Source organism: Lagopus muta, chromosome 2, assembly GCF_023343835.1.
Source record: "Lagopus muta isolate bLagMut1 chromosome 2, bLagMut1 primary, whole genome shotgun sequence".
NCBI lineage: Eukaryota > Metazoa > Chordata > Aves > Galliformes > Phasianidae > Lagopus > Lagopus muta.
Window position 1 is genome coordinate 36,799,179 of NC_064434.1, and position 288,358 is coordinate 37,087,536.

Here is a 288,358-nt window from a genome sequence, read left to right on the forward strand (position 1 = left end):
TGATCAGCTGTGGATCAGTAGGGCATAAAGTCCTAAGAAGAAATTAATCTGCAGAGAAATAGATAATGCACAATCTATTTAGGAAGAGTATGGCCTTGATCATTGATTATAATTCATCTAAAATCTAATTTAAGTATTTCATTTGAGGGACAAAATTATTCTCTCAAGATTTTTCTGTGAAATTAAATTTTTGAAAGTGTCTGAGTCACCTACAGAACTAAATCTCTTGGCTTATATTGCTAAAAAAAACCCCTATATACATGTGAAAATATTACCCAGGGATGTTAAGCCAGTGACTTTATGTATTTGTTTCATAATTTAGTTCAGTCTTTTTTTTTTTTTTTTTTTTTTTTTAATGCCCATTCTGGGAGCCAAGTATCACATTTACCAGATTTTATAATCTTTGTTATTGTCAGGGCAAACATTTAACAGTACTTAGAAACCAATTTGTATATATGTGACATCATAAAAGTACATATCTTTATAGCAAAGGCAGCATATTTGAAATAATATAGAAATAAGAATGAAATACCTGGAGGGAATGATGCTTCCATTTGATCGCCATTTGGATCAAATTGTCCTCTGAATCACCAATAAATATATTTCAAGTGCTACTATGTTGTCCTCTTTCACTAGCCTTGTGGACAGATTTAAATATTTTAAAGACTTGTCAGCAGTTCAGCTGAACATTTCCATGGCATCTGCAAATAGCAGGGATGATAATCATTTGCTTACATGTCCTATTAAAAGAAAAAATGTCAGACATTTCCTTGCATCTGGGATAAGGGACGCAGGGGAGCAATGTATACTACTTTCTGCTGATGATGTTGGGCTGGGATTAATAATAAATGATTAATGAACAGATTAGTCAAGCATCCATTGGGAATGGGGTAAATGTATTTGGAACAGAAAGATAGTGTAGGTGACTCCTCAAGGTTCTTTTCAAATCTATCTTCTATTACTATATGATAATACATGAATCTTTCTACTCTTGTTGTTTTAGGCTTTTCTCTAAGGGGATGTCTCTATTTAGGGTCACTCTTCTAGACTGATATACCCCATGATTAATTACCCTAAAATTGCACTGAAGTGGCTGAAAGACAAAGTATATAGACCCAAATTTCATCTATAAAATACACTGCTCATTTCCCTGAAGCTACTGCAGTTCATAGCTGCTGAGGATATGGCCCTGTACTTCAGCTTTCATCTCAAAACTGTATTGAGCTCATTCTCAATTTTTCAAGTGCCAGTGTGGATGAATTCCAATACTGGAAGCACATTTGAACTGGCAAACAGTAAATGGTTGCCATCAGGCATAAGCACTTGTTATATCAAAGCTTTGGCACATTATTTATGGAAGACTTATTCTAATGAATTCCATCCACACCTACCAGATGTGCAATCCAGGATTATGCCAGCTGTTTACCAGAATACTTGATGTCATGATTATAACATGACAGTCAATTTTAATGTTGCTAAATAAGGCAAGTTTGCCTTAATATCTTTATAGAAAATGAAAAAGCAATATTCCCACATATCCTGATTTGAAATGTTAGTGAAATGTAAGTTGGTCTAACCCTTACACAAACACATGCCTGCCTTTGTGTGTGTCAGCCAACCCCAATTGCATGTCCACAAGGCTTTCTTTACTCATAACAATTAAATCTCATGCACAAAATCCATGGTAAATAAACCATCAAAAAAATTTTAAAAAAAAAAAAATGGAATCTGATTAGCTAAACAATGTTCACCATTATCTGTTTATTTAAATCTTTTTTTGCAGGAGCAAAACCACAATGTCTAATAATATTAAATGATTTAATTCACATTGAAATGATTTTCTATCCATCAGAGATCCCATTAAAATCAGTGGTATCTCTGAAAACCTCTGGTTTTACTTACAAATAGACTGGAAGCTAGTTCTAATGCTTTCTTATGCTTGCAGAAATAGAATTTCTAGAATTTCTTATTTTCTCTCTTTCTTGTGTTGATTTTCTCCTTCTGTTCTCCTATACCTTACTTGAAATGGTCTCCATGAAGAACAGTGAAATAACTGAATATTACTCTTAAAACTTCTTGTACAGGCTTGTTTCATTTTCAGCTTCAGCGTTTGTAATGCACTGGCTTCATTTAGTACTGTATTTATAAACAATATAATCTGTTGATAAGTAGAAGAAACCTTCCTGTAAAGATCTGTTTAGGACTGTGAAGGAAACAAAGACTTCTTGAAAACGTTATGGCTTATAAACTGATAAATATTTGTGATAATATTCTTGGGTTTATACCTATACTGATAAGATACTGACATAGCAAATTAGGAAGAAATACACTATACTGATGGCAACACAAATGCGCACATATATTAAAAGTTCACAGATTTCTTTTGCAAAAATAAATTTTCTCTATATGTTCATAATTAGATTGTGAAAAATACTGTATTGTTCACACAGAGAAAAAATCAAAGTATGAGAACAGTTTTCTGTGCTGCTTTTGTGAAAACATGAGGTTTTTTTGGAGTGGCTACAAGGTAGGCGTCTTAATATTTCCTTAATATTTTCCTTCAAAATGCCTGTCAAGTTAGGACTTACTGGGTCTATGTCTGGAAGTCACACATATCGTGTTACTGTGGTTGAAATATTACTAAATATGATAAAGATGCTTGCCTCAGCCTATGATTTGTTATATTATCTATTTCTCTGGACAAATATTGTTAATACGAAAGATTAACTTTGATGATGATGATATGATTTCATTGAGAATTCTAGTTTTTGACCTCTCCATTTGCTAACCCTAGAAATAAAGCTTCACACACAGAAGTAACAACATGTCTGTATGCTAGGTATAATGTGTATTGTGGTTGTTCAAATATGGGGTATCAAAACAGTTGTAAAATAAATAAAATTTATTTATTTTATATGCATACATGAAATCTATCTGAATTTATTTGAAGCTATCAGCTGGCATCTTGCAAAATTTTCAGATTGACATCTTTGTGCAGAAGTATGACATTCCTTGGTTTTCATCCGTAAAAGCACTGTTAGAATTCCTGCACTACAGTGATGTTTGATATATGTAAAATACTTGACAGTGTTTATCAATGTCTTCCACTTTCCTTCTGGTAATAAGTTTGTATACGGCATGAAAACTATCTTACATTGTCAAGACAGTTTCCTCTGAATGAGAATTTTCTTTAGTTTTCCTATTGTACTGCAGGTCCTTTGCAAAACTTACTGAACTCAGTAGTTTTCAACTGGTCCTTAATGATCCAACATCATGAACATGTATTCTATTTTTGATTATCATTAGAAAAAGATTATTGCTTATTAGAAATATTTAAACCCAAACAAATAAGTAAACCATGATTATAAGTAAATGCAAATTTATTCATCTGGAAATTTAGTTAAACTTTACTTCATTCTTCATTCACCAACGTTGCCAACCCTGAATAAGTACTTATTTCTACCATCTCCGTGTAGGCTTTTCAGCAATCATTAAACAGTAATACATATACAATTTCTGCTAAATTATTTGAAATATCACATTAATGCTTTCAGGTTTATGGAAATATATTATAACCTTTCCTACTTTGTAGAGCAAGGAGTACTGTGCATTTGCTAAAGAAACATCCAAGAATATGAATGTTGATATGATGACTGAAGAATAATATTTGCATTTAACAGTGAATGCATTATTATTGCTTTGGTTTGGGTTAACATAATTGGCCTTTTAAGACCAGGATGAAGACCAGAAAATCTGAATAAAAAAGCCATAGCAGAATGACATTTTAATGCTGGATTTTGAGAGTGGAGACAGAGAGAATGAAGATTTGGGAAAAGAGAGAGGTAGAAGGAATCTGATTGGAGAGGTATTTCCTGTTATTGTTATTAGTACAGTCGTGTAATGAATTGTCTCTATCTTTTTCAGCAGGTTGCTTGGAGACAGCTTAACTCATCCTAAAGACATATATATGATATGTGTCCAAACACAAAAGCCTCAAGCTCACTTTGAACTCTCCAGGAATACTGGCAGACTGTCCTTATTTGCTAATCATGCCATATGCAGGTGTAAAGTTGCCAAGAGTCAAGACCAGACCAGAAATATCTCCCAATCAATTATGCTCTTACATACTACTCATTTTTAGAAGCCAAACTTTAATAAACAAATAGTTTTGCCATTTCTCTGCATCAACTTTTCTCAGTCTTAATAATGCAAAAGCTATAATTTTCCTAAAACTTTTCTCTTTGGACATTTCTCCAAACCACTGACAAGTGGTAGCAACTCATTATTCATTCTCAGTTCATTGGCAAGTAAAGCTGCTGACAGTAGCCAGGGAAAACTGGAGCTGCCTGTACTCATAAACTTTCCAATATGGTTGCTAGAGATACAGCATAGTCTCCCTTATTTGGATATTACTTATCATTTCCAAAAATACAGTACAAAATATAGTGAGTATAACAACAGTTGGAGACAATCTTGAATTATGTGACCTTAGTTAAAAAGTTGTGACTCCGTCTTGAAGTCCTTACAAAAGGCAACACAATTAAATTGGATTGGGAAGGTTTTTGTTCTGTTTTGTTTTGTTTTTACCACTTCATGTTGGAGGCATATTTGACGTACTAGATTAAGTGTATCCCTGTGTATTTTGACTTGACCTGAAGTTTCTGTGATCAATAAAAAAGCACCTAGCCTTTGGCCAGTAAGATATATAATGTGGACATAAATTTAGTGCATTTTAAGCAGTCTTGCAGCTTTACGGCTTATTATATAGTTACAACCAGTGCTTCTAGGAATTGTCACTGGGGCCTGTTTATATATGTTTTTATCTAGCTTTTAACATGCCTTTACCTTTGTATATACTTCTATATGTGTGGTGTGTGTATAGCATATAAGAAGAAAGAACATGCTCCAAGCTTGAATAGTGACAGTAAAGTTTAATAATCTTTTATGAATATCTCTTGCCATTTTCACCTTCCCAAATGTAGTTAACAAAAAAAAAATGAGAGGAGAGGAGAGGAGAGGAGAGGAGAGGAGAGGAGAGGAGAGGAGAGGAGAGGAGAGGAGAGGAGAGGAGAGGAGAGGAGAGGAGAGGAGAGGAGAGGAGAGGAGGTACTGTAGCAATTTTTATAAAAACTGAACAGATGCTCTGTTTTCAATAAAAATGAAATAACAATTTGTTAGGAATACAACTTTGTTGACACTTAGCACTTCCAGGGCAACTGTATAGTCCCTGTGAAATTGAGGTAAAAACTTCATTTGTATATTCATTTTCTGTGTCATAAGAGTAAGCTGTAGAGGACTACAGAAAGGAAATATTTTCTGGCCTTGTATTTAGATTTTACTATACATTTTTATGCTGCTCAGTCATATGAACGATTCTTTAGTTGTGTAAGTTGTGTGACCTCTAATGAAGATGGTAATTTTTTATAATACGCAGAAATGTATTAAAACCTCTGTAAAGCAGTGTTTTACACAACAAAAAACCAAAGTAATACATCTGGAAGTATCCTTCTAAGCATGAGGCTGGATCAGGGCTACACTAATCCTGCTTGTCAAGTTCATCACCACATAGTCATGGGTGGAGTATTTCAGTTCATTCACAGGTTGACACCTTTTACTTTTACATCGGGCGTAAGAAGTTTACAGTCTTGTAGAATTTAACATGTTTCCACATGAAGAAGATTGCAGATTTTCAATGCCTACTAAGCTCTTGGTACCAATGTCACCTCTTTGTTAAATGTGAAGCTAATTAGATAAGCATTCAAGGGATTTAGGAACAGATCAGCAAAGAAACATTTCCTTAGTGTTTTTTTGTTTTTGTTTTTGTTTTGTTTTGTATTTAAATTGTTAGCCAATGCAAAGTAAAAAAAAAAAAAAAGACATTTAAAGATTATTAAAAAAAGAAAGTTTTTCTTCTGTAGTGGAATCAAAAACTTTAAAAATTTATATATGTGTCACACAGGTGGACACTCAGTATACCCAATTCCATATTCAAATAGAATTTTGGGCATTTATTCTGAGCTAATGCAGGATAGCCCATTTGCACTTGTAAAATGAAAATCTGTAAAGCTTCAGTTTGTAATATAAAGTTCGTTACATACTTAAACCTATGCTTTAGCATATGTTCAAAATGTCAACCGGTTCCCACCTAGCCCTCTTTGTGCTTCACAGATGGGCTGGGAAGCAGCTACTCATTTGAAATTCCCAATTTATAAGATATGAACTTAGGAAGACAATAGATTGAATTAGTCTAGAATTTTAATTAAAAGATGCATCCAGATGAAGAACTTTTTGCAATTAATTTAGATAATTCAAATGCTTACCCAGAAATGTATGGATGTGCATTATAGCACTTCCACACTGTGAGGGTTGTCAGATCTACAGCTCCCACAACCAGGAGAGTGACATAACTTATCAAAGAATAGGTGATGCAGGAACAGCTTTGTCTGCATTCCCCTGATGGACCTGAGCTGCTCTGGGGGATTGACTGTATGAATTAGTGATTCAGAAAGCAAGAAAATACTGTGGTCCTGTAGTCAAATTCTTAAGTCACTTGCTTTAGATTAAAAGACACCTGGAGTTCAATCCAGTTATGAAGAACAATTATAAATTCTAAAGAATAATTATGTAATATAAGAAAATAAAGATTCCTTAAAAAGAAGCTAAAATTCAAGTCTGCTTTCTGTCCTAACCTTACCAAGGTGGACTGTCTAACATTTTCCCATCCTGTTCAAATTTATGTTCTGGATAATCTGCAGAAAAAGGCTACTGTAATAGGATTACTTTCTTGGTTTTCCCCTTCCACAGCTAGCATATTTTTTCCTAAATGACAGCCATTTTTGTATTCTCTGAAGTGCACAATTCTTTTGATCAGTCCTGAATGAACTGTCAGTGATTTCCTAATATAACCATACAGTGGATTCAAGCAGAGAAAAAAAATACTTTCTAGATTTTGATTGGTTTTAAGAAGTAAGACTATTCAGGCACATAAAAAATGGATTCTATGCTGGAAATGCCGAGGCACCTGAGGAATGTTTAAGTGCTGATATACCTTGGCACTCTGGCAGTCAAGTATCAAGTGAGGGTTTTCAAGATCATAAATTTGGACCTAGAAACATCTTACAGCCTTTTACACACCTTGTCTTGCTGCCCACGACCTTAAGGGGAAAAAAAGAAGTTTCTTTAGCATCAATATCACTATATTATCGGGAATATTGGTTAAAGCAATTATCTAGTTTGAACTTTAAACTCTTTTAATTAATTAAATGTATTTACTCTTTTTGATTCAAAGCACATAATTAGATAAATAAAATGTGAGTTTACACATTTTTTCACTAGAAGATATTGCTGACCATATCTAATTTTTTTTCTGGAAATAGTCATTGAACATTATGATGTAGTCATATCTGATAATAGCTGAATTACTTGAAACAAACAATCTAATTCAGTGTTTAATAAACTACAATGTAATCTCTTCTTTAAAAAACAAAACAAAACACAAAAAGACAAGAGACAGATTACTATAGGTAAGTTGCATTCTGAGTTAGAAGACATTTCTATTTAGAAAAAAGAAAAACCAGCTTTTCCTCAGAAGGAAAGAAGAACTCAGAGAAAATAACCCTCAAATCACAGCATATCATGTTATTATGCATCATTGTCTTAATACCATCAAAATAGCATCAGAATTCACTTGAGGATTCTCTGCTGAGCTACAGAAACTTGCTCACCAATCACAAGACATTCAAATGAAAGAAAGTAATCCCTTGTAAGATCAGCTAAAAGACTGTGAATTATTCCTCCTTTCTTCTGACAAACTTATATTGGATGTAGAATGCAGCAGTGCATCTGAAAAATAACAGAAAGTTGTACCTTTACCCTTACAGGCATTTCAAGTATATATGCATGCTTATATACATATACATGGAAATCAGGTCAGAAATTACTCTGAACTGCTTCACTACCTGCCTTACCTTATAACTCCAATATTGCAATGTGCTTACTTGAAGGTCTTGTTTGTGCAAATGTAAAGAAAGGATAGATTTATCAAATACATGAATTGATGTGATGGTATTTTCAACTGAAACAAATGTTGACCTTCACTGTCAACATGGTGAGATAGTGTCAAATCCCATTTTTCAAGATCAAGCGTAGGCACTGTCTACAGCTTCCTGTTACACCTCCTTTTCCCACAAAAAGTCAAAAATGGTCTTGTTAATGTGGAAATGATGGAAAGAGAACATCTCATCTTTTTCTTTATGCTGTGAGACTTTAAACAATCAACATAAAAATGTCCACTGATTTCTGCCATTCTCCTTAAGTAAAAATACCTCACCTGTTATTCAGGGAAGAATGCAAAAACAATTGAGAGTAAATGTCCTACCTATACATCTTCACAGCTAATCAGATTATCCTATGTAGGCTACCTATACAACCAGTAAGGGAGCACAATCGGAATAACTCTGCAAGTTAGTGAATGTCTGGTCAAAGTATTTTAAATCTTATTTCTTCTGAATTACTCTGAATTTCCACTGAGCAATTGAGGAGCAAGCAAACCTAAGCCTGCAGTTAGTAAGTATAATGAGACCTTTAAAAATAGGTAGGGTAAATATTTCTTCTAGTGCCGGGTTTGTAGCTTAATTCCATTGCATAACCATAGATATTTGGTGCCACAGTGCCACTTTTAAGTGCAGCTTCAGCAGGACACTGGACATTCATAACTGGATCTGCCAGTCCTCACCTGAGGTCTATTCTACTCTCTCTCTCCAATATCTCTGCAAATCTATGTTTAGATAGCTGAATCCTTCATGTCCATTTTGTCTCCTTTCAACATTGCTGCAAAATTACACTGTTGAGGAGACTGCGGTTTTTCTGTCCTTCCTGGTGTGATTTACAAATGCTGGCTACCTCATCAGCCCATGAGCCATCATTCTGTTCTCAGTTCTGCAAGCTTTTTGCGATAGGTTGTGAATAAGACAAGTTCTAGATGCAGCTTCTACTTTTCACCCTGGATGCAGTCAAATGCAAGGAAGACTGTGAGGTGAGGACTGTGATTTCATATGTCATTGTAGGCCATGATACAATTACACACTTTGGACCTCTGGAATGATCAGCACAAACGTGTTACATCTGCAAGCATGACTTCACAGTTCATTTGAGAAAAGCTGCTCAGTGCCTGTACATTTGTTACACTTCTGTCCCACTGGACAATTTGTACCACTGGCCATAATCCCATTCCCCACTTCTAACTTTATTTTCCTTTCCTGCATGTTAGGAAGATGTTTTTAGATAAAATCTTCTGATGGCATACTTGCCCTTGTAGTTAAGTTTTATTTTAAGCTTCAGAAGTCCAAAAGATACAAAAGTATTAGATTGTGATAAGAAGACAGAACAGGGGGGATACTTATTCCCACAATGCTACCCATTAACTTTCATGTTATGAAATTGCATACTTTTTTCCAAATAATTCTGTGGTGAAATTATAATGGAATAATTATCATAAACTGCTCCAGAGCTGGAAATGATTGCCTGTTGTTTTTTTTTTTGTTGTTGTTGTTTGTTTGTTTTTGTTTTTAATGTAATCTAACTTGTATAAAACTCTTTTTATTTATTTCCTCTTTCAATCATTTTTATGAGTAAGACTTAGAAGCTGTGATAAAGAAAGCTTTTTTATTTCTTTTTCTCTCTTTTTTTTTTTTTTTTTTTTTAATGAGGAAGAATGAATGAATGAAATACCTTTGCAAATAGATCTCTGATTACAGTTAATGTTTTGAGAGTACCACTAGTGGTAAAACCAAGAAACAATTTGCTAATACTAAGCCAAGTTCTAACACTCTAGCTCTATAAGTACTCTAATTTTAGGTAGAATTTTTTTTTTTTTTTTTTAATTCTTAATATGCTTTTCTTTCACTTATATGCTTTGGATATCCTTTGCTGAGAGAAAAGGTAAAAATGTCCTTAATTCAAGCCTAAGTAGGAAATTTAATGTATTTAATTCTTCACCCAGTAATTATAGCCTGATTTTCACTTAAATTATCTTTTATCATATTTGAATAAGGAAAGAAGTAGAATAAATTCCAGTGCTAATAGTGGAGTTATCTTATGTTTTCCTAAAGGAAAATATTTTATTTAGATCTCAAATTTGTTGACACTGTGCTTATTTGGATCTTTTTTTTTTTTTTTTTTTTTTATTTTCCATTGGTTATGTTTATTTGCAGTATGGGGAAAAATGCTAACAGAAATACACTGACAACACTCTTGGATTCTTCAAGTTTTCAGTATTTCTCATGAGATCTAAACTATTTTTCAGATATGCTAAGCTTTCAGGAAATCAGGCAGGGTGATTTGTGAACACAAACAAACAAAAGAAAACAAAAGCAAAAGAAAAAGAAAAACCACCACCAAAAAAACCAAACCACCTGCAACCTTTCTCCGCTGTTGCTCCCAAAATAAATTTTGACTTGAATGGTGTGTTCCCACTAACATAGAAACTGTTTTGGAATCTGTTTTTCAAAACTTTCCCGTCTTTACCTTTAAAATAGGAATAGTGAAATAAAACATAAAATTAACTGAAAAAATAAATATTGACTTACAGTAACCTCAAGGTGTTTGGAATAAGAAGTACTATTGTACACAAGTTGTAGACTTTTTAATTATATCTTAGCAGGGTGTCAAAAATAATAGTTGATGTTTGTAAATCTCTACAGTACTGTTAAAGTTAATTAATTCTTCCTATTTATAGAGTCCATGACAGATTTCTGACTTAAAAAAAAAAAGTGTAAAAGACATATTAATGAGCAAGCTATCTATCCTTGAAGAGAGACTGGAGATTAGACCTGTAGAAGAATAATTTTCTGATAAATTTTTAATGGACTGGAAGGACCACATATCTCAAAAAGAGAAGACATAGCTTGGGAAGACATTGTGGTGAAAACAGAAAAGAATCTAATCATGGAACTGTTCCTCAGAATAAAAAAGCACATAGCTTTTGCCACCCCCTTCCCTGCACTTCTACCATCTGTGATAGGAATGCCACTGTGTGCACAACTGCAGCTGTAAAATGGTCAAGTATGATGAAAGCCCACTGAAGGAGCACGGAGTACTTGCCTTCACAAAAGCGTTGGAGAAGCCATACTCTTATTCCTACCTGGAATTCAACTGCTGTGAGAGAGAGCATGTCTGTCTGTATGAGATATGACAGTGCATGTAAGTCTTTTAGCTATAAAAAGAAATACCTTACAACAAATCTGAGGCATTTGCACAGGCTGGCTGGAATCAGACAGGATCTAGGGGTTATTTTGCTCCTGGACTAGTTGGATGTTAAGTTTTTCAGTAATTCTGAAGTGTATTCAGGCCTCTATGTTTTTGCAGTACCTAACAATCAAATATAAAGCTAGCTGAATATTTCAGTTTTACTAAATGTATTGGAGATATTTCCATTGATTATAATAGGATCTCTTGGTCTATAGGTTACACTCAGGCATTAATGTAAACACCTAAGTTTCTGTGTCTTAGTCTGAAACTGAGTTCCACCCAAGGAATTAGCTCCACCATTACAATGGATATTGATTACACGGATACACACACAGAGATAGAGATTTTTTCTTCTCTCTTTGCTGTTAAATCATAGTAAAAGTGTAAGTGTTATTAATAGAACTGTCCCATACAGCCTTTTTTCCTGCTGACTGCTGGCAGAGCTGTTCTGCACAGCATTTTCTGTTTAGCTGACCACCTGAAGTTTCTGTGTAATCTCCAAATCTGTTGGGTAATATAGATCTTGGCTGCCCTCTGTGAATCTCTTCCTGGTTGAACACCAGGACATGCATGAAGTCAAAGGATCACACAATGGGTTCCTGGGCACCAGCCATGCTGGCTTATCTGCTCAATGTTTTTTTTTTTTTTTAGAGTGGGATTTTTTGTGGAAAAATATCAGCTGTAGTAGCCTTTAGTAAGAGAGAAGTTACTCATAAAAACTGTTATATTTGAATATATTCTTGTAGATATTAAAAATATTTCTAGAGGTTTAATTTTCTGCTATTGTCCACAATAATTTTGTCAGTTCTTCTTAGCCCTGACATTCCTCATGGAGCTTCTTTACCTCTTCAGGCAGTGTTTTATAGGATATTGGCTTCTAAATGTTTTTCTCAAGACATACCTGAGCATTATGAAAATCTCTTTGGCTAATTATAAAGCTACGTATCTACAATTATTTGAGATCTTATTGACAGAATGAGTAAGTCCAGTCCAGTCCAGTTCACTTACAACATTTTCTTCTCTTTAGCTAAGCAAAAAAAAAAAAAAAAAAAAAAAAAAGAAAACAAACAAAAAAGAAACCCACAATCTCTCTAGCTAATTAAAAAAGGGACACAATGTCTAATAGACAAAATCTCCCAAGTTCCAAACATGCAACTAAAATTGTCTTTGCTGTAGCAAAGAGCAATTCGCTTAACCTTTCTCTATTTTCCCATCTGTAATTTGGAGATAAGTATTTATTTGCCACATCAGAGAAGTTAGTAAATATATACATGTAATTTGATGTTGAAAAGTGTTTTGATGTATTAAACAGGATTTGTTTATCCTGTCTTATACATCTTCAGTGTTTTTACTGCAGTTGGTGTAAACACAGTTGTGGTGTCAGATAATATGATCCGAAGCCTTCCCACAGAAACTTTACAACTTTCTGTGAGGAGTGTGGCCTCTACCACCACAGCCACAGCATGTTAACTTACATTACCATTTCCTCCTTGGTTTGCTTTTACATCCTACGAGTTAATAATTCATTACTGGTGAGGTTCTGCTCTGAATATATATGCTCCTGTTCTGATTTGGCACAGTTATTTCATCTGGCGAGAAAGAGAGATGAACCACTGCTGTGATCTTGCTTCTGTTTCACAGAATAAAGAATAAAGAAACAGGTAAGAATGCAATCTATACATTTTAGAAGAACAACAGTGGTAAATTAATAATTAAGTCATGGTAATTTTCTCAGTTTTATCATACTCTTGCCATATATCACTGCTTGAGAACCAGGTCCAGGAAAGATGTATAAATATCAGCTGGAAAAGTGCATTTTCTTTTCTTTTCTTTTCTTTTCTTTTCTTTTCTTTTCTTTTCTTTTCTTTTCTTTTCTTTTCTTTTCTTTTCTTTTCTTTTCTTTTCTTTTCTTTTCTTTTCTTTTCTTTTCTTTTCTTTTCCTTTCTTTTCTTTTTTTTCTTTTCTTTTCCTTTCTTTTCTTTTCCTTTCTTTTCTTTCTTTTCTTTTCCTTTCTTTTCCTTTCTTTTCCTTTCTTTTCTTTTCTTTTCTTTTCTTTTCTTTTCTTTTCTTTTCTTTTCTTTTCTTTTCTTTTCTTTTCTTTTCTTTTCTTTTCTTTTCTTTTCTTTTCTTTTCTTTTCTTTTCTTTTCTTTTCCTTTCTTTTCTTTTCCTTTCTTTTCCTTTCTTTTCTTTTCTTTTCTTCTCTTTTCTTCTCTTTTCTTTTCTTTTCTTTTCTTTTCTTTTCTTTTCTTTTCTTTTCTTTTCTTTTCTTTTCTTTTCTTTTCTTTTCTTTTCTTTTCTTTTCTTTTCTTTTCTTTTCTTTTCTTTTCTTTTCTTTTCTTTTCTTTTCTTTTTTTTCTTTTCTTTTTTTCTTTTCTTTTTTTCTTTTTTCTTTTTTCTTTTCTTTTTTCTTTCCTTTTCCTTTTCCTTTTCCTTTTCCTTTTCCTTTTCCTTTTCCTTTTCCTTTTCCTTTTCCTTTTCCTTTTCCTTTTCCTTTTCCTTTTCCTTTTCCTTTTCCTTTTCCTTTTCCTTTTCCTTTTCCTTTTCTTATCTTACCAGATATAAGCTAAGGACAGAGGCTTGCATAAATGTAAGCTCAAGAACAGAATGTGGAGGAGGCTGCAGAACTTTTTGTCCAGTGAAGACAAGACATTAGAGTAGATGTCCTGTTGTTGAAGATTAGGTAGCAAAACAGATGCCTCAGCTCAATGTAACATCTTGAACACCAGAACACTCCAGAGATGATTGCCAGGGGACACTACTAACTACATTAATAGTTCCCTGAGAAACTTAAAATTTGCCTTCTTAAACTCCAGAGTAGCAGTTCTACTAATGCTTTTTCTCAAAAAACATTGAACTGAACTATTTCATTTCCAATTTAGGAATAGGAAAAAACAGAAAGATGTATGAGTATTTGAAATAAATAATTTTTGCCCAACTATAAGAACTGTTTCTGAAAAACTGTTGCTATTTTGGCCACATAAGTTAGCTCTATGTAAGCAAAGTGTGCATGGTACAGATTTGTACAGTGATGCTAAAGCATGAATATAAATTCTCAGTGATTTTGCAAAGTGTCATCACTATCTGTCTGTAGAACAATATAGTTGTCTAACGATAGTATCTTTGCTTTGTTAAAAAATGTACAAAAAAGACTGTATCTTTTGTAGACTGTTTATTATTTTTTCTTTGAAAACATTTGTCTCTACAGCTATCACAGTTACAAAAATAGTCAGTGACTGTATTCATATCACCTCCTGGAAGTATTAAATACAAGCATTGTAGATACTTTTGCACCCAGCGTGAAAGAAAGAGAATTTTGTGTCACCTTGGTTAAGATACACGTACCTGGACAGCATTACTGTCAATGAGAATAAAAAATTCAATACCTAAATTATACAAATATTGAACAGCTTATTTTAAGAATATAACTTTAACACAACTGTTCTCTGCATTGACTCTAGTGACCATAGGTAAGTCAAGCTGAAAATCTTGTTCCCCAAAAATTTGTCGTCATGGAGTTTAACTGGAACAGCTCTGGAAGACAATAAATTGCCTACAGTATTTTTTTTCCTCTGTAAATTGTTTTGACTTCTGATTAAACTTATTTCTTAATAACGTGGTTATTGCATGATTCATATTAGCTGGCACATTGACAAATTCCTAGTTTCTCAAGTTTAATCTTTTCAGGCAATTCATTACTATGCACAGGAAACAATACAATTGTTTTCTTATTTATTGTAAAGTAATAATTTTATTTGAAACATGCAATGCAAATGATATATTCAATGTAAATTACTCGCATTTAACTAAAACTATTTTAAAATATGTAAATTCCGCTTATTAATTTGGATGTTATTCATGTCTTTAGGAGAGTTGCATAGCTTCTTCATGACTGTGTTTGCAGAATACAGAACGTTGCTTGCTACTAAAAAAGAAAAGCTGGATTGTTGATCCAGCTGTTAAATCATGTCTACAAAATGTCATAAACATCCAAAAGATATAAAGCAAGAATCAAATTGACCAGTTCTTGGGCAGCTTGTGACATTATGTAGCTGTTTTAGCTGGCTTTGTAGCATCACAGAAATCTATAACTTCATACTTCATGAGTCTGAATCAATAAATTTGCCATTATGGTCTCCAAAATTAATCTTGCCTTACATGATTCCCTCCCCATCCCACAGTTCTAATTCTCTCCCTTTTCCTTCTACTTCACAACAAAACAAAATAAACTGCAGTGAGAATTTATAATCTTTTGAGGAAAGTAAAACAGATGAGTTAGGAATGTCAATCCTGTGAGCAGAATCACCATCCTTTTCAAGCCTGAGGATTGAAATGAACACTTCAGAGTTAGCACCTGCACCCAAAATGGTGTTTCACAATAGTCCTTCATTGTTTTCCTTTTTTTTTTTTTTTTTTTTTTTTTTTTTTTTTGATAACAATCACAGTGTCTTAATTTTATCAGTGTCGAGAAAAGAAGAATTTAAGTAAAATTGAGAAGCCAACATCTAAGTTGGGTATAAGTCCGTATAGTGACTGAAATTTCTGTTTCTGAGAACTCATGTTACTATTTTGATTTGCAGTATTGAAATCAATGTATTTGTCAACTTAATGTTCTTATTACCATCCATGTTTTCGGGACTCCAACCTTGGAGGTACAGTGCTTCACATACTTGATTCCTTAATGTAGCCAAGTGTCTTAAAGCCTTTTGTCCATAAGAGTCATTGGTCTCCTCCCCCTCTCACCCGAGGAATTCAATAGCATCAGTCAGTGAAAATATAATGTAGGGCACTGCTGTCATTCTAAAAACGATACTAAATCCCTTGTGTTATAAGAATAATTTGTTTAATGACTCTTTGACCTTGGAACACATGGTGGACAATTTTAAATCCTTGCCCTTTCAGGAAGGAGGAGTAAGCTTCTTCAGATATCCTACAGAGAAAGAGCACAGTCATGGAAAAGCATCCCCAGATCTTTGGAAGTCCAAGTAATCACTTACCTCCAAATTCTTAAGATTTGTCCTACTTATCAGAAGAAAAGGGAAAGAAAAAAATATGAATGTTCCCAACATTTAAATAACTGAAATGGATTTTAAAACTTTTTCTGTGTTCTTTTTTTTTTTACCTTTTTTATTATTTATTATTTTTAGTGGCTTGGTTAGCCATCAGACTGTCTGAAGGATAATTCTCTAAGGAAATACAAGAAATATGCATGAAAATAGTTTTAACTGGTAGAAGTATGGTAAAAAGAATTATCAGTTTGAATAGGATGAGGTAGAATTGCAAAAGCAGACAGGAAAAGTAATGTGATCTTTGATTTGGTTTTTTTTTTTTTTTAATAAATTTTGTCAGGACTCTTCAGGAAGACAATTCTGTTGATAGATCTAATACTTTGTAGATCTAATGCTTTATCTTGAAAAATAAATAAACAGTAGTATATTTTCTATGTCATACAGCTCTTGGGACTTACTGAACTCCAACAATATGAGTTCTAATCTCTTCTGAGCACAGATTTCCTATAATTTTATCATTATTTATTTATATCTCCAAGTAACCAAGATACCGCTTATAATGCTGTTAGATTGTGGATTCTCCTTCTCTGGAGATATTCAAGACCTGCCTGGACACCTACTTGTGCAACCTGGTGTAGGGAACCTGCTTTGACAGGGGGGCTGGACTCGATGATCTCTGGAGGTCCCTTCCAACCCCTGTGATTCTATGATTATATGATTCTATGAATGTGGTTTAATAACCCTGGCTTACATTGTTGAGCTGTTAGTGCTTTTGTAGAGAACATTTTTTGGCATTTATTTTGCTGTTTCAACCCAATGGAGTCCTTAGCAGAGGTTGGTAAATGATAAATTTGAGACAGGAAGAAGAGCAGTTAGCAGGTGTCATACATTTACAGAGCTGTAGTTGCTACACGGACATCTAAATGTGCAATCTGAGAAAGATACTGGCTAAAAATGGCAAAGAAGAATGAGAAGATTATGTATGGCACAATTATTTTTTCCAGGCATTTTTTCACAGGTTCTGGCATCATTTTTGCCCATTTTTAGGACAGACAGAGCTAGCTATTTCTTCACATAAGATGCCATGTCACCCTTAATTGGCTTCTCTGATCTTTCTGAAAAGGGGATGTGGATTCTTTCCAAGATTAATAACTATGCATCTGTTAGTACAACAGTGAAGCAGATTTGTGAACAATAGACCTACACATGTATTTGAAGAGATCAGTGGCACTGAATGAATCTAATCATGTAATTACAAAAAATGAGCCATTCTAGAAGTCATGTGTCACTGTATTTTGATGGTATTTGACTCTTCTGTGATATTTTAGAAGCTCCAAGTATCTCTATCATTATCTTTTCTTCCCCTCCCTTCCATTCTCTTTTCAATAGGGAAACTCTGAAAGATCAGTCATAAATCATAACTTCTTAAAATTGTAGCATTTTCATGAGTTTTTGAAATCATCTCTGCTGCTCAGTAGAAAGATTACCTTGAGAATAACCCCATCTCTTATAATTTCTGCATTAACCTAGCTTTCCTCCTTCTGCTTATCCAATAGTAGTAGTAGTACTGGAGTTGATACACAAATTTCTTAATTAAAAAAAAAGGACTGACAAATATTCCTGAGCTTTGAGCTTTCTTTATTGTGACAACATCTGAAAACAAGTATGATTACTGTCAAATTAAATTGATTATTTCTAATTTATTGCAACAAAATCTGAAGTAATTTGGACTAAATAGCTCTCAGTAGACCACAGGCAGGTTTTCCTTTAGCATCCATAGAAGCTCTTTAGACAACAGGACATTTTTAGTAGATGTTGCTTGCTCTATTTTCAATTTTGCTATCAAATACAGCTAGAACAGAAAGGGATAATGTAAAAGTACACATTCTGACAGAAATGTATGCAACAATTTTAATTTATGAAAAAGGTATGTTCTCTTATATATATTTCTACGGTCTCTGTGTAGATAAAATTACCACTTATTAAACTGCCAGAGAAATAACATGGAGAACTTCACAGTCAATTGATGCCCATGCTAGCATTTTGTGTGACTCTTTCCTTCAAAAGGAAAGTGCTGACAATTAGACAAGGTTTTCTTCAAATTCTTTAAGGATACTTGTATATACTGACAAAAAAAAAACAAACAACCCTAAGCTTAAAGAGTATCCCAGTATCTCTCATTCTCATCTAAGCAAAAAGCACCAGTGCTTGCTTCCACCAGCCTTCTATAATTTCAGATCTTTTTTCCAGTCTATAGAAAAAATGTCTCTGAAAACACTCCTACAAACTTACATGCATGTAAAAAAGGCAATCAACCATCAAGGCCAAGCAATGGGGATTTGTTTCCTTCAGGAGACCCATACGTTCGATGAAAAAATGAACAGAATCTCACTTGCACAGTAGAAAGAAGTAATTATACTTCTCAGTCAGTGTAAGTGAAAATGCATACATATATGATTTTCCTTGTGGGATGTTTTAGGCATGAAACAATTTAAATTTAGAATCAAATGAACATGCTATGACATTAATTGTAACTTACCTGCTTATAGGAAACAATAATAATTCAGGTCTAGCCAAGCACTCTGAAATTGATTACTAATTAAATAATAGTATTAAGATAGAGGTATTTGTCAAATTAGAAAATGGTGAACACAGTGACACAACACCAATAATGAAAGGGTCAAGGAGTTAAACAAAAATTGGTTTAATTTGATTTTTTTTCCCTAGTAATACACAGGGGACATTTTGGTAAAGGCTAATCTTTATCACCTTTTCACAACACCAGGAGCTTTTTATTTTTATTCCAGGAACCTTGTAACAAGGTTTAATAACGTTTTAATTGCTATCAAAAACAGCAAGCATTTGGATTCTCTATGTTGTTTCTCAGACCTTTGGAGAGGAACTGCTTTTAACTTAAAACCACAGTTATTGAAGCAGTATATGGGTTTTCTTGTGTTTGGGGCAGAACATTGATGATAGCAATCATCACATCTTTCTAATCTGGCTTTTTTCAAAATGTAAGGCAGAATGCTTCACAGTTCTCCCTGACAGGATATTTTCTAAGCAAAATGTCAAGATTTGCAACATGAAAACAGATTCCCATCTATTGAAATTGGAATGGTGAAGGTGTGAAAAATATTTCCCTTTTCATAGAAATCATATAGAGATTTTCTTTGACAGTGGTGAGTTTAGGTCTGTAAGCATAGGTAAATGACTTTGGCTCAATATGACTTATATGACAGCATGAGTTTATGTGCTATATAGAGTAGATGACATCTACCAAGGTAACCATAGAGAATCGTTTTTTAGTGAATACTTACAAGTTGTATTCTCCTTCTTAATTTTATTTATTTATTTATTTATTCAGAGCTGTATCTCTGCCCAACTTTACTAAATGGGAAACAGTTTCTTGTTCTCATTTGGGAGTACTTAGCAATTTTCTTTTTCCTCTTATGTCATTTTGTCAAATAAGCCATTTTAAATGCCATGTAGGAGCTTGAAGTTAAAAGCCTGCTAAATTGTGCATTTCCAGTGATACTACTTTGCAGAGCTATGTGGGAGACATGAGCTTGATTTCACTTCCCAGTCTCAGATTCCTGTCCATTTAAACAGAAACCAATGAACAGTAACTAGCAACTAATAATCCTCCCTAGCTTGTCAACTCCCTCAATCCCCAAGAAAGATATTGCTCCCACATCAGTACAACAAAAATTTTAAGGAAATAACAACGCAGTTGTGGATGCTATTATCTTTTCTGTGGTGTTTCTTAATAATTGTCAGTAGCTATAATCAAAGAAAAATGTCTGGCCATTAAATAGAAGATATGATGTTATGTAACTATGCGTATGTTTGGTTGTACAAACATATTTTTATATATGTGTGTATATAATCAATAAAAACATATTGTTTATTTTAAAAAAGCATATTATTTCTGTTAAATATAGAAAGTAATTGAGACTGAAGACAAGACAATGACAGTTTTCATGCAAAACTACACAAAATTAAAGTTAGGCTTGCCATAATCCTGACCATGAACCCAGCGAAAGAGAACAGACAGAAAGCTGTGTTATTTCATCTAAAGCTTACTTCAGCTTTTAGATATGTGAGCAGTTGCTTTGTAATATCTATGATTTCTTTTTAGAAACAGGATTAGTTCTGCAACCAATGGACAAAATTAAAACAATGAAACTTATTTAAGATATTTATTCTTTGTTGTACTGACAGCAGTAAAATCCATTGAAACCATTTGTGAACTTGAAGTTAAAATAGAACAGCATTTTACAAGCTTCATGATTTCTTTCTTCAGGAGATTTATTTGGTTATATCATGTCTGGTCCAGCTGGTGAACAGCTAACAATATAGCACAGTGGTAACCACACGATGCTGTCTCTGTTCTCACTGTGAGATGGGCAAGCATTCCTATTTTATGTATCCTTAAAAACTTGTTTTAGTGGTGGAAAAAATCTGCTAAACTTGTCACATTGACATAGAATGAAAATATTATATATCAAGAAATATTTCTGCCTTGTTAGTTTTGGAAAGTTATCTGAGAAGTTAGATGTGTAAAGCAGACATCTCAGTGACTGTATGGGCTTATCTCACAAGGGCCTCACAGAGTCAGCTCAGCACCCAAGTATCAATGGCCTTAGCTGCAGATACGGACAAGGATTTCAGTGTGTTATATTGCAATCTCCCTTACACCTTGTCATTTCTATCTTTCACACATTTTGCTTGTTTCATATCTGTGTAAAATTTCAGCTTCTCAGGCAGATACCAGCTGCTACTAGATTATGGATGACACCTTAACCCTGACTCCACCAAAGTCAGTGTAAGTATTTTCATGGATTTTCTCAGGATCTGAATCAAGGCTGTGAGGAGCAAAGGTCATTCTAGACCATATTCTGTAATAATCCCAGTCATTTCTTTTGGCATACTTTTGGCTATGAAGCAAGCTCAAAATCAAATTCCTGCTTGCCAGACCCAAACAGCTGGACACAAGCCATTGCTAACTTACCTGCAGAGCACAGCAAAAGCCAGTAACATTACTTTACTAGGATTGGAGAATGAATAGATAATTTTCTTTGCTTCTGCCTGCAAGTCTTTGTCCGTTTAGTCATCTACTCATTACTCAAGATTATTTGACAATATCCAGAAGGAAAGGATGGTGTGAGTCTCAAAGTTCTCAGTGTTTCTCTATAGCCATGTGAATAGCAACTTGTGGTTTTAAAACTGTCACCTCAGATGGGTGGAGTGAATCACTCTCTAATGACCCCTGCCTTTCCGCATTTATTATACTGCTTATATAATAATTTAGACTAGACACACAGATTCTCTTTCGCAGCATTTTTTTCTTCAAAAGATCTGTTTCACAGATAAAGCAGTAGATCTGTGAATGCGTACTGTACAAGACTAAAAGTATATTTAGACATGAAATATATAATGCATAAACATAGATGCACGTATATATATAAGTATATATGGACAATTTTAAATACATATACATATACACACACATTACACTCATACCCCTATGTCTATATATGCGTTTGATTATGTTTTTCAGATGATTGTTCTATAGTCAATCAATCATTCTGTTTCTCTAAATCTTGGGAAGTTTCCTATGCACTCCTCTTTGTAGCCCCAAAAATATTTAATCAAGAAATTATCAAGAAAATTTGAGAAAGCAATGTGGTCTATCTGAATTTGCTTTCATTTTCATTTTCAAAAAACTGCCAGTAGATTCATTTTGATGACACCTTTGTTTTTAAACAGTCATAATAAGATCTCAAAGTTCATCTCTTGTTAAGGAAATTTTCATGGCAGCGGAAGAAACAGCTCATTAGTAGAATGACAAACAGGGACAGTAAGTGCAGTGTAAAATAGCAGTCAAGCTTACTCTCAAATTAGTGTTAATTTCGTACCAGAGAAAATGAGTCAATTGAAAGTGATTTTATGCAGTAGTTTTTCATTTTCAGCTTTGTATTTGAATTAGATTTGAATCTGACAAGCCAACAAGTTGCTGAGATACTTAAATTTTCTTGCAAATGAATTAAAGTCGGGAGTGTTGTATCTTTTTTTTTTTTTCAGCTTGCATTTTTCCACCAAATAAATAGTAACCCCAAATGAGATTGTTATCATTACCAATAATTGTGAACAATAATATTGTTAATACTAATTAGCAAAAATACTGCTACGCTGAGAAAAAAAACCAAAAACACAGGCATGGCTAAAAATACAAGCAAAGTTCTTGTTAGGAACCTGATCAGACAAGCTTAATTATGACCCCCAGATAAAGGGATTGCTATTAAGCTATTAAATTATCACAGATAAGAAAGACTCTGAGTCACTGTCTGATGATAAATCTCAGCTAACAACAGCAAGGAAATCAGAGCTTGAACTGCTAATCCCTGTGAGGTTTGTGTTGAGCACCAGTTCCCGCACTGTTTTGCATCTATTTTTATTGCACTCAGAACCCACAAATGGCCTCTTCTTATCTGCAGCCCTTGATAATTTATTCCTATTGGTGTGTCACCTCACTGCAGAGGCTGTTATCAAGAAAGAAGAGGTTTAGGAAATCTGATCCCTTGAAATGCTAATCCCCTGGAGATTACTACAGATAAACAAGCTTTCCACCACAATTTGCTTTTGTTTATTGGTCGCAGAGATTAGCACTTTATGATTGCTGTTCTCAAACAGCTGTTTAGTTTGAGGGAAGAAATAATCACAGAACATTTGAAGCTGTCCCAAGTCTAGCAATCAAAAGGCAAGATAGTCACTTTAGTTTATATGTCATCTCTTAAAAAGATTTGTAAATATTTCAACTATCATTACAAGCTGATCTTAAATGCTTCATTCCTTAGCCCCAGTCCAGAAAACCATTGACCTTTCCACGTACTTTTAATCATCTGAATGATCGCAATAAATATAATGAGATATTCTTGTTGTTATAACATAAATGAGCTTAAATGCTTTGCTGCATCAGACCCCAGCATTGACATGATCTTGGTTTTACTCAACTGTGATGGGTATTTTTTATGCTGAGCTGATTACTGTTGAGAAAAAAAATGTATGTCTTCAATTTTTGTTATCAAAGATATTTTCTATCTTAATGCTCCTGAAGTGATAAGAAATCTTATCTTTGAATTCGATGCGTTATTGGCTGGTAGTTGTGTCTTACTTGTTAGTGCTACAGAATACTCTTAAATGAATAAATAGAGATGTACCTATTAGCGTTGCATAATGAAAACTTGAACTGTAGGCACATTATGCTACTGAAAATGGGTGATCAAGCTCACCGTTGCTAAGAGTTTCCAATTTCCTTTTTATTTTTGTACTCAGGTTCAACGGTTAGGCTGGATGAGATCACACCGAGTGACATGACTGATTGCTAATTAGCCAAGATTTCTGGTGGTAGCTGTTGGTGGCAGCTATTGAGATACAGTACTATGTGTCAGAGAGATAAGGGGAAGTAGGAAATTAACCTGACCTTGAGATTTCATTGCATTTGATGTCACTAAGAGCGCCGGATATTTTTAATCCTTGTTACATTCTCCTTCTCAAATCCATTCCTACTAGAAATCATGATAAAAATAATAATAATATGAATTTCAGAAATTCTCTGTTTTCTCTCTTGAGTAAAAAAATGTGCAGGAGGACAAAATTAGGGTAGAAGGGATGGGGAAAGTAGTATCCTCTATTTTAAAAGAAGACACAGGGTTAATTTTATTATAGTAAGGAATGAATTAATATATAATTTTGATTTTATTTTCCTAAGTCTCTTGGAAGTACTATGCATTTTGGATGAATGCTGTGCGTACATATATGCATGAATAAGTGTAGGTGAATACATTAGAAATCACTATAGAATGAATTTTTTTTTTTAAAGTGTGTTCTGTACACTTTTTTTACAGAACTGCTGGAAAATCATTGAAAATATTAATAATTTACAGTAAGAAAATTGCAGTTTTAACTAAAAAAATAAAAAAATAAAAATGCTAGATCCATGTACCAGGATAAAATTTTGAAAAGTTGTTATTGTTGGAAATTGTTGGTTATTATTGGAAATAGATATTTTAATAGTGGAATGCAGCAGGGGCTGAAAAATTCCAGTTCAAATTACCGTTAGCTATGGCTGTTAGTATGGCATCTTCTTTTAAAGTTTCACACTTTATTTAGATTAAATATTTAGAGACCAAAATAAATAAATACATAAATATTTATGTAAACAAAACTCAAAACAGAATGTCTCAATTTCTTTTCCTTGATACTCCACCTTTGATGAGAATTTCTGCCCACTGGTTAGAAGTTCATTTTTAATACTAAATCAGAGGAGAATCTTCCTCAGGAAAGTGTAGAGGTACACCACAAGCATAACTGTATGTGTATTTGTAAGAAAAAGGGAGCTTTAACATACACTAAAATGAATCAAGGTCCTTAATATGAAAGAAAGAGCACTGGCCTAGGTTGCTCCTTTTAGCCTAAATATTTCTTTTCTATAATACCTCAGTTTGTAATAAGCTGAGAATTCTTGAGTTTCAGAGGTTCGGAAGAATCAATGCTTAAAAAAAAAATGGATCCCTGTAAAAGGGGAGTTCAAGGTGAGTTCCCAAACTTTTGGAAACCTTGATACAAAAAGTATACTACATGAAATGTTTTGCCTTTACAGAATGATGAATCTTTTTTTATTTTTTTCTTTAATGAATCAATCAATTCTTACTTCCTGTATTCTATGAGTTTGGATTAAAACAGAGGATTAAACTGAGTCTGTCTCCCAATAATATATTTTATATTTAGATTTTAAGTTAAAATATACAGAAGTCTTAAATGAACCTGAGGCCAACAACCTGTGAAGAAATGCAAGAAGTCCATCTGAAGGCAAAACAAAGGCTTGAGACTGTAGATAGTAGGATTCTTTGATCCTAGTCTACATAAAAAGAAATGAGCCAGAATGTGCTGGTGATACGGGCAGGGAACAAGGAGTGTGTTTTCCGAATGGGCTTTGTGCAAACACGCAATGGTAGAACTAGTTAAAAGAAAAATAAAACTGATCACCTCAAAGTTTGAGTTCTACTTTGAGTTCCTTTATCAAGTCTAAAACAGCAGATTTTCTATCAGTTCTTTAGTTTGTATTCCTGAACATAATGCATCTTCCAGAAATATTTTATTGTTATTTATCATCAGTGCATAATAATCCATTTTCTTGATAATCTGGCATTGATATGTACTAAGAGCTGCACTTACCCATTACATCCTGGGAAAGATTAGCTAACCTGGGTTTTATTATGACTTTTCCTTTAATCCCAGATTTCTGTTCAGTCATTTATTTTATTGCTTCCTGCCACTGTTACACGATTAATATCTGTCATTTAAAAAGTGGAACCCATTAAAGTCATAGCAGCTATGAAACAAAAAATGCAGAAGCAGGGAGACTGGGCCAACATATAGGACATAAAGTAAGAACATAATTATAAATGTGGGAACAAGGCTGATGTAGGATTTTAGATATAGATAAAACAGTCATTTCAGGTTTTGTTCATTTGTAAAATACTACATGGCAGTTTAATCTGCTAGTTTATGGAGCCTCTTATTTTTTGGCTTACTAGTTCCCAAAGTTCTACTGATTCAAAGAGAAGACTTACAGGCATCTATAATGGAGGAGATGGACATTTATATCACTTTCTCTAGGAATATAAAATATCTCTTCTGACAACTTGTCCTCTTTTGTCATTCTCCATTCAAGCATAGCCATAGCTTTTGAAATAATTACTTTTGTGACTACAGAAAATTAAGCCCAGTGCTACACATTTCTGTATTTTTTAATATTAGCAAAGGAAGAGGTTGCTAAAATCAAATAAATAAGTTAAATCTTCATACCTCCTATGAAATATCTAGGATACGAATCAGCTTGAGAAACACTAAATTCAATCACCACCCACATATTTTCCCCCACTATATAAGATTTCTGTATGATATGAACACTAATAACTCGCAGGGTCTACTCTCCCGTCTAGAGTAATGTACTCCCAGTATTCATGTAAGGTAAAAAACATAGCTGTGCTGTAGACACAGCATTGTTTTTGGATAACTGTTATGATGACATTTCAATAAAGTCAAGATGTGAAACAAACAGAAAAGATTTCACTTTACACAATTAGTTTTAACACATTTACTAAGCCAGGGTTCAGAACCTCACTGCTTTCACTTACGTTTTAACACAGACTCCAGCTTAGACTTGCAATGGAACAGAAATGGCTAAATGCAACTTTGGGTGTTCACACAGATGGTCTACATAGTTCTACATAGCCAAAGTCCACTCAGTTGTTGACTAGTCCTGAAAGTTCATTATTTACTGGTACAGAAAGAGAGGGACTGATACCTTGGTGCAGTAGGTTGAGCATAGACATAACACGCTAGAGTTCATTGCAAGGGAAAGTGCCATTAACCCATAAGCAAGAGGAATAGCGACAGTGAGAGAGAAGCTACGAGTCACATCTTGCAAAACCATACTTAGTACTATGAGTATTGGAAAATATACCTAAATCACTGCATCTTTCCCTTATTTTATTTTCCCTGTCTGGCTATTTCCATAGTTTGCTTGGACTGTTCCCTGCTCAGTATGTCAGAGTTGGTGGATTTTGTTGCTAAATATCCAGCTGTACTCTTTCATTGGAGAGAGAGATAAACCCCATCTGAATTTACAATTTCTGAGATGAGGCAGGGCATTTAAGATGCTAAAGGCTATTCCTAAATGCATTTCATGGATTACCCTTCGTAATTTTTCACTTTAAGGATTGTAAAACCACTCTGTCATAATCAGTAGGCATTAAGAAGATCTAAATTATACTTTTAAGGTTTCCAATTAATAAACACAAATGAAAATAGCTTTAAGGTGTTCTCCCTCCTGCCTCCCCCCTTAAAAAATAGCATGTGCAAAGCTTCCTGGGTTATGAGGCATCGATTAAACAAAGGATTTAAACAAAAGTATTTTTATTAGTAGTAAAGGGAAATATGATATCTAAGAACTGTCAGATGAGAAACTTTGATACAAAATGATTTTAAAAAGTTAAATCAGAAGCTGCCTGTAAGGAATTTCAAAATGATTTAACAGTTTGGAATGCCATTGGCAATAAAGTGGTGATGAAATTTGATAAATCACAAAGAAACATACAAGGGAAAAAATAAGTCCAATTACACATAGGTAGACAGGGACTACAATTCACTATTGCTTGAGAAGAAAAAAACCATAAACTGATATTAGACAGCTCTCTGAAAACTTCATGTCAAGCACTCATCAACAAGTAAAAATGTGAAACAAAATATTTGGATGATTAAGAAAGAAGCTGTAAACAAAATAGAAAACATATATATATATATATATAATCTCACCGTATAAATACACTGTTTTGCTATATCACTGTATAAATACATCATACACTCTTATGTTGAATAATTCATGCAGCCCTGGTCATTCTATTTCTGAAGAAAGGTCAAAACAGAGAGGGAAAGAGAGACATGAAGAGAAAATAAATTCACCAGATCTAGGACAAATTCAGACTATGAAGTGTAGTGCAGCACCTGATTTGGGAAGCATTTGAACTGTACACACTGGGTAGGAGAGCCCTGAAGGTGCTTGGAAGTTTACATATGAAAACATTATAATCAGAGGACAGTGGATGACTCCCTGTGCTTGCCAGGTACAGGCCTGCATGGACCTTGGGGTTGAGTTACTGCAGGTACTCTTACTTTATGCAGAACTAAGTATCTTCTTGGAGAAGGTGACAGATAACAACAGGAAAGATTTGCAAGAAAAGTATAGGCATGGTTAAAAAAAATGTGCAGTCAAAATAACCATGCTCCCTTTCTCAATATACATTGTAATCTTATTTTTTTTTTCTTTATTTTTTTTTTCCCCAGCCTTTTTCCTGCAAGAAAAGTTCCATGTGACTACTGAAATAGCTCATACTGAATCCTTTACTAAATCTTGCATCCAGCTCAGTGTGTGAAGTCAGAAGAGACATTTTTCAGAGATTAGGTTACACTTTGCAATTGAAATGATGGAGGGGGGAGTGGGGCGAGGAGGGGAAGGTAGGTTTTTGGTTTTTGTTTTTTTCCTTTTTGTCTTTTTAGTAGCATAGGATAGGAAGATGTCACACAGTAGAGTCTTCTTTCAATGCCAGCTGTTAACTTACACATACTTTCCCTATCTGCTACCATGCCAGAAGGTAGGGAGAATTATACTAAATCCAGAGCTTGGTGAAATATAATTTATATAAATATTCACTATATTTTGATATTGCTTTATGCTGAGTCTATATTGCAAAAAGTTATTGCAACTATGCTTTTGTAGGAAATAAGTAAAAATTAAATGTAAATTTTTTTAATTATGGGGAGATAATATGACACTGCTTTGCAATTGTTTATTTCAGTGGCATGTGGAATTTTATAAACTTTGAATCACATTTGATTCCAAGAGAGAGGAATGTATGTGGGATTGATTTTGAAAGCTGACTCAATGGGTATCTGATTTAAATCTAATATTACTGCAATAATGGTGGAGAGAAATAACTGAGTTGGGCATGATTCTTCAAGCACTGCTAGGCATTGTTAACTCTCTGCATGGGTTATGTTCTTTAATAGCTGAAATCTCTACATTAACAGAGTAGGTTTTGTAAAACTCATTGCTGAAATGATACCCTGAGGTGACAAGAGTTCAGTTAACTTAAGCAAAGTTCAAACTGAATACAATAAGAAAAAAAAGTAATTGGCAATTTCTGCTGAGAATCCAGTAAGCCACCATTTACCAAAATCTTCAAGCAAATTCTGGGCAAACCCAACCAGTTAATGATTATTAGTAACATTTCAGTTATGATTTTGTATTTCATCTCCTAAACAAATTATTTGAATTCTATCTAGAGTCACCAGGATAGTCTTAAATGAGGCTGTTGTCTCCGCCAGGTAATACTTAAACCACTACTAGAAGAGACTAAATCCATTTATTGATAAGGTGTCACAACTACCAAAATATCCAGTGTGTCTTCTAAAGCCTATTAAAAATATAAAAAACACAAGTAGTAATTATCTATAGTACCCTAAACATGAACACTTTGAAGTCAGAAGTACCAAGCAAAAAGTGTCTATATATATCAAAGTAATAGATTATTCCATTACCTTGAGTAATCTCTCAACTATGACACCATTACATCTGCCACACTATAACTACGTCTAAAAACAGTTTAATTGGTTACAGAAACATGAGGCTTTCCAGTATGCTTTCTGATAAACTTTCCCAGACAAAATGGAAGAGCTGTGATGAGAGCTTAAATGGAGACATACTCTGTAGTGAAAAAACAAAAACAAAGTTACTTCCTGTAAACAGATCTAGTTAATAATTCCTAAAGAAGCTGGCAATATCTCATATCTCTGGGAGACATAGAAACTGGTTTTGCTCTTTCCAACCTACTCAGTAGAGATGTCTGACCACAGAAGCAGAGGAGAAGGAGGTGAGGAAGGGATTAGACTGGCCACTTTAAAGCTTTCTTATTAATGAAGGGTAGTTTAAAATGTCTGACAGTCTCAAAATGCCGACTTTTCGGTTTACTTCTAAAAAGTGTCACTTTTTTTAAGGGAAAAAATGTCAAATCAGCATAACTAAAATAATTCCCAGTGTTTTCATGGAAAATTTAGGGTGTTTTTTTTTTTTTGTTTGTTTGTTTGTTTTTGTTTTTTTTTTTTCCAATGAAAAATTGCCCCCTCCCCTATCTTTTATTTTTATTTTTTTATTTTTATTTTTATTTTTTTGATACTGAAACAATTATTTTCAGCTTTAGAAGAAACTACTCCAATGCTTTTCTTCCATGTTTATTTTAATGTAAACGTTATGATTTCTGCTTCTTTCTGATCTAGTGTGAAATGACATTTCAGAATGTCCTAGATTACTTATTCAAATTCTGTTTCTCAACAGGACCTATTTGTAAGTAGTGGCAAAGACTTCCATTGATTTGTCTGCACAAGGAAGGCTAAAGGATACTTTCTGCCACTTGCATCATCAGTAGAAGTAAATCTGTATCATCCCAGCCTTAAGCTTCTTCCCAAGTAGGATTTAAAAAATCTTTGATTTAGCTGCTTCTCCTTCTCCTTTGCTCTTTCATATACATATTTTCTGTATAAGAGGGGAGCTAAAAAGAAGATGGGGAAGCAGGGTTATAATAGTCTGAGGAGCTTCCAGAGCAGGCTTCCAGGGCAGCTTTGCTGGCTCTTCTCTCCCTAGCAGCATCGCCATGTCCTGCTTCGCCTTCCTCCTGAAATCATCATGCTCTTCAGATGTGGTCTTTCATTGTTGGCATTAGTCATAATCCTCAGTTTGTCAGGTGTGTGTTCTGGCCTCTCCCATACACCTCTGTTTACTCTTCCTCCTGTTGCCAGTCTGTTCCTCCCTTCTTCTCCATTCCTTTCCATGCTTCTTTTCTACATTTCCATCCTCTAATCCCAACTACAGTCCTTATGTGGTTTAAAAAAATGCCTCATAGCGTTCACTGTGCCTCCAAACCAATCTCATGATCTTATGGTTATATCTCTTGTTTTGCTTCCCCTTTCTGCTTCCTTTGTCTCCTGCCATTATGTCATTTCTATTCAGGCAGTCATCTCTTCTGGAAAGGGATTTTTCTTGTTCTCTGTTTTGCAAAGCACCTGGCATGTTTTTGATTCTGTCAAACAAATAATAACAACAGATATGAAATTGGCAGTGCAGCAGTATTCTGATAGAAGGAAGTAATAGAGGCAAATTATACTATCATTGTCATTGCCATGTATACACCACTACTTGACAGAAAAAAACTTGTTCACTCACTAAGTAAACATCAGTAAACCCAAAGATTCCCAAGCAGGTATCTCTAATGTGAAGAAAATGTAGTTGTGCTTCATGTTGTTTCTTAATAACCCAAAGGGTTATACTTGATGATTTTAGTATTTAAAAAAAAGGAGGTAAGTGAGTGCAGTGCAGTTTATTGGATGGTAGTTTGGGTACTAAATTAGGGACAGGAAGATACTGATAACTCTTAAAAACAGAGAAGCAGAAAAAGAGTGAGATGGGTGTGTTAATTCAATTAAACCTTATTATTATTATTATATAAAATTTAAAAAGATATATGTAGTAAGTAGCTTCTAGCATATAGACTAATAAGGTAGAATCTCCTTTAACCTAACTGATACTATCAGAAGCTCCCAGTATTGCTGAATGATCTTATAAAATACTTTAACTGACTTGTTTTAGTCACTACATGATTCTAGGTGCCTCAAGACAATTTTTATGTTACTTATATTACAAAAAAAAAAAAAAAACAAAAAAAAAAAACAAGCACCCGCGAATGATTTGATGATTTAGATGTTTTTTTTTTTTGTTGTTTGTTTGTTTTTTTTTGGCAGATTGGCCATGTGAAATATCTAAAACAGTATAGCTTTAGGACTAATGGATTTAAGCCAGGATTTAATAAAAAAATATTATACATTTGGTTAGCAATCTCTTTAACTAAATTATTTGAAGATTCCTGAGAGAAAAGCAATCTTTTACAGACTTCAAGACAAGCCAGTGTATCACTAATACTAAAGAAAAATAAACCAGCAAAGGAATGTCCCCCTGCCTTACCAACCAATATCCTTACAGCTTCTTCCAAAGTAGTGTATGTTTTTCTGTCACAAGGATTAGATTACGTAACATGTTAATCAAAGGGAAGGTACTTATTCAAGACAAGAACATTCTTAATACATTGTAACATGCAATACGTTTCTGTCAGCAGACTGGACAAAATGGGAGCAGATGTTTTATGAAGAGGATCCGACAATAATAATGTCTGAAGTCTAAGCTTTAGCAAATAAAAACAAAAACAAACAAAACAAAAAACAGCTATAAGAAGCAATCTGATTAGGTTTTTAGGGTTTTTTTGCACCTGCCCTTTGAAAGCCCAGTAATGCAAGGAATGTGTGAGAAAAGAATGCAGCAAAAAAAAAACTCTGAGACAAATCCTTTTCAAAAAGAAAGAATACTTCATTTTTTTTTTTCTTTTTGACTACATTTCTTTGAATGCAAGTAAGTCTTTGAATTATTAAAAATGATTGACAGGTGAATTTATTCAAAGTTGGAGGCAACTAGTAGTTACAAATAGCACTTAGATACATAGGTATTTAAAACCTCAGGTTATATTTATATTGGCAGTGTATCAACTTACTTTTTTTTTTTATCAGCATCATTGGATAGTTTATGTATACCATGTACTGCCCGGTTTTACTTTGACCTGCACCTATCTGTCATTACAAAGTACTACTTTATCTAGAGAAGAGCCCAAGTGCAAGCTAACAAGGATGAAACTTCAACAAATGGGACTTGAGGATCCCTGTGTGACACGTGATAAATCAATTTGATTATTTCTTTACATCTTTACAACCAAGATATTCATTTTCACAGTACTTAATTTATAGCTGCCTTCATGTCCAATGTCCATACTTCCCTCAGAAGAAATAGAAAACAAAACTGGAAATTCAGGAAAGTAAAGGCCAAAGACCATGGCTAAACAAGCTGATAGGAGCTTCAGTTCTTTGCTTTGGCAGCTTTATGGTCAGATTTAGTATTCATTTATCCAGGTTCTGATGCCTTCAGTGACCATCCTTGTATTCATTAGCGAGCCAAACCACCCAATGCATGAGTTTCTACTTGAACCCTAGCTCCACAGAAAGGAAATCTTATGCAAACTTGTTCTCAGCACACTTAGGAGGATCTTGGGTATGCCAATGTGTATTCCAGCAGCAAATCTGCAAGTGTCCTGAAGAAGTATTTTCTGGGATTCACAGCTTCAAACCTTCTCTGAAAATACACGCTTAAAGTCATTCTTTCAGCAGAAAGGGATCTCAGAGATGATGTACATTTTGTCTAAAAATTGAGAAACAGTAGACTGATGTAGAAAAGCCCACAGTCATTGCGGTGTTTGCAGACCAAGATATTAGCTCTTCTGGGACATGACAGGTTGCTCAAACTCTTCCATGAAAGAACTCCAATTTCCTTAGAAGGCTCCTTGTTCCCAGAGAAGCGGACCAAACACCAATTTCAGAGTAAGACGGAGAGGATTTCTGAATAGGAAAAGCATTTCAGGAAGGGAAGAGACTGTACAGTGCAGGAAAGAATTTTGGAGGTAATATCCTGCCTATGGAGCATCCTGCCCAGCCTCATCAACCTTTTCTGAGGTAGCAGTCGCAGCTCCAGGCATTCAGCTATATGTGCGTGACTATAGAGAATCACCCTTTCCACACATTACCTTTGCATCTTCCTGCAGCCCAAAGCTATAGGATCAGTCTTGTGCTGTTTATTTTTCACCTCAAAACTACGTAAAATTTCACCAACTCCTCAAAATAAGAATAGGCCATCCCTCAAATCACAAAAATTAGTGAGCCTTCCTAGAAACAGAGGTAAAAGGATGCCAGAGAAGTGTTCTTCTCCATTCCAACTGTTCTGTCAATGGGAAGATGTGTATATTATTTTGAACATACTCCATTAGCTCATGTAATGGATGTTGCTGAGCAGCTCACTTTGCAGCCTAGCTGATTCACCTCTTCTGTATCCCTCTCCCCTCTCCTCTCCACACTCCTAAGTACACATACACACTTTCTGGCTTTTGTTTTGACCAACACTATTGAATTCTGCACCTAGAACGTGCCAATCATCTCCTTCCCTGATTTTTGGTCATAGAAAGAGATGCAGGAATCTTTCCAGCAGTACCCAACACATGCACAGTTGGTGGCTGTTTTAAGGAGGAAGAGAACAAAGGAGAAGGGTATGAAGCACCTGTGTGCTCAGTCCCAATAAATTGCCTAATAGCATTTATAATCACTGGTGTATGGAATGTTCATCCATCACTACCCACATCTACTTATCCTCCAGTGAAGCGTGGGTACTGCTAGTTATTAATAACTCATGCCACCTGGGGAGAGTTGGAAGTGGAGCATACTTCAAAACTGGTTTCCCTCCTCATGACTGGGGAAACACTCCTCAAAATCAAGCGGCATCTCCACACAAAGTAACAAGCATGGAAAACTGGAAAAGGGCTTTGGTGATGCTCAATAACTAACACAAGTAAGCTACCATTTTGAGGATTGGAAAGCAGAACTCCATGCTAGGCAAGGAATTTGATGAGAATGAAAGCAATGTAAGACTGAGATTTGCAAGACTATCTGCGGTAGTTTTGCCAGCAAGTAGGAAGCACCCAGAAAGATTTATCTTTTGCACAAGTTTAGGTAACTTAGGCACTGAAACAATTATTTCTCTTGAAAAGAGTATTACAGAGAAATACTAGAAAACTCTTTGCTTTTCTTCATTTCCTCCACACCCCTACCCTTAACAGTAGATCAGTTAGAGTAGGTAGGAAAGTTATATAATAAGGTGCATTCTTTATCCTCAGAATAGCAAAGAATCAGCTGGCCATAAAACTGAGACCAAACAATGTCTTATTAGGAATCCCTTTCAGGGCCAGCTTCTTCCTGCAGGCAAATAATGTGGATTTGAACCTAGTGCAGTCTTCACTTCTCCAGCAGACTGGTAGAAATGCTGGCTACTAGGGATGAAGACAATTTTATTTTGTTTAGGGTAATATAAAAGAGCTATTCAATTAAGAGGGACAGCAGTGAGTGTTGTGATGAGATAGACTGATGGCAAGGATTCTCCACTACAAGGATCCTGGAAAAAAAATAAAAGTATTACCCAAATCAGCTGCAGGTTTTCTCAGCCTCTCTTTTCCCACCCAAGTTGCCCCTTCACCTCACCCAATCTTGTCTCAACTCATTTTACTCTTCCACTGACTCCATATGGAAGCATCACTGCTGCCAAGATCAAACTAAATAATAAGATTAACAGAGAACATCTTCTACCCAGAATGCTCCATACTTTGGTAGCTAGCATATTTTATGAGGTATAAACACTATACACACTGACTATCCAATATAATGATAGAACCAGATCCACGTCACCATCTAAAAACACAATTTTTGAAATGGCCTCAGAAAGTATCTGGATTACTTTTCTAAGTTTATTTCTGGCAAATCAGATTTCTCACACTATTTATTAGGTTGAATCTTAGTGGAAGAATACTTTTAACTTAAAACTATGGCTGAAAAGAACATGCTGGAGAGAACTAATCTGAAATTGTTTTACAGTCATATTCTCAAGCTGTACTACACAATGTATGCATATACATTCTTGGCATAAGTTGTTTCGTCCCTGAGGAAAAGAAACTGAAATGTTTTCCAGCAGACATCTTAAAAATGGACATCATGTAGCCCTTAAGTAAGCCAGTGGAAGCTGGCACAGTGAAAAAGGTTGAATGACAGTCAAGAAATTGCCTGAGTAATGTCTCTAAAGACATAAGACGTGACAGATCAGCAGAGATGCATCTAGTCTCTTTTCAAGCCAATTTTGGAAGCTATATTAAAACAAATGTGTGCATTTTCCTCTTAGTGAGAATTAATTTTTGGAGCAGGAAGTTTGTTTCTTAATCTGTAAGACAAACATACTTCATGGTAATTCTAAGGAAATAATCAGAAGACAATTAATATTGCACTGATTCTTCTTCAGTATTCCTTGTATTCCTTTTTTTTTTTTTTTTTTTTTTTTTTTTTTTTTTTTTTTTTGTAGGAAAAGCATAAGGTTTTACTTATGGACTTGGACTTGGTACTGTATATTCTCTGGTTTGTAACTAGTTTGAAATAGCTCAGAGTCCAGGAACTGTAACATCACTACCATACATAAAATTCTGAGTTTGTTCTTTGAGTGTGCTTTCCAGTACTAGCTTTATTATGATTTATCAGGTGAACTCTGAGCTGTAGTTTTTCATTATTGGTAATTATTATTAGCAGCATAGTTCTACAACTGGTTACTTGGTTCAATTAAATACAGAAGCCTTGGTCAATAGATGAATAGTTTTTCTATTCTTGATTTAGCTCCTCTGGCACTAGGAATCATGTCCTGTTTTGTCCAAGATTCATTTGGCTGGCTACATGATTTTCGCTTGGTTGTATATCATCTTTTTTTCATAGGCTATCAAGGCATGAACTACTTTTTGACTTGTGGTTCTCTTTTGGTCACTAATTAGACATTCAGGGCATCTAATTTGTATAGTATCAGTTCAAAAACCTGTTATCATTACACTAAATTTAAATATGACTATACTAAAACCTTCTGAGAGCAAATATCATCAGAGTTTATTTTATTTGCAGGCTTTTAATGTAAAATTCTCCTTTCATGTCTCCTTCAAGTCTGCTTGAATGAGCTGCATATTACCAGTTGCTTTCCCATCTGCCTCAATTTAGTCTCTTTGACAAATTCCAATCTGGCCTGAGGAAAAATCAGAGTACTGAAACCATTACACACTAGATTATTACATATATTTTAATATCAGCATTTCTACTTAAACAAAAACCTCAATATTCTTTAACTACACTGCCAGCAATGTTTTGCAGAGCCTTATGACTTAGACATGCTGAATGGCTTCACAATCCTCTGTTTTCAATCCCTTTCCTCTTTAGCCTTTAACCTTCCATCATGTCAGTAGACATAAAAAACAAAGTATCTATACCATACAAACTCAGTTTGATCCTTTTCACTTTCAAACTGCCTGACCCTTGCCCATCCTAAACATTCACTTAAAATTTCATGGAATTTTTGTGCCTCAGCCTGTCTCAACAGGATTTACTCTAATGTATATGTTAATTATTCTAACTTTAGAATCTTGCAAAAGCTAACCCAGAGGGGAAAAGATTCCCACAAATATAGCTTGTATTCTGTCACTAGCCTTTTGTCAGAAAATTGCAGATTTTTTGTGTATGGTATAATCTGTTATATTTTTTAAAGCACTGAATGAAACATGTTACATAATCGGTGAACACAGTCTTTCTTTGGGTTTCAAAGGTAACTTGTTTTTTTTCAATTTCTTTTTGTATTGTTTTTTTTTTCTCCAAAACCTTTGTACGCCCCCCATCTTTTTTGCAGGGAATCTGTTTTGTTTCCCAAGTAAATAAAGGCTACACTCTACAAACAATAAAGATCTTCGCTTAAAAGTAATTGTTGGCTAAGTTGGACTGTCGTTAAGGGTATAGGAGAGAAAATATTCATTGCTGCCCAGAATTTCTTGTTTTACTGGAAATTTGTTTGAAGACAACACTTTTGAGTACTCCTTTGGATCCCAAATCTATCATCTGGAAGTCCATTCCAAATTAGTGGTGTGTGAGTCACTGTCACAGGTTGCCCTGAGAAGCTGTAGATGCCTCATCCGTAGAGGCTTTCAAGGCCAGATTGAATGGGCAACCTGATCTGGTGGGTGGGCAGCCATGCCTATGGCAGGGGGGTTGGAACTGGATGATCTTTGATATCCCTTCCAAATCAAGCCAGTCTACTATTCTATGAAAATTCCCTTATTCCTACATATTAGTGAAATCATACATTACAATTCTAAGGGTCCTGAATATGCATAATTCCCATTGTGCTATTAGCTCAGCAAATCACAGCACAGTCCGAATTGCCCTTGTTATACCTGCTGCCAGTATTACTGTTACACAAGAATTTGTATTCTACCTGGCCTTATCATTCTGTCTGGGAACTTCCACAAACATAAAAAATGAAAGTGGTCCAGAAAAACCCATGAAACAAAACAAACAAATAAACAAAATAAATAAATAAATAAAACCCCACCATCATAAAACAAACACTGAACAAGTTATGAGCATATGAGTTTCTAATTGTATGCAGGGAAACAACGAATAAAAGGATATAAATGGTAGCACCAATATATCACATATATATTTTTTTAAGGGTGGAATGACCCCTTTTTTGACTGAGTTGGCATTTATTCCTCCCACACAGCCAGTGGACTGCCTCATGCCATTACTTGGCAGCAAAGTGCCAGATGAACCCATCCCTGTGTTAGGGAGTCTCAGCATCACTTGGCATTATGACTGCAGGGACACAATCACCATATTGTTGTAGTAACTTGAAAGTCGCAGAATTTAAATCATTCTCAGAATTACTATATATAAATTATTTAGAAAGTTAAGGATGAATTATTATGTTTTTTATTTCAACTACTAACCAATAAATGTAAAAAAAAAATACCAACAACAGAATAAAAATAGACCCCTTCATCCCCCACATTAAAGCAATAGTTTTTGTAACATTCAAAACAGTGGAAACTAGTTACCGTATATTATTATTAGTGGAGAAAAGCAAATTTAATTTAAAATAATTCTTTGAAACTCCCTCGGTGAATGCCAGATGACTCCAGCTTAAACAAATATTAAAAACTCATTTTAAATGGAGAAAAGTACAGACAGCTCAATTATTGAGATATTAAGGGCAACATTCAATTTTAGACACATTTAAGCATCTTTGCCTCCTGGAGATTTTTACATGACATTTTTTTTAGATAAACATGGTATTGCAAACAGCAACTATCATATCTGATCACATAACCTCTGGACTGAAGCAGTATGCTAGCAAATATTTCTCATTATTTAAAGTCTTAAATAACTGTAATTTACTAGGCAGGTCTTCCTCAGAACATTCATAAAATAAATCAAGAATTAATACCCATATACAAAAAGCATTTAGATGATCTGTTACAAATCTCCAAAGAAAAAAAAAAGAAGAAACAAAATAACTCAACAACCATAAAAACGACAAACCCTCTCTCTGTGATAAAGCCCAGTATAAATACATTCTGGGACATAGTAGAGGAGCTGCCTTTCAACATCACTCAGATTCTAGGGGAAACTCTGTAGCAGCCGAGGTTATATAGAGTAAGAATCACCTAATTTTCAATATCTAGACATTAGGTGCCTAAACTAAGCTAATCATCCGGATTCCCTCTGGAGGTAATGGAGATAAGCATTGCCAGAGGAAGATTCATCCCGCTTGTCTTAGGCATCTTTCTTTTAAATGGTTATAGATAGATAAATCTAAGCAATATCAACCTCCCTGGCAGCCTGATATTGTCTTCTTTAGCAATGCACAATACCCTAGTTCAATGGAATTAAGCCAGAACTGAGTTCAGTTCTTTGTTTCATCATTTAGCCTTTAATTCTCCCTCCCAACTTTTTTTTCTTTTCTTTTTTTTTTTTTTTCTTCTCAGTTCTCATGAACACAAATGGCACTTTGTTTTTCTTATACTGGACTATGTGTCTGTGAAACCTGGGGAATTGAAATCAACATATATATATATTGCTGCTCTATCAGCTTAAATGCTTTAACATGCATGTGCTCTAAACTGCAATAATGTTCTGAACAGATAGATAGGATAGGAATATTGGTATTGATTGTGCTTTCTGGGTCTACTCTACCACTTTCAAATGCGTAAAAAACTGTGGCAACTTTAAGGCAGTCAAGGTATATAGATGAATGATAAAATATATTTATTATTCAAAGTAGATGGCTTAAATCAAACAAGGAAAAATCAGGAAGAAATAACATTAGGGCCCTCACTTTTACGTGCATGAGTCTATGTCACCACACATGCTTTGAGGCCTCTGTGCTTCAGAACACTGAACAAGTTCTCAGGGTGAAGCCTGGCCTCAACTCTCTTTCATTTAGGGTTTGTGGGTTTTCAGCAATACCAGCATTGCTGCATCACACCTGGAAACACCAAGCCCTTAGGAACATTAGCCAAGATTTGTAAGGAAGCAGGTGTCAGAACTTAGACTCCTAAGTTTACAGTTAGGTGCCTAAAGCAGCAGCAAAACTGACAAGCACCCTGTGCAGTTGCTCACAGATGCCAGTAGTGAGGCACTTAGCTTTAGTTATAACACAAAACAGATGTTTATTAATTATGAGTGTTCCAATGGCAAGTGGAAGTGCCCTGGCCAAGTGGTTGTGTGCACTACTTTCAATGTTGGGCATGCAGTCTACTCTGCATCCTAATTCTATACCATTTGTAGAAAATTAATTTTAATAGTTAAAAAAATCTTGAACTGCATACATGAAAATAACTCAATTCTACTGAATGACAATCTAATATGAAATAAGAATATTCACCTTTTTTTCTTACTCTGCCCAAATCCAGGCAATAAATTAGGCTTCTCAGCATGACTGTAAAGTGCTGTGAATTGTATAAACAATCATATATGGACACTGAAAAATAACCCTTATGCACATTGCATTATAGTTCCAAAAATATATTTACAGTCTATTACAAAGATTACAAATGGAAGAGTCTACGTAACGGGATTATTCTAATTAAAAGCTTTTTACAGATTTTCTTCAACAAAGGTGAGGGGACAAAATTGGTGTAACCAAACTGATTTTTCTAATGAAACAAATAAATAAAATGACAAATATAACTGTACAGTGATCTAAAAAGGGGTTCAAAAAAGGAGGAAAAAATGATGCATTTAAGTTTTTGATAACTATCTTTGGTCCTAAATGTGGGAAAACACATTATGTAGCACTGAATATACATGTTTGTTTGTGATGCTCTGCAATTAAAATAGAAAAATATAGTGCATTTTCAATGTATCCAGAGCTCACTACACATAAATGTGTATATAAAACAAGACAGTATAAATAAAATTTACAAGTTTTACAAAGGAAAATTTACAGGATTTTTCATTTGTGGGTTTTTTTTTGTTTTTTTTTTTTTTTTTTTTTTTTTTTTTTTTTTTGTGTGTGTGTGTGTGTGTGTGGATGCCCACATTATCAAACAAGACCAATTTATGACGGATCCCTGGGATCTTTCTCTATCAAAATCAATAGAAGCAGCCCAATTCTCTTTGGAAGTACAGCATTTCACTGTTGGGGTAGTTCACAATTTTCAGAATTTTGTAAAACATTTATCTTTCATATACATTCTCGCCATATCTGTGAAGACACAGTTTGTTATTGCTTATGGTTAATCAAACACAAAACATATGTAAGTAAATGCTGTAAGAATGTATTCCATTGAGCAAATACTCTTACATCTGTGCTCCTGATGATGACTGCTGTGTCTGTGTGAGTACAAACACAAATATCTGATCAGAGCTGTAAAAGCTTGTAAAAAAATCTGAAAATTTGGAACTGCCCCTTGCCTCATGCTCTATGTTTCTAATATAAAATCTATGTCCTTACTTTCATAGCTGGACTGCATTCAACTTAAATTCATATAAAATATATGCCAGCTATTTCTCTCAGATTTGCTAATGCAAAATATTGAAAAAAAATGTGATGTGCTCAGATTAAATGGTTTAGGTAACACTGGAGAACTGCACCTATGTTCTGAGACACTCCTACAATCACTTGTCCATTCAACGTAGTGCCTCAGCAGGTTTGCAGCTATAGATCTACATTTTAGAATATATCTCACTTCAGTCCATTAAAATCATCTTGCAAACAATTTGCTAAAAGTGCCTAGAACTACATAGGGGTCATTATTGCTTTTCTTTCTTTTTCTTTTTCTTTTTTTTTTTTTTTTTTTTTTTTTTTCTTTTATTTTCTTTTAAAAGATAGTATATGTGTAACCTTAAAAAATTCTTTAAAAAATATCAGAGCTCTTGGCAACTTGCATTATCCTGACTCCCTGCCAATTAGCTAGTCATGTCAATACGGTGCTGATTTAAGAAAAGTAAATGGCACGAAAGGATACCGAAGTTGGGACAGATATACATTGCTTGGTCATGCTTCTTAAATCTCTAGGAACTCAAATAATCCTTCAGAGGTACCCAGTGTAGTAATGTGTCATAGAATTAGCACTAAAAAGGTCCAAAGATATAAACATCATACTAAAAGAAAGTCTTTATGAAGAATAAACACAAATGATTAAAAAAAGATTCAGAAATCACAGATTTAAGGAAAATATTTTGTTGAATTCAACAATAATATCATGATTTTATCTGACAAATATATTCTTTTTAAAATTTTTATGTACATTTAAAAAGTCTTTTAGATAAAAAGGAGGTTAGAGAGCTCAAGGTGTTTGTATGTTTATTCAGGTAGTACTTTGTTTATTGTCACTGCTGTTTTCCTTGCCACCACTGGTGGATCCTAATTCCCTTTTCATAAATTCTGGTGGCACTTAGGAGTTCAAGTCTGTAGGTGCTTCTTGTAGCTCTTCTATTCACTGCAGGAAGGACCCAGGAAATCAAGTGTCTTCTAGTAGCACTTTATATATACTGAAGGCCAGTGCTGTTCTCTCAGTCTGTCACCTCCCTCATAAGGGAGAAATGTCTATCACACTTGGATGCCAGTGCCGTGTAAATGTAGCATTTGTGCTCTCATAGTCTGAATGCTGCTCATGATTTTCTTTTGATGACCAACCAACGTGATCCCTAAACTCATCACATCCCTGGAGAAGACAAATGCGTACATTGTTAATTTTTCAACTTAGACTGCTACTGTATGGTAATCAATTGTGAGTTAAAGCTATATAGTGGTCTGGGCTACAGGTTTCTAACACTGAAGCTGTACCAGAACCTCAGCTCAGTACTGTAAAGTCCATATAGATCTTCAGTGAGGAGTGTAATTGCATGGCATGTGTCATGTAATTACACTGCCTTATGTGTCCACATCTGAAAATGAGGTTTTGCACTATGATAATCATTTACTGTGGCTTTTAAGGACACCCAAAGGAAGAGACACTTCTCTTGTACAACACTTTCGGAGGCTTTCAAGATAAAAGTTATGTATAAATACAAGATTTGGGAAGTTACATTCTGCTTCCTGAAGAGATGTCTAGTGAAAGCCTTTGCATATTGATCCATACCCATCATGCAAATGAAAAAAGGCTGTTTCAATTCCATCACTAGTAGTGCTACTGATCCACTATCTTTTGGGTCAGGATATAGACTGAGGCCCCCAGTGTTACCAGGTAGACAAGAGTGGAGCTGGAAGCTTGAGAATATTGTTTCAAACTTGTCTGGAAAAGCGTTGCTCTATAAAAGGCATTGCAAGTGATACTACCAGAATAACAACTTTGTTTTCAGGGTGTCAAGAACTGTTTAAGACAGCAGTGCCAATACTGGCCATGCCTGCCTTCAGAAAACTATTTTGCTTCTACAGTCTTTTATACTAATGCAAAGTCAATTCCTGAAGGACACAGACAGCTCCCAGCCAATTAGAAGAAAGATCCACATCTTCCTAGTACACATCTGGAAAAATATACCAATTAGAGAGAGGAAAAAAAAGTGGTTGTTTTCCTATACATACATACTTTAAAATGGGCCAAATTCTTCCTCAAATTCTAGCCTCGTTATTATTTCAGTTAGTCTCAAAAATGGAGAATAAAGTGATGCCCACACATAGGTAGAAGGGTAATTGCCCTTCTATGGGATGCTCTATTTCAACATCATGAGCTGCTAAACCTTCTGACTTAACCCCAAGTACTTTGTTTGTACTCAGGATAAAGTTTTTGAATTGAACATTGTGTATTATTTTACCTAGAAGTTCCCTAAATGCAAGTTAAACATGCCCAGTACTAACTTACTCAATAGTCATCCTGGCAACTGATTCAAGAGAGTTGTAGCCTGCTGCTGTGAAATTATCCTTATATCTTTCCATCTTAATAGCTTGTAACCATTCGCCTACGGAGCAGAAAGTGGTAAAATCGGGAGTGTTCTGGTCCAGAAGAGGGCTAATTGGTCTATGGAGAAGGAAAAAGGAAAGTAAGTTGTTTCCAAAGAGAGTTAAACATCAGGGAGTATTTAGCAAGGTGAGAGTCAAATAAGTTTGGGGTATTCAAAACTTCAAGAGTAGGAAGTAATTGGTCTTTATAAACAGGCTAGATTATTCTGTGAATAGCTCTGACTACACTGTAGCTCACAATATGTATTTCCTAAACTTATTCACGTAAAAGATGAGAGGTCAGAGTGAGCAACAACAGCCTAATGAACTATTTTTTATCAACAATATACCAACCTAGCATGATAGCAACTGTAACTGAAGTTGCTGAGTAAAATAAAGATACTATTTTTAAAGCATCTTAGAGAATGTAGCAGTAACTATTCCCATTATTCAACTGGATGCGACAAAACAAAGACAGGGAAAGATCAGAGACACAAAGTAAGTTGCTTAAGGTCACAGAGCAAATCAGTCAGTAGAAGAACTGGGAACGGAACACAGGCAAGCTGATTCCCTAGTGCATTTGATCTAGCTTGTGAATCAAAAGATTACCATGATTAAATAAATCACCTGAATTTTATGAAGAAGTCATTAAAAGCTATATCATGGAGTACAATGAGATGCAATCACTGAAAGGCAATAAAGCCAGAATACAAAAGATAAAATCCTCAAGTGTAGCAAGTCAAAGTACTTTGGCCAAACAAAAGTATAAATTTCTACTGTATGAGTTCCTGCTAGGCAAGGGATGTATAATATGAAACTACAACAGATTTTAAGAAACAGGGAAAACAAAGACTGCTGGTAGTGGAAAGACTGGTGAGCAGGCAGCAGTTTACTGAGAAGTATGTTAGTTCCACAATATTTACTTTCTTTATTTTGGTTATTTTTTATGAAAAGTCCCTTTTGGTTTAGTTCAGTGTAGTACAAAAGGAAGGTGAATAAGGGATGGGAAGAACAGGGAACAGAAGAAAGGAAGAACTGAGAGACACATGGAGCAAGTATGAACTGGAACCAGCCACCAACCAGAACATCCAGAACCCAGCCATGCACATCATCATATGAGCACTCACTAAAGATTTTCTTACCTGCTACAAGTTCCCAGAGGGGTTTTCAAGCTGTTTGGATTCCTAATCATTTTGTCCAGAATACCAACTATCTGCTCAAACTTTGGCCTTTCACCACGTTCTTTCTGCCAGCAGTCTAGCATCAGCTGGTGTAGTCCTGCTGGGCAATCCATGGGTGCTGGCAAACGATAGCCTTCTTCGATCGCTTTTATAACCTAGTAGCCAAGATAACGGTCATTTTTCATTAAAGGATATTTAAGAAATAAATTTTTGCTACCTTGTACAAGAGATACACAATAGTAATTATGATAATAGCAATAATAATAATAATAATAATAAGTTTAATCAGTAAACTAAAATTTGCCACCAACATTGCAAAAATATGAAACTTTTGTTTTGACACTAGCCTTTATTTTTTCAAATAGTTTCCTGATTTTATCTTTGGGCTTAATAAAAATACTGTTCTGTATGTGGGGAACATAGCTCTATTATCTAGTCAAGTGAGCAGCAGGGAGCAACAATTAAATTCACTAAGGGAGTAACAGATAGATTGATAAATGGAGTTATTTCAGAAAGCGTTATTACTTGCCCCAAGGCCTTTAAGAGTATGTGGTAGAAGCAACCAACTTGTAAGTGGATAGGGATCTGTGCATACACATATAAAATATAAAAAGCCTGAAAATACTCTAAAAAGGATCCAAGAAAAATGCTTAGCAGATAGTAATTGTTAGGAAAAAAAAGTTGTATTCTATGTCTAGCCATGTTAGCTTAATGATAAAGTAGCAAAAATGTGTCATGCGGGTGAAGACCTAGCTGAATGGTATTTTAACATATCACCTTAACAGTAAGTTAGATGTAATAAGAAAGATTGCCAAACGAGTATAACTGAAGAAAATCACCAACATCTGAACCAAGAATTACATTCACTCATCAACTTCCTTTGCAAAGTTCATTTGGATTTAAGTGAGAAAGAAAAATGGTTAAAGTAAAATCAGAGAAAAACTGCTGTAAACCTTGAGAGTAGGATAAGAAGGCACATCAGGAAGCAGTGCAGATAAGAAAAACTTGTGAAAAAGGACTAAAACATTGTTCATGGGGGATTTCAAGTATACTGACATTGACTGACATAGCAGTATTAGAATTGCTAAGGAAGGGTGCTTGTTCTTGAAGGGTAGCGCACAGTACTGTGTTCTCCCTCAGCTTTTACAGAAAGCAAGATCAGAAGCTGTTCTGGAGTTAGCCCTAGGAAACAGATCTAGTATGATAAATGAAGTTGGTGAATATCCAAGGTTTAGTGAAATTAATAACCTCAGATATAAGACATTCCATAGGTTGTGTGAGAAAATACAAAAGCAGTGGACTGCAAAGTAGACAGAACTGCAAAGAACACAAAATGACCTTCAAAAAAGCTGGCTAAAATCCATGATTCTATGAAAACCTTTTTTTCAGAAATGAAGTTTTGTGAAAAGAGGACATATATTCCACAGACAGGGCACTTATTCACTGGCAAGCTTGTGTCACAGGATGCCCTTCTGACCTCAGAGAGGTTGTCTCCTCTCCCTGGGCCTCAGCATTCTATCTGTACATTTAGAATGACAATACTATACTATCTCAAAAATGACTGAGAAATATTCAATTCCTGCAGTAACATCCACACCTGGAAGAATGAGTGTGGTGACCTTTAAGTGACAGTGAAGTTATCTGTCAGACAGTGTGGGAAGAGAGGATTTCAGCAGGAGAACAACACAGAAATTGCAAAAACAATACTATAAATGAAAAAAACCAAACCATTAAAAATAAAATGCACGATCTTTTGCAATAGAACTAAGAGGAAAAATAAAAGAACAGCTCTTCTCAATCAAGAGTAGCAGTGAAGTGAAAAGTTAAAATAAGCTACAGTGTGTATAGGAAAACTGGCATGCTATGAGAAGTAAATCAGAAATCTCTAGGAAAAGTTTTTCTAAAGGATAAAAGATAGTATGTACGATACATATGTATGAAGCACTTATTTAAGAGGTCAGAAACAACCACTGAAAAAGTAGATAATCCCAACAGCAAAACCAACATCAAATTATTCAAGGAACTTTGAAATAACAAACCAGATTCTATCCCATTAAGGGATAGTGAATACATGAACACAGTTTTTTCATGTTCACTACAGTCCCAAAAGAAACTAGAGAGATAGGAATCAAGGTATGATATTTTTAAAAGACCACAGAATCAGCTTCTTTGATGTGTATGCTGAGCAAAATGCATATGAAGCATGAAACTTGGAGAAATATAAATGAATGAGTTATCTACTCATGGATGGATGGAATAGCTGGAAACACCTAAAACACAGTAAAAAGATTCCAAAATATAAGTAAAGTAATGTATGTGTCTTTTTGCTTGTTTTTAAGTTTTTACAAAACAGAGACAATTTGAAGGATACCAGTATATGCTCTGTTTAGAAAGGTGGGGGTGGCATTCTAAAATTCAGTATTCAGAAATAAAGAAATGGATTTAGGAACATACATGTTTCCATACAAGCAAAGCTACAAAGAGCACAGCTGAAGTTCTCATTAATGGAACTGATTTATATTGTCTACATTTGCCACAATTTGTTTTTTGAATTCTGCTTTTGCAAAAAAAAAAAAAAAAAAAAAAAGAGAGAGAGAGAGAAAATGGATTGCTGCTGAGAATCAGTTATGCTTCTCTCATAATCTGGCTACCTGAGAATGTAAAGTCAATTCAAAGAGGGTCAGGACTGTTCAGTGTCTGTGTTGGTTGCTGTCAAAGACCAGAGAAAAATTAAGCATAGTGGGACAATCAAATGTTTGGTTTGTGGTTATCACACTGTTTCTGGTTATGTAGTAATAATAATAAAAATACTAGTGTTGATAATAATAAATCCAGGAGTGCAGCAAATTAAAAAAAAAGTAAATCTAAATTCTTATCCTTTTCTGAAGAATTAATCCACACCAGCACTAGTAAAAGAACTAGCAAATACTGGCATTCTAATAGGAGAATAGAGTAAAGCACAGAAAGAAAAGTGTAGAAGCTAAACTGTATGAAGGCGCCTGTTACTAGCACAGTATAAGCTTTAAGAGAGATTGCAACAATAATCACTATTCTTTATCATTCTAAAACAATGACTTAAAGGAAGAGGAGTGGGATTAAACAAGTGTCTTCAAAAGATGCAAATTCAGACAGAGATCTGATCCCATCCATGACTACGTTCACATTTAAACAAAACAATGCACTTAAGACATATAAACTGCCTGGGCGTCTAAGCGAAATGAGAAAAGACATGTTCAGTATTTTTGCTTAGAGTTAAATATTCCCACTGATAACTGTGAAGGAGAATAAAAAAAATAGTAAAATGATGATTATACATTTTTGCATCATGGATTTCTTTATATTGTTGATTGAATGTGTATATGTTTTGCAAGGTATGTTTCAGGACATGTTTATAAAGATCAAAACATACAAAAATATTTGAAATTATTTTTAACAAATAATCAATGCATCTTTTATTTACATGCTACTGAAAATTATTATGTAAATGTTAAAAATAGGTGGAACTGTGAGAAACTGCAATTAGCTATTTTATAAGAAATTATAATTGATTTGCTTTATTTGCAGTTTTCTTTAGAAGGAATACTTTCTAGAATACATCAAGGAGCACAAAGATATTGGAATTTCCACTATTTAAAAGTTGTTCCTTATTGTTCCTTGAAAGACAGGTAAGGTTTGCCTTTGAGGCATCTTATATTCCTGTCAGACTTCTTTTATGTTTGAATCTAGTACAGAAGGAAGGTGTCAAAAGAAATGAAAATCTTCTGGGTGTCTAGGGAATGTAAATATTTCTCTTTCTCTGCCCCAAGGACTTGTTTGCCCATATTTTGACAGTCCATGAAATCTTTGACACTGAGACCTGTCAAATATTAACAACTTTGCACTCTGCAAAACTGACTCATCATTTACACTTTCATCATTTTTTTAAACTTCAATGTCTATCATTCAATCAAAAAATAAAATAATAATTATAATAAAAAAGAAACTCAAGCCCCCGACCCAAAGAAATTTAAATGTGAATCATTCTGACATCTTTCTTGTCTGCGCAGCTTTTCCCTGTATACTTTCTATATGAATAGATAGTCTTGTCAGAGACCAAGATTAACACCTATCTGTTCTATTACTGCTGACCTGTTGCTCTAGGTCATATTTTATGCAAACAAAGATACTGTGAAATCAGCATAATTAACTTTAAAATGTAGGTCATTAACTGCCACTCAATTTTTAACAACTTTTTCCAACTATTAATCATTGTTCTGAGGTCAGAAACCTCAGAATTAATTTTTCATTGGAAAAAATTAGCTCCTTTTATGCTTAAGTATAATAAGGTGAAGTGCAAATATTACTATTTTTGATGTTCCAATTTTACTTTAAACTTGGGACAAAAACCATAATATCCACATAGAAGAAGAAAGATTTAAAGATTAAGTTGAAAAATGAAAGCTCTGTAACTTTTTCTAAGACTTTTTCTTGTGTATGTTTGGTGGCCCTGCTAGGCAGGGGGATTGGAACTACATGATCCTTGGGGTCCCTTCCAACCCGTGTGATTCTGTGATTCTGTAAGAACCCTACTGTCTCTTCCTGAAATAAAATTACATTCATGAATGGTGAAATATGTGTATGCATTTAAAATATGTAATATTTGTGTGCTCACGTGCTCTTACAAAGTATGACCTACATCTTGATTGGACATATCCCAGTAAGGCCGTTCTCCATAAGACATTACTTCCCACATAACGATTCCATAACTCCATACATCACTGGCTGATGTGAATTTGCGGTACTGGATGGCCTCTGGAGCTGTCCATCTCACTGGAATTTTTCCACCCTATGTTAAAAAAAAAAAAAAAGAAAAAGAAAAAAAAAAAAAGATAAAAAGTATTTTCTCCCACAAATTTCCATACCATTCTACACCATCTTTCTTAGAATGCATTTATAATTACTTCTACCAACATCAAAGTCAGCACTTACACGATTTATCATAGTTTACTGATTGCAGAATCTTCAAGAGTCTTAAGCTCTTAATCACTTGGACTGTAGAAACTTAGGCACCTGTCTAAGCTAAGTTGGGTGCATTTCTCTGTAAGTGCTTCTCTTCTCCCCTTGATTTTAAGGGGCTGCTGAGATGTTTGATTTAAACTCGACATTTAACTCCTGGGTGACTGAAGTTAAGGGACAGGAATCTCATTCTGTGTACATAAATCCCATGGAATTGTCATTTGGCTGTCCTGAAATCTCAGTCTGGCACTTTAAAACCAGGATCCCAGCTAGAGCCCCGTGGCAGGAGTGACACCCCTGAATACCTTTGCAGTTTCCCAGATCCCTGTGCCTGTCAGAGCAGATTCCAGGGGCCCCTTCTTTACTCAGCATGAGAAGGTAGGTACTACAAGGCTTCACTGATAGAAAAGGGAAGATAGCTCAACAAAAGAATAAAGAGCATAGTGTGCCTGATGAATGGTTGTTTAAGAAAAACATCCCATCCAAAAGCAAGGGAAAACACGGGAGTTAAGCTTTGTCACAATCTTGCCTCAAGCTAGTCAACCTTTTCCTAAGATAAAATCTACTCTGAAAAATAATAATACCCTACAAGTATTTTAAGTGATTCATATTAGGTGAGGTGATTAACCTTTCTATGATTCAAACTTCTATACGCATTCAAACAGAGAATTATGTGGAAAGGAATAATGAAGATACTGTACAAAATATTTAGATCTCTAATAAATAAATATACATGCTCTTGCAAAAATATCAAACTCTACTTAGAGCCAGATTTCTGCAGAGACTATCTTCCATTTCACTGTTTTCCATTTCTCAAGGAACTAATGTATTTCTTTTTTCTCTGCTTGCCAGAATATATGCTTCTTAGTAACTATATCTTTAAATGATTAAAAATACATAAATATATAAATTTCTCTCACAGTGGTAGTGTAAACGGCTTCTGGATCATCTTCTATGACTCTGGAAAGGCCAAAGTCTGACACTTTACAAACAAGGTTGCTGTTGACAAGAATATTGCGTGCTGCAAGATCCCTGTGTACATATCCCATATCGGCCAAATATCTCATTCCAGCAGCAATTCCCCTCAGCATTCCCACCAGCTGAATGACTGTAAATTGCCCATCATGTTTCTGGAGGGAAAAAAGAATGGCAATTCTTATTAGTATAGCTGATAAAAGAAATAAGAATGATTTTTACAACTTTAGATTTCTAATTATTTACATGAGACAGTTCATCTTAGGGCAAAGAATCTCATTTCAAATGCAAGTTATATTTTGTTTCAGACATAGAGCAGTACATCCAGTTAAGAAATGTACGAGTAGCTCATGTACTAGAAACAACAAAACTCAGCAATTCCAGTAAAATTCTCACTAACTCATGGCAAGCCTTTTTTTAAGAAAGCTTACCTCATGAAACGACTCTTCATAGTTTGCTTTTATGCTCTTCATTTCTAAGAATAACTGTATTTGCCAAGAAAATAAGAATTGTCTACTTTTAGAATCCAAGCAACCAATATTTTTTTAATAGCCTGAAATGTATGTACATATAATTTTTACATATAGTATATATGCATTTCCATTCTCTATAGGGTGGTACACACTGTTTTACAGCTGGTAAGGAGTAATAACTGGCTGGTTCAAAACAAACATCCATAAACTTTAAATGCTTTTCAACTTGTTTTTCTTTTTCCTGTGCTCTTCTTTAAACATGACTATAGTTAATTCAGGGATTCTTTATTCATTTCTGCCATGTTAAAAAAAAAAAAAAAAAGGTAGAAAATTGAGCTTCAAGCATCAGTGGTCTCAATTTAGCTGGTGGCAGTACTAAGTTCCACCATTTCTATACCACATTAAATCACTTAAATTCTTAGAATGTTTCCATATGATCCTGTTTGATCTTCTGATTTCTGATCTTACTCTGCTGAAAAGGATCAAGAACTGCTAATATTCAACAAATTCAATTTCAACCTGAAAAGGCCTTTTATTGTATTACTGTCATGCATGTATACATATAACTACATACACATGCAAATATAAAACACATATTATATACATATGTATATACAGACATACATATAAATAACAAGGTATGTTTTTACATATTTTCATTTTGGTACTTACCCTAAGAAATGCATCCAATGCCCCATTTTCCATATATTCTATTACAATCATAACTGGTTTCCCTGAAAGAAATAAAGGCACATTTTCTTTGAGAAACCATAATAAAAATGGACTGCCTTTTTTTGATAAAACATATTATTTCTTTGAAGGACTGAATTGTCGAGACATGAGCATTTCAGAAGCCTCCAGCACTGTTTTTGAGCTCTAATAAGTTCTTAAATGTCTGCATGGAACGTGGTCATGATTCACAAAATTAAACTGTACAAATCAAAATGTCAATGTGTTCTCCTGACTCCTGCTGTGTGAACAGGACTCTGGAATAATGACACTTCAGATAATATAAAAGGACATAAGAAACCTTATCTCTCTGCATGGTCTTTGAGGCTAAATGAAACAAGAAAAATAATGTATTTCAAAGTACTTCATCTTTTAATCATGCACGCATCTTAATTTTTTTCCTCAGCTTGTAGCATGAAGTAGGCATTGTTTTAGTTAGTTACGCATCAGGAGAAAATCCATTAGCACTGTGCACCCTATTTATAATTTAAATCTTTGACAATGAATAAACTAAAGTAATTTCTGCCATTAGGTTGTTATCTGACTGACAGATGAAGCTGCTGCTTACCTCTGGTAACAACTCCTTCTAAGTGAACAACATTGGGGTGGTCAAATTGTCCCATGATGCTCGCTTCACACAGGAAATCTCTCCTTTGCTTTTCAGTGTAGCCAACCTTCAGAGTTTTTATGGCTACTGCAACATCTCTCTTGCCAGGAAGCTTTAGACGTCCACTGCACACTTCACCAAACTCTCCTAAAATAAAGTAGATCAACAATGAATTACTCTGACTATAATATCAATACTCTTTACAGGCCTTGATTCCACTAGCTGCTTAAGTATATGTTTAAATTTAGCGTATGAACATTCGTATTTTAAATGGAATACTTAGGAACAAAGTCAGGCACATGCTCCCCATTAATTGCAGAGCGAATACATAGCAGAACAAACATATGAAGTTAAACCAATCTACAGCATTGCTGTCTCAATCTTTGTAAAACACTTTTTAGTAATTTATTGCTGTTTTTTTTTTTTTTCCAAAATAGGAAATAAAAATGAAGTTTATTTCATTAGAAAATACTACTACAGAAATAACACCATTTGAAGTGAAAATATCCTTCAGTTCTAGATGGTTTCATCACTATTGTTAAGATTCTTTTTTTTCCCCCTTTTTAAAAGACACCTCTTTCAAAGCTGTTTTTAATTTAACATTGTTACGGCGTTAAATGAAGCACTACATTATTAATTTCAAGAAGGATAATTTACTTTGCAGATTATAAAATTTAAGGTGTGAATTATAATGTTTTTGTTACATTAAACAAACACAAGCAAATGCTGGAATTCTGTAAAAGGTTTCTAAATTAAAAGATAATTGCAATTATTAAAGCACGTGAAAAAAAAAAAGGCTAATCTGCAAGAACAATAATAATAATAATAATAAAAAGGTCTCAGCAACTGTAATTTAGGAGAGAAGCAATTGGACTTATTCGGACAGGAAAGTGCATTGACCTATATGAGATGTGGATCTCAGTGTCAGTACATACATCTCATTATTATTATTATTCATATTGTGAAATATTTAAGGATTGCCCCTTGCCTCACAGCAGCGTCAGCAAGGAGAAAAAGAGAAATCCCTGTTCTGTAGCCAGAAAGAAAAATTTCTTGGGACATACACAAGAATATGGTGATAACATATTTTACAGGGAATAAACAAAATACTTTCTAACAAGAAGGAAAGATTCACTGCAGAGCTTCTAGTAGTCTGGCACCTTGAAACTTTATCTGGAGTATGGAAGAGGAAGAACCAAGTTCCTCCTCCAAATCCAATCAAGTCTGACATTTACCTCCATCATGACTGTGGAATGTCTTAACATTAAGCTATTGAGTATACAGAAGTATGCAGACACACCTATATTTAAGACATGTTTTAGGATGAGCTAAAAAAACAGTGATAGAATTAGGAAAGACTGACATAGACTGTTTGATTAGAAAATCCTTTTGAGATATAAACTGAGGTCCTGAGAAACCTGCTGGGATGGCGAATGGTAGAGCAGAAAGAGTGTCTGTAAAGTGCCTAAGGAGATAGATTCTTAATCGTCCTAATTTATAAATGCTAAGAAATCTTGTTTGAGACATTATCACTGTTCCAGCACTACTATTTTCCTGACACTCCCAATAGCAGAGCTCAGAGAAGATAAAAACACCACCTGCGCCTCAGTTTTGCAGTCCCTCCAGCCCACAGGAGTAGAACTTTGGCCAGACCGTAGTTCCTACTGACTTGTCTGGGCAAATCTCCACTCCAAATTGCCAGTTTTGCAAATCTCACTGGAGATGATTGCATACATAACCAAATTCCTCTCTCTCTGTTCTGTGCTAGCTGAATTAAGGTTAGCTTCCATCAATTCTAAATACCACTCTAAACACAGAGTTGTATCTGAACTAATCAGACTGATGAAGGATGTTTTTTTTGCCTGAACAGATGAGGCATTAGGCTCAACTATACTCAGGCAATGGAGTTATGGTATGAACACCCAAGTCACAGCTATGAATATTAAAAGGCAGGGACATACGTAATGATCAGCTGATGGATTTCTGATGTCCTCAGATTTGTGCCTTAACCTTCCTCCTGCGCTTCATTAGTGATGTTGATGACTATTAATGAATTCACTATTCACTTTAATCATAGTCTCTAACCAAAATAACTGACTAAAGGATAACAATTTTCTCTCTCAGTACCTTCTGGAACTGTTTTTATCCCATACTGCGTGAGTACTCATAAGACGTGAGTATATGCATGTGTTTGTATGTGATACTTCAATGCCAGGTAATTGGGAGACTTGGCATGGAAGACACTAAGGTTTCCTTAGTGTCTTCCAGCTATCCTTTCCAGCTCTCTGGGATCTGATTTGGATTGATTTCCAAAAGCAGATCATTCATACTCAGGCAAACCAGAAACTTGTACGTGTATAGTATGCATTTCGGGACAGGCTGTTAGCCAAATAACTTTCTTTCCCAACAAAGCAGTAGCTTTCACTTAGCTGAAATGGTGCCCAAAATGGACCCAGAAAATATGACAAGAGTGTGAACACTGCACAGCCAACAGCCACTAGCTCAGCATGTCAACAAGGAGCAGGCTATGACAAAGGATCTGCAATAGGAACAAAGACTCCACACAGCAGGCACCATAATCTGTATCAGACAGGTGGCCACAGCAGGATGGTAATGAAAACGTTGGCAAGTAGAAAACATAACCCTCATGCAAATTGAGCACAAACATACTTGCAGCCTGTTTGTCTGAAAGAGACAGGGCACTACTCAACAGGTGAGGTGGCCAGCAGTGCTGGTACACATTGAGACTGTTAAGTGGCTTTTCTGGTGCTGTCACTAGCAGCAACTCTACACTCTTCTTTGACATACAAGTTTCAGCTGCTTCTTTTAGTCTTCAGTGTTCTACTGTTTCTAGATTAGATTTCACTTCACTCTATGTTCATAGGGTAAAGCCATAGCTAAAACCCCCCTACACAATATATCTTCACCATAGTACTTCTAAATAACTTTCTTTAGAACGACCACTCTCACAAATTTTTTTTGCTATCAGTTATACTAATTAAAATAAAAAATAAATTAATCAGTCAATAAAATTAACATTGTGGATTTCCTTTGCCATAATACTGAAAATATTAGTGTCTCAAATTGTATCCTTTTTGCAAGTGAAGCATTTTCAGCATTTTGCTCAGAAGGCTTCAGAAAATCCGACTGAACATATCATCATGTTCAGAACTCTTGCAATGCTGATAGTTTTTTAGCTCAAAGCAAAAGATAAAACTCTGTAATTTTTCTGTGCTAATCTAGATTTTTAATCTTGTATACTGCATGTTTATTAGAAGAGATGTTGCCATTCTAGCATCACAGAAAATTACTAGGGATTCTTATGCTCTTACTCATCTGAAACAGTAATTTTCTCAAGCAGTGTTGTTAATTACTATGGTACAAATCCTTGATAAAGACATGATTCAACAAGAGCGAGGTTACTTTAAAAATGTGTTGTGAATTCTAAGTGTAAAGATTTTTCTGCTAAAACAGCTTATTTTAGAGATCTTTATTATTCTCTTTTAAAATAATACCACACTATGTAATTTACAGTCATGCCAAACTACAGGGTGATTTTAAAAGTATTCTACTAATATTTTTATAAAATAACAGGAAAGCAAAAGAAAATTTCCTCCAGGAATCCCAAGTATTTGATATTTTTCTTACCCACAGAAATTTAATTTCACTACATAGAGTAGTGCAATAAAAATGTCACGTACCTTATTAATGCAAACAAATGAAACTGCTTTTTTAGAGCATGAACACCATGACTTAAGTAGGTGGTAGACAGTTCAAGAGGAAGAAAAGCAATGTAATGCTGGTGCAATTACAATCAGTCACGAGAAGTTAAACAATAACTTTTTGTCTTCATAAAATATCAAAAAGAAAAATGGCAGAACAGAAAACAGCCTTAGGGAAGATTTTGTTCTACAGAAACAAGACCTTCCTAGTCTGTATGTAAGATTTTGTGCTGCAGCCAGTTTTCTTACTAACATGAAGAAAAAATGAGAGGCCAAAAAACCTTTTGCAATAGGAAAGCAAGCAGAATTTGCAATCATGCCTAACCCATTTATTCTGGCATTAAATAATAAAAGCAGAATCACTTCCCCCCCCCCAAAAAAGCATACTAAACAGTACAAATAGAAATTAAAAACTCACGTCTTTCAATGTCAAGCAGAATTTTTCATATATTTATTACATATATATATAGTAATTCTACATATACCCTTTTTTGTGTCTGTTTTTAGCTTTTTGTTTCCCTGTTTGTTGTTACATTTTAGAAGCAAGAGTAGCTTCACTGCTCTTAACCACTCTGGTGAATGCAAAAAGTTCTTCTGTAGAGGAAGTATAATTATTTGCCTGTCATTATGATGTATGAGTTTCCATCCTGGCTAAATGGAACAGTTGAATAAGGAAGCCACGACAGCCTTACCTGCACCAATCACACGCTCAATTTTAATACAAGAGGCATCTAGCTCCTTGGCGAATTGATGGACAGCTCTATTTGGGTCCTCGTAGGTTTCAGGGTCAATGTAGGTTTTGGTGCCTGGAAATTTAACTGTAATGATGTAAGAAAGCATGACTGTGATGAAGCAAAGGCACTTATTATGCAGTCAGCCCAGGAATTTCATTATGCGGAGTGCTTCTTGGAAGAATGAGCCTGCTTCCACAGCGCCTGAGTCAGCTGCTCTGAGAGGCAACTTTAGTTTTAGGCATCGTCTGTAAGCATGCTGACACAAGTGCACAATCCCAGCTTTAAAAATGACTAATATTAGCATTTTCACCTACACCTCCGAGTGAAAGAATAAACATTAAATAACATTCAATGGAACAAAATACATGGCCCGAGTGGGAGTAAAAGTAAAGTGAGGTGTGGGGGGGGAGGTTATAAAGGAGGTGAAGCTTTCTTTTCTGTGTAAAGACAGCTTACCCTCTTTCCCAGATTGAGTAAACAACATTTCTTTACGTTAACTCTTTCTTCTACAGGGATTTGAAAAGCTCCTCTACCTACTTCAATTTGTTTAAACTACTCAATGTATTTCCAGATTCTGGCAGTAGCCAAGTTAAATTATTCACACCTCTTGGAATTTATATCCTTAGGTATGTGTCTTACACTACAATATGAACATAAGAAACACTTGTAATCGATGTGTAAAGGCACAGGAAGGGAAAGCAGATGCTGTGGAACAATTACCTCTCTCCCAATGACCTAACTGAATAAAATGTAGCACCTGGGTTCTGCTCCCTCATTTTCCAATACAGCTCTTAGTGTAACTTAGGCAGCATAGTGCTCTGGCCAGCAAGCAGTGTTTCCCTTTTCCTGCTGATGCAAGAAAATTATTTGCTTTTCTTTTGAAAGCAGAAACTTCTGGTGAAAGTAGAGCAACCTGAAAATCTATTAACCAAGCAATTTTTATGAAATTAATTTGACTCTCATGGATTACGGTTCTGGGTTTTAATTAAATCAGCAAATTAAAACTCAATATGGAAAAGCAATAATGTTCCAGTGCTAAATGATGCACTGATATACATGAATTGGATCAAAAGTCAATACATAACATAAATAATTTATAGTTGCTTTGTAATTTCTTATTTGATCGTAAAATATTTTAAATTTCAAGATATATTGAAAAATGGCTTAGTAATCACGTTTTTACATGTCAGATTGCATTATTGATAGAAACATAAAATCAAAAACTTGTATGAAGAAAAAGCTAAAGTAATTGACTGAGAAATCTAATGAATTTGCAGATAGAAAAATTATTCAAGATTTTGCCCAGATTATTTGGGTTACCAAAGCCCAGTTATTGCTTGCAGTATTATGTACTCAAATGTTCTTTCAATTGTATCGACAATGCTACAGATTTTCAAAAATGTAAATATTTTTTAAACCAAAAAAAGACCACAGAAAAAGAGAATAAATCAATAGATTAAACTCCTGTAATAATGCTTTTGGGCAAGGAGTTGAGAATGAGCCATCCTCATTGTATTTCTGATAAGAGGCCTGGATTGGAGGTAACCTTGTGAATCTCAAATGGTCCTCTGATGGTTCTTTATTCAGGTTGTCATAAAACATTTTGACAGGCCAAGGCTATTGCAGAATACCAACGCGAAATATCATTGGAATGGATTTGAAGACACTGTTAGAAGAAGGTAGGAGGAAGCAAAATGTAAATTTGAATTGCTTGAGTAAATTCCTCCACTGTTTTTAATCTTTAAATGTAGTACTTGGGCCACAGAAAATTCAGGGGGATAGAAATAGAAGACAGGATATTCTACAAAAAGCACTACTTTAAAATTTGTTACAAATATAATTACTTGTAAAGTTTTGTGTTAAATGTTTGTTGTAAGTTAAGCTTTTGAAAATACAGTGTGGTATCTCTACATATAAGAAGGTTGCCTAGAGGTCCTGAAGCAGAAAGATGCCACAATTCTGTTCACAGCTCTGTGAACCAGCTGGTTACCAAAGCACAGTGTTCCACCTTTTTCTGCTTATGAGTATCAAACAAAATTAAACGCTAGGCTGTCAATAAATAGATGATGAAAAGCTATATTGGTAAAAAATGACTTACATTTGGCAGTATTATTTTTAAAAAGACTGTTATGACTGATTTTCTGTATAACCAGATTTCTCCAAAGGAAAATAAGAGAAATAAACATTTCTCACAATTTCTAGATCAACTATTAAATGTTAAGTAGCAGCTTTCATGTTAATTTGCTTACACTTCCACAGAAACAAAAAATATAATAGATAATGGAAATGAGGTGAGGGATTATTTAGCTATCATCTTCCCTTTGTTTATACGCTCAAATACAAGAATATATAATCAATCTTTTCCTTCAAGGACATAATGGGGATTCAAAAAGTGAAAGCAGTAGCTCTTCTGAAGATATGAAAAGCTTATAGTGCATCTGTGAGAGGCAAATTTCAAAACCATCACTTCTAGAATAGAAACATTTAAGTTATATCAGATTTTCGATGAACACTTTAAAATCAGCTGTTCTGCAAAGTGCATGATAAATAAGTCTTATCCCATTATTATTTTCCACCTTTCTTGTACAGATTATAAACTGATTGATAAAAGCTGCAATGTTGTCACTGCTTGGTTTAATACTCGCTGCATTTAAATGAAATTATTTAGGTAGCAGCACATCCATACTCACAGATTCTATTTGATCTGATTCTGTCCAGATAGAAAGGTGAAATAAACCTTGATCTGATTTCCAACGGATATTTGGCTAGAGCTCCTGCTTTAGAGTTATGCACTGAGAAGATGCTATAGATTTTTGACTAGTGGCTACTTCTTTCTCCATATATCATCACATTCCAATAGTAGGTCGTGATTTCAACAAATATGAAACCAGATAAACCTTACTGCTTTCATAAAAAGAAAATCAGATGGATTTAAACTACAGCTGTTATTGCTGGTAGACAACAAAGGCTACATACAGCACAGTATGACTACATGGCATTGTCTACCGCTATGAAAACTGGAAACCCAGGCTTTTCTGGGGAGGAGGAGATGAGGTCAGAAATTGCGTACAGTTTAATTCTGTTACGTGTTTTTGAAATTCGAACACACAAAATAATTTTTTGTAATTTACTTTAATTGTGTACTTCCTGAGTTAATGTCTAATTCTAAAACAATTTCAAACATTTTTTCATTTATGATGTCAAAATGACAATAAAACTGATATGAGAAAGGGCTAAAATGTAAAAGTTATAAAAATTATTTTCTGATACAACTGAAAATATTCTTTCTTTTTTTTACTGCACAAGCCCTTTTCTCATCCTATATTTTCTACTGTCATTAAGGAAGATTTATTTTATTGTTTTACTGAATTTTCCCAGAGTTCTAGCATAAATTCAGATGGCAGCTAAAATTCTGAAAAGAGAGACTTTGTCTGCTATTCATTGCTAGGGAAGTGATTTTAGAACACAGAACAATAGTGAAACATCTAATCTTTCTTTTCCTGATAAATAATTTAAGGACATTGTTAAAAATACTGATACTACTGCATTTGTTGTTGCGGAAAACAGGTTTTGAGAAATGATGGAGACAGTGACTGCCACTTGCTTAATCTGAAGTTTGCTTCAGGTAAAAATCATATAGTAACTTAGCCAAAGACCTCTCAAACACTGCATCTCAGAGTGATCATTAGGACAGTATGAAGCATATTCAAAGCAATCCATCAAAAAACGCTGAATGAAAAAAAATGGGTTATCATATGCATGTATAAAAATAAAACTATACAAGCAATGCTGACTTAAATCAGCATTTTTTTCTGTAGGTCACATTTTTACAGTGTTTAACTTGCTATTTACATAGCATTTTTTAATTTCTTTGAACTTTGCAATTCACAGAATGCTATTTTAGTATTGCCTACAGTAATGCAGTTGGGAATTTTTGAAAGGGACAAAAAAAGCAGAACACTTACAATGAAAGTAAAGCTCTTCATCCCCTTCTTGATCAGCTTTGCTATAGCCACAATGCCTGAAAGGAAAAATGTCAGTTTTGCTGGTAAATAATGATTTACTTCCTCACATCTGAAGCCCTGACAACATCAGTCCTTTGGGCTGGGATTTTCAGGCCATGAGCACCTAACTCCTGTAGGCCCTTTGAAAGTTTGAGCTATAATTCTCTTGACAGCAGAGGTTTAAATAAATCATGAACAGTTGTAATCAAAAGGCTTTTGTATCAAATACTAGTTGGGACAGGTCCTAAAGAACCTTGTTCTTGTGAAAAGCTTCTATGGATAAAACAGAGGATTAAAGAACTTGAAAGTAGAACACTACTTTACATGAGGGTATTCTTAACCTTACTGTGCCTCTTTTTCTTGAATGCAAAGTCATTTAAAGGCTGATCAGATAAAGTGTCAGGCTTCTCTGTGTGAGAGAAACTAAACAGAAAGGAATTTTCATGAGTACAAGTAAAGAATGTGCTAAGGGTTCCTTTTACAGCACATTCACATCAGACTGAAAGAACATCTTGATTTAAGAGTGTCCTGGATAAACTGTATAATTGATAACGAGATTTAAACAAAAAATGTCCTTACTAACCACGAGTTCCATTTCATATTTGCAAATTACTATCTTAGATGTTCTTATGCCTATGTAATGTGCAATACCTTCGGCCGATGATGAATCCAAACACCATGAAGACCAGAATGATGGTTCCTGCCACAGCGACTACAGCTATGATAATAACAGGATTCTGTTCACTGGAAACAGCAGTGGCTGCAAACAGGGCAAAGAGCAGAGATTAGCTTAAAATTATTCCCTGCAAAAGAGCTGCAAAAAATTAAATCGACCTTAATGAATTGCAGATGATTAGTTTACTTTTTTAGTTGCCCAAGACTATCAAATTGATTAAGTTAATATAAAGAAAGGCCTCTATCAGAAATTCATCCCTGATCATCAACAGGGAATAAAAAGGAGTTATGCTGGAATTGCTCAAAGTGGTACAACCACTTTCTAAAAGTCATCACCAACCATTTCAGTTTGCTGAAAGCCAGCATCAACCCTCCTACTGCTGCATTTTGTTCTGCTTTGCTCAGTGACTAACGCCTTCCTAAAAGAGAACAAGACATCCCTGAAAAAGGAGACAGCAGGAGAATGAATGCTGAAGAACTCCACTTCTAGCCTCACCCCTAAAACTGACTGAAATGACTTCAATGAGAATCCTAAGAAATGGTATAATAAGTATAATAATATTTAAGATTAAAGATTATCTATTACCACAGACTTATTAGCATATTTCTTTCTTATTACTATTAATCACTGTAAATTGTTATTATCACTTAAAATTTGTTTCTGTTAGCAATGAAGAAGTGTTTCCACAAATACAAAATGGAATTCTCCATGCTTCAGAGATTTTACATGCTAAAATATCCACACACTATTGCTCTTTTTACTCAGTTATGCCAGTTTTATTAATAAATGCAAATGTATTCATGTCACATTAATTTAAACTGAGGGTGTAAATACATAGCCTGAAATACCTCAAAGTTTGTTAAATACTGTACTTGCCATTCATCTAATGGACCTACACTCAGCTGCATTAAATGAGCACAACTCTACTGAACATTATGGAGCTATGCTGATTTATAACAGTGAGTATCTGGCCTGGCCCAAGAGGCTGAGAATAAAGAAGGAGGCATCAGGCAGTGATAATGAGGTAGGAACTGTGAAAGTGTGAGTCATTTGGAAGCAGCAGAAAGGTGTGGAAAAAAAAAATAAAAATACTCTCAGCTGATTAACTAAACTGTAGATGGTACGTTAATACAGTTAATTGATTAAGTCATGGTAGTGCTAACTAAAGATGATGATTTCATGAACTCCACATGATCTTCCTCTTGCAGTTTTCATAGGTTCCCATAGAAACAAATACACTAGTCCCTTCCTTACTCTGTCTTAGGAGAAGTAAACCAATCAACATGATTTATGATTTATTTTGACACTGATCTGTGCTACATGCTTCCCCCCTAAAATAACAATCCTCCTGTTTTGTTAAACAGTGTAAAACAGCACCTCTGTGTCGAGATGAAATTTCCTTCTCCCCTAGGTTTATTTCCTAAAGAAACTTCATAATTTCTCAATGTTCTACATGATGCAGGTGAGGAATATCTCATTATTCATATTGGGCCTTAACTGAAAAGAACAAGCATTTATTTTTGAGTTAAGTATAACCTCCTGAGATACTCAGGTTAGCAAGGTGCTACCAAAGGCCTGCACATACCCCATCTTTGCAATGTTTAGGAAATTAGTGTACTCTTGTACAGGAGTGTATGGGCCCAAGTAATACAATTCAGTTCCTGAATAACACTGACTGCCCATCAAATGACACAGCCTTAAACACAGGTATGTTGAGTTTATGCAAAATTTCCTAAAACTTCATCATTCCTTCTTAGAACTCCTGTGGAAAACTTTCTTGGAAGTGAAAAAGTAGCCATCTTGTCCCAATGGCTAGTGTGCGAAGTTGTATCCATCTAACAGTTTGGAATAACACCCACTCAAACTTGTCACCTAATCTAGCAGCCAAGTTGAGTGCATAGAGGTTGACATATGTGAGTGGGTTGCTCTGCATAACTGCCTCAAGATGTTGGATACCAGCACATTCTGGAGGCAAGCCGAGGATGTTATTTCGGCTCTACAAAATGTTGGGGGCAGAGTAAACTGTCCAACTGGTAAGATAGGTGGGACATAGTGCATGATGTACTTTTACATATTTGAAATAAAAAAGCTCTGATGTGGGCATGGTCTGGTGACAATCTAGTGACAGCAGTCTGAGACATCTGCCTCTGTTCATGTACTGTATCTGTGCTGCTTCTCCTGTTTGTGTTATGAACTCATGCTGTTACTTGGCTTACATGCAATTCAGATTCCAACTTCTGGAATGTGGTCTGGCAGAAATAAAGATGGTAAGAGTGCTGTGAGAGAAAAGATTTTGGAGTGCAGATGGCATGGCTGCCATCCACTCGTGTTGCCATGGTGGTGGTGGCAGGAAAACATCAGCAAGACAGAGAAGTCTGTCCTTACCTCCAGTTAAGCTGTGCTCAGACTCAGAAGGCAAAAGAGGGAGTAACTACAAGTGACATCTGACACTGCAATATCTGCTAATCCAAAGGAATGAGATAGTCCTTACTTTAAAGAAGTTAAGGCTACCTTCTAAGTATATGGTTGAAGGGATGGGGAATGTACACCCAAATATGCTGGAGGATTTAAAAGAGGAGATTAATTGTAAAAGCTGTACTGCACCTCTAGCAACATTTTTTTTCATGCAGGCAACCTGAAATGTACGAGCTGCAGAAAATACTTGATGAAGTGAACATGAAAACTTCAACAATAATGTGATTTAAGATATCTTTCAAGTAAATCAGTGGATCAAAAGGTAAAATTACCACTTAAGTGACATTCTTTGGATCTGCATTTTCTTTCTTTGGGACTTTTCTCTAATAAACAGCAGAGGTTCCAAGAACAAAATACAGTGATTCAGGTACTTTGTTCTGAGACAAATATAGTACAGAACATAAATACACGGCCTTCATAAAGCATTTTTGCTTTATAATTTTACTTTTTTTTTTTTTTTTTTTTTTTAAGATAAACATGTATATGTAATCCAACGTATACAGTATGTATAAATACAGGTATTAAATATGTATATTTTACATACATGGTTATATGACATAGATTGTTTCTCAAATACTGAGAAATGGCCATGCAGTTTTGATTACAATACAAAAATCTGTTAAATCGACTGCACCAATCAAGAGGTGCTAAACAGCTGAAATATCAAGTGAAATTGAGTATGCAACAGGGCTAGCTAACTGTGCTGGTTGAGTACTATCACTATATATATTCTTGAAATACTCAGATAGTCTTAAAAGCCACATTCAGAAAGTCATTGGAATAAGTAGAAAACAGAGTAGTGCCTCTTAACTGTAGCGTAACGGGTTTATTGCTCACTTGTACAGTGCAGTATATTTCATAAAAATGATCCACTAATGTTCTTATGAAATGCTAATGCGTGCCCAATTTTATTAACCTGCCAGATCTGATAAAATTACAAATAAAATAGGAGAAACAAAGATTCTTATTTGCATGAGAATTCTAAAATAATTTGCTAAGTATGCTATCTTTTTACCAACATTTTAATTCTTTCTGAAAATTTTATATGGAACACTGGAGTTGCATATCACTGATGGGAACTGCATCCTTTCCTCTCAGGAATATTGAAAATATGCCACTTTTGAAATTTTCTTTTGTGAAAGCACATGACATGGAATGTCAAAAAACAAAGCTAGCCTGTGACAAGAGAAAAAATCTGGTGTGCATACTGTTCCAGTATGTCACTGATTTATTTGTATCCTTTCATTACCTGGACTGAGAAAAGGTGTACATGATGCAAAACGGTCAGATTTATTCTAGGATTTTCTACTCTTCCATAAGTTAATCAAACTCCAGTCAAGCACTAGGTTTTTTTAAGGCTTATCTCAGAAATTGTCTTTGTTCATCTTGGTGGCTACTAGTATGCTTACATGGAGCAGAAAAATACTCATATCAGAAATGAAATTTTGGGGAAACATTTTGATATAATAATTTTAAGCAACCGTGATTAATTAGTAGAAATCTATGACAGATTGCAAAAGCCTTTAAATATTTTTTTCCACAGAAATTTATTCAGATATGAAGATTATTCAGATATAAAATTACTTCTGTCTATAACTCAGGATATTGTTGCTTGTATCTCAGAGATTTCACTGAATCTGACTGCCTATGTAAAGCAGAACTCTACAGATGAAAAGCCTGCTATTAGACACAGAGCTAATAACATTGGTCATAATATTTTATTGCTACTATTATGATAATTACTATTTCAATTAAGTCTATCAGGTGTGTGCTATTACTTCTTATTGATAATTTTCATATCCTGCGTGGAAGCAAGATTAAGACCTAACTACTGTTTTTTAAATATACCTTCAAATTCTTCAGGCGACACCTGGCTGCAGTTAAATAAGATGCAATTGTGCGTATCTGCATAAAGCACAGAGCAGAGCTGGTATCTGTAGCTTTTGAACCTGTAGGCTATGTATTTCCAGCTCCAAACTAGGCTGAGCTGCTGGGAAGGTCAACCTGAAGCAAATGACTCAAACCCAAATGGCCAAATTTTTCTGCAAGGGACATGGGCAGCTCTGATCAGCTGGCTCATGGCTACCAGCTCTCAGTGGTACAAAAGTTTCCCTCTGAAGACTCAGAATGTGGAAGTATGCATGCACACAACTACATGATGAGTCATGAAAAATGTGTCAATGAAATTTCTAGACAAACAAGGGTACATGACTGGTTTCATCATCAAGAAAGAGCAAGCTCTCCCAAAATATCTCCCTGCTAAGTTGTCACAGACAGAATCTCTGGTGTACTGTATGAGAAAGTTCATGCTCCAGGTTCATACTTTCCTTTGTGAGGATTTAAGGAGACTGTTTTTTTCTTTACACAGCTTACTCCTTATTACAAGAACCTTAGAGAAATCTAATGTCTTTGAGACCTTTATTCTTTACTAAATATAAGTGAAACTGAGCTCAGAAGATAGTAAGAACAGACATATATCTGAAAAAAGACAAACCCATATGTAAACAAACTGTATAAAGGTTTGTTTGTTTTTGTTTGTTTTCTCTTTTTTCCTAGGAAATTACACAGAAAAAGATGTCCTGGAGAAGCCTCCATGGACTGAATCTGTTTTTCCTTTCTCTCCACAGTTACTGAAGAATCTAGCAGAATTGCTCAGCTCATATAACCTCTTGTGATAACGGAACAGATGTGTGTTCAAATAATTAAAAAAAAAATAATTCAATTTCTCTGCACTAGAAAGACATCAGAGAAGAAGAACCCAATGTTACAAATATAATGACTATTTATAAGAGTGCAATTTGTAGTTCTATGGTAACATAAGTAATTGAAGTTCATCCTTCGAAATACAATGACAAAATCCACTCACAGAAATTTTTTTTTCCTTCTGATTTTAATAACATTGCCTATGACTCTTTAATATTTTGCTCTACTTACTATTTCTGAAATGCTTCATTTGTTACTTAATGAAAATGCAAATTTCCCAGAGATCCAAATGTTTACCTGTGGCTTCTTCTAGTGTGGCAACATCCAGTCTGGGGCTATAATTTCCATAACCAGCAGCAGTAAAAGCACGAATCTGGAAAACATATACTGTTCCTGGCTTTAGGTTATTAATAGAAGCTGAAGTGGACTTGGTTTTTACTGTTGAATAGGTTCTCTCCCTTTGATCCTGGAAACAATCAGACAAAAGATTTAAATGACATTTACAGGTCAGATTTTATCATGGTTACACATCAGCAACTGACAGCCAGCCTGGGTAGTTTATTTCAATTTGTTGAATGCTTTTTTTTCCCATCGTAAAAAATAAAGCATACTCTGTGGAGTATTACAAAATACTGCCATTGCAATGACGAGGTCGAAGTGTAACATAAAATTCAAATGGGATGCTCGTGTTGTTACTCATAAAAATCCAGACATAAAACAATTGCTTCTTTGGCTCGGATTACATTTTGTGAAATTATGATGGAAAAGTAGCTTGAACTCAGCTTTCCAGAGGGACCTGTAGAGTTTAAACAGTTCAAGGACAGGGAAATCTGTTACTGTATGGTCAGAACACATTCTGTTCCTAACTTCCAACACTTCTAAAAAACTATAATAGCACTAATGTTTACCCAGATGGATTTTGCACCAAGATCTCAGGTCTCTGACTAGAATTTTCAATTTTTTCTCTAGCTGTTCTCAGGCTCTAACTCTAGGGCATCAAGAAGAATCCAGGGAGAGAAGCTCAGTATGACACTTTCAAAATATGAAGCTGTAATATTACAAGTCCTATGAGTAACTGCTCACTTTCAAATGCTATAAAAACGGTATCAAAGACATTTATTATATTCAAAAAGTTACAGAATCACAGAATCATTAACATTGGAAAAGTCCAACCATTCACTTACCACCAACGTTGTCCACTAAACTATATTCCTTAGTATCTACACATTTCTTGAACATTTCTAGGGCCAGTGACTCAACCACTGCTCTCAGAAGCACATTTCATGTCTGACCACCCTTTCAGGAAATTTTTCCTAATATCCAACCTGAACGTCTCCTTGTGCAACTTGAGGCCATTCTGTCTAGTCCTATCACTAGTTACACGAGAGAAGAGGCCAACCCTCAGCTAACTACAACCTCCCTTCATGTAGTTAGAGAGAGTGATAAAGTCTCCCGAGCTGCCTCTTCTCCAGACTAAACAATCCCAGTCCCTTGACCGCTCCTCGTAAGAGCTGTGCTCCAGATCTCTCACCAGCTACACTGTTCTTCTCTGGACACACTAGGACCTCAATGTCCTTCTTGCAGTAAGGGGCACAAAAAAGAACACATTACTCAAGATGCAGTCTCACCAGAACTGAGTATAGGGGATTTATCACTTCCCAGCAACACTATTTCTGATACAAGCCAGGATGCCATTGGCTTTCTCAGCCACCTGGGCACACTGCTGGATCATGTTCAGCTGAGCATCAGTCAACATCTGCAGGTCCTTTTCCTCTGCAGAGTCATCCAGCCACTGCCCTAAGCCTGTAGCACTGCCTGAGGTTGTTTGGCTGAAGTGCATGACCCAGAACTTGGTTTTGTTGAACTTTATCCCATTGGCTTCAGCCCAATAATCTAGCCTCTCCAGATCCCTCTGTAGGGCCTTCCTCCCCTCAGGCAGATCAATGCTTCCTCCCAAATTGGTGTCATCTGAAAACTTACTGAGGATGCATTCAATCCCCTCATCCAGGTCATCAATAACGATATTAAACAGAGTGGGCCCCAATACCGACCCCTGGGGAATACCACTCATCTCCAGCTGGATTTAATTCCGTTCATCACCACCCTCTGGGCCAGCCATCCAGCCAGTTTGTTAACCAGCAAAGAGTGTACCTGTCTAGGCAAGGGCTGTCAGCTTCTCTAGAAGAATACTGAGAGAGATAGCATCAAAAGATTTGCTGAAGTCTAAGTAGACTACATAAACAGCTTTTTCCTCATCTACCAGGTGGCTCACTTGATCAGAGAAAGAGATGAGGTTGGTCAAGCAGAACCTGCCTTTCATGAGCCTGTGCTGGTTGAGTCTGATCCTGTTGCTGTCCTGCATATGCTGTGAGGTTTCGCTCAAGACGATCTATTCCATAACCTTCCTTGGCATCGAGGTCATGCTGACCAGCCTGTAGTTCTTTAGATTCTCCTTATGACCCTTTCTGTAGATGAGAGTCTTCATCACATTCATGGAATTCATCACATTTAATGATTGAGATTATCTTTCAGAACGGATATGTGCAGCTCTGTTGATTTTCAGTGGCAAAAGCAACCCTGACTTGAAGGGCAGAAGAGGTGAGCTAACCAACCATCTGAATGCACCACATGACCAGAGAAGCATGAGCTTTATAAGGCAGTGCTAATGAGACAGATACAGAGGGAAGGAATAAATCTGTAACTCATTTCAATTTGTCAGCTAAGAAATGATGGAGAACCTTCCCCTTTACAGTCAACAAAGCAGCAAAGGCTTCTGCTGAAATACTGAATTCAACACAACATATTTGATTTCTTTTCAGAGATTCACTAATGGCTTCTCCTGGGCCTTGCTCTCTCAGTCATTTGCCCAAGCCCATCAACTCAGCTAGCAACAATTTTTCATATCTTTTCCAAGAAAATTTAAATCATCTTAAGTGAGGACCATGGTGGAATGTATGTTGATATGTGAGGAAGAACAAGAATGCTTGAGAGAGGAGAATCAAGCACAATAAGACTGTAAATACTCATACAGGTTCACAATTGTAAGCCACAATGGAATTTCAGAGTTTTGGGTTTGAACCACAAATGAGCCTTATTTGCAGTTCTTGAATTAAAAAAAAAAATAAACCAAGAAAAGACAAAGAAGTAAAAATAACCTGAGCTAGAAAAATCACAGGACAGGCTTACTTGGGAGATTTCAGGCATTTTCCACTCCAGCTGTAGCCAGGAGGATAAGATGTGAAAAAAGTACTTATCAGAACATTTCAGAACCACAAAAAATGTTTGATTTAATTTAGCCTTAAAAATAGCTGAAAATGTCCAAATCTTCTTTTTTTTTTTTTTTGTTTGTGGGATTTTTTTTTGGGGGGGGGGGGGGGTTGGGGGGAGGGGGTAGATGGGTGGTTGGTTGGCTTAACACAATAATGGAACAAAAAAACCTGCCTTGCTAATTTGAGCAAGAAGCTTACGATTCAAACTGATCTGCACTGCTTTGAAACAAAAGCAAGTCATTAAGCATTTTTTAAAATAGATTCACTGAATTAAAGGTTTAAATTCAGTATATCTGTGACTAGCTGAAGGATCAGGTTCTTACTCTCTTTTCTTAATTTCACTACAATAAATAGAATACTGGCAAGTTTCCTTCACTTACAAGAAAAAATAACAGCAATTCTTGTCTTGGCAAATACAGGAAATTGGCAATGAATTTCTCCTGTTTGTTTAAAGTAGAATTAACATGTGGGGAATAATAAACAGCACATTCTAGTAGTTATCATATGAGAAAAATATAATATCTTGGGCAATTTTTTGTTTAATTTATTTTAACAGACCAGGAGCTATTGTGGATACAAAACAAAGCAAAATCATATATATATATTTATCCTGTGTTTGTAGAGAGAACAGTTTTGCTTTTGGCAAATACGTGTCTTTTTTCATTCTATTTTTTTAATGTATAGACTTCTTTTGTGTCAGTGTGTGAGGGAAAAAAATTACTTCCCAAAATGAGTAAAATTCACAGAAATGGTTAGCTAACATTAAATGTCTGGTAAGTTTTGTTACAAAAGTCATCAAAGTGAACAACTAAAACTGGAAGTTAACATTAACAAATAATCAATTTATTTCCTTCTCAGTTCATATAGATATCTACTGCTAAGAATATTTCTGTAATTAAGCACTGAAAATTAGATGTGACACTTGATTTTATTTGCATTCTGGTCTGAATTTATCTGACTGCACGTTAGCTAGCAAACTGACATATTTTTGCTGATATAGAGATACTACTACCTTGTTCGTAGAGATGAAATATCTTCACAAGTGATATCTTCAAAAGCTACAAAGTAGCTCCTTTGTTTACTTCCTTGAATTTTTTTTTAAATCTTTTTTTTTTTTTCCCCTTCCTAGAATGCCATATAAAAACTAGGAATATGCTATTTGCTACAGTAAATTTCCTAGGGAATCTGGATGAGCCACACTTAGTTCACGTCCTGTGACAACCATACAGCTGCACAACCTGCCTTTACCCAATTTTCATCTAGCTTATAGTTGCATGTGGCCCTGCTTACACGCTTGTCAGATTTTTTTTATTCTGGAGTACGTCAAGGCTATCAAGAATGAAGGCCTAGACATGCTGAAATGAATGGCAAAACTCTGACAGACATCAATAAGATTGCAATTTCAGTCTAACAGAAACAGAGATCTCTTCATCTATTATTGAGAAGCAGCCCTCTGCACCAAGAGAAGGAGTAAAAAACAAATCTCTTGTCCATGGGTCTTTTTAAAAGGACAAATAAGGAATATTTATCAGCTGACTGTAGGAAGTGTGAAAGTTTTCAGACATTAAGTCTAAGCTGTTCAACTTAAAATGTAATAGCAAATGCACTCAAGAATTGTATTTGATGTCTCATCTCAAGACTGGAATAACAGTGACACAGAATGAAATAAAAAAAGCTTTAAAGACAATGTAAGGAAGACTGGAAAACAACAAATCTCATGGTAAAATATCCACAGTCCAATTTAACAGTGGGAAAATTGTAGAAAAAAAAAGGCTGATTTTGAGCAGATAGTTCACTTTTATTATACCAAAATACAATATATAAACTAGCAATAATAATTGCAGGGAAGCACTACTTATTAAAAGTGAGCAGAATCACTGTGACTTTGAAGAGACAGGGTATTTGATAACATGGTTATGGTTACAACATTGTTCCACAGTTTAGTGAGCCAACATGCTGCAAACAGTGCATTGTTGTATATTACAGATAATCTATGCACTTACTTTCTCATAATACTTGATTTCATATTCAGTAATGACTCCATTGGGATGTTCTGGTTCCTGCCAGGAAAGCTCCACGCTCCTCTGCAGCACTCTCTCTTTCATTACTCCACTGACTTGTGAGGGAGCTGTTTGGACAAGATGCATCAATAAATAATAAGGAAATTTGTTGGATGCCTAAAATCACATGTCATTACTGACCCACCCCATGCTGAGCCACTTTTATTAAGGTAAAAGAAAGCACCTTTTCATAGCTCACAATTCAAAGCTAATGAATATTCAAGCACTATCCTACTACTGTTCATAAACTTAGAATGGAAATCAAATTAAAGTGCGAATAGCAAAAAAGTGGCATTGTTGAAGTTAGTGCAAAACTGAAATTGATGAGATAGAAATAATAATTAGGTAAATGAATTCTAATTAAGACGATCGATTTTTAGATTGATTTATGATAAGAATCTAAATATTTATTGCATTTGTTTCAACAGTACTTATAAAAAGAAAAATAATCAGTTAGAAACAAAACTACATATTTTAGGCTGACTTCATGTAGTTGATACTAATGCTGTTTAACAAATAATCTGCCAAACTATCTGTTTACAGCATGATTTAGGGGTGAAAACAACTTTGTTAAGAGACTGTTGCATTTGTTCAAAATTTCCCAGAACATTCTCTCTTTAGAGCTGAAGTTTCCATCTTTGATTCTGGTATTTAATGAAAGTCTGAGGCAATTTAAGAAGCAGATCTTATGAAATAAAGGGTCACTGTATTCATCTTCCTCACTGCACACAGTCACACACACACACACATACAGAGTTTCCTAATAAACAACATTCACAATCAGGTGTCATTTGAAATTTCTGAAAAGCAATCTACAACCATTATACGGCTATTGAATTTAATTTAACAATGGTTATTAACTAGTAAAATACGAGTGACTGAAAAAGTAACTTTCTTGATCAGCTTATCTCCTACTTAATAAAAAAGAAAGGTTGTGGAGTTACTGCTGATGGGTACTTCCAAAAAATCCTAGCATCATACTTTTCCACAAACATACATGGTGCATACAAGAATGCGTGCACAGAAGTCCTGTAAAATCAAAGCTTTCTAAAAAACAACTATAGCACTATAACTATGTAGAACTTGGCCTTGTTCAATTTATTGGAAATAATTAAATTAATTTAAAGGGTGTAACACCGATCACATAAAAGAGAGATAAAGAGAGAAGCTGATTCTACTCTCCTTTATTTAAAAACAAAGTGACAATCAAGTTTATAGGAAACTGATCATATTTGGAGAGTAGCTTCAGAAGACAGGAAAGTAAGCAAAAATAAGATATACATTTATTTATGTATCCTTCAGGTATTGAATCTATCATTTTTAACAAACATAAGGAAAATTTAATTTTTTTTCTTTTTCCTATGGGAAAAAACAGGAACAACTTTATTTCAGAACTGTATACAATGCTTTCACTATGTAAAATTATTACCATTGATTTCAAACAGGTACAAATTCTGTTACAGAACAAGGATACTTTGTTCAACAAGTAGGCAAACTACATTTTTTCTTTTACCATTCATCTCAAAATCTAATTCCAATAATTCCCATTAAAATATTCTTTAGTATCCTCATTTTGCTTAATTTAAAGAACACAGGAAGAAAATATCAAGAATGCACAGTCCTGTAGCATTAAGAACAAAAACTTAAAGTAAGAATCTTTAATGCACAACTAATATGATAATTCTCTAGGAAACTTAAAATTTGATTTCTAGTTTCATATTTTAATTCTGTTTCTAGCTCTTTTTACTATAACAAGCATAATAACAGAGGTTTTAAAACTAAATTTATTTACATTTCACTAGAGGCTCCAAGAGTCCATAAAAATTAAGAATAGAAGCCATGCATGATAATTTTCATTATAAACTATTATGTCATGTACTCAATATAATCAAAGTTGAAGACCTCTTAATGTAGGCTGCCAAACTAATAAAATCGTAAAATTGTGTCATGCAAACACCATGGGTTGATAAAGCTTTCCAGAGTCAGGATCTATCACTTCTTGCATACTCTTTCTAAAAGCTTAGAGTATTTTCACCCTCTAATTAGAGTACATATATTCTTTTTGTAGCTAAGAGAATGGAATGTGGAATGCAGAAAACTTATTTACTCTGTCATCTGATTTTCTGTACAGTATATAACTAGCTGTCTTCTTTGTCTCAGTGAGTAGCACAACAGTTCAGCTGAATTTCAAGAGAGGTCATTATATTTCATGTATAAAGTTGTATCTCATACAGATAAATGTTTTCAGACTGTTGATTTTACATTTTTGGATGTCCAAAATTGTTAATGTTCATACTTCTAATGAAACAACTTTATATTACCTATGTCACTGGAAATAGTTCCCAACATTCATTGCTTTTTGTTTTAGCTTATCCCATTTTTTCATTCCGATGGTCAGAGCATTTATTTTTTCTAAGCATTCAAGTAAAATGAACTCACTTCCTATAGCATTAGTTAATTTTGGAGATGTGAGGAGGGAACAGCAATGTGAGGAAGGAGAAACAGAGAAGAGGAAATATGTTGATAGGGGAAGGGAAATATACAAGATTCCCACTTAACATCTGAACAAAGCATATTGCAGTCGTATTCCATTCTTAAGGGATTTACATGCAAAAGAAAATCTCAGTGAATTATTAGCCATGCAAGCCAGCATGCAAAGTCTTAAGTAAATGAGCTACATTTCCTGATTATTAATATTCTTTTCATTCAAGCAAGATCAGAAAAGTTTTTTGTTCGTTCCTTTTTTTTTTTTTTTTTAGCCAAAAATATTCTGCTATATTTCAGCAGTAAAAGAATCTATAAAAAAGCAGAAGAGAGAGCCCAGCCTTGCAGGCTGAATATGCTGGCAATTTTGACCTTGAGTCTATATGTTTGTGAGGCTCTGAAAATAATAATATTGTATATAAGACCTATATTCAAGATATTCCTAAAATGTAGTATGTTATCTGAACTTATTTGGTTTCCTACTTTGAGCCTCAACAGCTGCTGGGGGAAAGCAAGGTACCACCAGCCTATTGCTACTGGAAGTAAACCTTAGTGACCCATAGCAAGCATATAAGCCAATTAATTAATGGTACAGGCTAGACATAGATGCTGCCTTTATCCTGTCTTTTTTGTTACGTTTCTTAATGAGTGCTTAATGAGAGTGTATAGGTCAGAAGCACTTTGTTCTTTATTCTAATATAATCATTTCTACTGAATCTCTAACAGAGTTGTTCACGATGAAGATACAACTAAGTACACAGTCCAGAGTAACTTGAATGTGCACAATCCCTAATGTACCTTTTCAGGTTACAAAGAAGCATCACTTGTCTCGATCATTATTTCCATAATATATTACACCTGGGGATACAGGCTGTTTAAAACATCATGTGCTATCAACTTTCTCTCTGATATACTTCATCTCCTCTTTTTCTCCTTCCTGCTGACACAACATCCAATGCATCAAACACACACAGCCTCTCAGGGCTAATAGTAGATGTACCTACACATGCTGCATAACGAAGTACTTCGTGAATGACAGGCCCTCAGCACACTCATTCACCTTCTCTAAATGCTTCAAATATACCATTCAGCAAAAGGAAAAATTGATTTTTCACCAGGTTTCAACATCACAGCCACAGAGAAATATAACTCTGCTGGGCTTTACTGATAAAGCCTTCAAGTTATATAGATTTCAAGCTCATCATCATTTCCAGATCAAGTTATTGAAAAAGTTAAAACGGAGGTGTCAAAAAGAGCAGGATATTCCAAGAAAATATTGTGTTCCAGAGAGAATTTTGCATCCGGTAGACTGACGTGTTATATTCATACTGCTAAGCCAAGCATATGGTATATTATTAATATCTGCAAATATTCATGTGTAGAAAACTGCAGTGATTGTTTTGGAAGACATTGCTTTTAGCCCAGAGTTCTGCAACAATATTAAATCATAATATTGCTCATGCTTTAGCTCTATTCTTAGCTATTCTCTGCTTCTCATGCTTGATGTTTCCCTTTATCTGCAGTATACTTTCCAAAATACACACACAGATACAAAATTAAGTCTTTTGCACTTTGGATAATATATATATATATTATATATATATATATTATCCAAAGTGCAAAAGATATATATATATATCTTATATCTTATATATATATATATATATATATATATAAATGTATAAAATATATAGTATAAAATGTTAAACAAAATGCAAACTGAAAAATGAAAATACATGAAGCTGGACTTTCACACATAAGCAAAGTTAGGTATTATGTGCCAATTTCTAGCACAAAATCAGCCCTAACACTGTTTTCAAGAAAAAAGAGTAGTCAGCAAAAGAAACCTACTCAGCTATTTCTCTGAGATTTCTGCAGTTCTGCATCATGAATGTGTCTCAATTTCATCTGGCAGCATCAGTCATGGAAACTTTTCATCTTGTACCTTTTTTAAGCTCTCTATAGAAATAGCATTTCTGAGTGGTTAGTAGCTCATGTCTATAAAACAAACTATTTACTACTCCCCAGGGATACAGGTTTAAATTCTGCAGTCTTACATTATGCACAAAGTCTCCCAAACGAAGGTGAGGAAACACTCCCAGTACAACATAAGAGCGCAGGTTAATAAATGCAACCAATCCTAAATTTGCATCTCCAGTTTCCTGATTTGCTAGAGAAAGAGTGAAATGAGCTACCACCCTTCCTTTCATCTTTCTTTAGTCTGTAATAGCAGTCATGTACTTACAACAACCTAATCTTCATCTGGTACTTTCTGAAATCAACAGTAGCACTCACACACTCTCATAGCACAGGACCCTTGCAGCAGCTTTCCCAAAGGATTAAAACTCTTGGCTCTTGGCCTCTTCCGTTTTCAGATCTGGAAGAGGTGTGGCAATTATTTAAAAGCACTAGCTTTTCACACAGTAACAAAGATATCAAATTAATTATCCCTGTAAAACTTTATCAGGGTACACTTTACATTCCATGAAGCGTTAATACCAGTCTCCTGCAATGGCTTTCTGCAGCAACTGAGTGACTGCTTTGATTGTGTTGACTGAAGAGGTCTTTGCTAAGAGAAGCAGATTATGGAAAGTCAGACATATCAGCATCCTAAATGTTATAACATAATCTACTACTTCTTTGTATAATGCCATTGACATCTCCTTTCTGGTCAGAAATGTTTAAGCAACATGGTTTCACTGACTGTCAATATTTTTGAACTGTGTCTGGAACCTGGACTCTTACAGACAACAAACAAAATGAATCTTTTAATATATATTAAAATAGTAGTATGAAAATAGTAGCAGAGAACTGTTGGCTCTTAAATGGCTGCCCAGGAAGAGAATACAAAGCTCTCTGTACTCTGTTTCTATCCCTGCACTACAGTTATACAAAGGGTACCCTTCTGCACCAATTTGCTCCCAAGAGAACGAGTGTTAAATGAAGACAGAATTTGGCCTTCCACCATGCTCTGGTTTGTTCTGAGGGAAAATCCAGACATCAAGATTGCCAAAATTGATCAGTAAGATCTGTAGACAAAAAGATTATACACCTTGAGGAATGGTAGCACTTGCTGTCAGAGGCCTGGGGCTGGCATGGGGCATCACACTGGGATTTGTGCTGGTCTGAAGCACAGTGCCTCAGGACACATGCCCTCACTCCTTTCCAAGGATCAACACAGATGTCATCTGAAATAAAACCTTGACAATGGTTTGCAGGTACTGGGCAAATTTTAAGGCTTCTCTCTTATTTATTATTTATTCTCTCTTCATTCTGCTTCCCATAAACTGGCAAAAAATTTGTGTGAAAGAAAAAATATTCATACATCTCAAAGCATGGCAACATGTTAGCGCTACTCAAGCCATGAGTAGCTACAGTTGGTCCCTCGAATGCTTGAGAAAATTTTCCTACATTAATCTTCATGTTTACACTAATATGTAAAATAATTTTCATATTATTTTGTAGCATAATTCATGCAAAAAAAAAAAAAACAACAACCCAGAAAACAGAAAATAGTATGATAATTCTTAAGCTGAACATTATAAAACAGATAAATGGAAATTTATAAGACTTTCTTATTTCACAAAGTGTATTTCTCTGCCCTCAGTTAAATCTCCCCATGACAAAGCAGCCCATGATAAAAGGTTATTGAGTACCACTGTATTATGCCATTAGTGCCCATTGCTTTGGATCAATGACAGAGAAATTCCCCACTGTGTTTATAAGCTGCAGCATTCAAAAAGAGACCCAAATAAATCAGATATTTTACACTAACAATGTCCTACAGAGAAGCCATTTTAACTTCCTCTGACACACTTTAGTTTCCAGCTCATAAATACAACACAGTGTGCACACAATGTTCTGTAAACCATGAGGCAAACACGACTCTCTGAGCACCTGGAGATGTCAGCAAGCAATGTACTCAAGTAATACTTGACTGCATTACTCCATTACTTTTTTTTTTTTTTTTTAATCTGAATACTTCTGCAAATAAATTACTGAGGAAAAGGAATAATAGTATTAGCAAAGTTCTAAGAAAATTGTAACTATCCATTTACTAAGTACATTTACTGATTTGTTTAAAATAGATAACTTTTTGTTAAGTCCTTCATCAACCTCAAAATTTGCCAGCTTGATCAGTTTTATACACTGTCTTCTGTGGCAAAATCCGGAGAAGGGAAATCAATAAAAAGAACTTACCAGAAAGAAAGAGATGAAACAATTGAGAAAGATCAGGGTTGACAGTTTGTCTATCATGTTGTTATTTTTTTCTACTAAGAGTCTATGTCTAGACCCGTTCTATGAACTCCCCTGTTTCTTTTGCTTGACATTTGGTACAAATATTATTGTCATATCTGTATCCCATTTCTTCCCAAACTGGCGACTTGGGCATCAATCAGTGCTGAATGGATGCTGAGTTGCGTAACAAGTGACAACGTTGACTCCCAAGGTATCCACAACTCTTGTTTTGTGAATAAGTTTTGACATGTCAGGCACAAACCTGATTCTTACAAATGTGTTAGAGTAACAAAACAGCCTTACAAATAAGAGAGAAGGGCTTTTGTTCTCTTGCAGCATTTGTTTTCCTTTGCAGAAGAAATATTTCTATGTTAATTAGATTTTTCTTTTGTCTTGCTTTTTTTTTTTTTTTTTTTTTTTTGTGTGTGTGTGTGTGTGTGTGTGTGTGTGTGTATGTGTGTGTGTGTGTGATTCATCTTTCATAAGTTGTTTTTGTGTTTTTGTTTTAACTGGAACATCTGCCACCAGCCTTGCAGTAAATCCTTGGCACACAGGTATTACTCTTCATTAAGGAAAACAAAACATCACAAAACTCCCAAAGAAGTGGATACTGTTTTCCCTGGTGGGCTACTCAGACACATTATGTTCTCCTTCTGTCTCCAGTCATCTCTGCTGGCAACTGTCAATTACAGACACAAGTTTTAGGGAATGGAAGGATAAAGCACAATTTACAAATCCTTTCCCCTAGAAGCAGACAGGTGTAATGACTGAGACTGTTTGCTGTAATTGAATTTCATGCTGTCATCCATTCAGTCACAAAAATGTCAGCTTCAAGGATGTTGCTCATGAAAAAAAAAGAAAAGAATTACCTTAATACATTCTCTTTGCTACTCTATAGCTACCTATAGCTATATCTCTACCACAACTCACTTGCCCAAGAGGAAATGATGTATTTGCAGCAGTAAAATACAATACGAGGTGATTAGAAGTGTGGCTTTGGAGGCCTACAAACGAGTACAATTATGTTAATTTAGCATAAGATGTCCAAGAGATGGTTGAATAAATTCCAGCCCCATAACAAAGCATTTTGTTTCAGACATAGCCAACAAAAGTCTGGGAAGTGCCATGCCAAAAACTAAAAATAGTTGTTCAAATATTAATGGGAATGCATATAAATATTCTATAAAGATGTCAACACAAAACAATAATTATCACTATGGAACAGGTTTGGTCAAACTGGTACTTTCAAAAACATAATTGTTCAGTGGGGAAAAAGCATTACTAACGTTCCTAAAATGTGTACAATTTGTGTTTCAGTCCTCCAAACTCACATGAAATGCATTATAAAGGCACAGCTAAGGATGGGCACATTCCTCTGAGAGCAGCTTGGGTGGGATTCCTTGCAAAAACAGTTTGCAATTTTTTCAAGTTCTGAGCTTGTATTTTTTTCCACTGAAGAATGCTACAACTCTAGTATTTAAGGAGATGGATAAATACTCATGTGGGAATTTCTACTACAGTGATAAATAGCAGAAGTAACAAGCCTTAAGTTAGTGAGTATGTATGGGAGTGAAACTCAAGCCTGTCAAAGGAAGATCTGGCATAGCAGCCAGCTCATGACTCGCTTGCTGAAGGCTTGCCAAGGATGCAGTCTCACTGTTTAGAGGTGAGGTGACTACCGTGGAAAACTGCCACTGAGATAAATAAAATATTTAACATTTCCCTCTAAGTATAAAGAAATATATTCAAACAACTGAGAAAATATCCATTTGAAACAATTTTGACTGTCACAAATGAAATCATCTTGGGAGTATGCATAAGCTATTGAAAAATAGTGCCATGCAAATGTGAGGAAAAACCCATTATCAAAGGGGAAAAACATTTTGTAAAGTGTAGCTAGATAATTAATTTAATTATATATATAATTAATTTATAGAACATAAATTAACATCCTTCTCTTAAACAGCAGCAATTATTTAAAGAAAATCCACAGATTTAGATATGTACATTAAAAATAAAATATACAAAACTTATACATAAATATCTTCAGTTCCTCTAAATTTTCTTTCTTTGTTGCAAAAAACTTCTTGTGGGAAAAAAAAAAAAAAAAAAAAAAGGAAAAGAAAGAAGAAAAAAAGAAAAAAATTGATTTGAGAGGAATTTTTTCTTATTTGAGAACATGCTATGGTTCAATGCTTCTCCAGCTTCTGCTCACTGGAAAGAAAAGCCAGCACAAAAACTTGTCAGAAGCAGAAACATATTAAATTGGAAAGACATCAATCATTTAATGAAAGAGTTTACTACATGGTTTTAAAAGCTCTACAGAATCATAATCATCTTTTTACAGACTTTCTAGTGGCTTCACTTCCCTGAATGCTATAAGGCTCTAAGGGGGACCCAATTTCTTTATCCAAAGGTTAACTTCTTGGAGAGCTAGATTAAGAAAATGTCAATTGCATAAGTTATAAAACCATTTAGTTTTTTTTGATTAGTTCTACTTTTTGCATAGCATTTAGGGCTTGATTCTGATCTCTCATCAATTATATTTCATTTTTGCTACATCAGTTTTAGCTAAGTCATCTTCATTTCATGAAGTGAAAATAAGATCAGAATCAGGTACTAAGGGTGAAGTAATTAAGAATGTAATTATCACACCTGATAATCCAGAATTGCTACATACATATAATTGTTTTATTTTATTCTATTCTTTTTAACAACAACAAAAAAAAGATATTTATTTGCCAATTTCACAAAGATAGGGTTGTTTTTTTTTTTCTCATTATTTCAGAAAATGTTCTGGATTGGATCCAGACAATCTAACTTAAGCACCTCGGTGCACCTACCCTTTAGGCAACTATAGCTCTCCTAAATTAAATGCTTAAATTCTCTAAATAGCTTTGCTCCCTGTGACAGAGCAGTAAGCAAAAGAGAGGATAGACCCAGAAAGAGATCCTGCCTTAAAACTGAGACACATAAATCTGATGTCTTCATCTTAAGACTGAAGAAATTTTTTTTCAGTTGACTACATGCTGAATTCAGTCACCAATTTTAGTAGAAACTGATTATCTTGCACAACAAATAAACCTGGCACCTAACGCTTAAATACTTTTTAGACGACATGGGCTCTCTTCCTTATGCACCATATAGAATTTAGTCTAATCTCTTATATTTTCCTTGCGAGTTTAAGGAGATGCATTCCTTGATCCTTAAATCTTCTTAATGTAATTAGTCCAGGGTCTACTCTGACATAACTCTCTTACAAATCTAGTAGTATCCAGGTTTCTACATACAATAATGTAAGTCTAACTCTCTATGGGCTTAAAGGTTTTTCAGTAAGCTGCTAGAAAGACACAATACCTACATTTCATAACTGCAAATTCACAATTGTAGGGAAGGAATTTAATGCTGAAAAGATTCCTAAGTATGTAAGTCGCTCCAAAAGTGATGTCTCCTATTTATTTCCATGGAGACTATAACAGATAAGAAAAGCAGAAATAGCAGTATTTTTGTAGAGCAAATTCCCGGCTACAAAACACTCTTTTTTAACATAGTCACCAGCATGAGCTATGCATTTTTGCCAGTGATGAACAAAAGGCCTGCATGCCATGCTTGTTAAACCTCTACTGCTGTACCACCAACATCTGTCTATGACCTCATGGCCCAACATACTAAAATAGGAGTCATTACTTTCAAATCAGCTCTTGTAGAATTAAAACATGAATCAACATTAGGGAAGGTGAGAGAGACCCCAACCAACTCTGGGTTTGATTCTCTTTCAAATGTTAATGGTTTGAGAGAGTAGTGATTGCAGTGTATCACTGGAACTTTAACCAATATCGAGGATGAAGATGAAAACAGAGATTTGCTGTTACAACGAAGGCTATGCACACTTTTAGATAGAAAGATTAATTTAAACAAAACAAAACAAAACAAAGAAAGATAAAGAATTTGGCTCCACTTTAGTGCTGAACTACTTTGTATATTTGTCAAATTAGCAAAAGTACATAAAAGTCCTTACATAGTTTAGTATGGTTCTATTTATCCCAAATAAGAGGCTTCAGAACTGATTTGCTTTTCCCTCACTCACAGTGAAGGAACTAGTAGAGAGCAGAAAAGTCTATCTTTCAGATAGCATTTAGCATGTGCTGTTCTGTTAAATGAAAGTATAGAAAATTGTGCTTATATATGTTATGACTCTTCCCAGGTTTTAAAGGATACATCAGAAAGAAAGTAAAACATAGGAAAAATAAAACTACATCACAATACTGTGTTTTAAAGAAAATTAACACACAGTGTGTGGCCCATTTTTCAATTGCTGTTTTGCTATGAAAGAGGCTCCAACTCTACAGTAGAAGTTACTACTACCTAATTGTAATTATATTACAAACGTCATATTCACCATCAGCATCAACAGCCCCAAAAATGTCTTAGTTATTCTAAGACATGTCAGCAGTAGAGAAACTCTATTTACATGGATGAGCATAGTATGAAATATGATTTGTATTTATACTAGCCAAACACATAAAACTATTGATACAAATAGTGTATTAAATATCAGAATGTGCAAAATATGAAAGCTAAAGATTACACAGTATGTAGACAGTATCAGAAATAGGACTATATGCTCTGAATATTGCTCTATTGCCTTATTCATTTTAACATGCTCCAGTGTAATTATTTATTCTCATAAGTGTATTATAATACATGTATCAGAATATATATATACCAGAATCAGGAACATCTATTGCACGTTTCCTTTACATATACGGTCTCAGCACTTGACAGTATAAAAATGGAAATAACAAAATATTGGTTCTGGAATTTCACATGATTATATATATATTTAGATACTGAATGCTCAACCATATATGTAAAAATCCTGCCTTAGAAAACAGCTTTGCATAAACTCTTACAAACATGCTGTCTTCGTCACTAAATGGTAAAAACATTGTTTGTTCATTACCCATCCATAAGTTTCTGTGGCTTTTTAATTAAGCCACACTGAAAAAGGTGGATAAGGGATAATAAAGAGTTAACTAGTCAAAGCTGTACGGCACACATCATCTGGTATAAGGAAAAAAAAAAAAAGCAAAAATAAAAATAAAAATCCTTGTCTTCTGATTAGCCAACAATGGTTGAACCCATCATATAGTAAAGCTGGCAATGATAAGGACATGTTTTATTTTAATGGATTTTTCTGTTTTTAACCTTATAATGTTTACAAAATATACATTAAAAATTACGTAATAACTCCTGGCTCCATTTTAATAACATTTGTACTTCACAGGAATCAGTCAGAGCTTCATACATGCATCATGTGTGCAGATTAAATGGGATAGATACTCTCAGAGTATCTACAGAGAACTTGCTGGAGACTTAGATCTTATGGTAGGTGAATCTTTGATTAGCCTTTAAGGTAAATTTTGTTGCTCCAGGTGTGTTTTGAAATGATAACTTCAACATTTGACTGGTAGGACTGTTTTTTGTGCATGTATCTTCTGTAGCTGTGTTGCTGTTGTATTTAATTCAGTTTTGTTAACCTAATATTTGTTGTACGTGACAGAAATACACAAGCTTTCACTTCTGGTTTTTGTGTCAATTTATTACCAAAGATGGAAAATTGTGTCCTTGATTTAAATTCTTGGGTCTATGCAGTAAATCTCTAAATCATGGAGAGACGCTTCTCCAAAAAGCCTCCAGAGAGACATCCAATCTGGTAGTGCCCAGGCACCCAGCTATAGAAGCAAGGCTTCTTCCAAGGAACCTCAGAAACATCTTCAAGAGGTAAACTAGGTATGTCCTGTAAGAGGATTAGTTTACTCAGAGAGTAACATTTGTGACAATAAACAGCAAGATACACAGCAAAGTTTGGGAGAAGGAGTCTGCCACCTATCTACACTTTTCCAGCAGTCATCACCCATTCTCCAGGATCCCTGAAAAACTTTCTTCCCACTTAGACACAAACAGACCTTTGAGTTTCTGGAATTAATTCCCACAGTATTGTATTCTATGAAACTCACATAAAAGACACATAGTCATGCATGATAAATTATATCTGTGATGCCTGACATGAAAGCAGATAGCCAGCTGACCTTCAGCACAACAGGCGTGTGTATGTATGTATGTCTTAGGTAACCAAGACTGGTTACAACTGGACTAATCAAATGACACAATCCAGTGTTAAGTACATACTTTGCTGAACCTTTTCAGCTCTGTGGCAAGCTGCTAGCAAAAAATTTTAAAAAATAAGAGAGCACCAATATTGTATTTTGAGATACTTTGAATATATTAGTATACATATTTTACAGCAAGATGTATCAGAAAGAAAAAATATCCAAGTCTGCAGCTTTTATTTTTTTTTTTCACAATATGTATTAAATTAGCATGAAATTATTCTGTTTCCTCCTTTACTTCAGTTTTTATACCAGTCTATATAGCTCAGGGAATAAAGAACAAGAAAGAAGACAGAAAAGGAAATAGGAGTGAGGAAGGAATGTTGTTTTTTGCAATCAGTGCTTCTGAGAATTCAGGTGCTGGCATTCACCTCATTGACTTTAACATGAAGAAATAAGAGTCTGAAAAAAAATCCTGCACAGTCCTGACTGTATAACAGAACAAAGTGCTGTGACTATACAGCACTTTTGAGTATCGGCTTAGTACTTCCAGAAGGTCAGGAATGCAAGCAGTTGGCTTAAGTTTAAAAGGAAAAAAAAAAAAACACCCTACAAAAAACAACAATAAAACATTTTAATGATTTCTCAATCTCACAGCAGGTTAAGCTGTTCACATAGTTACAAGCAACAGCAATAAATACGTTAGACTGAAGAAATTCTCCTTAACCGATGGAATATCAATGTTTATCAGAGGAACTTTATCTTGTTCTTCGCAAGTTGAATCATGCAAAAACAAGATCAATAAGGAAGGATGTCTTTAAAGCTCTGCTGCTGTATAATGGAAATTACTTTGAAGAGCTGGCTATGTGTTCACGGAGAATTAGCAAACTGTCCCTGCAGGCGCTGGTGACATTAGGCAGTTCAAAACACAGTATTTCACTTAAAGCATATCTGACTCATTTTATTGGCATAAACATCACATGTTTAGCATTAACAGCTTCTGCAACCTGCTTTACATTTTTCTTCCTTTTCCATCAGCTGTCTTCTCCTTTATTTTGTTCTACATATTTTTACTTTTTACTTTTGTGTCTGACAGTTTGATGATTGTTACCTTAAGATTTTTGTAGGTGTTCTTTAGTTCTTTACAGAGAATCATCTACCTAAAGCATTCGGCATCCCAGTGGGTGACCGATTTTAACTGTACACTTAAAAGAATAAAACCTATAGACATATAATACAAATAAAAATTAAAACAGCTTCTAACACGCTTACTGGTGTTGTTGCTGCGGTGGGCTTTTCTGTTTGTTTTGTTTTGTTTGTTTGTTGTTTTTAATCTAGCAGTATTATTTTTAAGCAGGAAAGCATGGTCTAATCACTGGCACTTTATAACATGGCACTGCAATACTGAGGTTATAACACCTTCTTAATTAGGCTACAAATCAGAAGAATGAAAGGTAGATCAACAGTGCTGCTATTTGCTCCAAATGTATACCTCCAGCTTGTCACTGGTTATCCAGACAGCATCAAGTTTGCAGGAATACTATTTTTGCTTAAACAGCACCCTTTGCCCTACTCATTTCAGGTCTAAGAGTACATTTCCCTTGTTTCCCTTGCTTTGTTTCTACAGCAATAGCTTTTTTTCCAGTGACCATAACCGGAAGAGTCATTTAACTTGAGAACCAAATTCATGTGTTTGAGCTTCAGAACTACATATTGATCTGCACCAGATTTTTCTATACGGAGTTACAGTCTTTCCCAAATGGGGGTGCTATGCACAACACTCATTCCAAAATATAAAAATGGACAAACGCTTTATGTCTCTACTGCAGAAGAACCCAAAAGAATATCAAAAGGAAACTTAAATACAGCAAAATTAGAAGTATTATAAGAAAGGCTATTTTAAGCCATTTAAAAGACATATATGAGAGGTGACCCAAAGTTGCACATAGTTTAGAATGACCTCAGGAAATTATACTTCTAGATCTATTTTAATGTTCCTACAGAAAACTTTTACTTGACTGTATTTTCATTTGCCCAACTTTAACTTACTACACTTACATTACTATTTGGTGACGACACCAATCTGAGTGGCGCAGCTGACACACTAAAGGCAAGGGATGCTATACAGAGAGATCTGGATAAGCTTGAGAGGTGGGCCCATGCCAACCTCATGAAGTTCAACAAGGCCCCAGAGCAGAATGCTGTACAGGGGTGGGAAAACCAAATTATGTCTTTAAAACACTAGAATCACACAGCTTCAAGCTAAATCACTAACCAAAGGGGGAGGAAAAAATAAGTAAATTACGCCAATAGAATATTCCAGATATCTTAATGAAATACACTTTCAAATGTAGTTTTTTTTCTATATTGTACTTAAATAATTTTCTTCACTTTTTTTTTTTTTTTAACGAATTGTCAGAAGATTTGTTTTTATATTCTCAAAGAAAACTGTCTATCAAGTTAGTTCTTTTGAAATTGCCAGAATTAATAATGCTTTATTTAATCTACCCTGTAATACTATTTCTCTCTTAGACATATACTTTTATTTACCAACTTGGTATTTCCATCTTTCTTTTTCATTTTCTATGTTCATTTTACTATTTGCATTCTTTCAAAACACTGAGATAAACAAAAAACTTGCCTATATACATATCAGGATATGGCTTCTTAACTCTTTCCACAAGAATGGCTTTCATTCAACATATACTATCTGACAATTTTTCAGTTACGTCTGTTTATTTATTTTCCAGCCTGATTCATTAGAACATTAGCAATGAATAGAAGCTAATACACCTGCTTTGTTTTTACTGCTTGCCTTTACTGCTTTGCTTGGCAAAAAGAAAAATCAATGTTAAAAATTACTTGTGTATTAATGATAAAAAGAAATAAGAAAGTGTTAAAATTGATGACTCCTCTAATTATCACATCTTTACTGAGGCAATGACAGCATATTTACAAATACTGCAGGAGTTTTGGCAATGATTTGGCATTGATTTTTGGCAATGAATTAATTTTCATGCCTCGAGAGAATACTATTCTTTCATGGTTAGATAGAGGTATCTGATTACATGTATAAAAGTTAAAGTTAAACACTTCAGTTTTTCATTTCTATGTTTTTGTATTTGCGGAAAATTTTGAACTAGGCTTTCTGGAGCAATTATAAAGCCCCAAACCATCAAAAATGAACATCACAAACACAGCACATACAAAATCCACCAAAGTGGTGCAGGGAATAAAACAAATCACTGTACTTTGTTTCTGTGACAAAGAAAACAGTATTATGCTCTTAGGAAGGCAAGCCTGAAGTTTGCAATACTGTTTTTACAGAAATCAGCCTCTGTTGCATGAAGTGTTAGTATATTTTGAACTGGTTCTCTCATTTAATGTCTAAATTTTCCTAGTCAAAATTGTACTTAAAATATATATTGTCTAATTCTTGTTAGGTGCTGAAGTGCTCCATCTATAATTGAGCTGAACAACTGAAGTACCTCAAGCATCAATAGCTGCATCAGTGGCTGCCAGGTTGCCTTGTTCTTCAGAGATGACTCCAGACCAGAAAAACTAAGTTCACCATCATGTAATTTTAGGCATGTATTAGGTGGCACACCACAGCTAAAAGCAAAGTCTCCAATACTCTTTAGAATGAATATACAGAGATCTTATGTCCTGCTGTCTTCCTGTTGGATTTAGGAAAGAGTCTTTATCACCAGCATACAGATTTCTGGCTAGGTGCTTAGTGTAGAAAGATTAAAACTAGGCCTGAGTCCTTGTTTAGAGAGTATATGTGATCCAGCTTACCCTGCCTCAGGGAACTTTCACTTTAAGGTTTTAACCTGAAGTTTGCGTAAATATGTACATTACCAGTCTTCAGCTAAATGATAATTACTCTAGTCCACAAAGACTATGGCTTAATCTTTTCCAAGTCCCAGAAATTTTACAGTTATGTAGATCAAATCTACTTTACATAAGCCTGAGATACTTAACCAACTTTTGACTGCTTCCTTTAATCTAAATTTCAAAAAATGTGTAGTGCTTCCCCTGCCATGCCTAATAGGAAAAAAATATATCTATGGTAGGATTTTAGAAAGAAGACAGGGAAATGTATTTTGAATGAGCAGATGAAGATTTTCACCATTTTCACAAAACGGGGGAAAGAAACTTGAAGAATCCGCATTGTGTTCAAAACCAAACTGTTGTAAATTGGCATTATAAAGGAGTACGTCTTAATTACTCAGGAAGTTCCAGAAAATAGAATTATAAAGCTGTCTTTCAGATTAAGGACATTCTACTCACCAGGCAGTACCTTCAAATGAGTGGTACTCTTTGTCCTTGGCAAAGTGTGCCATTGTTATTTAGGATAAAAACTGTTGGGACTAGAGAATGTATTCTTATGTGCATATCAAATGACTTTCATAGTCAAAAAGAAGTCTGATGGAAGCATTTCAACATTCCTCTAAAAAAAAAAAAAAAAAAAAAAAAAAAAGGAACACTAGTATATAAAGTATTGATACTGATGATGTCTTTCAGCCAGTTTTGTAGCAAGCTCTTATACAGCCTTACAGATGAGAGATCATTTTAAACATGCTTTCATAAATAAGGTGGAAAATCCACAGAGTGCAATATAATTCCAGGGATTTAATAGCAATAGAAAAAGAACAGAATTATATCTACTTTTCCTTGCTTTATTCATCACTCCTTGCCATTCTCTTTCTTTATCAGAAATTGCTATGTGAAATAAGACAGGCTACTTCTATTTCCACCTTAGTTAGGAGGTCTTTGGCCTGCAGAAAAGCCATAAAGCTGATTACTGAAATCATAAATAATGTTCAGTGTTATGGGTCTTGTCACAGATTTTGGAGCAAAGATTACTTGAAAAATAAGTTAGGAGAAGAAGAATCATGATCATAAAAGGCATTCAAACATCTGGAAAAATATGAAAATCAATCAGTAAATGGGATAAAAAACCACTGCAAGCTATTTCCAATAAAAATATTTGTTCCAAAACTACACCACAAGTATGCCACCAGATTTTGTACTTCTTTTCTTTGAATATTTATAACATACTGGCATAATTCACTTTCTTATTCTACCATTAATAATCAATAATGTCAGTAGTATATTCAGACAGTGATATATTTTACTAAGAAAGCAGGATAATACCAATGACAATGGAATGAATATTTTGGTATTACAATAATAATTGTTTCCAAAATGTGTTTACAATTGTCTAAACAATATAGAGAACATGGTAACATACATGCAGTATTTAAATGTTTCCATTATTCTGTTTGACAGCATTCATCAATATGTATGTTCAGAAACATGCTCATGATGTTGGATAACACATACCTTGATAAAAGGAGCATGAGTTACGTATACTGTCTTGTGATTATTGATTACTGACTTGTGATTATAACATGTCAAAATTGCATTTCTTCAGAATACTAAAAATAGTAACAGTAATCAATGGTAATTATTTCCTCGCTAAAATATCTGCTCACATTCTTGCTGCAAGCATAGTTTAAATAAATATACACATATCTGTAAGTCATGAAAAAATCTACCATTTTCCTTCTCACATAGTACTAAAGATTTTGTTTCAAAACTCCAAAATTATTCTTTCAAAACCTACTAAGCAAAGAGAAAGAAATCCCGTGAGTCTGAAAAAAATGTAGACAAAAATCTAAGAGCTGGAATGGAAATGCTTAAGTAAGTACCACTATTGACCTTGCTCTATCTTGGATCTATCTGTACCCACAACTAGGCTAGGATTATCATGAAACTAAATATGTTTAAAATGAGTTTAGCTTCATAAATCCAGTTCTACTTTGAGATGCTTGGCATTGATCCTGCAGAAACAAGTGATTTAAGCCTTTGTCATTTGAAGAGTATATGTATGAATAGATAGAATTAATTGTAAATACAGCTAGCAGAAAAAGTAAGTAAAACTTTGCCCACTTTGGGCACAGGAAAGAAGAATTACAATTTCTTTATTATTTAAGATTAATATGCAAAATAAACTCCAATTTTCATTTACTGGATCCAGTCATATTTCACGGTGAGTCAAGTGTATGTAATGTGATACAAAGCAATGTAAATCAAAAGTAGAAATGATAGTGGTTGTTAGCTAATGAGCTTTACTTGCTAATCTGCAGGGCTGTTGAAAGGAGAGGTATTTTAGATCAAACAAAAGTCCACCATATGGTGTAAGGAAAGACACATAATGATTAACCCTTAAAAAGGGAAGCACTGCATGCTACCAGCTTATGAACTCTCTTCATTAGCAAGTTTCCAAATGCTGTATAAATTTAAGCAAAGCAAAGTCTGGAAATGCTCCTGCAATACATTCACGGAGCATTATGCCTCTGACATTTCCCTTTGGATCCATGTCTCCCTCTCTCCTTCCAAGTCTTGAGGCTGAGGTAAAAGATTTGAGGAATGTTCTTAAACCACAAAGCAGGTGTTGCATGGGAACCCAGAGGAGTTTAAATGATTGCTCCTACTCTTTATCTCTGGATGACGTCTAGGATAGAGCTACCTTTCAGAAAACAAAAACAAGCTTTTTACGGTACACAGTCCATGTAAAGATAAAACTAAATATCTGTAATAACATTAGATGTCTAAAATGTATTACATTTTGCACATCACATCTCTACTTCCAGATGACTAAGCATGTCATGATAGTCGCTTACAACAAACACTGTACACTTTACTACTCTGAAAAGATAATTGTTTCTCCATAGTTTTTTGATGTCTACTATCACCAACATGCCTTCTGGAAAGTAAATTTACGCACTTTGACGGAGGAGAACTTTTTTTTCTACAAGAGTAAAGATCCTTTGTATTCAGACGGAAATACTGAAAACCTTCTCTTCGCTCTTTAAATTTCAGCATTTTTCTTATAAAAATGAAAAAGGATTTTTTCATGGAGGAGGGTGCAGGATTTCATTTCAGACAGTATAAATGGAAAAACGTGAGAGAGAAGCTTTTTAAAGTTATTGCTGTAAAGGAGAGACAAGAGAAAAGGATTGAAGGCACAAATTAAGGTTAAAGGGTGCCACTATACAATATATTCTTTATCTTCCATGAAATAGCCACTGTTTTGCAGTCTTTGAGGCTTAATCACTAATGAGTGATGTGCCATATGATAACTCAAAGTTACATCTCAGGATCTACCCACTCCAAACTTCTGAAAACACTGCTTCTGAAAACTACAAAACTGAAACCTATTTCTCAGAGGCTCACATACACTATTCATCACTTGCTCTGATAATGTAAGAACTTTGAGTAAACCCAAATACCCATCCAAGATCTGCCCTTCAGTGGTAGGCAGACTGAGAAAAAAAATGCACCTCTATTTACCCCTCCAAACTATATTGAAATTAATTTATTATTAATATATTAATATTTTAAAATATTATTAATATATAATAATTGTAATAATAATAATAATTTACTTGTTTCTAGCTGAAGAAAAATAAGGGGGAAGGAGGGAAGAAGAATGGTGGAGGGGGATGGAGAACTGGAAGGTGGGAAGAGAAAACAGAAAGCAGAAAAGCTTGTAGCTGGGGAATGTGGGTTGGCAGATTAATTTAGCCCAAACTGCAATAAAGTCAGGATGTGATCTGCTCCAATCTCAACAATGAAATCAGTTTGAATGCTACATTTTAAATCATTCAGTCATTCTTTAACAAGATGAACGTCTGGCAAGATTCTTTCCCTCCCTGCCTCCTGGAAAAGATTACATTTTGAAAGGCTCTAATTTCTGAGAGCCTTCAATATGCTAAAATGTGGGCTACTTCAAAAAGCAGCTTTAGCTCCATATTTCAACAAATCAAGTGAGAGTGAATACACAAAGAAAAAGATGATTTACACTGACTGTCTCTCACAGGTTACTGTGGGCAAAAAATAAACGAGCAAATAAAAAATAAATTCCAAACCATTCTTTTATCTCGTTACTTTGCTGAAATGCTAATTTTAATTGTTGGTTAAATCAGTGCTTTGCTGCTCATGCTTCCAGGAATAAATGATACTTTGTAGCTAAATTCACCCTGATACAACTCTGGGTTACACGGATTTGATTCTGCACTACTGTGAAGCAATTATTTACTTGAAATGAGTCACAAAGACAGAGAAAGGGTTTTCTGCTTTTGACTTTTTTTTTTTTTTTTTTTTTTGCTTCCATTTTCTTCTTGAAGGATAGCACTGATAGAAAATAATTCCTACATTCAGCATTTATCCCTATTTTAAACAAATAATATCATTTTCTGATTCTGAAATAGTTTAATCTGATGTAAGAAATAGGTAGGAAACGTAAACAGATTTTTAACCAACCCATTTTTCAGTGAATACTTTGAGAAGCTTCAGTTCTATAAATTCTGAAAGTTTGTGCTTACCTTTAAACACACAGCCAACTGAAGTAAATGAGATTTAAGAATATGCTGACTTTTGCTTACCTACTTTGTTAAATGGTGTATTTTGTACAACCAAGTCCAAAATACATCACCCATAGCCAACTGCAATCCCATACTTTCACCATGGGGTTTCAGAGAATGAACAAAAAACAACTATATTTGTCTTTTAGATCAGAATCTTTTGCAGAAAATCTTTAACTGTATATCATAAATATTAGACAAACTGTGCTGAGACAAATTCTCATTGAAGTTACTTTGGGTATATACGTAGATATTATAAGACTTGGTGGAAAGAAAGACTCAGCTGTCTGTCTGGCATTTCTGGACTCTGCTGCATTCCTCCTTTCAGAGTCCATTTCTTGTATTTTGCTTCATGTCTAATTAGTCTCCTACATGCTGCAAAGGGCATGGCAGGAATCCATCTAGAAACAAAAACACCTGTTGCCACATTAACTTCAAGGTGAATTTTCATGAGGTTTGTCCTTCCTTTGCTCTCTCTTTCAAGTCTTGGAAGGAAGAAGAATAGAGTCCTAGGTGTATTTTTACATACAAGTTTTTAGAAGAAATAATATGATCAAAAAAGAAATCCTATCAAAATTACTACTAATTTTTAATAAAATATTCTAGCATTTATGAATCTTGCCTAAGAAATGAGATACAGTGAAATTTTCTATATTGCTTGTCCATATTACTGCCATTTTGGCAAGATCTATTTTGTAAACAGACAATTCAGCAAGAACTTCATACAATATCAAGGATTCACAGAGAAGATACACGTCTGTATTTATCTATTTAAGTATATTGGTTTATCAGTATGAGGCCTAAGAGTTTTCTAACTAGAATTATCAAATTAGTGGGCTATTCCCACTTTGATACTCAGCTTCTTAATTATTTTGAAAACTTCAACTATGCGTGTTCCAATGAAAGGAAGAAAGAAAGGAAGGAAGAAAGGAAAAAGAGAAGGAAAAGGGAAGGGGGAAAGGAGAAGTAGGAAGGGAAGGAATTTAAAACTTAACGCTTGATGCTTACAAAGCATTGCCTTGGTTTAAAGCAGACCTATTTTAATTCATTTCAGTTAAAGTTTTACTAAGTTTCTTTTACAATGGCCACATTAACTACAAAGGGCTGTACACAGATATATGAATGCTCACCTAAATAATAGTTATAGAAACAGACCCTTGCTGTGAAAATCTCACAGGTTAGTCTTGTACCTTAAGCATATTATTGGGATTACAGGGTTTGCACTCTACAAATGTGTGATGAAATTAATTCTCTTCCCCACTTCTACAGATTTTCTGGATATGAAATGGCATCAAACATGACACTTCAAAGATGGTTTGAAAATACAGTTTAAGAAAATGTGGCATATGTTGTCCAAATTCTAATGACTGACTTCCAGAGAATGATAAGTAATGTTGTGGGGTTTTGTATTAAAAACATCCTTCACATAGAAAAAAGAAAAAGATCTGTATTAGTATTCACTGTTCCAGAGGTATAACTATCCACTGTGAAATCTGTCTGTTGGATTTTGTTCTCAATTCAGATCCTGTCCGAAATTCCGTGCTCAGAAATAATGTGTGTATATTTGTTTAATTTTCAAACTGCTACATACTGGAAAAAACTAAAAATTTTATAAAGAGCTTTTTCAAACTCTGGCCCCAGTTCTAATCAAACCCGCAGGGGCTGACGTCTGTGCCATGGTATAGCCAATTGATTCCAGCACCAGGATATGCTCTGTCCCCGCCAAGAAATGCAAAGAGGTCCAGATATTATAACAAGGCTCCATAATTGTAACTGTCAGTAATGTTCTTGTTTAATTCAACAGTTAAAATATTGTACCTTGCTAGTTTTTAGTGAATGACTGCTAAGAATTTTTAAAATGTGAAATTAGCCTTTCACAGTTATGGTCTTGTAAGTTTTTGTTCTGAATAACCTTAAGAAATGAGAAGTCATATCTGAAATTTATACATAGAAGGGAATAAGGACAGACACAAGAACATTCCTGAAGAAGCAAGCTGTAGCTTCATTAATTCAGTACACATGGCATGTAAGAAGACACTGTCTAGAGATAACAAAACTCCCACCCCTGAGAACTGCTTGACTGAGTTGATTTAAAGATTCAGAACAATCTTTAAATTCTCTTATCCTTCTTGAGTGGAACAGAAGATATTCAAGAAGGAATTCAGTTGTCAAAATCCTTTGTTCTGTGCATCTCACAGGAAAAAGTTCAACTAATAAAATACCATTTCTACTCTTGCAAGATGAGTCTGCAGTTGTTTGCACACAGCAGACATGAGTCACTAGCTGAACCAACTGAATGCACAGATCTGGTTATTCACTGTTAATTAACAGTCTTTTACCCCGCCTCTTTAATGTTCCCAGAATGTTATGAGGAGCAAAATGAAAACATACTAAACTTAATCTGAATATCACTGGAAAATTCCCCTCAAGAAATGGGGACCGTTCGTAGCTGCACCATCCTGAACAACGTTTCTATATTACAAGTGACGTGAATGGGATAAGTAAAGAGCCACAGAGAAATTTTAAAAAGACAACGTTCAGGTTATTAAAGAGAGAAAGTAACCTCATAGAATCATAGCATGGCTTAGGTTGGAAGGGACCTTTAAGATGATCTAATTCCAACCCATGGACAGGGTGCTACCTACTAAATCAGGCACTAGATTAGGCTAGCCCCATCAAACCTGGCCTTGAACTATTCAGGGATGGAGCATCCACAAATGCTCTGGGCAATCTGTTGCAGTGCCTCAACACCCTCTGAGTAAAGAATTTCTGCCTAACATCTAATCTAAATCTTCCCCTCTTATAGTTTGAAAGCATTCCCCCTTATCCTATCACTTTTAAACCATGTAAAAAGTCAGTCTTTCTCTCTCTTATAAGCTCCCTTCCAGTACTGGAAGGCCACAATGAGGTCTCCCTGGAGCGCTCTCTCTCCAGGTTGAGCAAGCTCAACTCTCTCAATCTTTCTTCACAGCAGAGGTGCTCCAACCCTCTGATCATCTTCACAGTCCTTCTCTGGACCCAATCCAAAATTTCCTCAACTTTCTTGCACTGGGATCCCCAGGCCTTGATGCAGTATTCCTGTCAAAGCCTTAAAAGGGCAGAGTAGAGAGGGATAATCCCCTCACTCTTCCTGCTGGCCACTCCTCTTTTGATGCAGCCCAGGATACTGTTGGCCTTCCTGGCTGTTAGAACACACTACTGGCTCATGTCCAGCATTTCATCCCTGAGGACTCCCAAGTCCTTCTCCACAGGGCTGCTCTCAGTGAATTCTCCTCATTTGTACAGATAGCTGGGATTGCCCAATCCACATGCAGTGCCCTGCATTTGGCCTTGTTGATTCTCATTAGGCTCCTCTGGACACACTTTTCAAGTATGAAAACCTCTACATCTCAGTTCTTCACAGTCCTCTATGAACTGCAGAAACTGCTTGCAGTGTGCAGTGTTTACCCACCTTCCTCCACAAAGCTTCTCTACAGATGAAGACTACTCAGACTCTCAGCTCATATTGTAGGTTCAGATACCATATCAAAACTGTCAACACTTTCTGCATTATTCATTCAAAATACAGTACATAAAGCAAACATTTGAATATGCAGTCGTGCTATTGTATCTCATAAAATGCTACATTTATGAACAAAGGATGAATGGCTGTACACATGAAAAAATACACTCTTATTGTGAACCCTCTGATATTTGAAAGTAATGAGCTCAAGATACAGCTGGGAATAAAGTTACTTTGCTATGATGGCCAGTAAAAACTACTTCTGGAGTAGAGTTCAAATGAAGAAAAGAACTAGAGAGCATAGAAAATGCATACTACTACTCTGATACTTGGAGAGAAAAAAAAAAAAAAAAAGGCAAAATTTAAGATTGTTCTTGAGAGTATGTCAGTATTGACAAAAGGAATTAATTTGCCTTTCTTACTATCACGTTCACATAGCCTAATATGTTTATCAATCTTTGTTTACCTCTTCATCACAAAGTATTACCTAGGAAATGCTGAACATCTGAACTAAAAATAGATTTTACTCTTCTTTTTGTTTTTTTTTTTTTTTCCCCCAGTGTCCTCTAAAATCCAGTGTTGACATTTTTGATCACAATCTATAAACATTTGCAGAAATGCCACTTCCATTGACAGTCATAGCTTGATTTACAGATTCAGAGTTGGGATGTTCTCCATCACAAGCATAAAATGATCTGGAAATGAGTCTATTTCCTTAGATACTTCCCACATTTTTTGTCCTTCCCATCTCTGGTAATACTTTAGTCAATTTTAGAAATTTCTAGTAAATACATTTCATCTGATGAAACACTGCACTTCTATTACTTGAAAGAGATCTCTGGGTCACCAAGCTTTATAACCCTGGTAGCCATGTTGGGGTTAATATCACGCGATCAGCATAAGGAGATGAAAAAAAAAAACGAGAAGGCTTGCTACTATTTTTGATGGATAGATTGCTCTAGAACAACTTGTGTGCATTGTTACCTAATGCATATTTTGCATTTGCCTTTTTCTCTTATTAAATGGCTAAGTATTTTCATTTCTCTTGAAATGAAATTGATCCACTATTGGAAGGAATAAATGATGCAGTATTTACAACAGGTGAGAAAAAAAATAAAGAATAAAATTAAGAAAGGAAAATGAGAACAGAGATGAAGGGATTTTTGCTGAAAAAAATGTATGGAATTTACAGGTGACTACTCGAAACAGGAACCATTTACCAGCTAGACTGCTTTCCCCTTATTAAAAGCTTACATCATACTTTCCCAGGGATTTTCCTGAACTTATGTCATGAACCCTACAAGGCATATCTCTGTGAAAATGTAATGTAATTATTGCATTAGACAAAAAGGTCATTTGGTGACCCCACTCTGTCTGTTTAATAAGAACTTTTGTATGAAGATAAGACTATTACTGCTATATGTATTTAGCAACAGTGTATGAGGCTGAGATTATCCTTGCCTCTCTACTCCCACCAGCAATTTTTTTCTCCCAGAGATGACAACCATCAAAAAGACTAGCTTTGTAATCCAAGATATCCTTATGATTTATTTATGATTATTATTTAGCTTTTGAAAAAACTGTAGTAACTTTAGGTTGTACCATGGATAGAGGATAATAAATGCATACAGCTGAAAGCATGAGATTTATTAAATTCCTTATATTTTAACTGACTGATTTTCTAATTGCAGCAAGAGCAGATAGGAGCAGCTGATTCCAGAATCTGCAAATGAATGAGTTTATCATGCTGTGATTGGTAGGTAGTGATGAATCTGCTTACTGTTATAAAAATCTTTGTGCACTGAAACAAAGCAAACCATGCTAAGAAGAGTGCAGGAGAAGCTTCTTTTAGCTTTCCCCCAGTTTACTCAAACAGCAATTAACTTTTCACTTGATGTAGCTGGATATATTTTATGTTACAACTGACCTCACAGAATGAGCGCAAATGATACTTTGTTTGAAATTTAGTCCAATAAAAATACTACAGTAAATTCAACGTTCATTAGTCTAAAGTGACAGGATCAGCAGTAACACTAGACATGGGAACACTACTTTAAAATAAGTTTAAAATTACTTACCCCTTTTCCTACAGCAAAAATAAAAACAACAAAGTATTTTTACTTTTATGTTTGTCAATGACCATTTCCTATTCCCTACCTATAAAAGCAGATAAACAAGTAGTCTTTATGTGACAGATGGAGAGAAGTGATCATTAATGAACAAAAGCTACAACAAACAAACAAAATGGTCATACAAAAGACTGAATTTACTAAATTACTAAAACTGACTTTATGACTTTGGCTTCCTACAATACAAGCAAACCACAGACCAATGACAGTCTTGCATTTATAATCTAGTGACAATATGAAGACAGTGGTACACAATAAATCTAATCTGTAGTTGCCCACGTTCTGCACTCATAAGAAGTACACTCATTTCTTGTATTGCTCTGAAGAAAGCAGAGGTTATGGAGATTACAGTGTTTCAAAGTTCATGCAACAGAAGAAAATGTGCAGGTTTTGTTTTATTAGCAGCATGTTCATATTCATACTTATTAGGATTCAGTAGGACTTTTAAATTAATAGACCGCTTTGCTTTATCCACTTATTTTTATAGTATTTTCTAGATATAGTCCATCTTTGATTTATTAATGTTTTCACAGCAATGGTAACTCAAGTATATCAGTATACACCTGTAAAAGTAAAATAAATTGTTATGTCTTTGTCAGGACTACAATATCTTTTATAATAATATTTGCTATGTAAAATATTTTCTTCTTCAGAACAAATTCATATTCATGTCTTTATGCATTACTACATTAAATTTTAATCTTCAGCTCCTAATCATAACAAACAGATTATGCAAGGGCATTTATTTTTTCCCTGTTTACGACAGCTAAACCTTTCACCAATCTAGTCCATTTTTCTTACTAGTAGTCCAATGTTCTCATCTATTTAAAGAACTCAAGTGAAATACAACTACTTTCCTACTTCAGTTTATTCTTATTGTCTTACTCACTACACTATACTTTATTTTGGAATACACTTTTTATTTTGTTAACTTACTGAAAAGACTAAATCCTCCTGGCATACAGTATACAATGCATGAAGAAAGCTATGGTCCTAAAACTCATATATACATTTTCTGATCTATTTATATTTTAATATTCATCACCAGTTGTTAGTGAGAGCTACATCTGGATTTAGCTCAAAGTCCATCTGCTAAATTTCAGTTTGATGTATGCCATGGTCTGCCACAAAAATAAAACAGCTGAAACTGCCCTTAAAAAATACTAGTTTATTCAAAACTGGGTTTCACTAGAAAAGAAGAGCAGGTATGTTTTTAACACCATGAAACTTTAGTAAAAATAAATATTGATTTCAGTGGAAATATATGTTATCATTTTTCTCACTGAAAATGGAGTTCCAAAATATGAGTTTTATATTTCTATAGCATGCCTCGGGGATGAAGAACAGTTATATTAGTTTTTTTTTTTTTTTTTAATGAGTGTAATTGTTAGAATAGAAAGCATTTTTGTCCAATTTAATTACACAAGAAAAGAATCTATCTTTAATATTTTCATACCATTTCATTTAGATGTTGCTTAACAAAGTGCTATGATAGCAATGTTTTCTTAAAAAATCAACATAAAGCTTGAATTGAGAAAGAATAAAAAGAAAAAAGAAAAAGGACATCCTTTCCATTTATCATGTTTATCTATAATATATTTATCTCTATAAGTGGCAGTCCAAACATTTATATATATTTTTTTTTTTACCAAAGTTTGCATACTTCTGGTAACACTGTGGAACCAATGTAGTCCAACACAATTAGTAAAGCCCTGAAACAGCATTAAAAATCTAAAAGATACAAAAAAGCTTACTGGCTCATCTGTCCCAAAAAGAACCTGATAGTAACTAGGGCATAATCTCTTTTATAAAGGATTCCATATGTCTCAGCACAGTACAACAGGGCAAGCATATTTCTCATCCTGTGGCATTAGTAAGAGTCAAATAAATGTGGCAAACCTTCTAAAACTTTATATATATGTCTGTTTATCTCATAAATATTATTGTCTCACCATCATTAAACTAACATAATTATAACTTTATTTTATGCTCCTGCCCTGCTATTGGGTGAGTGCACTGGAGTGTGAGTGCATATGAGCTTTAAAATAAGTGCCTATGTGCTTTAAAAATGTACATCACCTATTTGAATGTTTGACTAATTATTTTCTTCAAGAACAGTCATGATTGAAACATTTTTAAACGCCGCTACATAATTAGTTTATTAGCAACTTTCCAACAAGGGAGAAACACAACACTTTGATTCTGAATGTTCTTATATTTTTCAAGAAGGTCAGTTCGGTGAAATGCAGGATTAGGATGCCTTTCTGGCACTTTTTTATGTTTCCCAGACTGGAGTATGATGGAAATTGGAAAGGGCCCCAAGTGATGACAGCTGAGGGGGCTTTCTGTATTAGAATAGGCTCCAAGAATGCCCCAAGGTAAGGAAAATCACCTAGAACTCGCACGATACTTCATGCTGTTATTTGTTTTTGGAAGCACTGTTACATTTTAGTACACTGTGCATTCACAACACCCTGGCAAAAAGGTGACAGGCATCACTGGTCATCCAGTAAAATTGTTTGGTTCCTTCAGGTTGTCATTTGCACTGCAGCCATTTTATATGCCCAGAGAGATACTTTTCTTTGCTACCTGTTTAATGTCAAAAAAACAAGGAGTGCTTTGGAATATCACATCATATGTTAAAAATGAGGCAAAAGGCTGCCTATATGATAGAAATACAAATGAATGAACTATGACTGAACTTCAGTTCCTAAACATTACTTGAGCTGTCAACTATTGGATGATCACTACTATGGGTATGAGAGAAATACTCTCCATTTTTCTTCAGAATCTAAGATGATTCTTTCATATTTGGGAAGAAGTTTCATGGAAAGAACAAGTGTATTAAGAAGATCATTCTGGGAGAAAAAAAAAAAAAACTAACATATTCATCCTTTAAAAAATCTAATTCCAGAAATATTGCTGAAATCAGAGGTCCAGACTTGATTTAAATGTATGAGATACAATTGTTCTAGAGTAACATGCTATGTTGTCATAAGGTTGCTACCTAGCGTAGGCCACAGAAACAGTACACTTCCATGCAGTTCTGTCACTTGCATATATGAAAATCACTCTTAGTAGCTCTGAGTTGAAATACTAACCGATTTTGAAAACAAATTTTCAGCGTTTGAACCTGTCTTCCTCCTTCAGATTTCCGGCACAGGGGTCTCTCCCCTCCCCGCACTGTTTGTGCCTAGCACAATGGGACATCAAACCTCATTGTGTGCATTAGGCACAACTGTAAAATCATTACTGTCTACACAGAACTGTTCCAGTCCTTTGGTTCCTCATGATTATTTGTTTGTTCTCTCCTCTATCAAACTTCCAGCTGAATGTTCTCTGTGAAACAAGAGACTACTTTGGTAAATATGAACTATACAGATTCTGACTTCTGCCAGCAAAGCATGTAAGATAATTAAACATCAGCAGATGCGTGTTATTTGCTAACTAGTCCTTACACATCAATATATACTGAGTTCTGTTCTGCATTCCTCAGGCTATTTATTAAAACACAGTAGTAGCAAATGTTTATCTATTCTGACATATTTTTTAATTTTGGTTTTAAATATTTGACTTATCTCTGTATAAGAATGATTCCTATGAGGCCAAACTACCAAAAATTAAAAAAATTTGCTCCTAACTAACCTAATGAAGTATCATCTTGGCTTCCAGTCACTGCTGCTTTTTAGCATCTTCGAGCCTGACATCAGTTCTGGATGCAGCTAAATGCCAACTATCCCGATAAACACGTACACTACCAGCTGTGGCTCCATCTGCTCAACTAAACATTTTCACACCGAATCTGCCGGGGAAAAAAAAATATTGTTTTTGGAGCTGGTTTGTAACAAATGAAATATTAAAATCTTAACTCCAGGTGTCCCTTCACTTTTCTGTTCCTCTGATGAATATATTTAGAAGAAAAAAACCCTGCTATTTATAGCCTGCTTCAAACCTGCAAAATCCAATGGAAAGAATTTGATGTGAAATGGATAAACAAAACAGAAATCCAAAGATGATAAACCTCTGTGTGCCCCAGCAGATACCTATGTGACTGCATATCAGGAGCACTGAGGAGTGGGATCTCTAAGCAGCTCCCACCCCTCTGCCTCACCCTGGCCACAAGCTCAAGCAACCAGGGCTGCTGCATTTCTCAGCCTTTTTCCAAAGCACTACAATTTCTAACCTGACATTGAAATCAGTACTTTAGTAAACTTGTGTGACAGGTGCAGTGTTTCAGAGCCTCTTTTCAAATGTGAATACACAACTCTTTCGCAAGTAGGGATATCTATACAATATCCTACCAAAGTTCTCAAAGGTTTATTACATTTATATTACATATCTAACGTTAATGTCTAATCAATTTTTTTTTTCATTGAATATTTAAATCTTCTTGAGCAAAGCAATAAAAGCTCTCAAAAACAGGTGAAGTAAAACTGAACTTGGCTCTTGCTTAAACTTTCAAAATCACATCATATAGCTTGACATAGTAATGGCAGGGTGCTGGAAACTGTACCTGCTCCTGCTCCCTGACATACGAAGTCTGAACAAAGAATAAGGTTTAAACTGTGCTAACCTAGTGCTTTCCACTTTCCACTCCCTTGCTGGGAATCCAACAAAAGGTGTGGGGCAGCTCCAGCTCTATCACCATGAAAACTCAGCAGCTGCTGTGAAGTACTGACAGGACGAAGGCTAAGCAGTAGAAGATCAGTCTTATCCGGAAGAAGCCCAAGTATTTCTTTCCTGCTGTACATGTTAGGGCCTGCTCCTCCTGGGGGACTTAGACTGCACGTGCCAGAAACCAGAGCTAACCTTACATCTTCTTGAACAAGCTTGAAAATAATGGCTACAAATCTACTTAACTTGAAAGACCAGATGATTCAGTTTGGCATTTGTTTTGTACATTGTCTTCTTAAAAGCAAAAACAGAACAGCTCCCCACCCAGCCAGGGCTATAAATGCTTTGAGTAACATAAGAAGTAAGAAAACAGCAAAATAGTTGATGAATAGACTACATTGTGGTTTAAAATTCAAAGGCATTCTAGTGGAAACTCAAGAGGGATGAAAAGATGTGTTGCTTCTGTAACTTATGTTAATGAAAGCTAAGAGTAGTTTTATTGAAGTGAATAGAGTTATGCCAAAATTTTCATACTAAAGAGACATCAGACCCACTTAGCACTGAAGTACCCCTTGACAACTGAGTACATTTCTGTTTCAAAAAGTTAAAATAAAATTTGAACATTACACATTTTTCTGTAGTGTTATATATGTTCCTTGTGAAAAAGAAAGAAACACAAAGTTATGCTACATCTAATAATTTCGTCTAATTAAAAAAATGTCATCTAGGAATGTGTTTTAAGTGGAATTGGCAAGCAATCAACAATTCAGACTCTACATCAGAGATTTCTGAGCCTTACAGCATTCTTATGATTCCCTTCTGAGTTTATTCTCACTACTAAATTCTAGTAGAAAGAAAACCCAAAAAGTTCTTAAAAATGCTAAAATTAAGTAACATGAATGAAAACAGTCGTGAGAAAGGTATCCAAATTCTGCTCAAAGATTTGTGTCTTTATATTTTATCCTTTCTAGTTCAATAATCTATCTGCATCAATACAAATATATCAGTAGAGAAGGAGTTTTGGCTAGAAAGCAGGATAATTTTATCACCTAGCAGTTTTTTCTATTGAATGCAACAGAATTTAATACTTAGTGCTGTTGAATCTAACAAGTGAATACAACTAAAGCATGACAATAAAACAATAAAATACGTCTTTCTGCTCAAGTCTTTGACTGAAGAGACAGTATAAAGAATCTCAATAATAAAACAAATTGCAAGAGACAGGAGTCTCAAAAATAACCAAAGTACTACGTAGGTGTGTGCTGATGCAGAACGTGTACTTAAACCATTTTACTGTCTTCTGTATTTTGAGGTTTTCGAAAGAAATACAGGGAAATCAGAGCATAATTTTTCTCTTATGGACAGAATTATAAAGAATATAAAATAATAAGGTCAATATCCAGAATTATATATAAGTAATTTTGTTTTTCTATTGTTCAATAGCAACATATCTGGCCTCTGGCTAACAAATATATATATATTAAAAAAATAAAATCATATGGCATAGTATTTTTTGTAGCATCTTGTCAGACGCTTTAGCGTCATGGTAGCTTCAGTGTAGATATTGTATTGTTATCTGCATCTGTGATTAACAACAGAACAAAAAGTGGTCTTAGCAACTTCTAGGGGAAAAGTTTATAAGCCACATAATATAAGCCACAAATAACAAGATATTGCACTAATAGTTTCCCACTTATTTATTCATATATTGTAATTTGGCATATTTTCACTGTAAGAGTTGTACTGCTTTACAAAGTTGGGGATCTTTACAAACATAGATGTATAATGATATAAATATGATGCATATTTCTCATCCTTTCTCGAGGAGGGCAGGAAAGAATAATAGAACATCCAAGCTGGACGTTGCTTTTTTGTTCTAACTATACACATTTCTGTGTAATGGTATTAAGACAGAAGCAAGTTCAAGATTTTTTTTTTTGCATCACACAAGGAAATAAGGCAATATTTTGATATAATCAGATCCTTCAGGAATAAATTTCAGACTTTGATGCAAACTCTGCTGATGTATGCTCCCTCCTACAGATAAGCTTTCTATTTATTGTGAAGAGATCTACTGGAGAACTTCCAGCAGTGAAGCTATCAAGCACTGGTGGTTGAGATAGCCTTTTAGATATTTGAGCCCAGGCCAGAGTGTCTTGAAGATAAGAGCGGAGACTGAAGTTAAGCCTAATTCTCTAAAAAAAGCCAATGTTTGATGCGCTCCTGGTAGACTGAGTTGTTACAACCTTCTGTATTAGATAACTTTCCCTGAGCAATACAGACTTATTTTCTGGTACAATGTGTAGCTCTTATCCAAGGGAGAAGCAGTAAATGCATGAATAACCGCAGCCAGTTCAACATCCACTGGGATAAGGTGCACTCTTCTATCCAAATAGAAAACTGGACAGCTTTATTTACCAGATGTTGATATGAGGCAGCTTTAGTGTCATCGCTGAATACAAAATTTCTCCTAAACCATGGTCTGCAGAGATCAAATAAGGTATATACCTTTCTTCAGGAGCTACTGTACTGGGCCTAGAAACTCATCATTTTCTCCTTCTGTCTCATTTGGGTTTAGTTTCAACCAACTATTCTTCATCTCTGAGCTTTTTTCTTGCAATCATTTGTCACTGCAGTAAAACAGGAACGGCCACAGGTCACAAGGTATGAAAGGAAGTGCGTATGAGCTGCATATTTTTCAAGCATACTATTTAACACATTCACACAGTAGCTGAGTATAGATGCCAGGAAGAACTAACTATAAAACTGATTCTTGAAGGGCACGAAAGTGAAGAACAGAAAGTCTTCCCCCTGACAGCTTGTTGGATGTATTCGTCTGGGAAGAACACCAATCATTTTAGTGTATTAGTGGATACTGCCACCTCTCTCAAGCAAGAAAGTACTGTCTTATGATCAGTTGTGTTAAATGACTCGGGTATATTTAAAGGGATGAGAACAGACATGAGGTCTCTCTTTACTGACAAGAGTAGATTACCTATTGCACATGCCACTAAAGCCATTTTGTGCCCTGGTTTAAATTCAGATTGTGCCAGATCCTGAATTTTGTCTTAATTTAGTTAATGCAATTGGCCTTTGGCTAGCTTCTCCATGAGCCTTCAAAGAGTTTCATGATCATTCTGTGTCTGTGAGTAGGGCCAGACAAAAAAAGATGATTATAGTTAGCTCAAGGGTGAAATGTGGAAACTGCTATACAGCACACGGAAATGCTACACAAAGGTTTCAGACAGGAAATGAATAGCTAATCTAACTGAAGCTACAGGGAGAATGAGAGAAATGTGAGATATAATTAGTCAAACTGGAATTTGTTCAGGACACTGAGGTTAACACCTCTCCTCTTGCAAATTGTGCCAACGCTATACCTGAAGGACTTCAGATTTTTATTTAATTTGAAAATGAATGTATCTAACCACAAAATTCTTTTTCACACAAGGGACAATGGGTTCAGCATATAATACAGTGAGAAATAAGTCTCTTCTGAACCATCCTTCGCACTTCTTTCAGCATTTGGATCTCTCTGCAAGTATTCCATTCAAGTAGTTACTCAGGATAACATTCAGCTTGGTAGGTGAAGACAAACACCTTGAAGTACAACTATAATAACCATGAGTCAAATATTCACATAATTTAACGTAGCCAACTATCTAACTAACTAACTAAAAACACACAGCAAACCAAACACTGGAGAATACATCCTGAAAAACTTCTACTAACTTCATTCCTTTAAGTTCAAATAGGAATTGTAAGCAGATGAATAAAACCCATATAAATACACACAATTGCATATATATAAAAGAATCAATTTTACGATGTTCAAAGGGTGCAAAAAATACTACTGCTAGATTTTCCTGATCATTCAAGAATGACAGATCAATCTGTTTAAGGAAGAAAAATGGATTGAAAACTCACAGTATTTTAAAAGGCAATTCCTTTCAGAGATCTACTTTTTGACAAGTTATGATCAGCAATGGAGAAATCCATTTTCTGTTAAACTTCCATAGTGATATATAATTTTTAAAATGTACATAACCAATTTGTATCAATGTCCACATCTTCCAAAAGCAGCCTCTACTTTTCAATTCCTCTGTTTTTGTACCTAAAATAATGGTTATCTGAGATGTCAATTGCCTACAAGTTAAGGTGGAACTACTCTTGCTAAGGACTCTGGTTGGTGCCTGTTCTGTTCTTTCCCTGAAACCTGACTGATTAACTCAGAGCAAGGCAGACTTGTATCTATAGCCACAGTTTCCTACCCAGCCTTTGAAAAGAATAGTTCACCACACAACACAGGAAAATCAGGCCATGGACTTTAGTCAGCGGGCAGCCAGCACTTGAAGCATTCAGAGAAACCACATTTTAAAACTTCGGTTGTATTTCTACATCATCAGGCAATTATGTAATGACTTACAATCTGTAACCTTACAGATACTCCTCTAAGGGTTTCATGCCACAGAACAAGTTAATGACCCACTACAAAATGCCTCCTTATAACGGCATTCAAAACTTTGTTTTAGCACTTTGATTATGAATGACATGTTTCTTGTTTCATTGCCAGTAAAGTGCTGAGTAATTAACTGCACAACATATAAAGCAGAAGCTTTTCAGATGTTGGGTACAGAACATTAAAAAAGCTAAGATAAACACAAACTTCCAAAGAGTCTCTTAAATTTAATAATACTACGTAAGACATTGTTATTATCTGTAATTGAAAAGCATCCAGGTCCTATGAAATAAAGAGAGTAAGGCAAAATTTGTTTCAGATAAATTATAAGAAACGGTTACTATTAAGGATCATAATGTTTTCTTATGGTTTTAAAATGTTTATTAAACACAACACATGCACAAATACTAAAAGTACACCCAGATTTTAACCCCTGTAACTAGCACTACTGTAATGTACTTTACTGACTAAACCGTAATCAAATGATTCATCTCTCGCGTTATAAAAAAACTGAAATTAGAATACAGTCAAATATTTTGTTAGTACCATTGATGCAGAATTTACAAGACACTAAAAGGTTAATAAGTAAAACAGTAATTTAAAACAAACTAGCAGTAAGTCTTTGCTCCTCTTGTATATTTATGCTATACAATAAAATAACACAAACTATATGCTTTATTAGTGCTGACATCAAACAGCTATACAAACCACCATAATTGCATACACATCCTTACCAGACATTTCAATGAAAACAGTGTCTTCCTTGTCTTTTTATCCTATGTCTAGCTATTTCATCATCTTCAATTCACATATCATTACTAAACTTCCGCAATCTCAACACAAAGATCTTCCTTTTGTAGAAAAGTAAAAAAAAAAAAAAAAAAAGCAAAAAAAAAAAAAAAAAAAGCCTCTTCTAAGCAATAAAAAAATACCACCACCACCAAATTACAGGTGAAACATTTCTGAGAAAACAGAGAACATAACAAAATAGAAAGTATTTCCCTAATTAAGTAGAAGCAGTGGAGGATACTTTGGATCACTGTACCCATTCATCTGCCATCTCAAGGAACCACCTGGTGTAATTTCTTCCAAAAGAATGACCAAGCTCTATCTCTACAATCAGATTATGTCTCCCACTACTCCCATCAAAAGACTGCTCCAGAATTTCACTGCTCTGATGGTAAGAAGACTTACAGTTTCCAGCCTAAATATCTCATGTTACTAAATTTGCTTTTACTAGTCATTTAATTAAACTGGCTTTTCATTTGTGATTTTTTTTTTTCCCTACTTCCCTCTTGGCAGATTTCTGAATAGTAATCCATGGCAGCACAGAGTCTCCCTCAGCTATTCCTGTTGAATCTATTACTTTAAAGAAGTATAAGAACAGAAGAGGAACAAAATTAGGCATGGCACGTAAACATAATTCTGTGGCCTAAAAATCAGGATGGCTAAAGAGGTGGACAAAACACAGTTAAACCGAGTAGTTAAAGAATGGAATTGAATCTGCTTCCTATATCACAGGCCACAAAATAACCCAGTAGAACACCTCATTTTAAGAAAAGGCTGAGCCTCATTTTTTCTTTCAAGAACTATAGATACTCACACACTCTCCTTTGAACAGGTTTTCTGGCTCTCAATGTATGTCAGTGCCAAATTAAAGGCTGAAGGAGCTATGCTGTCAGTGAATTATCTCTAACAGCTTTCATTCCAGTATGTTTCTTCTGAGCACTTCTACTGAGGTATCTGAGTTTCTACAATCACAAATAACAGGGATTTGAGGGTGAAATTTAATGTTATTTCTAATCCCTCCTAAACATGGGATTAAATATTCCTGTTCTCCCCTGTGTTTATAACCACACTATCCCATCATTTCCTTTACACGAGAGCTAGAAATGGTGGAAGAGTAAGAGGAAACTACTCCCTTTTCTGAATTGCAGCACCTGCATTGTAAATGCAGGACTCTGCACTAAGATCCTTTCAAGTACCTGAAATCTTTTTTTTTTTTTTTTTTTTTTTTTTAACCTGTATAATGAAGCTAATTAGCACCTTTTAATGTAGAATTAAACTACTCATTTGAGGTTTCTCTGGTCTACCGGGGAGTCACAGTTCTGAAGAAATACAGTTAAGGTCATTTTTAGTGGAGTCTGAAGCCTGGATTTTGTCTTCTAGATGGCAAACCTTGGACTTTTCAGAAGCAAACAATTCTGTTAAACTTTAAAATATAAATGATTTCTTGCTTCTTAAATAAAGTCTAAGCAAATTATTTTGTGACATTCAATCTGAAGTCCATTTTAAAAAAACTCATCTGTATTCCACTGCCATTAATCATACACCCATTACCAAGCTTCTAGTTTCAAGCTCCTCTTTATTTTTTTAAAGGGAAGTTGAAGGCAACAAAGCAATAACAACAATACAGCAGGTAATGCCACAAAAGTGAAGAATTTACTCTCAACTCTCATGAGTCTGAGCCTCATCAATTTTATTTTTTCAGCTACTCTCTATAGCTATTACACTATATTAAATCTGCAACACAGACATATTTATCTTGAGCTATTCTGTTATATGTATGTTCGTGAGAAAAAAAAAAGTAACACACAAAACCAAAGTTCTCCAAGATGCTCCACAGAGGACATAAGAGTGGTGTTACTTTAATTTGCAATTTCTTACCAAAGACTAACTACTCACACTTTGCTTTAATAGATGTGCCTGGTAGTACTTCAAACATATAACCACTAACAAAAAAATTATTTTATCTGATGTAACACATGTAATTACATTGCTTCTTTTTTATTTTTTCCTTTCTATTTTTCTTTTATTTTTTTCTCCCTGAATGGATTTATTAATATAATTAGTGTTGGTCACCAAACATGATCATTTCTTGAGAGGCCAAAATATACTTTAGAATGATAATTTTAGGTGTTCTTACTGTGGAACTGCATTCAGAACAACTCAGTGCAATAATCTATAAATCAGTGTAACTGACTTGTGGCTAAGTTTTCCAACACCACTCTGCATTTCAGTACGATCTGTGGGCAAAAGAAACTATAAGTTTTATATCCAGAATTTATAGGGTGCAATACAACAATTAGCATTCAGAATGGAAATGGATACAAATTATCCACAGAATTAACTCTTAGACATCTATGAAGTCATGAATAATATTTTCAAAATGAAATTAATATTTGTAGTTGAACAGTTTTTAAAAAGCTTAGAAACAGTATCACCTACTCACTTCAAGGTTAGAAAAGTAATGCAAATCCATATAGGTTCCTGATGATAGAGGTATGATTAACACATTTTCATCTTCTCTAATAGAACTGCTCTGGTACAAAATATATTGTTCTGAACTGTCATGATGTATGGCTCATATTTAGAAATACGACAGTTTGGTAGTGCATTATGGCATTACATTAAGCTGAATACATTCTTGTGCTGCACAGGAAAAGATAAAGGGGCCTCAATTTCTGTCTTCTTTTTAAAAAATAATGAGTTTGCTCTATTTTCTCAGTGCAGTGGTAAAAATTCAGAAAATATAGTATTTACTGAACTATTAAGTTCTATTCTCTCTGTTTCAAAAACTTTATTTCAAACAAACCCTGACTGCTTTATTAGGCTCTGAACTACATTAGTTAATAGAAGTGTCTGCCCTGAGCCATTATCACATTACCTAAAAAACTTCTGTCCCTATACGTAAATAACTTCTTCAGCTTTAATATTGTAGTAATAAATAAAAAAGCAGCTATATTGAAGACCTGCTTTTGTCCCATGGAAACTTACCTAGAACACTATAAAAATTCACAGTGGCTACCCTGCCAAAAAATGACACAATTTCAGAAGGGTCACAAACTCAGGATTTTTTTAATAAACCGATATATTGTTAAAACATTCTTAAGGGCTGGTGCTGCTATCTGCTCTCTGGCTGAGAACTTTGAGGCTCCTCATAAGATTTATTTCTCTTTCACATGCAACACCAGTAGTTACTGAGTTTCCCCAAAGAACTACTTAATATTCAAGTTTCTTCTGAAGCTGACGATAAACTGGACTCATTAGGTTTACATTCCCTCATCTTTTACATTTTTGGGAGAAAATATAGTGGGACAAAAAAGTCTGTTAAGGGTGGGTTGCAGGTATTCAAGTCTAGAAGAATTTGAACATTTCTGAAGAAAGAAGACCAATAGCTCTAGATTAATGAAAACAGGCCTTATTTCTGTTATACATTTTAACAAGAAAAGTAAAAAAAAAATACAGGAAGATTGATAACTTTAAACTATCTTAGAGCTTCTATAGCCACTAGAAAATAGCATCTACACATCTCGCAGTCACTAATGGATTGCTCTAAACAATGCTGCTTTGATGCAAGGAAGTCCCATTATCCTCATTCTTCTCTTGAAGAACTGCAGCATGAAGAAATTAAGTCATTTATCCAAAGTAACACAAGGTGCCTATGGGACAGACTGTGCAATTTATCATGAATCTATAGAGCCCCAGTTGAGTGCCGTAGCCAGTAGACCATCTTCTGCTCAGCTGATAGAACTGCTGTACAGTACCTTAAACAACCTTCCAAAATGCTTTTTGCTCTATCACCATTCTAAAAATCCGTTTAAGATACCAACTTTCAGAAAACTTAATTAGGTGTCCTATACCTTGTCACAACATCAGCTGTGACTCTTGGGAACACACTTCTTAGACCAAACATTACATTTCTCTTCAAAGTTAGCAGCAAACCTTAGCAGGTTGGCAAAGATTCCTCATGCTCTGCTAATGACCATTCTTTAATAAAGTCCACCCTATTATTTTTTTTTCAAGGCTTCTTATAATCCTGCATCTGAAAGCAATTATTATACTAGCAGTGTAGAAGTCTAAACATATGGCAGGAGCCATTCTTTGAGTACTAAAATATTTCCTGGCAAACTGAAAGCAAAACTGAAGAGATCAGTTTATCATTTGGTAAAGCTGCTTAAAAAACAAACAAACAAAAAAGCATCAATAAACAAGGAAAGTTATTTCTTTTTTCTTTCAGTATTCAGTGAACGGTGTTTTGGTTTGAATGTAATTTAAGCTGCAAGACAATCTGTGAGACAGGGAATCCTTGTTCTAGCACACTGAGAACAGTATCTGCCTCTAAGGATTAAAATTAATTAAAATATGATATTTAAAGAATAAACTACTTAAGTTTTCTCTTTATCCAGAGAATAAGTATACAACTCACATCAGCAACATAAAATTCTCCAGCCACTATTTTCACCTGAAGGGATCATGATCAGGAGTGAAAAGTTTACTAGGTCACGCTCCTTTAATCTTACCTTCTCCTCTGGATGACTGCCAAAAGCACTGCTTATGATGATGTTTATGAAAAAGAAATTGAACTGAGATGATCATCTAAATTCCACACAATTCACAAACAACTTTCATATAGTAACAATTTTTGTTCATTGCTTGGGTCGACTGAATTTAAATTGGTGACATAAAGGTGAAAGTTTCTGTGTTCCAGAATCAATCTCAATACTATTCATTGTTTTCATTTTCTGAAGTTCAAAGTAATAGAAGTGAGAATTATACGGCAAGCACTGTAGCCTCTGCTTTTCACCCAGCTAAATATTTTCAGATTTTTTCTCTTAAAATATTCCTAAACATGACACAATCCCACAAAATTTTCTCATGTGGAAAATTTCTGATTAAAACAATAACCCTCCATTAAGTAGGAAAATAATTTTCCAGCAGATAATCAAGTTTTGATATTAAAAAAGTTCTGGAAACAATAAAGACAAAGCAGTTCTACAAGTTCAATTGTGCTCTATTAAAGCTGTTTGCTTATTTCCAGGGGTTTTATTAAGGGTATCAAACAGATTGTTTTGGCTAATTTAAACTGATGATGGAAAAGTAAGATCCTACAATCCTAAGATTTAATAATTTTCCTCACAAATTTTTGCATTTTTAATTGCATTAGAAAATTAATTTGGCAATTCTGTTCCATATTCAACAAAATTTAACTAACATACACATTTTTATCAGCTTCAGAGATGAAGTGTGTATATTTATTTCTATACTTTAGGAAATGGGCTTGTGAAAAATTGCATGGAATTCTCTACTGTGTTTGAGGCAAGACGTTTCTCTGAAAATCTTTAATTTAACCTATTGAAACTTTTCTCTGTTGAGCAGGAAAGAAATTGAGAGGAAACAGAATATTCTTCCAGGAAAACCAAAAGAAATTTTGAAAATAGACACAGTGTGTCTGAATGAAAGATTCTTGTTAATCATTTTCACCCAAGAAGACTGCCTTTCTTCAGCTTTTCAAATACCTTAATTCTCCACCATTTTTAACAATACAAATATAACCAAAAAGAATAACCTCTCCCACAAATCTATTACCAAGTTATTTAATCTGTACTAGCAGAACACTAGCATGTTAAGAAAACAGCAATGAAGCTGGTGGGGGGTATGGAGCGTAAGTCCTATGAAAAGCAGCTGAGGGAATCGGGACTGTTCAGTCTAGACAAGAGGAGGCTCAGGGGTGACCTTATTGCAACTGCCCAGGGGAAGACTATGGTGAGGTGGGAGTCAGCCTCTTCTCCCATGGGACTAGAAATAGGAATAGAGGAAATGGCCTCAAGTTGCACCAGTGGAGATTCAGGTTGGATATTAGGAAAAATTTCTTCTCCAAAAGAGTGATCAGGTGCTGGAATGGGCTGTCGAGGGAGATGGTGGAGTCACCATCCCTGGATGTGTACAAGGAACATTTAGATGTTGTATTAAGGGACATGGTTTAGTGGGGAGACATTGGTGGACACTTGGCCTGGATTATCTTGGAGTTTTTTCCAACTTTGGAGTTACTATGATTCTACTTCAACAGTACATTTTTAAAAGTCTATCTTTCATCCACAGAACAACAAAACAGAAAACTGAATACATTTCTAAATTCCTAATCTGATTTTGGGAGAAATGCATCAGTTCTACAAAGTAACTTTGGCAAATAGAGTTCAAAAGCTATACATTATTCAGAACTGAAAAATTATTATTTTCATTACCTGGTTTCACATACTGTTAACTATTTCCTCAGAGACTGATTGATTGACTTCTATGAACTGTGCTACTTTACCATCATATCAGCCGCTATTTTCTACCAGCGTTCTTTCCCGCTCTACACTGTGCAAATCTCAACTGTGTCAACCAAAGCAATCAGACCACAAAAAAAAAAAAAAAAAAAAAAAAAAAGAAAAAAACAGACAGAGACCCAAAATTTGTTTCATGGCCTATTTGGTTTAACAACAGACCCAATGGCCATTCAAGCACATATAATTCAGAAGGCCTGCCTGCCAGCAATAAAGACTGAAATTGGATACTTCGTGAGATTAATTACCGAGATAGGGCATGATAATGCTAGTCAAATGGGAAGGTAATTAAAGTGCACCTTCCATGAAAATTATTCATTGCTGATGTATCAGGTGACAGATAAATCAAAAGGAACTTAGAGAAAAGGCACAGATTAGCTTGTGGAAGGCCTTTCCTCCTTGCAATCTGCTAAGTGTGGCTTCACTGCATTGTTCCCATCCTAAAACAAACGGTGAGACCTCAGCCTTTGAGAAAGAGGAACCCTTACAGAAGTTAGAATCATTGTGATTGCAGACAAAAGGGTCAGCTAGAGTGAAAACAGTCAGCTGGCAGTTTTTGGATTACTAGACCTCTATGCTTCTATCCCATAAAGGAGCACTGCAACCATAAAAGGCAGCAAGTGATGAATTAATAAGTTGACTAGTCCCCTGGGTGCAATACTTATAGATGGAGGACATGCTGCGGTAATCAAACAGGGTTATAAATTGTGTACACTGAATGGCACAAAATGCGTCTCACTTCATCACCATTAAGACAAGACTTCCTGAATTTGTCATTAACTCTTTAACTTCAATATATTTATTTAAACAGTAAAAGTAACAGAAAGAGCTTACAATAACAAAAGGGCAAGTGATACTACCCAGCGGGATATACAGTCTAATGGAGATCACTGACTTTTACTTTCTACAGCTACAGGGGTCAAGCTGCACTCCTTTTACACCAAATTTCCCCTTGAGATGTACTGATTAAGTCAAAAACATTCAATTAATTGCATTTCTAAATGCAGAAAAAATGCAGAATGAAGTCAGGGTTGTTTTTATTTGTTTGGTTTTTTGTTTGTTTGTTTGTTTTTGCTTGCTACTGCAAATTCCTAAGCATTTTTCAATACTTTAAGAAAAAAAAAAAAAAAAAAGAGCTATTTCCATAGGTAAGCATTTCCCAGACTTCACAGAAAATGTCAGAACTATCTTTATCTTACTTCGGATGCAAAATCTGTGCAAATGGATAGTTGAATAATTACTCTTCTCTCTGTTTGTTTTTATACATTTGTTAACTCCCTAGGTTGTGATATTAAAGTAATTCTGACTTTTCATTGGAAGTTAAGTGAGAAGAAAATTTATTCTGTCCCTTTTATTTTTAATCACAGTAAACAGCCATTATAAAGGCCGTAGAAACCTGCCAGAAAAAAAACTACAATTGCTTTGAGTCAGAGAATAAGACAGTTCTTGAAATCTTCCTTTAATTTAATCGCCTCAAAATATACTTAAATTTTTCACCACATTTTGAAACAACCATTCTGGATGTTTCATAGATAAGTTCTAGCCTATTTTCTGTGTCCTTTGAATATTTTTCCCTACCCTAGGTTTTATAGTGAGTTGTGGAAATAAAAACTTAAATGAGAATTCATATTGTTGTAAACTTCAACAGTGTTAAGTCCAAACTGAAACCATTTTTCAGAGCCCAATGGGAACCATATACATATTTCTAAACAGAATTTATGAAACTGGACATTATTGTTCCCAGTATGGGAACCATATTGTATTTGCAGGAGTTTATATGATAGTGCAATCAAGAGAGGCACTGTATCCTTTCACCATCTTCACCGTAGTTGGCAGTTATGTTATTTCCTCTAGCAGAGGAGTTTTACTGATTTTTCTCATAGTTTTGTCACTTTCAGAACAGCCTATGACTATTAAATTTTATAGACCTCCTAATCTATAAATACAGCCTAGAAATCTTAATGAGTTTAAGCTATGAAACAAAACTGTTGTTGAATTGAGAATGGGGTATGCGCACAGGCTTAACCACTATATCTGTACAATTGCATAGTTAACCAGTTGGGCACAGTTGGGGCTCAGGTACTCCCTGCCAGACAATGGTCAGGCATGAGTCAGCACTTAGAATGGGCCAAGACTTTTCTCCAGTGGCAGCCTCAGACTGGACAGTGTTTTGGGAGATAAATATAACTTTCCAAGAATCAGCCCTGGTGATGCTTGCAACGAACCAAATCACATAGGCAAAGATTTTGTAAACAGGGAATGTATGTTGGTTTCCTTAGGCTTTCACTGCCTATCCGCCAGTATCCAGAGAGCATTTGAGCTCTGGATTTTGATCTATAAGCTGGTGAGACGAGACTTTTCTGCTTGAAAAGATCACCTCCATCCTTTACTTCTGCTGTAGTCAGCAAAGATGTGAAGAGCTAGTTTCTTCTTTGGCATCTAGAAATTACCTTCCAGAGCATTATGACTGTGATAATATTCTGTAAGCCTGGGCTAACTTCTAAGGCAAAGGTTGAAAGTGTCCCCAGGAGGATGGTGAAGGAGTTCACTTACTCTAATTTATTGTTCATGGAAGGTTATCTGTTTGCAATTATAGTGTGCCACTGCATGGCTGAGTTAGTTTATTGCCTACACAAATGTATATAATGCTGATGGGTGGTCATCGCTGCATTACTGTAGGTAAGATAAAACGTAAGGCACCTGCAGCCCACCTCATGGGGGCTCTTAGCTGACATTAAAGTGAAAAGGATGTATAGAATAAATATTTGACATTTCAGAAACACATTTAGCATTAGTGTTTAAGGTAATCAAATGAAATATCCCTATATGTGCATATCCTCACTAAATGTCTCACTTAATTCTGTCGTTGGTAAGAGGGATCAGTCTTAATAACATGAATTGTTAAAAGAACTAACAGATTATTTTTAAAGAATCTTAGAGTCCTGAAGACAAGCAATTATATTTAAATTTGCTTTCTTGTTAAGTGTTTTTTTGAAATTAGAGGAAAGCATGTAAATACTGTTAACACTGTGGCAGAAATTAACATCTTCATATTTGAGGAGTGGGAGAAAGAGGGCATTCATGTCATCTAACTTTTGCAGTTAATTCAAGTGACTAAATACGGAAGGTAACGTAAAGCTTCTTCTGTAATGAAAGATGAGTCAATGCAGAATTCCTAAATTTGATTTCTGTTCCCAATCACTCCTTAAAGAAACCTATCAATCTCCGCTGAGTGCAGCAATGTAAATATCCACAAAAGATTTAAATAAAATGCTAATGTTTAATGCCAACATCAAAGAGCAGAATGTTTAGCCCTAAAATACTTCATGTGATTAACCCTACATTATACAAGGAGCAATGGCACTTTCCCTTCTTTGTTTCTAGTTAAGCTGAAATATGAAAAATTAGAATTAAGGGTGAAATTCTGATTTCATCTACACAAGTGAATATATGGAATAATTCCACAGGAGGCCCACAGAGGAAGATCATTAGAGCATTGTCTCTGAACTATCAGCATTGAATTTCTCATTTCACAGGTTTGATTAGAAAGTCTATGAACTCAAATAGATTTTAATGAAGTAAAAGGTATTTCTCCATACAAATATCTAGCTCTGAATCTAGCCTGCTGATTCAGCTGCTATTGTCTGAAAGGAGTTTGGGTGCTATGGAGAAAAATGAGCACTCCATGACACATTAGGAAATGGGGTACTCAAAAAATACACACTCTCAGATGACATACAGGGACTGTCAGAAGAGCTGTTAGACACATCCATCAGCAGGTCTCAGAAAGGAGATACAAAAACTAAAAGGTCTGCCACTGTAAATGCATGCATGTGTGTGGAAACCCTGGGTTCAGCAGACAATCCTGTACAACAAGCTGTTTAAGTATATGTAAAAGTTTGGGAGAGTCATCCTTAAAAAGAAAAGCTAAGAGTTACAGGAGAGGAATGGGTCTTACATCTCAGCTCAAAGGAAGTGAGATCTGACTTAAAAAATCTGGAAGATACACTAACAGGCTAGTGGAAATAATTAAAAGACTAAGCTACATGTATGTATGTATGTGTGTACATGTATGTGCGCTTGTGTAAGTGTGAGCATTTCTCTCCCTTTTTCTCTCACTCATTCTGCCTGTGTATAGCAGGAACAAGAAGAAAGAGAAGGAACAGTGCATTCTGCACTTCAAAGATTTCTTTCATTAACATTAAAAAAATACCAGCAGTTCTGTGAATAGTTTTCTAACAGTTTTCTGTGTTTCATGGAGATTCTCTCATGTCTGGCACAGAATTTAGCTCATTCAGTAGGGTACAGATTTTCACTGCACTGTTCATTTCACATATGATTTTAAGATTTCTACTGTTTTCTCAAACACAGTTAAAATTGATCAAAAAACAATTTTAAAAAGGAGCTGAAATAAAATGGTCCAAAGAGATACACAGATAGCACATTCACACAGCTTCACACAGTGAGACAAAAATAACCTTGTCCAAATAAGCATTAATACTAAAACGGTTTAAGTCATATGACATATCCTGCCTTCTGTGTAGATTATCCTGAAAAAATGAGTATCCTGATGAAAAAGCAGCGTTTGAGAATTAAAACTAAAGCTGTCATTGAAACCCACTTTATTTTGTATGTTGCTACTACGGTCTTAATAAGCTACCTTTTGTAAACATAACATGCAGTTTGTTACAAGCTCAAATTTAGGGCATATATATTGGTTGCACAATAAGAAGATTTCTGTGTCATTATCACGAGTGTGATTTAGTTGACTTATGTTCACATATTGACACAGTTATGTAACTCTTAGCTCAGACAAATGGCTCTGTTCTTGATATTCTCTATCCTACTGTAGTTAATGACCAAATATTGTTAAAAATTGGGACACTAATTATCTGATGTCGACATGTTATGGATAATTAAGAATTGCTCACTCTGAAGCCATGCTAATTGTTTTTCACAGGTCTCCTTCTCTTGTCCTTGTGTCACCAACAAGGCAAGCAGCTACAGGTTTGTGCGTACATCTCTGTCATGCACATTGTCACAGAACATACATCATCCTTTCTGGCTCATCCCCAATTAATTTTGCTGGATTGCAGCAATTATCTCTCCCTTTGTGACTGACCTCCTGGTAAATGGAGTGCACTATAAATGGATTTTTTCCTGTGCAGTTTACCACTTAATTGATCCTTGTTGGCTGCCCACAATAGCATATACTAAACTTAAGTCATAAAATGATTGAAATTGAGAGAAAGTGGTTACCATGTTTAAGCAATTGTAGTTGACAACTGTAAAAATTAGATCTTGATAATGTTCTCTCATTTACCCTATTACTTGGATCAGTTGGTTAAAGCTGTTAATGATCCTCTTGGATCAATGTCTTTTGCTTGTAGCTATAATTTACTGCATTGGTAGATTAGTACAGATTTTTTCATAGATAGCTCTGCATCATTCCACCAGATTGCTGTCTGCATCAAATTTGCTTCCATTCATCACTAACAAAGCAAAGAAAAAGATAATCAGCATATCCTATCTTAACATTAACTATTGAACTCAAGATAACTCCTTCATTGTTGTCTATTTGCAGTCTTCAACCATGGTTTCCTCAATAAATTGTCCTGAGAATTTCCTCTAAAAATAGACACAATTATATATTCTGACTATACACTAAAGAGTAGTAGATATAACTGTACAATTAGGAATATACCCTATGGAGCTAGAGCTGGTTCTATCATAAGCAAAGTCAAAGAAATTACACACAGCAGCACAACATCAGAGACAGAAAAATTGTTCAGTGTTACCGATTGCCTGGACTATTCTAGAACCAGGAGAATCTACTGCTACCAAAGGAGATTTCTATGCTGCTAAGTCTACAATGGCTATTATGCTATTACGTCTCTTTTTTACTTTACCCCACTTGCAACAGAAGGATCAAGCCCAGCTCTTCACAGACCTTTATTTTGTACTAGCTCCCTGTTCCAGCTCAGCTTTTCACTTTTGCCTGCCAAGAAGTAAACCATCCATTCCTGGGACATCAATATTCCCTAAACTGCTACAAAGCCATGGACCAGAAAGGAAAGATTTATTTTTTTCACCTATGGACCTGGTTAGACAAAACTCTGTTTTTCTTCCTAAATAAAAACAGGCTTGCTGCCACATGCAACAAATAACAAATAGTAAGCTGAATAAAATATGATCTGTTGTGAAAGAATAGCAGCAGAACCTCAGACACATATATAAAGTGGACTACAAATGCGCTGTCTTAAAACGCTGGACAGACCTACTTGGCACCTCATGCTAAACAGTTAATTATGAGATTGAACTTCAACACTAAATGGTGGAATTAACCTGGCATTAGTGTGAGCAATCTTGTCCGTCTAGAAGCTGCACACTTAATTCTATCATTTAAGCTTAATGAAGAAACTTCCTGTATACTTCCCTGTATAAGTAATCTTCCCTCTTTTAAAGATTTCCACAGGAATCATTACAGTGGGCTGGGTAATTGCCATGCTGTCATGAAATGTTTCACTATAGAGTAGCTAAAGAATTTTCAAATTTACTACATATAAGCTCCGTCAGGATTTCAGTCATGATAGCATTTATTTATTTGTAACAGTGCCTTTCTGTAGTGTTCATTTCCCATTGGAAAGGACTTGTATGGGCATTCTTTAACAGGTCAGAAGGAAGCCACCAAATATTAGGAAATTCAGAGTCAAAACTTCTGATATCTTACTTTTCTACAACCACAATCTGTGAATTTTTTAAAATTTTGTTCTTTCTAGGCAAACTAACAGATGAAACTTCTTTATAATAAATTACACTGTACTGAACATGTTAGAACTCACGAGCAGTGGGCTTTTTTGTTAGATTAAACACTGAACAATATTCTGACACACTGATACCACAATTTTGTTCACTGAGGAGTTTAAATCTATTTTGTAAATACTGAAAACCAAATCCTCCCTATGCTTTTACAAAGCAAATTACGTGTCACTATTAGCTTCAAATGAGAAACAAGAAGCTCCACCAAACAAACGAAACAAATATTTGAGAAAATTTATGATAGGATTACTTAGCTTTTCTTTTTGTCACTTTCTACACTGTCATTCTCTTTTTATTCTTAGATCTAAATATAATCATCCCAGTATTTTGACTACACGAAATTCCTATGAAAATTCCTATAAAATTCTATTCTGTTTTAGAACAGTGAATTACCTACCTTTCATAATCATCAACAAAGTTATTTTGGATAATATTTGGCTAATATACCAAACAAATTACATTGAGGTCATGAAATATTACTGCTAAGAGTTCAGTGCTAACCTAGATCCTCCATCGAGATACCATAATACAGATAATACAGGAAATGGAAAAGGAAGATCTGGAGATATAGTTCTGCTGCCAGAATCATAGGTCCATGGATCTTCTTCTTCTTTACTCAAGAGATAAATAGCTACACTATGTACCACCATGTAAAAATTTATCATACAATTTCTTTTCTTCGCACTGCATATATCTTGAAAGTCTTCAAAGTCTTTAGAGAACTATGAGGCCTCAAACTGTGTAATAAAGCTCAAAGAGTATTTAGTTTCCACTCACTGTAAAAGGACTTATGATCATGAGATGCAATATAACTGGATGAAGTGAAAGATGTGAGGGTCTAAAACCCATCTAGAAGTCAGAAGCAGAGCTCTTCTATTTCACAAAGCTTTCTGAAAAGTATCATAGAAAATGTAATGCTATCACACTGATTTTTCTTTTCAGAGTCAGGCTTAGATTTTCACTACTATTTTTAAGAAGATAATTAGCATAACTCAGAAACATCTGAGGAGATGTGCAGTCTACATTTGCAATGTTAGAACAAAAACTCTCTCCATATTTCCTTTCTTACATTGGCAAACAAATCTCTACTTGGTTAGACTGTACTTCATATCACTCCTTTTCTTCCTTATGTACATAGTTATTTGTTGTGTAATTGGTGGAAGTCTGCTTTAGTAGTGCATGTTTGACTGTGGTGCCATAGTCTGCTGTTTCATTAGTTTAGTGCACTGAACTGAACGTGCCCTGTGGCTGTAAGGCTTCTCTCAGCAGGTTGCAACCAAATATTTAACATACCTACCAGCTCATTCTGACTACATCCAATACAGAGCTTGGGCTGTGTGAAGCTGAAGCTTTACTTAGCCTAGCTGAAAACTCCAGTTTAGATTCTTATTATGTTTATTTCTAAATGTAAAATTCATATTGTTTCTATTAGAAAAACTTTCTAATTTTCTTGGCAAGAAAAAAACAAAAAAAAAACAAAAAAACAACCAAAACCAAAACACACTGGTTTCTAAAAACTTTTATGGTAAAGCTGGAGAGGGGAGTTATTATACACATTTGAAAAACAAATCACATTTCCAATATACTTGAATAAAAAATTCAAATGACATTCAGCTACAGACTGATGTGCTACAGTTACAGTCAAAATGTGGTATGAAGTTTTTTTTTCAGGATGACACAGTGTTCACTGCTTTGGTTCCTGTGTGTTCTGACAGAGCATGAGGTTCAAATCCTGCTCCTACTGAAGTCAATGACAAAACTTCCATTGACTTCAGCGGTGCAGGATCAGACCCTAAGCAACACAGCTAATATCTGCTTTCTTGCTTTCTCTGCTATCTTTCAGTGAAAAATATTAGAACAAGTTAGACCTAAATATATTAGAAAAAAATGTAAATACTATCAATAGACTATTCAGGAGTATCCAATAATAAAAACAACAACCAAATGAAAAAACAACTCCTAACAAACAAACCCAGAAAAAAATCATACTGCTTGTTATGTTGCTTCATATAAGTATAATATTGCCATAAGTATCATATTGCCAAATTACATTATACTGTGTATAGTTGATTTCTCCTTTGCGAAAATCCATAAAAAAATAATAATTTATTTTTAGCACTAATCTTACAATAATAATCTAGTAGTTGTACAATATCTCTATAACCTTGTGGATTTCACTGCATTAAATATGACCTGATACAATCAGTGAATGAAAAAATTGCTCTCAACAGTCTGATAGTATTTGCTATACAGACGCTGGAACTCGTAATCAAGTTTTTATCCATCATCTTAATTCTGTTATAAATTCAGTTACTCCCTCCTATCAAAACATCTGCAATATTAGTCTGCAGTAAGGTGATTTGAGACCAATAGGCAGTCTTACTCCTACAGAAATAGGTCAATACATTTTTAAAATGTATTGACAGGATACATAAAATCTAGAGGAATAGTAACTATGATGTTCATTTTTGTTCTGGTTTTATGCTTTTAAGTTGGTGGCCACGGTGTGCAGAACATTTACAAAAGCACCATGCAGTCCGCCTACTGGTCCAGAAGAAAAGTTAAAACACATTAGAAAATATCTTAAATAATAATAAAGTGCCATCATCATTGTAACTCCCATTAAATAAACAAAGCAAAATAGGAGCCCAAATAACAGCCATTGTAGCATACATGTTTTTAAGAACCAAAATTTAACACAAGGAATTAGGAAAAATCAGTTTTCAGAAGCACCCTTCTACAGGAAACAGTTCTCTCAGCTCAACAGATCGAATACATTTAATTATATATATATATATATATATAAAATTATGTATATAATATAATTATATATATATATATATATAATATCTGCAATTGTTTTAAATGAAGCACTGTCATGATGTATATAATGTACTCATACCAGTGTGGGAAAGCTGATCAGCAGTTGAAGACTACATGAAGTAGTAGAAGTAGTGTTCAGAAAGCAAAGTCGCTAGCAAGAAACCAAAAGAAACCTGAACCCAAAGGAAGGTCATTTAAATGGGAAAATATACCAGAAATGACCAGTTGAACAATGAAGCTACTTATAATAGTATAATAATAGTAAATAATAATAGTAAATAGTCAAGTATCACCAGATGTGATCACTGGATGGAAGATATAGATGAAAGTAGATAAAAACAACTTATAGGCAGAATGGGAAGATATTATAATGGTCTGGGGGATGGAGAGAAAACTAGTACTCAACAGTGAAGTCAAAGAGACTGGGAAAGGCACAGTCACAAATCTTGATTGCTGCCCCTGCTGGGAGACAGCTCATTGCTAAATAAAAGTCAGGTTTAAGACAGGGTACTGGAAGCAAACAGATGGTCAATAGTGTGGAGACTATGGAAGAAGAAACTTTCAAAAACAAATGAGGGTAACTGAGACCTGGAAAAAATCCATACAGAAGAAAAGAAGAGGAAAACAATGAGCAGCAACAATCAAAGGGGAATGGAGAGTAACAGAGAATTCAGAACATCTCTCCTTCAGCAAGAATTCTGAAGTACCTGAGTGTCTAAGAAAGGCAGAACCCATCACATAGTTTAACACAAGGGATAGCTTTCTTCTGTTGTGTTTTCAATTCATTTCTTCTTGCCATGTAAATCAATGCTTCTGCTGCTAATAGTTCTGATTTTATAGCATGTAATGTTTTTCCTTTCAAGTTACTGGGATAACACAACTTTGAAAGACTTTTATTTTTTCATTCGTTCATTCATTCAGCTGTGTGAGGCTGAATGCATCTGGGTTACGATCTGCTTCTTGTAAAAAAGGTCAGAAAATATGAACTCTAGGAGGTCTAAAAAAGAGAAAACACAAATCAGCATATAAAAAATAAACTGTTACTAAAAAAAAATGATTTTTAAGACCATGTCTTAATTATGGAACTGAATCACGTTTTTTTAATCACTTCAAGTTGTCAGCATCAAATGCATCAGAAGGGGCAGCATAAGCTAAAAGTCTTGTAGGGAATTTTTCTCCTGCTGTGAAGGAGTGAGCGTTAGGAAGTGCACCCTTCATGAGGACAGAGAGCATGTTTAGGAGCAGACATGAGCATTACATTTTAACTTTTATTTGTCATGTTTGCTTACAGTAGTAAGACATGATGTGTGTTCCCTTGGATATGCTTTTTCCCTTCCAGTGATTATAAAGACAACTCAAACTGGATCTGGGCAGATGCTTAAATTTTCTCAAATACTGATGAATGGTGGCAATCATCCAATACATCTTAATTTTTACAGAATCAAGGTAATTTGGACGAATCCCATTCATTACCAGAGATCCATCTATTGTCCACTTAGATAGACTTTAAAGGAACGGATGTAGAAGGATAGCTTTAAATACATAGTATCTTTGCAAAAGATACAATTACTGTTGAAACTCACATTTTTTTTCACAATTTGAAGTTGGTTAAGTGCCAAAATCTGACAAATATTCATCTGCCATAAAGCCTAACCAGTTCCACTAGTCTTTTGATAGATGTATGGAACAAAGTATAAAATTTGAAAAGGAATTTGAATGATCAAAAGGAACCTCCAGTACCTCCTGAAAACAAATATCCTATTAGGGGAGTAGCAAATTTTATCTTCAGTAAGCAACCATTCAGTAAGCATGCAAAGGTTGTGGTTGTCAGCTGTTCGCCAGCTGCAGCTCTTCAGTACATTCCTCTATTGTATCTAGGGCTTAGTCACATTTAAATCTGAATTCTACAAGGATGCATGGGTTCACACAGACTCGCTTGTAATGCAGGGATGATATCTTGTAATCTTTATATGATGCTGGATAGGCAAGATATGAAACAAGATGGTTTACTCCTGGGAGAATAAGTGTACTTCATCTTTTACACGTGATTCTGGTTCAGTTCTTTCATGCTTTTGTCAAAAAATGCAAACAAAAGGAAACAAACCAAAAACAGAGTGAAATAGAAAGCTTCATGGTTTATGTCTGCAGCATAAAAAATACTTCATAGGACAACTGATAGCCTGGTCAGAACAGTGTTAGCACAGGGAATGAACAGCAGTGGGTCTCATGTACACACATGAGCAGTGTGAAATGCTACCTTCCTACTTGTACTCAATTTATTATGCTATTTTCACAAATATAAATCGCTTTTTTTTTTTTTTTTAATTAACCACCTGGATATTTTCTGTGACATGTTCCCTCAGCCACATCAGAAGCTTGTTATATGCAGGTGAAAAACACACTAAATATATCTCCTAATCCCATTATTTTATCCATAGTTTCCCATTATTGTTACAAAATTATCTGAATTTTGTGAATATGACCAGAAAGGTTCAATTCAATTAAAACAAAACTGCTAAAGGAAAATCTCACTGCAAGCCTCTGTGCAATTGGTGAACTCAGTAATTATATATAGCCACCTATTGTGCTAGCACAATAACATGTGAGGAAGGTTTAGTTAGACACATTTACACAGATAAAAAGCAATATGGGCATAGAAAAAGTCCTTTCTGCCAAAAGTAGAGAGCAGTCACATAGTAACAAATGAAAGCTGCATGAATCCTAGTTTACTCGGCTATAAATAAATCCAACATTTTCCTTCTCTCCATGGTAAAATAAAATAGCACAGAAGCATAGCAGTCTCCTTTGAGCAACCAGCCTCTTTCTGTTCAATTATAGTCATCAATCTGTTCCACCTAAAATATTTTCCTCCTTGAGAAATCAAAGAAATCAGAATTAGGATCCACAATATGCAGTTGTAAAAATAATGTGAAAGAGGTCTTTCCTTTTTGTGAATTCATTTATTCTTTTTTTCTGAAAGTCTATTTTCTTTAACACGAATTTTGTAATTCTGGTAAAATAGGCTTCATTTTCATGGCACTTTTAATCAGAAGATCTTGAAGTGCTTGATAAAATAAGGGTTACCTTCATCTTACAGATGGAGAAAGCTGTAACAAAGAGAGCCTTTTTTGTTGTTTTTTGTTTGTTTGCTTGTTTGTTTGTTTGTTTGTTTTCAAAATCTGTTTCTTATATATATTCTTTCTGTATGCCCAACTGGAAGCTTTTAAATTATGATTAAAAGCGCTAAACAGACAAAGCTTCAGCTTTAAAAGAATCCTTGAAGAATTACAAATAATTATTTTAAAGATGAAAAGTCAAGATGCTAAAGTAATATAATCTGTGGAACAACAATAGTTTCAGAGTAAGTTCTCCATGCGCAAACAGAACCCCCAAAAACTAAATGAATACATAGAGCAAATCTTTCAGTCGCAGAATTGATTCCAAAATCATATGAGATGTGGATTTGCTATGCAGAGAAGCAGTATAGGGAATTTAAATATCCCAAAAAACATTCCAGACTAACTTTAATAACTACATAAACCATCCTAGGTTCATGGGTGAGGAGTGGGGAAGAGGAAGTGAAGTAAAATTTCTTGACTTTTTTTTAATTACCATCTTTAAAGTGTAAATTAACTAAATAACTACCGTTTTCCCTGATTGTTCACGCAGCAATGAACAAATAGTGAAAATGTAATGGTAATTTTGTCTTCAGTATCAAGCAGTAGTATAAGGAAATAATTCTACCTGAAATTATATATGATTAAAAAAAAGAATAATTTGATCACAATAAAAATTTCCTCCAAGATATAAGTATGAAATATTCATTGCAACACTGATTAGCTGTTCTTATAGCAAGCATCAGTTATTCATATAATTTTTAAGGCACTTCTTTGACAGATAGATCTTGCAATTACTGTTCGGTTTAAGATAAAAGGATATAAAAAGTTAGTTTTTGTGATATACTGTAGATCCAGAGGCCTGTGTTTTTTTATCAAGAAATAACTTACCATTTCAGAGTCCCAAATCTGAGAATCCTGTTTTTTCACTGAGTATACAGACAACCAAAGCCCTATTCTCCCTGGGGTGATACGCTAGTTTGATTTTATTTTCCCTGACATTTCACCTGTCAGATTATGATAAGCAGAAGAAACAAAGACTAACCATCACATTCTCACTGAATCTCATAATCAGATATTTGGACATATAAGATAAATTAGAAATGTAATCCTGAGGGAAAACATGAACACCCAAAACACCATAACATATCCAAATCATCTTCTAATGACCTGGGACTCCTATACAGGTTTAAAATATTCAGAAAGGAAGCCTGCATAAGACTGTCATATCTACTTTTTCTTCAAATACTAGGAATAACATAGGAAATACTAAATACTAGGAAATAACATACAATGATGTAACAAAAAAATTGCAAAATTTAAAAAATCTATTTTATAATAAAGTTGAATAAATCAAGTTAAATAATAAAAATATTTCATTAAAAAATTATCTCCTCTTAAAGATTTTCATGCAGTTTTCTGAAAGCAATCCTGAAGCCAATAAACAGATCACCAAGAAATAGTATAAGCTCAAATTAAGGAGTTGGCAAAGCGAAAAGATGCACCAGACATGCTCCTGATTTACCGCATCTGTGGTTTGCATGTTCCCAATTTCTCTTAGTCTCACACTGTTGAAATTCATACGAAGGATAAAATCTTACCTGCTTGACCAGTGGTAATACTGACAGCTGCAAAAAGCCTCTGGGAACGACTCAAGTCAGACACCCCATTCACAGCTTCAACTTCAAATGTGTAGTTAGCATGAGCTAGCAGGTCCATGACAGTGACATAGTTATCTACTAATCCAGATTGCTGGGGCATATATCCGATGTTACTCCCACAAGGAACACATTCACCCTGCTCCCAGCTGCACCTCTTGCACAAAATGCGGTAGGTCACATCATTTCTTCCCCCATTGTCAGCAGGAGGACTCCACTCTAAACTCACGGTAGTCTGGTTGATGTTGAAAATGAGGTTCTGTGGTGCAGATGGAGGTCCTGTGTAACAAAAAATAGTCCAGCATAAAGGCACAGAACCACAGTAGGACATGTAGCTAACATTCTAATTACTAAGACAGAAAATAGTTGAAGCATTTTTCTTCACATAAACATTTCATTATTTTTTACAACAAGCTCCATAAAAGCTTCCTTGAACTCACTTGGCAAGAGCTTTATTTATTTTCCATTAAGGCATCAGGCTAACAATTGTCTGTGTATTTACTGCGACTGACTTGAGCTGTTTCTCTTCTGTGCAATTAAAAGGATTGGTTAATGTACCTTAAAGGTTGCCTTTTATAGTTTTCCTAGTATGGGAATTGTTTCTTTCTTCTAAACATACAGCATCAGCATGGTAATTCTTTGTTATGAGCTGTGGTATGATTTACAGAGTATCTGGTGCTGTTTTGGATTTAGCAGACTTCTGCTATTTGAACCACCTATCTGTGCAGGCTAGTCTATCTGCAGTTGCAAGATTAAGCCAGATCCAATCACTTTTCAATTAAAACTCAAATCTACATAGACTACTTTGTATTTTTCATGTTATTCATTTTGATATTATATCATATAAAATACATAAGCAGCATCAGTTTTAAAGCCATGGGAAAAGTATACATGTATTCCATTAAGAGTTACACACTTACCAACATGCAATATTTTCCAACATTATATCAAGCAAATGTGAAAATTACATTTTTGCTCATTCCATATTCACTGTCAATTTTTTCCCCCTCTGCCTTTCAATTTCATTTATTGTTGCAAATGTACTTTGCAAATACAGAAAAAGTCAACCGAAACTACTAGCTACAAATGACGGCACTTGGTTGATTAAGCAATGTCCTTTACTATTAAACTCACAACTGACTCACTTGTGCATGCAACATATGGTGGATCAGAAGGCGCTCTATAATAACTATCTTCACAGTCGCATCTTGAAGATCCTTCCTTGTCAGAAAAGCTGTGAGTAGGGCAGCGGGAGCACTGCAGATCTTGTGAAGATGATTTGTAGAACCCACGTCCGCAAGCTAAAGAGGAACAACACAAATTAAAACTTAAATTTGCATAGACTACTATTGTGATCTTTATTCTGTCTCCATTGTATTTAGTACATGTTGATGTGAACATCTAAACTACCCATTCTATTACAGTGGTGAAAGCAAGATACACTCACAATTTCTCTTTCTCAAGTTGGTACTATTAATGTTTTTGTGGCATTTTTATGAATGCAAACATATGCTACAAATATGCCAGCAGTTCACAGCACAGTGTTTTAACACAGAAGGCCACAGAAATAAAACAGACATCATTTTTCACCAAAGAAGAGAAGAATAATGTGCAAAACAACTGGAGTACTCCCTGCAGTACTTCAAATAAGTGAAAAAAGACCGAAGAAGCTCTTCACTTAGTCCACTGAAGAGTTTCTGGTATCTGAATCAGTTGATTTGGAATTAATGGAGCAGAAGTTACTGAACTGAGAAACTCAAAGAAGCCACAAACCACTAGAAAAGCCTGATCCCCGGGAAAAAATGAGGTGTGAACACTTGTTGGACAGGTGGTGCTGGTATAGAACAAGCAGAAAAAAGAGGAGGGCAGACAGCATGAGTTGCACAAATATTTTTTCCAGTTTCACAGAGACAACTAGACTGAAACAAATTTAACAAAACATCTGAGGAAGGGTTAGAAGATGGACAATTGGAAATATACATGTAAGATCATTTCATATTTTGTTTTTTATTCTGTGAATCCATGAAAGTGTCCCAGAACTTACTTTTAGAAATACTTTTATCAGCTACTGTCAGAGTTCCCAAAGCAGAAACAGCCATAAAGCATACCTCCTGCAACACTTTCAAGCTGAGGACTACAACTCAGAAAGCCAGCTTAAGAACTGCTCAAGCTGCATGAGCTTTAGGGGATGGGGAAGACAGAAGTGGAGATCACACACTATTCAAATTGGAAACAGATTAAGACTCCATTTCAGCGTTGAGGTTATGGGCAAACTTACAAGCACTGCTGACATTGAAAAAACAAAACAAAACAAAACAAAAACAAAACAAAACAAAACAAAAGAAACAGAAGTATTCCAGAACTTTCTAATAAAACAGAAGATTTTATAACCACACTATTTTATTCAGTTTCTTTTTCCTCATCCTTCATAAACAGTCTAACCGTCTTCTAAGCCGCCATCTGTATGTAAAGAACTGAGTGTGAAACTTAGTATTGGGTATCAAAATATTAAAGCTAGTTAAATAGTCATTCTGAATTCAGAGGGAGAGAATTTACTTTGGTTATATTCATATTTGCTTGGATGTTTTCTCAGAACAGAAGTGCAAAGTATCAGAAGATGCTGATATTTAGAGCAGTTATTTCTGTTATCTGGTACTGCAGTGATGGAAGGAGTATGAAAACAATGAGCTTTTTCTAAATCTCACTGAAGACAATGAAAAGTCTTAGACTTTAGTACCATTTGTACTGGAACCACAGTATAGCTGTGGCCATGTGACTGTTGTTAATCTGATGAGTTTTATGCAATTGAAAGAAAAACTTGGAGGTAAGATAATATTAAAGTTGATGAATTAGTTCAATACCCACCAGTATAATATAATAGGAAATTCTGGTCCTGTATTACTCTTTATCAATATATTAACTTTCTAAAGAAAAATATGCCTGAAGGACAGGAAGCACCATAACATTTAGATTGTCATGATAAAAAAAATTAAAAAAAATAAAAAAATCAACAATGAGGGAATGGAAGCTAAATTACCTGGCAGAGAAAATTAGCATGCAAAGCATGTATCCTTTGACTTTGACAAAGGCACATGAGTTTGCATTAAAAAAATAAATAAAAAATCAAGCTCTGCTTGTAAAACATGCTATAGTTCGAATCTACTACAGTAGCTGTGTAGCTGTACACGTATGCCATTAAGAAAAGGAGAAAAAGAATTTTAGAGAAGAACTTTGGATAAACACAAGCAGTGAAATTATAGTTGTGGTAAATTTAACTCAGAATTAATCTTTTACACCTTCATTCAAGATTCAGAATCTCCTGATCAAAGACAAAGAGCACAAAAGCTGAACTGATTTGTATTCATGTACCTTAAGACATGTATTTAAACTTCTGTCTGCTCTTTCAGTACTTGCAATTGAAATGTAGCTAAACTGACCAAATAATAGTTTCCTGCCTTTCTTAAATAGTCATGTTCCTCTCATGCCGAGCAAAACACTGGACAAATACACTGGGCCTTCCAGCACACAGCCCTCTGCAAAAGCAAAGAGCAACTTAAAAGGCAAAGATCCCTACTGTGATTCCAGTCTGTCCTTCTCAGCAGGAAACATATCCGAAGCAAAGACATGGAGCAAAATAGAGATTTCAGACAGAAAAAAACCAAAATGTAAATAGAAAACTCCTTTCAGTATTTGTTTTCTGATGACTTGATCGAGACATTTATATGCTTAGATGCTTATTTAAAGTAAGCGCGCATTTCTTATTAGACTTCAAAGGAGATGAATATCTGATACTAGTTTACATGACTGAAAGCCATTTATTCCCCCACACAGCACACCAGAGGCACCAGGTTCACGCACTTGAACCACGCTACAATTCCATTCTCTTTTTTCCAAGAAGAGGTTTATGTGATGACATGTAATAACCACCCCTTCAACTTATACACCCTGTAAATTTAAGGGGCAGTGTATTCCAGAAATGACATTTTGAATAGCAGGAAAATTGCTTTAAAAAGGTTTTAAGAATCTATATAACCCTTCAGATAGGAAAGTATGCCAGAGTACACATCACAATTTTCCCACTTTTCTTCACAAATTGAATTTTATCAAAATAAATTTTCAGGTTAGCAGAAGAATGTAAAATTGAATAATTATATTCCTCTTAAAATGCTATATTAATTATTAATTATTAAATACAGCTACAATGTTGTGTTTAACATTGTCCTCATCAAGAAACTTGTAACTCAAAATTCTATAAAGACAGAGTGCTGCACAGACCACTTACCAAAGTGTGATCTCAATTTGGAAAGAATGGCTTCAAAATACCTTTTTGACTCTTTTACTTACTTTTTTTTCCTTTCATTTTACTGAGCCATCATGGTGCATTTTAGATGTTATAAGCAATTTAAATACATTGTTTTGTTCTATTTTAAATCCATCCAGCCCATCCAATTTAATACTTTATATAATATTTTTAAGATCACAGGGACAGATGGCATAAAATCCCCTCTGCCACCACCTCCATGAGCAACATTATAAAAACATTGTTAAAATAAGAATAATATCTAGCCAAACATTACATGGAGCTCTGCATATGCAAATCTAAAAGTGATAAATCTAAAAATAAAATCTAAAGATTAAGAAAGAAGTGTATATGGTTCTTCAAAAGTATCTCTTGGACAAACTTCAGGTAGTTCAAATTGCATTTGATCACATCCATTTTAATATCTCAGTTCACCGGTGCAAGAGAGCAGTCAGCAGTAACACATTTTGCCAACACAGGAGTATATCTTGTAAATCAGACTACAAAGCTGAGGCAGTGATGGGAGACATGCAGTCATGTGTACCTAGTGAGGCAGCACTCTGAAGGTGTAGCCATAATCCATGCCAGCCTTGGTTTCAGCAAATTGGAACTCCTTGGTTCTCAATCAAGCAAGGTAATGTTCAGGAGTGATTTTGTTACTGAAGGGCTTCTAGGATATTTAAAAAGGTGAGTGCGACAAAGAGATGAAAGCCAGCACAAAACAAATTTACTTCTATTCATTGTGAAGTGTTATTTTAAGCTGGCTATTACGAAGAGCAGCCATTCCCAGATGAAGCCTGTTTTGTCCAAATATGCTCCAAAGTTTCACCCATTTCAGGAAAGGGTTTCAAACCCACAGCAGTCACACTTTACAGGCAGCACAGAGGCAGAATAACACCTACGAACCTAATGTACAGTGGTCTTGAAAAGTTAGCTAATAATTACTTCCCCACAAATTACAAAACCCACAATAAATATAGGAGAAAATTGTACTTCAGCTAAGTTACAATTCTTTGCTTACTAGCTGATCCTCACAACTGCTATAGGCTGACCACTTGCGACTACCCAGGACTGCCCAACACCTTGGTCTTTATTCACCAGTGATAGCCATGGCTGCTCCTCAGAGCACATCTTCCCACCTCCTCTACAAAACAAAGAGACTTCTTCTGTTTGGAAGCTGGCAGAGTTCCACCATGAAATACAAAGCCGATGAGAACTCCCCCCAGATGGAGAGAGAGCCTCCTTCACAACAGAGCTGAATTTTGAAACTGAGCAGGGAATGTCATTTCATATTTAAACTTCCTTGTCTGAAAGCCTTAGATAAAGACCTCTACTATTCTGTCTGAGCATGATGAAAGACCCCCGTGAAGATGACACTAGCAATATTTCTTGGCTTGTACCAAGGTGCTTTCTTCCTCTACACTCAGTTGCACTCAGTTGCACTCAGTCATAACAATGATGTATCGTGACAGCAGGATCTGGCTGGGCTGGGTTGCAGTGGCAGTGCAGGACACCCCTTCAAAGATGTGTTTAACATATGCCACTGCAGTCAGTGCAAACATGGCAAACATTTTGAGCCAATGCAGTTGAGTGTTTAAGGACTTATCCAAATACTGTTAATAAGGAAATATTGAAAAACCACAAATAAATACTGAAACATTAACATACTCTACCAAGAACTATAATGACACCTATATGGCACACCAAGGCATTTGCCATTCTAACTAGAGAGAGTAACTCCACTTTATGTAGAAAAATAGCAGCTTTTCTGCTGTGAGTGCATCACATGCCTTGGTAGACTGGTAGAGACCAAATAATATTTTTCTTTTCATATTTAAAAAAAAAAAAGAAATTCAGGAAGAGGGAATGAAGACAGATGTAACAGATGTGGAGAGTGGCAAACAGCATTCCAGAGTCCCACTTTCCAGGGATAGGAAATAGGAAAAAAGGAGCATGTTAAATACTGCTCATTTTTATGTAACCTTTTCACTACAGACATTGTGGAAATTCATTTTGCTTCTAGGAGAGCTAGGGGATTGAAATTAAGAGGGATGATGGAAATACGGTAAGAGTTAAGAACGCAATGTGTAACAATTGATGTTTATCTAGCCAAAGTAGAAAGAAAGTTGTATGGTAGTGACACATTAATCAAGAAACTTATTTGCTACTACAATAACACAAACAAATTATAAAAAAGAAATCTCAATTTGTAGAATTGAGGCTTGTAGGTGGTGTACCTGCTTAAAGCTTAAAGGGCATAGAATTGTTTCAGCATGTCATACACTTGATTGAACATGGCTTTTGATTATAATTTTTCAGTTTATATGAAAATAAGTAAACATAATGAGTTGCAAAAAGGTGACTGCACTAATTACTGTTTGGTATCATTTTTAAAAGCAGACTGACGTTTTTTATAAAGAGAGAAATATGAAGATGCCATAATGTGTCAGCAGAGTTGCATTTACAGTTGCAAGCAAATTTTAGTGGCACACATGCTACAGTTTTACATACACTGAAGAATGTGAAACTGAAGTTTTAAAATGGATACGTTAAGAAAGCCTGCGTCAAAAGATGGCAAAGAAATAATCAGAGTTTTAACAACTTAAGGACTTGGGATTAAGAGACTCTGAGAACAACAGCAACATGACTGCCCACCTCAGCTACTCTTCCTGTAGACTTGAATGAAGTTGACTACCTGTAAAAGTGATCCTATGCGCTGCATTCTTTTCCTATAGGCAATGGCTAGAATTTGTTTCATATTTGTGCGGACATAAGCCTTCATTTTTGTGATTTGTTTCATGTTATCTTAATCAACTCCCTACATTTCCACCTTCCCCAAGCCTGTGAACATTAAAGACAATTCAGCTAGCCCCCTTTTCACAGAAATTATGTATACACAAGGAATTTGTGCAGATGTTTCCTGGATGAAGTTATGCAGCTGCAAAGACTTTATTAATTATAAAATGCAAAATGGATTGTTCTGTAATTGAAACTCTCTGGGGCTCTGATACATTTGAAAATTAATATACATGTATGTATGGTCAGGACATAGATGGATGCTGCTAGATTATTTATTACAGATGGATATTTTAACTAATGCAGAAAAAAGGGCTGGTCTTTCTCCACTGGAGCTTTCAAATATTTGCTTCATATTAATGTCTATGGTTCCATAACTCAGGGCTGAAAGCACAGCTTGCAGAAACAGTACTCCCACTGCTAGTGTTGCTGACCTCATCTACGATGGACAGATCCAGAATCTTTATTTTAATCCTATTGACAGCACCTCAGTGGGAGTAATTATAACAGTCGGCCACAAATCCAGACCTCCTGTCACTGATATATTAGGGTTTTTCAAAACGAAAATGGGCAGCAGACAAGGAGGATGAAAACAACATGGGGTAGTGATTATAGCAAGATTTGTCAACCCCCTTCTGTATGAACCTGCCACAAACATATGACAATTTGGCATGGGAGACACCAGAAATGCAAAATATTTAATCTTTTACAGTATTAAAATACAATTTAGAAAAAAATTTGGTGTTTGGTGGGCGTTGTTGTCTAATGACACGCACTTGGCTAGCAGATCACAACATCCGCCACAGGCTCTTTTTAGCCAACATATCTGAAAAGTTTAGACAAACTGAAAGCGGACTGTAATAAAATAACTCCCAAATGTGGCCTTCAGTGTGAAATAGTAGACATAAGAAATCCAATTACTAAAGGAGACTTTATAACCTCTGATCCTCTTTTTCAATAATTTGTGTACATTCAAGTCATTACTATGTTTGAAACTGTAAATTACTTTTATAGTGAGAGATGGCATCTGTTATGCCCTCTCTGGCACCTAATATATATTCTTTTATAAGGATCTCAGACTGTACTATTTTATTTGTCTAACTACTAGATAATGATAAATGTCTAGCTGAAAAAGATGTTTATTTTAGTTTGATTTTTAAACTGCAATAGCATCTGAAGATTATTCATGTTTCAACCAAGGAATTATGTTGTATGGTTTAGACAGAGTAAACTCAAGACTTTTAATGGTGTCTTAGCTATAGTGTGAATGACATATCTAAATAGGGCTGTCCCATGGCTGCATACCATCATCCAGTGAATGTTTGCTGTTGCCTGTCAGGAATCTCTCAGACCTCGTATTCACTTCCCAAGCCTAATACACCCTTATTGTCCAAAGTCCTACTAATGCCTTTTGAGAGATGTTCATATACCACTGTTCACACAAATGAAGATCCAAAAATAGAATGCTTGCTAAGTAATACATTTTTTTTCCATCAAATGAAATTAAGCCTCTATTTCCCTACAAATTTGCTTCAGAGAATTACTGAGTGCATAATCTTGTGTGCCTACTCAACACACATAGTTGCAAAGAAATGTTATGAGCACAAAAAACTGTTATATGGTGTTTTGCTGACTAATTTATACACAAGGACATAGCAATCGGGATGAAGAACATAGCTCACAAATCAAAGAATAACCAACATTGCTATACCATAGCAGCAAAATTACTTAGAAAGTAAGGATTCCGAATAAGCATATAGAAGACAACATTTAAATGGCAATTAAAGAAACTCTAGTGTTGTCTTGATCACAATTAATTGAGTAAATCAAAAGTCATGCACTGAGGTTATGACATAATCTTTCTACACATTTACAGAGTGCAAGGATTTGGACATGTGTCTCTCATTATCTTTCCTGGGAACCAAAAATAAAAAGCCACCCCTCCACATTTTGAGAAAATTAACGTGAGAGAGATACACTCAAAAACAGACACATTAGAACTCCATTATGGAACACAGAATACAAAAGTGAAAGGTGGGTTGCAGAAATGAAAGGGAGAAAGATACAGTAGCTCTCCTTGTCATTCTTTTCCTTTTTTTCCCCTTTATTTTCTGCTGTGTCCAGCCCCAAGATTAAGTTTTCAAGGTGCTTGAGTAGTTTCTGTGCAGAGCTAAGTGACAGCTCAACTCATGAGCAAGTTTAGGAGTAAAGATTCCACACTAAGTAGGACATAATTTAAATTAATCACAAATATGAAACACTGCCTAAAGCGTGGATTCTGTCAGCAGTAAAAATTTTATCTGTCTTCCTCGTAGGTTCTTAGTCAGTTGGAGAACTAGTGGAAAAATGCAATCGATTGACTTCTACTTCTTTGTTTTTGCTTGTTTGTTTATTAGGGAGGGAGTGTTGTCAGTTTTTTGTTGTTGCTACTTGGTTGTTTTTAAAAGACTTCGACTGACTTGATAGTATTTAGCTATGATCTTCTCTTTTAATGTTTTAATTAGCCATTATTAATGGTTTACATCATGGAAACTAAGAATCCAGCAGATCTAAGAACAGTAATTATCACAGTAACTTATATTAGAAAAGTAATAGTGTTCTGAAAAGAAAGTTAGAGGATTATCTAACTCAGAAGAATAGCACATCATTTACATGCATCACCAGGAAACAGACATTACTTCAACAAAAATAAATCAGCTCTGTAAATTTTGCTGCAGTTAGTGCTTTATTTCTAAAAAGATGTATGAAAACTTTTTACTAAAAATGTCTCAAACCTTTAACAATGTATTTTTTAGTTTCGACAAAATTCAATTCTAGCAGTCACAAGAAAGGAACAAAAAAGTTGTAAGGACATCAGTACAATACATTATTTCATAAGATTTTTCTTTTCCATTTTTGCTTCCTTTTCTTTGTGTGTAGTTCAAACAATAAAGAACCCAAAAGATTCCTCACAGTCTGCAAGCTAGCTAGCTTTATACACAGTTCTCTTCTTGCAGTGCAGTTCTGGCCCCCAACTTCTCTGACATCAGAGAGGTTCTGCACAGCCATGCCTTGCCAATTCATAAAGAAATTAATCCTTCAAGGATTCAAGGAAATCCTTCAATGCACATTAGGTCTTTTCCATTGCAAATATTTCTTGGGAAAGGTTCCCTGTTATTTTCTTCAGAGAACAGAATCACAGAAAGTTCCAAGTAGTAATAAAAACAAAGACATTCTGGGGTTTTGATTTGGTTTTGCTTGTTTTCTAAATAAAAATACTATAAAATCTAATAACTGATAAATCGCTTGGAAAAAATACTTTTGTATTTAAAATCAACACAATTCCCATGGTCATCTTATCTGATCTTCCAACAAAGCAAGAACCTTTGGATTTCATGACAAATACTTCTTAAACATATTAGAGTTAGAAATGTACCTCTAAAGGAAACTGAAAGTACCAGTTACTAGGTAGGACCTCCTCTTTTCCCTCTTTCTGATTTTTAAACAATTCAATTGTTTTAAAATGTTGTAGCATCACTGCCTCCATTCAAATAAGAAAAAGACTGATCCACTCTAAACAGCTACACTATGCAGCACTGCTGCAACTACAAGATAATGACCTTTCCTAAGAAGCAGAGGACTCTTCCCTTGACAAGACCATCTCTAATGCTTATTAAAGCCCCCCTGCTAAATGAACAGTCCTAGTTCTGAAGGTTTGACTGCCAAGCTCTGCTGATCAAGAAGTTACAGGGTTTTTCACCAAATCCCACAAGAGCAGTTTCCAAATACCTGCCAAGACACTTGTTTCCTGGATGCCCATTTTCTTCTTTTTGGGAGAAAACATTTTCAAACTTCCACAAGAAGAAACATTAACTGGTGAAGAAAAGATTGTGAAAACATTTTTGGTGGAGTTGCTTCTAAATTAACAAAGGTAGAGTGAAAATAGGAATATGGTTTGGTCCATAAGTTTGGTCAGTAAGGTCTGCAAGCCAAAGAGAGATGGTTGGCAGAGATCAAAGCTTCCAACTTGCCCATCATCCTTCAGAGCAGGGGTCTGAAAACTCTTTCTCATTCTTCCAGCAGAAATACTTACTTGAAGTATTAATAAAATGCAAAGTTAATAAAAACACAATCTGAGTATTTTCTGTAACGATGGGGAGAGAACAATGCTAGGTGTGTTCATTCAGTCTATCTTTATATCAATTCCTTCCTCACACAAAGGACTCCATCCTGATGCCCCAAATTCCTGTATTTCAACAACAATCCAGACACAAATTTAATGGGAAAGTTTCCTATAAAGGCCTAAGAATAACGTGAAATGATTTCATGAAATCTTTTTGTCCCATATGAAATAAATGAGCTTTTTTGGGACCTAGAGCATATGGCTTACGATAAAGGTCTCAGTAAATGAAGTGAGGCAAATAGATTTGTTGGTATAAATTTTCTGAAGCTTTGACCAATCAACTTGATGGAGATGTTTGACTGCAATGGTGTTAATAATTGGCTGACAAGAAATAATTCTGGAGAGCCTATTCATAAAATAGAACAGAAGCAGACGTCTCCATAAGCTTTCCAATTGAAATGAAATTAAAATAACTTAATATCACATTTTTGTTTCCTTTGGACAGTGACCTACCATTACTGTTCCAGGCCTGAATCCAGCAGAAATTTTTCACAGGTTTCTGCAACACTTTCCTCAAGGCCATCATTGAAGATCGGACAAATCCATACAAACAAGAGACCAGCTTTCAAGAACCCGCAGAAGCAAAACAATTCAACTTCTGCACAACTGTGCTACAGAATCTAAAAATAACATTAGTGGCATACATTGGATTCAGATATAACCATCATTTAAAGTCAATTGTCCTACTTAGAAAAAATGTTCATGTCTATCAGTCCTCAGTGATTCTTATGGAGGAACAGTTATGCAAAAAAGTAACTGTTCTGCTTAGTTAGATTGGCCTTGGAGAGGAAGAAATAAAAAATACTTATAAGGAGGAATAAAAAATACACTTCAATTTCTTTAAGAAGGGGTTCCCTTTCAGGTCCACTGAAGTCAGCACATTTTTTATCAGTGCATAGACTCCAAGTTTAAACTTCTTGTGTAAGTATTTAGTGATAATCTTTAAAAATAAAAATGGATTTAACATCTCTATCTAAAGCTTAGAGTATCAATTTAGTAATAGCTTACAAGTACACAGATCCTCTTTAATGGAAAATAAAAAAAGAAAAAGCATTACAATAGTAATTCACTGATAAAAAACTTGAATAGAATAAAATGTGGAGAATCTTGGTTTGCTTCAGCGGTAAGAAAACACAAGTTTTTATGAGAAAATGTCCCAGATTCACATCATGTTTTAATTTCAAACAGTACAGCATGAGTTGTGATACTGTGAGATGAAGTTGTCTTTACTAATTGCACATGCAGAGCAGAACTGCGTCATACAGGAGAGAGTCTATCAAATCTGCATGGCAGATCTTTATGGTTTGGAAATGTCACTATCTACTAAGCACAGAGAAAATAGGGAGGGGCAATAACGCAGCTCAAAGATAGCAGCCATCCAAAAAGATAAAGAACATGCTGAGGAAAAGCAGACAACAGATTGTGGAGACAGAACAATCACAGATGGAGGCCAGGTGGGTGGGTCACAATTTTTTAAAAAAAAGGTTTATTTTCATATTTAAACAGTACCCCGTTGTGTAAATGTTCAGCAGAGAACTGATAAGAAAATGGGTTTGTAAGTGCATTTGAACAAACAACATGTCTTATAGTCAAGAGGGGCTTAGCTGTATATAATTAAAGGATAATGTGCATGGTTGAAGAGTGTGTGATACAACAAGCATTTTCTGCAAGTGATTAAACACGACTGCAAAACAAAGGAGCTAGATGCCCAAAGAAGCACTGTGGAGCCAGCATGGAATAGTATAAAAATATGAACTTTCTTTTTGTTATAAAAGACAAGAGGATATTTATCTAACCACACAAAAGATCTTATTCAGTGCAAATGCTGAGCATTTCTGCTTCTGACACCTAATCAAGCTCTTTAAGATTATTACATTTCCATTTCAGCATACAGTTACATTTAATCCCCTAACCCCCCAGAAGAGCAGCTTTGTGTACACAATGTCCAGGTTCACTGGAATCGTGAACCACACTTCTCTGCACATTTCCCGGAGTAGTGGATGCCCCATTCCTGGAAGCTTTCAAGGCCAAGCTGGATCTGGGCAGTCTGATCTAGCAGTTGGCAGCCCTGCCCACAGCAGAGGGGTTAGAACTACATGATCATTAAGGTTCCTTCCAATCTAAGCCTTTCTATAATTCAGTAATTTCCAGTAACTTAGTATTACTCATCTGAGAGAAATGCTGCCACGATCCACACCCACTGACGCAGTGGGTGACTTGAACACTGCATGACTTGAATCATGCAATACCAGGTAAATGAATAAGATTAAAGGTCCACTTGCCTACCCAAGCCACTGATCATGACCTACATCAGATGCTTGCAAAAAGAATGTAGGTAGAAGCAGAGGAGACACATATCTAACAGCAGCCACAAGCATCAATGAGCCATCCTCAGTCTTTTTGCCTAGTTTTCCCTGATAAACATTTTTCACGAATTTGCCAAAGTACTTTCTCAAACTACCACAGTTCATCCAGGTGAATAACTGAATGCTAAAGCATGTTTTATCTCTTATTAAAAGAAATGTACTTAGTGCATGTTTCCATACAATTTCTTACATAGCTGTATGTTGCATAGATACAGCCACACTGACACCAAATCTGGGTACTAATGACAATTAAGTGGCACCAGTCATTACAAACTTTATGCACTGGTACCACTGACAGCATTGCGAGCTCAGCTACATCTCAGCAGTCTGCAGCAAAGACACCTGAACAATTGCTGTTGCATCAGGCAAGATGTCAGGTATATTTCTGACAATGCAACTATAGCAAGACAAGTACAAAACTTTAAAGAAATGGGAAACCTAAAATTCACATTTGTGGTTGTTTTTTTTTTTTTTTTTTTTATTTATGTCTTGGATTTCAACTTTTCAAGACTGAATAAGAATAGAAAATAAGCTAATACAATGTGGATGCACCCACGTTAGTATTTTTGTTTTAATCCAGAGTGAACTTTTGAAGTGATTTCCTGCTCTTGTCTGCTTATATACTATTCACACAGGTGTCATCTCAGAACATATGAACTTGGTTCCTTTCAAAGGAAAATAATATAAATATAGACTCCAAGAGTGTAACTTGCATTCCAACCATGTAGGATCTCCAGATAAAGCTTGTAGAAATATAGTCAGAGTGGACATCAAGTCCTTAGGATTATTTTGCTTTACAAATTTACCCCTATTGCTCTATGCCTCCTGCTAGAAACACCACAATGAAAGGGAAAAAATCAATTATTTATTTGAAGAATCTTTAATTGTTAATTTTGGTTGTCACATCTATACATAAAATATATAAAATTTTTATACAGTTCAGTATCAGGCAATGGAGTTCAGTTTGTCCTCATTTTATATGCACACAGGTCCCAGAAGAAACACTCATTTGTGGGAACTGCACTTGCAGCCCATGACAGAACTCAGTTTTTCAATTAGGATGAAATTTAAGGCTTTCAATTAAGCAACTTTATTCAGAAATCGTTCATTCATTCATTCCAAAAAAGATGGACTTCCAAAGAAGAAATAAAACATATCTCAAGAAGGCATGAAAGTCATGGCAATGGCCCAGGGGACAGCAGGTATTGTCACTGATACAAAGCAAACCCTGATATATCCCTAGGCACCAATACATTTCTGTCTTCAGTTCTGCTACATTACCCAAAAGTAAACTACTCCTCTAGTACTACTGCCCTTCTACATTCTTGCAATTTTCTTAGTTAAATACTAATGTTTTTTGTTTTTTTTTTAAGGATTTTTTTTTCTGAAAAGCTTAAAAATGATTAAACTTTAATTAAAGATAATTTCATAAGAAAAAGAAAGATTGAACAAATTTAGAGTAATAGGGCTGAGCAATGGGAAACAAAACAGGCATGCAGTCCTTACTCAGGGCTCAGCTCTTCCCTTTCTCTCCCCAGCTTCTTATAGGCTCAGCCAGAATTTCCATTACATGCTATCATTTCTACTTCATAGCGCAGTTTCTTATCACCAGCAAGCACATTAGTCCAACAGACCTACTGATCTCACATTGGTCTCCCCTTAAGAGTGTACCAGGAAAGCTAAGCAAAAGGAAAATGGTTGACCAAATCTGACACTGGATTTAAATTCAAAGTCAGATTGAGACCTGGGCATCCTGAATGCCTTATGCGTTTTAGGAGACTGTTGGGAGGGAAACTGCAGCAATGTGATAAAGAGTGAGAATATTTTTAGAGCAGAATTTGTCCAAATTAATCACTTGATCTCCACAGCCTAGATAATAACAGGCCACAGAACAAGTAATCAGGATCAGATTTCTTCCAACATTACAGCACCGAAATCTCTATGTGGCTGTGTTAGTGTTTATGCATGTAATGAATACGTGAGTTCTCACTGGAGTCTGTGGAGACTTAGGACTCATCCTGAGCTGCCTGATCATAGCTGCTGCTCCGGTCTGAGAAAGGCTATTCTTCCAGGTACCCAGCTAACCATCCAAAAGAGTACAGGTCTTCTGTGACTCCTGTATTACATCTGCTAACCCACACAGAAGTCTTGTATGCTATATACCACCTTAAACAAGATCAGACAATTTTTAGGAAACCAATGCCAGCCTCCTGCAAGTGGACAATGGAATGGCTCTCCAGATGAAATCTCCAAAATAAATCCTACTCTCAGTTACTCGTCCTAGCATGTAAACATACAAACCACCCAATCATACGAATTGTCATTAATCCTCAAATGGCATCCCACTGCACAACCTTGTAAAACAGCTCCTGTTTTCATATGCAAGTAGTTTATCTAGCATCCTACCATAGGCAGGTAGTGATGAGAAAAAGGAACAGTAGATTATCCACAACCATACATCATATCTGCCTCTTTCAAGTACCAAATAGATCCATACACATAGTGTTGTAGAGCTTTTTATAGCTTGTCACACAAAGTCTCTGTGACTGAACTGAAATGAGTAATGTATGCCTACAGGGAATGAGATATCAAGCTGCAGCTGGCATATTTGAGCCTTAGAGTAGAGAACTGGCCTACTGTAATTAGGTATTTGAATTCAAAATAAAACAGTGAAGTTAGGTTATTTTTTATTACGCTAGGTTACTATGACTTTTATATGAAAGGTGATGAAAATTAGTTTGGTATCAATTCAAATGTCAGCTGGTAATTTATTTCATTACAGTAGTACAGATAGAATGTACATTTGAAGAATCTTACATTTGTGTGTGTGTATACAAACACATGTCTTAAGAGCATTAAATGATACAGTGATCTCCACTGTTCAATTATGTTCAAAAATGAATGGTAGGTGTAGAAAACAGCTTTCGTGAAGTCAAGAATTAGTAAACATTCTCAGTTATTAGTGACCCTACGACACTGAGTTATTAATGACTTTATCAAGTATAGGTAGATTTTTAAAACGTACAGTAAATAACTATTTTCCTTTCCATGTCTCATCTTACTACTAACTTAGGAATGAATTAACATATGACATTGCTGAAATAGCATATGTAAAAGCCATATATTGGGCTTTTTGCCACTACATGCATAAAGCCACAACAAGCATTAATTATGGATATTTCTGGGGCATTTGGGAATCTCTAATTAGCATTCCACTTTTTGCACTGCAACAGATGCCAAATCCTCTGTCCAGCCATTAAATCTTGTGTTGAATTCAGAGGATGCTTTTGTACAATTTTTTGTGCCCTTTTGCTTCCCTTTCATAAAAAGTCCGTAGGTGATCCAAACTCTACTCTGCAATTTACATACCTTTTTAAGATGCCTGATAGTAACTGATAACTTTCTAAAACAAAACAAAATGCTCTCCAGAGCAAAAGGGTTTAAGACATAAAAGGAATGCGAAGCTCACTGGAATCAAACTCAAATGCAGGAGGAAGTTCTATGTATATCTATACATCTGATGTCAGTGTACAAACTGCACTGCACATATTTGCAAGACTGAGCCCAACTGTATACAATCACTGCATGCATAAATGTTTTAAATCATTAAGGTTCCCAACAAGAATGTTTGGATGAACTTAATATTCTCTCCTCCCCGTTCTCTGCATGTACACCTTCCCAAGCAGTACCTAAGGTTTTAAACAGTCCATACATATTGCTGGATTTTCATGTGTCCTTCTTCAATCCAGAACCAAGCACATATTGTGGATTATCAATCAAACAAATCTGTTTCATCAAACTCTGAAAATTGCAAGTAGAGGAAAAAGGAATGGAATTTAATGTGAAAACAGATTATGCTAGGTTACTGTACTGATTGCTTCTTCTTTTTTTTTTTTTTTTCCTTAAGTACTGAATTCACTTACAGACTCTGCTTTTAATTTGCACTGAAGCTGATATAATATTTTTTTTCAGCCACAGCTGGTTTGCAGAATTACGGGCTACTGCTGTGCAATTTAGAAATACAGATTCTTGACCTTTTCTATGATGATGTTTCTATATTCTTTGGCAGCAGAGCCCATAATCCAATCAATCCTTTATTAATTGTCCTAAAACATAACATAAATTGTTTCTGACTGTACTTAAGCACAAAGCATTTTTATTTAGGTTCACTGACACATGAAAATAAAGTATTCCTTTTTTCTTTGAAATATTCTCTAACTGGTTGGCAGACTTAAAAATTTTGGATAGAAACAAAGAGATCGTGTATTCTACTAAAAATAATAAGAAGAAAATAAGGAGAATTTTCTTTTTTTTTTTTTCAACAGAAAAAAAAATTAAGAATAAAGACAACAAATGCCAGTTTACACTTGTAGATGAGTAGCTCCCCTCAGTATAAAAGCATGAAACGTCTCAAATGAGAAAATGAAGAACAGCACACAGGATAAGGAAAAACTTCAAACTCAAAATACAAGAAGATTAGGCAGGGTTTAGATGGCTGTATTAGTAAACGAAATCCAGCAACACAAAACTTGAGGAAAGGATTGACTTTTAGTATTATTTCAGTCATTACTGTTCAGCTAAAAATTTGACAGTTATATAGTCCATTTACGTGCAGCTCTTTGCATATGCAGAAAAATTTATGATTCTTGCTCAACTTCTGTTCAACTCAGAAGATTGATTGGACTGCTGTTCTCATGAAGGTCAAACAAGGCAGTTGCAAACTTCTATTCCTTTTTGTTCCTAAATTTCTGGAGATTTCCCTTAATCCTATGAGATTTTTAGCTTTACTTTATTAAGGAAGCCATGCTTAAATAATACAGTGGGAGGGTAAAAAGCAATTTTTCTGCAGAGAAGAATAACGTAACATTTGACAATTCACATATCTGCATCATCTCCTTAACTTTCTTTTTTACCACTGCCATACCATCAACATCCACCTCTGATGTTGTGAGCCACTATAATAAAATTGGCAGCATTATTTTCAGAGCAGCCCTCATCTGTATTTCCTTACACTATTTATATCAGAATCTGACTTGTTCTATGGAAAAAAAATACAGCATTTTCATTCATGTCTTTCAACTTTGGATCAGACTCAATACATATAAAAGAAAAAGAATCAATTGATATTAATTGAACTCTATGTAGAAAGAATACAGAAGCAGAAACACATAGAGACTGGAGATTAGAAAAATCTACTACCTACACCACTGTGCTCCTTTCTGTCTATTCTCTCAAATCAAGGTGTTCTGTGGTAATTTAACGTAATAGAATAGGAGGCAATACTTTCGGAACTGTCCTCATGGATTTATGGCCATAGCCAACTCACTTTTCATGTTCTCTCAACCTTCTCCAGTTAAATAATGAACACCAGGAACAAACAAGAGTTCATTCCTCTCCAGTGTATAAATAATAGCACCTCAGAAAACAGTTGATTCTTCTCCTTCTGTCTGGTTGAATACTGTAGATATTAAAGTACTAATAGCAACACAGCCTTTGGTAAAAACTGCAAGGCTTCAGAAGAATTTGAGCTACTAAAAGGTAAATTTCACAAATTAGAGAATATATCTAATCAGCTGATAGAAGGAAATGGAAAAGCTGACTCTCTTCTATATACCTCTACCAAACTAAGCATGAAATGATAAAGTGGAAAAGAGCTTTGTTATCAGCCATGGGGATATACATAACAGACAGGCACATTAAAGATAAACACTTGCATCTGTTTTAAGTGGATTTCAGTAGAGGATTGTGAAAGTTGGAGGGTAAACAGGCAAGGGGCTTTAATTGATTTTCTGACCTATATTTGCTTTTGCTACATATTAAAACCTGTGAAAATTGCCTGTTTTCTTCCCCATATTTTTTTCTGGCCCACAATACTGTCAATCCTTCCTTTGTTCATGAGGAGAAGCACTTCCTCTGAGAACTACCACAACAAGTACAGCAGACAGAAAAGTCATATAAATGAAGAGAGAAGAGAGATGTGTATACACTTTGTAATATTCTGGATTCTCCTATTAATCACAGCTGCAATTACTTTCAGAGCTGAAAATCTTCAACTCACAATACCTCCAGTTAAGACCTTCCAAAACTATAAATGGTAGCATGAGAGAGCACAAAAGACCAGGTTGTAAATGTCTGCTTTGATTTTCTATGTGTTTGTTTTTTTTTTTTTCCCAACCAGAATAAGATTCATTGCAACTTTCCTTTAAGGCTTTGCAATAGTGTTGACAACGGTAGCAGTAGAGACAGCAGCTTTCCCAGCATCTGCTGTGTCGGTGCTAGGGCCATCAACATAAACAGATTGTGCTAGAGACAGTTGTCCCATATGAATCAGTAAGACTCAGCCAATTTTATTCATTCTGCACTGATCATTGATGAAAAGGTTTTTCTTCGAATTGAAAGATAAATGTTAGAAGCTCCTTATACATATTAAAAAAAAACAACTCTTCTCAAAAGAAAAACCAGCATGTTTTATGCCCTTCTTTCCGTGAATTTCTCCTGATAAATGCACACTGCTATCTAGGGACTATTCTCTAAGGAGCATGCATTCTGCCTGTCCAGTAACACAGAAAAAAATATCAACCAGTGGATGACTAAATATTGATGAATATGGTGTGAATTCTGAGACAAGTTCTCCCCTCCTTTCTCTTGCACTTTCTAATTTACAGAGTCTGCAGTATTTAGAGTCACAATGTCAACCAAAGTCAGAAGAAATAGAATTCCAGAAAGCATTACAACGGTCATTAGCACTCTCTATCCCAACTACTTATCAGACGCATATAAATCTTGATGCCTATGTGACTCACTATGATGAAATTAAATGAGAGCAAACAGACCAAATTCATGTCTACTGCTTTTATCTCCAACCTAGTCAGACAGTCATCAATATATCATAGCTACAGCAACGTATTCTGTAATATTTCAGAATGCTGTTATCATTTTATTAAACCAAGTATCTACTCCTTGTATACTTCCACAGTTTCCTAGCAGATAGCTCCTCTCCAGCACTGATGGAAAGATCCAACATTTCATAAAACAGCTTCACATTCTCTCTTTTCTAAAAACAATATAATTTCCTTTCAAAATATGCATTCAAATTAAGCATAATATGATTCAAGGAGAACTAAAATCAGCATGCACGAAGGCAAGGAAGCAAAGCAGTTGGAGGCAATAAGAATGTCAAAGCATGTGGTATCCTTGTTCATAATTGCACGTATTGTAAAAGCACAGAAGCTGTATGTTCACCAAATCAATCCTCCATTTGCCCTCAGACATTTTAATCTTTTTCCTTAAAAGGACAGGTGCTGATAAAGATTTGAAACAGAGACTGAATTAAGAAAATGACAGGAAAAAAGAATCCCTGCTGATACAGAACAGCACTCTCACCGGGACAGCATTTCTTGAATATTCTCCTTCAAGGAGAGGAGCACATAATTTTCTTACATTTAGCCAGGGGAAGTGGCAGATTAAATCAGAGCTGCTAAAATCAAGACAGGTAGCGTGAAATCTAAGAAAGTACAGAACTGAGAACTTAAAAAGAGGAAAGGGGTTAAAATTCTTTTTCATCTTCAGAAAATCAGCGCATTATTCCAACCGAGCTAGCAAGCTCAACTGTACTGCAGGATTACAAGGAAGCCGAAGACAAAGGTTTCATTCACAGGTCTACCCTTTTACAAGAAATAACCTCCTGTGCAGATACAAAGTCAAGTCACATCTGATTAAGTTGACTTCTTCTGTGACAGTGGACAATGCTTGTGGGATCAAAATAGAAAAAGAAAGTCTGATTCTGTATGTCAGTGTCTTATACATTGTTCATATCACAGTTTAGTATAGTGAAGTGGTATGTGCAAAATTCATGCTAAAAATGAAGAAATCAACAATATTTATTCTAGTTTTGGACATTATCCAATAAAAATACTGGACCCTTTTAATAGGAAGTTGTGAGAAACTTTAGAGCACCCCTGATTTTTCACCATTTCACTTTTTTCCATTACAGGACACGTATAAAATAAATTATTATCCACGTTGCTTAGAAACATTCCTCATCTTGGTATCTTTCCTGAAGCTCTTCTGCTTTGTAACATCACAATTAGCTGTCATGGAAATGAATATCACATAATAAGCAGAACACTTTAAGTCTACTCCTGTTCCAGTTAAACTAAAATTCATGCCATTCACTTCATCAAGGTCAAATTTTACTTTTTAACTTCAACCAGCCAAAACCCAGTAGAAGTAGCTCAAAGAACGTGGCGTCCATTCTTTTTATGTAGCATTTGACAAATAAATTCAGCATGAGGTTTGACATTTGTTTTCATGGAAACGTGGATGAACCTATGCAAAACAAGTGCTATGTGCATACTGAGACAGCAAGGAGAATGAAACTTTTGGTCCTCTTAGAGTTTACTTTTTACTACATCATTTTTTAAGTTTGTCAAAACTCTGAATAATCAGTATTTCCAGTTAAAAATAATAATGTAAAATACCCATAATATATATGCTAATTAGCACCTACCTCAGAATTTTACCAAGAGGGAAAAAAAAATAAGTGAAACAAAATGTAAGACAGAAAGCTGACACTATAAATATTTTTAATGTTTCTGCCCTGATAGGTTAATATTACTCATTTATCACAGAAAAATAGCATGCGTGCTGACCTAGCACTGCAACTTTTTGCAAATGCACAGTAGCTACATACTAATGGCTTTGAATGCTATTAGTGTATTGTGGTGAGAATAAATATATCAATGAGGTTTTAATGGCTTTAAATGGGATGACTGTGCAGCAGCAAGGACAGGCACAAACATAATACACACCATGCTTTATTAATAAAAGAACGGCCATTTTTTTCTCCATCCAGATGATCCCCTTCAGGACTGAAGTGCTCCGTAGGTGATAACTTTGTGACAAAAATAGAAAGACATTGTCTCTGTCCTGAAAGATTACTCTCTGGAATGCATTAGCTCCCTCTTCCACAGCAAGTGTATTACTTTGGACACTCACACAGCCCCAAACAAATATCCCTATCCAAAAAACTCATCTCAACAAATGATGGGCAGACTGAAAGGTTAACAACAGAAGGTCAATTGCTACATATTTGGACTGGAAAATTGACTATAAAATATGATCTTCTCCATTTTCCTTTTTTGATTGTCCTTTATCACCTATTATCTTATTTTAGTATCCTTAGCAGTTGCCAAACATCAGAAGTATTTGACAAAATACTTCAAAAATGTTCAAGAACAGAAAACCAGAATTAATTTCTGCAGATATTGCTATTGTACAGCAGCAAGTTGGTGCAGAGTTTGTGAAAAGACTACAGTTGACAAGACGCACTTTGCACGATGAGGCAAATTCAGACTTTCTTTACTGTTCAGCATAACTTTACTGAATTCCCGCACTCCATTTTTAGCACAGAATTAAAACTTACTCTATTTCTCCCCAGGATAGCAAAAGAATTCAGTGACTGATGGGATATCAACAGTATGGAGTGTTTTTGTCAAAGCAGCCGAGCAGGAGTTGAGGAGTTGATAAGCACAGGAAGTTTAGGCGTCACAACATAGAAGAGCAAGGCTGCAAACTTATAGGGCTACGTTCTGAGGGCACTTTGAAGTGAAAGTTAAAAATGGTATGTAAAGTAGAAAATGCAGTGGAATGCAGCCCTGAAACAATTACGCTGGTATTGCATATTTAATGATTTGGTCCTATTTAGCAGTGATGAAGAGACCAAACACGGAAGCTCATATCTAAACATTCAACTTGCAAGCTGAGAATCACTGCAGTCTTCACATGCAGTTATTTCTGATTAAATCCATGCAAATGAAGTAAGACTTGTTTAAATTAAATCACTTTTAAAGCTAGCTTCCCCTCGACATGCTTGTTCTCCACCAACAATTCCTGTTTTATCTTGCACTTTTGAGTATGGAGGAACCAGTGTGCTCTGACTAGGAACCTTCTGCTGCTCAGTGTAAAAGGATATTTCCTTGCTCTTAACCTACATTTAGCCCATAGGGAGACTACATTTACATAGACATTGGAATGCAACTCCTGCACTCCCTGTGCTGTGTACAGGGAGCTGGGAACGAGCCAGATCTCATGTGTTCTGTGTCCTCTGCAGCCTGGCCATCAAGGCTATTTTTCACAGACATAGGCTGTGGCAGGCTCTGGCAAGATTTCACTTCAAAAGGGCCTCTACAATTGGACATATGGGAAGGAGACAGCAGCTGATGCTTATGTCTGCTGGGTAAATTCTGAAGCAAATACACTTAGCATACCAAAAAAAATAAATAAAAAGAAAAAGGATGTATTTGCTGTTCTCCAGCTATATGAACTCAGTCATTACACACAGACTTCCAAAATCCCACAGGCTTCCTCAGTCTCATTCCTCATTCCTCATCAGTGGTAACGATGTTTCCATAACTTAAATTATATCTACTAAACCAAGTCAACCTACATTCTCCACCACTCTGACCCTGGCAGTCTTTAACAAGAATAATCTATTGAAATTTTTTATGATCATCATATCTTCCTTTGCTATCTTGTCATTGCTACATGAGATGAACTCAGATCCTTGGCTTATTCTTTTAATCAGGGCTAAAAGTATACTTTGAGCAAGCAGCAAAGGAATTCCAAGCCAATCTGACCAAGTGTAAAAGAACTTCGCACCTGTTTACCTGTGGGTTTTAGTATGGGCTTGAGATCCAAAGTGTGCTGCAATACGCAAAGGAAAAATTTCTTCATCTTCAAAAAAAAAGTGAAATCAATTGACAGTCTATTTTAAACTCCAGTTCTAAAAATCACATTTTTGTTGCTATTGCTGCTTCTAAATGAGCACCTTAATTCCAGTTTGAGCAGAATGATGCTTCCAGTCCTTGTAGTTGAGGAAAATTATTTGAAAAGATGATCCAACTATGCTTCAGAGATTGAAAAGATGTATACACAAAGATTAAGGAATAATGTAGGGACACAATAAATTTCAGTAAGCTATGCAAACCTGCCTAAAAGCAAATTCTTAGATTTGGAATCCTCCTTTGAACTCATTGTTTCATTTCCAGGTTTGCAGATGCTTAGGGATGGTGGACAGAGAAAAGGACATTCTGATCCACTTAATGAGAAGCACAGAGCCCAACTGCCTCAGGTCCAGACCACAAATTTAAATTGTATCTTTTTTTAATATATATATATGTGTGTATGTATATATGTGTATATATACATACATATATATAAAATACAGTCCCTGCCTCTCTTGTTGTGTGGAAAAAAACACAGTGAAAACCATATGCATTTTACAAAGCCTAGTCTTTGTCACACCTGCTGTCATTTCAGAAGGGGAGCTGCATACAGCAGGGAAGAGAAAGAACACACACCTTATTTTCCTCTACTACAAAGAATATGGCCAGAGTTACAAATAAGCCTTTCATCTATAATGAAATACATTTCCACAACAAAAATGATTTTTTTTTTTTTTTTTTTTTTTGCATGTGAAAGGTACTTTTGAAAACTCTTACATAAAAAAATAAAAAAAATAAAAACAAGAAGTATACCTTAGCTTTTATGAAAGACAACGTCCCAGGCCCTTCAAGCAGTCAAGGTCAGGACTCACCTCTATTTCTATGTATTTGACTTCATGAAACAAAAGCAAAGCCCTATGCAAAGAACATGTTGTGCAGATCAAGGATACCTGCATGATCCTGTGTCACCATCAATGGCAGCTCCCAGCAGAGACACTGGCAGAGGCACTGGCTATTTGCACAGCATTCAGATTGCACTTTGCTGTGGTATGCAAACAACTAAATGACATGCCTACCACAACGATGAAAAGTCCTGCTTTAAAGTTGCATTCACCTGCATCCACATTAATCTGTAGGACAGGACTATAGTGTCACAACATCCATTACCTTCACAACAACACAAAACATTTACTCTGGAGAGCCAACGACTAACTCTGTGTTTGTCAAGATGTTGCTTGCCAAGGTGCTCCCCAAACCCCAAAAGAAAATGACCGTGCTCTGGGCCCACCTCAGTCCTGCTAATAGCAAGGCTGAATAGAAACCCCAGGCCTGAGAAACTGGGAAGGAGGACATGCAGACAGGAGGGAGGGGAAGAAAAGGAGCAAAGGAAGGCAGGGAGGACACAGAAATGCTGAGAAGTCCGCAGTATAGCAGCAGTGTTTTCTGACCCTCCACCCTCAAGCTTGGCCTCTTCCCCAGATGCCCCTTGACTGCAGCTCTTTACCTGCCCACTGTCCTTCCCCATCTTTGCTTCCCTCTCTTCAAGGATATATCCCCAGGCTTCTGTTTGAAAGCAAGTGTTTGAAGCTGTTCAAGTATTTGTGTATTTGGAGTATATTGTATTATCAACTTTAAATAAAGAAAAGCCACATGGACAATCTTGTTACTATACAAAACAGTGAAGTGGTATATTTAATTGAGATTTTTTTTTCTTCACATGGTAAATTTTCTTTCTTGTAATATCATGTACTTCATTACTGGCAGGTTATTTACAGTACTCCAATCTGTTCAGCAAAATGGTATGTGGTTTAACTGTTCTATTTGAGATGATTCTTTCTTAGTCAAATAATTCATTTTTTCTACTGATGACAGAAGATGAATCAGAACTGAATATTCTGTCTCCTCAGTCAATTGATTTTTTTTTTTTTTTTTTTTTTTACTTTTTTTCCTCCAGTATTATTTTCTTCAACACCTTTTCACGGTTTATTCTTTATTAGTATAAATCATCTGCAGATGTGCTAGAGATTTCGTAGTACAGCTTCAAAAATCTTTTCTAACAAACCAATTTTTTATACCTAATTCCATTTTTCTCTTCCCTACTGATGCAACTGTCGAAGAAAATCACAGCTATGCTGACAATGCAATACAGAATGAACTTGGATCCATACAAACTTTTTCTGCAGAGGCCCAGAGTCCAGAGGTTACTCATTACCCATTATTCTAAACAACAGAACCAGCCCTAAAATGTGTTGCTGAAGTCCTCGCTATCTGACAGATGAGATTAATCAGGAACAGAATCAACCTAGCTCCAAGCAATACCATCAGATTCCCATCACCTGCCAGGTTTCCTCTATGAGAGCAGGCAGACACAGCAACACTGTCACCAGCAACCCAGCTGTTGATACTGCCAGGCTTGTTCCTGCCTCCAGACAACAATCCAGCCAGAATCAGCCATCTCCCCACACCCCCACAGCGCACAGCCAGCGGTCTCGCCACGGCCCTGATGAATCTTCCACTGACATTTAGTCCAAAGAACGCTTTGTTTTGTTCTGTTTTGTTTAAAACAAAAAAGCAAACAAACAGGAAAGTACATTAAACCAAACACTTTCAATTTACATTATTTTTGGATCACTTCTCCAGCAGCCTGCCCATGGAAAGGTAGCATTTTGCAAACTTTCAACTAAAATATGAGCAATGTTCAATACCAACAGGATGAAATAAATCAATCTACCCATGGCTTAATTCACAAAGGCAAATTTCCCTTTCACAGTCTTGTCACAGAAATAGGAAATAAACCTCTGTATGTCAGTATCCATTTCTGATGAGCAAATGGATAGGGCGAATAGAAGAAAGGGCAAAACTGGGTCAGTTTGGTTGTTTTTTGGCATTCTACACTTTTCATAAAATAGAACCTGACAACAAAAGACAAGCTATCAAAACTCAGACAGAAATCAATGAATTTACAGCAGAATAGCAAAACCAAAACGTGACTCAGAATTTGGTTATTATTTAGAAGATTCTTATATAAGAAGAGGGCCTTTCTGAAGTCATGCTTAGCAGTCTTAGGGCTCGTTGGAAGCCCACTAAGGTGACCCATTGCTTTCAGTGCTTTTTGGTGCATTGATCACCCTGCGCTGCTCAGCCGGCAGTACTTCTGGTACTGCTTTCCTGTACTTTAGGAATTTTCTTCTAACTTAACATGATTTCAGAATGACTGTGGAATGGACTAAATATAGAACTGGTAAAAACAAAAATAACAACAAACAACCAGCAGCAACAACAACAAAAAAGTATAAGTGTCTCATTTAATATATCTGGACAAATTAGTCATATTAGGCACTCTACTAAAATTGGTCCAAACTGTAAGTAGCCTTTCAGTCATCTGAGCTGTATGACTGAGCCTTCATTTGTCACAGCCAGCACACAAATAACCAGAAACTAATAAAGTACGTCTGTATTTCAAACAAAATTAAATGCTGATTTCTGAAAATTTCATCCAGAAATATGAAGAATTTCACTTTTTTATTTTTTATCTGATATGAGTTAATATCAAGCAAAAGCATACAGATAAAATGAACTGATGAGCTGCTGTCCAAGTAAATATGTTACTACAGGAAATGTTCACCTTTTTAACAGATACAAATAGAAACAACTGATGAGAAGAATACAATCAATAAAATAGTTTCCAAAAACCCTACGACTGTTTATCTTAGGATCAGATCTGAGTGATTTCAATTAGATGCAGATCTGTGCTGGTATTTCTCATCTTTACCAGCTTGTCAGATAATTGCCTCCCAAGCAACTTCGGTGATCAAGCATTCTCAATTCAACCATTAACTCATTCTTTTACAACAGGAGATGGAAAAAAAAGAAAAGAAAAGAAAAAAAAAAAGGAAAAAAAAAACATTAGACTGAGTTCTTTTTCAAAAGGACAAGTACGGATTGCACCTTGAAGGGCGCTAACTACACTGTAGCCATCATTCAAACACATTTTATAAACCAACACTGCAGCATAATACAGAGCTTTTTGCTGTCTGCTGCTGTGCTGTGTGGCTCTGTAAGTTCATTGCTGGATACAGCTGAAAATTTTGATTAATAATGACTACTCATCCTGCATCTGCACTGTATTACTATAATCCATTATGCTCATCTCTCATAAGGTAAGCACACATGAGACAGAGCTTCAGCCTAGTTTACAAGAACAAAAACAAACCAAACCACTTTTCACCTTCTACGTGTGGTACATGCTTATGTGCTTCCTTGAATCAGAACCACAGGCTGCTGAGAAACACTATTGCGCCTTAGAAAGAGCCCTAGTGTGTCTCCCTAGAGTTACAACAGATGTTTGACACTGGCTTTGACACAAGAGGAGTGTTGATGCGCTGTGTTTGCAAAAGTCTGTGGAAGGTTTGGGAGTCTATCCGGATGACACATGCTGTATAAATATGCAGTTATCATCACAGCACTTCTGTCTTAGATAAACTTCTGGCAAGGTGTAATCTACAAAAATCATTTAACTTTCTGTAATTAAAACAATATTACAATAATAATGTTATACCATGGCAAAAAACTACTGGAAAAAGACCTTAACGATGGCTTGTAATAGGCCTTTCAAAATAAAAACCATATCCAGGAATATAATTTTTTTTACTGCTTGTGACATGTTTTCCTTTCAAAAAGTTATGTAGCTAATAAGCACCATTCTTCATAGTGCTCTAAAAATGTCTGCATTGAACTATTTGAACTAATTACTCATTGTTTTATCAGCATAAATAAAATTTGTTCATTGACCCATATATTTCTTATCTAAGTGAGCTGAGCTACTTCTCCCAGATCATTTAGCACAGGTTAGTCAGGCTTTGTGAGCAGAGTATAATGAAATGCAAACTAAAACCATAACTATGTCAATTTAAGGTCAAAAAGGCCTATTTGTGGTTATTATGGAAATCAGTTTAAATGTGAGGTAGCTAAACAATGTGCCTTTGTAAACTGGCTCAGCAAAAAACCCCAAACAACCTGCCAACATCTGCTTTTTGAAGTGTCAGATAACATTATTTCCAGGATGACATCAAGGGCCTTCATTAGCTATGCATAAGGTCAGTGAATATTAACTTCATTTACACTTGGCTGAGAATTGGCTGGTGCCAACAATAGAGGTTTAGATCCTCTGCTGAGCAGGGTTAAAAACTGACAGAAAGCTGCCATTGAGGAAGATGGATGATGGTACTAGCTGACCCTATTCCTTCCCAAGTGTCACAGCTTCGGCCCCTTTTCTATCTCCACAACAAAAGGCCCTCTTGGAGCTTCCCAGTGGCCTTCAGCTTTATTGGTGCTAACAGGCCCAGACATTTTCATCGATTGGATTCTCTACCTCTTAAACAGAAGAGCTTGCCCTCCCTGGCTAGCCAAACCTTGGCACAGATGTCTTTTTTTGTAATTGTTTCTCTGCTGTCTGTTGGGAAGGATGCGATCAGACAGGCGAACATCATGTCAACACAGAAAATGCTTCACCATTTATCTCAGTTTCCCAATGGCATTTTAAGGAAAGTGATATGCTGCTTGCCTGTAGGGTTTAACCCTTTGATAGCTCAAAGTGCTTATAAATGCAGAAAAAGAATTTGCTGTAATACAATTCCAACATATCTTTCCTACACATAGTTCACAAACTATGAATTAGTTTCTTCAGTCACAAACCATTTGAAATGCACATCCTTAAATGCATAGGAATCAGTTTAGCCGTTACTGTCTGTACCTCTATGTCAAATCCTTAAGGGGATTTTCAGTCAAGTTCAAAGTAAGAATTTTATAACTCATACGGCTTTAATTGTTAATAATATAAACACCAAGGAATGTTCAGACCATTTGAATTTAAGGCCACAAAATTAGTAAAAACCACAAAAATACAATATGAACACAAAATGGATGAGAACATATCCATGGAAGGGAAACAATCAGATATCTTTCAACATTTGAATGACAATGACTGAAGGAAAGAGATTTAAAAAAAAACAACCCAACAGCTGTAGGAAATTCTTAGGGGTTGAAGAAAAACAAAACTGATATTCTTTTATCTGCTACTAGCCATTACTGGCAAAAGAGTAATGAATTTAGCAAGCCACTTCTTTGATCCAATACAACAATTCCTGTCTTTCAGCATACACTATGGAAACATCTTGACTTTGAATCTAATCTATACTTTTTTCCTAGATTCTGGGCTGTACTGAATGTGCTCCGAGCCAGACTGATTGTACAAAGCCACCCTTAAAGGCAGCATAGTTATCCAGGGTGACTGGTATCCTAGTGAGGTGCAATCCACAAGATTACAGTGACCCTTGCTATACCTAGCATAGGTCTGTAACCAGAGGTGAAGGGCATAGATTTAACACCCACATTAAAACCTTAAGCTTAATTACTTTATCTAGCACAACTCCGAAAACTAAAATGCTGCATGTGAAAGATGATGTTAAAAATGAATGAGGGACACCAAAACCTGTTTTGTTTTGTTTTTTAATAGAGTACAGATTTGGAGCCAATATAAAAGGGGGTCACAAAAATGCAGACAAAAATGTAAACCAGCCTAGCAATCCAGCCTATAGAAGCCTACCACAGCACAAAATCTACCTTTCTCCTATAAAATAATACGGAAGTTCAGATACAATTATTTCAGTTTTCCAAAAATGTTTCTAAGAGAGGGGGAAAGCTGCACCTTTCTCAAACTAGCCATGTTCCAAAAATAAGTTAACATTGGTCATAAAATCAGTCAAGAAAGAAAACCCAGTCACAATTCAGTCATAAACCAAAAGATGTACTATGAAAAAAAAGTGTGAAAGCAGTTGAGGTGATCTTTGAAAAAAAGTAATACTTCAATTTCTTGAGAGCAGTCTACATCAATATATAATAATGCAATTGTGTGATTGTACACCACAACTCATGATGATTTTTTATTTTATTTTTTTTGTAACACTCCTGGTAGGGATATTGCCACAGTAATGAGGAAAACACACATTTTTCATATTTGTAATAACTATTAAATAAACTGCTTTAAGCAAGCGCTGCAAGATTGGGCCTTTGCTCTTTGTGTTTATAACAGATGGTTATGACATGGGGCCAATTCCTGTTTTTCTTACTCTCACAACTAGTCCCAAGGGACTAATTATTTTTTATTTTATTTTTATGAATAAAGCAAGCAAGATTTTACTCAAGGGAAAATAAGTGGGTTTGTAACAAAAACATTTGTAGTCCCCTTTTCCATTGGGTAAAAGCAGGGCGCTCTGCCTCTTCAGCATGCTATATCAGCCTTAAAGGAAGTGTTAAGGAACTCCAGTTGCAGGTACTTGAAAGAAGCAGAGAGAACTAGGACATAAATCTGAAATAATGACAGTACTCAACAGATTTCTCCAATGTGCTTCAGAAACCGCTATTGAGGATAGAGATTGGCAAGGAATCCCCAGCAGCACAGTACTTCCATCTGGGTTGGGTGAAACTACTGCATTTCTCAGAACAGACAGCTAGAGGGGTTTTAAGGAGGAGACTGATCCCATTTGTTAACTTACAGAGATGTGTAATACAGTACAGTACGAGTTTTCACTCACTATGGATAAGCAGAGGGCTCCGATCAGATGGTACTCCCATTTTCCAGAACCTTAATGGACGATCGTCCAACTCTTTACAGCTAAATCCAAGTCAACTAGGATATATTTGTAGGCATATTCTGAGCACTAAAATGAAGTATGACAAAGAGAAACCAGTACTTCTGAAGAACATGATACACTGAAGATGGACCACCTATACAGGAAAGTATCAGCTCCATCTATGTGCTATACTGTCCATAAACTACCATACAATTTTACTCTAGCTAATTACTACCACTGTTTTTTGATCACATGTCCACCAAAAAGAGTTGAGAGGAACTGATACACTTCTCCCACAGGGCACAGGCAAGCAAGCACAGGGGAAGTGTATATCATATGTGATGCACAAAGGGCATGCTACATCCTTCTTGAAAAAGCAGGAAACCATAAAACTAAGAAACTGGGCCTGGGCGGCAACAAAAAAAATGCCTGTTACTGAACATCAGTCCAAAGTAGGAACAGGAAGAAACGCAGAGTGCTACGCAACCTTCTCATTAGCATCACTGTGATCCCCGTGCTCATCACCACACTATAGGAACTTCTGTTGGCATTTCACTGCTTTCTCCCTCCTGACACTGTACAGGTTGCTTGTCAAAGTGCCAAAAGCTGGATCTTATTTCACTGAACGTAAATACAGTACTGACTCAGGCACATGGAAACATCACATATGACTACAGATATTTAGAACTCTCTTTTGGAAAGATTGTAGAGAATTCAAGATTGAAAAGCCTCCTCTACTTTCAATATAAAGATCGGGATTCTCCTCCTCCTAAAGAATAACTTACACTAGTATACATTTAAGTACGTATAGCACTTTATAAAGCAGCATTCAAAAAAAATACTGTTTCAGTCTGAATGCTTACACGTCAGCTACTCACTGCTAGAAACAGCAATTCTGCATTACCTGTATTTACAAGATTAAACTGGCCTCTTCTTAATTGACAACAATGGTGTAGAAAGTTAACGTTTATCTTACAAATCAGTAAATCTAGGGAGCATGAAAGGATATCCGCCATTTAGAAGAAAGAACAGCTCAAGCAAAAGATATGTTGTGTATGTGGAGCAGATCTGTACTGTTTTTATGTGCTCAGATGACCTGAGCCGCATGTTTGTGCACAGTCCCAGAACACATCCATCAATCAATGTCAACATTCTTCAGAACACCACTTCGACTGGCAACTGACAGTCAGTTATCTCCTGAATGTTAATTAATAGTGAATACTCTTGTCATTATTTAAATACACAAAATGACTTTAAATGGCAGAATTTAAAATGTAGGGTTTACTCTCAGAGAACTTGGATTGTATTTTCCTTTAGTACTGGCAAAAAGGAAAGCAAAAAGAATTTATCTGCGTAAAGATTGAACATTATTTCTGTGATTATTTTTTTTTTTAAACAATCATTTCTACTTGTGTCATGCAATTTTGAATCTCATACCACTGTAAAAACTGCATATTTTAGAGTAATAAAGGAAGCCATGACTTTGTATCTTAAAATACGACAGCAAAATTTTTAAGATATAAGATCAAAAGCAGGGAAATCATTGTCCCCTGCACTATCACACTCTTCCAGGGGAACGTGTATTACAGAAAAAAGCTATTTATTACCCTCATTCTTTAACATTATTCACTAGCAATTCCCCTGACTAGACTAGACTTTTTTTTTTTTTTAAATAATAGGCCAAATAGAGACTTATTTCAGTTGATAAACTAAAGCAGACAGACAAGAACACACACCGTGAAGTCAAAGAATTGCCCCTTTTAATCAGAAAATGAAATGATATCCAGCTAATGATAAGTGAAAACAAGCAGAAAAGAAAGTCACTGATCACAGATTTAATACTCTATATTCATAAGTAAGCACTTTGGGGCACAGTTTTCAACCCTGCTTATGATTTTAAGCACATGATACTTTCACATTTACCAGTAGCAGGCTGTGGATTAAATTTAGCTAAGACTTCCACAGGTGAGCTAATTAGGTGACAGTGTAGAGCTTTGGGATTTGCTAAAACAATGCCATTTTCCTCCTAGCTATCATTTAGGGGGACTTGATCTGTGTTTCCTTTCTAGCTAATAAAATTGCATACATTCTCAGAGTTTTCCATTCGTCTGCATAAGCATATACAGATAGCACAAAATAATGCTACAATTATATAAAAATTTTTTCTGAACAGTACTGGCAGAAAACATGCTTTCAATAAATAAAGTTGGACAAAAATGAAAACAATGAATTAGCAATTATATTTATTTTAATCAATCAAGAAAGTAAATTGGCATTTTGAAACATAAGAGATCAAATATCTAAGATTAAATGTCTTTTTCCAGCAAGGAAACCATATCATGAGGCTCTTCCCATACAACAAAATAAAATAGGAATATCCCATCTTCCACAAGATCCCAATTAGAGTCTAAAATTATCTCCAGAGAGCAATTCAGAAAGAAAGAGCAAAGATGATCTAAAAATAATTTCATGCAATCTTTTTGTTTCTGATTAATTTTATTATTTAATATTTTATGGTATACTAAAACTATAGTCTAAGAGGAAAAAAAATAATACATCTGAATTTACTTTGACATATAAACAAATTACCCTCATAAGAAAATACACAATTATACCAGAATTTATATACGTAAGTACATATATATAGTTGATAACGAAAAAGACTGGAATCTATACCTCCATATGAATGGTTTTAACTGATAGAGTACGGAGAGAGCAACAGTTTCAGCAGGGGTTATTAAAACCTTCTAACACTGACTGCATGTTGGTTAGTTGACATGCAGTATTTAAAGCAAGAGATCTCAGTTCAAATTCTGCTCAGCAAGAAAAATAATCGACCTAAGTTAGGAAAACTTGAGCTGAATGAGATCATGTAAACATGATCAGTGATCATAGTCACATGTTGCCCACTCAAACCACGTTCACAGACAGATGAGAGAACATCTAATTTTTGAATGTGTAACTTTTTTGAGCACCAACATAGCTAAGTTGTTTGGCATACAGATTTCCAAATCTTTAGGCATACAGTAAACTTTTTGTAGAATCCCAATTGCCAACATTCTTTAAGCATATTCATGGTAGCTAAGCAAGGGCTCCACAATTTTAGATTGGGATTTTAACTAGATTCTCAGAACCAACTGTGTGCCTCAGTAGACACAAATGGATTAATTCAAATAGGCAACACATAGACATCCATGAGACATATCAATTGCTCTCAAACTCTATCCATACAGTGGTTTAGAGTAGAAAAAAAATGGTGCATTCAGGAAGTTGAAAGAATGCTGTGTTTACTGCTCCCAAGTGAAGCCACTGAGAAAGAGAGATTTGGAGGATTGTAGGTGACAGAGAGTTTTAACTTTTCAGATGGAGCGGATCAGATCAGCAATAAAAACTTCAGGCATCTGTTGAGTTTTCCCTTTACCAGAAGTGGGTGAGGAACTCTACACTCTGCCCCTCATACGCAGGGCACTAGATCTCTATGAAGGAGTACACATACACTGTGCTTCAAGACTACAACAAAATTATTTGAGAAATGTGGTCATTTGAGAAAAACAAGCTCTAACAAGTGTCAGAGAATACTTGGCAATTTAACTGCATCATAAGAATATATCCATTAACCTGAAAGGAATATGCAATTGGTCATACGCATATTATATGAGGACACCATATCAGTCACCTGACATAAGTGCAAGGTACGTGACCTAGGAAGGCTAGCATAGTTGAATTTACTCTGTGTTCAATCTCCTGGAAAATCACCACCAGTCATCTAGGCTGGTGGTATTTCACACTCACTCAACATAAGGAAATAATTTAACAGGTTATATCCATTAATTATGCTACAGTTTATACATCACATGAACCATCTGTGGAATGTTCAAGTGCCATTTATATATGCTTATCTATACACATTTCTACCAACATAATACCTACAATTCAGAAAAACATTCCTAATAAAAAAATAATTTAAATACGTTTCATCAAATAAAGCTTTAGGTTTATGCATATGCTTACAGTTACTTAGAACTTTAGCATTTTCTTCAGCAGAAAAATATTAACGTGGTGTTACGCTGATGGAGTTGGTCGGATTCTTGCCATTCAGTGCTAGGGATTAAGCCTAAGCCCACAGTTACACAGGTAGTTTTCTGTGTAAGGCTTTGCCTACTTAAAATACTGAAAAGCAAGAACTCCATTTTAAGAGCACAGGTTCTAAAGCATGCTTATCTGTGGCAAGAGCTACCATCAAATATTTCTGTTCAAAAGTCAGTAGTTAAACAGAAAACTAGGGCTCTAGATTTGTACCAGCTTCTCAAAACTGGGTCCTTAACTTATTTCACAAGTGCAGCAGGAAATGATATCTGTGAAATAATTATAATTACATTTCTTGATCACGTATTTCCTTTTTATTAATCAGTCACACATCTGAGCTATGTCAAGTGTCATAAAATACTAAATAATTGATGTTAGACTTATTAGAAAGATGCTTGATATTGCTATTGCAAGATTATTTTGCTAATAATCACATGCATCTAATTAAACCATAAAAATTAAGAAGTATCAATTTACCTAGGATAGGAAAATCCTCATGTTTCTCACAGATGCAAGTAACTTTATGCTCTTCAAGATAGCTTTATGTAGCTGATTGGACTTGCTATCTATGTATGTACACAGACTGACATGACAGGTACTCCAAAACTATAATAAAATAATTCTTATCTCTCTTTATACCAGGTGGCCTTTTTTACTTTGAATTATAAATTACATTAAGTCAAATTGCCTAAAATGTACATAACTTCTAAAAGATATTTGTCCTGAAGTAATTTTTTTAATTGAAAGAGGAAAAATAGAAGAAAAAGTTGTTAAATACCAAACAGCTGTTTTTCAATATGTTGATTAGCTTTTATTAACACATTTAATAATGAGACTTAATACTGTCAGAAATAGTTACCTGTGCAAAAGTGCATAAGAGCATAAGAATACTCCCTTACTAAAGACATTCAGAAACAATGGACATACTGTCAATATGTCTAGGAACAAGAAAATAAATATGAGATTCCTACAGAAAATAACTTCTGCTGTCAACTACTAGTTACGGTACTATTCTCTTTCAAATACTCCATACCTTTTTATTAACATGAAGAAGAATTGAACTCATGGGGATGAGCAAAGAAAAGAATAAGAAGTGGTCAAGGATAAAAGCTTTTGTAAGTAAGTGGAAGATATTTCATAAAATTTAAATGTTTTAAATGTCTTAAATATATTTGCTATTGCTGCTGTTTTCTTAATAAGGCAATGTAATAGAAGCAATTAGAAATCTCATTCTGTAAGAAGTCACTTTTCATGAAATTAAACAGTGAACTGGTTTTTTCTCCTGCTTCTTGCCACAACACACTGTGAATGCTTATAGTAGAAAACATACATATTTTTACTGTCTCCTAAACCATGCTGCATTTTCAATTAGCTCCATGAACAGAATTTTTAAACTCATTTACGAAGGCTATTAAAAACTGTTTTATTCTTAACTTTGTTAGAACCTTAATGTTTTATTAAAAAAAAAAAACAAAAAAAACACAGAATTTATAGCATTTCTAGAAGGAAAAAAAAAAGACATAAAATGTGTGATTTACAAAACTGAATCCACACAGAAAAAATCCACTTATCCATTATGTCTTTGAAGTTAATATTTGAAAACGTTTTGTTTTCAATTTAAAAAGTGTTAGCCTATAAACTTTTGCTAGCTTACTATTTTTAATAACTGAACTGGTATTCCAGACAGAGCTGTACAGATCACTGTACAGTGAAAACATTGAGATTAAACGCTTGGAAGTCAATAATCAACAATTAGTTTTTACACTGTAGTTGAAGTGCTAATAAGGATGATAGTAGATGAAAACCCACATAAAAGGAAAATAAGATACTGTCACTAGAATCCTAAGTAAAAGCAGACAGTCTCAAGGATTTAATGCTGCTTACTATATAAAAAATGATGCAGGGAGACAACATTTTCATGAGAAAGGATGGAGTTTGGGATCCAGCAAAATTCAAAATCTAATCTAGTTAAGAAAACATTTTGTACAAATAATTTAGATTTATTTCAACTTCAGTATCATATCAAGCATAGATCTCTGTGTTTATCCCACTTCTCTAATAAGAACTTCAACTTCACTCCTCTGCTCAAACCTCTCTGTTTTCAGAAAATATCTACTTTGAACTGCACAGTTTGCCTGAACTACTTTGTCAGCATTTTACCATCTGTATAATAGATGTCTTATAAATGCATATAACAGATTCATTAAACATTTATTTACATGCTCCCACTTTTCTCTGATCAGTTTCCTATTAGATTATCTCTGCTTTTGACTTCTCAGTATTCTACTGATCCTCACTTTTTCAGTCTTCAGCACCTTCTTGGTGATTGTTCGTTTTTGCCTTGCTTAAAAAATAACATGAAGGAACAGACGTACATGAGATACAACCTAATCAGGTTTGTGCGTTTCACTTGTGACATTTAGACTTAGAAATGAAAGAACATTTAAATTTCATTTAAATTCTCTGGCTTAATTCCCAGAGATCAACAGAAGTTGTGGTAGAAAAAAAAGAGAAAAAAAAACCAACACAATTTCCAAACAAATCAGCGGCTTTTTCACCTAGGAAAGCCTTTTCTATTTTAAAAAGAACAACAAAGCTACCACTTCGTTATTGCAACTTTTCACAAAAGATTTCTGAGAACAGTTTGCTGCAGAAGCTTGATGTATGGTTTTGGACAACAGATTTGTCACCAAGATATTCCAGCTTTAACCACCAGCTAATGCTTCATTTAGAACAAAGAGAAGATCTAGACTTTATGGCTGAGGAGTTAACGGCCCAGCTGTTGAGAAACCGGAGCTAATTCAGCAGCAGCATCCCAGATCTGTAAAGACAGCTTTAGTGTTTCCTCTGTAACTAAAGGAGAAGCTATTAAGGTTCTGTTTGATTTCATTGCTGTTTTGTCAAGATTTGTGCTCACTAGTGAATCTGATGAGGAAAAAAAAGTATAACACACTTTGTTTACAAAACCGATACTCAGCAAAGCTCTGGCAAAATGCAAATATAAAATTAATTCCCAGATACAAGAAAATTTGGGAAGAGAGATGAGAAGACAGCTCTATATTCAATGTCATCCAACAATTTTGCTTCTTCTGGGCTCCTGATAGCCCATCTGCATACAATATTTCACTCCTGTCAGTTCTCCTGGAGCAAACCAGCTAGTTCATGGAAACCTAATCAGTCAGCATCTCTGTGGTTTATTCATTTGGATTTATTTAATGTAATCACTGATGACACTATGGATGAGAGCTAACCAGTTTCAACTGTCTCTACAGTATGGTTCTTGTTCACTTCAACTTAACACCACCTTACACCTCACATATGTTCATATCACTCTCTAGAAAGGCTGCTTGTTGATCCAGTGTGAAAGAATTCAAGACACTTAACTCTCTAGAAACTCCAAACAAGGACTGAAGTAAAGATCACAGCTCTATATTTAACTGTAAAAACTACTCTGTACTCTTCATCAGCTAGCTTGAAGGTCTTACCTTCACCTTATGTTCTATTTTTCTAACTCTTGCTAGAATTTGCTGGAAAGATATTTAACATGATGAGTTTTTAAAAAAAATTCAATAGTTTCTATGTGGTAGTGTCAGGGATCTGATATCTGATCACAGTGACATTTGTTTCAAAAGGACAGAAAAACTACTTGATATCTTAGGAGGGAGAAAGAAAGGAGGTAGACATTCTCCCACTGAACTTTCACTAGCTCTACAAAAAAATGGCAGAACTGTCAGAAATGTCCTCATGCTTTTCTCTGGTTCAATTTGCTGCCAGCATTTATATCTTCCCAAGAGTAATTTTGGAGGCAAATGGAAACAAGGTAACACTTCTTCAAGAAAGAAACATGTAGAGTCTTGATAGAAAACATCTTCAGCAGCATGCATTTTACCATCTTGTCACTTCTCCACCAAGAGAAACAGAAACAGTAGCAACAGAAAGTCTAAAAAGACTGCTTAATAAGCAAATCACCCACAGTTTTTGGGACACACCACCTGGACCTAACCATGCAACCCAGGCTTTTTGGAAGCATGGCAACCCCCATTTTAACAACTCATTCACATCCCCCCATAAATTCATTGCCCTCTACTAGCAAACACTTGGAACATTGGTTCCTGAATATTAAAAGGGAAAAATGAAAACCAATTACAAACACACATTAAAAAAATCAATAACCCAACAATAACAAAAAACACCACTTTACCATAAATAAATAACTTTACCATGACAGATGCCAAAACAGAATTTGCCTTATGTTATCAAGTAACGTGATAAAAGTCTGTCCCGAAAAGAAAAAAAAAAGAAGGAATAGAGCTTTTAGTCAGGCACAATGTACAGTACATGACAAAGTTTGGAAAGAAAGGTCTGTAGCTTCATATTTATGTCATGAAGACAGAATGTGCAAGTAGCTATAATCCCCTCCCTATTTGCAGGGGCACTAAAACAACTGTTAATGTTGTTTTAGTATTAAAAGATGTTTAATAGTAAAACTTAGACTTTGACTTTGCCTCAACTTCTGTGTTTTTGGACTTGGTCCTAAATCATCTATGTCATTTCTCACTTCAGTCATATTAAGAGATGCTTCTTACCTTCTGAAATATCACACTACTGCTCCAATTGAATAAATATAATTCTCCTACATCCCACACCCAACTAACATGAAACAGATGAAAACTGCATTATACTAGGAGTTCTCAAGGAATCATTTTCTCATTCACATACCAATCACTGATATCAGTGCGGTGCTTATATGTGCAACACATTGACTGGACAACACTGTGAGAAAGAAACCAAAGTTACATCCATTGGGAGTCTATTACAGATAGAGAAAACTGCATTGCATTTAGGTGGGTTTTTTTGTTGTTGTTTTGTTTGTTTGTTTTTGTTTTGTTTTATTTTGGTTTTTCTTTGTTTTGTTTCTTGATGGAGCAGGCACAGTGGGTGACATTAGAAGACTTGCTAAGTACCTTTCAGGTATGTTTGCTAGGTACTTCTCCATACAGTTCTTCATAATATAAAATCTCTATAATTCAGTATAGTTCCAAATACTAGCAGACATGATCAACTCTGAGGAGACAGTACCCTTGTATGTAAGCAAAAACAACAAAACCAACTGCAATGCAAAGTTCATACTGTTATCTAGTTTTCTCAGGCTTTCTACAACAAGCTTTAAGATTTTGGCCTTACATGAACACTGTGAGCTGCATGGAGTTAAGCTCTCCTTTTTGTATGTGTTATTACAATAGATCACTGAGATGGTATGGAATTCTAAGTGCATCAGTAGCAAGAAGTAATCAATGTACATCTGAAAAAGATATCAATTCAGCTTAGAAGATTGAACACTGAAGAATGAACAAACGGAAGTTTGGTGTCTAGCTGGTGCATTTCACGACTCATGACTGCTTCCTTTCTTATTCTTCCAGACTCTACCAGTTACTTGCATTCAGTGCAACAAAAACAACAACAAAAATAAGGGTTCTGGCAGCACATTCAGTGCAGAATTAGTATAAATCAAAAGGCAATTGTTTTAGTATCTGAATTCAAGAAATTTCACATACAGAAGAAAAGCTGTATGCAAAAGGATCGCATTCTTCAATCACAGTCAGCCAATCAAGCCAGCATAACACAAATGAAAATCCCCACTGAGTTACAGGTTGAAGAGCTATTGGAAGTACAATGTGGCCATCTACTCCTATCTTTGCTACAATGCAGACAGATAAGGCATTATTCTGTATCTTTAAAAGGCTTTCCTATTGTGTTAAATTAATTCAGGTGAGCTACAGTAAGCGTGAGAGAGCAATCACAGACTTCAGCCAGTCCTGACAGCGCACAATGCTTTCTACCACAACTAGTCCCAAAGAAGTCACACAGCATGCCAGGTACAAAGTATTTGCAGAAGTGAGCCCTCAGACAAGGCTATAAAAGCTCTGGGTTAAGGAAGCACACATCGACTTGCCTCTGCTTGATCTGTTACACAGCTTGACAGTAACAGATAGCCAGTTGCATTAGTGTCAATGCTCAGATAAGTTTCCCTCAATATCTGTCACAAAAAACAGACGCTGTATCAGTGTGCCAGCTGTATTATCGGACACTACATAGTTGATCATATTTAATAACATCCTCAAGCACAGACATGGCTAACAAGCATTACAGACTGCAATTACTATTGTGAGACACAGTCACTCAGATTAGCCTGACTCTGAGCAGCCAGCAGCACACATTTGGTGAGCGGCTGCCTCCCACCTTTTCTCTCTCAAATACATTAACTTGCCTCAATATGGAGCCAGAGTTTGTTTTCAAATTCTTAATAGGGCCACTGAAAGAAAAGAAAAAAATACTATAAATGATCCTCTGGACTGCTTCCAGTGTAGCGTATTCTCTTAGCAATTGCCTTGGAAGCAAGCCAACAGTGAGAAGTGTTCTTGCAAATGAGCACACTGCTATACTCAAGTACAAGTTATCATTTAATTCTTTTGTCAACATCAGTGTGGTTAGAAATTAAGAAGCTTGTTTAATAAATAAGTTACTTGAATTCCAGTTACCAAACACTTACTTTCCTCTCTCTAACCCCAGCACCACCTCTCACCCATCTCAGCCACTACCCAGTATATATATTGCCTCTTTATTTGGATACTTTCTCTTCTATGTTTAAAGAGAAATAAAATTAGTATATTCATTACATCAACCATGACTAGGTCTGTAATCAAGAAAAAAAAGTCAGTCACTCCAAAGAAACATCTAATAGACTCAATACAGTTTTCAATGTGATACACTGGTTAATGTTTTTAACAGAGCCTTAATACAGTCTGCTGAGTGGCTTTGTGGGGGCAGTTTTTTACATCACTATTATTCCTAATGAGATCACCCTCTTCAGTGTATAAGCCCTCATCCTTTCTCAACATAACAATGAAAGATTTGTGAGAGGCTACAAAGGCCCCAGATCAACTTCACCTTGTATAGAATTTCCTACTAAAAAACTCATCAGGAACGCAATAGTTTTTTTCCCTGACGACAGCTTATTAACAATAAGCACATTTACTTTCCTTTAGGGTTACCCTAATCCTCTACAGGATTTGAAGTCCTTACATGGACATCTCAGGTTTAGTGACTGCAGCCAGGTTTGGTTTTGAAATTCCGTAGGTTTTTCTTTTTCATAGGTTTGGGAGTGTATGTAGGTATGGTAAACTTGCATGCAACATTTCTCACTAACATGCCTCTTATGATAAAAATGTGACCATAAATAGCTTGTGTGATCTTATTATAAGAATTATATATTTTCATAAACATTAAAAAAATTATATCAGTCTTTAAACAAACTGTCTTGATTTTATTGTAAGCAGAGACAGCAAAATATTCTTTCCTACAGTAAGCAGAAAGTTCTTATGCATGTAGACCCACTGGCAGCAGCACTAAGGGTAAGTATTTTTCTAAGAATCTGTGTAACTAAATCAGTCTTAATTAGAAAGTACAACTCAATAGTCTCCGACTTACTAGTATTTCAAACTATTCACCATGATCCCTTAGAAAGTGAAAAGTTCCAAGTTAGTTTTATGCAAAATGAAACTGCAGAAAGGGAAACATACTTCAATCTGGAAACATGATATTCTGTTTGAAAGATCTAAAACAATACTTTTGTGTCTAAATTTGTAAGCACTTACAATGCAAATCTCCAAAGCAGATTTTATTGTGTGTATATTCTTCCTATTATTAACCACACCTCATTCTACATTTATTTTCCCAGTTTCAATTTCCTTATAATTGTCATAGGCCATATGAAAGAACAAGGTGTTTAATTGCTCAGAGATTATTAATACAAAGTTCTATACCAATAAGTACAAGGAATGTTACCTTAAACTGTTGAAAATTTCAGTCCTGAATCTATACTTAAAAACTTGTATGAGGCATAACTATAAACAAAAATGAAGTAAAATGCAGCACACAAACACCAATTTCCATACCCAGAAGTGACTGCTTTAGACTGGCCAGTAGGAAGAGTACAGACTGAGGATCTGAAACTTTAACAGCAGACTGACGATGTATTTCTGTCGCAGAGAAATAACAAAATGGTGCAATATAACCTGTACTGCACACAATAAAAGCTATATGTCTACTTACGTTCACAGGTGTCTCCTTTCTGCTGATATCCTGCTTTGCAGATACACTTTCCAATAGGCACTAGCCATTCTCCCTCTGCGCTACAGTGCATCTTCGGAGAGTTCTCAGCTTCCTCCTCTGCACTGCTGACACAAGTTCCTCGCACTTCAACTAAAGAGGAAAACTCTGAGCCAGTCACTGTGTCAGGAAAAATAGCTAAGTTCTCAATGATGGACCAGCACTTCTTGTAGTAGACTTTCACAGAGACCAAAGCAATGCAGGCCCCTACATCCTGAAATGCAAGATAGAATCCTTTTTTGGACAAAGGTCCAATTTCTCTCACCTCTGTGTTAAGTTTCATTTTTCTCTCCCCCAGATCACCCTGGGTAAAACTTTCATCTGCTGCAATAGTGTCTATTTTTACATATTGATTTTCTCTGATATTCCTGCCAGTATCGTAGTCTGTTTCATAATAATACAAGTTAAAAGTTTCTTTACAAGTCCCCAGAACTCCAGGAAGACTGTTACAATCCCTCAGAGTGAATTTCAGTTCTACAAAAATCCTTTGTGCATTGCTTTTTGCAATCCAGTTAGTCCGAAGCCAGTTGTTTTGGTTCGATTCCATGACCTGGCATACCTGGTATGTTCGTATAGGAGTGTAGTTTTCATCCAGTCCACTAATTTCTTCCCACTAAAACAATAAAAAACAGTTAGTAATATAAAACAAGGATGCCACCAAATGTAACTATTGTGTATTTGAAAAAGTGTCACATTTAAGTGCTACTCCTTTTTAACAGTAAGACATCATAAAAAATAGGCTATTATTACAATATCCTTAAGCACTCAAGTGAAGAAAATAGACATTAATATATCTCCCTCCATTTATTCCTACGTATAAATAACCTTCAAAAGTCATATTCACATCTAAGATCCAATTCCAAGGGAGAGCCTACTATAGTGAATCTGCTTTAATGGAGGTGTGGACTAGACAATTTCCAGAGTTCCTTAACAACTCCTACAGCTCCGTGATTCTGTGAAGCTTCAGAAAAGGCAAGCTGCTCAACATATCAAGCTCTAACTCCACACTGGATTCTCCCACATTTCATTAAGTTCATAAGCAAAGACTAAAAAGTAGCTCCACTTCCAGGGAAAAGCACAATCAGAGAAGTTTTAGGAACTCAGATTGCTTAGGGTTACAGACTTTCTGTATAGAACACCGACTGGAGCTTTCTGGTGTACAGCAAGCAGAAGGCTCCTGAAACTTATCCGGTATACAATTTTCAATCTATACAATGAAGGTGGCATGAGGAGAAAACAAGAAAATTGACAGAATTAAAAATCTGGAGGTGAGAAAACACCTTGGCAGTCCCCTTTTTGTTCACTCCATGTTCTGCTCTACTCAGAAACCAGCACATGTAAGCAGACGCTCCTCACCTCACTTTTTTCAGTGGCTGCATCCATGTTAAAAGAAATGAACTTCGGTTGACTGGGTGTTCAAATGAACCATGAGATTAAATACTCAATTAAGAACAACCCACATGATTGAAAGTTTACTGGTTCAAAGCTTGGGTTTTGTTGTTATTCCCTCTTAGGATAAGAACTGTGAAACAAACCAGTAAGTGTGTAACAGATCTGCAGTCTTTAACAGAGTTCGGTTACTTTGGAATGTGCACCTCCAGCAATGGTAAAACCACTGAAATCAAGCAGGCAAATTTGCACAGGTACATCCAAAACAATATCCATCTCTCACCTCTTTTTATAACACTTTTCTTATAACACTTAACATACTGCAGAAACTGCAGCTGTAATAAATTAGGTTTTTTTTTTTTTTAAACTATCCTCACCCAATGATACGGGCAACCATGACTTCTTATGGCACTTAGCCCTCTGGCCCTGTGTCAATAATGCACTTAAGCTCACGCTTAAGATCAATGACAGTACTTATGAGCTTAATGGTAAGCATGTGCTTAAGTGTTCTGTGGGACTAGAATGCTTGGCACCTCTGCAGGATGGACCACTCCTCGACATTCCTCACACTGGTAACCAAGCGTGAAAGGTTGGTTATCCAGACTGACTTCCCAAACTAGAAACCATGCAGTATACAGTACTTTGCAAGCTTATTTGACAGCAAATGAGATCATTTTAACATTGCTCTAAAGCTCCAAGAAAAAACAGATGTGGTTGACTTGATGCTGGAAGTTACCACCACAGAATGTATCATGGCTGTAGATGCTGAAATGCACAGAAGTTGTAAATATCAAAGTGCATTTCAAAGACCTGCAATTACTAAAGACATAGTACATACAGTATTATAAATTCATATATGCAGTATTAAATATTGAAATATTAAAAAGTCATGAAGTTAATTGCACTGATTGCATATGGAACTGTATTCATTTCAGAACAGAAAAAAAGTCCATCATTACTACAGATTTATTAGATTTGAATGAGTGACACTTTTCTCTCTCTAAGAACTAACAAGGGAAGGAAAAAAATGGGGATCGGGGCAACTGGCACTGTCACACTTCAGAATAAATAAATAATACAAACAAAAGAAAAACAAACAAACAAACTCCGTATCAATCCAAATGTGACGAAAAAAAGATACAAAGCCTAAAAGTTTACTGATTTTTATAATCTCAATTGCACATTAGGTGATGTTTTCCCCCAAGGAACTGAGCCAGATTCTGGTCATTCCAGTTAGAGAAAGCATTGTATTTGTGAAGTGTGAGCAGCACAAGCTCAACATGGAACAGAATTTGACACCAGATTCTGATCTTTGATGGGGTCTTGCCACATAAAAACAAACAAAAAAAAAACAAACCAAAGTAAAGCAGAAGAAAGACAAGAAAAGTATATTTAACAAAAATCAAATCATTTTCCCAAAAACTATGTTATTAAGGTTCTTGAGGAATCAAGAACCCACCACCGCATGAAGTTTGTAAGTATTAGGGATACTCTAACACTGCAGTCAAGGAAAAACAGTACAAAACACTACATTCAAGTTAAAAGCTCTACGTTATGTTATCTCTAGCACTGAATGCTGCAGTTTAGCCTTCCAAATTTTCCTAAAGCCATGGAATATGTGTTTCTTAAAAAAAAAAAAAAAAAAAAAACCAAAACAAAACAGGAAAACAGGACTTATGGCTTAATTTAGTAATCGCAGAACCATTACTTCAAATAGTCCACTGGAGGCATACCTGCTTCTCTATGGAAGAAAAAAGAAATCAACAGTATTTCAAGATAGGTTTTCACCTACATCATCTAAGTTCACACCTCATTAGTATTTTTAAAGTGACTAATTCTATGTTGCTTTTTACAGAAAGAAAATTCAATTCTGCTTTATCCTGCTTCCACATACAGTGATACACATGCCATTCTATTTGACCATATCCTGTTCTGTCTGTTCCAATACATGGTATTTAAACTTCCTTAGTTATCTTAGCAATATTTGAGATCACTGTTAGATGTAACATTTGCAGTTGAATAAGGCATTTAACAAGTGTCTGGGTGATATAATCTGTACTTTGTTGAAGCAGTAGTTACTCTCAAGAAGTGTATTTTCTGCGTTCATTCTCATGAAATCTTTATTGCACAGCAGACAGCATAGTAACTAAAAGTAAATATTTTCTATCAAAATTACATACTTACAACTTCTATGTTGAATTTACAGACAACTACTTCTGACCATTTTCATGCAAACAAATCCAGTCATTAGCCTTATTTTTAGTTTTTTAGCCTCATTTTTAATTTTTTATTGAAACTGTCTTCTACCTTCGAAAGTAGCCTCTTGCCATTTGTTGAATTTGACTCTACTTTCTTTCATCTTTAAATATGCCGACATGTGTAACATGTGTTGACATGTCTTTCATTATCTACAGGTTAGCCTAATGTAATTGCCACCAACCTAATCTTTCAAACACCTCTGGTAGCAGCTTCAATCAATGCAAAATGCTAATGCTGAGGTTATTAGCCATCATAAATGTTGAGGTCACATTACATTTCTTCTGAAGTTCTTACATTCGTTTCCAGTTTATGCTTGTATTGATTTTACGATCTTGCTTTTAAAGAAAGACACTTTCAGATTTTCATTCTTCTTATTTAAAGGATTTGTTACACTTTTATATCCCTACTCACACTTCACGCTCTTCTGGCTCCAGATTTCTTAAGGCTCTGAAGATTAAGGGCCTGATCCGCCAAGCAAGACTCCTTGCTCATGCAAGGAGTCACAATGGATGCTGCAAAAGACTGCTTCCACAAACAAGAACTAGCCATATGATTTATCATTTATCAGGCTGCGCTATGGTAGGACAACATACTCACTGTACCATTCTGAAAATGTTCTTTCTTCCTCAGGACTTGAGGAATAAGGGGTTTTATATCACTTCTAATTCAGGCCGAAAGCAGCATTTTTTAAGTTTATGCACACAATAAATAAAACAATAATACAGATGTTTCTAAATGTCTCATTTTTTATAATGATGTACTACTACTACACAATGGTACATCTCATGGAATACCATGAGATTCATTTGTAAGCAAGCTGGAGGTGGCCTTAACCACATAATTGGTTCCTCGTTCCAGATATGAAGCTCCTTGAGATTTGGGGATGTTTCAAATTTGGAATGTCATTTCAAACACATCTGCAGTATAAATGTTTTTTTTCAGAGCACTTCAGTCTGTGCTATTCAATTACAAAGAAAACATCATAAACAAATTTATGATCAGCCATTATACAGAAAATGAAAAACATATTTTTAGAAAGTTTCCACACAAAAGAAGGTCTGCTCTTTCTACAGGATGAAGGAAAAAGTGATTTAAAATACTGTGTTACAAACATAAAGAGCTTTCTGGTATACCACAGAGGTCTATGTGACAAAAGATGAAACTAGTGAAAACATTTAGGTGAACTTCTAAAGAGTCTCTATTTTTTAATTAGCTTATGTTTGGACATCGTAACCCAACGTACACTTATTTCCATTCTAAAGCTGAAAGATCCATAAACACTTGGTACAATTACTAAGAGAAATATGAGGGGAAGTTAGTTTAAAGCCAGTATTGCAATTGCTTTGGTGAAATAACTACTTGTCTTTATGAATTTAATTTTTGTAGGGACTACTTACCCCATTGGGAGGAGAGGAAATCCATTCCAACTCTGTCTGTTGTGCTTTGGAGTCCAGTAAAATAACTGAAAAAGAAAAGGAAAAGAAAGGCATTTTCACTCTTTGTTAAATATAATACGTGGGAATACAAAATCAAAGTAAAAATTCTGAATTCAAAAAACGATAAAACAGAACACATCTTTTTAATTCATGCTATTGAAAAACAACTGTGAGTACAACTATGCATCTTCTTGTAAACAGATGATTAAATTGTTATGTACAATCCCCATACAAGCAGATATACACTGTTCTTAGCAACCTCATTGCTTACGTCTAAGTGTAATGTTTTTTCTCGTGCCCTAAAATATTAATAGTCAGTCATTATTATGCATGCTGCCTTTATCTCCTTTGTGATGACAATATTCCCCATAAGTTGGCTATTACAGAGAGATTAAAACAAACAAACAATAGCATTTCAACACTTACTCAAACTGATTGAGACAGGGCTAGTATGTACCTTACCAGGAGTTACACAGCAAAGTAATGTCTTTTGGAGTAAGAAAGGAAAAAAAATACATCCTTTAGGTGAGAGGGTAGCAATTCTATAAACAAATGACAACCAGGAATACAGAAAATAAGAGACTCTGCAATTACCTCACACATCGCATACACAAATCCAACCAATTTACTTTATGGTGATGGCTTACTGAAATCTTCATGTCATTATAAGCCAGTGACACCTCTGCAAAAAGACATCAGTTCTGGCGGCAGTGCAATTATTTGCATCTAAATGTAATCCTGCTTCATAAAGTGGTTAATCACAGCCTAATAAACCGACTCTTAACTATTTCACAGCACATTCTGGAAGATATATTACTGATGTTCTATTAACTCCAAACATATATTTCTAGATATGCTTTATATTTAAATTATAGTTACATGCATCTTCCCTAGCATATTACTGTCAGATTCAAATGGCACATATATTAATCCATGATATCAAATACATATACATTAAATAATTTGTTATGATATCTTTCTTCACACAGTTGAAGCTGTAGAGTGATTGGCCACATATCAGGGCTTGGTACACTTTGAAGATTCCCTCTTCAAGACTGCACATTTAACTTCATTCTTTTATTTGGTAAATGAAAAAGTCATGTACCTAATTTACATACTTTCAGTATATATTTAGCATTCAAGCTACTTATAATTTTACTTACAGCATTTAAATACTTTTATTTCAATTAATAATTTACGGCTTCAAAATGATGCAACTTTTGTCAGGTCTCTTCAATTGGTTGAATTCTGGGTTCAGCTTTCACAGAATTTCACACAAAATTTCAATGAATGGAAAGAAGGATGACTTAAAAAAAAAAAAAAAAAAATACACATTCACAAGTTCATAGAGTAATATCACCATAGTAGCTGAGCACAGAACCCTAACTTCCAGGCCTGTATTTCAGTAATAAACTAGAACAACTCATTAAGGAAGTCTGATAGTCTCTCTTAGAAAGATGATCTGCTTTTTTCATTAAGCTCGGATCCAAGTGGCTTTACTTTGCAACACTTTCTATAGAAAAGCAGGTGGTGTATGTGGTGGTTTGTTAAACAACAACGTTTCTAATGATTCTGGAAGGAAAAAGAAAAAAAGGCACCATGAAAGACTTAACCTTTTCAGCACCAGCACAATATCCCACGACTGCAATTCATTGTACTTTTTATTTGGCAGCAATTCACCGGCACATAGCAACGGGCACATCCCAGAAAAAAAAGACAAGGAAAACAAACAAACAAAAGAAGAAGAAGAAAAAAAAAACGAACTATAATAAGTGAAACGCCTTGCTCTGCAAATACCCCCGGCAAGTAAAAGCGTTGCGCTTCCTCGTCGCACCGAAAGTTACCGGGCAGAGCCTGCCCGGCGGGCAGCTGCTGCGCGTCCCGCAGCCTAGAGGCAGAGCCGGCTCCGCGCTCGATGAGCGGAGAGGCGAATCCGCGCACCCGTCCGGCGGCTGCGCGGGATGCGCACAGCGGACGTGCACGCTTCAGAAGTCGAAAGGAGGCGGAAAACCGGCGGCTGCGAGTTCGGGGAACGGGCTCAGCGGGGAGCCAGGGCCGCGCACACGCTCCTGGAGCTGCGCGCAAGCGGCCGCGCCTCCGTCTGGAGAAACGGTACCGCGATCTCCGCCCTGCCGCCGGATTATGGGGCAGCGGCAGGGGTGGCGGAGCCCCGTGTCGAGCCCCGAGGGCTCGCAGCAGGAGGTGGGAAGCTCTGAGGGGACACCAGCGCTGGCGGAGGGCTCTGCAGTGAAAGCCGTCAGTCCCTCTCCCGGATGGCTGGACAGCCCCCGCCCCGCTCCTCTCCAGCATCTCCCCGCGTCTTTTGTTTAGCTACAGAAAGGGAACTCGGAAAACTTTTCTGCCTCGCCCTCTGTAGCGCTCTTCAGCGCCCGGAGAGGAGCGGTGGGAGCCACGGAGGGCCGAGCCGAGAACAGCCATCGGGCAAGGTGGGGGGCGAGGCTGCGAAGTTCCTTCCCCGCTGCTCTCTCCCCGCTCTTTCTTCCGCGGGAGTTTCCCGAGCCCGCAGCAGGTAGCCGCTATTAATCCCTGTCCGCCGCTCGCCCCCTCCTGACCTTCCTTTAGCTGCGCTGATTTTCCCCAAGCGCACACCCACTGCACACGTACACACGTATGTGTATGCATACATATCCCCATCCGCACACGAACACGGAGCGGACTGACGCCCGGAGGCGCCGCCGCAGCCCCGGGGCCCGCATCCTCCCTGCTCACACGGCCACGCGTGACCGCCCCCCGCGTGGGGGTCTCGGTGCATCCCTGCCCCTCCGCGTCAGCTTCGGAAATTTCGCTGAAGGCTTTCTCCCTCTTCCCTCTCTAACCTCGCTATCTCTCTTTTTTTGTTTGTTTGTTTGTTTGTTTGTTTTTAAAAAAAAAAAAGGGCAGAGGGCTTAGGGTTTTTTTTTTTTTTTTTTTTTAAATGCTTCAGAATGGGATTTTACTGCGTGCCAGTTGTTTGATGAAAATTGAAAATACTGACATATCCGGTTGAGAGAGGAAAAAACCCCAAATGCGTCCCTATATAGGGACACACACACACAAAAAAAAACCCTCGAGTTCTCCCTCCCCACCCGCTCCTCCTTCCACCCCCCATGTGAAGATAGAGACGGACCTTCGTCCCTGGCTGTCAAACGCTACTAGGGCGCTTTTTTAAACGATCCTGGATTTTCCCTACATGGGAAAAAAGATCTCGCAGACGGACTTCTGGAATGGATTTCACATACCTCCATCGCTCTCCTACTGCAAACTGCGCGCGGGATGGGATGGGGCAGAAAAACAGACGTCCGGGGTTCGCCATACACCGTTACGACAGCGTTGGATTGAAGGCAATAGGGAAGCCCCATTGCGATACGTAAATAGTGTCAGGCACCCAGCCCCAAACCTTCCCCCCTCTGCCCAGCGATGCTGGCGATAAGCACACGCGCTGCGGACACTCGACGCCAGTACTCCCCAGAGGAGCTCACCGCACTCCACTGCCGCTTCTCATGCTCCACGCGCGGCACTGGAGCGCCGCAGGGCCCCGGTGGGGAGCCGTCCCGCAACGTCCCGTCCCGGAGGGCTGAGGCTGCGGGAGAGCTCTGTGCGGAGCCCCTGGCCGAGGGCTGTCTCCCCTTCCCATCACGTGCAATTGCCTCTCGGAGCTCATTCCCCGCAGCGAAAGCGCTTGTGCCGGTCTGTTACTTATACACGCGCTCACATACAGAATTCCTCACTCGTTTCTCTCCTAATCTCAAGAAAATGCACATACAAAAATAAATAAATAAATAAACGCAACGCAGCTCGCGGCTCCCTCCACTGAGCCTTTCGTTGCGAAAAGCAATAAATAAGCCCAAAGTTTAGTTTTCCGCACGCCTTTACCTTCTTTCGCAGCCTGTGCCTCCCCCGTGTGTGCAAAGCGGAGCAGCCAGAAGGAGCACAACATAATCCAAGGAAGAAGCCGACTTCGCAAAACCATGGTGCAGGAGCAGGGAAATGTTATCTTTCTCGCTCCCTATTTCTAGACGCCGCCGCCGCTTGGTGGGTGCGAGAGGACAGTGGCGAATTTGCACTGCGAGTCCCCGGCCCGGCGCTCCCTCCCTCCCAGCTGCCTTTCTCTTTCTCCTCCTCCTGCTCCTTCTCCCGCCTCCGCCACCGTGCTGCTGCTCAGCTCCGGCTCCCGCACCGGGCTGCCCGCCCGCGAGCCCCGACTGCAGCCCGGCCGCCCGCGCCGCGCTCCGATAATATCAATGAGGGCGGGGGGGCGGGACCTCTGCGCCGCGGCGGCCCGTCCCTCAATATGACTGACAGCTCTTTTCGACCAACCAACGGCGACTTTCGGCGGCCCGGCGGGCCGACCCGCCGATTGAGTGGCTGGGGGTGGAGGGGCGGGGTCGGTGCGCTTGACCAATGAGCGGGCAGCGGTATCGGGTTGCCGGCGGTGCTGGGGCTGCCCGCGGGATGAGCGTGGGGGCGGCGGTAGTGATGGGGTAGAGCGGGGTCGGCGTGCGGAGTCGTTTCACGGGCTCTGTCTGCTTCGTGTGCCTGCCCCGCGCGCTCGGCCCTACGAGTAGAGAGGGGCAGCCGGTCAGTCCCAGCGGCTCCGTGTGCGCGCCTGGACGTGGAGCGAATGGGTTCCCGGTGTGTTGCCCGTTCGCGGCCCCGGGTGCTGCTGCCTGCAGGGGAACTTCGGTGCGAGGCGCACCTGAGTCAGCGCTCTGCCAAAAGTCAACTTCCTCAGCACTGCCATCGCTGTGGCTCCAGCCCGTGTGACTCTGTTTCTCCTTACTCCGCTATCTATGCTTTCCTGCAATCTCTATGAACTGATCAATAGTACATCGGTATTCACTTGGGGGAGAGGGGCGGCTGCTTTTCTTGTTTTCCGCCCGTCGGGTGTAACCCGGAGCGAGAGCAACGCGCTAACAATGAGGCAATTTAAATAGGAGGAAGAAGGGGGGGGGGGGGGGGGGGGGGGGGGGGAAAGAAAAAAAGAAAAAAAAAAAAAGGCAGAGAAACTTCCAAATTTCCTCCCGTCAGCTCTCACTCTCTGCGTCCGAAGTGTTTCTCCCGAGGATGTGCTGTGCCCCTGCCCTTCTGCTCCTTCAGTGAGAGGGGACCGACGCCACAACTCTGCACTCCCTACGCGGGGCCGCGGAGCATCACTTCTGCGGGCCATCGGCCGAGCGCTGCGCTCCGCCGGACCGCTGCTGGGGCCGTTCGGGGCTGGGCCGCTCCCCGCAGCCTGCACCTGGCAGGGCGCACCTGGCGGGCGTGCGGCCGCGCGGTGCGGAGAGGGATCCGCACGGCTCTGCCGCGTCCTTAAGAGTGGAGGGAGCTGCCGTGTGAAAGGGGTAACTGGTTATTGTCGTGGAGGCTGGCAAAGCGCAGGGGGTGTCATTGCAATTCGATAGCGAGATGATGTGAGAATCCAAAACAGTCCTTGCAAAAACAGGGATGCTGGTACAGAAAATATAGCACAGATGGAAATGTAAATTGTGAAGGGTAATATAAATAGTAAGGGGTTGCGTTGGGAATCTTTAGGTGGATAAAGCAAAATTTCATGTATCTGTAACATTTACACTCAGCACTGTCAGATAAGCAGCCACCACATTCTCTGGGCTGTGAGCACTTCTCTGTGCTCTCCTCTTCACTTCTGAGAATGGAGTGCACCGTCTGTTTTCGTCTGTTTGCTGAAGAATTTCCACTTGCTGCTTAGGCTGTGGCACTTTTTTGCCTTTCATTCAGAATGTTCTTTTTGTACGCTGCGTACCACAATGGGTGTAGGCAAAGTGTGTGCTCTTGATTCCCTCATCCTCTCGTCTCTCATTCCCATCCTCATACGTGTGCACTCAGAAAGGAGAGCTGTGCAAGCAGTGAGTTTACATCTATTCTGTCGAAAAGACTATTAAAAAAAAAATACTCCCATACAGACATTTTGTATCTTCTTTGTAAGTTTTCATAGATAAAACTAGTTTTCCTGTGGCATATATATAGTAACAGAGATTAAAGCAAAACTAGGAAGCCTACAACCTGGTCAGCCCTCTATGATTTCCTGCCATTAAATGGAAGCATTTCAATACAAGACCACTATGCCAAAAAGAAAAATTTCAGCCCGCAGATTATTAAGTGATTTGTATTGAGACTTTGAATGTCTGTTCATAAAGACACAGGATCTTACACAATGAGCAAGATGACAGGAGAAGGGCATGAACAGTGATGATATATCCATGTCCTGCATGTAGTTTTAGGCAACTTATTTTCATCTTCACCTGCATTTATGCAGAAATACTACTACATTGTACAACCCACTATGAGTAGAGGGTGTTTGTTTGTGTAAGGATATTTAAAATTACACAAATATATTAAGCACACAAAGAATTTATTATTACATTGCTGAGTCTGTAATGAAGTTAAATGACAGAGTATGTTTTTTTAAGTGTGTATTTTTCTTCCCGAGGAAATCATTTTATATGCTGTGTCTTCCTGATAAGTTGAGCTAAAAATGACTTACTGTCTATACTTCTTCTCAAAATCATCTGTAGATGCATTCACAGTTACACCAAAGCAATGCAGATACATTGAGGAGTATATTACAGATTTTTTTTTAATTTTTTTTTTTTAAATCTGGCTTCCTATATGTGAAATCTTTGTGGAATTGACTCAGAGCTTGACATTCAGTGAATTTGATTTTTCTTTTTCCTCTGCTTCTGTGTTGTGTTTTCTAATCCTTCATTGTATTTTTTAGGATGGCACAGCCCGTGCTCTATCTTGTCCAGCTGAGTGTTGGATCTTTCGTGAGCAAAAAACAGAGAAGAAAAGCATTACAACTAAATCTCAAAATACTCAAGCTAAATGGACCATAACCCTCAGTTTTGGCACTGAAATCTCTGAGAGGAGGGGAAAAAAAAGGCATCTGGAAACTTCATTCAACTCAATATGTTACAGTTCAAACACCATCAGACTAAATGGTTAACTGAAACAACAAAATCAAAGGTTCTAATGTTGCCTTTTGCTCTGTTCTGTTGTTTTGGTTTTGGTTCTTTTTTTCCCTGACTGAAAGTCTGTAGGCCAGATTCTGCCTTATTTTTTTTTTTTTTTTAATTTTGTGTGTAGTTAGAATGGTTTTCTTGACACTGGCTTCATACTGATGCTGCACTACTAGCTTGATATTCACCCAAATTCCCTCCTCTAATAGCTAGCTATCTCCAACACATAACTCAATTAAAAATTGTGATGTAAGAAATATGGGCTGAATTCTAAGGCTGCAAAAGCATACACAATAAATGATCACAACTTATATTAAGTTTTAAGTTCACAAATTCCCTTTTTTCATTATTCGAACTTTCTTTCTTGGCTACCATGTACAGGACTGAAGTGAATTTTGAATAGCATCATAAAGGTGTTGAAAGTTTTCCTTAGGCACAGTCTGTGAAAATGATATTGAATCCTGGGTCTGTTCATACAAGAATGGATTAAAATCAGTTGATAAAAAATATTTGAACTTCGTTTCACAGTGGTGAAAGTAGAAATTAGGCTTAAGTAATAGAAAAATATTTAATTTTAAATTTTAAACCCCCAATTGTGTTATTTGTAGCTGTAATCTAAGAAATCCTTTATCTGTGCACAAGATTTTCTATGAACTATGCAGCACGTTTTTGTACAGTTTTTGTGGAATTTTTAATACAAAACTACAATGGGATCATGACATTTGACGTTCAAGTAATATACATAAAAATAATTTTGTGAAACTTCGCATTTAGTCTTCCATGCATAATGATACTTACATTCTAAATCTTGTCTAGAGGTGGATTTTCCTTATGATGTCAACTTCAGAACTTCTCCTGGGTTTATGAGTCATATCAGTCTATTATAGCAATGAAGTTGATGTATTAAATACATGCTACGAGTTCACAGAGAAACTGTAGTGAAATAGGATCATCTGGTTGAAAAGGCATGCTCATATAAAAAGTCCTTTCTTTAGCTGAAATTGCAGTAATTCCATTATTTTAATTATTTCATTTAGAACAAATCAAAAATAGTGCTATAAAACTTCATACTTCAGGGTCTTCAGATGCACCAGAATGGAAATAACAATTCACTGACAAAATTTTATCTCAAGAGACTTAAAATTATACAATGTGCTAAATAGATGTTGAGATTCTGTTTTTCAAATCTGTGAATGTTCAGTACACTTGAAAAACATTGTTCAGAAATAGAGGAAAACTGGTGTGTCATCTTGTCATTAAATGGAAATGAAATACTTTCTACAGAACAATACAAATTAAATTCATGTTAAATACACATGTGAGCATGAAATGTCTCTGCCTTTCCCAAGGCACAGTAGCAGAGTTGTACAGAGTCCAAGAATATCCCGCATCTGGATCCTGTAAGACTGCTTCCCTTGATAAATCTGAATTTGGAAACTGTTTCACTGAGGCACACGAGCCTTTGGAGCACACACTGTCCCTCTGTTGATCACACTTCAGAGTTGCTTGTTTATCTCACTGTGTTGTGAATCTTACCCCAGAAAGCTTGAGCAGGGCAAGCTGGAGTCATCATCCCATAATAGCATCTGGAGATATCCTGAAAGGAGACAAAGTCCACTGCTCATCTGTGAACCAAAAGGAATTCCTCTTTGCCCAGGTGCTGCAGGAAATTACCATATATGTATAGGCATGTAGCTGTCTTCAGTGTTCTATAAAAGTCAAATTTTCAGTTTTCTAGATATTTGTCATATTATAAATTGCATGCTGAAAATAGTGATCATAAGGATATCTAATTCTTACTTTAATTAATTTGTTGTCAGGAGATGAACTCTAGAAATATGCTCCAGTGATGCCAGTATCTTTCTATTCTTCCTTAGTACCAGAGATATCTGATCACTTCCATCTGGATTCCTGGATTCCTCTTTCAGCCTAGCTGAGGTGAAAATCAGATCCAGTAGATTTCCTGTTCCCAGATATTGCATCCTCTTGCAGCCAGTCTCAATCTCCTTGTGGTTCTGTGAAAGAGCACAAATGGGGGAAAAAGAAAATAAAAGTCTTTTCTCTCAGTCTCCCTTCTGTGTTATGAGGTAGGAGGGGGAGGATAAAAGAACAGATGTTATAACCCTTATTTAGTTCTGGAAGATAAACTACAGATTGCAATGGCAGGAGTTCCCATACTTTCACCTCCAGATCTGGGAGGTGCAGTGATGTGAAACTTTACCACTAACAGGAAAGGTGCCAATGTGCATGGGAGAAATTGTTCCTTAAAAAAGGAGTGGCTTAAGAACTGAAGAACTGCATCTCTCAGCAGTACAACCCTCTGCAGGTCAACCTCTGCTATTGTTCACGTGTTCTCATGCTCTGTCAAGTTGCTCTGCCCGTACACCACCACTTCTGTTCTGATCCATAGATCTACCCTCCCCGCAAACCCATCTCTCATTATCCAGTACAGGTGAGCCAGAACCTCTTAGCATGCATGCTGATTTGCAGTAGTTTATTCCAAGGTAGTTATACTTCAAGGGTCTGTTAAATCCCAAGACATTACATATTTTGTCTCTTCTAAACATGGAGTTTCACATGGCAGCGAGTTTTACAGCTAAGTAATGCTTTATTCAGAGTACATTTATTTTACAGCTAAGTAATGCTTTATTCAAAGCACATTTATTTTTGGCTTGAATTTTCTAACTGTATTTTCAGGATGTGATTTCTTTAGTATTTACTGTGATGTGACAAAGGTTAATAGAAGTACCTAACCAACTATCTTTAGACAGTCAACTCTGGTTTATCTAGAGTAGTAATCCTCTAATACAAGTGTGAGGTTGATGCTTATTCTCTGTAAAATTAAGCTATATTGCGTAACAGAGAAAAAGAGGTTTTGCTGTATTTGACCCAAAAGGGCAAACTAACACCTGTTTGAATCAGGAAACGCAGTCTGAAAAATAAACCATAGCATTGCAAAACTGTCTCTGGAGCCCACCTGTCCCTCATGCAATCATGTTAGCTATCTCTGTTCCCATGGTAATGTCCACCACAAAATGGATATTTTCTGATCAGCCAGTCACCACTACAGTTTTATAAATTATTTTTATTCCATGTATACTTATCATGTCATCTCATGATTGTCATATGTCTAAAGCCTCCATCCAGATAATGATTTCCTCCTGTAAGTGGTTGCATTGATCTAGGTGAGAGTTCAATGCTATTCAAGCTGAATGAGAGTGACACTCCTAGGTTAGCACTAAGTATCTTTAAGATACTTAGATAGAAAATCTAAGATAGAAAACACTTCATTTTCAAGAAATTCTTTATTTATTGTTTTGTACATCTTTTTTTGAGGAGGTGTTTTGACCTGTAAGTAGTAAGCATTGTTAACTGATGGGAGTACAGGGTTGGGGTTTTTGTACTTTTTTTTTACTTTTTTTTTTTTTTTTTTTTTTCCCAATGTAACAACCATGTAGTTTTGGGGTTTTCTTTGTTTCTTTTTGTTTGTTTATTTTCCCCAATAATACCACAATAACCAGTTGTCGCTGAGCTGTAGTTTGCCAGTGATATCCAGGTGACTGCAGTAAGTTTAAGGTCCATCAGTGTGACAGAATAGCTTTTATTTTTTTTCTTTCTTTTTTTCTTTTCTTTTCTTTTCTTTTCTTTTCTTTTCTTTTCTTTTCTTTTCTTTTCTTTTCTTTTCTTTTCTTTTCTTTTCTTTTCTTTTCTTTTCTTTTCTTTTCTTTTCTTTTCTTTCTTTCTTTTTTTTTTTTTTTTAAACATATCTTCTTTTTTTCTAGTGAATAACATGGCAGCTATCTGCAGTAATTCATCTGTCATTGTACTGCCCAGTGGCTTGGAGGTAAGGCTTCCAATCTACTGCATAACCTTTCTTAATCCTGACTAACCTGAAAAATATTTTTCCATATCACTATCTACCACATCTACAAAATATAATGAATATTTTAAGCTTAGCTACTTCTAGTAGAGAACTTGGAGCATCCTATAATTTACTTGTTTTTATATTGAAATCAACCATTTCTTTGTTAGCGCACTTTGTTTTCCATCTCATAGTCAGACTAATTCTTGACAGATGTCTACCTTGCACTCTGTTTATTTAGGTTTTAACTGTTGTCTTTGGAGAGATTCGACAAACTATCTTGTACCATTTTATTTTAAATTTTATTTTTACTCTTTTTAATTACATTATCCAAATCATTAAAATATAAGCAAACAAATATATAAATTAACATCTTTTACATCCCTTTGCTTTTTAATTTTGTTTTTTATTCCATTTACAAATAACCAAACATTCAAAAATATCATTACATGAAAGCAAATGAATGAGTATAGCTGTCAGATTGAAGCATAAAATTCAGACTTATGCTGTCTGTGAGGTAATATACTTCTGCATTTTTTTTCCACATATTTCATTAGTACACAAACTACCAAGCAAAATTCCATAATTACCGTATTACAGTAGTAGTCCCCATAAAAACAAATCACCTTGCCTAACTGAACTTCCAGTGTTGGGGAAAATTATAAAAAAGGGTCAAAGAAGTCTTCCAGATCAGGACATCTGCTATGGACATCTCAGAAAAATCATCTTCCTGAATTCTGGGAGAAAAAAAATAATGCAATAACAAAAAGCAAAGAAGCCATACATTTTCCTTCTGCAGTGTTAACATATACTTCTTCCTAATCATCCCACATGGATAGTGTGATTTTGTTTTTCCCAAAAAAGGCATGGAGCTCTCAATGAATGACGGTGGGCAAAGAACCCTGTAGTGAGCCTCTTAACGATTTACAGCCAAGGGGCGCGGGAGCCTGAGAGAGCATTGTCACCTTCCTGTCCCTCTGATTCTGAGAGCTGAAAGTGCCCTCCGTGTATCTGAGTGTTCTGGATAAATGATGGCACACTCCTGAGGCTGCCCGATGGCCTACAGCATCAGTTTCAATCTCTGCCTTCTCAGCCCAGTGTCAATCCACTCCTCCTACCTCCAGCTTTGTCCCTTGCTTCGATTTGCACTGAAGGCTGTCTTCTAGCATGCTTATGCAAAGGATTTCCTCTCTCATGCAGAAACAATGATTTCTGGACTCCAGTCCAGCCCCACTGTCCTGCCATATAATGTGCCTTGCATATGACCAGCTGTAGCATAATTAAGCTGGATTTTAGGTGCTTAATCAGCCTCAGCAAAATGGCATAGTTTGTCACATTCTTTCCAGCTGAAATCAGAACATAGCTTTAAGTCTGCACTGCCTCTACTGTACCTGTGAGTAACTGCTGTCAGCTGGCAAGAGCTGCATCTGAATTTGGATTCACTGAGAGATTAAGATCCTTTTCTTTCAAAACAAGTATGCAACTGTATCTCTTCAGGCTGAGATTTTTCAGTACATTTATTTGTAAAATATGCATATGTATGTGTCTGCATACATAATTTCCTCATAAATTCAATAGTCTTAGATAAATAGAATGTAGAGATAATATAGTTTCATGCATTCAATACTGTGTACAGAGGCCAGTTCCTTATCTCCTGTGAATTGCCATAATTGCAACAACATTATGCTGGTTGGGGCTTTTTGGCAAGAATTCACGCCAGTTACATAATTCATTACAGCATATTCTAACCTACTGAAATCTAAGCATATTTTTAGACATAGCTCGCACAGTTCCAGTGATTTTTGCTTGCAGATTCACTTTAGACATGCCCTCAGATTCCCCCTGGATGTGCTTCTGTCACTGTGTCACTTCAAGAGTCACTCTTGCAATCCTTCCATGTATGAAATTCTCACAGAAGTCAGTGCAGAATTTAGAAGCATTTACGCAATAGGGCTGGATGCTGGTCAAAGCACTGTAGGTTTTGAGCTCTTCTAATATCCCTCTGCAGATGCTTGAGATTACAAAGCACGCTGGGCCTGAGCCTTACCTGATGTGAATGCTCTATGCGCCTCTTAATGGTAAATTATACCACTTCAATCTTTCAAACTGTATTTAAAAGGAATATATACTATCAAGCATCTGGTTAATACTAGATTAAAAAAAAAAAAAAAAAAAAAAACAGATTTCTGCAGGATTCTGTGGGAATGGAGGGCCCTCTCTCCAGCTCTTCTCTCACCAGCTTCTCACTTTCCCACCACTCTAATGTTGCCAGGAGGCTGGGACTTGTTCCCAGGACATCTGCTATACTGCTGAGACAGTAATCTGGAGAGGAATGGGGATGTCGGAACTGTCTTCTGCCCATCCTTGTTGAGGCACATTACTGCCTGTTCCCATAAAGCACCCTGTCTCATCTAAGGACACAGCAGGTGTACACTGCTCCACACGCTCACTGTTGTGGCTCAGTTTCAAGATGGAAATGAGAGGTATGAGAAAAGGCAGGAGTGCAGCTCACCTTCTTCCTAACCTCTCTGCTGAGCTGAGGAGGGGGCATCTCAAGGAAGGGGAGAAGCAGGGGTATGTCCACCAAAGGGGGAGGCTGCTTGATGTGCTGGAAGCACTGCAAAGTGTGTAAGATGACTATGATAGCCACCTAACGGTTTTGTTGCTGTCTGAAACAATTTATCTTGTTGCCATTGGGTATGGTGTGTTATCCATGCCTTTCCTTCTTTTCTCTGTTTCAGTTTTGCTATTCTCAGGACGGCTTTTGACATTTCTTTTCAAATGTAATTTTGATTTCAAAAAGGGTCTGTCTGTAACCAAATGATGGAAAGTCAGGAAGGTTCATTAGGAGGCTAAAAAAACAAGATTATTTAAAAGTGATGCTTGCTTATGGTTTTAGCAGTTATGTCTCTCTAGCATGCAGATGCGCTTGATAACCCCACTTACCTGACAGTTAGGTCTCATTAATCAGGCTGTTTCAGTAACTGCTTCTTTCTACCTGCAAATGCATGTCTTTTTCAAAAGGAGTTTCATGCTGTTATGGCCAGTTTAGAGACAGGACTAATTCGGCAGTTCCTTCATTAAGGTGTTTTGCTGTATGAAATGAATTTAGCTAGTTCATGTCAAAATTACACCACAGACACTGATGGGCAAAATGGGTGTGTAGAAGGATGAGCTGAAAAAATATATAGTAATGCAGGACTGTGGAAACCTAGCTTTAAATGACTGGTTAATGCAGCTCAGAAAGGCAAATCCCAGCACAGTACACACACAAACTGAAATAAATGAATGAATACTACATGATTAAAGGCTTTCATCTGGAAATTTTGTTGCAATATTCAGAAACACTACAAATTCTTCTAATTCATCATACTCTTTGTTTATTACTAAAAAATTAATGTGCTGATGGAAGGAATTCATTACCCTTTCTACACACTTCACTAGTTGCAGGTCATTTATTAATCTGTGTTATCTGGTAAGAATAAAACCAGCTGTAATTACATTGTTAAACACTGATTAATAAGCAGCCCACATCACTAACATACGAAACAAGCAAGATAAAAAATCTTTTTAAAGATTTAGAGTAAAATTTCAACATTCCTTTGGGAATAAGGAAATCTGAATCTTCATCAATATTCATTTTTGAAAGATTTCGTTTGCTTGTACAGCTGTATCTCTAAACACCTTTTGGAAACAGATTAACAAGCAAATTCAATTACGCTAGAGTAAACCAACTGCATTCACAAAGTGGTTTTAATGTACTCACTGAAACATTTAGAATGAAACATTTTTAGAATAGTCTTCAGCTAAACAACCTTTTTTTTTTGTTTTTTAATCTTATTTTAATTATGTATTTAGGTGCATATCTATTTTAAATCCACTTGTATTCTATAGATTTTAAAATAATGTTGCAATTGGAAATACATTATTAAAAAACTGCCAATTTTCCCAAATCTACTTTGGTAGTTTTTTATTCAAATCATTTTGACTGAAGTGACACACAGAAAATTATTATATGTCAGAAGCTGAGATCATTGTTAAGTGTAAATATGCAGAACATCTCTGGTATTTGACAAAATTGGGCATCTTATTTTTATGATATGACTCTAAAGCACGTGGAAAGACAGTGATTTCAGAATAGATGTTTTAAAGTTGTCTGTTAAGGACAACTAGTCATAAATGACAAATCTTATTATTATACAGCACTATTGCTGAAGCTATGTCAGTATTTCCATTACAAACATATATTTCATATTTATATTGATAAGCTATAAAAATTAAGCCTGAGCTCAAATGTGGTATTTGCTTGGGATCACCTTTTCCTCACAAAACTAGAAGAAAATCCAAAAGTGTGAAGTTTGGAAGGACTTTGTGTCTATGTAACTTTAAACAAAGAGACTTTAATAGATTGGGAGAGTGATGATTCAGTGTTGTAAAGAGAGTCTAACTCACACATTGTTTTTCCTTCATCCCTGAAAGGATCACTTACTTTAATGTTAGGTCAGCTTGTAGCAGGGCTGCTGAAGTTCTCTGCTCAGCCAACTCCTACAGGTCATTTCTTCATATTTTGTTACTAATCAGGGATTTGACACCTGTTTTCCATCTCACCAGAATTTGTGCCAACCGAGAAGATGTTCTGTCACTGGGATTGCACAGGAGTTGCCAGCAGAGTCTCTACAACTTCTACAGAATGTATGATCTTAACTAACGTTAGCAGTTCTTAATTATTTGATTACACCTTTTTCTTTCTTCTCTTTTTCTTTTAAATTAAATCCAATTTGAATGTTGAAGCTATTACATGTGGCACAAAATAAGTGCTACTGGAAAGTCCAACATGTATAAAGCTCAGAAGTGCTGTAGATTCTCAGTATTATGACTCAGGAAGGCAGATGTTCTGTTGGGCTTTTGAATTTTCTTGCAGACAATGAGAATTCCTTAAGTACATCTTGAGGAAGACCAGACCCATGTTTTGAGTATGTACTTGCTGCTGAAGGACGTCAGATGTTATCCAGTAGCAATTTACTACTGATTTGAACTAGAATTTCCCTGCCCATGAGGCTGGACTATGTACAACATACAAAGAACACTGTATGGTGATTACAGCTCTGCCATAGTTTACTTTGCCACTTCAATCAAGTCTGTTTTAACAAGTTGTGACTGTGGTCTGGCACCAGCCATCTGGTAGAGGAGATTCTTTATTTTATTCCACAGCTGGCTGAACCACCAAACCAAGGTTGTCCCTTGGAAATTCCACCTCCTCATGCCCACAGATTTTCAGGAAAGTTCTGGCTGATCCTGGCTAGATTATATTGCTATACTAGCATAAATAATCAGAGTTTTACAATTTTCCACAATACTGCTTTATTTACTAATACAGCCATAGACTTTGATGCCACGCAAACTGAGAAGATGGCAATGGGGTGCTTTGGACTGAATAGAAATGTGAGACCAAGGTAAAGTTTGCTAGTACAAAGTGGGGAAAACAGTTTCAGAGGGACAGAATTTCAAGTTGGTAAAGATCGTGTTGGTACCATCAAGCTGGTAACTTGAACAACCAGCACATAGACATACTCTGAAATCTGCACATGATATACACATTAAAACAAATTCCTGGTTAAATTATCATGCAAGAAAAGACAATATGAGGAGAGATAATATATTACTCTGTCTGTCTCCTATGCATGCTTTCACAACAGAAGAATAAAGACAATCTTTCAGCCACTACTTCTGAAAACTTGTGTTCTTTTCATAGTAGTCTTGTAATGGACACATGTTAAACATCACTGCCTACCACCTGGTATACCAAATGAACCTGTAAATGAACCTACCAAATACTGTAAGTGAACCAGAGAGTCCTTTCAGTGACTGAAAAAGAGACTGGCCTTTTCATCTTCCTCGTGTGATTTATGAGTACAACAGCATGGCACGTGCTTCCACTAAACATACTCATTGCTTCCTGTTGTTTGGCAAGCTTGGCTGGCTGGTGATAAATAGGATCCCAAGAGCCAAAATTCAAACTGGATTACTAACAAACTAGATTTGAAGAGGTAAGGAAAAAAAAAAAAAAAAGAAAAAAAAGGAGTAAGCTAGTGCAAGTAAAATATTAAAAAAAAAACTTGTGAAGGAGAGAGAAGAAAACAAACTAGAATGTATAATAAAGATTCATCATAAAACAATGAGGTATCTAAAGTAAAACTCAATTTCTGCTTATTCAGGAATTTGTCAGCTTACTAGAATGCATATGAATATATTGTTCCCTCTAAAGGAACAACTTTTGTGATGAACAAATTTCAGGTATTAAAAATTTAAGATGAGTAGCTTTCTATAGCATTATTATTGTTGGCATTATTATTGTTGCATCTAAAGTTACAAACCTATTGTTTCTCTAGAAGATAGAAGATAAAAATAACAAAATGATTGATCTTGTGTTTTACCTTATTTAAGAAACAGTATTTCTAACAGCTAAAGACTCTTCTGATAAACTTTATTCAGTTATCCATATGATGCTTAACATTGTGGATAAAAAGGAATTAAACTTTCCGTGACTGACATACTTACTATTCTCTATAGCTGGAGAGTAAATAAGTCAATACATTTTTTTAATTATTTGGTATTTAATTGTAGTTATACAACATTGGCCATGCTGCGAACAATATAAATTAAATATGATTAATCTTAGAATATATAAAATAAAGTGAAAAATGGTGAAAGCAGCTGAAATGGTAGAAAGGTGAAGTCAAGAGAATAGACCGATAAATATTTGACGTAATTTTCTTTAGCAAGTCTATTGTTCTTCTCATAATGTTTAAAAAAGGAAGAAATAAAATTATAAAATTATAAATATTATAAATTATAAAATTGAATAAATAAATTTACTGTTTCATAAAAATTCCCAGGTAAATGTGCTAACTTATGATTGCTGGTATTTTCTGAGACTGGAAGATCTGATTAGTGAAAAATACAGAGGTTAGTTGTGCCAGTCCTTACTGGTTTCCAAGTTTCCTGACATTTTAATATGTGTAAGTATTCATAAAGACAGATTTTTTTTCCCTTTATTCTGTTATTTCTACTGTTTCTGTCAAGGAATAGAATCAATAGCATGGGACTTAGGTAACCAACGAGTTACTGACAATATTGATTAATAGAAATAACATCATAACTTGCCTGGAGCTCACACACATCATTTCTAGCCTGAAAATTATCGATCCACTGAACTCTAACAAAAGTAATCAGTGATTCATTAGTCATAACATACCCAAATGTTTGTCTAGTGTTGTTAACCAATAGCCTAAACAGCGGAAATGAAGAGGAATTACTGAACGGTATTCCTTCCCTAAGTACTGCAGTTGCTTAATGACTCATCTGACTCATCTGCAAATGAGGTGATATCAAAAAGGTCATTCAACTCTTCTTTTTTTTTTTCACTGCAGGTTCAATTTCAGTAGACTTAATTAGCATTACTTTTTTTTTTTTTTTTTTTTTTTTTTTTAATGAGCTTAGCTTAACTGCATGGTGTATTACTCATGAGTAGCATGTGTGCTGTCAGGGCTGTCCCAGTACTTGGTGTCTGTGATGGTATGTCTTTGGAATAGAAACATAAGTGTGCCTGAAGTATTACTGAAGATATCACTTGTTACAGGCATCCAAAAAAAAAAAAAAAAAAAAAAAGATTTAGGAGATTTGACCACAATTGACTGCGCTGTCCCTAGCCTGGCAGTGTAAGTTTCTGCTGAGTTGTTTGTTTGAATCTGTGCCTGTAATGTTTCTCAGTCTTGTTGCCTCAAACTAAAAGCATCAATGAACATATGTTAAAGAATTTCTTGCATATGAATAGACTAAAGTTAGGAGCAAAACTGGAATGAGAACAGCCCTATAGGGTAGCCGGGATGGTAGGAAAGTATGATATCAGCTTTGGAGAATGTCTGATTGCAGCTGGTTTTGATGCATAACTAACAGGCTGTTCTTGATTTACTACTCTTCTCTCATATACACACTTGTATATGTAGGCATGCAGTTCTGTACAGTGCAGGCTGAAGGCAGTATAAAAAATAGAAGGCAGAGAGAGAAGTTCTGTTGTGCCTTTGAAGAAAGCACTGAAGATTCTCTGTGCCTTCTGTTGCGTGTTTTGTACAACAACAAAAAAAACCAACAACCATTCAGATTGCACAGCTTTTCCATATGTCTCACTTAGCTATGTAATATAGCTGAAAGTGTTATGGTATAAGCTCTGCTGGCTTGATTACCTCATTTTATATGATTTTATCCTAGTATCATAATGGGGTCCTCTCTAAAAGACCCCGGGAGCTTGATATAAACACAGCTTTTGTATGTTGTGATGGTGCGTTCATAGAGAATCTGACACTTTTCAGGGCTTTCTGTCTCCCAGGGCACCTGACTGGTGGACATGCATGAAGATCAAGCTTTGTTTTATACTGATCAGTAAATGAGTTTTATTTAAAAAATACTTCAAAGCAACTTTCATATTTTCAGCTTTATCATATTTTCTGTAGGAAATCTCAAAAGAAGAAAAAAAGATTTTAATGGCTGGATATTATTTTCTGTCAAAGAGAAATGATCTGCTCCTGAAATCGAGTATCATAACACATTATGTGTCTCCTACCTCCTGAAAAAGTGGCCTTACAGACTTACCCAAACAGTCCTGACTGCTTCATTCCCATGTAGCCCAAGTAAGTGCTGGCCTTGGGCAGCACCATCCCAGAGCCCTCGCAGGCAATTAAGTGTGTATGGTACTGAACACAGACGGTCACAGCTCCCAGCTTAAAGCCCCACCCTGGTCCTGCTTTGTTTCTGAGTTAAGATGTAGCAACAGAACTAGATTTCTGCTAAAATGTTGATACTAACCTAATTTAGCTGCAGGTCCTGATCTTCAGTGATTAGAGAGCTGTTCTCATGTTGGGAGTATCACTGCTGATAAGCAGAAAACAGGGAAGATCTTTTGGCATGAAATAGTAGCAGATTGTTTTGAATGATTATTTTTAATAGAGTGTGAATCACCACCATGCCATAGAGAACAGCAAAAAAGTAAGAGAAAATTCTGTCAAGAGAATGCTATTTCCATGGGCTATTTTATATCATTACAAATTACATTTGCTATAATAAGTTACAAATGTAATTTATTATGAGATAACATCAGGACTGAGACAAACGATTAAAAATGTATAATATACAGTTTTGTTTCCCCTGATAAATGTAAAGTTTGCTAGGCTTGACTGCCCTCATTAGTATGTGACAGTACCAGGAGACACTTTGATCCAAAAGACTAGATTTACATGCTGTATGCTATAAATGCATTTTAGTTTTAATAACAATCCAAGAGGTTCAGCATATTGCTTAATAAAAGATCAATGCAGTAATATGATTAACCACCCTGTGTTGCTTTCTTTCCACTTCTGAGAAAGGCTAGTTCGGGAGTTGCATGGCAGTGAATAGGAAACTGACTAATTGACAGGCAAAACGAAGGTTTCCCTAAGGGTTTTTCCACCCTCCCCGCCTTCGGGGCTTTCTTTGTCGGTAGAATGCTGTTAACTCTTTTGTTTAGGGTCTCTTACCTTTAAGCAGGCTTGTGGAAGAGCTTTTCATATTTTTTAGCAGTAGATTTACTTGCTGAGTAAATATAGCTGATGAAAGAAAAGCTGGTGATCCATAAAAGACCAGGCTGTGGGGATCCTCATTAATCTTCCAATAGTTTTTGCTGTCATTCCTTTTTAAAGTTCCTTGCCTTGTAAAGTATTTGTGGAAAAAGTAGGAACACTTTTTTGCCTTCCACTAAGCAATGACTTACAGCCAGATCCCAACAAAAGCTTGCACTCCCTTTCAACTAGTTTTAACTTCAGCCATGTCATTGCATGGGGTTCTCAGCTACAAAAGGGAAAACACTATTTAACTGAGTTTTACAAAAGAAGGTAAAGAGGAAGTCAAACAAAAGTAGTTATTTGCTGATTATAATATGACCGTATCATTAAATGAATGGACAAAGAGGGATGCAGTAAAATAAAAAGGATTGACTACATTCAAACTTGAGCAAGAGTGTTCTTTGGAAATCTTCTCTTTCAGAAACAGTGAACAATAAGAGAAATTGAGGAAGTTATTATAATTAACTGTGATGGATTATGGCAGGATTATGAAAATGTTAGGATCGCGGCCTACGGTTTTGAAGATGTTCCAAATTTGGGATCACTGAACTAATGGTCATTGAGCATGTATCAGAGCACAGACTGCCTCTCCTGAGAATGATCGAATTGACTATTGTTCAGATTACACTGTCTATTAGAACTTCCCAGCTTTTTAGTTCATCTATAACATTAGTATGTGTTTCACCCAGGGAAGAAACCATACGGAATAATCTAAGCTCTTTCATGCACAAGAAGGATTTTAAAAGGCCTTACAGTTCAAAAGGCAAGAAAGAGTACAGACATTTTTTTTTGCATTAAAAAAATGGTAAATAATTTTTAGTGAGAGGGTGGAAGAGAGATACAGTCTTGGATTTAATATCTACATTTTCAGGGAAGAGTGGAATATCTCCAAGACAGAACATTTTTTTTGTCCTCTTTTAGCAATATTTGGCAGACTTATTTTCAGAGCTAGGTAAAAGTATTTTAATGGTCTATTTTTCGAACCAAAACCTAAAACCTCAGGGCACTGAAAAATATTTGAAGTTGGATTAAGTTTGACAAATACTTTTACTGAAACAAAAAATGAACAAAATAGAATGAAAAATGGAAAAAAAAAAAAAAAAGAAAAAAAAAGATAAAAGATACACTTAAATTGTCTAGTTCAGCTTTCCTGTCCTTATTTTTTCTTTTGGTTGCTTGTGTGTATGAGCACTGTTTAAAAAAGCAAGGAAGTCCCACAGTGGCATAGAATGGGTGGTAATATTTGATTCTGGCAATCCTACTTCTGAAGCCTTCTCTAGGACAAGATGAGGACAAGAGTTTAATGTTATTTCTCTTTGAATTGGAGCAGAAATACAAATTGTGCAGTTATTGGCAGTCCATTGTTCTTGTTCCATTTTCCCATATTATATTTCTTCTATTTTGTGTAGAGCATTAAAATCATCATCAAAGCATAAGCTAAAATTTAAGAATGAATTTTATGTGCTTTGGTTTCAGAAAGCTAAATCATAAGCATTTTGTTCAAACCACCTTTTAGGATACTTCTATTGTCAATGGCAATACAAAAATGTAGATTAAAAACCATCTAAGAATCAAATCGATCTGCAAATCTCTCTCCTGATGGTGAAGGAAGCTTAGATAGATGATTATCTATGAGTACTCCTTTATGCAAGTAGTAAAGTGAGGTGGTTCCTGGATAAAGTCTCTCCTCATCTAGCAAGTCCTAGACTTGCCTTTATGTTCTTTCTGTGTCCAGTGAACAGCTTAGTATCTGTACAATAGCCAACAATTCCAGAAGAGACATGTGACTGAGAAACATATATTCTTAGGACAATGAAAGCAGCAAGAGGAGATGTCTACCAGATGCCCTAAAGTAACTATTTTTTGCAGAACATACTGTTAATTTATCTCTGAAATTTGATTGTATTATCATTCAATAACTATACAAACTTTCTAACATTATTTCCAACACTATAAAATAAGGTAATACAAAAGTATAACAATATTTTCAAGAGATGATTAGTAGACTTACCCACCTTTGTCAGTACAAAGAATTAGCATGGTATTTTCTATTTGGGAGGCTCATAGCAGTCTGGAAAGAAAAGTTCTACTTTTCCTATGGACAAAGAGTAATGATGAGTCATATGCAACAGTTTATTTTGGGTTATATCATCAAGATCTCAACTGCTATAGGCGTGCCTCTGTGGCAGACTGAGTTTTTCAGTGTATAGGTCAGCTGCAGACAGATGGCTAGTCCCTAAGAAAGCCTTCAACTGTGAGTTACAGGACTGCCTGGGGGCAAGCTCTCTTCATGGAAATGTGCTAACTTCTTCATCCATTCCTAAACTCCTTATTCCTTGAAACACCTGTTCCTTAACCTGGGGCTGCTTCACTCAAGAGAGTTATTTCAGCTTGTCCTTTTGTAGCTTTCGCCTTGTGTATATGTCTGTGTCTACTGCTGGGGAGTTAGAGGGACCTTTCTGACAGAGAAGAAGGTATTGACTCTCTATGGTGAGGTTTGGAGCTGTTTGTAAAGAACAAAACACAGGGGGTCTGATTGTAATTGGAAGTTCTTCCCATGATGACAATAATATTAATCCTGCAGAAGGATAAACAAGCCCAGATGCTAGCATTAACTGCTATTTGTAACAATTAGTATCATGGAGCAGGATCTCCATGGTTAGGGATTGCATGATCATAAGTGAAAACCTGAGCCCTAAAGACCTATGGTTTATAATCGAGAATCAAGGAAGGGCAAATAATACCTAATGGAATCATTAGTTTCATTTTAAAGGAAGGAATGCCTCAGAGGATCAAGTATGTTAACAGATTCCAGTCAGTAACAAACACTTAATGTTTAGGAAAGACCTAACTCTCTTAATTTATATCAGAAAATCACTAATGCAAGATAGTACTTAGAAACAGAAATAAAAATCTCCCCCACTGCCCCCAAAACAAAACAGAACAAATATATATATATGCACACACACAAAGAAAATAGTAGCCTTTTTCACTCTTCACTTTAAGACAGGCCAAGTAAGACCCACAGGAACTTCAGGCTAAGCATTGTGCTATATGAACAAAATCAGTCTACCTAGAGGAAGCAAATGAGATGTAACTTCATTGTCTTAAAGTGTAACAGCGTTACCTCTGATGGTGAATTTAAATTAATCAGTGGAATGATTATTATTTTCCAGTTTGAAAAATATATAAATGAAGATAGAGATGGGACAGTAAAAAGTAACTTTAATAGGTCTTTAAGAGGTCTGTCTTCAGAAGATACTTTTAATAATGTCATTCACTTCTAACATCACAGCTTTTGCTAACTACTCCACCTTATTTTGCGACTGATTTGGCCAGGTCCATACCCTCACTGTTCTTGCTGAGGCTAGGCCAAAATGTTCTGAGCTGTTCCAATTCTGCAGCCATCACAATTGCACTCAGGATAGAAAAACAGAAGGAAAACACAGAAATAGACTGAATGGATGAAAGAGAATGAACATTTGCTTTGTCTGGTAACAGTCTTCTTTGTAATGGTGTGGATCACTGGTCCTTACAGTGGACCACATCCTGATGACCACAAGTTCTTAACAGAACAGTCCTGATGATAACAAATCAAACAAAAACAAACAAACAAACAAAAAGCAATTAATAGGGTCTTGTTGTTGTTGTTGTTTTGGGGTTTTTTTTTGCTTTTTTTTTTTTTTTTTTTTTCCCCCGGATGCACTATTAAATCCACTCAACAGGAAGATTTTAATTTCAAAGTTCTGATAAATTACTTTAAAGGTGGAATATACTGTCTCAAACTATTTTATTCAATATTCAGGACCCTTTTTTTTTGTTCTATTAGTTTAGGTTCATTGATTTTTCATTGTTACAATCTTTATATTTAATAAGCCTGATCTTCACATAGGTGTTAAGCTTTATTAAAAATCTCTGTTACATGAATAAATTATATTTTTCCCACTTTCATACCACTTCTACCAAACAATGACTGTACTGTATTGTTTTGTGAAATTTTAACCACTTTGAATAACTGACTTTTATGATAGGAATATAAGGAAACAATAATGCATATTGGTCAGAAATACAGGCACTTGGCTCAGCATTAAGCCAGACTGCTAGGAAGTGTTTCGAAGGCATCAGGGAAAAGGGGAGTTTTAAGATTTAAAGGAAGATTTTGAATTAGGTTTGCAGATGTTCACAGGCATGCCTTTCCAAATGTGAGCTTAAAAAAAAAGAAAAAAAAAAAAAAAAAAAAAGACCTACCTGAAAAATTAAGTGATTGCACTTAGTAGAATGAAAATGTCTGAGATAAGCCACAAATACTTTTCCTTGAATGTGTAAGCAGGTAGTCAGAATTCAGTACAAAAAAGATAGGGAAGCCGAGAAGACATAAAGGATGGGATGAGATGGTCCAAGCACAAATCTATCAAAATGGTCTTTATAGAACTATTTTGAATGAACTGAAAAAGAAAGAATGCCTATCTTAGGGCCTGAAAGAGGGACATTGCACTAAGAAATGCCAGATGGTAAGAATCAATTGAAATATATAAAAAGGACAGAAGTATAGAGATAATTAAAAATATTTAGGGACAGTCTGGAAACAAAGATCTAGAGAAAATTCTAATTGAAAAATGGAAATAACTATTCATGTTTATTAACTATTAATGTATGACTGCTCAGCTTTAATCGTTAATACCAGTTTCTATGACAGCTGAGTGATAGATCTGATCGTCAGATAGAAAGTTGATTGCATTCTTTGACAGAAAGAAAATAATAGAGGTAGTATTTAGGGAGAAGAACAAGATCTTATTTCAGCCTTATGGAGCCTGAGCTAATGACATCAAGATATCTTCAGTAGTTTATATCTTCAAGAATGTATCAGAGAGCTGAAACAATATTTTGATTTGTACAGGAGAAGAAAGTTCTGGGCAAAATAATACTATGAGTTACCAGAGCAGAGAGCGAATAAAAGCAGTTTGCATTTTAAGATAAGATAACTTGTGAAGAGAAAATGGAAGAGAATAAGAGTCTGTAGATTTACCATGCTGAGGCTGCAGGAAAATGAAGATTTTTCTTTGGAAAAGTTACTGAAAGGCTGGTGAGAGCAGAAAAGAATTCAGGAAAGTATCAAAGGAGATAAATGAGACAGGGTTTAGGAGAGGTCAGTACTGATATGGAACTGATAGATTACGATATAACAGAACTAGGATAAAATCAACAAAAAAAAAAAGTAGAATTTTTATTAAGAATTGTTTTATTACGCATAGAAGGAGAAGCTGGAAAACAAAGAATCTAAATTAGAGAAAAACTTAGGACAGATTTTATAAATGGAGTAGTCAATTAACTCAAAACCAGAAGAAAATGAGATTGATTTTTCTTTTTTTTTTTTTTTTTTTTTTTTTTTTAATTGAGTGGGGAGATTAAATCATGTTTGTGTCATTAGGAGGAAAATAAAATTAAAATGAGAGCTTGTGGATAAGAGAAAGGAGCAAAAATGAATGACAGGTTTTTGGGATCGAAGGCTACCTGTGAGTCAAGTGGAGAACTATTTCTAACACTGCATAATGAATAGAATGATGGTAAGAAGTCAAATAACATTATATCAGACTTTTCTTCATAGAAATTAATGATTTTCTGCATAGATACATAATCAAATTTTTATTTCTTTTCTTTTTTTCCTCAAATGCTGATTATTTTAAAATATTATTTTGAGATGTAACTATTATATTGCATGCTAACATGAAGTATTTTGGAGAATTTCTACAAAAAGAAAAATAACTAAGACTTCTACCCTCCAATTTATGTGTGACACATAGCCAGCTAATTTTTTAAAAATGATTTATTTAGAGCAATGTACTACAACATTTCTTTGAGTTCTATGGCTGTACTGAAAATGCATGCCACTGACACAGTATTAGCTAGAAATATTGCAGTACATAACTTTTCTTGAAGTCATCTCTTTCATTCCTAATTTTAGTGTGCTTAGGTTTACACATTAGAAAACAGTGAGGCACAGCAATGGTTAAGGGGATTCTTCACGAACAATTCTTTCCCCATGAGAAGCAATCTGCACACCTATGTTTCTGGCCTGCATTTTCAATCACTTTTGGAGCAAAGAAAGTATATCAAAGTGTTCAGCAGGACTGGGAATGAATCCCACCTCACCATCTGTTACTAATTTTGGAGCTGAAGACCCCATGCATTATTAAATCACTAAGTTAAAAAAGAAGTTGTGTTAAGCTGGTGTTAACCCACTGCAATCAGGAATGTTAAAGTTCAGGCCAGATTTGGGACATATTGTCAGTAGTGAATAGAAATTCCTAGCTTTGTATGTAAGCTGATTTGGATTTCTTTGGGATGAAAGATGCTATATTTTATAAAGAATTGTCCTACAGTGTTGTGATGAAATACTGAAGTGGTCTGAAATTTTACTGTATTCAGTATTTGCTACAATGCCTTAGTACAGTGAACCAACAAAACAGTGAATTTCCAATTAAGGGTGCAGGAATACAGTAAAGGGTATGTCCTCAGCCCTGTTTGATCTATGGTGATATCCAAACTATTCCCTTGTGATGTGTCAGCTTAAAAAGGCCATCCCCTGCTTTGTACAGGTCAGTATTTCTGGCCCTGCACTACACTGTACATCTTTTCTTAAGCACTTCCGTAGTACTACAGAGTAACACTGCAGGAGATAACAATTTCAACTTTATTTAATGAAAAGACCCAAAATATGGCATTAGACCAGAGCAATACCTGGATTGAGTCCTTCAATCTGGAGTTCCCCAACTTCCTGTAAGTAGAAGTATGCTTTTAGCTTGAGTAATTTACAGGGTTACCTTCTTTCTTTTCAGGATTTCCCAGGAGAAATACATGTATGTGCTTCCAGAAAGCAATGGGCTTGCTGCACCTGAGCTATACAGATGGCCTGAATATGCTCAGAAAATCAGATGCATTGACCTGCCCATATGTAGCCAATAAGTCTGTGCTGTTCCTCCAACCAAGCTGCCAGGCATCTGGAATTCTCAAAAAAATGTCCAAAATATTCAAATTCCACCTGGACATCATTTCCGGGAGGAAAAAGATGACATATCACGGAAAAATCTGGACATATGGCAGTCCTAGTATAATCAGAATAACAAACTATGAGAAAACAACATTAAAATAAACTATGCATTTTGTATTCTCTAATTTGTGTAGGAAATGTAGCATACCTGTTATTCTGATTTGGGGATAATTTTTTTATGTTTATTTTTTCTCCTGTTTTATGGAAATTCATAAAAAGACATAAGGATGCTCTATTAGAATGAATGCACAGGGCTTGTGGACTTCATAATGTTGATATTTTCTATAATGTCAAGCTACATTTTTCATGCTATTCCCAAGGGTCATTCTTACATGTATGAATATGTATGCAGAATAATATAAAATAGCTATAGGAATTCTGTTGCACCTTCTTCAGTTAAAAAGCAAGCTTACTAAACTCTTTTCCACCATAGGCATAATTTATGTTTCATGTATACATTACCTTGCAGAATTAAGGTAATGGCTCCTTTGAACATGGACATGCTGTGTTGCAATGATAGGACAGATTGCATATTATGAACCTGCAGTACTCAATGCAAAGTAAACATCTTAATGGCAAGCAGCTTCTGAGAATGCGCAGTAGTTGCTTTAAAACCACAACATCTTGTCCAATTTAAATTACTTAAACTGATTATTCTACGTTCCAGGCTAATTGTCTGCAAAATTTCATTATAAAAATCACAGCTGTTTTCTGGTGCATGCAATTTTGTTTTTTGTTTGTTTGTTTGTTATCCATTTCAGAACAGAGAAATATGTGTCTGAAATGCAGAATTTTTGTTTAGTTTTCAGAGTCACATTTATTTCAAAATGTTTAACACAGGCCCAGCTTAAGCCTGTTAAGTCTAACCTTCCATCTACACCACCTCTCTGTACATATCCTTACTACCATATTAAGGAATATGTTCCCGTACATCAATGCCTGAAGACACACGTTGAAAGTATACCGACTCAATCTGGGCATAATTTGTATAAAAAATGGTCAGTATCTATTCTTATTTGCATATAAAGAACTCCAGATCTCTTCAGATATGAATCAGAACATCCATTTGACATCAGTAGAAGTGCATGCACTAAAGTTAGCATATGGCCCACACTTTCTAGAACACAAGTGTTCTGCCCACACTTAAAAGATGCACACATGCACATGCACACAGGCACTATGCTTTGTACTTCTGTTAGTTGCAAAGCATGATCAATTTATGTAGCAAATTTCTTTGTTGTATTTCTTTATTTTCAGCTAGATCTACACAGTGCTCCAGGAAGGTTTAACTGTTTTTTTACCAAGCATTCAGGCAAGCTAATAACTAACATTTTGCATAGAAATAAACTGCTGACAAAAGAACTTAATTTACCAGAGCAAAGGACTTTGTAGCTGGTGCCTTAAAAGTCCAATTCTGTTTCCTATGTAGACAAGGGTAAAAGTTGCTGCTTACATGACTGCCGCTAGCTGCAATAGCAATAATAGTGACCATGGTATGCAAGCAAGATAAGTCTGGCAGTCGTGCCTTATATAGTAATTGCAACCAATCAATGAATCACTTATTTCTGTGTCATCTCTCCAACTGCAGGCAGTGTCAGCTCCCTCCATAAAAGGCTGAGAATATTCACACTGCAGTTGCAGTGACTACTAACTCAGTAACAGGAGAGGGTGTTCTGGTATACACTATTTAGTTACTTTTCAAAAACACCTGTGTGCCTCAGAAGTTTGAAAGTGGCTTAGCACTTAGGAAAGTCAATAGAAATTATGCACCTCAGGGCCAGATTTTTAAAGGCTACTATCTTCCATTGATTACAGGAATTAGGAACCTAAATACTTTTACAAATCTGGCACAAGAGGCTAAATCACATTTGAAAGTCGATAGGAATTAGACTCCTAAGTGCCTAAATCAAATGAAAAAAAGACGTGTTTTAGGAGTGAGAATCTTTATAATTGTATTCCCGCTAGTGTAACTGCAAATTATGGGTTCAATTATTCCACTTAGGCACAGCTCAGAGGAAGAAAGTGGTATGAAGTTGCAATGCCCCAGAGGAAAGCAGTGATTCCTAAACTCTTTCAGGAGAAGCAGTATATTGCTTCATGAATTTTTGACTTCTGAGAGAAAAAATTGTGGTTTTGTTTTTAATCTGTTTTCTTTACACCATTAGGATATGGACTGATTCTACTGGTCTTTATTTGTGATCAGAACGTTGTTTGGTTTCGTTTGTTTGTTTTTAAATACACTATTATCATAGAACATAAAATGGTTTAGTTGGAAAGGCCCTTAAAACTCCAGCCCCCTGCCATGGGCAGCACTGCCAATCACTACATGAGACTGCTCAGGGAATTATTTCTTGCAGTTTTGAAAACCAGTATAACAACAAAAATTTAGTAAACCATTTTCTTTCAGTTTGAGAACTTAAAAGCAAGTATCTGAATGCTGGCATGAGTGCTCCAATGAAGTAAATTACTAAGACCGAGAAGTAATTTTTTATTCAGTACAAGGACTCACTATGAGCAAACGTGGCAAAATACAGCCACAAGTAAACTGAGACAAATAAGATATAAAGCAAGAGTCTTAAAATCTGAAAGTAATAAATACCAACAAGAAGCTAAAGAAGATTTTTGTAAGAATGTATTGAAAAGTAAATCGGAATAGGTCACTAGCACAGGATTATTTTATTTATAATGTTTGCAGTTATTTTGTTTATTATTTTACCATAACTACATAAGAAAGTTAGCCCATCACTACCAATAGAACTATGGTACGCAGAGGTTATCCCTTTTCATGTTAATCCAGGAGCTAATAGTGATTGAGATAATTTGGGAAGAGGCTAGGAGATAATTATTCAAACAAGGAAAGAAAATAACAAGGATACTTCTTATATTTTGAAAAATAAATAGGAGGACTCCAAAATGAATACCATGTTCATTTGTTGCACTATCCCATCTGGACAACAACAGCAAAAGTATAAACCTGAGCTACCAGTACCATATGCAGTTAACTAAATCCATTTAGCTCCTCATTTAGAAGTCAAATTACAGGAACTGATGGTGGCATATACAGAAAGACATGTTAGCATATAAAGAAAAATATGTAAATAAGGCCTATAAACTTAGGGATAACAGAGGAAAGAAAAAGAGAGCACCAAGAGAGAGTTCATATAACATATGAATGGCATATGTTATATATGAACATAAATTAGCAGTTGAAGAACTGGTTCTCCTGTCTATTCTCCTTGTGTACAGGCCTGACCTAAGAAAGTCTTCCCCAATGCCCACATTCTGCTTGTTGTTCTGGAGCTAGCAGAATGATTGTGAGGAAAATGAGAAATAAAAAGAAGGGAATGTGACAAAAATGGATGGTCAGGTGGAGGATGCTAATGAGTGGTATACCCCAGGGATCTGTCTTGGGACTGGTGCTCTTTAACATCTTTATCAATGACATTGACGATGGAATTGAGTGCACTCTCAGCAAGTTTGCTGATGACACCAAGCTGATTGGTGTGGTTGAACATGGTAGAAGGAAGGGATGCCATTCAGAAGGACCTCAACAGACCTGGGTAAATCTAATGAGGTTCAACACAGCAAAGTGCAAGATTTTGCATTGGGCTGGAGGAATCCCAGGCATATATACAGACTGGAAGGAGCAGTCCTTGAGAGTAGGACTCTCCTTGTGGAGAAGGGCCTGATGGTCCTGGTGGATGAAAAACTTAACATGAGCTGGCAGTGTGCTCTTGCATCTTGGAAAGCAAATGGTATCCTTGGGCTCCATCAGAAGGGGGGTGGCCAGCAGGGACAGGGAGGTGATTGTCCCTCTCTACTCTGCTCTTGTGAGGCCCCATCTGGAGTACTGTGTCCAGGTCTGGAGCCCCCAAAACAAGGAAGACAGAGAGCTGTTGGAGAGGGTCCACAGGAGGGCCACAAAGATGATCAGGTGGCTAGAGCACTTCCCCTATGAAGACAGACTGAGGGAGCTGAGCTTTTTCAGCCTGGAGAAGGCTGCAGGGTGACTTCTTTGCAGCCTTTCAATACCTAAGGGGAGTCTACAAACAGGAGGGGAATAAACTATTTGAGAATGTAGATAGTAGCAGGACAAGGGGAAATGGTTTTAATTTGAAGGAGGGAAAATTTAGGGTGGATGTCAGGGGGAAGCTTTTTACTATGAGAGTGGTTGTCCAGAGACACCACAACAGGCTGCCCAGAGAGGTTGTGGTTGTGGATGCCCTGTCTCTGGAGGTGTTCAAGGCCAGGTTGGATGGGGCCCTGGGCAGCCTGGTCTAGTATTAAATGTGGAGGTTGGTAGTCCTGCATATGGCAGGGATGTTGGAGATTCATGATCCTTGAGGTCCCTTCCAACCCTGGCCATTCTGTGATTCTGTGATAAGGACATGGAAATGTCGAACATCAAGAGGAGTGCTCCAACACCTCTAATTTCTCCTTGAAAATATAATCAAAGGAGTGGGTGAACATTAGCTGCTGATGTGGTGTGTGAAGATGTGACAGGACAAGGTGACAGAAGTAGAGTCTGTGGCTGTTTACTTTGCCCTGTGCAGGTTTCTTTCCCTGGTACGGGGCACCAGGAAGATGATATGAAGGCTCCAGGTCATAGGAGATCCTCAGGTTAGCTGGGTGCAAATATAAGGTAAAGAACCAAAGAGTAACACTGTTAAGGAGTCCTTAAGGAAGTGAAAGGGGGACTGTCACTGGTGCACATGGTATACAGTTGTCTCCCTCTCACTTCAGGAAATGAAAAAGACGCCAGGAATTAGACCATGAACATGTCCACCTCACAATGAAATGGGAAATATTCTCTGCCGCAGGCATATTCTACCATCTTCTAATAGTTGGAGAGCATATCATATCATTTACCATGTAGATCAGGCACAAAAGTGAGTACAGAGCATGAAAAAATTGTGTGAGGAAGTGTTTTCCCAGGCCAGTTTAAAGACAGAGCAGTTGCTTTAAGGGATTGATTACTACATTTTGTAACAGATATTTATCAGAGATAAATGAAATTTCTGTTTGCAAGTATCTTCTTTCTCTCTGAGGCCAATATGGATGATCCTATGAGGACGCTGTGCAGGAAGAAGTGGTTCCCAGCACAGCAAATTGTGAAAGAAGTTCTTATAGCCTGACTTGATTCTGATCTGCTATAAGGGAAAATTTCATAATGAAGGATCTAGCTGTCAGACTGTAGTCATAAAATAAGCTTTGTTCCAAATTTAGTATAAAGAAACATTTAGTACACTTTTAGGCTCCTCTTTTCAGGTTATTGGACAATAGACAATTTAAACTCTGTTTGTATTGCTCTATTAATACAATAAAGCCACCCTCTGAGAATTTCCAGTATTGCAATACTTCCTGACTAAGTACTGAATTTCCTATACAAAATAAATCATAAGTCAAGTAATGCAGCAACAGAGTCTTGTCAATACCAGTTAAGAATACAGGAGGATTTATGAAGTGCAAGCCTTCTGATTCGACAACACAAGGTAACTCAAATAACCTCATGGTTTGATTTAAAAGCAGTGACCCATGAAGTTTGCTGCTTAAATATTATAAAAACTTGCTGCTAATTATCAGGGCCATTACTGTCAACAAATTATGAGTAAGAAAATTGAACCTAACACTGTCTAGTACCCTATTCATGCACAGGAGATTTATAGATGCAATTCATATCCTGGCAAATCCTTTCATCTAAGAAATGACAGGTGTGATTTACCCATGTCACTTATCTATTAAGCTCAGTGAAATTCCAGGGCTGAAATCCTTCATATTTCTTTTAACAAGAGAAAGACATTTCAAATAATTTTCTTTTTCTATTTTTTTTTTCCCCTCAGAGTAATTACGTCAACCATGTTGAGAAAGTATTGCATGTGAATTCCACAGTTGCAAACAGAAAAGTAATTTGTTTTTTAAAATCATGTGGCTTCCCTCCTTATGGTTTTAAATACCTAACTGAGAGTTTATTTTGCAAACATTTCTGTATCAGTACTGTGATTAAAGTTAACAATGAATCTACAGCATAATAGATTGTATCTTTCTGTGATATATCTAAGTATATCCCTTTTTAGTTTGTGGGATACATATAAAAAGGTTAGCATTTAAAATCAGTTGCTTTCAGTAGGTGCTGGTAAAGACTTCTCAAGGTATAATCAGTTATTCTTCTTTTCTTTCTTAAGCTTGGAAGAGGAAATTTCTAATTTTTATCCCTAAGCTGTATAAGCATTTTCTCTGTTTGGATTGCTCATGAAAATTGTGTTAAGCATCTGAATTTATCAGCAATTAAACATGCCTCTGTTTCTAATTAATCCTCAATTTTTAACTTAAAAAAAATCCATGACAAATATCAGAATTATTTTTCCTGTGTGAATCTTAACATTTTTTCTCCAAATGTGCGGAGAACTAAATTTCTACTTATCATTCATCACACGTAGTACTTCGGAAATTTCTTTTCTTTTTGTGATTATTTTGCTTTTCTTCGTAGAGCAAACAAGTTATCAAATGACACAGTATAAGCAAGCAATCTTTTATTTTAGTCTGTGGTACTCTGTTAGATTACCTTTGTGTTCTGAACACAGCTTTTCTACCAACTTGCATTTGTCTCCATCTCCCATATTACGACCTCTAAATACTGTAAACATATAAACATTCCTAATTTTAATAAATTACAAAAAACAAATCTATGGGAGCTTAAGGATTTTCCAACTACATATTTATTCACTTAATAGTCAGATATTTTTTAAAAAATAAATATAAAGAAATAATCAGTTAATAAATACCAAAATATAAATTGTTCTTGAGTGAAGTCAGCTCCCTCTTTTCTTCATGGAATCATTACAGTTTATTGAGTTAGGGACTGTAACCAAGAGTTAAAAATTGTTAATGTTAAAGGAAAATATGCCTTCCTTTTTTTGTTTCCTTGAAACAGTTAATTATTTTTTTTATGGGAGTAGAAACTCAATAAACTTCTAGCTTTGTATTAAAAATAGTTTCAAAAGTATGAGGTATTTATACATGTAAGTCCCTTTAGTATTAATTAAAACATATAATTATGTGTACAAGACCTTCCCATGTGCCATCTAGTGAACTGTCTGTAATAGCAAGTTTCCAGGCTATGGAGAACACTGTATGCAGAGAACAGTGCGAAAAAAAAAAAAAAAAAAAAAAAAAAAAAAAAAAAAAAAAAAAAAAAAAAAAAAAGAATGGGCATTTCTGTTAAATGAGAAGGGAATATCATTGACCATGTTGTGTATTCAGCAAATCTTTGAAGGAAAAAAGTAGGAGCTTATATCCAATCTGTGATTTCTTAAGACAGCGTTATCATTAGTTTTGTTGGGTAGCTATGAGTAGACTATTAACAACTTCACTCCACTGATAGGTGAAACATAACCATTTTTTTTTTTCACTTCTCAGTCAGCAACTGCACCCAGCTGTGTTGTTCATCAGATCCCTCTCTTGGAGCCAATTCAACACACAATTAGCAGAAAACTTTCCCACATAAGATGTATATAGAGAGAGATAAATGCAACAGAGAAGGGAGAAAAGAAAGAGAGAAAGGGGGAAAAAAAAGACAGAGAAAGGAGGAGAAAGGGAAGGTCCTTTGAGAGTATTTTTTTCCTTTGCTGACTAGAGAAGAATCCAAAAGACTGACTAAGAATATATAGCTAATTGGTAGGCAACTTAAAAAGACATAAATTTTAGTCTTTGTGAAATAGCGTTCAAAACAGATGCAAGACAAAAGTAGTGAGTTTGCATCCGTTACTCTACACTGCAAGAGACTGCATAATCATTTGTTCTGGAACCCTTTGCTATATATAGTAAAGTAAAAAGGTTTTTAATTGTAGTGGGCCACATAATCCTGTAGGAAGATAATACGCAGACAGTATTTGAATACTTCCCCACACGGTGACTGAAAGTATCTGTCAAATGAGAACACTGATCTCAGATTCCCTAAGCATGTACTTCTATTTTTCCTGCACTAGGGAGCTCTTCCACTCTTCCACTCCCACAGTGCTACACTACACTATTGACTGTCCCCTGACTTCCCCATAGTCCCTGCTCTTTAAGCTCACTTCTATGTAATTTCCCCGATGACTTCACATACTCAGCCACCTCTCTCAAAACTGGCTTTTATCCCCTACATGAAGCACTCATGTATTTCTTTCCCTGCGGATTAAATTTATTGAAGGATTTCTGTTTGTCTGTTAAATTTTACAATCCTCTGGATTGTTTGCTTCTGTTTCACATAGAATCACAGAATGGCCAGGGTTAGAAGGGACCTCAAGGATCACGAATCTCCAACCTCCCTGCCACACGCAGGGCCACCAACCTCCCCATTTAATACTAGACCATCTTCTTTGCTGGTAATGCAAAGTTTTCTCCATACATTTCATCTGGAAGTCTCTTTCACTACATCCATTAATGCATTTCCTTTGGGAACATTTCCAGTACTGATGAGTTTCATGGGTAATACAGCTTCTAGCCTTCTGCTGGGAATTTCTGCTGCTTCTTCCCCAGAGACACATATCTGGCTTATGGTCCCCAGACTCCCAGGCCCTGTATTAAGGGAATGATTTTCCCATTAGCCCTGCATAAAGTGCCTCTTTTCTGACATGGACTGGTATTTTCATTGACTCCAGTGGCAGTTGTTTTGCCAAATTGGAAATCAAAGATTTCCAAAATATTTGTAGGCTGTTATCTACCTTATCCTTAAATTTATTCCTATAATGTAAAGTTTAATTCTGTTTATTATGCAAAGACATTTGAGCCATGTAGCATTTACAGGATCAATTTTACTTAAAGTTCGTTAAATTTGCATATTTTACGGTCTTTCAAAGTCTTCCATTTAAGTCTTTCTTCCAATGTTGATTAAATTGTTACTTAGGAAAATGACTCCAATCTTCTTCCTTTTTTGAGTAATAACTGGAACTGAAAATAGCACTCCAAAGTGCACTGATGTACTGCTAAGAAATGCAGCATAATTGCCTAGCTTGTTTAACATGACACTCCTAATAATACAACTCAGATAGCATTTGCCATATTTGAAATATGTCTTGTTTTTGACTCATTTAATTCATCATCTGCTAAAATACCTAGGTTCTTCCTTCCAACAGTGAATTTACAGGTTCTCATATGTGTGCTTCTGGTTATTTTCTCCTATCAGGAATACTTTGTGTAGTATTATTGGATTTTCTATTCTTTTTTTCTGAAAATATATCTAATTTATCATCAATATATATAGATATTTTTTATTATTGATTGGACAGTCATACCCACAATCCTCGGTCATGGTTGTCAACCTTCTGCCATACTCTATATTTTAATGAGGTAGGCACAGGCTCTGCCATTTAAACTTTCTTGTACCACTAGGATATTTTTATTACTTTCAGCACCGTGTTTATCTACAAATACAATTAACATACTCCCAACTTTAGCCTTCGAGTCATTAATGAAAATATTGAATGATACTGAAGCCAGAATAGACCCCCGAGAAACCAATCTTAATATCTTCTGCCAAGCTGATTTTGAGTCATTAATAAACAGAGTGGAAGAATAATTTGTACTAATTACTGGATAAGCCTTATTTTTTTCATGTTTACTGATTGCTAGTGAAAAGATCATTGTAATATAAATATTTGAGTTTTCATTAAAAAGCTACTGTGAGAAATCCTTGATTACAACTCCTATCTTGAAATGTAAGAAATTGCATTGCAGGGTATGCTTTGAATTGTGTACAGTGATGTCACAGTTGAGGGCTTATATACACAGAAAAGTCGGAGAGCAAGAATGAAGCATAAAAATAGAATTTACCTTTCATTGATTCCTACCATTAATATGCACATGATTTCTGTCTGAGACCAACGACTTACTATTCAAGATGTTGTAGTTGCTATTACACACAATGCACACTAGTGTGTCTATACCACTGAATTAAATGTGCATGAGAACATTTTTTGGTGCTGAGGCCAACTGGCATGATGCTGCCTGCATCTCTGCTGGCAAACAATCTTACTGCCAGAACAGGGTGTTTATTGGAAATGAGCTACCCTGTACAAGCTCATGAACCGTCTCTGGGAATGGTCTGGATTTAGGTACTTGGCATGAATCAAAGTAGTACCAAAGAACATTTAAGCATTTACTCATATAGACAATCGTGTTCTTGCACCTGGAAACAATCCCAGGCATGAGTGAACTTAATACTGTAGATATAGTTCAAGGGCCTGTATACAGTGTTTTTGTGGCACACCGATGTGTTTTAAATTTACATGCTACTATGGTGTTAATTATTTCACTTATCTTCCCTAACTGTCTGTGTCTGGATATGCCTGGAACCTCCTTGGTTCTCTTCAACAGTACAGCTTCCAGGATTAGTTTTCACCTTGGACCACTGTCCTTGTAAAAAAGATGGAGTAATTTGGTCTTAAATAACTCACATCCCATTTTTCAGCCAATTTCACCACCTTTTTTTCTTGAAAGCTTTTACTGAGAGTGGAGATAGAGGAGATCAGCTATTGCATATGAAATGCTTTGGCAGGGGGGTTGGACTCGATGATCTCTGGAGGTCCCTTTCAACCCCTACAATTCTGTGATTCTGTGAAATACCTAATACTTTTTAGTGAATATAGAAAGCAATTAAGTACCAGTGCCACTGAAAATTTGTTATCACTTCAAGAGCGATTTGTGGAAGTATCCCAAACCTGATTTGTTTTTGAAACATTAAAAATGTTTGTCTTTTCTCAATATGCATGGGGAAAATATTACATATTTTAGTTGGCTAACCTGATATTTTATTCAAAGAAATCATGATTCCAATCATGAAGCCAACCAAATTCAACCAACTTCAAATCCTGTTTCACTGTATCCATGTACTACATCTTGGACCTCATCTTAGTTTGCAGTGTTAAGATTGTGTTATTTCATATACTTAAATTTTCCCAATACTCATAGCAATAGTACTTACAGCATAGTTGGGGAAAAATAAGAAAAAAAACATCTCTAATGTATGTATTTTGTTGTTTCTGTTCACTAGCATGTAAACACAAGGCTTATTTCCTTATTTTAGAAAGGAAAGATGCTGATGGGCTTTAACAACAACAAAAGATTTAGTCTTTGAAGGAAAAGTTATTCAACAGAAAGTGGAAGCAATGAAGCTGTCTTTTCTGCAAATTCTATCCTGTGATTTTTTTCCCTTTCTTCTTGCCACAAATGATATTTCCCTCCCTCTTCCTTTCAGTTATGCAGCTTTTATTACTTGTTGTAGATGGTTTGATGTTACATTTGTGATGATTGCTTGCAAATATACAGATGCGAAATGGCCAGATGTCTGATTCCTCTAAAGGGAGGTAGAGGAATAAGTTGTATTTGCACTTTCCTCAGGGGACACAGTAATTTGGGACTCTTTCCTCTATATAAATTCTTACTATTGTATGAGGTTTGAAACATTAAATTTTTTATAAAATTGGCGGATACTGGTGAGTGACTTCAAAAGTTATTTGTAGGGCAGAGTATGATAGCATAATTCTCACTACACCAAGAAACAAGACTAAAATGATACATCTGGAATATATATCAGAACTTCTGCTTATATATTCATGTAAGATTTTTATAGATTTCAGCAATATTCAGTTCATACAGTGCAATGATTTCCAACTAATCAACTTTAAATTTCTCATTTTTATGTGATCTGACATACAAATCTTGTTATATGATTCTTTCAGTGTTATTCAGGATGTTTTACATTATTAGATCTTGACCAAGAAATACTTATGTAAAATGGCTCTAAGCCAATAATATGCCTTTTGTTTAATAAAAATGCACTGTGAACAGTTTAAGAGGTGTCTGTTTTTAATGGTGAATAAAACACTGACTGTTTCTTTCTATGGCCAAGTTGCTGTCTAGCTTGAGGTGCTAAATAACATAGAGTAAATTTTGTGGTCTCTGCTAAGCCTGAAAGTGGAAACAGCAGTGAAATTGCTTGTGCAAGAGGCTTTGGAGCAGGGAACAGAAAATGGTTTAGGGTGTAAATGAGGTAATAGGAACAAAAAATCTAAAAGATATTCAGAGTGATTGAAGGCTTTCACTCGTGAACATATGATCATTAAACTTGGCTGAAGTTGCTTGGAGCACTCTGCATTACCTTTTCCTCCAAGAGTGCTGTCCCCATAGTTCAGACAACGGTGTCTGCATGAAGCAGCTTCTGAAAGTCATGACTTTACAGCTAGCCCTTCACCTTGCTACATTGGTGGCCAGCTGTAGTGGTCAACAAACAGCATTTTATCTGGATTTTGCCAGCTTTGAGATTGGCCACTTCTGTAAGAGGTAAGGTGAACATTAGCAGGAAATCACCATTTCAGCAGCGAAGTTTAACCCTACTTGTACTCATGTCAATCCCAAGATGGAATGGTGTGAGATTAAAGTGTAAAATGTAAGGTGAGATATTGAGTAGCCTTCACTGTAACTTTAACCTTGCTTGAATTTTGGGAGTGCAAAGCACTTATCAGTCATAGAAAAAAATCATTTTTGAATCTTCCCCTCCTACATTTTCCTGCTAAAAACTAGCAAAGTGCTAACTCCTGCTAGCCTTGGGGAGCAGTCCTTTAACACCTCAGGGCTCCACAATAATAGAAGTCATTTCTGAAGGACTAGAACCTCTTCAGGAAGTCATCTTTTCAGCAAGCACAATCCTTTCTGAGGTGTGATTTTATTTGTGTAAAAATAAATATATATATATCTTGCAGCATTAGTGCAATCCAAGGAGTGATCTGCTCTAACATCCTGAAGTGAACCAAGTAAATATTTCAACTTTTGCAGCATGATCTAAATACCAAAAAAACTGCTGTCAGGCTCTGAAATGATAATGAAAGGCCTTGAGTCAGATACTTACTAAAGAGCCTTGTAAGTTTTTGCGTGCATAGTGCTCTCCTTTCCAACCACAATCACAGTTATATATTTCAAGTAGCTTTAATTATATTCTTGAAGCAGAAGGATTATAATCAAAATGTGAAGAAAATTATAGCTTAATTCATGCATATATACTTTCTATTATACAGATATTATTCTTATCATTAGGCCATTGAAACAGGGTTTCTTCTGTTAATATGAGATTAATTTTCAATTAATTGTTTTTCTGATTGGTTTCATAATTCACTGGATTGTTATTATTTTAATTATTCTTATTATGTACAAACTGAGATCAGAAACAAAGGACATTTTTTCATTTGTTTGCATACAACATTGCGTGCTCTGAATACAGGATCCAATCAGATTCACAGTTTAAGGCTACAAAAATAAGAACTCTACAGGTTTAAGTTAAATACAGACAAAAGCACCACTTGAACAACTGACCCATATTTTCTTAGCTGGGAACTAAGTAGTGTGAGACAGATACTCAGCCAGCAGGAGAAGGCAGGGGCTAAGAAGAATGAAGCACACTTCAATTCCTTCTTCTCTTCAAGCATACTTCCCAAAGTCTGTTCCAGCTGGAAACCAAGGAAAGATGCCAAGTGATAAAAGAGGGCTGGGAAAATCATTCCTTCATACCTTTGATTAGATGAGAGGGGAAAGAAAGCTACTTTGGAGTGGGACAAAACAAGAGATATGCTCTGTCTCAGAGGAGGAGTAGGGGACTATTTTCAGAGTAGAAAATAGATTTGGATTGAGAAAGCTGATAGAATAGAAAATGACTGAAGAATATCTGTGCTTAACTAGATCTATCACTGACAGCACCACCTCCAGCACCGCATCAAAGTCCTCATTACGTATCTTATACTTTTCTGTTGGGACATTTTCACAACAGCATCCAAATCTCCTTGGAGTTTTCCTTCCTTACTAGTTTTCTTTGTAACTAACTGTAACTTAGGTGTCCTGACAAGAGCCTGTTGTTTCTATGGGTCTGAGGGCTCGGCCAGCTGTCCTCTAATTTGTGTGAGAAGATAATTCATCCCCTCAAATCCTTGAAATATCCATCTTCAAAGCCATAGTTGCAGCATACTGGGGAGCTAGACTGAAGTTTGGTCTCCCTAGATATCTTTTCAGATGGTATGTAATTCTGAAAGCCATTTTCTATCAAAAAATGAGGTAAGGCAGATCCCACAATCTGCGTGCCTACCGAAGCCTCCAGTGCTGAATGCTTATTTATCACAGCAGCAGTAAGAAGCTTCAGTTTAATGCAAAATTTTATTGCACTTCAAAGGACACTTAATCAGTAACTCATTTGTAATTTAATTTTATTATACTTTAACATACTATACATACAAATTTAGGAACTTAGTCTACAAGTCTTTATTCACGCAAATATCTCCATTGCACTTCGAAAGACTATTTCTGTGATTACAGAACGAGCTGTTTGGTTATTCGGAAGTTATTTTGCTGTTAATCAGACAATATCATTTTCATAACAGTTATTCAGAAAAAGGATTTATAAATATATCAGAAGGAATGGAAAAAAAGATTCAAACAGTAGTTGTATAAAAGAAAAAAAAAATCTAAAACTATTTTTATTATAATACATAAATAACGATAAATTTTGGTATATCTCAATTGACCCTTCCATAACTATCTTAGAACTAATCTTTCAAGTAAGGATCCTTACATAAAATCAAACAGCCTACTTCTGCTTAGCTATTGTGCAGAAAGTTAGGTCATAGCCTGAACCACTGACTGAGCAGCTGGTGAATGGGCATAGCCAGTCCTGGGAGCACAGGTGTGAGCAGTTCACCCAAGGTCTACCCCTCCCTAACTTAATTTAAGGGCTGGAAACCAAAGGGGAAGTATCTCTATTTAGATATTGTCTCCTTTGTGAGTTTCTAGAGTACTTTTTTCTTTGGAAAGGAGTCAGTTGTTTCCTCTTTTTTAGTGAATTGTCGCCACTGTCTTTCTTAGTTGACCTGAAACCAGTAAAAGGCAACTATATCTACTGTTTCCTGTCCTTACAGTCACCTATAAGAGGAAATTTCTTATTTTTGCCCTGGGTGTAAAAAAATATGTTTAGCATTGCTTGCTGCTGAAACTATGTCTACATTAAAGAGTTGTGCTATTATCAGTAACAATATTGATAACTGATGCAATTGCACTGGAAAAGGTTATTCTAGAGTAGACAATATCCAAGTATATAACTTTGGGCTCAATGCTCTGTAAATTATGTATTTAGCAGTGTGTGTGAATTGGTTAGTGGTGTTTCAATAACTTCTATTTTCACGTGTTAAAAAAAAATTGTTTCTTTTACAATAATTCTTACAACTCTGAGACAGAGAGGAAGGAATACATTCAGCAATGAGCTCTGTATTAATTTGGTTCACTTTTATCTCTTTAAAAGATACTTAAAAATACTTAATTTATACTGGTAAATCACAGAAAACCAGAATGTGGGTCTTACCCCCGGCATGTGACTGTCCAGTGTCCGGCTATAAATATATATCCTGAGAAGTATATACCACTTTTTTCTCAGCACTACTATTACCTTCTAGACAATATTGCGAGGACAGCCTATGTCAGGTACCTTCCCACCTGCAGTTTGGGTGCATCCATCCTGTTTGGCAGGCACGAGATTGTGTGTATAATTGAGTACTAAAGTTGTGCCATACAAGTCAGGCTCAGGCCAGATAAAGGCCAATCTCCTGATTTTTGTTAGCTTTTTTTTTTTTTTTTTTTTTTTTTTTTTTAACTGATGTACATTTAGCTTTGACCCCCTCATCCGGTGTTTGTCTCGTGTCAGTAGGAAAAGACATTGCCAATAGGTAATCCAAGCTGATTTAGTATATCCATAGTAAGAACATTACTTGTCTAAATGACCTTAGAAGGGTCCTTCTTGACTAGCTGAGAGTAGATGTTATTCTAGTCAAAATTTCTTGAATTAAGTTATTGACTGTGTGATTGTATCCCTAGTGGAGGCAGACCATGAAGGAAGATAAATATTTTCCCACAGAAATCGCAGTAGCAGCAGGCTGGGAGCTGCAGAGTGAAGATGACGAAAGTGCCAAAGGAGATGAACATACATGCTGCAATGTGCTATATAGAGATTGTAAGGTGTGGGAAGCTGTGAGGCATTTGAAAGCTGAGAGGTAATTAATAGGCTTGGAGGGGATGAAAGTCAATAGCTATATTTGTATAGATAATTGTATATTATTAGGTCTCCCATTTATACAGTAAGCAGGAATCTTTAAAATACTATTTGGAAATATTTTCGTGAGGCTTTGACTGCAGCTCTCTTGTGCTGTCTTTAGATGTGAATAAGATCATGTGATAGATGAGGTAAGGCTTTTGAAGAAATAAAATGTAACATATTATTTCAGTCTCTTATCACTGTCAATATTAGAAATAGGTCGTTTTGTGATTGGCAATTTTCACTTTTCCAGTGGGGTTTTGAATTTGCTTCTTACTATTAAAAGCCCAAAATATCAGACATCGGAGGTACTGAAGCTCTTGCATTTCACTGACACTATGTTACCTCTGCCATAAACATGTATAGTTCCACATCCTAAACCATCATGAATGGAACATGCTACATCCATATTATTTGTGTATCTATTTGTTGTCTAGGCCTATTCACTCCTACATTCATATTTCAAATATCAGACTTAAAGGACAGGGTCTTCTAATCACTTGACAACAGGGAATGACTGGTAAGCTAGCACATAGCTTGTAATTCATGCAAAAATGTTTTTATGGTGACAGCAAATCTTTATACCTCCTTTCTGAAGGAACGTTGTTGACATGGAACCATTAAGATTTGTGGATGACTCTGAGTGCAATGATTGACAAAGTACTTGTGCTGTTGTTGGTAAATGTTGTTCTTCAATGGCTGCATATGTGTTATCAGAAATACTTTGATGTTGTGATGTACTGCTGTCCACTCTTAAAGCTATGATGTGTCTGACAATTGCAAGATAGCAACTGAGTTGTTTCTTCACGAAGTAACATAGCTAAATAGTTGTTTCTCATAAATGTCACTCAATTCTCGGGGTGGTAAGATGTCTTGTGCAATTTGAAAGGTGATCATAAAAACTTGAATTCATCTTAGAACTAGCACACATTGGATAGGAGGGAAAAGATATTTAATAGTTATGTATCTATTTAAATGAGCAGTAGAGCCTCCAACCCATTGTGAAGGCTATCAGCCCATAGTACAGACTATGAATCCAGAGATCAATGTGCTATTCTGAAACAGAATAAGGTAGTCACAATCCATATCTTCATAGTAACAAAAAGAATCTGGAGTCTGCTAAAAATGTTTTATAGCAAGAGAAATTAATGAGATAAATGTAACTGTTCTACACATGCTGCGCATGTACTCAGCAAAAATGAAGATCGTACATATTCACTTGGAACACCTGAATTAACTCCTTTGAGATATACTAGCATGCTCATAGCTGATTGCTACATTTAACATAATTACAATTCACTGGGGCTTTTTGCCTATGGCTGGAATTTGAAACTGCATGCACTTACAATAGAAACAAGACATAGTTTTCTTAATAGCGATAGTGATAGAATCAATGGAATTACAGACTAGTGGCCTAATTCAATTTATGGTAGATACTGCCTGATTGAATTTTAAAAGCAAGATTTTTTTTTTTTTAAACTCTGTTCCAAGAGTTACTGATTTATTTTTTTTTTTTTTTAGCCAAGTGTCAGATTTGTTGTCTATGGCAGTACGTAATATATAATCACTTGGAAACCTCATATGTGGTCTGAGAGTCATGATTTAGTTTTGTTGACCACTAGCAGTTCTCAGACCATAGCTACTAGCTGCTGTCCCCGTTCAAAAATTAATTAATGGAAGAATCCTAACTTAAGACAATTCTGGATAACATAAATGATTTTTTATGATACTATACGCTGTGAATATGGTTGTTAGAGAGATCAAAAATAGGATAAGCTTCAAAAGATTAATTTGGAAACTTCAAGTGGTGTTCTTTTCTAGCTGAACTTCGTCCTAGTGAACTGTTTGTGTAAATTTGCTAGCCTTATGCTAATGAATTCAGTTGAAAGACTTGAAAGATAGGTGAGCATCTATGAAAATGATATCTATCTTGCTGAATATAAAAGCTTTCTAAAGATTTGGTAAACAGATCAGTTGGCTAGAAAATTAATTTAGACCGTGAACAAGAGTTCCTGATAGTTACAAAACACTGAAAGGTGGGTGGACACTCTTTAGAGTACAACAGCATTTTGAGAGGTATCCAAGCAGAATCAGTGCAAAACAGGAATGATGCTATAAACAAAATTAATAATAAAAATGGCTTTCTCTCTGTTAGTCTGCAACTAAATACATAGTTTAGTCAGTTCACTTCCAAAGGAATATTTCAAATATAATCCGTGTTTTTTTTTTTGTTTGTTTGTTTGTTTTTTTTTCTCTCTCTCTCTCAGAAGCCTAGGTTTTCTTTATAAATTTGTTGGAGAAATAATTTAATGTAAACATTGCTGTAAAAATACGGGTGCCAATAAATCTTAAGGTGAAATAAGGAAATAAAAAAATTGCTGTTAGTTTCATATTATTCTTGGCTTTGGGTCAGGGCTATAAGCAAAGGTGTGAATTACATCGTTGACAGGTGAGAACCTAAATGACAAATGTGGGTGGCTAAAAGACCAAACTCATGCTGTTAAAAATAGTTTCATGACTAGTATCTCGAGTGCCTGTACAATAGTGGGTGGACAGACACATACCATTTCATACCCACCACTGCAGCATGAAGATCACTTAACTGTGTTTTCCATTTGTTTGGGTTTGATAATTTTGTTGTGTTTTGTTTTTCTTTTTTCTTGCATTATCAAGCCTCCTTCTAAAAATCTGTAAGTATGTTTATCAGTTTCAAACTGCAGAGTCTAAATTCTGCCATCATCTGATGTTCTAAACACCCACTAGATTTTATACTTTTTAAAAGTTTATTATATTTGATCTTTTTCATTTTAATTTTGTGCTCAGACTGTAAAACACTTATCATACATAAAATTTAAGAAAATTCACTGAGATAAAATAAAGCTTGGTGATAAAATAGCACTTAGTAAAAATACATAGGAACTTTTGTTTAAATCACAGTATCTCAAAATACTTTATGAATATTAATTGAGCCTTGTAGAACGTATCAGAAACATAAAAGTTTTATCACCTAATTTTACAGAGCTGGAAACTGAAAGTTTTGACTTATGAGTTCTAGCTTATTTAGCTACAGTGATTCAGGATACTCCCCAATGTTTTGTGCTAATACACAAGTGTGTGCATGTAGTGAATGCATTGCGCACTTCCGGAGGTGCCTACTTTCTGCATCCTGCAGGAGTGATATGTCACCAGTGGAAACTATGTTGCATGGGCAAGGAGGGAAGCTAGAACAAGTTGCAAAATGTCTCCTTGTAAAGAATCTAGGAATACATTGTACATCATGATGCCACTCTCAGGTTGATAATATGTACCATTCTATCCTTTTCACCTGAGAGTGAAGTTCAGGAGGTTACATCAAGATTTTTCCTTCTCTCAATTTTCCAGCATTTTTGTGAAGATGTCAGTGATTTTGCTGTGGATTTGAACTAAACTGTCTTTCTATTCATAATCATAGAATCATAGAATCATAGAATCATAGAATCATGACTATAGTCTTCTTTTCTAAGACATCCTATAGCCCAAGTTGTGTTCTTAACAATATCAGATGCTCAACCTACCCTACCACCAGCTCTTCTTGGACTCAGATAGCTGGTGGAGAAGGGATTTGAACATGTTGAGTCCATAAGCAGAGGTCTCTCCTGTAAATTATTTTATTCATGTCCTTGTATGAGATTTGGAATTTATGTGATTTTTGTGTATTTCTGTTATAAATACCAAATTCCCTATCATGAATGCTACAGAAGCATCATTAATAAGCAAAATAGACAAATGCAGCAGATAAGCTCAAATAAAACAGCTGCCTGAGCAAATTAGTTCTTCATCATAGTATTTATCAGCAAATACATTGTCCTACAGCTGAGAAGCATTGATTTTGCAGTATGCAACACTTTGTAATTTACCCACTTAGGAAATTACTTGTCATGGGTATTTTTAACAGTGAGCATTCAGAAATAGTGTTGCCAGTCAAAAATCTCTTGCTTTACTGTTTCTTTGTTTCTGAAAATCAGAATATGATCTCTGAAGCATGAGGATTCCCCAAAGGCTGTGCAGGCATGGCAAAAAATGTATTCTGGTGGTATGGTTATTGGTATCTTCCCATATCCACATGAACTAAAAAGACAAGTTCACCAAAGCAATTAATTTCTAACTTATTTAATTAATTAATGACATGGAATTAATAACTGTAGAAATACAGCGATTAGAACAATTTATTATTATTTTTTTAGAAGATGCTAAATGCCTATACAGTACTAAAAGTACATAGTTGAAAAAGCAGCAGAAAAACAAAACCTCCAAAGTAGTTTGTCATTGGAAATAATATACTACATTTTTCAGAATGGAGCAGTTAAAATTTGAATCTTATCTACATTTTCTCTTAGGACTTTCTCATTTCTTTCTGTTCATTTTCTGATTATCTCTTGTAGTCTATTTTATCTATACGTTTAGTTAATTGTAAAGCATTTCTTTAAGTGCTGAGTAGCATTGTTTTATGAAGTAGAACAGATGGGTTCTTCAGTCTTTATTTCCTCCTTTCACAAAGATACTGTGACCTAAGTTAACTAATATTTGTAATGCAGTTTAAGATATTTTCACATGTTACCCTGCTAGCACAGAAATTAAACATTGGATCTGGATCTCCAGCATTTGGTGCAGTTTAGAACTATGCTGTGGGTGTGATGAGCACAATTTGTGACTGGCAACATTGATGAGCACTTCCAAAGAACAATTAATCTTTCCCATCTCAAATACCAATATAGGATAGGATGTGTCATAAGTTTTTCTCCTCATTTCAATCTACTTCTCATTTATTTATTTATTTTTGCTGAGAGAACATATGTAACTACCCTAAAGTAGCCTTTAACAATAGGTAAAATTAAGTGAGATGGCAATGTTGTTTTGGACTATATATGTCTCCTTTCACTGATTTTAATGGAGGAGTACAGAAGTCTGAAATCTGAAGTTTTTCTCCAGGAGGTGAAAAATAGGAATTCATTTGTAACTTGGAAGTTATAGCTTGCAAGAAGTTTAAAAAAACTTTAAGTCACCGCATTAGGAATGAGAAAAATTAGTCAATAATTCAGTAATCAAGTGGGAAATCTTATCAGAAAAACCTCTGAGAATACAGGAAGTGACATTGTCTTTTATAGTTTTTTCTCTTAATTAACAGTAGCATAACAGTTGACCCTGATTGTGTAATGGTGAAAATTCTAGATATAGTAGAAAAAAATAGGTTAAAATCTTCTTAGATAAGCTAGAATTCAAGTCAGTTCCACCTCTATGAAACTGGCTGAAAAAACTTCAGGTTAGTTAATAGTTACTTTTTGGGAAATGAAGAAGAACAAAAATACTGGTAAAAAGAGAAGAAAAAAGAGAACTGGTAAAAAGATGTATTAGCTAGCCTGAACTGGTAAAATGAAACACATGAGTTTTGGGCTTTGGAATAAAAACAAGTCTCTGTAAGTATTTAGAAGATAAGGGAGTAAGTAGTAGCTAACATACACTTGTTAACACCAATCGTGTTAAATCAGTACCATTTCCAACTATTCCTTGAAGAAAATTGAAATATATTGTTTTCCTTTATTCTTCTAAAGTATGTTTTGTTCTAAGCATGGCTTAGTTGACATCATAGTCAAAGTAGCTAAACACACTACAGGTAAAACTGTTATAAAGAGCACCAGAAAACATAGTTAAACATAGTTTGCTGTTAAAGATTTCTTGAAGCTAGGTTGTACAGATGTCTGTTCTGATGCTATTTCTTTTTTAGCAATAATTGGAAGTACATTTGTTTCATGATAGTAAACTGGAAGAGTTACAAGTACTTTGGCAAGCAAGAGTATAATTCAAACTGATCACTACAAACTGGAGAAATGCTTGAAAAGAAAAAGAAATGTGTTTGTAAGGAAACATGCAAGGTGCTACATTAAGTAAGAATAATCTGCATCTACAAATTGTGACATGACTGTCTAGATACATTAATTCTAAAATTCATCACCCATCAATAAAGTCATATGATTGTGAGGGGAAAAAAACAAAACAAAACAAAACATTTTTGTTTAGTACATAAATATGTACATATTTTGGACAATTATTGGTTAGAAACAAAATCTTTTCACTGCAGTCCTCTAACTGGACACATTCCAGAACATAGTAACAGGAAGTAAAGAAAAGACAAAGTCAGGAAGGAGACCTGAAACGAGTGAATTATTAAGTCTTGATAAAAGAGGAGAAATAATCACAGTTGAATATGTCATACAATTTTGCAGGGAAATAGCCTATTCTCTGTGTCTGTAGGTTTTAAAATGTGAAATAATTGACTTGAATACTATAGTAGGGATCTTAGCCCATAAATCTCCAAGGACCAAAATGCTACCATCTCTTCTTTGGGCAGTCTTTCTCAGTAGTTGAACAACCCAAAGTAAAAGTATATCTTTTTTTCTTTTCAACAGAATTTCCTGTCTTGTGCATATTGTTTTCACTATATATTTTAGTCCTTTCACTGGATATTGAAGTCTGTATTTTTCCTTATACAGTATAACTTGTTTGGAGGAAATGCATAGTCTCTACATTCCAGGACATTGCAAGAAAACAACCAAGGACAGAAGACTGAAAGAACTTTATATACTAGTAATAACACATCTATCAGAAATCCTGATCCATAAAGTAAATTGAAATGATTGTGATATTTTAGTTTCGTCTCTCCATTTGGCATCAAGAAGAAGCCAATATTGCCTAACAAGCTTATTCATTAATATTACTTTCATTTGTTGGTATGAAAACTTTATAATATCTAAAACTTAAAAGTTTGATAAAGGTGGATATTCTTTTGTACATGATCAAATAAATTTTATCTTACTGCTGTGTAAGATATAAAGATAGAAATAATCTTGAAATGTGGATTATTTCCCCCCTCTTAAAATAATTTTCTTTTCTTCTTAAATAATATTCAATCAAAACTTTCAGTTGAAGAAATAGCTGCATTTTATACTGAATTAAAATGTGAGCATATGCATAAATGTAGTTTATCATTCCTATGTATATTTCTTTTAGGGTGTAGAACTGAAAATGTAAATCAAAAAACCAAAGCACATAAATATTGGAACTAAGAATTTATCTATAGAATTTATAAAGTTTACAATATTTATTTTTTTTACTTGAACAGTTTTAAATTCTGAAATGTTCATTATGTGATTTTTCTATGGCAGAAAGTAATATTAAAAATTAGCAATTTTATATAATTACATTGCCAAAAAACATTTGATTTTAGCCTAACTAAAAAAATAAATATTTACATTAATAAAATGTTCCCAAGGTTACAGAAAACTTAATGCAAGAACAATTTGGGCCAAGACTATTTGATTATCTTCCTTTTTAAACAGAAAACAATTCAGGCAATCCTTTTTTTTTATGTCTCTGTTAGCAGTACAAGAAATATTCAGTGTACAAATAGTATAAGAAATATCCCAGTGCTGGATTAGGTCCAGACAAGTGCCAAAAATACAGTCACAGGGCCAGAACATGCCTTCCATGAAGAAAGACTGGGGAAGTTGGGCTTCTTCATCTAAGAGAAGAGAAGGCTTTGGGTAGACCTCATTGTGTCTTCCCAGTACTTAAAGGGAGCCTGTAGGTAGGAAAGAGACTTACATAGTGATGAACAAGGAGGAATGTCTTTAAACTAAAAGAGGGACAATGTAGGTTAGATGTTAGGAAGATATTCTTTACTATGAGAGTGGTGAGGTACTGGAACAGATTGCCCAGAGAAGCGGTAGATATCCCATCTCTGGAGGCATTCAAGGCAAGGTTGGATGGGATGCTGGGCAACATGATCTAGTTATTGGCAACCCTGTCCATGGCAGAGGGCTGGAGCTGGATGATCTTTAAGGTGTGTTCCAACCTAAGTTATTATATGAATGCTATGAACATTCTATGAACAGTTCCCCAACAGACGGTTCCTGTTTTTTTGTGGATTTTTTTGTAAACAATCTGTTTCATAAGCAAAAGTTTATGGTACTTAGAAAGAACATGGAAAAAAATTCCTTGTTAAGTTGCTTGCAGTTTACTTTTCTGATTAAACATTTTTGAGCAAACTGCAAACAGATCCTTAAGTTGCTTTGCTAATTCAGAATATAAATCTTTTACTTCCACATTCATTACCTTTGTCTCTCTACTCCTTTGGAAAAAACTTCCATTATTTTTTTCTCTTTGTCCTTTTACAATGTTTAGATTGAATGATAGTCTCCCTCTTGGTTTCAGCTAGCTGTAACACCTTACCTATTTGAACTCAGCTTATTGCAGTTGATGCAATAGGTGGTATTTGGTAACAGTCCCTTCCTGGATCTAGTCCATATTGATACTAATGAGTAATAAAATAATGTAACAACTATTTTGCTTCACATCGGTAAAGAGCCAGGTATTTTAATTTCCGATGTTTAAAGTGTGACACATGGCTTCACTCCCGTCTTTCAAATATGGAGTTATTAAACTGAACTCTTCAAAATAGGGGGAAGAATAAAATTTATAGAACACTTGTACCTGAAGTTAGATCTGTTCATATAATGCATATTTGAATAATTTATTTTTTTAAAAAAGGTCAAATTTATCAGATAATCTGATCTGCAATGAATAACTCATTACCTTGACATGTCATAGTATTATATGCAGTTCCACTTGCTACTGGCAAGGCCACAAAGAGAAAAAATTCATTACTACTCACTCACCAGTTCTGTAGAAAAATAATTAATTTTGAAGTTTGCCTTCAGAAAAGGCGGTTCATGTGTGCAAGAATTTCTCTGTGCACCAGAATAAGAAAGTTTTCAGATTACTTCATCCCATTTGACTTCTGCATAGTACTGTGGTAAGGAAGGCTTCTCTGATGAGAAACCTGACACCTTTTATCACTAGTGGGCGTCAAATTCAGTGAGAGAAACAGATGGAGCCAGGGAAACTGCAGCATCTGTCACATAGGCGGCTATGAAATTCATAAAAAGTTCTGTGAAGGTGAAAATTGGCAGATTAGTTTTCTGGTTGTAATACAGAACCATGAGATCTGGGCTAAAAAACCATCTCCTGGATGAATCATTCTCACAGGTAAGAGTCACCAGTTTTCCTGCCTACACATCCTGTTCTGGATTGGGAGTAAGTATAAGACAATCAAGCTAATAGAATAGACGTCTGTTGGGAAAGTAGGTGGATAATGCTGAGAAGTCTAAGAGCAACTATGTGACTGAGATGTTATGTTGTGTACTTGAAGATGGAAACTGCTTTTTTGGATTTTACCAGAACAGGTCTTATAGCTCTGTTAGAGGTTGAGTGAAGCGGTTGGATAGGGAATAGAGACTGCAGATGTCATATTACAGTGGATCCCATGGCTGGGAAAAAAAATAATGCCTGCTGCTGGCATAAAGTATATTAACTTTCTGCCAAAATATGTGAATGTCAAACTAGAGATAGGAGCTTGATTGTAGAATTCTGCTGTTGATGTCTCATAATCTCAGAAACTGTTTCAAATCATGATTTTCCAGTGCTTTGAAATATGGGGATGTAATGCTTTTTAGTGGCCATGAATACGTAACAGTGGAAAAACTAATTTAAAAAAATTGAGTCAAATAAAGTAAAAGATTTGAAAAAAACAAACAAACAAACAAACAAAAAAAAACATGAAATGAAAAAAAATCAACAACCAAATGAAAAAAAATGACAAAAGGGGAAAAAGAAATATGCTAGAATAAAGTTTGGAATGAAAACTACTTGAGGGCCTTGGCTGCAAATAAATGAAGAGAGGAAAAAAATCACTCAATCCAGCTGAAGTGAATGAATTATCTTCCAGAAGTGAATGCCAGCAAGCAAGATATAAAAAATCTGAGAATGACTGGAGTTTCAGCTGATAATAAATCATACTACTTAAGTAATTGCTGGAATATTTGCTGTAGAAGCTACATTAAACTGTAGACTTGACGATTGTCAAAATGTTAATTGAAAAATTGTTTGAAAATGTAAAAAATAAAAACAACCCTACACTTCAGACACTAGCATGTCATTCATTATCACTAAAAAAGTAATGTCCTTTGCATAGAAAGCTACCACGCTAAAATCAAGCTTTTTTTTTTTTTTTTTTTTTTTTTTTGTGGCTGACCAAACACAAAATATCAATGATCAATATCATCAAAAAATATCAGTGATCAATGCGGTATAAAAAAAATAACAATTGTTTAATTGTACTTCATCACTCCACCTCACAGTTCCAAAATGGCTTTCAGTTGTGTGTATGGCAGTATGCTCCGTCACTCTTCCGGATTACTATTTGGTTCACTGTAAAGAAATATGAGAATGAAGTATTTCAGAAGGTAAAGTCATGAGGAGCTTGCTGAGTATATGCCGTCATAGAATCATAAAATGGCTAGGTTGCAAGAGATCAGAAGGATCATTAAGTTCCAACCCCCCTGACACAGACAGGGTTGCCAACCACTAGATCTACTACTACTAGATCAGATTGCCCAAGGCTTTAAGCACGTCCAGGGATGCAGCATTCACAACCTCTCTAGGCAACCTCATTACTCTCTGGGTAAAAATTTACCCCTGACGTCTAATCTAAATCTCTCTTCCTTTAGTTTAAAACCATTCCCCCTTGTCCTATCACTATCTACCCATGTAAAAAGTTGTTTTCCCTCATGTTTAACTATCTTTAGTTAACTATCTTTAAATACTGGAAGGTTGCAATGAAGTTTCCTCACAGCCTTCTCTTTTCCAGGCTGAACAAGCTCTGTTCCTTCAGCCTATCTTCATAGGAGAGGTGCTCCAGCCCTTAAATCATCTTCACGGCCCTCTTCTGGACCCTCTCCAAAAGTTCCAAAAGTTCCACATCTTTCCTGTGCTGGGAGTCTTAGACTTGGAATCCAGCTGAGAACAGGATAGAAGGGGACAATCACCTCCATGTCCCTGCTGCCCACCCCTCTTCTGATGGAACCCAGGATACCATTGGCCTTCCAGGCTGCAAGCACATGCTGCTTGCTCATGTTAAGTTTTTCATCAACCAGGATCCCCAAGTTCTTCTCAGCAGAATTCTTCTCTCAGTCTGTATATGGCTAGGATTGCCACAATCCATGCGTAAAACCTTGCACTTGGCCTTGCTGAAACTAATTAGGTTCACAAAGGCCCACCTTTCAAGTTTATCAAGGTCACTCTGGATAACATCACTTCCTTGTGCTGTATCAACTGCACTATTCAGCTTGGTTTCATCAGCAAACTTGCTGAGAGTGCACTCAATCCTACCATCTGATGGTCACTGCTAAAGATGTTAAGGAGTAATAGACCCTAGATGGACCCTTGTGGTACACTGCTCTTTACCACTTTGTCTTCTAAGCCTTTGAAATAATTTGAACTGCAACATTTTACTAAAATTCAGAATAACAAATTACTGATATCACATCTCTGGCAATGACCTACATCAATTATTCTTCACAGAATTATGTGAGCCATTAACTTTATGCAAAAAGTGATATTTGAAGTATTGGACTGCTCCTACATCTTAGAGAAAATCAAGTCCCTGATATAATTGAGATTACACTTTACAGCTGATGTCCAGTCTTGTGCACTGTCAACTGCTATTAGGTCTCTTACTTTAATATTTTCAATATTATTATTCCTGTAAATTAACACTGAAGGTAGGAATACACCAATGAGGTAATGTAAAATAAGGAACTTGAAAACAAAATCCTGGAGATAAAAGCCTTGGGACAGAAGTGCGCACTTTAAGAACTCTGGGAAAGGTTTATCTTGCCAGATTTTGTAGAATTGTTTGAATTGCTTGAATTGGAAGGGACCCTTAAAGGTCATCTAGTACAACTTTCCTGCAATGAACATTTTGAATGAACATGCCTACATCTAGACCAAGTTGCACAGAGCTGTGTCCAGACTGACCTTGAAGGTCTCCCAGAACAGGGCATCCACAACCTCTCTGGACAATCTGTTACAGTGCTTCAGCATCCTTATCATAAAAAAAAAAAATTCTTATGTCCAATCTTGCTTTCTTCATTAGTTTGAAACCATTTCCCCTTGTTCTGTCAAAGCAGACCTTGTTAAAGAGTCTGACCCCTTCTTTCTCAGAGCACTCCTTTTGATAGTAAAGAGCCATGGTTCAGTAGTCTGCATAATGCAGCTGGAACTATTTCTTTAAATTCTCCATACTATCCTATTTATGTATTTATGCCCTTGCTTTGCAAATTATATTTCCCACTTTCCAAATATATCCTGTTACTTAATTAATAATTTTGTATCCACTTCCAAAATGTCAGTTTGAAGTCAAATAAATAATTCCCCCTACATAGTATTTATATGTTTCTTAAACAAAATATGTTATCAATCTTGTTTAATCTTATTTCTAATTAATGACAGTATGAACATCAAATCTTTTAAGCTAATTAGCATTTTATTCTAAGTACGTCTTTTCTATTCATATTTATCAGTCTCATATATAATGGGATACAAAGAAGAAGTCTACTGTATATGAAATTTTTGTTTGGATGACCTTTTAGAAATTTAATTATTTGAATTGTTGTTTTTTACTGTACTTTGATAATTAACAGTTGACTAAAATTTGGTGCGAAAACTGAACCTTCTGAAAATACTGCCTGTTGAAAGAGCTAGTAGCTTTCTTGGAATAAGTACCCTTTACTTGTCAGTCTGCCAGAACTTGTAATTATTAAGTAGAAATTTAGTGCCTTTACTAAAAGGCAAGATGTAATTGAATAAAGATCAGTTAATAAGTAGATGATGAAAATATTGATATAGTTTTAAATTTAAACTTGATTATTCTTTTCCTGCTATCTGGTAATGTCTGTGTAAAACTTCTAATAGCACTTGTTATACTTAAGAACAGTTTCTGAACATTGTGGAAGTCTTTCAGTAACCCTAACCCAATGAAATTTATTCTTTTCTAAATTTTGATATCCAGTTGGTGGACATTTAAATACATTAGGTGGGAATATGGATGTCTAAATGTACCACGGGAATAGTACACTGTGGGCTGTTTCTATTACAGGATATTTTTTCTTCTGATTTGACCCTTGAAAGCTGGAGCCCACATAAAGGACTCTGATGCATTCATCAGAGTTCTGTTTGTCTTTATTTATTTATTTATTTTTAACTGTAGGGCATACTAAAGAGCATGGCAGGATATAGAAAAAATGGTCTCCAAGCTAGGAAAGCAAAGGAGCTGCATGTAAATGTCTGAAGTTGAATTTGGCACTGGGAGTTATTTGCCACATTAAAAACAAACTTCTAAACCAATACAATTCAAATTCCTAAGGTGCTTTCATCCATTCCTGGGCTGAGGGATTGTTTTTCCAATTTGTTCAATTAAGTGCCTTCAACTCATGTTACTTTTTCATTTGATCTGAAATTTGTGTAACTATTTTCTTTTGAACAAACAGAATGATTCATCACTATAAATATATACTTATGATTGCCTATGTCTCACTGGTATCCAGAGGCTGTACAGAGCCGTAAATATATCCTATCAGAATTTTTTTTTTTACACAGTTAGAACTTTAGGAATAATATTCTTTTATGGAAGTGATTGACATCTTTCGTATATTAAGCTGGAAATACAACCAAAGAATTTGACGTATGTTCTTTTGTTCACTGTCACATGATATTAATTTACAGGAGTAAAATATTTTAATTAGAAGAAACAAAATAGAAATTATTGGCAGTCTTCTAATGTTTACATTTTCTTGGGAAGGGAAGATTTTGTATTTATGTTAGAAATATCACTTTCACCTATTTCCATGTGCTTTTTGATTTTGAGATTTTCTCAAAAACATAGGCTCTAGCTGGGCTGCATACTTTTTTCCAACTGAATGACAGGAAGCAGAGCTCAGTGAATAATGCTCTTCCATTTCACTGTCAGTATGCCTGTGTCAGAATGATTTGAAAATGAAATGGAATTTCAAAAGATGAAAAATTCCACCTATTCTGAGGGAGACTAAATATAAATCTTTTCTTAATAATAATACTATGTTCAGAAAACGTGTTCAATTAAAAAAAAAAAAGATTTTTTTTCTTCCTTTTAATTAAGACATCTAGTTTTGTAATTGAACAAACAAAAGAGACTGTAATTATGACTAGATGAAAGCTAAAGTGCTGTACCAGGAAATGGCTACTCTCAGGCTGTCTAATTCTCATACTTTTTCCCAGAACAGCGATTACTGGACATTACTTCAGACAGCTTTTTGAGTTATATACCCATTTCATCTGACTAGCTTAGCAGTTCTTGCATTTCTATTTATTTTCTCCTGGGAATATGACATTTTACATATACTCAGAATGCAATACAGCCTTTAGACTGTTCACTGGAGGAAATTATACTTACTGCAAATATATTTAAGCTGATTTTATTTTTTTTTCTATTAAATTTTCTACTAAAGTGTTTTAATTTGGTGATGCTTTTCATGGACTGTCTAGTCTTGCTAGACTAGACAGAAGTTAATGGAGGGAAGGTGGCTTGCAGACTTCACCCTCACACAAGTAATGGCTTCCTTGCATGAATGATTACTCTTGCTACCTCAGAGAATAACTTGTGAAAAGTCATTATTTTGTAACCAGAAGATGGAGAGACAGTGTAAACATGCTGTAAGTATACTCTCAGTGTGAGATTTGTTGCATCCCAATATGCAGAACTATCTAGTCATATAGTCTTACCTGTATTCAAATTTATTACCATATGGTGTTTAGCCACAATGAACATAAATTGTTTCACATAGTTGATCCTAATAAGGATCACATTCTAATTCCACTTGAGTACTTCTGCGAATCTCTAAACATATGGCTTTGTGGTTGTGTTGAAAATTTTCAAGAAACGTGGAGGTGTGTGTTTGAAGTTGGAAGCTGACCCATAAAACTGTATAGTACAGTAACATTTTTTTCCATAATGACACATGCAGATAAAAAGTTTTTTTAAATTTTTTGTGCTAGTTAACTGATTACAAAATGTATTACAGAATAATGATCTCAGTCAGATATCTGTTAACCGTTTTTTCTTTTACATGCTCTCTTAATGTCCATCACATGGATATCGGTGGAACACAAAACGACACACGTACTTCAGTGTTTTGTTTTGCTTTGGTTCTATGGGCAGGGAGGGAGAAGCAAACAACAAAACTTAATTATGATGTTTAGTTAAAGTATAGTTTTACCTAGACACACTGAAGAGAGAAAGCACTTAGTATTAATCAGTAACGAGTTGGGTGCTTCAGGTCAGCAGAAAGTCCACTCTCAGAGGAATCCTCTTACACTTACCATAGCTATGTTCCTCTATGCTTTGTTTAAATACAGCTCAGTAGCTATGACGTTGGAGCCTTATACCAGCTCTTCTTTTATCAATCTGTGCTAAAAATAGGATATTTTTTAATTGGAATAATAATTCATGTAAATCATTTCATAGCCTCCTGTGCTCACACTCAAAAGCGTGTATTTAATTGTTCCTTAGTCCTGTTATCATAGAATCATAACATCATGAAAGGTGGGCCAACTATCAACTTGGTCTTGAATGCTTCCATGGAGGGGGTACTGACAGCCTCTCTCGGCAGTCACTTCCAGTGCCTTACTAAACTCTGAGTAATGAATTTCTTTCTAACCATTTAATTTAAATCTACTCTCTTTATTCTAAATCTACTCTCTTTAAATCTAAATTGACCCTCATTTCTACTATTGCAGAGTTCAGTTCTATCTGTTTGTTTGGACCTTCTTAATTTTTCTTCATCTTCAAAATTCAAAAGTTTTCTTATAAGCCATTCCCTTTTAGGTTTATCCCCGAACCTCAGGAATTCCATGACTTTGAGTTTAGGACATGCTAATTTTAGCTGTTGTATCAAATTTCTTTTGCCAAATTGATCTGAACTACTTTCAAAACCAGTTCCTGTCTTTTTCAGACAGTAGTTTCAGTGCATGATATGCCCCTAATGCTATCTTCTAACTCATGCTCCTTCTTATCCCTGGTCCTCTCTGCTGATTTTCAACATTCTTACTCAATCTTTTTTTAATCTTTTTTTTTTTTTAATTTCTATGTTTCTATGGACCACTTTCATCATTAATCACTATATTCTCTAAATATCTTATGCATTGCCAATTTGTTTCCTTTTCTCTTTTTTTTTTTTTTTTTGTGTGTGTGTGTGTTCGGGAGGAGAGGGTGATGGATGGGGGAGTGGGGAAAAAGGCTCAAGGAGGAAGTGATCTTAAATAATAATTATGTTAAAGGAAGACTTCCTGATCCTAAGAAAAGACTTCCAACTTTCATCCCAGTTATTTGCAATTCATATTTTAGGCTTGTTAGGTCTCCATATCCATTCTTCAAGATTGCTCCAATTTAATCCAATTCATTTAATTTCTAAATCCGTGGTCCACTCTTTAACTTTTTTCCTGTTTTTATTGACAACAACACTGACACTCTGCAGCTGGAACTCAAAGCAGAAAAACCTTTTGGACTACCATCTTAACCATGATTCATGCTTATAACTTTTGTAATCAGAAGTGTCTTAATTGAAAAATGTGAAAAAATCTGTACATTAAAAACAAACAAACAAACAAGCAAACTGTAGTGTAGATCTTCATAAGATAAATAAAATAAGCAAAAGTCATTTTGCCAGAGTAAAATATTTTATTCAGGAGATGACCATGACTTGTTTTCAAATTCTGCTGAGCCTTGGCTGGGAGTACTTCCCAGAATGTTTTTATACGCTTATTAACAAATTCAGTACGGTAATGGATATTATGATTGTATTTCTAAATCTGGTATTTTGCCTTTAGCTGACCCAATTTAAAAAAAAAACAAAACTTTTTCAAGTTACCATCTTCTATGTAGATCACTGCTTTGGGCTCTTCAAGATTACAATCTTCAATGGTGGCTCTATTTTTCAGTTTTGTTTGTTAAATTTTGCTTCTGTTGGACCAAATTCAGTGATGTCTCAAAAAGTATGTAATAGAACTGTGCCTTGGAAAGCCAAGACTGATAATTTGTTCTGCTTAACTCCAGCTGGAGACCTAAGACAACATTCCTACTCTATCTTTCCATGTTTTATGTGATCTCTCTGTCTCTCAAGTTGTGTTTTTCTTGCCCACTGTCATGTATAATGTTAGTTTGTGCTAGAATACAAACTCAGCATCACACTAAGATCAAGTGAAAACACATGCCAGCACAGAAGAATCACAGATAAATGGGACAAACACACTGGAGTAGATTGACCAAATTCAAGTCCAAAGGTCACAGATTCTGTGATAATTGCAGGGTATTGGGCATCAAAAAATGTTATTAGATCACCTTAATGTAAATATTACTGGGTTATGTAAAAAGAATATATTTGTACTATTAGTGATCTGCTTGTCTTTAATGAGAAATATGCCTAAAGATTTAACAATTCTTAAAAGATGCTATATGCTTTACAATCTGAACTTTGAGTTTCTTATTGATTTGTTCAATATTTGAACTGTCACTAAACTGAAATAAAAATCAAACTTGATAGTTATTATTGTATCCCAGATTTATTGCATCTTCAAAATCAAAGCTCATGTAAAGATGTTAAATTATTTATTAACCAGGAATAATTCAACCAAAACATTTATTTAATTGGAAAAAGAAATAGCAAGCCAAAAACAACAATAAAAAACACCCAACAAATTAACAACTTCACCTTCTCTTCTTCTTGTTACTTTCAAATTGTATTGAGGAACTTCCTCACAGATTTCTAATCTATTTATTTTAACAGAAATTTTTGATTTGAAATTAGAAAGATGAGTCTTTGATAAATTATGGTGAAGAGAGGAGATCAACTTTTCATGTTTTTATTCATGTTTGTACTTCTCACTGTCAGTATTTCCATGACTAAAGGGAAACAATTACAGTTTGTTTTGTTTTGTTTTGTTTTAAGTGAAATTGCTTCGACTTTGATTTACATGTTTACAGGTAAAAAGTTTACAGCTTTGTCTGCTGGTGGTATTTGTGAGAAGAAACTTTCTTCCATGTATACACGGCAAAACACTTCACTTCTGGAGTGAGATCATCTCTTTCAGATCTGCCCCACTGGGAATTCAAAAGAGTCACAGATGTAACATATAGGTGATGTAAAAGTTCCCTAATTAGAGAAGCAAAAGTTAGATATATGTACACAACTGCCTTTTCTCTGTCTGGAGAAGACATACAAAAGAAAATGCCTAATCTCTACTGACTCATGTGAACCCATCCATGAAAAAATGCAAAACCATGCTAAGCCTCATTGGTTGACTGAGACACCAGACTAAAGGGGAAGACTAATATCTTCTTAATCATTGTAAAGAATTGCTTGAAAAACAATGTGGTATGTACAAGTATTCTTTGCTGAAAAGGTTCATTGAATTTGATATACACAAAAGTTGATGTATTCTGTACACATCCTTTAAATAAATGTAAGTAATTGCAGTCTAATTTTATGAGTAAATGAATTTCAAGCTGTTTAACTATTTGTATCACCAAAATATGGTAGGTGTGGCATGGGAATCTCTGATAACTCGAGAGCCCAGATTTTTAGGTTTTTTTTTTTTTTTTCCCTGTGAAAGGAGGCTTCAGGAACATTTTGTGCATGTATTTGTGTTTATTGCCAACAACTTTTTAGTAAAAAGCTTAACTGTAGACTACTGTAATATCAACTGTAATGTCAGCTGATTTTGACAGAGGAGTTGGAGATATCAGAAATACTATTTACAGGAAAAAGAAGCAGGATGGAAAAAATTGGTGTTGGAAGACGAATTAACAGGGAAGAATTCAAGCTTTGAGGAAAAAGAAGAATCACTGTTTTTGGACTATTGGAGCAGCAGATAGCAACAAGAATTCTGCAACTTTGCTATTTTTGGTATCTGAGCTTTAAATGCACTTAAGTATGCTTGTTGAAATCTTTGTACCTTGTCTTCACTCCTTCTTTTGTACTGTGTTTATTTTATTAATAAATTGTTAATTTATTACACTTTATCATTTCTACTAGGCATATTTTATGGCTTAAAACTTACTAGTAAGTTTCAATAAACCTGTATCTATTTTTATAAGAGATCTTATTTATAAACATTCATTTTTCATTCTTAAAAATGTTTAATCCCAATAAATGATTTGTATTACTACAGAATGAATGTTTCCTAGGAATAATCAAATCCATGGTAGAAATGGAAAGATAGGAGACACATCCATCTCCTGTTGTAAAGATATTTCTATGTTTAACAGAAGCAGAGGACTCAAGAAGCTCGATTCCATTTCCTTTCTTAAGACTTAAATGATTAAGACTATGTCATTTCTGACACACATTTGTCTTGCGTGCTTTAAATATAATCAGTAATGGGTCAGTCTTTTTTGTTACTAAAAATCACTGTTTTTGGTTTTTTTTTTGCTAGTATATAACTTATTTTTTTTCTTGTTTTGTGAATTTTAGTCCTCTTGACTGAGATGAGAGAAAACTCATTTTTCCTATTTTATTTGCAGTTGTGTCTATCCACAAAGACATTTCTGTGTATGCATGCTCATAAATTTGCGTAATTGCTTGTAAATACATGCAAATGCTTCTTCTTCTCCTTCCCCTTCCTAAGCCTTTCTCTTGGCTTAAGGTAGGCCAGATCATTCAATATTTCCTTTCAAAGTAGTCATGATTTTTTGATTTATGTCTGCTTTTATTTTTCACCTCTGACTAACATTTTGCTTGAAAAGAATGCCCAATACTGTTCTCAGTATTTCAACTGGAGTCTTGCCAACACTCAATAGGGAGGAAAGACTGCCTCATACTTTTATTTTCCCATCATATTTGCTTATGATGTCTGCATTTTTTGTAACAGCCTGATATTTCTGATTAATGTTCAGGCTAAAATCCCCTATAGACTCCTGATTTTTTTTTTTAATTTTTTTTTGGTTGTTTAACTGTTATCTAATGTTACCTCTTTGTTTTATTCTATATTTGAGCAGATGGTTACTGCTGCCTTATTTGCTGTCCATTGCATGTGTCCCTACAGTTCCTAATTGCTCCTTATTGTTTCTCTGTAATGAACACTTTCAATTGTAATATTGCTCTCCAAAGTGCTCTTATGTTTGTATCACCTGAGAATATAATAACATATAAAGAAAATCATTGGTCAAGTTGCATTTGAGGACAAACCCTGCACAACATCATTCAATATATTCTTCCATCTGAATATGAATTGTCAGCTGTTTCTTCAGCATGGAAATTCACAAATTTTTGTATGAATTTCCAGTTAGTTTTATAATTGCATGTTTATTAATGAAAATGCAACACGGAGAGTATAAAATAAATATGTCTACAGGTTTTTTTTTTTTTTTTTTTTTTCTGATGTATAGGAATTCCTGGCAGCTTTTAAGTTTCTTCCAGTACCCTTCACTGATGATGGTCCCATGCACCTAGAGATGTCTCGATTGCCTCAGCAGTCTCTAATATCTCCTTCCTTTATCTGAGTATGTGATACCACCTTCCAGCTACTCAGACTAACTGTCCCAGTTGCTGCCTCATTGTTGATGTTTTCTTGTTATGTACCTCAGCCTTTTGAGTGTTGTGTCTTGACCACTGCCAGGGTATGGAAGTATTTAGAGAAGGGATTGCACAAAGTCATGAAAGAGCAGTGAATTGTACTATACACAGGAGGAGTGATGACACTTAACTTCCTCTTGACTTTGAGAAAGGACTGAAAAATCTGCAAAACATGAATTTGGTAAACTAGATAACCAACGTGTTTATCTGCTCTGAATTGTGTAATCAAATTGTCAAGAATATGATGATTCATTTGGAAAGATTTTTAAACAGCAATGGATGTATTTAATATTTGCCTGAGTGTGCATGCATCCTAAAGTAAATAACCGAGGAAGTGAACTTCCCTAATTGTATTTAGCTGGCTGGCTTTTTACTATTTTTTACTATCAGCTTTTTACTATTTAGTCACTGGTCATGGAACAAGGGCAAATGATAGGATTTAAATCACTTTGGCTTACAAAATGAAGGATTCAAAGTATGAAAAAGAAAGCAGAGGAAATGATGACAAGAACATGTGAAGGGGGGAAGGGGAAGAAGGGTAAGGAGGGAAGAGAAGCAAGCATGACAAGAAAAAATTTCAGGCAAATAAATACCTGTCTGTGATTTCTGTACCAGCTTTCCCCTTACTTTGGTGGATATTGTGTCCCCTGCACTGCAGATGGGATATAGTCCTACTACAACTAATCATATTTGGATAGTGCCATATCCAATAAACGTGAAACTTGTGAGCCAGTTTGGTAGCTAAACACATGAAACAGACTTTTAAGATGTTTACAGTCAAAGGGCTTTTCTCCTTACTTGTTTACTTACTGCTTACCTGTTGAGTTGGCCTGATCTTAGGCTGTTCTGTACAGCAATGAGGACCAGAGATTGTTTTGGCTGAAGCTGAAGTTGCTGCACAGATACACACGGCTCCAGAAGGGGGAGCTTTAGCAGGTACAGTGTCAGCAAAATCATCTAATCTGCAATATAATATTATAAAAGTTTCTCTCTTACAGCTTTCTCTCTTACAAATCAGGTTTGATGCAAGTGGAAGCAGAATTTGATCAGAACACAAGTAATGCTCTAATTCTTTCTTGTCACTAAGCATTGTCAATAATTATATTTAAAGCTACAAGAAACAAAACATGACAAATCTACATGATCTTAAATGTTCTGGAAAACAAATATATTTAAACTTAAGCACGTATTTAAACTTATGACTTTTTTTTATTGATAGCTTAAGGAATGAATGGGGAGGAACAGTATAGATAGCTGCTGGAGATTTCAATTATTTTGAGTTTCTTGAGAGAGCAGTATAAATGCACAGTTGTCTGAAATCGCTTAACATGCAGTTGTATTTACATGTGTTCATATGCACATATGTATTAAATCTGCGAGATAAAAGAAAAGAGCTTAAAGACAGAAGGGGGAAAGGGTATACTTGTAAATAACCCCTTGCTGAAGGCATTCTGGGGAGGCTAAGCACTGATTAGGAATAGAATAGTCAAGAAAACAATCAATCACTTTTGCCAAGACCAAATAATTTTTGGTCCACCTTAGAATATAGTTTCTACTGTAGGTTTCAGAGTACCAAGACGCCTGAAACACGTAGGGAAACTGCTCTTAGGTTCTACATGCAAGCCCTCTAACTTTCTTGGATAACTTGAAAAGCTCACAATATGCAGCTGAAGAATTGTCTCATTCATAGGTGAGGATAGCAATGCAGAATGTTCTGAATCTTTCAGTACGGATGTTGGAAAGATCAAAACATTTACTACTTAAATCAAGAGAATTTTCAAAACTGTATCCTGAAGGCATTTAAAAGACAAAAAGTCCAGATTTGTGATTTATCTCAAGTTTTATCCTTCCTTGCTGCCAGGATATTACAGTTTTATAAGCAAGTATTTGAGTTATCAAATATAGCTGAGCAATTTCAAGGGTTGACCAGCAAGAATTCTGGCCTTTTTTTTTTCTTTTTTCTTTTTTCTTTCTTCAACCCCCCCCCCCCACCCCCCCCCAACTTACAGAATAAAGAGTATAAAAGTTGCTTTTGAAATATGGTTAGAGGTAGGTCATAATATCTGATGCACTATGAACTGATTCAAGGATTTTAGTTTAAAAAAAAAATTGCAATGTACTCTAACAACAAGAAAGTATCCATGTATGAATTTAGACCTTGGTACAACTTAAGACGTATACGGTAGTTTAACATACAACCCTTTCTAACACATCCATTTTTATAGGTATTAAAAATTGGCAGTAAGTCAAAGAGTAGTACTGTTGAAGGTAATACTTAAAATCACAGCAGATCAGTTTGGAATATATTATGAAAAGTCTGGAAATCAGAAACTATGTAAAATAGAATTAAACAGAAATTGCGACTTAAGGAACTGAAAAAGCGTTTTATAAATGCACCAGGTACAGTAATTTCCTCTGGAACAGCCAGATTTCCTCTGGAAATAGTCAAATGTAATTCAAGCATAATGAAAGTGCTCTATTTTTGTATCTGATTCTATCTTCAGTGTATGTACTCATTATGGTCCAGTGTAAGGCCCATTAAAGTCAGTGTTACTCTTCATGTTGTTTTAATGGCTTTTAGAGCACAGTCTCTCTGAATATCCTTACACATCCAAAATATAATTCCATCTACATTATATTTGCTGATACAATATGAAATGCATGCTTGAATTTCTGCTTCTGTTTCCAAATTCTTGCGACTTTCCGAATCGTAAATTTAAGCCTTTTGGACATACTGTTATTTTTCCTAGCTATTTTTTCATGGACTGCTTAAATATATTCATTGGCCTTTAGAGTTCGTAGTTTGCACATTTTATACTCACCTGCATAAGGCCATTAATACTATCTATTTGCTCCTAGTGAATCTGGGAACTTATATCTGCTTTTCAAAAATGTATCCATTTTCAATTCCAAAATGTCAGACTATATGGAGGCTGTAACTTCCCTTGTTAGTTTGTTTCCTTAGTACAGTACAGACATTGTTAAAACATGCATACCTTCTATGCCTTGTACTGTAAAATCACTAAAGAAATGCTCTCCAACATAAAATTATGATGATGATAAAAATAATAATAATGAGAAGAAGAAGATCAAGGCATCAAGAATTGAATCAATACTTCACAAATCAATCTAGAAAGCATGGGACAGGCATGTCACTCTACTTCAGTTCTTCAAATTCTGCATAGTACATTGCCAAGCAATTCTCCCAGTGCTAAAAGAAATGCACACACGAAATAACTATTCCAATGACCAGATAACCCATAAAATACATGACTTATAATAAAATAATGCCACGTTTAGAATGTGTAATAATTCTGAAATCTCAAATTAAGGATTTTATTTGCCTGGATAGGTTCTTGAAATGACAGATTCAAGGGAGAAAAAAAGATAGATCACATGGATTTAAAGCAGTTAAAATCCCACCAAATTCACTGTGATTCAGAACCCAAGCTCATACACAAGTACACCTTATCTTCCTAGTAACAATGCTAACTCAGAATTTTGTTGGCAATGTGAGGAATACCTTAAGGTTTTTCAATTTATATGAAGAACCATCCATGAAAAGGCTAAAAAACTTAGATGTTAATTTCCTATACTTTTAGTCAGTAGTTACAAATTGTCAGAAAGCTGAAAAAGAAGAATGAGATTTTAATGAAAGAAGGCAAAAGTTTTTATTAGATCTAGAATCTGAATTTGACTGCCAATGATGTCAAAGTACAGAATAAATCTATAACACACATATCAGGAACATTCTTTATATCTGAATATAAATGTTACAAAAAATTCAGTAGGTATCAGATATTATTCAAAATCTCTTTTCCAAAATTAAGATGTGGAATGCTAATATTTTGGGCATGAGTACTTGAATGCAAAGACATGTATACACTTGCAGAGACTCACCCACACCGACATTTTAGTGACATTTTAAAAAAAATTTGGGTGATTGGTGGTGATATCCCCCACGTTAATTGGAAATATGTATCTTAATATTACTTTGATATCTTGAAAGTCATAGTAGTTTCATTTCACAAATGTTTAGACATTGACTATATAAAATATACTAAAAAAATGCTGAATCCCTGCAGAGCATTTCACTGTTATGTGTTTGTTAATGAACAGCTCCCAGTATTTCGTGCCTAATTCTTTGTATTTGATCTGCTCAAGATGATTTAGGAAACCTCCTTCAAAGCTGTGTAGACAACTTGTTTTACAGAAAAAAAAAAAAAAAGTTAAAATACAGACAACAGATACATTTGCTCTAGGCTCTGATGAGTACACATCCACTTCCTTTCCTGTATTTCCTATCTGTCTATCAGCCACTAGTCTTACTGACCATTACTAACCTCTTTTTGACTTCTTTCTCATACACACATAGATGTAGCCACATGCTCATGGAAGATAATTTCCTCTTCGGAATTCTTTCTAAGCTTCCTTTTTGTTGTTTTCCTAAAGGTTCTTCCTCTGAAATCTTCCAAATTAGATAAGAGTGAAGGTAGAGGAAAGTGCCCAGGCAAAAATGTGATGCTTTAAATAGGTGTTAATGAGTAAAGGTGCAGGGGTATAATTGAATGATACACACCTATTCTTAACCTTTCACTCTGACAGAGTTGTACCGAGAAGTTATGCTGAATTTGAGTTATCTTTCTCCTTTATTATAAACTGCTAGAAGGGCCAAAAGCCATCCATCCAGTTATTAGCAACAATTCAAGCTGTTCATTTGATACCCAATTACTCTGTCACTCAGGAAACACTATTCATTCTGGGCAGTTTAGTGTGAAAAGCTGACAAGAAATGTGGAGAAAAGTTGGGATCATTGTTATTCAGCTGTGTTCCAGGCTTTGTAACCCATGTGAAAATACCTGCAGCCACTCTACTCTAGGCTGAACATTTCCAACTTGCTTGCTTTGTTCCTGAATATATTGATAATGGAGTATATAGTCAATAGCACTTAGCTCACTTTTTACCATTAAATTCTTCCCGTGAAGAATTTCTGGGAAATTGCATAGAGGTTTCAGGGGCATTTTTATGGCTTTCTGCAAGTACATCTTTAGACTTGGATAATTAGAGAGTAATTTATCCATATTAAAATCATTGCACAAAATTTACTTGATATGAGATTTCATTTACTATATGAAAAATTGAGGTTGTGGGAAGAACTTATTTGTTTTCCAATTATTCTTCTATTTCATTATAAAGTGTATATAATTTAAGCTGATAAAACCCAAACAGAAAACAAAACAAAACAAAACAGGATGATCTTTAGAACAAAAACAGCAACCTGTGCCTCTGTGTTAAATCTTTTCATTCATAATCTATTCTTCTCAAGGAATGCATCTTTCCAAATGAAGAAAAACATTACAGTATGAGAAAGTTGTATTTGCTGGTTTGGGGAATCAATAGTAAAGTTCAAAAGCTTTTTAAGGGGAATATTCATATAAGAAAATCATCCATGCATACTGAATGTGTTGCAGCTGTCAATTTTTTTTTTTTGCTTTCTGTTTTTGAAGATCAAGGCTGAGAAGGACTAGTTAATTATAGCCATCTTCCAACTACCTTAACAATATTTACACTAGAAAAGATGACCGTTTTGAACAAAATTGCTGACAAAAGAGAAATTTGCTCAGGGAATGTGAGAATTCTTCTTTGTTTTTTGGCTCAAAGCTTGCTTTGTGAGGTATTTCTTGTGATAAGACTCAGTTTGATTTATTTAGGAGGCAAGTGATGGGTGCTACCATGTGACAATCAACATCACTTTGTGGACATTTGAAAGCCCCTTCCTCCAGAGCTGCTTGCCTCCGGAAGAGAGTGCTCAGGAGTGTTTATTGGCAGAACATCTGGCCTGTGACTAACTAGCTCCAGGTTGGTATGGGAACACTGGGGAATGATACCATCATGTCCTATGAAAAACAGGATGCAGGTGGGCATCCCTGCTCCCTCTTCCCTGCTGGCAAGGCCCAGAAGATGGGAACATAGGAGTTTCTGCTTAGATCCCAGATCCAGAAGCTGCCACTCCAACAAGAGCTGACTCAACCACTTTGGATTTGAGCTGTCACTCCAAAGAAAGCTGACTCGACTGCTTTGGAACCATTGAAAAGGGGCCATCATCGCCATGGTCACTGTCGTCATCAACAGAACAACAATGCCTGATGACCCACCACTACTGAAGATCAATGACTGAACTATGAACCATGCTGGATCCATGGTAGTGACTATTTCGCTCTTGCTTACTATAAAGACTCCTTGCTTCTTCTTTCCTATCTTTTCTATTGCCCTCCTTCCCTTCCCCATTACCCTATTTCATAATAGTGTCCGTCCTCCCCTTCCCTGTCTCCCTGATTAAGATCTGTAATAAACTGGTCAGACCAACATTTGAACCACTGTTTCTTAGTCTCATACTGGGTATAGAGATATTAAAAGAACTTCCTCTTCCTCCTATAAATTGGAGCGAGACAGGGAAGTATGGGCATATAGAAAACACAATGAAGTAAAATCCGTGGAGCACGGTGGTAAATTTTTTGTCACACATGAAGATGATAGGAACATATTGTAATATCAGAAAGCACTGTCTGACTGCAAGTTAAGCCGAGATAAGACACATTTGTCCTGCAAAATTGCACAGCAGCTTAGTTTTCATGACACACAATACTGTGAAGGAGAAAAGGATCAACATCTGGAGAGAGAAAAGTTATATGTCATAAAGCTACCTGACAACTTAGACTAAACTGAGCAGCCCAGAACATTGAGGAGAGAGGAATCAGGAAAATGCAAATGGAAATTAGTGTGAATTATTGTGTGTTAGGTAAAAATACACTGCTTTAGACTCTTATGTGATATGTATGTATGAGGAATTTTGGCTGTCATGCACCCTTTAATATTCAAATAGAACAATCATAAAAGTACAGTTCTGGGATTAAGATATGTAGAGGACTCATAAAAAGAGAATCTGTTGCACTTGGCCGAAAGATCATTGCTTCACTTCTACAGAAGGCTCAAGGACAAGATGGGTGCTGTAGGAGATGAGAGAAGAATCTATGCAGACCATGAGAAATACAGAAACATACATAACAGTAAAGGTGAAGCCATATGTACAACCTGGACATCTGGATATAGTATAAGGGATTCAATGGATTGATACCCTACATAACAAATTTTATGTTCCAGTTTCCTGGCTTCATCACTTACAACTTCAAATACTAGTTGAAAAGATGGGACAACAGGATAGCCCAAGGCAATATTTAAGAATTATTGTTTCAAAGCATCCTATGTGTAAATGGAAGTTTTATCCTCTGTTCCTAAATAAGAGGGGCCTCATTTAGGAAATACCACTGTGACTTCAGAGGATTCCCTTTTATGTGAGTTGGATCTAGATACCTGTGGGAGTGATTTTCCAATCTAAAAACTCAGGGCAGAGCCACCACCTCGTTTTCCTTTCCTTTCCTTTCCTTTCCTTTCCTTTCCTTTCCTTTCCTTTCCTTTCCTTTCCTTTCCTTTCCTTTCCTTTCCTTTCCTTTCCTTTCCTTTCCTTTCCTTTCCTTTCCTTTCCTTTCCTTTCCTTTCCTTTCCTTTCCTTTCCTTTCCTTTCCTTTCCTTTCCTTTCCTTTCCTTTCCTTGCCTTGCCTTGCCTTGCCTTGCCTTGCCTTGCCTTGCCTTGCCTTGCCTTGCCTTGCCTTGCCTTGCCTTGCCTTGCCTTGCCTTGCCTTGCCTTGCCTTGCCTTGCCTTGCCTTGCCTTGCCTTGCCTTGCCTTGCCTTGCCTTGCCTTGCCTTGCCTTGCCTTGCCTTCCCCTGCCTTCCCCTGCCTTCCCCTGCCTTCCCCTTCCCCTTCCCCTTCCTTTCCCTATTATCTTCTGTGTAATTGGCACTTTCCCCTCTACTTTCTTTATCACTTAACATGTCTCATGCGTATGTGCAGTAATAATAACTGCGCTATGAAGGCAGATAAATAATTATGGTATTAGCACATAGCTTCCTCTGGAAATTTGACTGTCCTTAATTGCCTTTTCTCAATGATTGAAAATAAACATTTTTATGATTTGCAAAAATAAACTAACTTGTTATCTTATAGAATTGGATCATATTCCCACCCTCTACTTATATATGTGCTTTTAAACAAGTGGTATATTGATTTGTATCTTGTTCTGAAACTTCTCAGAGATCATGAATAATATTCAACTATTGTACTTCTGATATTAAAACCCATTAAACATTATTATTCATATATATTTTATTTACATTTTTCAGAGAAAAGGAAATTGGGCATGTACAATAACACTGCCTCTGTGAAAATAAATATATAAAAGAAATCAAGTAGCTTCCTGATAAATTCTGAAAAAGACTAGTTCTAGAATGTTTTTCTTTTTTTTTCTGTTGTTGTTGTTCCTTGAATGCCATTTGAAAGTTACTAAATACTGACATACTGGAGTTCAGAGACATTATTTTGTTAAATTCTTTATTTGGTTTATTTTAACATATTGTTTAGAATATTTAGCATCATGATACACATAGCCTCTACAGCTAGCTTTTTAGAATCTAGTAAAAGTGCATTCCTGGTGTGGAATTCTATTAGACAGAAGAAAATTTCAGTCTTTTCAGTTGCGTAGAAGTATTTCATAGGGACTGCTTGTGTGAACAGGACATGTGAGAATTTCTGTATAAATTAATTGAGACTGTGAGTGGAAACTTTCGCTAGAATATGTTTCTTGGCTTGATAATAGTGGAACAGAGAGCAGAATTTATCTCATTAATAACCCAAGTTCAGTGTACTTTTTCCATCTTGTAATTATTACAAAAGATTAAGAAAACTATATTCATTTTAAGGACTACATTTACATATTGTGTTGTACATAACATTTATCCTGTTGCAAGCCCTCTCTAAATTCAAGGCTTTTATTTTTTATTTTTTTTAAATAATAAAACCCCCTGACAAAACACCATCAACCAATGAAATAAATCCTGATTGACTGTTGTAGGATTTTTCAAATTAGCATTGTCTAACAATTTCTGCTTTAGCTGTCTTTTTACAGTTCTCCCAAGAGGGAAAGAAAATAAGACTGGCTTTTGCCACATTGTGAAATTGCAATTCTGTAGGAAAGAATGTTCAGAACAGAGCTGATCAAATCAGTCCTCCTGGTTTCTCTCGGTATGTAACTGCAGTGATGCTTATTTAAGAAATGGGCATCTCATCCTTTCCTGCTTACAAAATTTAGGGCTCCTAAGTTCTGCAATGAAATGCATTTTACATTAGATACACCATCTAAAAAACTCCTGGAGTGAAGAGAGATCTCAGCACTTCCAGTCCTAATTAACCTGTGGGTTTTCTTTTGTGGTATGACTTGGGCCTTTTAAATCTTGTGTTTCTTACAGCATTGTGGCACAATTTCAGTGGGTGTCATGGAAAGCTTCCTCTTCCAGAAAATTGTATTCCAGCAGCTAGTGAAAGTTTTGGGGAGGTGGATGCAGAAATTTGAATTCCCTCCAGCTGAAGCAAGAACAGAATTCAGTTGATTCTCTAAGCCTTAAAGGAAAGGTTATTGCATGCCAACCACATCTTATGGTATTCTTTTAGAAGAATGTACAATCTTAGAAGCCTCTAGCTTGCTAATACTTGAGGAGGTGATTTGTTTAAATAAATACCTCCTTTCTGGATTCCAGTGGGATGGAAGCAGAACAGAGGAGCAGTGTTTTACATCTCTACAATGCCTACAGTGTGAAATTTTAGAGAACTATCAACTCAAATGTGAAGTATAGATAGGACAAATACAGATGCTTCCAGTTACAGAGATGGCTAACAAGAAATTGCAGTAGTGGTGGTGTGGAGCAGGAAAACATTTGTGATACAATTGTGAAATTAGATAACCTAAATTCCATTTGTGTGCTGCTATTAAAATATGATTAACCTTTCACTGATGACAAGATTCATGGCAGAGCACAGGCAAAGATACAGAAAAAATGATCATCTAAACTCTTTGAGTATACTCTCCAGCACAATGTCACTAGCATGTGAGAAAATAATTCTCAGGCAGTCTTTGGAAATTAGCAGAGCAGGAACTGTTTGGAAATTAGCAGGCAGTTTGAATATTGTTAGCTTGTTTTTGATGGCAAGAGAGCTGAATAGTAGCAATATGCCAGTTGTCTTTTGTGTTAAAGAGTGCCCTAAGCTCTGTTTAGTTTGCTAGTGTAGAGTTCTATTGTTTCTAACATCTAAATCTAAGATAAATCTTACTGTAGTCTGAAGAGGTTGAGGCTGTTTTAGGAGGCTGTCCTGATTTGGAACTGAACTTGGAAACTTTGTTCATGTGAATTATCATACCTCAAAAGTTCTACTGACGTAGCATAAACATGCTACCTATAAAGTAAGGACAAACACTTATGAGCAAGGTTTTGCAGAAGCAGCACATGCTGGGACAAGTGCAAAAAAATCTTTGTATCTGTGCAGTAGCGCATCATACTTTCAGTTTGCCTGGGTTCTAAAAGCCTAAACACCAAAGCAGCCTATCTCACCGTTGGACTGTTTACACATATATCTTCTGATTCTGTGGCCTTTCTTCAAATAAATTGTCGAATGTAGTTCTTTATTTTTATTCCCTTCTGAGGATGAGGAAAAAGAATTACACTAAAAATGCTGACTTTGTAAGAACATACAGAATAAGAATACATTACTGTGCATTAGCTATATGAGCTATATGATTTCTTCCTTTCATCTTTTCATCTACTGTGACTTTCTTATCTAGTTTGTATGTCAAGGAATTTCTTCTTTGAAGAAAAGATATGATATATTTTATGTAGTAGCCTTAAATATTCAAAGCCAGAAAGCAAAATGTTATTAATTAGTTAGAAAAGAAGAATAGTGGCCATTTTTATTATGCTAAATACTAATTATGGTTATTATATTATTGTAAAGAATTTTCAGTGAGGAAATAGAGGATCAGATTTCTCATGTAATCTTAGTTGCACAAATCTAAGGTGAAAATATATATCTTGAACTTCAGTTTGGAAAGAAACAAGCAGTGATGAAAAGGTGTAAGAAGCAGAGTGAAGAAATATAATCAACTGGACTGTTCCTTCTGCCATCCATACTTTGTGACACCTGCTACAACTCATCATGCATCCCATACTTTCCACACAGTCCACCACCTCTACCAATTCCATTACAGTATGATCAGTTTTGTACCACTCTCCTGTTTACTTCCTACAATTTTTCTAAGAAAGATAGCAGCTATCTTCATCCTTCATTTTCTGCATCTAGCTCTCACAAAGTCTTGACAATGCCTCTGCCATCTGAGAGAAACTAATGTAGAGAGGACTCTACTTCTTCCATTCATTTGTAATAAACAATGAGTCATAAAAATCTTTGCTGGAAGGAATCATATAATGGTTTGGGTTGGAAGGGACTTTTAAAGATCATCTGGTTCTAGCTCCTTGTCCTAGGCAGAGACATTTTCTATTAGAACAGGTTGCTCAAATCCCCTTCCAGCATAACCTTAAACAATTTCAGGGATGCAGCATCTGCAACTTCTCTTAGCAACTTGTTTTCATCTTCTTCATCCTATCCTTTTGCTCTTTTTCTCCACATTTCAACTACCTATATTTTAACCTGTGTTAATCACTTTTAGAGTAGTCCTTAGAAGTTTCTCTCATTTATTTCTGTCCTTTCCTTTAAACATAATTCCTAATGTTGCTTTCTTCACTGTCATTATTAACAACTGCAATTCATTGGTTCTCTTCTCTGACCTCTATACGGCTTGCAAATTTTATAATTCATGTACAGAAAAGTGCATCAGATTTGTGTTCATCTGAGACATCTGTAATTCCTATGTTGCTGTTATATTCTTATATGGCCATCACCTGTTTCCTGCTGCCAGGATTTATCTGTGTTGTTTGGACTTACTAATGATTTTCATTTAAAAGTTTTCATTTTCATTTTCACTAGTGATTTCTTCTTGTCTGATGTGAGACTTGATGAATTATTTTCCTTTTAGTCACTCTTGCCTCAGTAAAATTCTTTCATCTGTCACTTTATTTCCTACTAGGTCCCTGCATCTCTTTACTACTCTTCAGTGTAATGCATAGCTTAACTGCCTGGTCTGTATGCTTGCAGAATATATGTAGCATACTGGGTTTTATTTAAAGCTTGTAAATAGGCCAAAAAGGCCTACAGTTTTCCTTACCCTAATCACTATTCTCTGGATCAGGTGAAATTCTGAATCTAATGGGGAGGAAAACTAGGGAGGGCTATGCTCAGCTCAGAGAGGCTCCAGACTTTAAAATAAAAGGGAAAATAAAAGGTATTAAAATCTTAGGAAGCAGAAAAAAAATGCAATATGTAAAAGGATTAGTAGATTTTTAAGGTAAACAAGAAAAACAAAACAAAACAAAACACCACAACAAAGCTTCAAAGATGGTTAGAATATATATATGTATTTATAATTTAGATGGTGCAACATACAGGTGGTGTGTGTCAGGGCACTATTAGGGTAGGGGACCATGAACAAGATATTCTGAGACAGCACAAAGTGAGAGATTTTCTTATTCTAAAGATTATTTTAACTTTTTTTTTTCTTTCAGATCCGAGTTTTCATTTTAAAATTGATCTAGTTTGTGTTCTAATTAAAGCTTCCTTTGAATATTCCTAAGTCCTTTGGATGTTTTTAGTACAGTCATTTTGGGAATGCATGCAGACAGATGAACTCAAAATTCAGTGACCCAGAGTCCTGTCCAAATGTCTTAACAAACTTCTGACTCTGTGAGACTTCAGCATTCACTTGCTCCACTGATATTCTCAGAATTAAAATTGCTGAAGCATATACATGGTGGAGGCTTACTTCCTTATAAATTTGTTTCATTTGTCAGTCAGTACATTATTCATTCTAAAATAAGTCTACTCTCTTAAGTTAATTTATTTCCATATCTAAAATCAGAGTTTCTATCTTCTTCAATTCATTCTTCACAACATCCTTCTGCCCCCATTTTTCTCTTCTCAGTGGACTTTGCCAATTTCTTTTGAGAGAAAGGAGATAAAACATGTTTCTGTTTTCTTTCTTAGATCTTCTCTTTTCTTCTCACCCTCTCATGTTTCTCCAATGGTGAGGATGGGAAAACTTTATATTCTGTTCTTCCTTAGTTCTACACTGTGTTCTTTAACATTTCATGCCATCTTCTTAATTTCTTTTTTCTCACATTACTCTAATTTTTTCTATTCTTAGGAAAAAAAAAAAAAACAAACCCACAATAGAAGAAGAAGACCAACAACAACAACAAAAAACCCAACACACCAGAAGCAATATTTTCAAACACACATTTGTACTTAATTCATTGTCTTCTTTTACATTTCTCTTGCACTTTCTTTTGTTCAAAGACAATATATTTTATCATCAAAAACCTGTTCAGTTATGTCTTCTTTGCACTGCACTCTATAAAAGCCCTATTACTTTTGTCATTTTTGACAGCGAATACCTGAACCAATGTTCCAGTCTCATTCTCTGCTCTGGCTGTCATCAACAGGCACGTTCTCAACATTGCTGCTCTTTTCTTTCTCTTGAAAATATGACCTCTTTTGCTGTGGTGACCCTGTGCTCTTCTGAGTCTCTGTTACTTGTCCTATAAAGACTCCTCTTCATCCCTTCTTCACTTCTCTATGGCTGTATGTTTCATATATCTATGCACTTGGTCCTTCCATCTTCTTCTTCTAATCATAGGTAACCTTAACCATACAAGTTCAACCACAACTTGCTAGCCTGACACTTCACTGTAGAAGAATCTCTTTCTGTCCAAAGGAAAGTTTTGAATTGTTTCTCTCTCCAATATTTCCCCATAACTTTCTAGTCACCTCCTTGAACACAACCATAACTAAACAAATATTTTAAGGAAGGTTTCAAACAAAAGTTCTTCCTCCCTAAATCTGCCTGCAGACAGAAGTGCCTATGCCTATCATTTTACATTTCTGATGCATACAACCTTTCTGGGTCCTCAGGTATAGATTACATTTAAATATTGTATTTTCCTTTTAACTTCAATCTTTAGGAATCAACTTTTCCATCCATTCTTATTATTCCTAGTATAATTAGCTAATTAGGTATCTGTCTGATTTCAAGCATTTGTATATGGTATCAGACATATCTATTGTCTGCATCCATGTTATTTCTTTAAAATTCTAATCATTACAATGGAATTTTTACTAAAATAGATGTTTAAATCCCACAAAATGTTTTTCTTTCCTCCCACTCACTTTTTCTCTCTCTTTCTCTCTCTCTCTCTCTCTCTCCATATATATATATATTCCTTTATCTTCCTGTATCTTGGAGGACTAGCTCATGTGTAAATATTAAAGTTGAAGATTTCTAAAATTAGTTGAAAACAATCTTGTCTTCTTTTCCATTTCTCTCTTTAACATTGTAATTTTTTTCCTTTCAATCCTACTGATGTCAGGGTATCCCCAGCCTTAGACTTAGCCTTAGAGTCTATCCTTGGACTTAGAGTGGACTCTAAGTCCACTTCAAATTAGTAATGCAGGGTCATTTTCCCAGATCATAACTTTGATTGTATCATTCATACCTATACATTTCTTCTTTCATCTGAAATTTATGGAGCTTTCTTGTTCACCGCCTTTCATCTCTCATTTACTTTTCGGACTGACATCCGCATCCAGTTGCTGCAATTCCACATTTTTCGCTTTAAACATTTTTCAATAAACTTATTTTATAGTTCCTCCTGGGCTACCCTGAATGTTTAAGGGAATGATCCCACAAACAACTTACAACACAAATTTGACTTATCTTTTTAGAAAACCCTACCAATTATCTTCTTTCCTGTTATGTTTACAAGCAGTTTCACAAGTTCTAGGCTTCTGGTACACTGATTCTCCTACTGTAAATAAAACACTTGGTGTTTTATGTATCTCTAAATGTCAAATGAACAAAATCTATCTTATTTCTGTCACCTTGAAAATTCACAACGAATATTATTTTTATGATGCTTCAGTGGAATTAAATACTGCTTTACTGTTCAATAAGAATAGCTATGTGTGTTATTCAATTCTTGTAGAGTAAGAAGAACAAGACTGCATTTTAGACTGAATTCTTCACTCGTCTCTGCTGGGATTGGAAAGCTACTTACAGTAATTCAGGAGCATTCCTATTAGATAACTCAGCAGTGACAAAACTGGATTATGTATCATATTTTAGGTTTCAAGGAAACAAAATAATATCTATGAAAAAAATATTTTCTCCTATCAGCTCTTGTGTTCTTGTGCACTTCGTATGCTATTTCATATAAATTTCATATAAAGGCATTTAATTTTCATAAAGAAAGATAGCAGTATTATTTTTGATGCCTTAGAAATGCATAGGCTTTGCATTTGATTAATTAGGCATAACTAAATTTGAATTAAAAAATACATAGATGAGTGAAGGTGAGTGGTACTGACTTGTAAGAGAGGATGAAGGAAAATATTACACCGTTGTATATACTTCTGATACATTTAATATTTTTAAGGATCTGTTTTGTACTTTTTTTCCTTTAATCTGTATGAAGAAAAATTCAATTCCTTGTAGAGACTACTGAATAAAAGAGTACACATATAGTATTATTTCTTTTATCATCAGTAGTCAAGAGAATATTTATCTAAACCCAGTGTTTTCACTTCATTTGTATAATCTGCAGACACATGCATAAACAATGCAACTTTCCTGTCAACTTTATATAACCTGGGATGCAAAAAGTTGTAACTTTATTTCATTAAGCTCAGCTCCACCTCATAGAACCAAGACATGAATTTCCAGTGATTGACAGCAGCAGAATGAAGATCACACATCATCACAAAGAGCTAGTGCACTTTTAAAAAATGAATTTATTTCCATAAATGTAAGTGATGAACAATTGATTTCATCAAAAATTATGGATTTCTACCCTTAGGATTTCTATTTGCATATTTTCTCCAACTATTAGTTTTTGAAGTGCCAATTTAGGGAATTTTTGCAGAGTGACAGATACAGATTACAGATCAGGACTGTAGCATGGTGTTGCCTGAGATTTCAATTCTAGAGGACAAGCCCCATTAGAAATACTTAAAATATGCTAAATTGTCATCAAGACTTAATTCCACAAGAAAATGTATGTATATTCAAAGTTACAACATTCTTTGAGAAAATAATAATAATCAAAAAGATAAAGCTTGCAAACAATCACAAAGTCAAGAAATAATTAATTCACACTGAATAAAATAATCCAGAAGTATTTTGTAAAGACTTGTACTGATTGCATGTTTTTACAGGGAAAAAAAGTCATCTTAGTAGGACAAAACAGTTAAAAATCACCTGAAATGTTAGTGAGATTATGTTATACTCTACTTTCTAAAGCTGTAAATCCTTTTTTTTTTTTTTTTTTTTTTTTTTTTTAACTCAGTGATTTGTCTTTTTATTCTTGGCTACATTCGTACATTCTTATTATGATCCAAGTTCATAGCTCTGTCTCTCAAGGGAAACTCCCAATCATGTTTTTAAATGGGAAAATGACCTTAATTGATAGCTGTGTTTGCCTTCCTCTGAGGATCTTGAGTATGGAACCTAAAGGTTTGTATGTTTATGAAGGAAAGGAGACAGTAGAAATACAAAGGAGGAAAGAAAGCTGGAAGATAAAGGAAAGAATACAGAAGAAGAAAATCATAAGGGAGCTGCAGCTGAAGATAAAATGCAATACAGCATCAGACTGCAAAAACAGATGGACAGAAGTGTAAGGAAAAAATTCCAAAAGGTGTTTCCTCCAGAGATCTCGTGTCACAGATGTTGCCACTACTGAAGAGAAATAGGATTTAAACATCTATCAGAAGCCTGCTGTTGTCCTGGTGGGAAAATAAGTAGTTCAACATACAGCTCATCTAAACCAAAGTTATCCTGTAAACACTTAGAAGGTTGGGAAACTTGGGAGTTTCCTAGAACCTCCTCCTTACACAGTTATCTTCCTTCCTATTTTTATCTCTCTCTATAAATGCAAGAAATATGTATAATTATGTACAGTGTACATAGACTCTGTGTTAGTTCTGTATGCATGTACGTACAATAGCTGCTCTGAAAGTAATGCCTCCTACTTTATGATGTTGATACACAACATCAGAGGTGGATGCTGGTAGTATGGCAATAGAGGATGAACGTTCCTAACAACATTCCTTTACATTGTGTCGTCATGAAGAAGAGCAGAAGAGCAATCTGGCAAAATGATGTCTGATGTGGATGTGCATATGAAGAAAAGGTGAGCCACTGAATACCTCCATGTGGAAAAAAGATGCACCTATTGACTTTATTGACACTTGCTGAACATTAATGGAGACCAAACAGCAAATGTGAGCACAGTGAGGTGGTGAGTGGCGTGTTTCAGCAGTGACAACAATGACAGTGATCACCTCTGGTGGAGCAGATTTTTCTGAGCGTGGCATGCCAACTCTATCTCATCGCTGGTGAATAATGGATAACTAAGGATAATTACTGTGTTGAAAAATAGTGAGTTGTAACTGAGAAACTGCTCTATCAATTAATGTTGTTGTGCCTTTTGTACCCACTGTATTTTGTGTGGAAATGAATAGGAGCATTACTTTCAGTGTGCCCTGCTTATTTATGTGTAGAGATAGGTAGAAGCATATATATGTGAATATGTGCTATATGATTATGCATTTATGTATAGAATCATTTGTATATATTCTTTTTAATCCTGACTGAGGTCATGTTAAATTTTGTTTTGGAGTTGGCTGGAGTAAGTGAGACTGCATGCAACAATTTCATACCTATGGGCACTCTTGCACACATTATACACTGATTGTTTTACTATTCAAATGTAGATGGTAGATCAATGTTATAATTCATTGCAGATGTTCATCAGAATTAGAAATTTTTCCAGAAGGAAAAATCAAAGCAAGTAAATACTAAAGGCTTGGAATTTGAATTGGATTCATATCCAGTGTACTTCATAATATACTATTCAGCATCATTTTTAAAATGAGCTTGAATGTGGAATCAGATTTATTTCACTTTTCTTTTTAATATAAGAAACAAAAAGAATAGACAGACTTTGGATAAAATGACTTGAAAACACAATAGAGCTAACATTCATTCATCTTCGTCCCAGGAAATCTCTAGTCTGAACAGGACTGAGAGATGTAAGACTCTTCCTCCTTGTAAAACAGCCCCTGTAAATTAATCTTCTGAACATGACACTAAAAAAATGTCCAAGCCCAGTTCTCAATTTAACTTTTTGCTGTTGGATTCTGTTGAAATGAATTTTACATCTCTGTTGACTGACTCTTGGAAGAGTTGCTTATAAACTGGTTACAGCATAGACAGAAAATTCTTTTTTTCAGTGTTTAGTTGTAAAGCCACGTTAATGAATTTTCTGACGTAAGTTTATGTATTTGCATAGCTGGTAAAACAGCAGATATTCTCCTATTCTTCTTCTATTCTTTTTTACATTACCATAAAATTATTATATAGGTTACAAATGAGGCTCTAGACTCAGCTGAGGTGTAAGAATGTGTTTAAATAAAAGTAAGAATAAGCATTGCTGTTCTTAAAGCACATTAAAAATCATCTGTGCAGACCAGACAAAATCTGATCATTTTTGTAGGTGCTGTCATTACTTCAGTGTAGTTCAAATAAGTTTCTGTAACATAACACAAAAAGACACTGAAGAGAGACTTTTTCCCTCTTTGTATTTGTATTTTGTATTTTGTATTGTTCTTTCCTTTTTTTTCCCACAAAAACTCAGAGGGTTACTTAGCTGAGACCAATAATTTTCCAGACATCCATAACCTAAGTTTTATTCTATAAGAAGTCCTGACAAGAATCTTGTGAAGTTCAATAAGAGGGAGGGCAAAGTCCTGATTTTGGGAAGTAATAACCTCATTCATGTCTGCAAGGTTTGGTTTTTTTTTTCAGTTACAAAGCAACATCATCCTGAGCTGCATGAGAAGGAACATTGCTGACAGATCAAGAGGTGTGGCTTTCCCTGCTCATTCAGTGTTGGTCAGAAAAATTCAAAGTGCTGAATCATAAAATCATAGAATCAGTCCAGATGAGTTTAGCTCTGGTCTCCCTAGCACAAGATATACATAGCCATATTGGAACAAGTCCACCAAAGGACCGCAGAGGTACTTATGAAGAGGCAGATACAGTGAGATGACGAGAGAATTGGGACCGTTCACCCTGCTGAAGTGAAAGCTCAAATGAATCTTAGCAAAGTGTATCAATTCCTGATGGAGGAAAGTAAAGAAAATAGAGATGGAGACTTCTCCATAGTACCCACTGTTAGGAACAAAATGCAGAGGGCACATATTTTAAAATGTTGCAGTTCTATTTAAATATAAGAAAAAGTTTTGTTTTTTTTTTTTTCCTCTCCAATTTGCTTGTTTGTTTGTATGTGTGTTTATTTTTCTCCTGTGAGGGTTGTCAAATCCTGGCAAAGACTGCCCAGGATAGTTGTTGAAGTTTCCACCCTTGGAGATACTCAGAATGTAACAATTTATTATCCTGGCCAACCTGCTGCAAATCTTTGAGTAGGAGCGGTGGACTAGAAAATCTCCAAAGGATCCTTCCCATCTCAATCACACTATGCTGACGTGATATGATGAAAAAGACAGACATCTGGAAAATCCTGCTGGGTGTCCTCTCTGCACCCTCCTGAGGCATGACAGTGCCATTACTGTAGATATTGAAAGTTTCTCCTAATTCTCTTCCCCTCCTAGCTGTGGATAAGGCACTGCTGTAAATCAGGTGATTTCCAGAGGCTGATTAAAAGCATAACAGCATAACAAGAGGGTCAGCATCTTATCAGAATCTTTTATTTATGCCTCAGTAGCATCAGAGGCAGCTGCATGGAAGAGCCATGCTCAGGATGTAATCATTGCTGTGTAGTTGGGGGTAATTCTCCTAGCTAGCAGGTGTTGAAAGCCATGTCAGTCCTAAGACAATAAGTCTTTATAGTTTTCTTTGTTGGTAAGTTAATAAATCTGTAGATATGAAGATATAGATGAACAGCTACATTCATCTACAGTCATGCAAACGTGAATATTACATTATATGATAATTTATATGTTCGCAATCTTGAATCACTTTCCATCTGTGGTTAAAGCATGGTAATTTTAAGAGACTGTTACAACACTTTAAGATGAGGTGCCTTTAACTAGGTACACCTTTAGTGCACTTTTGTGAAGAAACTATCCAGAGATAGTTTCTGGGATACCTAAAAGTGACTTTTCTCTTGTCCTTATTTAGGTAGCTGGAAGGAGATTACAGTATATTGTATAAATTTAATGTCACCCTGGCGGGAGGTGGCAGGTTAGGAAACCTGTCAGTCACTGATTTACTGCTCAACAGTAGCGAAAGGCTTTAGAACAAACCCCACAGGAGCATATAAGCACTTCTTTTTTGTCAAGATGTCAGGACACAACAGAGGTTAGCCACTAAGCTTAAAAGTGATTTATGAAAAAAAGACCACCTGGAGATTATCTTATTTTTATCATTTTAAAAGAACATAAAAAGATCATTTTTTGTCATATCTTTTTCCTGGTCAGTACACAAATTCACAGAGGAACAATTTACTCTTAAAAAGGCCACTGATGTTATGAAATTGTTCTAATTTCTAAAGTTGCATGTCATTTATTTCTGTTATTTGGAATGACCTGAAGTGCATTTTATTAAGTTACATGTTACGTTTTCTGGCTAAATTTTAAATTTACACTTTCAAACAGCTTAATTTTCCCCAAGCAGCAGGAAGTATTCAGAACCTGCTAAATATTTTAATGTTGAGAGAAACAGAGACCTGAAAGGGAGAATGTTGTTAAAGTCTGTGGTATATTCAACTAATTTTACATCATTCATGGTTCCAGAAAGCTATAATTTAAGACATTCTAAACTCTTAATACCAATCATATGAAAAAATAGCAGTTGCTATAAAGAGCCAGCAATAAAAATAACCTTTGTAAAGAATAAAGGCTAGCCAGTAGAAGTCATAAATTGAAAACTTCAGTGTGATTGGATTAATAAAAAAATAATCTGTAGAATCCCAACAATCTATATTTAATGTCAAGGTCAAGACTCAAACATAGTAGTAACATAAAACAAAGCAGTGTATTATTTTTAGCAATAACAGTACCTTGTCCAAAGTTGCACTTAAACCTGGTGTAAATTCAATACAGATTACTTACCTGTTTTCTTTCTTATAACTGTACTTTAAAAATATATATATATATTAACTAGAAAATGCTTTATTAACTAGAAAATACATTATTAACTGGAAAAATGCAGTTTGGTTTTACAGTTACACTGTGTACCAATTCTCTTATTACATGGAACTGGTTCAAACTAAATGGGAAAATGTTCTGTAAATCTGTGCCATAGAGCGTCTGACAGGAACTATTTTCAGAATCTAAAATACTCAGAGTGAACCAGGCACTGTTTATGATGACCATGGAAAAATGTCCTTGGATTGCATATAATAGAAAAACAAGGCTTGGCTCAAGCTTCATCAGTATAGACAAAACGTAATTTTGGGAAGTCAGGAAGGAAGGAGAAGAGAGAGCATGCTTAGAACCTGATCATAGGGAAACTGAAGTTTCAGGATGGGAGCTGGGTCCTGGGTTTCTCAGTGTGAAGGACCATGGAGAACAAGGTTTGCTTTCACTCAGTGTCTGAGAGGCTGGAAGAGATGGAGACCCAGCTACTATGTTTGAAATGGGGTAGCACTTCTTCAGTTCCCCATAGGATACTGACCCTACCTTGGCTGTCACAGAAGCTGAGTTATCTAGGGCTAAGCCACAGACAAAGCAAGTAACACTCCTGACAGTAACCTGCTGTCTTTGGTGTCGTGGGAAAAAAACACCCAAATCTCTATTAATTGATGAAATATACCCATCTTTTCTTAAGGAGGAGGACAGAATGATTACTAACTTGTTTTTTGTATTCCAGCAGAAATGTTTTTTTCTTAGAGGCTAGGTGGAGGGATTGAACTATTCAGCTTAGATGCATGTGACTAGCACTCTGTTATTCAGATGAGTAATAATATAATCTCTTTTTGTTATATTAACTCTCAGAACAAAAAAAATTATTTTTCAGAAAGTTCCTAATATTTATCAAAAGCGTTTTATAGTTACTCAGTGCTATGTCTTTCTCATTTGATTCAAATTCTACAGATCTTATTTTCCTTTTGCTTGCATGAGCTTAAGGCTTAAGGTATTTTTTGGATGTGTGTATAAAAGCAAAACCTAGAATAAAGGTATCCAGCAAATTTTCGGAGTATTGGGAAAGAGAGGCTGTCTCCTGATTGCAGATATATGCCTGAAGTAGCATACAAAAGTATTTTTCTTTACTTAATTTGTACATTTATTGACTTTGAGTTTCCGTTTCTACTGCTATAATGGCTACAGAATACAGCAGCAACATCCTTTTCAGTCACTATCGAGTAAAATTACTGCAACACTGACATACATGCAGAATTGTCTTTTAAAGGCTGATTCCATGAGACTTCCTAACATCCCAATTCCAGCCTTTAGTCCATCTTCATATCTATTTTTATTGTGTTTTTCAATGAAATCCCTAAATTTCTGAATCATTTGGATCTGGCAATCTAAAATACAGACATTTATTCTATTACAGTATATTCGATAATGAAAATAAACATATTGTTATTTCTAACTACTTTTAAATAACTTAATGTCTCATTTGATTTTTTTTTTTTGCTTTCTTTTTGAGTGATAACTATTCTGTAAAGAATGTCTTTAGAAATAAATGCAAAAATAAATCTTGGCGATTTTTACAACATGCTAGTCCACAGTTTCATTGCCATTTTACCATGGCAAAACTCTCGTATGTGGTCTGATTGGAAATGCATGGAGGACAACTACTCTCTTAAATCTTGTAAAAAAATAAGTCCTTTTTACATGCGTGGAGATGTTAAAGAAAGAAAACGTAACAGACGAATAAATATATTTTTGTGGCATGCTAGGTCACTTACATTCACCTCTTATATGACTATACAAAAAAAATTCATCAAGTTATCTGATGTTCTATAGTGAGTTTGGCAATATAAGCTTGTATAAAGACATTCTTTTCATTAGAATTTGGATTTGATCTTTATACCTTTTTGAAATCTGTTATTTTCTCCTCACCCAGATACTTATCATTATCATCGAATTCTCCTTATCTTTTGTTTTCCTTATTTATATGAGAGAAAAAAATGAAAAAAACTCCTTGAACATCTCATTTTGTAGAAGTAAGTTATATATCTTGTAGAATGGTGTAAGTCATTATCCCATAAGCCTTGACTATTATCTCAGAGATTCCAGTCATTATATGCTGACTAAATCTAATACATTAAAATATACAGTGAACATACACACCATGATAACATTTTTAACCTTCTAGTGATAACTGTAATTTTTTAATTACTTCCCTTTTCTGTCTTATTTCAGTCCAAAACTAGGAAAGTATATTTTTAAGAAAAAGTAATCAAGAAAATATATTTAGAATTTGTGTAAAGAAGTTGTGAAACATAAGTTCTGAAAGTATACTTCTGTAATATTTTGTAATCTATTCATAAAGCATTTATGGCAGTACATACATTATTGAATACATTTTCTTTGATATCATATAATTATCTTTGCAATATACATTTGTTGTAAGAGCAATCTACTGGCTCATAAGATATCCATAAAGAATTACAACATGTGTGAAATTAAAACACAACATTAAGGACATCAGTTCTCTTATTTTTTCTCTGAGGAAAGGCAAAGGGTCACCAGCATAACTAAAAATGAAACTGTTCAACTCGTTCTTATTACTAGCTTTATTACTCAGATGATAGACATATTTATGAACACTGCTTTCAAATTTTTACTAAAGGAAATGAGTGAGGGTGTTAGTCTGAAGAGCTAAGAGAAAAATGGAGAGAAAAAATGCTGAGAAAAATTGAGCATAAAACATTTAAAATAGTAAATATGAAGAAATAACTCACTGCCACAATGTATACAGGAGTTGCAAAGTGGAAGTGGAGGCTGCAGTGCACTTGTTCAGGCTTATTGTATATCCAGGATTTGTTTTGTCATGTAACTACGTGGAAGATTCTGATTCCTGTGGCAGAGAAAGAATGAGCTGGAACAGAGGATGTCTGCGCTTCTGTACAGCAGAAGGGAAATGATGTTGTAGCTCAAAGTAAGGCACTGGGGGTCAAAAATGCAGTGCATCCTCTCCACAGTCTGGAATTCACTGTTCTGACACTTCTACACTGCTGGTCTTACCTTTATAAATAATTTATAAGGAATATGAGGAATTTGCTAGAAATCATTTCCTTATTGGCTTTGCATATTTGTGCACATGGTCAATGACATTTCAGGATCATATGCTGCTTTTTGGGTTTAAATACCAAAAACACTGGAAGGTTTTGGAGTAGTGTTAGATTTGGTGATCATCTGCATGTTGTTCTGGGTAATAGTTCCGTTCTTCTAAGAGTAATTGGAAAATACACTAAAAACAGAGTACAGCTCCTCATGGCAAAGCATGGCAGTGTGTTTTACAAAGCAGTAGTGTACCGATCCTATGTTGGTTGGGTCTCTTTGTTTCATCATTTGGTAGTGTTCCACTCTATAGCAAACATTATTCTTTGGATTTCTGATTATTCTTTTCAGAGCCTACTGCCAGACTTGAGATCGCAGTTCATCACTAGACTCTGAAATATTGTTGTATGCTTCTTTCCATTCTTCAAATTGGACATGGGCCTCATTCTGTGAAATGAATGAGAATACATCATCCTCACTCAAAGTGTTATTGATCTAAGAGATGCAATATGAATGGGAGGGGGATGGGAAAGAACTTCCTCAGGAGGATGCTGAGGCAGTGCAGTGGTACCTGGAGGGGCTGTGCCATCTCCATCCTTGGAGGCTTTTGACACCCAACTAGACCTGATCTGGGATGAAGTTGACTCTGTGCTGGGGCAAAGTTGGACAGGAGACCTCCTGAGGTCCTCTCCAACCTGAGTTATCTCAAGATAACTGTGACTATTTTGTCATTACTTGGTTTTATGTGCTTCATTACAGTTGGAATTGATGATCTTAGAGGTCTTTTCCAACCTTAATGATTCTATGATTCTAAGGTAAAGCAACTCTGCTTTATACATAGGTCTCTTTGAAAGTAATGCCTCCTATTTATTTCTGTGGAAAATACAACAGATAGAAAGAGCACAATGGCACTGTTCCGTAGAGCAAATTCTCAGCTACAAAACACTATTTTCCCACATAGTCACCACCATTAGCAATGCATGTTTGCCAGTGATGAACAAGAGTTGGCATGCCATGCTTGAAAAAATCTGCACCAGCAGAGGTGAACAGTGTCAGTGTCATCACTGCTGAAATGTACCTCTCAGCACCTCACTGTGTTCACATTCACTGGTTGGTGTCCATAAATATTCAGTAAGCATCAATGAATGTCAGTAGGTGCAATTTTTTCCACATGGAGGCATTCAGTTACATACCTTTGCATCATAGGCACTTCCATGTCAGATGCCATTTTGTCAGACTGCCCCTCTGCTGCCATTTGTTGCATGGCAACAAAACCCAATGGAGTACTGGTGGGGAGGTACAACCTTTGCTGCCATACCATGAACATCCACCTCTGATATCACAGGCCAACATCATAAAATAGCAGGCATTACTTTCAGACCAGACCTAATATGTATTTTCATATACTATTCACATCAGAATCTGTCTTGTTAAAGGGTGAGCAACAGTTCAAGTGCTACTCTTGTTCTTAGAATTGTGCTTCAGTCTTTCCATCTGCTACTGATGCTTGTTGAGAGTTTTCATGTTAAGGTGAAAGAGGAAAGCAAGAAACATGAGGCAGCTCTAGGGAAGGCAGAGAAGGCAAAGAAGAATAGGTAAGAGGAATAAGACTGTCACTGAGAACAAGATTGAACACTTATTTGACTTACAGAAAACAACTTGTGATGGTTTCCTGTGAAATGAGGCAGTTCTCTTTTTCTTCTCTCAGGTACAAATAATCAGTCTAGCCTATGCAGACTGCTCTGAGCTTAAGAGGGAAATGTTTCCCATTTCAGATAGGTTTTTCATAATTTCTAATTAAGGCTATTGCCCCCACTAAGCTTCAGGAACATCTTACTGATATTCAGACACACACACAAAAAAAAAAAAAGAAAAAGAAAAAAAAAAAGAAAAAGGTATTTCTTGCAGAAACAAATATGTAGCTAATTATTTAAATACATAATTGTAGACTAGTGTCTCGGATAGTTCAGACATATTTCAATTTGGCAACTAAATAATTCCATGTGTTTTTCATTTTTTTGGTTGGAAGGCATTTGAAATCACAGGCATTGTTAGCAAATGCCAAAAGTTTTTTGGGGTTTTTTTTGTTTTGTTTTGTTTTGTTTTTTCTATTGGGAAGTGGAACACTGCAGAAAAAATGTTCAGCCTAAAATACACGGTACATCTTTAGCATAACTGAGTTGTAAATCATTATAAAAATAGTATCACTATATGACTTTGTGATCAACTTCTCTTCTTTATCTGATTTGAAAATCTGATCTGTAAGTTTCTTGATGTATTGAAGTTATGATCCCAAGTTATGATCCCAAAAAAGAATAAAATTTTACTGTGGCACATCTTGATGAAAACAAATAAATAAATAAAGAAGGTGGTTCAAGATTTGTCACAAAGACAAGGGCCAGAGGAGGTGAACAACTGTGTTTATTGCATGAGAGTAAGGAAACTGTAAACAAAAAAGCGCTATATGGTAATCAGTAATCTCACTGAGCTACTGCCAGCTAGTCTAGGGGTTGTCATCTTTTGGGGAATTACTATACTACATTTTTCAACATGTACTACAGAATTTTACAGCAAATACTTCTCAGTATTTTGCCTTGCCAGCATCTTTCATTTAGAAATGTGTTGTTAGGATTAGTATGTATTTTAAAGTCAGATAGCATTATTAATGAAAAACAAAACAAAACAAAAGAACAAAAAAACACCTCAGAGAATATTAATGCTTTGAGGCCTATTTAACAACATGTACCATAGTAAAATACTAAATCAGCATCATTTGTTTAATCTGTCTTGCTCTGCAATATTTTTTCCTCCTCTCTTGATCTCTATCATGTCAATGAATTGGTTATATATAACAAAAACTAGACAAACTGTTTTTGTTTGCAACTCAACGAAGAGTTTTGAATGGCTTAGCAAGCAAACCTTATTTATAGATGTGTTTTATCCATGTGCTTTTAATTCAGAAGAAAGTAGTGTTTTAAATATTTGAGCTTGGGTGAGGGAGGTACTTAGGAAATATGAACACCCATTGCAAAAAAAGACAGATTGCTGTTGATTACATTTCCAGTGTACAAATCTCATACACAAATATGAAAACACCATTTTGATGCACTGCAACATTAGAATAATATCTTTTAATTCTTCTCATCTTTTTAAAACTCTAGAACTGTATCATATAATTTCTAGAAAAGAAATGAAACAATATAATGCCAATCACATACATCAGTCCAATTTGAGAGGACTTGAAGGTTCCTTTTGAGTGTTGTCTTTCTCCTTTCGCATTGTTGAGATTATCTTGTTTTGAGTAGGCAGGGTGAATGAAATGTTGTCTGTGATAGACATTAAGAGGAGGTCAAATGAAATGTGTCAAACAGTATTAGTGATCTTAAGTCGGCAATGATCTTTCAGAACACTGTGGCTGGAAAACTCCCAAGAGAGCTTTTCCTGAGCTGGGAGTAGGGGAGGCTATGCCATCCAGTCTTTCAAGGAGGAGGACATTTGCTTCCCTCAATATCAGTTTCTGGCAACGTTGACTGATTGTGTATCTCAGCAGGAAGTGTAAGGCAAGAATACTCGCCTTTTAGTATGCTGAGGTACTTCTATACCTGGCTTCTGAAAGCTGCTAGATGGATTTTGTTTTCCTCTCCTTGCTATCTGGAAGTGGAATTGCAGCCATCTTTAAGGAAAAAAGTACAGGTAGCATACTGATACCTACTATTGAGAATGGAGCAGTAGCTTGCCTGTACATGACATGTATCAGTGACCTGTAAAGTAAAAATTATATATGAATATGGATAACACCAACAAAGAAACCTGCACCACTCGTGCTTCCACTCCTACTGCCAGATTTGGGGACTAGTATCAGTAATAAAAATAATCAAGACAAAAGACACTGGCTGTAAGATAACCAGCAGGGTTAAATCAATGTGTGTGTTGGATTTAATCAGCTATGTCTTAAATGTATTTACAAATAACATATACTCAAAATGAAAAAATGTCAGTGTCCTATGTGACACTGAAGGAGATGTTCCACTTAGTCCTTAAGATCAGAGAAGTTCCTATCTAACTGAAAAAAAAAAAAAAAAAGAGGGAAGGAAATGACCAAATATAATATTTATTGATTTTGCAATTGAAATAAGAAGAGCTTTGACCAGAAAGTATAAGTTATGGAGTGTTGTGAACCCTCTGTGACTATGTCTATACAGTGACCAATTACCTATGACTAAGAAATATGAAAAACCCTAGTTAACAAGCTAAGTTTGAAGTAGCCAGGATAGGATGCTTTCAGTGTAGTCAACAAAATATATCAGTACAGTCATAAAAAAGCCAAGTGGCATAAATGCCAGAAGATTAAAAAAAATTTGGTAAACACAATTGGAAAAGAAGTCATAGAATCACAGAATTGCTAAGGTTGGAAAAGACCTTAAAGATCATCAAGTCTAACTGCAACCTAACCAAACTACTCTAATTCTCACAAGCCTCTGCTAAATCATGTCCCTGAGCACCATATCCAAACGGTTTTTAAACAGATCCAGGGATAGTGACTCAACCACCTCCCTGGGGAGACTATTCCAGTGCTTAATAACCCTTTCGGTAAAGAAGTGTTTCCTGATATCCAACCTAAATTTACCCCGGTGCAACTTGAGGCCATTTCCCCTCATCCTGTCACCTGTCATCAGTGACAAGAGACCAACCCCACTCTTGCTCTAAGAACCTTTCAGATACTGGAAAAGAGCAATAAGGTCTCCCCTCAGCCTCCTCTTCCCCAGACTAAACAGTCCCAGTTCCTTCAGTTGCTCCTCTTTGTTGTCCTTCTTGGGACCTGCTCCAGCACCTCAATGTCCTTTCTGATTGAGATACCCAAAACTGAACACAGTACTCAAGGTGAGACCTCATCAGTGCCATGTACAGGGGCAGTATTACTTCTCTGGTCCTGCTCACCACACCATTCCTGATACAAGCCAGGATGTCATTGGCCTTCTTGGCCACCTGGGCACACTGCCGGCTCTTACTCAGCTGCCTGTCTATCAGTACACTAAGGTCCCTTTCCATCAGGCAGCTTTCCAGCCACTCCTCCCCAAACCTGTAGGGTTGCCTGGGTTGTTGTGACCAAAATGCAGGACCCAACACTTGGCCAACAACTTGTCCAAGTTGACACTTGGATCAAGTCCTTGTAGATAAGAACATACCTGGAAAATCTCCTTAGACTAGTTAAGAGATTTATCAAACTCTCAATCAAGGTTTATGAAAGGAAGTTTGAATGTGAAGAACCTGTTAGTAGCATTCAGTTTGCCAAAATTGTCTTGATAAACATTTTTCTTTATTCTCAAAAGTGTATTTTCTGCCTATTGTTTTAGAGTGAAGTGAGACAGAGTACATTTGTGACTATACTCTAAGAAGCAGTACTGGAAAAGAGACAAATCCCAAACCAGCTTGCTATTCTTCCATATGACAAGCCTTCATAGTGTGAGGAATGCTATTTCTATTCCATACTTGCAATATCAAAGGTATTATGTTGGTATATGTCCCAGTTATTCTGTTAAGGGTATTAATTAAAACAGAAATACTTTGTAGGATTTAAATGACTAAATTTCTTTTTCTCATCTGTCTTAATTTTCACATCTCCAACAATGTTTTTCAAGTGCCGTAACTAGCAATCTGTTTCACTCATGCCTACATCTCAGGAGGATAACATCAAGGTTGAACTCGTTATTTCTTTGAGCCTTATAATGCTCAGACTCTCTAATTTCTAATATTGAAATATCCCCGGACAAATTCTTGCAGGAGTGCAATTTTTATTATTTTAATGAAGCACATCATCTTGTAACGCAAGCAGTAATCAAAATATTTGGTTATGCACAGCTTATAATCAACAAAATAGAAACAGATATCATGAAAAGAAGGAATCTGCCTTTAGGAGTGTTTCTATCACTTATGAGCAATGATTGAAATTTTCTACTTGCTTTGCTGCTGAACTTGCTTCTGGGTGGCAAAGAAAGGCATTGTGCTGGAAACCAGCTCAGGCACATAGGAGAAAGCTGTCTTTCCCACCTGTTACAGATGCAGCAGCTGAGTGGCATAGCGTTATTTTCCAGATAATCTTTCTTGAGTGGCTTTTTGCAGGCAGCCACCTTGTCTTAGGTAGTACTTCCCAGAAATATTGGACTTATTTTGTGTAAACTGAAGACACAAATGCAAAAGTAACAGGATGATTGTCAGGCATGAGCCAATTCTAGAAAAATATACCAAAAAAAAAAAACAAAAAAAGAAAAGTTAAGGCAGAAATACTGAGGTACACTGAACACATTAGTCTCAAGTGATACAACCATTTAGCAGGCTTTATATGTACTCATACCTGAAGCTATGGCTTCAAAATATGGATGCTTTAGCAACTGTAATATTTTTAGATATTTTCACTGTATTTGTCTGATGCTATATCAGCATCACTGTCTGGGCTGCTGGATGAACTCAGTGAAGGAAAGAATCCTGGTCAAGTAGTGTATTAATTACATACATTTTTTTAGTTAGCATTTTTCAAATGAGTGATACTCTGACCCAGTTCATAATGACTCCACACACAGAATTGTGCTGGTATAAGTAAAGGTGATGGCAAGCTGCAGAAAAATGGAGTATAAAACATGGAGTAGATGAGTGTGAGGAGGGGAGGGAATCTTAATCCACTACTGCTGTCAAAGCAATACTTGTTCTTGGGAAGCCACAATCCTGCTTGCATTAAGAATGCATGATAAGACTACAAACTAGGCAGAGACAAAAGAAAATTTTTCACCAGGATAAATTCTCTCTGTCATAGAGAACAAAGTGCAGTGCCTGATCTTTTGTGCTGCTGAGTCCAGGTAATTTCAGTGCCCTCAGGGTAATTTCAAGTAGAGACCAGAAAAAGCAGTGCTTTAGATTGTCTAAAAATTTTTGTTATGGGAAGGAAATCTTCCACATTCTTGTTTCCCTTCCTCGTGGTAATTGCTCTAAGTAACTATAGCTTTTATTTTTTTACTGATCACTAGTGACTATTTTCCAAAGTAGAAATTTATATTCTTATGACTAATCCTGGTCAGTCAAGCCCCTGTTGAATCTGAAAATTCTTTCTTTTTGTCAGTGCTTGCTCTTTTTATTCATTTACTGGAAGCAGAGCACTGAAAGCTTGGGAGAACACACCTGACAAACATAATTTGTTAAACTTCTATTCCTGAAGATAGTTTAATTGGTCAGAATGCTGCATTTGAAAGAAGGGAAAATTAGGGCAGCAAAATGAACAATAATTTAAAAGTGTTTGAAAAGATTGATTTGGCAATTTGAAACCATTTTGTTGATTAAAGAAAGAAAGAGAAATTTCTTAGAGAAGAGAAAAATAAGGTTATTAAAATAAAATAATACATATTATTTTATTTTTATAAAATTTTATAAATTTATTATAATACATATAAAAATAATAAGATAATAAAATACATTAAAAAAATTCCTTAGGCTCATCAATTTTTTTTTTTTTTTTCCAACTGGTTTGGATCATAATTAAATAAATTAATAAGCATAATTTTGAATTCAGCCTTTTGAAACTGTAGTTGTGTGGTCTAAATCATGAAATAAACTTAATCTGTATCTAATATCAGATAATGCTGTTACACAGTTTGGCTGTTTACTATGTGTGTTTGTACTACAGATAAAATAACAGTTGTCACTAGTTACTGAAATAAAATTTCTCCATTACAAATGCATCCACGGATAACCCAGGGATCTCAGAAGCAAGCAATGCACCTAAGTGACTGGAATGGGTGGAATCTGGATCTGCCCCTCCTCACCCTCATCTTAGGGTTAGCAGTCAAGCTCCTCTTGAGCTGTCACTGGCTGTTGGAAGGGGTTAACTAAGTTTATTTCTTCTTAATTTCTTTTTTATTTTCTGTTGCTTTGTAGAGCTTGTGTACCTGTAGAAGGTGCTGTCATTGCTTTCTTTTGCAGCTCAATAAAGTACAGGAGATAAGGGTATTATTCCTTTCTGTGTGCTTTTAACCTGTATAAATATGCCAGTACTGTCTAAAAGCCCATCGTGTAGGTGAGGGAGAGTTAACTACTGAAAATGCGGTGAAGATCAGGCTAGGGCTGCACTTGGTAGACTTGTGAAGGGAATAAGAGGAAATAGTTAGGAGAAAAAAAAAAAAAAAAAAAGAAAACCAACAGACACCATACAAGGTAAGAGAAGTAAGGGTGGTTGGATATTTAAATCAGTACTTTCAGGGATGACTACACTGGAGAACTATCAAATTCCTAGAGCAGCCTGTAAAATGTAAGTATCAAAAACAGAAGAATGTCTACTGTGCAGAATCTTTGATGTGAATATTTAAAAGAATTATACTTTTGTCTTCAGTAATAGTTGTAAGTAGTAGTTACACACGCCCCCTTCCTTGTTTGTTTTTTTTTCTAGTTTTTCCCCCTTTCCATATTGTTGTTTAGCTACAGAATCCATGTATAGAAGAAAACTTACTCTGTTTTTTTATAAAGCTTACCTTTTCTTTTAACATTCTAAAGTCTTCTTTTGTCAACCTATCCCATGCTTAAATATTGAATCACACTTATAAAACTTATGCCAAAGTAATTATATTCAAAATGAGATTACAATGAGCAAATTACTATGAAAATTACCTTGCACTTTCAGTTGTTCCCATTTCATCTGCATTTTAAAAATGTTAACAGGTTTTCTGCAGGTCAGATAGTGGAACAAAGTTCACATTCTCAAACTAGTTCTACTCACCATAAATCAACCAAATATTGTGAAATGTATTATTCTATTTCATTTTATTATAATTAATAAAATATCAAACTAATTATTTCATTTCTTTTTTATTTTTATTCACTTACAAATTTCTGCATATGTCTACAGCCAAAAGTTTCTGAAAATCTTTAGATAGACTGCTAAAGTAAAATAGGTTATAGCCTTGTTTAGGTAGTTTTTCATAGCTTTTTTTTTTTTTCTTGAAGATTTTAATATTGTATTCTCTGTATTTATTCATGTCTCAGTGATCCTTTGTATAATATAAGCCATGTAAGTTCACGGTTTTTGTTTATCTTCTGTGAGAAGCTGTGTAAAGTTGGAAGCATTTCTATTTAATTTCTTTCAATCCTTTTAGTTTAATGAGAAAGTGAATGTGGCAACTCTTATGAAAGCTTCTTACTATCAGACTATTGAACACAAGAAATAAAACTCTGTTATAAAGGTTTTGGATAAAGATATTTTCAGACTTACAGCCATCAAATTAAAATCATGTTTTTCATTTATGTTTTCTCTGCAAATAATGGTTCCTATGGTTACAATTAATTGTTTATACACATGTATTTATTTTGCTTCATTTTAATTAAGCTTTATTTTTCAGCCACTTGTAATGATGCTGGAGATCCCATAGCAGCTAAGTGTTCAAATTAATTTTTGTTGTTTTGTTTAAATTGTCTTATAGCAACTTAGTTGTTTCTCTTAGGCCTTGTTCTGAGATAACATAAGTTTGTTTAATAATATTTCTCTCCCTTTTTTCTACCTCATCTGTAACAGGATCAGAGGTTTAAACTCGCTGGAAGTTTCATCCTTTTACACAAAATATGCAAATTTAGCTTAGTGTTCCTGGGAGATGTGGGCAATTGCTACTCGAATAACTGTCCAGGCAGGATTTCCCTTTACATGCTCATATGGACTGTGCTTTGAGATACTGCCTCTAAGCCAAAAAAAACTAAGATACTGCAAATGTCAGTGTCACTTTTTGAGAAGTGACAATGAAAGGATTTGTTAAGAAGAAAATACAATAAAAATAAAACATACTTAAATAACATACATACATAAATAATGATTACAGATGTATATACCATGCAATCTTCAGTAAGATTAAGTACTTCTTCATAAAAGTAATCATATTGAAGCCAGTGGGAACTTTTGCAGGTATGAAGTTAATAATATACATGGTCTTTCAAGTACTGCACTGTGAGAGTGGCTTGAAGTAGCTTTGCCTTTTGCTTTTGTCTGATAACTTTTTAAAACAAAAAAGCCATGGGAAAATGTTTTAGTTTATTAACATTTAAAATAAATTCAGAAAGTATGTACAAAGTCTAGATCATGAAATAATGTCTAAAAATAAATTATAAACCCATTAAAAATTTTGATAATTTCAAAGCCTGTAAAACATCAAATAATATGTTGTCTTCTTGGTTTACACCACCAGGAGATAGAGTTTGAAGATTATAAGTCTGTTATTTATTACATTTCTTCTTAAAGACAAATAAATAACACTTTAGATTTTATACAACATCTATTTGGAATAGCCTGTGATCAGCAAGAAAGTAATCTAGAACACTGAAATATCCAGTCCAATTTTTTTTTAACATATCAAGTATTTTTGAATTAATAATGACTATAAGTAATAGAAGTTCACAGGCCCTGGTTCTCAGAAGGAACTTCAGCCACCATAGTATTTGCTTAAAGGGCAGTCCAGAAGAACAGAAGCAAACAAGGGGTTATCTGGAATGCCTTAATGACAATTTTGAATTCATGTGACAAAGGGGAAATGTTCTACCAGTCCGATTTGCGAACAAGAAAGGACTGAAAGATGAGGTCAGCCCTGATAGAAGTAATCATGAGATAAGGAAGTTCAGGATCCTAAGAAACAATAGTGATAAATATATATATACTCTAAACATATTCCAAAAATGCACAAAGAAATTACTCACAACCAGCTGACCAATGCTCCAATGCTCAGCCAGGCCCTGAGCAACAGCAGCAACTTCCAGCCAGTTCCCCATAATTTTACTGCTTTTTCACATGCTGGCATATGATATGGAATGTCCTCTTGTCCAGTTTATGTTAGCTGTTCTGGTTCTCTCCCTTCCCAGCAATCTGTGCTCCTCCGGTCCTCTGGCTGGCAAGAAAGTACAAGAAGCTGAAAAACTGAGATGTTCCTGGATCTTTGCAGTCACTGCTCAGCAACAGATAAAACACTGGTATGTTATCAGCATGTTTTTTTCTCCTAAAGCCATAATGTAGCATCATATCAGTGACTATCAGAAAAATAACTCTGAAGCCGGGACCTCAGGTTAGGGAGTACTGAAACAAAAGAGAATTTCATGGGTACATTGAAAATAATGAAGTGCTGAGAAATGTGACTGATGTTACTACAAGAATATTCTTGTAAAGGCTATAGAGACTGGGAGAAATTCTTGAAGACTGGAAGAAAGCAAATCTGGTTCATTTCTTCCAAGAAAGAACTACAGACTGATCTGCCTCACCTTTATACCTGGTTGAGTGATAAAGCAGATTATCTTGCAAATGATTTCCAAACAACATATGGAAGATGAGAAGGCAAATGGGAGTGATCAGCATGGATTTATGAAAGACAAATGTCAATATGACAACCTCCTACAATAAGCTGATTGGCTTGGTGGGTTAGTTAAAGTAGATGCCTTGAAAATAAGGAAAATAGTATCAATAAACAACTGTAAAAGGAATAATTTAAGTAGCTCATATGGAAAAAGGTTACTATTGGAATAATCAAGGGTAGAATCAAATTAAGAGAAAGAAACTAAATTCACGGAGTACTTGTCCTCATGCCACAATTCTCTATAATCTACAAAATATTTTGTGCAGTGAGTGAAAAGCAAACAACAACAACAAAAAAAAGATCATCTCTAAAATTTCTAATTTGTATGCCAGTTCTCTAAACTTCATTTATCTGCAGTTAAGTTAAATCCTAGAAGTTTTATATGACTACATCATAATCTGTGCTTTATGAGTTGCAGATAGTTATTCTGTACTGGGATATTTTGCTTATTCTGTATGAATATTGGCATCAGTTTCTCTAACATTAAAACACTTATGTAATTTGTCATTCATCTCAAATTTTTAAGGCACTTGGATATTTTCTCTAGTGTGTCTGATTTGAAGATGTCTAAGATTCATTCACATAAATCTTACTTGTGTGCTAGAAACTACTTTTCCATCTTCCTTTTTTACAAGAGTATTGTCCAGCTTCTCTTTCAGTACAGACCAGAAGCATTTTTGAGGAATATCCTGTCACTTGAATATTATATATATTTTTAATGTAATGTAAAAATAGCTCATAGCTTATTGCTAAGAGCTCTTAGCTTATTGTAGGTCTTATTGCTAAATTGTGTGGTCTTTTGTACATGGCAGTCTTTAAAATCTGTTGGGCTTCTTTGCTGCTGTTTCAGGGGTAGTTTTTTGCTAACTCTGGTTGCAGTAATTACGAGATTTTATAAATTTTATATTTCTATATAAATTTTCTGTATTTCATAATATTTAAATATTTTAGAAGTAAAATAAATTGACAACTAAGCGTTTTAATTGAAGGGGAAAAAAGTGTGATTCTAGTATATTTCAAAATGATTTTAACCAAAGTTAAAATGGCTTTAATTAAAACTCTATCTTTTTAACATTCTGCCTATCCCTTTGTAATGATTTCTTTGTTATAGTCCAGTGTTTCAGTGTATTTTTTGCTTTTCTAGCCCTAAGAATTTTTTCCCAGTCTGTCTTCTGGGTCTTCTTCACTTCTGCGTAATTATTCCCATTGAAATATCATAAATGTTATTGGCTGCGGTTCTCTTGACTACAAAGTGTGCAATATCTTTTATTTCATGAAGTAATTATTTATATTTTTATCATTTATATTTATGATGTGTTACTAGCCTGTGTTGGACATTCAACGTATCTGTTAAATGATAACACTCTATAACTCCCATAACACTCTATTTTTTCCTCATTCAATGCTGTTCCTCCAGTTAGAATCCTTGCAGTTATCTGGTTAGATGTGTTGATTCAGAGCAGCCTGAATCCTGTGGTTCTTTTACCCTTTTCAAAATTATGTTGTACTTATAACCATCCATAATGGTGTTATTTACTCCTAAACATATGTTCCACCAGTTTTCAGTCATGCCAATCACAGCTGTTTTTTTCTCATTGATTATTTTCTGTTGCTTACACCTCTCTTTGGCACAAAACACAAATGGAAAATCTCTTAATTTTGTAACTGTTATATTTCTTACTGCAGCTAATTTCCAGCTGAGAATATGGAACCTTGTAAATCAGATTCAAGCTGATTCTTTTCTGTGATCTCTCTCCTAGTCTGGAAAGTAAGTATTTTCATGAAACTAAAATCTTCAGCTTCCCAGTATTATCACAAGACAGTGAAAGGACAGATATCCTTTAGAATGTGATTCATGCCATTCTAAATATGAAATCTATAACAAGAGAAACAAGAAACCAAGTGCCAGATTCTGCACTTCAGTCAAAACAGCCCCTTACAGTGCTGAAGGTTTGAGGCAGAGTGGCATGGAGGAAAGCATCTGGGTGTGTGGACTCAGCAGAACAAGATCCAGTAGTGTGCTCAGTTGGCCAAGAAGGCCAATGGCATCCTGGGTTATATCAGAAACAGTGCAGCCAACAGGAGTGGGGAGGTGGTTACCCCTATGCACACAGCACTGGTGATTCTGCATCTAGAGTGGTGTATTCAGTGGGTGGTCCCTCACTACAAGAAAAACACTGATGCCCTAGAGCATGTCCAGAGAAGAGCAACAAAGCTATGAGGGGTCTGGAGCACAAGTCTTACAGGGAGCAGCTGAGGAAACTAGGATGTTTAGTCTGGAGGAGTCATTGGGTAGATCTTATCACTCTCTACAGCTCCTTGAAGGGAGGTTGTGGCAAGGTGGTTATCGGCCTTTTCTTCAAGTTGTGCCAGGGGAGGTTCATATTGTACTTTAGGAAGAATTTTGTCTCAGAAACAGTGGTGCTTGGAACAGGCTTCCGAGGAAGGTGGCAGTGTCACTGTCTCCGTGTTGATGTGGTACTTAGGGACATGTTTTCGTGTGTAAAGTAGTGATGAGTTAATAGTTGGACTGGATCATCTTAGAGGTCTTTTCCAACTTTTTTGATTTTATGATTTTAGGAAGGTCTACACTGCTGTTGAATGCTATGCATATTGTTTAAACAGCAGCAAATTGAAAGTATAAACTTGGGAATTTTGCAGGTGAAGATTTGGATCTTTAAGAGTCCAGCAGGTTTTCGATTTTTTTTATTTCCAAGTACGAATTTTGTTTCACCAGCATCAGGCACAAGAACTTCTTTACAGTGAGGGTGACAGAGCACTGGAACAGGCTGCCCAGGGAGGTGGTGGAGTCTCCTTCTCTGGAGATGTTCAAGACCTGCCTGGATGCCTACCTGTGCGACTACTGTAGGGAACCTGCTTTGGCAGGGGGGTTGGACTCGATGATCTCTGGAGGTCCCTTCCAACCCCTACAATTCTGTGATTCTGTGATTCTTTGAAATGGGTGTAAATGTCAAGGAAAACAGACAGCAGAGATTAATTTTTAACAGAATTAAATGATCTCTATCATACTATTCTTTAAATCCAATAATATTAACATTATTAATTTCCATCGTGATAATGAAGATTTCTAAGATTAGGAATTAAAAATTAATTTTAAAGGTTGAAGACATACTTCCCGGAAATTATACTTTTAATCCTTTTAATGGCCTATATGTACATTTATCAGTTTTCAAAAGAGAATATGGATATGTTCCTAAAGTAATATCATAATCTGGTAAGAATTGATATGTTCAGTTTGAAATAGTTGATTACACAAACTGAAATATATATATTTAATTCTATAATCTGTAATACTACATTTTAACCTTATTGATTACTGACAGCTTTGCTCAAATTGTTATTCTCAGTAAAAGTTAGATTGAAAACTGTATCAAATACAAAATGTGCACAGAGTTTAATTTGTCTTCAATTTTTGGGTTAAAAGTTAAAAGTACAGTGTCAGATTCAAGGTATCTATTGAAAAATTCTGCAAGGATTTTGACACAAAGTGTTAATGGATCTTATGGCAAGTGTCACAGTATCTTGCACTTAAGGGCTTGAGATATTATATTTCTATGCCATCCATATATTCGTTCAAGTATCAACTATCTTAGCTTCACAATGATCCTTTTATATACAAGGCACCATTTGATATGCATGCCTTCAGTCAGCAGTGCTAGGTTAAGTAGTATCCAAAATTCTAGCCCCTGATCCTGTTCATTATTCATGCTTTTAGCCACTCCTTATATTCACCTGCACATCTATTTGTGTGGGAGTGCACTAGAATGAGGAACTGATCCTACAGGAGAAGGTGTCTTTTCTTTTTATTGGATTCCTTTTTAAGTGTATTAATTACCTGTTTAGGATCACTGCGTGACCTTTCAGACTAGCAGAAAGGCAGAAATGAGGGTTTAAATTAGATGTAGGGATCAGAAATAGATCATGAATTGTTGAAATTGCCTACAGCACTGTTATTATGTATAGAAGTGGAGGAGATGTAGAGCTGAGGGCCAGCAATGCATTGCCAACTGTCCTCAGGGCTAGACAGTGGTAACAGAATGTGCCCCAACATTTCTGAATTTTGTCCAGGTTGAACAAAGTAAACTGTGAACAGCCATCCTTGTAGTAGACTCCAGCAGTCTTTTTCACCCATTGTGCATCTTCCTCTCATGTTGCTTCCTCAGATATAGTCCATAGAGTGTGGAAGTAGGGATCAGACAGGCAAGCCTTCTGACACAGTGATGCTTAACAGTGTTTTGTACAGGTGAAATATTTCTGTGAGACTTTATTTCTTCTTTCTTTCTTTCCTAGTAGTTGTGGAGATATAACAGCAAAAGAAACCAATTAAAGCCTGCTACATTACTAATGTGTTTGTTCTGAACACTATCATATACATCCACATACAGGAAATGTATATTTGCCTTTGTGTGAGTAGGTAAAGTATTGCTAAGTCTTCATATGCTTCTTAAATCACTGGTCAAAGCATATAGTTTATACTTGAGACACTAATTTCATATTTGCTCATTGGAGCCTCAGGAACTGAAGTAGAACAACAAAAAAACCTGCTGGACTGACATGCTATAATCATGCCAGATTTTATAAGCAAAGTAGGATTTGGGCAGGTCAGTGCTGACTGAAAGAACATCAAGGAGGAAAAGAGGTAAGTAGGGTCATATGTGCATGTATATAAAACTGCTAGTGCTATTTCATTTTGCAGCTATTTCTGCCATCTCTCGTTTGTAGTTTTGGTATTATTTTTAATATATAAAATTAATGACAAAAATTATCCAGACAAGATTTATTTGTACAAAATCTACAGACAGATGAGCTTTGAGTTATTTCTTCCATAACACCTGAGTAGCATTCTCCAAAATACTTAAATAACAGTATTAACACTATGTGTGCTTCATATTAAATTTAAATTCTTAGAACAAGTTTTTGCTTCAGATTAATTTATGTACCAGTGCATCTGTGATCTTTCAGTTGATTTTCTCAGATATGATGTAATAAGCCTCTGACATGAAGAAAACCCAAATTTGAGAGAAGTGACTTAAAATGGCCATGTTGCTAGTCAATGGAAATCAGAAAAAGAAGATGAGAGCGAAATGCCCTGGAAATCCTTTTTCTGGATAAAAAGAAGCAGAGTTTTAAAGACCTGTGGGCTTTCACATGAGAATATGGTGGAGGTTTATGTAGGCAAGCATTCTGGGCACACATTGCAATGTGGTATTTGCATTTGCTTGCTCAAAGATGCACAAGTACATCTTAAGCACTGCTGTAGAAATCCAAGGCAGTGCAAAATCCTGCAGAAGACTGCTGCTTTTTTCTAGACTGAACGCCACAGTCCTAAACTATGAAATTGCTGAGCTACTCAGAACTGGGAACCCTTAGAGAAGGCTCGTTGACCACCCGGATGGTAACCAGTTCTCTTCAGTACTTCCTAGGAATCTAAACAAACTCTCAGCCCTCATCCTGGGGCTGTTTTTTCTTCTCAGATATCTGGACTCACTGGACAACAGATGTTCTTAACCTCACTGAAGTAAATGTGGTGGAATTTGCTGAAAAGGGTATGTAGAATACAACACAGGACACAATAATAATGTATTCATAAAGAAATGTAATAATTATATAATTAATTAATATATAATATAATGTCATGTTTAACGTGCTGAGTATAGCTGCTATGATCTTTGTGATCTCGTGAGATTTCGAGATATGGTTTAGTTCCACATAGGTTAAATTTCACAGTTTAAATGTATATGAGATTCATACACTTTGTGTTTAAAAACATGACTGGTGAAGCAATGTATTTTGACAGCGTGACAACTTCACACTAAAAAATTGGCATAGCTATAATTTAATCACTTGTTAATTATTCATTTGTCTTTAAGAATATGAGTTGACTTCTATTTTCAAGTGTTTCCTGCTGGTGTCTGATGGAGTTACATGATGCATTAATTAATGCTGAAGCTTTGAGGAAAACAGAATATTTTAGGAATTCCCCCTCCCCCCCCCCCAAAAAAAAAAAAAAAAAAATTAGCTGTAATAAGAAAGTAGCAAGGAAACTGTCCAGTTGGAATAGTTTGAAGCTGTGACAAAACTTCAAAGAGGAAATGGTAAAATTAATATAAACTATAGTTCACCACCATGATACTCAAGCTAGTATTTAATGCTCATTTAAGACAGTGCAAATGAAGCCAAAGGGAAAGCCTCAATCATCAGTTGGAGCCCATCTTTGCTCAAGAGTTGAGTGAACTGGGTGTATATATCTGTCTGTTCTATGTGAAAAATATCTGGAAACATTTGCAAGTCTGTACTCTGGGCAGACCTGGAAGAACCTCAACTTAACTAGCTTAGAAACATTTCTGAGCATGAAGGCATTGAAATAAATAACCAAATGCCTTCAGAAGGTCATGCTGGGCAAAGAATGAGTCAAGCATCCTGTCAAAAATATCTCACTGTATGTTGGTGAACAAGCAGAGCAAATGAAAGTGTCCTCGTACCAATACAGATCTTGTTCCACATTTCTAGTAGTTCTGACTTCAGCAGTTGACACAGTTTAGAATATGACCATTTTAACTGGTGATGTGATTGAATATATTTTAGGATAGAAGGCAAAATTGATTTCTTCATGATTTTGAAAAGTATTTGGAAGACAAAATTTCAGAGTGTGCACTGTAAAACTAAAACTTCTTTTTTTAACTTCCGAACTGTAAAGCTTTTTTTTTTTTTTTTTTTTTTTTTTTTTTTTTTTTTGTGACACAAAATACATTTGGCTAAGTGAATAGGATCTGTGAAATCCAATCCAGTTAGCATCTTAAATGCCTCTGCTTGCCACAAATAACCAATTAAGTAGACAAAGGAGCTCCTTTACACTTCAAAATAAGATAAAAATCTCTGTTTCAGCTTTCAGAAGTTATTGATCTTAGTTTGAATATATTAAAAAAAAATAAACAGAGATCACAGCTGGAAAGTTAACCGTAAGAAATAAACAAGAAGGAGCCCTTTTAATAGGAAGATTCTTCACTGGTCATTAAACACAATCTGTTATATTTCAGCTTTGGTATGATTCATTTAACTTCAGTGGAGCTGAATATATGAAGGACTGACCTACCGGTTAACATGGTTGTTTTTGAAGTTTTCATTCACTTGTTTTTCATTTATATATCCTTTTTGTTGACACGAAATCAACATTTTATATTCATATAAAAAAATTGTTTCTACTTGAAACGCAATATAGAAATAATACACTGTAAGTTAATTACTTTATGAGGTAGGCAGAAAAGGAAAGCTACTATTTGATAAATGGAAAAATACTGTCTGACAAACAAACACAAGGTCACACAAGCTTGGTGCAGTCTGAGTAAAAACTCAGAAGCTCAACCCAATTGTGCTCATAAATCCCATACCAGGCTTGTGTTTATATTATTTTTTCTTCTCAAAAATGCTCCCAAATTCCAAGATTCAGAAGACTGCATGACTTTTTCATATATAAAGTATAGTTTTGAATGTGTAATGCAGACCTACACATTTCATAGCACAAGCTGGTGACTGAAAACTGATTTATGCTTAGATTATATTGAATATACCCCACTGCTTCCAGAATACTGTGATAACACTTTGGCATGTAATGTTGGACTTTGGTGAAACTAAAGCCCATGTAGACTCGCACCAATAAATCAAATAATGTCCAGGAATTTTCCCAGGCACAAGGACAAGACTGTCTATATTAACTAACTGTTACTAATCCTTCGCACATGCTATTTAACATTCTCTCAGACAACTCCCAGACACAATTCAGGATGTAAAAAGTTCTAGGGAGTATTCCAGTTATGCAATTTGTGAGCAGCCATCCTGCTTTGGAGTCTGAAGAAGCTACTGTTTTGACGTAGATCATATTGTCCCTGTGAGCTGAAGAGCTTAGGAATGTTCTTGGAATCTTTTAATCTCTTGTATAGACGCAACTGCTTGTCTAAATCCAAAATCATGATTCACAATATCCAGACCAGTTATGTTTGAGAGCTTCCTTCCTCTCAGATACAAACCTTTTTTCCACTGATGAGTACATCTCAGTTTCTGGATACCTACATCTCATTAGTAACTCTTTTATGCATGTTGTGAAAATGATGGTTTTGAAGAGAAAAATACTTTCCAATTTACTTTTTTTAATTATTATTATTTTTTGTCACATAACTTCAAATAGTGAGATAATGAAAACTGGGTTTTGTTTTGTTTTTCTATCTCCTTTAAATATAATATTGATTTTTAATTTTGTTTTACTTTCAAGTGAAAGGACTATTTTGAGTGTTTCCTGAAAGCCGTATTTGGAAATCCAGTTATTGCATACCCACTTGCATAAGTATTCCCACTACAGTTCAAAGAAATCAGACCTTAGTTAGTTAGTCAAGTGTTGAATGTTAAGAATCACAGAATGGCCAGGGTTGGAAGGGACCTCAAAGATCATGAATCTCCAACTCCCCTGCCACATGCAGGGCCACCAACCTCCCCATTAAGTGCCCGGAAGAAAACTTAATCTATGATTAAATATTTCATTTAAAATTTTGTTAAGAGAATAAAGAGTGTTTTTAACTTTTTGAGGAGATTTAGTAGCTAGTTGACATTTAGTAGCTAAACTGCCAGATGAAATAAAAAAATGAGTTAACATTTACCTTTCCTCTCTAAATAAAGCATAACAGAAATTATCTTTCCTGAAACAACTGTTAAATAATACATAATGGGGGAAGGACAGTGCTGGCCTAAGATACAATTCAAGTGAAAATGTCACTGTGTTTAATCTTTTCAGTTACTTTTGATTGGCAAAGGAAATTCGCCATCATGGTAATCATCAGGAAAAAATATGAAAAAGAGAAGGCAGAACTTGAGCATATTAAAACCAAAGCAAACAAACAAACAAAAGCAGATAATTTACATGTAAGAAAAATGAAAATTTACTTTAATATCTGACAAATATTTTCTCTTCATTAGTGAACTGAAGAGACATTATTTCAAAGTAGCTTCTCAAGTTACTTTGGTCTATTTGGAAGTCAAAGTGGCTGATGCAATAAATTGGCTGAAGCTAGGAGAGCGTTTGTTAGCAAACTTTTAATATGTCAGTGCTTAAGATGGCATGCAGGTTATGGATATTACAGGATATCCGTCCCCATTAATGTTTTTTTTGTGAAGTGAAGGAAGTGTAGTAAAGGTATTTTATCCTGTTTCTGTACAGGGAGAAGCACTGAATCACTTCTTCAAGTCCCTCAAAATGTTACATTTCCTTTACTTC

At 35.5% G+C, this 288,358-nt stretch overlaps 1 protein-coding gene and 1 long non-coding RNA gene across 8 annotated transcripts; both read right to left on the minus strand.

The window, feature by feature from the left end:
* Positions 1-22,287: 22,287 nt before the first annotated feature.
* Positions 22,288-183,434, minus strand: EPHA7 (EPH receptor A7). 7 transcript variants are annotated; one of them, XM_048935312.1, is made up of 18 exons: positions 183,102-183,434; positions 179,190-179,254; positions 174,704-174,757; positions 174,088-174,358; positions 131,056-131,211; positions 129,854-130,189; positions 72,354-72,478; positions 67,379-67,547; positions 61,879-61,987; positions 61,189-61,244; positions 57,182-57,307; positions 52,729-52,914; positions 52,104-52,165; positions 50,904-51,113; positions 49,664-49,813; positions 44,950-45,143; positions 43,731-43,886; positions 22,288-30,956 (listed from the first exon to the last, which is right to left on the minus strand). In XM_048935312.1, the coding sequence occupies exons 1-18, from the start codon at positions 183,196-183,198 to the stop codon at positions 30,761-30,763; spliced, it is 2,718 nt and encodes a 905-aa protein (XP_048791269.1). In that variant the 5' UTR covers positions 183,199-183,434; the 3' UTR covers positions 22,288-30,760. The 7 variants fall into 7 exon arrangements, with proteins under 7 accessions (XP_048791269.1, XP_048791264.1, XP_048791263.1 ...); XM_048935307.1 differs by having other exon boundaries at positions 57,182-57,295; positions 174,088-174,757; XM_048935306.1 differs by having other exon boundaries at positions 174,088-174,757.
* Positions 183,435-266,143: 82,709 nt separating this feature from the next.
* On the minus strand, positions 266,144-278,613 carry LOC125689090 (uncharacterized). The gene is made up of 3 exons (XR_007375029.1): positions 278,429-278,613; positions 273,761-273,941; positions 266,144-268,159 (listed from the first exon to the last, which is right to left on the minus strand). It is a non-coding gene; the product is annotated as an uncharacterized LOC125689090 (long non-coding RNA).
* Between the last annotated feature and the right edge of the window lie 9,745 nt (positions 278,614-288,358).

Excerpts from the sequence above, each read along its gene's own strand:
- EPHA7 (XM_048935306.1), bottom strand. The coding sequence starts at position 183,198 with ATGGTTTTGCGAAGTCGGCTTCTTCCTTGGATTATGTTGTGCTCCTTC. Across the intron at positions 174,758-179,189 it reads TTTCCTCTCCTCCCAATGGG|TGGGAAGAAATTAGTGGACT; the intron begins GTAAGTAGTCCC and ends TTATTGTTTTAG. Across the intron at positions 61,245-61,878 it reads GGATTCATCATCGGCCGAAG|GCATTGTGGCTATAGCAAAG; the intron begins GTATTGCACATT and ends TTTTCCTTTCAG.